The sequence below is a fragment of the Corella eumyota genome, chromosome 2 (assembly GCF_963082875.1).
Source record: "Corella eumyota chromosome 2, kaCorEumy4.1, whole genome shotgun sequence".
NCBI lineage: Eukaryota > Metazoa > Chordata > Ascidiacea > Phlebobranchia > Corellidae > Corella > Corella eumyota.
In genome coordinates, this window is record NC_137491.1 from 6,338,475 (window position 1) to 6,577,634 (window position 239,160).

General features: G+C 29.8%; 35 protein-coding genes, 1 long non-coding RNA gene and 1 pseudogene across 44 annotated transcripts; 24 read left to right on the forward strand and 13 right to left on the reverse strand.

Annotated features, from left to right (window-relative positions):
• The first annotated feature begins 3,461 nt into the window (after nt 1-3,461).
• Nucleotides 3,462-13,291, forward strand: LOC145741703 (protocadherin gamma-B7-like). 2 transcript variants are annotated; one of them, XM_082559341.1, is made up of 19 exons: nt 3,462-3,587; nt 6,652-6,794; nt 6,903-7,141; nt 7,607-7,784; nt 8,042-8,155; nt 8,529-8,880; nt 8,980-9,125; nt 9,232-9,354; nt 9,548-9,683; nt 9,804-9,981; nt 10,077-10,217; nt 10,296-10,469; nt 10,545-10,748; nt 10,835-11,071; nt 11,245-11,441; nt 11,558-11,708; nt 11,823-11,940; nt 12,083-12,271; nt 12,488-13,291. In XM_082559341.1, exons 2-19 carry the CDS (start codon nt 6,662-6,664, stop codon nt 13,024-13,026), a joined length of 3,549 nt encoding a protein of 1,182 aa, XP_082415467.1. In that variant the 5' UTR covers nt 3,462-3,587; nt 6,652-6,661; the 3' UTR covers nt 13,027-13,291. The 2 variants fall into 2 exon arrangements, with proteins under 2 accessions (XP_082415467.1, XP_082415466.1); XM_082559340.1 differs by having other exon boundaries at nt 12,083-12,232; nt 12,461-13,291.
• Nucleotides 13,292-13,806: 515 nt separating this feature from the next.
• On the forward strand, nt 13,807-16,178 carry LOC145742255 (uncharacterized). The gene is made up of 7 exons (XM_082560038.1): nt 13,807-13,889; nt 14,015-14,230; nt 14,605-14,702; nt 14,826-14,966; nt 15,042-15,184; nt 15,403-15,588; nt 15,877-16,178. The coding sequence occupies exons 1-7, from the start codon at nt 13,807-13,809 to the stop codon at nt 15,943-15,945; spliced, it is 936 nt and encodes a 311-aa protein (XP_082416164.1). The 3' UTR covers nt 15,946-16,178.
• On the reverse strand, nt 16,073-22,177 carry LOC145743547 (inosine triphosphate pyrophosphatase-like). 3 transcript variants are annotated; one of them, XM_082561538.1, is made up of 8 exons: nt 22,036-22,177; nt 18,566-18,704; nt 18,223-18,370; nt 17,990-18,066; nt 17,639-17,795; nt 16,707-16,938; nt 16,422-16,637; nt 16,073-16,355 (listed from the first exon to the last, which is right to left on the reverse strand). In XM_082561538.1, exons 1-5 carry the CDS (start codon nt 22,139-22,141, stop codon nt 17,696-17,698), a joined length of 570 nt encoding a protein of 189 aa, XP_082417664.1. In that variant the 5' UTR covers nt 22,142-22,177; the 3' UTR covers nt 16,073-16,355; nt 16,422-16,637; nt 16,707-16,938; nt 17,639-17,695. The 3 variants fall into 3 exon arrangements, with proteins under 3 accessions (XP_082417664.1, XP_082417663.1, XP_082417662.1); XM_082561537.1 differs by having other exon boundaries at nt 16,707-17,795; XM_082561536.1 differs by lacking the exons at nt 17,639-17,795; nt 17,990-18,066; nt 18,223-18,370; nt 18,566-18,704; nt 22,036-22,177 and having other exon boundaries at nt 16,707-16,918.
• Nucleotides 22,178-22,567: 390 nt separating this feature from the next.
• On the reverse strand, nt 22,568-25,536 carry LOC145743545 (adipocyte plasma membrane-associated protein-like). Its single transcript, XM_082561535.1, has 6 exons — nt 25,186-25,536; nt 24,840-25,042; nt 24,473-24,700; nt 24,148-24,345; nt 23,649-23,796; nt 22,568-23,260 (listed from the first exon to the last, which is right to left on the reverse strand). Exons 1-6 carry the CDS (start codon nt 25,446-25,448, stop codon nt 23,071-23,073), a joined length of 1,230 nt encoding a protein of 409 aa, XP_082417661.1. The 5' UTR covers nt 25,449-25,536; the 3' UTR covers nt 22,568-23,070.
• Nucleotides 25,537-25,614: 78 nt separating this feature from the next.
• On the reverse strand, nt 25,615-28,371 carry LOC145743544 (adipocyte plasma membrane-associated protein-like). Its single transcript, XM_082561534.1, has 6 exons — nt 27,997-28,371; nt 27,553-27,755; nt 27,099-27,336; nt 26,704-26,897; nt 26,452-26,599; nt 25,615-26,302 (listed from the first exon to the last, which is right to left on the reverse strand). Exons 1-6 carry the CDS (start codon nt 28,248-28,250, stop codon nt 26,092-26,094), a joined length of 1,248 nt encoding a protein of 415 aa, XP_082417660.1. The 5' UTR covers nt 28,251-28,371; the 3' UTR covers nt 25,615-26,091.
• Nucleotides 28,372-28,614: 243 nt separating this feature from the next.
• LOC145743546 (hydroxysteroid 11-beta-dehydrogenase 1-like protein pseudogene) lies at nt 28,615-29,523 on the reverse strand (annotated as a pseudogene).
• A 338-nt stretch (nt 29,524-29,861) lies between these two features.
• Nucleotides 29,862-32,289, reverse strand: LOC145741173 (RAD50-interacting protein 1-like). The gene has a single exon (XM_082558705.1). It carries the CDS (start codon nt 32,253-32,255, stop codon nt 29,919-29,921), a length of 2,337 nt encoding a protein of 778 aa, XP_082414831.1. The 5' UTR covers nt 32,256-32,289; the 3' UTR covers nt 29,862-29,918.
• A 10-nt stretch (nt 32,290-32,299) lies between these two features.
• On the reverse strand, nt 32,300-34,449 carry LOC145741174 (RNA polymerase I-specific transcription initiation factor RRN3-like). Its single transcript, XM_082558706.1, has one exon. The coding sequence runs from the start codon at nt 34,335-34,337 to the stop codon at nt 32,592-32,594; it is 1,746 nt and encodes a 581-aa protein (XP_082414832.1). The 5' UTR covers nt 34,338-34,449; the 3' UTR covers nt 32,300-32,591.
• Nucleotides 34,450-35,646: 1,197 nt separating this feature from the next.
• Nucleotides 35,647-39,193, forward strand: LOC145743089 (uncharacterized). Its single transcript, XM_082560973.1, has 11 exons — nt 35,647-35,804; nt 35,965-36,107; nt 36,305-36,446; nt 36,604-36,845; nt 36,990-37,139; nt 37,312-37,434; nt 37,554-37,628; nt 37,698-37,799; nt 37,937-38,051; nt 38,178-38,378; nt 38,789-39,193. Exons 1-11 carry the CDS (start codon nt 35,660-35,662, stop codon nt 39,001-39,003), a joined length of 1,653 nt encoding a protein of 550 aa, XP_082417099.1. The 5' UTR covers nt 35,647-35,659; the 3' UTR covers nt 39,004-39,193.
• Nucleotides 39,194-40,026: 833 nt separating this feature from the next.
• On the reverse strand, nt 40,027-48,063 carry LOC145742256 (melatonin receptor type 1B-like). The gene is made up of 13 exons (XM_082560039.1): nt 47,551-48,063; nt 47,272-47,419; nt 46,865-47,058; nt 46,007-46,125; nt 45,714-45,862; nt 45,434-45,521; nt 45,307-45,347; nt 44,968-45,156; nt 44,737-44,867; nt 44,270-44,310; nt 40,710-40,751; nt 40,481-40,595; nt 40,027-40,297 (listed from the first exon to the last, which is right to left on the reverse strand). The coding sequence occupies exons 1-13, from the start codon at nt 47,601-47,603 to the stop codon at nt 40,174-40,176; spliced, it is 1,434 nt and encodes a 477-aa protein (XP_082416165.1). The 5' UTR covers nt 47,604-48,063; the 3' UTR covers nt 40,027-40,173.
• Nucleotides 48,064-49,427: 1,364 nt separating this feature from the next.
• Nucleotides 49,428-51,826, reverse strand: LOC145743408 (meprin A subunit alpha-like). Its single transcript, XM_082561361.1, has 9 exons — nt 51,751-51,826; nt 51,495-51,611; nt 51,252-51,383; nt 51,008-51,177; nt 50,770-50,905; nt 50,499-50,659; nt 49,927-50,419; nt 49,665-49,806; nt 49,428-49,567 (listed from the first exon to the last, which is right to left on the reverse strand). The coding sequence occupies exons 1-8, from the start codon at nt 51,773-51,775 to the stop codon at nt 49,667-49,669; spliced, it is 1,374 nt and encodes a 457-aa protein (XP_082417487.1). The 5' UTR covers nt 51,776-51,826; the 3' UTR covers nt 49,428-49,567; nt 49,665-49,666.
• Nucleotides 51,827-53,287: 1,461 nt separating this feature from the next.
• LOC145743772 (NADH-ubiquinone oxidoreductase 75 kDa subunit, mitochondrial-like) lies at nt 53,288-59,390 on the forward strand. Its single transcript, XM_082561815.1, has 17 exons — nt 53,288-53,438; nt 53,811-53,891; nt 54,186-54,310; nt 54,636-54,794; nt 54,999-55,129; nt 55,275-55,460; nt 55,718-55,852; nt 56,020-56,134; nt 56,334-56,479; nt 57,069-57,197; nt 57,365-57,494; nt 57,676-57,852; nt 58,043-58,196; nt 58,575-58,750; nt 58,845-58,979; nt 59,064-59,136; nt 59,206-59,390. The coding sequence occupies exons 1-17, from the start codon at nt 53,375-53,377 to the stop codon at nt 59,280-59,282; spliced, it is 2,193 nt and encodes a 730-aa protein (XP_082417941.1). The 5' UTR covers nt 53,288-53,374; the 3' UTR covers nt 59,283-59,390.
• A 752-nt stretch (nt 59,391-60,142) lies between these two features.
• Nucleotides 60,143-75,246, reverse strand: LOC145742257 (sodium channel protein type 3 subunit alpha-like). Its single transcript, XM_082560040.1, has 41 exons — nt 75,130-75,246; nt 74,719-74,871; nt 74,425-74,543; nt 74,113-74,208; nt 73,832-73,960; nt 72,769-72,893; nt 72,330-72,486; nt 72,046-72,238; nt 71,444-71,564; nt 71,231-71,288; nt 70,931-71,072; nt 70,543-70,665; nt 70,046-70,159; nt 69,750-69,938; nt 68,779-68,924; nt 68,490-68,629; nt 68,212-68,316; nt 67,933-68,087; nt 67,651-67,798; nt 67,424-67,524; nt 67,196-67,330; nt 66,702-66,875; nt 66,424-66,597; nt 66,059-66,229; nt 65,688-65,869; nt 65,261-65,483; nt 64,975-65,079; nt 64,689-64,788; nt 64,386-64,582; nt 64,094-64,267; nt 63,822-63,944; nt 63,536-63,738; nt 63,373-63,475; nt 63,138-63,258; nt 62,842-63,020; nt 62,497-62,688; nt 62,299-62,418; nt 62,039-62,187; nt 61,730-61,860; nt 61,377-61,613; nt 60,143-61,236 (listed from the first exon to the last, which is right to left on the reverse strand). The coding sequence occupies exons 1-41, from the start codon at nt 75,244-75,246 to the stop codon at nt 60,188-60,190; spliced, it is 6,873 nt and encodes a 2,290-aa protein (XP_082416166.1). The 3' UTR covers nt 60,143-60,187.
• A 5,625-nt stretch (nt 75,247-80,871) lies between these two features.
• LOC145742258 (neuronal pentraxin-2-like) lies at nt 80,872-81,684 on the reverse strand. Its single transcript, XM_082560041.1, has 3 exons — nt 81,436-81,684; nt 81,167-81,348; nt 80,872-81,058 (listed from the first exon to the last, which is right to left on the reverse strand). The coding sequence occupies exons 1-3, from the start codon at nt 81,682-81,684 to the stop codon at nt 80,872-80,874; spliced, it is 618 nt and encodes a 205-aa protein (XP_082416167.1).
• A 2,112-nt stretch (nt 81,685-83,796) lies between these two features.
• Nucleotides 83,797-84,526, reverse strand: LOC145742259 (C-reactive protein 1.4-like). Its single transcript, XM_082560042.1, has 3 exons — nt 84,341-84,526; nt 84,084-84,265; nt 83,797-83,983 (listed from the first exon to the last, which is right to left on the reverse strand). The coding sequence occupies exons 1-3, from the start codon at nt 84,524-84,526 to the stop codon at nt 83,797-83,799; spliced, it is 555 nt and encodes a 184-aa protein (XP_082416168.1).
• Nucleotides 84,527-94,799: 10,273 nt separating this feature from the next.
• Nucleotides 94,800-101,028, reverse strand: LOC145743820 (vesicle-fusing ATPase-like). The gene is made up of 19 exons (XM_082561867.1): nt 100,814-101,028; nt 100,491-100,590; nt 100,326-100,365; nt 100,034-100,203; nt 99,678-99,831; nt 99,417-99,522; nt 99,097-99,250; nt 98,822-98,917; nt 98,488-98,653; nt 98,302-98,376; nt 97,962-98,149; nt 97,601-97,696; nt 97,198-97,308; nt 96,908-97,087; nt 96,678-96,744; nt 96,440-96,519; nt 95,470-95,604; nt 95,053-95,222; nt 94,800-94,955 (listed from the first exon to the last, which is right to left on the reverse strand). The coding sequence occupies exons 1-19, from the start codon at nt 100,921-100,923 to the stop codon at nt 94,946-94,948; spliced, it is 2,208 nt and encodes a 735-aa protein (XP_082417993.1). The 5' UTR covers nt 100,924-101,028; the 3' UTR covers nt 94,800-94,945.
• A 13,801-nt stretch (nt 101,029-114,829) lies between these two features.
• On the forward strand, nt 114,830-125,828 carry LOC145742168 (uncharacterized). Its single transcript, XM_082559945.1, has 41 exons — nt 114,830-114,914; nt 115,144-115,404; nt 115,562-115,702; nt 115,824-115,940; nt 116,075-116,188; nt 116,375-116,488; nt 116,603-116,716; nt 116,791-117,048; nt 117,119-117,229; nt 117,498-117,617; nt 117,761-117,923; nt 118,015-118,142; nt 118,225-118,439; nt 118,506-118,611; nt 118,700-118,851; nt 118,907-119,063; nt 119,131-119,262; nt 119,326-119,490; nt 119,559-119,688; nt 119,776-119,863; nt 119,927-120,106; nt 120,184-120,418; nt 120,484-120,586; nt 120,661-120,789; nt 120,951-121,219; nt 121,313-121,388; nt 121,483-121,586; nt 121,714-121,871; nt 122,028-122,127; nt 122,201-122,277; nt 122,367-122,501; nt 122,596-122,730; nt 122,838-122,977; nt 123,061-123,196; nt 123,419-123,522; nt 123,693-123,832; nt 123,971-124,047; nt 124,176-124,292; nt 124,366-124,506; nt 124,695-124,861; nt 125,019-125,828. The coding sequence occupies exons 1-41, from the start codon at nt 114,830-114,832 to the stop codon at nt 125,227-125,229; spliced, it is 5,805 nt and encodes a 1,934-aa protein (XP_082416071.1). The 3' UTR covers nt 125,230-125,828.
• Nucleotides 125,829-126,056: 228 nt separating this feature from the next.
• On the forward strand, nt 126,057-130,152 carry LOC145742260 (uncharacterized). The gene is made up of 14 exons (XM_082560043.1): nt 126,057-126,069; nt 126,716-126,976; nt 127,134-127,274; nt 127,382-127,501; nt 127,636-127,749; nt 127,935-128,048; nt 128,160-128,273; nt 128,347-128,604; nt 128,675-128,785; nt 129,055-129,174; nt 129,319-129,481; nt 129,573-129,700; nt 129,783-129,996; nt 130,063-130,152. The coding sequence occupies exons 1-13, from the start codon at nt 126,057-126,059 to the stop codon at nt 129,917-129,919; spliced, it is 1,794 nt and encodes a 597-aa protein (XP_082416169.1). The 3' UTR covers nt 129,920-129,996; nt 130,063-130,152.
• Nucleotides 130,153-130,480: 328 nt separating this feature from the next.
• LOC145742170 (receptor-type tyrosine-protein phosphatase F-like) lies at nt 130,481-137,289 on the forward strand. 2 transcript variants are annotated; one of them, XM_082559946.1, is made up of 26 exons: nt 130,481-130,619; nt 130,703-130,818; nt 130,881-131,045; nt 131,114-131,243; nt 131,335-131,422; nt 131,488-131,667; nt 131,743-131,977; nt 132,045-132,147; nt 132,235-132,363; nt 132,525-132,793; nt 132,874-132,949; nt 133,040-133,143; nt 133,271-133,428; nt 133,581-133,680; nt 133,753-133,829; nt 133,918-134,052; nt 134,147-134,281; nt 134,389-134,528; nt 134,612-134,747; nt 134,939-135,042; nt 135,190-135,329; nt 135,473-135,549; nt 135,678-135,794; nt 135,868-136,008; nt 136,197-136,366; nt 136,505-137,289. In XM_082559946.1, the coding sequence occupies exons 2-26, from the start codon at nt 130,749-130,751 to the stop codon at nt 136,713-136,715; spliced, it is 3,390 nt and encodes a 1,129-aa protein (XP_082416072.1). In that variant the 5' UTR covers nt 130,481-130,619; nt 130,703-130,748; the 3' UTR covers nt 136,716-137,289. The 2 variants fall into 2 exon arrangements, with proteins under 2 accessions (XP_082416072.1, XP_082416073.1); XM_082559947.1 differs by lacking the exon at nt 130,481-130,619 and having other exon boundaries at nt 130,698-130,818.
• Nucleotides 137,290-137,538: 249 nt separating this feature from the next.
• On the forward strand, nt 137,539-148,247 carry LOC145742262 (uncharacterized). Its single transcript, XM_082560044.1, has 41 exons — nt 137,539-137,551; nt 137,919-137,969; nt 138,199-138,378; nt 138,625-138,765; nt 138,873-138,992; nt 139,127-139,240; nt 139,425-139,538; nt 139,653-139,766; nt 139,841-140,098; nt 140,169-140,279; nt 140,553-140,672; nt 140,817-140,979; nt 141,074-141,201; nt 141,284-141,498; nt 141,565-141,670; nt 141,760-141,911; nt 141,970-142,126; nt 142,192-142,326; nt 142,389-142,553; nt 142,622-142,751; nt 142,841-142,928; nt 142,991-143,170; nt 143,246-143,480; nt 143,548-143,650; nt 143,725-143,853; nt 144,015-144,176; nt 144,548-144,651; nt 144,779-144,936; nt 145,093-145,192; nt 145,266-145,342; nt 145,432-145,566; nt 145,661-145,795; nt 145,903-146,042; nt 146,126-146,261; nt 146,454-146,557; nt 146,728-146,867; nt 147,005-147,081; nt 147,210-147,326; nt 147,400-147,540; nt 147,729-147,898; nt 148,037-148,247. The coding sequence occupies exons 1-41, from the start codon at nt 137,539-137,541 to the stop codon at nt 148,245-148,247; spliced, it is 5,529 nt and encodes a 1,842-aa protein (XP_082416170.1).
• Nucleotides 148,248-149,070: 823 nt separating this feature from the next.
• LOC145742263 (uncharacterized) lies at nt 149,071-153,539 on the forward strand. The gene is made up of 17 exons (XM_082560045.1): nt 149,071-149,083; nt 149,451-149,501; nt 149,731-149,910; nt 150,157-150,297; nt 150,405-150,524; nt 150,659-150,772; nt 150,957-151,070; nt 151,185-151,298; nt 151,373-151,630; nt 151,714-151,824; nt 152,095-152,214; nt 152,360-152,522; nt 152,617-152,744; nt 152,827-153,041; nt 153,108-153,213; nt 153,303-153,454; nt 153,510-153,539. The coding sequence occupies exons 1-17, from the start codon at nt 149,071-149,073 to the stop codon at nt 153,537-153,539; spliced, it is 2,130 nt and encodes a 709-aa protein (XP_082416171.1).
• On the forward strand, nt 153,540-158,029 carry LOC145742264 (uncharacterized). The gene is made up of 20 exons (XM_082560046.1): nt 153,540-153,666; nt 153,734-153,865; nt 153,929-154,093; nt 154,162-154,291; nt 154,377-154,464; nt 154,528-154,707; nt 154,783-155,017; nt 155,085-155,187; nt 155,275-155,403; nt 155,565-155,833; nt 155,927-156,002; nt 156,097-156,200; nt 156,328-156,485; nt 156,638-156,737; nt 156,803-156,879; nt 156,968-157,102; nt 157,197-157,331; nt 157,439-157,578; nt 157,661-157,776; nt 157,989-158,029. The coding sequence occupies exons 1-20, from the start codon at nt 153,540-153,542 to the stop codon at nt 158,027-158,029; spliced, it is 2,640 nt and encodes an 879-aa protein (XP_082416172.1).
• On the forward strand, nt 157,761-160,218 carry LOC145742172 (receptor-type tyrosine-protein phosphatase alpha-like). Its single transcript, XM_082559949.1, has 8 exons — nt 157,761-157,796; nt 157,989-158,096; nt 158,251-158,390; nt 158,532-158,608; nt 158,740-158,856; nt 158,930-159,070; nt 159,259-159,428; nt 159,562-160,218. The coding sequence occupies exons 2-8, from the start codon at nt 158,053-158,055 to the stop codon at nt 159,770-159,772; spliced, it is 900 nt and encodes a 299-aa protein (XP_082416075.1). The 5' UTR covers nt 157,761-157,796; nt 157,989-158,052; the 3' UTR covers nt 159,773-160,218.
• A 733-nt stretch (nt 160,219-160,951) lies between these two features.
• On the forward strand, nt 160,952-171,960 carry LOC145742265 (uncharacterized). Its single transcript, XM_082560048.1, has 41 exons — nt 160,952-161,036; nt 161,267-161,527; nt 161,686-161,823; nt 161,944-162,060; nt 162,195-162,308; nt 162,494-162,607; nt 162,716-162,829; nt 162,904-163,161; nt 163,243-163,353; nt 163,627-163,746; nt 163,891-164,053; nt 164,155-164,282; nt 164,367-164,581; nt 164,648-164,753; nt 164,843-164,994; nt 165,050-165,206; nt 165,274-165,405; nt 165,469-165,633; nt 165,702-165,831; nt 165,917-166,004; nt 166,073-166,252; nt 166,327-166,561; nt 166,629-166,731; nt 166,819-166,947; nt 167,109-167,377; nt 167,471-167,546; nt 167,641-167,744; nt 167,872-168,029; nt 168,189-168,288; nt 168,354-168,430; nt 168,519-168,653; nt 168,748-168,882; nt 168,990-169,129; nt 169,213-169,348; nt 169,541-169,644; nt 169,799-169,938; nt 170,082-170,158; nt 170,287-170,403; nt 170,477-170,617; nt 170,806-170,975; nt 171,109-171,960. The coding sequence occupies exons 1-41, from the start codon at nt 160,952-160,954 to the stop codon at nt 171,317-171,319; spliced, it is 5,805 nt and encodes a 1,934-aa protein (XP_082416174.1). The 3' UTR covers nt 171,320-171,960.
• Nucleotides 171,961-172,514: 554 nt separating this feature from the next.
• On the forward strand, nt 172,515-183,457 carry LOC145742167 (uncharacterized). Its single transcript, XM_082559944.1, has 41 exons — nt 172,515-172,599; nt 172,841-173,101; nt 173,256-173,396; nt 173,504-173,623; nt 173,758-173,871; nt 174,055-174,168; nt 174,257-174,370; nt 174,446-174,703; nt 174,787-174,897; nt 175,168-175,287; nt 175,432-175,594; nt 175,692-175,819; nt 175,902-176,116; nt 176,183-176,288; nt 176,378-176,529; nt 176,588-176,744; nt 176,810-176,944; nt 177,007-177,171; nt 177,240-177,369; nt 177,459-177,546; nt 177,614-177,793; nt 177,877-178,111; nt 178,179-178,281; nt 178,358-178,486; nt 178,608-178,876; nt 178,962-179,043; nt 179,123-179,226; nt 179,422-179,582; nt 179,666-179,765; nt 179,841-179,917; nt 180,020-180,154; nt 180,436-180,570; nt 180,686-180,828; nt 180,989-181,124; nt 181,224-181,327; nt 181,412-181,551; nt 181,709-181,785; nt 181,865-181,981; nt 182,168-182,308; nt 182,412-182,581; nt 182,650-183,457. Exons 1-41 carry the CDS (start codon nt 172,515-172,517, stop codon nt 182,858-182,860), a joined length of 5,826 nt encoding a protein of 1,941 aa, XP_082416070.1. The 3' UTR covers nt 182,861-183,457.
• On the reverse strand, nt 183,067-185,989 carry LOC145742171 (SAGA-associated factor 29-like). The gene is made up of 5 exons (XM_082559948.1): nt 184,995-185,989; nt 184,526-184,654; nt 184,218-184,290; nt 183,961-184,140; nt 183,067-183,831 (listed from the first exon to the last, which is right to left on the reverse strand). Exons 1-5 carry the CDS (start codon nt 185,945-185,947, stop codon nt 183,769-183,771), a joined length of 1,398 nt encoding a protein of 465 aa, XP_082416074.1. The 5' UTR covers nt 185,948-185,989; the 3' UTR covers nt 183,067-183,768.
• A 3,191-nt stretch (nt 185,990-189,180) lies between these two features.
• On the forward strand, nt 189,181-194,291 carry LOC145744107 (uncharacterized). The gene is made up of 18 exons (XM_082562215.1): nt 189,181-189,339; nt 189,469-189,609; nt 189,698-189,796; nt 189,918-190,079; nt 190,147-190,248; nt 190,336-190,506; nt 190,610-190,717; nt 191,029-191,184; nt 191,348-191,446; nt 191,816-191,986; nt 192,073-192,177; nt 192,442-192,606; nt 192,707-192,808; nt 192,915-193,085; nt 193,204-193,311; nt 193,420-193,587; nt 193,758-193,862; nt 193,998-194,291. Exons 1-18 carry the CDS (start codon nt 189,288-189,290, stop codon nt 194,120-194,122), a joined length of 2,310 nt encoding a protein of 769 aa, XP_082418341.1. The 5' UTR covers nt 189,181-189,287; the 3' UTR covers nt 194,123-194,291.
• Nucleotides 194,292-194,437: 146 nt separating this feature from the next.
• LOC145744110 (uncharacterized) lies at nt 194,438-195,962 on the forward strand. Its single transcript, XR_014281047.1, has 4 exons — nt 194,438-195,266; nt 195,369-195,512; nt 195,612-195,713; nt 195,823-195,962. It is a non-coding gene; the product is annotated as an uncharacterized LOC145744110 (long non-coding RNA).
• A 901-nt stretch (nt 195,963-196,863) lies between these two features.
• On the forward strand, nt 196,864-200,524 carry LOC145744109 (uncharacterized). 4 transcript variants are annotated; one of them, XM_082562220.1, is made up of 8 exons: nt 196,864-197,034; nt 197,127-197,446; nt 197,788-197,892; nt 198,060-198,230; nt 198,325-198,435; nt 198,660-198,830; nt 198,934-199,035; nt 199,135-199,288. In XM_082562220.1, the coding sequence occupies exons 4-8, from the start codon at nt 198,170-198,172 to the stop codon at nt 199,146-199,148; spliced, it is 459 nt and encodes a 152-aa protein (XP_082418346.1). In that variant the 5' UTR covers nt 196,864-197,034; nt 197,127-197,446; nt 197,788-197,892; nt 198,060-198,169; the 3' UTR covers nt 199,149-199,288. The 4 variants fall into 4 exon arrangements, with proteins under 4 accessions (XP_082418346.1, XP_082418345.1, XP_082418344.1 ...); XM_082562219.1 differs by having other exon boundaries at nt 196,864-197,892; XM_082562218.1 differs by lacking the exons at nt 196,864-197,034; nt 197,127-197,446; nt 197,788-197,892; ... (1 more) ...; nt 198,325-198,435; nt 198,660-198,830 and adding exons at nt 199,437-199,544; nt 199,656-199,823; nt 199,994-200,098; nt 200,231-200,524 and having other exon boundaries at nt 198,935-199,035; nt 199,135-199,315.
• A 924-nt stretch (nt 200,525-201,448) lies between these two features.
• LOC145742266 (uncharacterized) lies at nt 201,449-203,982 on the forward strand. The gene is made up of 9 exons (XM_082560049.1): nt 201,449-201,500; nt 201,602-201,697; nt 202,056-202,226; nt 202,301-202,408; nt 202,705-202,863; nt 202,938-203,036; nt 203,117-203,287; nt 203,389-203,499; nt 203,598-203,982. Exons 1-9 carry the CDS (start codon nt 201,449-201,451, stop codon nt 203,843-203,845), a joined length of 1,215 nt encoding a protein of 404 aa, XP_082416175.1. The 3' UTR covers nt 203,846-203,982.
• Nucleotides 203,848-206,851, forward strand: LOC145744108 (uncharacterized). The gene is made up of 10 exons (XM_082562216.1): nt 203,848-204,007; nt 204,377-204,547; nt 204,634-204,738; nt 205,003-205,167; nt 205,268-205,369; nt 205,476-205,646; nt 205,765-205,872; nt 205,980-206,147; nt 206,318-206,422; nt 206,558-206,851. Exons 2-10 carry the CDS (start codon nt 204,487-204,489, stop codon nt 206,680-206,682), a joined length of 1,110 nt encoding a protein of 369 aa, XP_082418342.1. The 5' UTR covers nt 203,848-204,007; nt 204,377-204,486; the 3' UTR covers nt 206,683-206,851.
• Nucleotides 206,852-214,937: 8,086 nt separating this feature from the next.
• Nucleotides 214,938-215,969, forward strand: LOC145742869 (uncharacterized). The gene is made up of 5 exons (XM_082560699.1): nt 214,938-215,018; nt 215,148-215,288; nt 215,379-215,477; nt 215,599-215,763; nt 215,837-215,969. Exons 1-5 carry the CDS (start codon nt 214,967-214,969, stop codon nt 215,956-215,958), a joined length of 579 nt encoding a protein of 192 aa, XP_082416825.1. The 5' UTR covers nt 214,938-214,966; the 3' UTR covers nt 215,959-215,969.
• A 168-nt stretch (nt 215,970-216,137) lies between these two features.
• On the forward strand, nt 216,138-236,497 carry LOC145742865 (uncharacterized). Its single transcript, XM_082560696.1, has 19 exons — nt 216,138-216,282; nt 216,357-216,458; nt 216,537-216,710; nt 216,828-216,932; nt 217,034-217,189; nt 217,361-217,462; nt 217,668-217,838; nt 217,933-218,043; nt 218,262-218,432; nt 218,536-218,640; nt 234,142-234,312; nt 234,405-234,515; nt 234,747-234,917; nt 235,020-235,124; nt 235,286-235,456; nt 235,578-235,685; nt 235,790-235,957; nt 236,128-236,232; nt 236,368-236,497. Exons 1-19 carry the CDS (start codon nt 216,138-216,140, stop codon nt 236,481-236,483), a joined length of 2,568 nt encoding a protein of 855 aa, XP_082416822.1. The 3' UTR covers nt 236,484-236,497.
• LOC145742870 (uncharacterized) lies at nt 219,012-220,344 on the forward strand. The gene is made up of 4 exons (XM_082560700.1): nt 219,012-219,221; nt 219,330-219,497; nt 219,668-219,772; nt 219,905-220,344. Exons 2-4 carry the CDS (start codon nt 219,374-219,376, stop codon nt 220,027-220,029), a joined length of 354 nt encoding a protein of 117 aa, XP_082416826.1. The 5' UTR covers nt 219,012-219,221; nt 219,330-219,373; the 3' UTR covers nt 220,030-220,344.
• On the forward strand, nt 221,345-224,508 carry LOC145743321 (uncharacterized). Of its 2 annotated transcripts, XM_082561257.1 has the most exons (12): nt 221,345-221,415; nt 221,517-221,660; nt 221,719-221,820; nt 221,929-222,102; nt 222,177-222,284; nt 222,554-222,712; nt 222,793-222,891; nt 223,181-223,351; nt 223,463-223,570; nt 223,680-223,847; nt 224,018-224,122; nt 224,252-224,508. In XM_082561257.1, the coding sequence occupies exons 1-12, from the start codon at nt 221,364-221,366 to the stop codon at nt 224,374-224,376; spliced, it is 1,515 nt and encodes a 504-aa protein (XP_082417383.1). In that variant the 5' UTR covers nt 221,345-221,363; the 3' UTR covers nt 224,377-224,508. The 2 variants fall into 2 exon arrangements, with proteins under 2 accessions (XP_082417383.1, XP_082417384.1); XM_082561258.1 differs by lacking the exon at nt 221,719-221,820.
• Nucleotides 225,469-229,962, forward strand: LOC145743979 (uncharacterized). The gene is made up of 17 exons (XM_082562063.1): nt 225,469-225,517; nt 225,621-225,764; nt 225,854-225,955; nt 226,064-226,237; nt 226,313-226,420; nt 226,709-226,867; nt 226,941-227,033; nt 227,113-227,265; nt 227,376-227,483; nt 227,614-227,772; nt 228,112-228,216; nt 228,529-228,630; nt 228,740-228,910; nt 229,023-229,130; nt 229,242-229,409; nt 229,581-229,685; nt 229,821-229,962. The coding sequence occupies exons 1-17, from the start codon at nt 225,469-225,471 to the stop codon at nt 229,943-229,945; spliced, it is 2,133 nt and encodes a 710-aa protein (XP_082418189.1). The 3' UTR covers nt 229,946-229,962.
• LOC145742867 (uncharacterized) lies at nt 230,845-233,393 on the forward strand. Its single transcript, XM_082560698.1, has 8 exons — nt 230,845-231,196; nt 231,819-231,956; nt 232,047-232,142; nt 232,263-232,427; nt 232,495-232,596; nt 232,684-232,854; nt 232,957-233,064; nt 233,361-233,393. The coding sequence occupies exons 1-7, from the start codon at nt 231,145-231,147 to the stop codon at nt 232,962-232,964; spliced, it is 732 nt and encodes a 243-aa protein (XP_082416824.1). The 5' UTR covers nt 230,845-231,144; the 3' UTR covers nt 232,965-233,064; nt 233,361-233,393.
• Nucleotides 236,498-239,160: the final 2,663 nt, after the last annotated feature.

The window sequence follows — 239,160 nt, forward strand, 5'->3', positions numbered from 1 at the left end:
ATAAATCACCGTTTATTTAACAACACGTTGTCGTTGTATTATTACTGTGTAACGAATGGGATTATAGGATTACAGAACCTTGTAAAAACTTGAAGATGATTTTATAACAGATTTCTCACATAAAAAATTTTTTTATGTAAAATTCTGTAAAACTAAATTGATTTTTAGTTTTTTATTTTTGATTTCTTATGTTTTGTTTAATCAGACCCAAAACTGAAAATTTTTATATATTGTCGCCTGACTCAAAGTAAGAATATAAACTATTCTTTTAAATGGTTTACTTTTAGAAATTAACCCATGTAAACAACTTATTTTCGTTTTGCAGTGCACAAATGCAACATAGTTAATATATTTTTACAGCAATTACCCTTTAAAATAACTTTACAATTTTAGTATAATACGGTTAAATAAAAAAATATATTTTAGGTCCAAAAAGTTTATTTTTTCTACAATCATATGCCAATTATTACTTAACTTATCTCTAAACAAGATCCAAAAAGCGGTCAATTTTAAACGGTCAATTACAGTGAATATCTATAATTGGTTGGTCAGGGATTTAAATAAATATTAGAACGGCCTGCATTGGAACGAATGTAACTTTATCGTGGTTTAAAATATTGGGTTGCAACCTAGTTTTAGGATTCGATATATTACAAAGAAAGAAAAATGATTATCAAAACACACCCCTGAAGGCCCTTTGCGTATCTTGTTTCCAACTTTACATCGGGCAAACGTAAAGCTTTAAAGCAATAATTGCCCAAAAATTAGATTTTTTTTCTGACTTTTTAATCCTAAAAATCCAAAGATTTCGGTTGACAAGATTAAGTTGTGTTATTGAATCTTATTGAACTATAGGCCTTAGGTAGTAAAAAATATACGTTGTTAGGTAACTTACTTATAACAAATAAAGCACTGGTATTGGTATAAATTTAAAAATAAAATACAATGACCTGTTTTATGGTTTGTTTAATAAACAGTCGACGCCACAATAAGTTTTGCAGGGGCATTAAACAAACAGATTCAAGGTATTAAACTACTTTGGCAATTCAAAACATCACCTCCAAAAACAATACCTGTGTTTACTTAATTTGTGCACACAATTAGGTACTGTAGGTTTTCAAAAGATTAACCCATTTAGTTCTTTTACTTGCATGGTTAGTGTTTAATTTAAACAAACTTGTAGTTTAAAACAATGTCTTTTTAATTTACATACAAAAAGCAAAATTTAAAATACATTTGTAGTATACAATATGACCGAAATTTCTTGTATACATTTTTGTAAAAATATTTTTTACAAAAACTAATATAGACACCATTAATATCTTAAACCCGAAAATATAAATTGCAATTTTAAGTAATTGTAATCCAAATTACACATTACTCAAATACTTTTAAATAGTAATAACTAACAATTAAAAAACACAAATTCTACAACGCAGTAAAAAGACTTGGTTACTTTGTCTATGTAAGAAATTGGTCGCGAATTGCTAAAACAACATGCCCAGTTGAGCCAGTACTTTTTGTTTTATCAAGCGAGAAATAAGACGTTGAAATCCAGTGGATGTTTTTATAAGGTTAGGCCTCGATAAGTTTTAGTACCAAGATTATTTTGCATTGTGTTAAAATAAATGATTGATATTTTATTAAGTACTTCCGTACTGTACAACTTAATTGTGATTAATTAGGATTTTTTGACGCTCTTTGAAGAAATTTTTATATTGAAATAAAAAATTGCAAAATTTGATACCATCCTATAACGAAAAAAATAAACTTTGCCAAGTATTTTTCGTAATCAAATACCCATAAATATTTTATTGACCTTATGACAAAAATTTAAATTTATTTTTTTAGATGTATAATATTAATTAAATTTTCTTGACATTTTTCCGCAAAGTTTGGATCGATTTTTATTTAAATTATATACCTCGCGATTGACTGAATAGATTGACTTCGATATATGGTATAAGGTTTAATTATAAATGAAAAACATCATTTGACAAAGAAAAAACATTTTCTTATTGTACCCTGTTGTTTACAAATTACAGATATCTAAATTTAAAAATTAGGGTGTTCAGATTTAGACGCGTGTCTATAGTATGTTGAACACGAAAATGAACAAAGGCTGTATTCAAAAAATTAGCCATACAAGAGTAGTTGTACATATTGTTTGTAAACCAATTATTTTGCTGCATCAGAATTTTGCGTTGCGAACAATGACCGTGATTTGCTCGATAATTATCGGATTATTAAAACGCGCGTGCCCGCTAAAACGATCAAAGCTCCCTTATTCACGACCCGTCGCCTTTGTTTCGCTTGATAATTTCACACTTAGCGGCGTCTAAAATAAAGGACCTGAGAACTAATGAGTCTCTGCATGCGAGGATTGCCTTTTTCTTTACGTAAACGCGAGACTGTATTGTTTTGGTTGAAGATAAGAATTCGTCGATTTGAAGATAGATCATTCATTTACGTTTTGCCTTCCCGGTGGACATCGAGTCTTTTGCGTAAATTACGCCAGAAAATTCGGAATAATTTCGGTAGATTTAGCGAATAGTTTACGAGGTTATTTCAAAGTAAATTTACATAAAATTAAAGACAAAATAAGAAAAAGTAGAAGAAGAAAATGAGTTATTAAAAGAAAAAGTGGTATTTGCGTAAGTGTTTTATTATAACTCAGACAACAAAAAATATAAATCTACAGCGCCAAACTTTGTTTTTAATAAAATTAATAAGAGGCATGGTTACCAAAATATTTTGGATACAAACAGACTAGGTTGATATTTATAGTTTGACGAACAATACTCAGTGTGTTATTACAAATTTTGTTGTTTCTCGCTCGATTGGAAATCGTACAACAGTACCCGTGGCATCTAATTAAAATTGCATTCAAAACAATGAGATCGGAAAACTCCGAGCCAATAAAAAGATCGAACGAAACGGGAACGCACAATAGACAGCCTTACATAGCTTAAGGGCGGGCGTTATAACTCGAAGTTTGTAATATTTTGACGTGCGCGAAGACGGACGAGCGTTTTCCGAAGTCCGATTTTTTACCCCGAAATCGTTGTAAGATTTTGCCGACATTGTGTATAATATGCAGGGTGTTACTAGGTGACAATTAGCAGACAATAGATTACTTCGATTCGATATCAGGTAGCTATTTTTTGACATCTGTGATCGTTTATGATAGCCAGATGTTGAATATATAAAATTGTAGCACTTCGATCTAATAAATCACTTGACTAAAATTAAGTGATTTCTTTTAACTTTAAAGCGATGGTAATTATTGGCCCAGTTTAACTAACGACGTCACAATAAAGGTTTAAAATCAAATTTGTATTTGATTTTGTTCGTTCTTGAACTATATGAAGAAAACAGTCGAAGTTAAAAGAGGTTTAATGACCGTTATCGACTTTTTAAAACAGAATAATTTAATTTATTATATTTTGCTTCGGATTTTAGAGATTTTTACATAAAAGTTTTTGTAATCAAATTATGAGAAAACATTTACTGGAATAAAATACAAAAGTTCTCATTTAATAGTATTCAGCAAAATTCAAGATAAAAAAAAAATCAACTCAAAACAGGTGAGTGAGTGTATTGCACTATTTATCTCGGCTTTATCTTGCTACTTGAGTTTTATTTTCACATTTCAACTCAACCGCGCAAGGCAGGGTGTTCGCTTACGATTGATGACGTCAAGATAGTGACGTAACACAACACGGGAGGGAAACAAGTTTTAAGGTTGATAAATGTCCCGAAAGCAATATTATTTTTAATTTGAAAAATAACGTAATAAAAAATGTCATTTGCGCAACTTAATTTTTAGACAATATTTATTACCTGTGTATTTATAAGTGCGAACAACCCGCCAACAGTTTTTTTAAGTCAATTGTTCTGCGTGATAAATAGCACCAAATTGCAAAGCGTCGCACAAATTTAACCCTTTAACGACGGTATGGCCCAATTTCAAAAACAAAGTAAGCACAATCATCAGTAAATTTAAATCACCTTTTGTGGCGTACAAACAGGTCTACGCTAGCTGCTCAAATAACGTCGTTTGCGGAGTTTGGTTAAGGCGGAAACGTAAAGTTATCTTAAGTCACGGCCCGTTGCAAATTTACTGGGTCAAATTGACGGCAAAGTGGGGTAAAATGCAGCAGAGCGTGACCAATTCACCCAAGTAAAGGGGTTAGTGGTTTAAGGAGTGTTCGCAGTGACATCTGCTTCCGATAAAGTAAACATCAACAGTTTTAAAAAAAGAAGAGTTTTTATTAAGTGCGTGCATTTATATTCAAGATGCTGCTACATAATTTAATAACATCAACGGCAAATTACTAATTTCTTTAAAAAGAATACCAAACGGTCTACAAAATATATATTGTTTGATATATTTTCTGTCGGTACAGTTGTATTCAAATTGTCCGAATGAAGTTAGCAATAATCGATAAAAAGTTCATCTGTATTGAAGCGTACGTTTGAGTTATTGGGTTTCTAATTTCGCTAAGTAAACCAAAGCGATCGAGGTCGCCCGTAATTTATTGCCGCCCTTCGTATCATTTTGCAGCTCGTAAATTATTCTGTTGTACGTTTTGTTAAAAATTTATAATGAATTCACAACATCGGCAACACCAAATTGGTTGGTGAAAATATTTTTGAGTAATTGAAAATACAAGTTATTTTGTGGTCTAATAAACAAAATTGTGTAAATTTTCCCATCAAACAACGCTCCAAAAAATTGTTGAAACATTGTTAAAGGTGAATTTGTATAAAAACATTGTTTAAATGTGACTGTCAGTATGGTTAATTAAGTGTGGTAAAAGGCGAGGTATATAAAAAACAAGGTGAAAAAGGGAGATATTCCCACGATAAAAAAAAACGGGAAAAGTTGTGAACTTTCCAACATATTGTCACTTACTCCCGTCACGTTAAAAACGGGCGCTAAATAATTGATGCTGCCGTGATCATTACTCGATTGATGACGTCATAATGAAATCAACGTCGCAAAAAGACACGTGACCGGTTCGAAAGGGTGGATAATTGCTGTTGGGTGGAGTTAGTTAATTAGTGATCGTAAAAACGTTTTTGGTTATTCGAACAACTCGTAAACGACACTTAAATGCATTTTATCTGTTTTCAAAATTTAATTTAAGCATCCGCAGCACGCGACTACCCAACACAAGACTTTACCGTAATTTATAATTGACATTATTATGAGTTCCAGCCAATGGTTTGACGGTTTACACAACAAAATTATAAGATAGTTAACCTGCGATAATTAAGGGTGATCGAATTAACGAATTTATCTCCAGAGGCTAATGTTGTTGCCCAAAATATAATTTTAATAGTGCGGATCCGCAAATTTCGGTACTACGTGGATAATTAACTTTCTATGCAACTCAATTAAATTTTCGAGTATTTTCAATTATTTTTTTTCGTATTTTCGGTTTTCTTTTCGTTCAAATCAGAACCAAGTTACGTAAAAAAATATCGATTTCCGCGTGTTGTAATATGCAATGTTTTTACGTTGGTCAAACCCGCGATTGTATTAGCCTACTAAGCAGTTGTTTTTCAGCTAGCAAGTCTTTATTTTCCACGCTCGTGTTACTTTAACTTTATTTGCACAACACTTACGCAGTCGAAGTAACGAATTGTGGCATGATTCACACTCAAACTTCATTACCAGATACCCAACTGCGCGATCGCACTTTTCAATTAGCGCAAAAAAAAGATTTCTTTTATTTGTTGCCAACATGATTCTCACGGTATCTGATTACGTCATCAATGGTGGGTCCAATGGCGTAGGGGGCTAACTGGTCACTCCAGTTGTCAAACAAAACACTGACCCCCTTAAACCAATGTTTATAGAAAAGATAATTAAAATTTTTTGTCGTTACTTAAATAAAAAAAATCCGTCTAAAAATCAAAACCATTAACTCATGAGAATTTAATTTGACAATACTTAGAACTGGATTAAAAATGAATTAATTATTAATAGTTAGGCGAATCATGCATCAGGTCGAAAAGTTACATGTACTGGACATATGTTTATTACGATACTTAATTCCCACAGTACAGTCGGCTGTCCAGATTTGTTACCATTGTTATTCGCAATGCCGCCACATGTATTGCATGGACTCCAACGCCGAAAATTACAAAAGGGGAATCATGCATGCGTGCACTTGGGTCTGGCGCCTCCAATAACAAAGCCCGTAAGCTGAAAACATACCCGATCTGGTGCTATTGTACTGCGCACACGCAACTCTATTTTCGAGTCTCACTCTGCTTTGCGACAAACACTCGAATCTATATCGAGTTCATTACAGAGTCGAGGTGGTTAATTCGTGCATTTTCGAGTAGGGTTAAGAGTTGGACGCGGACCGGTAGGCTTACAGTCGTGTGAATTGTTACTAGAACTAAACCAAGCAAAGTCAAAGGTTTAAACCGCAATATAAGGGTTAAAAAGGCCAAGTTTACTTAAAACCGATGTTTCGTTACGGGATTTAGGCTTGTCTAATTGAGCCACGCTGTATAAACTTGGAGTAAGATAGGTCGAGGCCTATGTCTGTTAACGCCAATATATACAAAGGAAAATATAAGTTAAGAAACAAATATACGCAGATGCTTTAACATAATTTCCTTGTCTTACAGGTTAATAGTTATGGTGTTTCTCCTCTCAACACACCACATGGTCGGGCTTTTCTTTGTATTTTTACAACTGATATCGTTATGTCAATGCACGACAAGAAGTACCTACGATCTCAGGGTAGTCTTGGATGAAGAAAGTCCTCAAGGTAAATTCACAAGTTTAAGTTTAAAATTTAATAACAATTAAAAATTCAAAATATTTGAAGGTTGTAATTTTATTATTTTAAATATCTACTATTTTTTATTATGTATAGGAACCGTCGTTGCCGATATGATTAATATTTTCGGGCTTTTATGGAGCGACCGAGACGGAAGGACGTTTAAACTTCTCGAACAAAAGATAACGTCATCTTCTTCCCATTTAAGCTCGTCTTCTGCCAACAAAAGAAAGCTAGTCCAATTAGACGACAGAACTGGAATGATAACGTTACGCCATCGGATTGACAGAGAAAAAGAATGCGGAAGATCGAAAGAATGTATCATTATTGTACAGGTAATCTAGTTTGAATATTAAATAAAGGGACTCAAAAAACAGCGATTGTCGCAGATACAATTATTTTTGCGTTAGCGATATATAATTACGATGTCATATTAATTATTCACGTCCTCAATTCAAGAAATGTATCGAAGTGGATTTAATGTGATAGTGGCTAGTATTTGTGTTTTTACAGATAATTCTTTTTCAGGGTTTATTGTTTGTATAGAAAATTATATAATGTAATATTTATTACATCCCAACCCCTGTCATTTACCTATTAGACTGGTTAAAATCGATTTGTTTTTCATTTTATCTGTCATCTATAAAATATTTTTAGAAAAAAAAATTTTAATAAAATCAGAAAAAAGGATATTACTAAAAATGTGTCCTACAAAATAAATTTTGTCTTGAAATTTACCACAAAGGAGTACCCACAAGATGTCACAAAACATTTATTAACAGTTAATCTTACTATTACAGGCTGTTATGTTACCACAACGTGTTTTCTCGCTTCTTAATCTCGAGATAGTTATTCGCGACATCAACGACCACACGCCAACCTTTCCCGTTCGCCCAATCGAAGTCAATGTTAGTGAGAGCGTCAACGTCGGTGACGTCATCAGTCTCGATCAATACCAAGCACGTGACTTGGACTCAGGTGCGAGATATTTGCAAACTTTAATAATAAATGATATTAGAGAAAGATATTAAATTTTGAACACAAACCAAAATTTGTTTAACAAAAAAACATTATTTTTCCCATGTTTTAAAGGAATACTATATGCTTATAAGATGGCACTTAACAATTCAAGCTTTAAAACTCTATTCCTGAATTAAAGTATTACCTGGCGTATATTATGCCAATAAGATTAATGGCCTGAAAATTACGTGTTTAAACCTAATACCTTTCCACAGGAAACAACTCTGTAATTGAATATTCCTTGGCTACGAACGAATATATGGGCCTCAACCAGTTTGTAGACGAAGTCGGAAGACCGCATTTACAACTTGTAGTTAAAGACAACCTAGGTTGGTATTGCTTTATGCGTTGCAAATAAAAACGCATTTTTTTTATGTACTATCTAATTTTGAAAATAATATGCAAGAATAATCATATCACAGGAATATAATTGCATCACCAATCTAATTTTCTTGCTATTTTTACCTACTTTGCAAAAATGTGGTCAAATAAATGCATATTATCTATGACATTATATTACATTAGGGAAGGCGTATTATGTTGTCTTATCCATAATCAAATAGCTTGTGCCTCTCTGCACGTAGAATGCTTCGAAGATAAGACTGTATTACTTTGCTACATCTGATTGACTATTGGGTTATTTAGGGTTATAGATCTTTATCAAACGTAATAAATATTTTATTTTGTAAAAAAAAAACTTAGATTATGAAGAAAAGCACGTTCACCATCTTACACTTACCGCAACCGATAAAGGCAACCCACCACGAACCGACCACGTGACCGTTCGAGTCCACGTGACCGACGCAAACGACAACAGTCCCGTGTTCGAAGAGTCCGAATATTTGGTCGCGCTCCGGGAGAACATGAGGCCCGGAAATGTAATCACACACGTGCGAGCCACGGATTCGGATAGCGGGGTCAACGGAATGGTGCGATATTATCTCGCAGATGAATCGGGAGGACGGGGTCAAGGGTTAAAGCCACTTGTAACTGTCAATGATAAATCGGGGGCCGTTTCGTTAAGGGAGAAGCTTGATCGAGAACAACATGACGGGTAAGTGAAAAAATCAAGTTCCTACGACAAATTAAATTTATTAAAGATTTAGAGATGTACTTTTGTTGAACACTTGTTAATTATATTTTAAACATTTAGAATAAAAATTCTCATTGAAGCCAGCGATATGAGCAAAACAAAAAAGCGAACTGCCCGAACTTGGTTAATTCTTAACGTCGAGGACGTAAATGACAATTCACCTACCATCAAAGTTAACTTTATTGTCGATTCAGATGACTCCACTGGTAATTTAACAACTAAAATATATTAAAAGAATCTTTTTGATTTATTTAGTTATAATTTACCCCTTGTTTGGTCATTTTAAACTAAACCTTTCTTCCATTTGTTTAGCTTACATTTCCGAAGCTTCTCCCATCGGAACTTACGTTGCTTACGTCAGTGCATCCGATGCCGATCATAGCAGCAACGGTGACGTCACAACTACCATAGCAACAAAACGATTCAATGAGCAAGGTAAAAAACAATACGGAAATCAAAACAGTTATCTTTATATATCAATCCTATTAGTAAACTCTTAAAAGAAAATAATATCTTAAATTTGTTTACATTTCCTATGTTGTTACGGATCAAGAAATAGGCCAATGTTCATATCTAATCACAAAGCTAGCAAAGCATAACATATAATGACATAATTGGGTTTGTTTAGGGTTGTATTATGGCGATAGTGGGCTGTTTATGCTGGCGAATGATGGTCTGATAGGCACTAGTCAAACTTTGGACAGAGAAGTCGAAAATTCATATTTAGTCGTAATTACTGCATGCGATGGCGGACAACCAAAAAAGTAAGGTTTTTTACCCATTTACTTTAAAAAAAATATAATTGTTTTAAATTATTATAAAAGTAATTCTTAAAATAATATGTGCTAAAAATGAATATCTAAAGATTGTAATATTAATTGTAGATGCTCAAACAAAAATATTTCCATTGAAATTTTGGATGAAAACGACCACGCTCCAGTGTTTGATCAAACCACATACAAAGTGACCTTGCCAGAAAATGCTGACGTAGGCACCTACGTCACAACCGTGTCAGCAAATGACGAGGACTCCTTAAAAGCTCCAGTAAAATGGCTTAACGAGGTAAAATTTTTTATCACCAAACTGCTCACAATTTGTTTTAGCCAAGAAAAAATTTAATATGAATGTTTTTGATTTTAATGTTGCATTTATTTTAGGATGGTGAAATTGAACCTTCCAGAAATGGGCAGATCAGATTTTCGATTAAAGACGGTGACAACTCGTTCACCATTAACTCCCAGAGTGGTAAAGTCACACTTGTTAGATCATTAGATCACGAAGGAAGTTCAGAAAAGAAGGTACTAGTTAAAAAAATAAACAAACAAATAATAAATATTGTACTATCATTGGTTTCTAACATAAATATCAATTTTTAGGTAACAATTCTTGCTAAAGATGGCGGTCGACTAGTTGGCCAAGAAAGTAGGGCGGTTTTGATTGTTCAAGTTACCGACATCAACGATAATCGACCAATTTTTACTAACCCAGCTATGGACAACGCTACAGTGCATGCGACCATATTAACTGATGATATCATAACTAGAATCCAGGTAAAGATTTTTTGGTTTACAAATATATAAACATATTTTATTTAGGTCACAAATTAATTATTACCCACTTCTTAGACCATCGACTACGATAGTGAAAACGGTAACGGTCACGTGACTCTGGAGTTGGTCACGGTCGACGGTAACGCGCGTGGTCACGTGACCGACGGTGAGGAACCGCATTCTTACTTTATCCTCAACCCGACAAGCGGAGATCTTATATTAAACAGAAGTCGCCTGGATCTTGAAACGTTGGTCGGGCAACATCAAATAGTTGTTACGGTAAGGCATTGTGGAATCTAATAAAAAATGTAGAAGGAATACCTATTTTGACAGCTTTATAAACAATTATGTTTTTTATTTCTTAGGCATCCGATTCTGGCAAACCTAGTCTTTCTAGTACAACTACGATCAACGTGCTGGTGTCTGACTCATTATTGCCTAAATTTTTGCAATACGACGAAACCAAAACTGGAAGTCAAGTCACAGCAAGCTTGGCAATGTCAATGGAATTACTTATAATAGTGATATCACTATCGGTGGCTAGTCTTGTTTTGTGCATTGTTATTGCAGTAGTCATTGTAAAATGCAGAAAAGACAATAAGGTAAATAACATAGAGAAACATAATTCACTTTTTTTTATCAACAATCGGCATTCTCATGTAGTATTCTGGTCAAAAAATTGAAATCAGCATAAAACAATAAACCCGCCTAAATGTTTTAGAAATCTCGTAAAACCTTTACACTGTGATGAACTTTATTCTTATTTTCATCACAGAAAGTTCGAACTTACAATTGTCGCGACGCTGAAAGCAAAAACGGTTGGATTTCCTCGCAGAGGAATGTCAACCAATCCGCTCATGACGTCACTAATACGAGTTCCTGGCCGAAATCTGTGGCAAGTGGAGACGAATCGTCACAGCTGACCGACAGTGAAAGAAACGAGCCAGTTGCACCAAAATGCAAACCAAACAGGTATTTATCAATTCTCTAAAACATCAGTTTCGAAAAAAAAAGAATTAAATATTTCGTAAAATATATTTATAAACCAAGGACGTTGTTGTCATTTTTTAAAAACTCTAACTTTTTAGGCTTGGGTCCGACTCCGGATTTTCAGGTACTCATACGTCATTCAACGAAGAATCCATGACGTCACGACATGACGTAGTAAGCAGTTATCACGTGTCGGCCACTTTGCCAAGACAACCGACGCCATTAAGCACATTTTCAAGCGATGGAAAGGTCAGTGTATAAAAAAATAAACTTTTAAAAAAAAATTATCTGTTACAGTTCAGTTTGTATTTTTGTCTTTTGTAATATATTTTTTTTTAATTAACAAATGATTTTTTATTTTAGATTTCTCACGCAAAAATAGTTGGGTTGTTTCCACAAGGGGTCACCCACATGGACCAAGATAGCGGAAGAGGAGACAGTGATCCTGACTCGGGAAGTTATACTGGAAACAACGAACGAGGTAAAAAAATCAAAAAAATGTTCATTTTTTCTTAATAGATAACTGTCTATATCTTTTCAATCAGTAAGCCAATACCTCTCTGGTGGAGTTTATTTTTTTAAAGTAGGTTTAAAAGTATAAACGTATATTTTTTAATTTTTAGATTGTAACAAACTGTACGACACCCCAACCAACTTAACTCCAATGCCATCCTACGGTTATGAAACAAACCAACAACTAGGTTCAAGATGCACGGAGGAATGTAGACTTTATGGTCATAGTGATATATGTTGGATGCCTTCCCCAACAAAAGGTGTGTTGTACTTATCTATTATTCCTTACCCCTTTGTTGGTTATTTGGTTTTAACATATATATTTGACTTGGTTCTTGGAGTATAAAACATATTGCTTAAGTTATGATATATCTATCACACCTTTAATTCACGAGTAAACTTTTAAATAAGTTTAGTTTTTAACAACAGTCGTTATATTAGTTAAATTCAATAAAATCCCAATTTTGAATATTTTCTTTTATATTTAGACAATTTCTTTACCCGACAAGACCAAGCCAGAGCATCACCCTATCCTCAGCAAACCTACAGTGCTAATGATTTCCAAAACGAATACAACAGAGTTCTGGATACCATCAAAGAAACTCCATCTCCGGTTGAGTCATCGCTCGGGTACGAATACGACGCTGAGTCAATGCGTGAAAACGTACGAAGATCAATCTGTTTATCCCGACTACAAGTTCAACCAAATTGCCACCAGGAACCCTTACCATACAATTTACCGCATCAATACGATGCAGTTTTCGCGGACGAATATAACTTTAATAGACTACCACAGCACCTCGTGCATTCCCTTAATCCATCTCCAGCGCCGTCTAGCGGCCTAACAAATTCACATTTATCGTCGAACTGTCCTTCGACGACAAACACTTTTTACAGCGACAATACAAATGTAATTTCGCATAACGAGCATTACATGACAGTAACTTCGAAACCATTACTTCAACATTCCCGTATAGAATCCACCGGAAGTGTTACAATGCAAGAAACGCAACAAATCATAAACGACATTGATCAATTATTGACCCAAACGTAATCAAAATCAATGCCAATTAAAAATACTTTTGTTAAAATAAAAGTTTTTATAAATAATCACGCCTAAAAAAAGTTAACAAAGCCTTTACAATTAATAAGTATTTTTGTGTATACTTTTGTGTAGCTTAGTTATTGTATATTGCCAACTAACAAAATACTTTAAACGATGATATAAACATGCTGGTTGTGCCTATATCAGAATTAACATATTAATTTCTTTGTTTCAATTTTTACTTTAGTGACTGTGAATTTGTTTCATTTTTTGCCATTAAAAAATAATAAAATAAAAGTTTTGTTTTAAAAGTTAGCAGTAAGTAGTAATTGCAGAAAATAGAATTATATTTACAGCCTCTTTCAAATTATAAATCAATACATTTAAAGTAGTCGCCACATTATTTTGTATGGAGAAATGCAGAAGTCAGTAAATAAACAAAGTGTTGGGCCTCTAACCGCTAGCCTAAACAAAAAATTAATTTTGATCGATTTCACCTCATGCTGAGCTTGACCTCCTTAAATGCACAGTTTAACCAGTGCTCGTATTTCCTATCTCAACAAGTACAGTTGCAACTCAAATTTCATGAAACTCAAACCGTGATGTTTTATTTATTTAGAAATAAAAATTTAGATTAACGTCGCCATAAAAAGAACATATCGTTAATGTATTAGAATAAGAGTCATGTCAAATCCACGCTGTTAGTAGTTACGTGTTATGTAGATAGAGGTAGTTTAAAACCATTAAGATAACTTTCAAATTGTTTAAAAAAATTAATAAAGTTTGGGTATGGAAAGTGACGTAATAGTTGCCGTCACGTGGTTAATTGTATCCACGCTACTTAAAATCACTCTTTTAGTTGTATGGCACAGGTTCGAAAGTTTTAACAACTTTGATAAATTCCAACATTTTTAAAATAGTAAAATAAAAATATTTCAATGTCTTAAACGGATAACTTGTATTAAAATTTTTTTTTTAATATTTAAACTTTATACAGATGGAAACGGGAAAACAAATCTATCAAAAACCGACCAAGAACTTTTACTTTACAATCTCAATCAACAAATTTGGAGACCTTGGAAGAGCAAAGAGAAAACTCGAAATTACAATCTATAGCCACCGTTTCTTCCAAATACAATGATGTTTTTGTTATTGATATAGAAAGCGAAACAAGTCTTCAACATAAGCAGCAGCAAAGTGATTCAAATTTTAAGTAAGATATTCGATATGTAACCTGTATATATTTGTATGTTAATGAAACAATTCAACTGCTCAGGATGCAAACTAAGCTCTTTGATTTACTTACTAAAAAGTACAGTGGTATTTAAAGGCGTGCTTGAAAATACTTCACCAACACTTCACTTTTTCTCGAAAAATTATTCTTGTTAAATTCGATTAGGAATAAGATTTAAATGTAATTTGGTAGCAATATGGGTTAGCATGCATTCTAACGTTAGACAGTTTTACAGCGACGTTGAAGATATTCTAAACTACATAGGAAGTAAAGAGTATGTATATTCTTTAACAAAAAAGTGAACAAAGTTAACTTCTTGTATGTTTTGCATAAAACATTGATTTAATTTTTAGAACTGCTCAAACTATTTGTTCAAGTCCAGTTCAAAAAACGACTCAGGACTTGAACAAACAAATCCATCAAGATAAGAAATTACTGAGTTGTCAAATAGGTAAATTTGTTTACAAACTATAAAGTTAGTTGTTTAATGTTGTTATGTGAAACTCCAACCTTTTAAGCGGATAAAAAAACAAATGTTTTGTTATATTCTATTTAATTCATCTCGGCATTTAAGATTTAAAATCAGCTATCCAAAATGGAAATATAGATGAGCTTCATTCTGCAATTGAATGTTCAATATTTTTTGGTTTTCGAATGCAGCTACGAAATGAGATATACGACGCTCGGGAAAAGATTAGACAAAAACAAAACCTGCGTAAGTGCATTTTAAAGAGGAAAATAAAGCACACATAATATAATAGGCCTATAGATTTTTATTTTTATCCTCTAGAGCGAATGCGAGAGTCGCTTTTAAATGTAAAGCAAAGTGTAATTTCGGAACTTCGAAGTTATATAAACCCACCAAGAGCTGTTCACGATGTGATGATGTGTGTTTACATACTACTTAAAGTTAAACGTGAGGAGCAACTACAGGTATAACCTTTTCGCAAAAACATATAAATGTAATATCAAACGAAAAATCCTTTTTTAAAGTTCAAGGCAAAATGTTTGAATAATTATAAACTTAAAGAAATAGTAAAGACATATGTGGCAAAGTGCGGTGATTTGGATGTAGTTTTGTCAACTGCTTTTTTAGAACTATTTATTATAATTCCACTTCAACAAAAAACTATTACATTTTGTAATTTAAGGCCTGGTCATCAGTACAAGCCTTGATGAGTCAAACCGGAAAATACAATCTCAAACGACTAATCGAACGTCACAATAGAGACGACGTCACAGAAAGTGAACTGTTACGTGTCAAGCACTTATTGGCCAATTATAATTTCCAGTGCATTCATGACGTCAGCAAGGGAGCAGCAGTGTTTTACGTATGGGTAAGATATTAAAATCTTCTTTTTATAGATCGAAATAATAAAAAAACTAGGATTGTAATTTTAGCTGCTTTAACTATTTAAAACTTATGCAGTAGTGTATACCTTTGATATAAATCTATAATTTGTGACTTTATAGAAATAGATTATAATAATCTTTCTATTTAGAGTTGTGAACCAAAATATATCAAAATATTTGGTATATGTTAATAATTGTAGAGGCTTTTTACTATATAAATGGAAAATTATGATCCTCACAAAACATACACACTTCTCATTTGTATACTTTAGTTGATCGACCTCATAGAAGACCAGGAACTAAGTGAACTGTCATTTAAGAAATTAAACATCGATGACTAACAATTTAATAACTGAAGCAGTTAGAGTGACTGTGTTTTCTGACAATGTTGTTATTATCAACATTTGTGTTTTAATATAAATACGTGATAAGACTACAACTTTTTAACCTCTTTAGAGATTGTAAGAATTCGAAATTTTAAACAAATTTGTAATACGCATAAAAAATAAAAATATCACTTATAATTTAATATTTTACATTAATAAAGATGCTAATGCAAATATATATATTTAAACAACAATTGAGTTAAAGAATGTCACAGTTACGTGCTGGTTTTTCAGCAACCCTCGGATTCATGACAGTCATTACACAAGTTTCAAATACAGTGTGTACTCCGTCGTTTCGTTTGGCCGAGCATTCCATATATTTGATCGCATTTATCTGCTTTGCTAATGCCAGGCCTTGCTCGTGTCTTAAAAGGCAAAATCGTCTGGTTAGATAAAGCTATACTGAAGTTTGTTAATTTTGTTATGCTTACGTGACGGGCGCCGAGCCTTTGTTTTTTAAAGATGCAAGCGTGTTTTCATCGTAGCGTAAATCTGCTTTCGTGCCAACTAATATTACTTCCGCGTGTGGGCAGTGGTGGCGTATTTCAGGTATCCATTTCGACCTCACATTATCTAAAGAGGAAGGCGTAGCCACCGAAAAACAGGCGAGAAAAATATGCGTACTTGGGTAAGAAAGTGGTCGAAGTCTAAAAAAATATAAAATAAAATCCAATAAAAAAGGCAAACTTTATGATAAATTACACACAAGGATTTACCTGTCGTATTCTTCTTGGCCGGCAGTATCCCATAAGGCAATGTTGTAAGCCCTTCCATCTATTGTACTAGATGCAGCGTAGTTGTCGAAAACTGTAGGTATATAATCAGGCGGGAAAACTCCGTTTGCATAAGTTATACAAAGGCAAGTCTTCCCCACAGCACCATCTCCAACAACTACTATTTTGATTGGTTGCATTTATATAAGTTTAGTACCAATTTGATTGTACATACCTAAAGGTATTATAAAAAGAAATGGTAACGGTAACCTTTTCAACTATTTTAATGTAATAACGATGTGCCTCCGTAAATAACGCCCTTCTTGACTAAATTAATCGTATCTAACTGCTTACTAACAAATCTAACTGTTTCTGTTTACTACATTAAACTATTGTATTTCAATAGCTTAGGCATTGTGCAAGCAATGTGTACTGTTATTATGGCTTCTTCCTATACTACCTACCTTTCCGCTTACAATTAACAACTAGATACTACTGAGATAGGTGAAAAAGGTCTAATCAATGAAAGACTTATTAACTAAAGTGATTCAAAAATCACATGCGTCATAACAAGTGTGATTTGCATATTCTTATACGCTTATATCTGTAAATAATTAATGTTTGTCGAGTACCGGAAACTAAAACTTGCAACACTTTCTAGTAATTAAAATGTATGTGTATTATATGTGAGCATTAAAATTAACGTTACGTAATGACGTCATATGCTATAAAATAATGCGACTTAGGCAAATTAATAGAAAAAACTAAAATACAAATAAAAGCACCTATCGCAAGTTAAGTATTACAAATATATATAAACAAAATTTAATTTTTGATGTTAAAAATTCCATTATTTTTATTATATTAAATTACTAAATAATAATTTTAGTAATTGTTTTTCTTCTTTTAAACATGACATTTAACGATACTAGTACCTCAAAAAATTTTTTTTAGACTAATTGAACTTAGTCTTTGTTTTTTGTTGTTTGTTGTTAAGTTTCCTTTTCATTGTTAAAATATTCTGCCAGTTTTATCAAAGCTTTCCCACGATGTGATATCGAATTTTTTAATTCAGGTGTCATTTCTGCATACCTTTAGGTAAATAAAAATGTTTTTGCCTAGTTACAAGTTCTCTATTTTATGCTCATATATAATTTTGTTAAAATACTCAAAATTAAGAAATGTGATAATATAAAATTCATACACAATAAAAAAACGAATCAATTTATTGCTTGTTCTTTTAAAATTATTAAAACAAATTTAAATGCTAATAAAAATAAACTTACGTTTGATCAAAACCATTTGGTTGAAAACAGGGATCCCAACCAAATGTTCTGGGGCCTCTAGGTGGCACTATTTCTCCCTAGCATTAAAATTAATTGACTAAACATAATATTTGCTAAAAAACACTATAGAACAGCCTATATGTAAAAAAAGAATACTATAATAAAATATCAAATTAAATACAAAACCTATTAAATATTTTATTTTTTTAAGTCATATTTTATAATTAACTTACATTACATTTCCCCTTAAACAAAATAACTTCATCCGAAGAGTTTCCAGTTGAGTAAGCAAAGGTGCAAAGAGCATATCCACTTTTATCTTCCCAACCCTCCAACATTCTGTACAAACCTTCGGGGCCAAGTTTTGATAAAAACCATTTACTAAAGCAGTTAAAAACATATTTATAAATTCAAGCACAAACTAAAATTTGGTCACAGTCAGTTTATACCCAACATGTTCACACAAATATAGCCTATATATATTTTATGAAAAATACATAACTTTATTAAAAACTTTTGTCCTTTTATTAAGTTTACCAAGAACTTTAAAATATCATTTAAAAAACCTTTACATACATATATGGCCCTGGTAAACCTTTCATTGCATTAAAGCACAAACATGTATCTTCAATTAAGACTGGCCCATCCAAGTGTTTGCTTGCTTCTTTACATTTTGCTATTGAAACTTCATCAGCTTCACCTTGATATTCTGGTACTGAAATTAACATGGTTTTAAGTTTAATAAAACGGTAAGACAATAACATAAAGTTTTAATATTTATAAACAGCAAATAGCATGGTAATAATATAGTTAGGGGCCTATGTAAAAGGTGGAGTGCTTGTGCGGAGTGCGGAGTATTTTTTGCCTATGTAAAAGGTGGAGTGCATGTGCAGAGTGCGGAATGTTTTATTTTTTAATGACGTCACGATCTGCGTGGGGGACGTCATTAAAATATTATTTCATTGTGTTTATAGCATAAAATAAATATTAAAACAACTGTGATATTTAAGATGTAAAAAAACATTCGAAGCAGTTTATGACTTATTATTAAAGTTTTTGAGCGGAAATGACGTCATAACCCCTCTGTGCCACATTTTTATTGCCCCAATCTTAAAGTAAATTTAATTTGCAATCGAATGATACTAACTAAAAGTTGGCACAAAGAGGATAAAGGGGTCAACGGGAGCAATATTTGACAAAAATACGTACTTCAATTATCAGTTTTTGAGCGGAAATGACGTCATAACCCCTTTGTGCCACATTTTTATTGCCCCAATCTTAAAGTAAATTTAATTTGCAATCGAATGATACTAATTAGAAGTTGGCACAAAGGGGATAAAGGGGTCAACGGGAGCAATATTTGACTAAAATACGTATTTCGATTATCAGTTTTTAGACGGAAATGACGTCGTGACCCCTGTGTGCTAAATTTTACTAATTTCATGAAGTAATTCAACATATTAGAAATATTGTGTATTATAAATATTTTTTTTACATTACAAACGTTTTTGTATTTTATCCAAATCTTAACAAAAAGAAATAAATAGGTAATTTTGCATCATGATTTAAAAATCAAATTAAAGCCAATTTAAACGACGTATAACAGTTTCTCGTTCTTCGTCAGTTAATGTAGGTAAAATGAATTGGTGATTTTTTGATAAGTTTTTAGCAGCATTTTTCTAAAAGTAAATTGCCATAAAATTAGTGTTAAGAATATATTGACTGCATTGTTATTAATATACGAAGAAGCCCTTTATATATAAACACAAAAAAAAATAATGTTGTAAATACCGATTTAGTTTCCATAGTTGTAGGCCTACTATTTTGGATTTCTTGTAGCGCATATTTTACCGCTTCAGGAAAAAATACGTCATTTCCGCTCAAAAACTGATAATCAAAATACGTATTTTTGTCAAATATTGCTCCCGTTGACCCCTTTATTCCCTTTGTGCCAACTTCTAGTTAGTATCATTCGATTGCAAATTAAATTTACTTTAAGATTGGGGCAACAAAAATGTGGCACAAAGGGGTTATGACGTCATTTCCGCTCAAAAACTGATAATCAAAATACGTATTTTTGTCGAATATTGCTCCCGTTGACCCCTTTATCCCCTTTGTGCCAACTTTTAGTTAGCATCATTCGATTGCAAATTAAATTTACTTTAAGATTGGGGCAATAAAAATGTGGCACAGAGGGGTTATGACGTCATTTCCGCTCAAAAACTGATAATCGAAATAGGTATTTTCGTCAACTATTGCTCCCATTGACCCCTTTATCCCCTTTGTGCCAACTTTTAGTTAGTATCATTCGATTGCAAATTGAATTTACTTTAAGATTGGGACAATAAAAATGTGGCACAAAGGGGTTATGACGTCATTTCCGCTCAAAAACTGGTAATCGAAATACGTATTTTCGTCGAATATTGCTCCCGTTGACCCCTTTATCCCCTTTGTGCCAACTTTTAGTTAGCATCATTCGATAGCAAATTGAATTTACTTTAAGATTGGGGCAATAAAAATGTGGCACAGAGGGGTTATGACGTCATTTCCGCTCAAAAACTGATATTCGAAATACGTATTTTTGTCAAATATTGCTCCCGTTGACCCCTTTATCCCCTTTGTGCCAACTTTTAGTTAGCATCATTCGATTGGAAATTGAATTTAATTTAAGATTTGGGCAATAAAAATGTGGCACAGAGGGGTTATGACGTCATTTCCGCTCAAAAACTGATAATCGAAATACGTATTTTTGTCAAATATTGCTCCCGTTGACCCCTTTATCCCCTTTGTGCCAACTTTTAGTTAGCATCATTCGATTGCAAATTAAATTTACTTTAAGATTGGGGCAATAAAAATGTGGCACAGAGGGGTTATGACGTCATTTCCGCTCAAAAACTGATAAGCGAAATAGGTATTTTCGTCAACTATTGCTCCCATTGACCCCTTTATCCCCTTTGTGCCAACTTTTAGTTAGCATCATTCGATTGCAAATTGAATTTACTTTAAGATTGGGACAATAAAAATGTGGCACAAAGGGGTTATGACGTCATTTCCGCTCAAAAACTGGTAATCGAAATACGTATTTTCGTCGAATATTGCTCCCGTTGACCCCTTTATCCCCTTTGTGCTAACTTTTAGTTAGCATCATTCGATAGCAAATTGAATTTACTTTAAGATTGGGGCAATAAAAATGTGGCACAGAGGGGTTATGACGTCATTTCCGCTCAAAAACTGATATTCGAAATACGTATTTTTGTCAAATATTGCTCCCGTTGACCACTTTATCCCCTTTGTGCCAACTTTTAGTTAGCATCATTCGATTGGAAATTGAATTTAATTTAAGATTTGGGCAATAAAAATGTGGCACAGAGGGGTTATGACGTCATTTCCGCTCAAAAACTGATAATCGAAATACGTATTTTTGTCAAATATTGCTCCCGTTGACCCCTTTATCCCCTTTGTGCCAACTTTTAGTTAGCATCATTCGATTGCAAATTAAATTTACTTTAAGATTGGGGCAATAAAAATGTGGCACAGAGGGGTTATGACGTCATTTCCGCTCAAAAACTGATAATCGAAATACGTATTTTCGTCGAATATTGCTCCCGTTAACCCCTTTATCCCCTTTGTGCCAACTTTTAGTTAACATCATTCGATTGGAAATTGAATTTACTTTAAGATTGGGGCAATAAAAATGTGGCACAGAGGGGTTATGACGTCATTTCCGCTCAAAAACTGATAATCGAAATACGTATTTTTGTTAAATATTGCTCCCGTTGACCCCTTTATCCTCTTTGTGCCAACTTTTAGTTAGTATCATTCGATTGCAAACTAAATTTACTTTAAGATTGGGGCAATAAAAATGAGGCACAAAGGGGTTATGACGTCATTTTATTAAAAAAAAAACACTCCGCACTCCGCATTCTGTACTCCACCTTTTACATAGTGTCTATAGTTAGTGAGTAAACTTATCATTTATTTATATTCAGATATTAATTGTTAATATTCTAAACAGAACAGCTAAATGTAAAACAAAGAAAACTTACAGTCTAACGGCGTGTTCTTTATTGAGATGCTTTCATTTGCTTTTAAAAACGATGCAATTTCTTTGAGTTTGTTCTTGTTTCCTGTAACTAAATTAATTACTTTCATTTTTAATAAGCTTTTTCGTTCTTGTTATGAATTTAGACCACGTGCAAAAAAAGTCCCCGATATGCATGAACAAATTTAAAAATTTTATTTTTTTGTATATCTCTTTATCCTCGATGTGAAAAGGTCGAATGCGCGACCTAAACATAGAGTAACATTTTAGTTACTTCGACCCAGTCTCGAGTTGTCTTTAGCAGTTGGGGATATTATAGAGATTATAATTGCCCGGTAATCATGCTGCTGATTAAGTGCTGGCTAAGCAGGAGTTCATACCGTTTATAGCGCCTTACTCGAGGGCTCTACAGCATGAGAGCAGTGGGAAATGAACCCACGACCTCATGGTGGTGCAGCAACTGCAGTTACAATATACATTTTTTATCCCCAATCTTAAGTTCGTCCTTCCAATTTGCCTAAAATATTTAAAACATACAATTTTTAAGGCTATTTTAATTACAGAAATTAATTATTAGTACCAAAAAAAAAGTGAAGAATTTTTGCACTACAAAATACTTTTGACATGTAAATTTAACTTGAAAAATAACATTGCATAAAGAAAGCAATTTTACAAAGCGATCATTAATTTCACCTTTTAAATAATAACAAGACGAATTTATATGTACTTTAATAATATTTAGAAAACAGAAAGTGCTTACATTGCATAGTAGCACACAAAGCAACCATCAAATACATGTGATACGTTAAAGTACTGCACAAAAACACTTTATACATTAGCAATTTAGTACCACTGTTAGATATTTTATAGAAAGTTTGTTGATTAAATTAGAAAAAAACTTTGAATTAATTAACAAACAGAACCACAAAAATGATAATAATACTTTGATTTCCAAAAAATATTAATAAAATGCATCCACAAAACACATTACAATTGGATTTAGTTTAACACTTAGTATTAGTAAACTATTTTATTAATTTTATTTATTTGGATTTTCTATAATAGCTAAGTGGGGAGCTGCATAAGACCCGATGGCAGTTCTTCCATCACTTAAATCTGTACCATGAGCAACTGCATAAGTTAAAGCACCAGTTGTGTCATGTAAAGTTTGAAGTATTTCACCATGAGCATTGACTTCGAACAGAAAATTGTGTTTTCGATTAGCAAATCTATGAAATAAAAAATACAAACATAACCTTTAAACTTCGTTGCTGTATTTTACAAGGTCTAAATAATTTCATGGGCTAATGTAACAAAAAGAAATTACTGAAATATTTCATCACCAAATTTTCTTATTTGGACTTTGGAATTATTTCTTGTTAGGAACTAAGAACAACAGGAATGACAAATAGGTCACAAGACTTTGTTATCTTTCTTAAACAAAACTGAACAAACAAATAGCAAATATGCCCTGTTTCTTTTAATGAGTGATTGAGTGATTTATGTCAAAAAAAAAACTGAAGAGAAATGGATTTTAAGGATATAATACTACTAAAAAAACAAAATTATTATAGTTACATATTACAACTATAACATTAATTAAAAATGACAACTTACTTGAAGAGTAATGAAGGGGGTAAAAGACCAACAATAACCTGTCTTAACGTTGGAATTGTGTACAATGCCTTTACAGTTGAAGTATAGATAGAAGTAGCACCTACCCAAAAATTTCCATTTCTGTTTATTCTAACATTGTCTGGCATAGCTAAAAATAAATGTTTATAAAATGAATAAGTTTCCATTTTGTTTTACAGTATGATATATTAAAAAATTTTATATTATTTTAAAAATAATGAAAGTTTTTAATATTTTATTATACTATTTTCGATTGGTGCAGTATCATGCAATACTTAAAGTTTTGTTTAGACACCATAAAAATGTTAAACAGTAAATTATGAGATAACTGATGCTGTGTTTTTCTTGTAAGCACATAAGTATATTAAAGCAAGTTTGGTGACCTTGAGTTTTATAAGAAAACTTTTTCAAGAAAAAACAATTTTTCAAGGTTAAACATCGCCAGGGTATTAAAAGACTAACTGTAACAGGATTTTTATACCTGGTACATGTAAAACATGTTTTTTCTTCCATGTTTTTGTGTCAAACCAATTAATTCTGTACCGAATGGTTTCTGGTACAATCAGAGTATTTTCATCATCAGCTAATTGCACCCCATTTGAAAAACAAAGTCCCGACACAACTACTTGTAACTTTTGACTTACTAGATCATATTTAAATATTCTACCAAGACATGCACCTGCAAATAAGTTTAATTTTATTTTTCCGAAAAATTTTAAGAAAGATTAAAACTTAAAACATAAAAAAGATATACTTAAAGATAAAAAATTAAGATTTTACATTCCCATAAATCTATTACTACTAACCTTCCAAACCACTGTAAATCACTTTGGTAACTGGAAAAGAAGTTGAAGCATCAGTGAAATAAACAGTTCTTCCATCTTTAAGAATGTCTAAATCATCAGGAAATTTCATAGGTGGATTAGTATCGCTTGGTTTTATTAAAATTTTGATCTTTCCTGTGGAAATATCTAAGGAACACATGCCATAAATGGCATCCATGATGTACAAGGTATTTCCTCTTAGCCTCATACCTAAAAAAATATTTGATGGTGTAGTAATAAGGTATTAGAAGAACAATATTCAACCAATTATTTAACAAATCAACATAATAACTTTAGGGGACTTGCTATCATATTTGGTCTTATAAACTATCCTTAAAAGTATATTTACCTAGAGGTCTTCCATTCTTAGCATTTTCATCTGTCTTTTCAGCACCTTTAATGACTCCATTCGTAATATTCACAATTTTTCCCTCTCCAATTACACCATCTTTAGACGGAAATACCTTAATTATTCTTCCGTCATTTAAACCCATAAACAAATTGCCGGCATTATCTTCAACAATACATTCTGGTGCGTCAATATTAGGTATCCTATGATGTAAAAAAATTATAATGTAAAACCTCTTAATTACTATTAAAATATATGGTACACACAGGAAAGTTGAAAGTAAATTTTCTCTAACTCATAATTTTTTATGTTATTCGATAGCTAAAGAATAAAAAATTAAACCAACTTTTTCCCATTTGCCAATTTTTCATTAACTTCAAATCCCCCTTTTAAATCAGCTCCTTTTATATCACCAACATAGACTGCATTAATAGGAGAATTATAATAACAATAAAAGCCAGCAGCAACCATTATCATTGAGGTAATAACAAGAGAAACAAGAAAGCTATTTGTAGCTGGCTGGCTGTCAGATCTGTGAACGGCTTTTTCATTATTTTTCTTTGGTGCTGTAGTAACATTTTTACGTTTTCGAACAGTTTTATTATCCATATTGGCCTAAAATTTACAAACAAATTCACACTATCCAAAATCTAAATGATAAAAGATTTGTTAGTTTCATACATGATATTTTTAATTGATTAACTTTTTCTTGATTAAATATAACAATATAGAACAACAAATAAACAAATCAGCAAATAACTGAACAACTGCATAAATCATAATTCATGTAAGTCAGGATATAAGAATAAGGTGAAAGTAATGGTAACTGCATAATACAACATTAATTCCAATTAAATTTATTGCATATAGGTACATAGCGTTGGCTTGACTGCATAAACAAAGTTGAAGAAATAATATCATCCATACATTTAAAAAAAACTTTTTTGACATTATTAAAATTACAAAAAATGTACTTATCGCAAAACACAAAACAGTAACTTGTGTATAAATTTTCAAATAAAAAAGTGCATGCATTATTTGTTTATATTAAATTAACCTGACAGCGGTTCTATAAAATATTAACTTTTCAACAAAAAAAAAATATATTTGGCAGATATCAGCTTATCACAAATTTGTTACAAAACTTTTTAAATACATTGTAAAAATACAATATTAGTAAAACATGGGGAAATCTCTTAATGTTCTTTTATATCAAAGTTGTTTTACATAAAGGGGTTTAATAATTCTTTGGTTAAACTTTAAGATCAGCAGACTTATCCAAGATAGCTAGAAAAGGTGAAAAATAGGAACCGAGTGCCATTCTGCCATCACTTAATTCTCTGACTTCAGTTAAACCAATCTGCAGCTCACCATTTGGACTTTGCAGAACTTGAATAATTTCGCCCTGGTCGTTTATTTCCATCAAAGTACTGTGCTCAATTTTGTATACCATCATTTGAAGCCTAAAACATTTTGTGTTTTAGATAAATTTGAAAAAAAAAAAAAATAAAACAAAATTACTAAAAGTTAAATTTAACATTAGGTTCTTCAAGTTTAAAATTTTGCCATCTTTAAATTTAAGATGCAAAAAAAATAGCAAAGTTATACTTACACGAAAAGAAAGTTTTGTGGTATAAGGCCACAAATTGTTTGTCGTACAACAGGCAATCGGTTAAAGATCTTGGAAAGAAAGTTTGGAACATGAGATCCTGGAACCCAAAAATTCCCTCTGCTGTTCAACACTATGTTGTCAGGCATAACTGAACAATATATATTTTTTTAAATAAATTACAACAAATCTTTCCTTATAATTTTGTAAGATTCCTTTTAAAAAAAAAGGCAAAAACATAAAAAAAATTTTTACCTGGCAATGAAATCAGTTTCTTAGTTTTTAATGTCTCCAAATCCACAATCCTTACTCGATAATAAACCAATTCAGATATTATCAAACTTTTTTCATCCTTTGAAAGTTCAATGCCACTTGGTGTACAAACACTCGACATCAAAACTTTAAGTTTATCAGTTGCAAGATCATATCTAAAAATTCTTCCAGCGCACCTACCTACATAACAGTTAATATTTTAAAGTTAATATCACTAAACAAATTGAAAAAAAAAACACTATTTTTATAGTTATAATGGATAATATATAATACAAGGCTTTAGGCTTAATATTTTTATTATAATACTCTAATATAAAGTACTTTAGTAGCTACATTATTAGTTTAATTTCTATAGTTTATTGTTTCTATTCATAAACCTACCATCAAGGAAAGCATGCACTTGACCATGCTTATAAATCGAATAGTCCATGTGAAAGTCGGTAAAGTAAACAACTTTTCCATCTTTTGACAGAGTTAAATGATCTGGGGATTTCAAGGGTGGTGTAGCTTTTGTGGGTTGAACAAGTTGTGTAATTAACCCAGATCTAATATTAACTGAGTAGATTCCATAAAATGCATCGGCAACATATAATCTGCCATTTTTAAATCTTAAACCTTGGAAAAACAAAATAAGAAAATATTGATATTTCTAGTCGGTAACAGAAAAGTAAAATTAACTTTTGGTTTTATTTTTTAATACCTTAATTTAAAAAATATTTTGGAAATATTGTTTATACTTTAAAAGAACTATTTTTTTTATAAAAAGTGTCTAGAAAATTTAAGTAAACCTTAAGAATTTAATACGCTAACTTATATTAAATTCATTTTTACCTAAAGCTCTTCCAGTTTTAACTCTTTTATCAGTTGGTATTCCTCCATACACATTAGTGGTCAAATTTCTCACCAAACCTTCACCAATTTCAACTTTTTTTCGTGAAGGCATTATCTGAACAATTCTCCCATCTTCTAATCCAATATAAATATTTTTGACATCATCTTCAACAATACTAGCTGGTCCTGGCAGATCTAGAACTCTAAAGTATATCAATTTTATTTTTTCAAATGATTCATATAAATATAAAATACATCTAAAGTTAAGTAGTAAAGTTTGTAGCAACAAGTCTTCACTACTTCATAGCTTTTTTAGCTATTTTTATTAACAAGAAACAATATACCCAGTAATCAGTTGGCCGCGGTTTGGCGACTATTATTGATTTAACATTCTAATATACTTACAAATAGTTTAATTTAAAATAAAAAAATACATTTACTTACACTGAACCTTTGGTTAACTTATCATTCAGTGCAAAAACTCCTTCAAATGGAACATAATCAACATCAATTCGAACAGCTTTTATTGGTGAGTTATAGAAGCTGTAGACAAAAACTGATGCAAGAAGGATCAAGAAAATGTACAACTTGATATTAGACTCATTTCCCCCTTTTTCCTGGTTCTCTTCCTTGTTGCCCTTTTCTCCCACCTCTTCATGGTTCACTGCCTCAGGCCTTCTTCTTCTTACATCATCCATTTTTTAATTATTGCACAACAATGTTTTAATTTACAAAAGTCTGTAGCTAAACCTCTAATTTGACAGATTTTTTTAGTTAAAATTAATGTAAAATAAAAATATAATTGAAGATCAAGACAAGCAAACATTAATCAATACAAGCTACCAATAATACTGCTTTAATACCAAATGTAAAAGTTAGCACACAAACAATTTAATAGTACCCTAAAATTTAAACATTCTACATAAAATCAGTTAGTGGGGTAATAAATTTAAGTAGCAGAATAAATTGCAGTGTAATTAATAAATACAATTTGCATAGGTAAATAATTATAGTTTAATTTAAAGAAATTACCACAAAGAATAAAATTAAGGATCTGGACAGTTTAAACTGATGGGCGATAAAAAATTTTCAGAAACAGGTTGTCAAAAGCATCAGTTGCGAAAGCCCGGAAAATCCCAGCAAACTGAGCCCATTTAGGAATCATCAAAAATGCAGATCTCATGGCCCCGTATTCGACTATTTGCCTTGCTGTGTCATCAGTTGGATGGCCTTGAATTTTAACCTTTTGTGGGTAGTCCTTCCATCTGTTTTTCTTGGTTTGAATTGGTCCCAGCAAGCAGATCGTAATAGAGTAATCTTTTTTACCACGAACTAACATTTCAAGGCGCAGCGTTCCATAAAAGTTGTTCAAAGCAGCTTTGTTGGCTCCATATATGGAGTTAAATGGGGTGGGTATATGCCCAGCAAGAGATGAAACAACAACCAAGTGACCATTTGATTTAGTCAGGTGTGGAATTGCATGTGTTGAAAGATGCACATAACTGAGATAATTAATAATTGTTGATTCATTTGCAAACTTGAGGTGAAAATCGGTTAGGTTCCACTGTCCAGCATTGCTTAACCCATAAACATGATTTAAAACTAAGTAATCCAAACCGCCCAACATCTTAACAGCTTTATTGATCACAACTCCAGCCTGGTCCAAGTGAATCATGTCAGCTACAATATAATCTGCTTGTTCTGCACCCAATTCGAGACATTTTTTCACCACCCTTTGCAGTTCTGCCTCTCTTCTTGCTGTGATAACCAATTTAGCTCCCAACTTGGCATATTTGTAAGCTACTTCTTCACCAATATTTTGACTCGCTCCTGTCAAAAAAACACGTTTGCCTTTGACTTCTTTTGGATCAAATGATTTAGATACTAAGTAGAAATACACAACTGCTGCCACAATTGCCACAAACCCAGCTCGCAGCACAAATCCCATTTTGTAATTTTTTATTTAACTAGTGACCTATAAGTATATAGAACATTATGTTAAAAAAAATCTTTACAAAAATAGTGCACACATAAAACAAAATTGTAAACACCAGATAACATAAAAGTTCTTACAAACCTAAACATTAGCATAATAAATAAATTTTGTACTAAAAAGGCAGTACTTCAATAAACTTAAAATATATATTTAAAATTAAAAATAATTATATATAACAAAATAAGTTTAAATACCTACAAAATATCAAAACAAAATATCATAATTTAGTTTTTATTATATATATATTATATTCTTTTAAACATTAATCTATAAAACACCAATTATTCCAAACAACTAGGTTCGATTAATAAAATAAAAATTTAATAAATTGCAACACCCACATTTTTCTTTAAAACTGCAACAACATATTTTAATTGGTTGTCCAGTCAATTCGATGTTTTAAAACTTCAATTACAATAGATCCTTTAAGCAAATAAATTCCCATGTCCGCTAGAATAGTGTTTGGGTCATTAGAATTTTGCTTTTTATCAGCCTTTTGATTTCCTTCATTTTGTTCTAAAGATTGAACAATTTCTTCTTTTAGTAACAGGGCACTTCCGTGCTGGAGATTAAGTAACAAACAGGATTCTTTTATTCTTTTAAAATAATTTTCAGGGCGATTAGTGTACAACCCAAACAACGGAAACAAATTACGTTTCATATCGAATTGAAGTTGCGCTGCACCACCCATGTTAAAATGATTGGACATGATAAGCTCAGTAAATAAATATCGGTCAATATCCTCAGCAAGATCTTTCCAAAATCTTATAAACAAAGCACCAGATAGTCTTTGCTCATACTGAAACAACCTTTCTTGTAACACTTCGAGCATTGGACAAGCTGTTTGAGACACAACACTAGTCCCATGTTTGTCATCAACTACAGGCATTGCCATCCATTCTTCTTGATCCAAATAAGGGCGACACTTAGCTTTAAACTCTGAGAAAACAATTTGAGTAAGAGTAGAAACCCCTTCAGTGCATATTCTTTCATATAGTTCAATCATATGATCAAAAACAGTCTCATTGCTTGTTAAATCATCATGTGATGTGATATTGTGAACTTGAAAGTTGGTGCTCTGACTCTTTATGTCTGTTGAATAATTATCTTGCAAACATTTTAAATCCAGAAAAAATAGGTTATCAGCCCATTCTTTTAAAACAATAGTGATGTAAAATGCTGCATTTAAAATCGAAAAGCGATCATTATTCATAGGGTTTGTAATAATGCTCCTTATCATTTGAGTAAGACGTATTCGAAAATCGTCCAACAAAAACAACTGAAGGTTAAGAAACTGCAATTTCATCTGATCTGAAGGTATATTTTTGTACCTATCTGTCAAGGTTAACAACATCGTAATAAAGTATTCAGAGCATTTTGGGGTCTTCATGTCATCAATGTTTTCCTCATTTCCTTCAACAATTTCAATTTCCCAACTTTGATCGGAAAGCATTGAGTCTAATCGCTCGATAGCATTTGTTTTCTCTATAGTTAACCATTTTTGTATGTAGGTTGGTTGCACTAATACAGTAAGGGGGCTATGCTGTTTAAGCAACGAATCCGGAATGTCATATGCTGTTCTTAATTCCTGATCGAATAATAATAGTTCATCAACAGTATGCGTGAATAAGTCATCTGAATAAACTATTTCTTGCATGTCTACCATTAGCTTTTGACTTACTAACTGCAACAAACCTCTAGTGAACATCATAACGGCATCAACATGCGAATAATTACTGTTGTCTAAAATAGGTTGAATTATATTCTCCAGAAAGCTAGAATGATTACCAACCCAGTTAAGGACTTGCGCTAAATACCATTCTGGTCTATGCAAGGCATTCGTTTGTTTGTTTCCAACAAAGTGATACTTAAATCTTTTTCTTAAAGTTTTCAGCAAAAATTGAAACGGTAGAAGAATGATATCTTTGTCATAATATTCAAACAATTGTAAATTTCCTTCTGATGAATTATCCTTTTTTTCATTTTCATCCTTTAACAGAAAACTGGGAAGTTGAATAGTAAGAAGATTGCCAACAACATCTTCAAGATGTCCCATGGAATATGCAGAGGAGTGAAGAGATTCATCATTTGCAAAATTAAAAGATCCTGGAGAAGAAAGAAAGGGCCAGTTGATTTTCTTTAAAATTGCATCTAAATCGTTTCCCAATTTTTCTTTTAAAATGTTATACCAGAACATAATAGTTTTTTTTAGAAAAGACACCAAAGTATGACAGCTTGTTTGATTTTTCTTCAAGAGAACAATCATGTCAACAAAGTTCTTAAAATGATCGCAAGCATCTTTCATGCAGTCGCTTAGAATAGATTGTCGTATTTCTCCACTTGTGCCCTCAATTTTAGCAATCCAACTTAAATAATAAACATAACATTCTACTTCATCAACACTTGATAAGTACTGCTGTATTTTTTCAAGATTTTGTTGATTTTTTTGCAAAAACTCCTCAATTTTTTTATCATGTTTTAATTTTATATCTAGAAGGTCATCAGATTTTTTGATTGATGTCTTAATGTTAGTTAATAATTTGTTCAATTTTTCAGGTTCGTTTGTTGTTGTGATATTCAATCTTCTTTTTAAATTTACTTTCTTCTTTTTGGCTTCCTCAAATATATGTTCTATGTTCTTTAAACTTGCGAGATCATCTCCAAAAGTGGTTTCCAAAAAATTTTTTAATTCATTTTCATTATCCATATTTATTTATAAAAAGTTTAACTTAAAACCACAAAAAATCTAAAGAAAAAAACAGAAAATTGATCATTTTGCAATAGTAAAATTATAATGAACACAAACTGTAAGTAACATGATTTTGATGGAATAAACAATGTTAAGGTACAGAAAAGTTAAGGTTATAATTGTATTTCTAAAAAAATGCTGTTTACTCAGTATTCATAAAAAATAAACTAATAGGCACCTCTTTTTAACGATAAACTAACAGGATTTAAAAAAAGATACATATACAAAAAAGGTAACAAAATTGTTTCTAATAAATTCTAAAAAAATATTAAATAAGTTTAACACAAATGTTTTTTAAAATGGTGAATTTGGTAAATAATTGAACCCTGGTTCCAAAGGTGACGCTGCGTAAATATTTTTGTTAAGTGAATTTGGAGTAAAATTATTGTTGTCAATCTTATCCAAAAATTCTTCCATACTAACATCATCATCTGGATTGAGTTCTTGTTTTTGTAACCTAGGTACACTCCCTTCCCATTCCTTATACAAAGGTTCAATAAAACTAGAAGATCTTTTTAATAAATAGGGATCAAATGGAAAAAAAGAATTTAATGGGTTGTTTGGAGAAGCAACTGATGATATCATCTGTCTATTATTTCTATCCACAATTGTATCGCAATACACTAATTGGTGAATTCTCATAGTTGATGAGAACAGATTCACAATAGTAACTTGACAAGCTTGTAAGGGGTTCAGATGGCAAGTTATCAAGTGTTGCAAATTTAATCCAAGGATGTAATTTCGTCCCAATTTGGAGTCCAGAATTTCCTTATGGCGAAATATGATGACATAAAATATAGCTTGAGACACACTGTAAAATGTTCCATGCTTTTGTATATCACAGCAAAATGAGTCACCTGACATCACATCAGTATTCTCTTTAATGTATTTGTTGGTCCAAGATGTCATATTATCCAGCCATTTCGCCACAGTTTTCAAGGAAATAAAGTTTCCGCGTGCCAGTAGACTGCCCATGTAACAGCAAGAAGATTGCCTATAAATACCTGCAATATGTGGTGATAATACTTTGTTCCAACAATGTTTTAAGAATATTGAGCAAAGTTCTAATTGAAAACTAGAAATGAAAAACAACAAAAACTGAGTGTGAACCGTTCCATCCACTGGCAAAATACGATTATCAAATACAGACAAAAGGCAGTTTAACAACTTTTTAGAATCGTCAAGTTGAAGCTCATCCTTTTTGTAGCACGCACCATGAATATATTTAAACAATATGTTCATTAAAACATCAAGTTTGTCGGCAAGTTGGTGCTTCATTTCATTTTTGTTCTCCTCTTTTTTCTCAACATCATCCATCTCCATGTCAAACATATTTTCCATGTTTTCTAGATCGTCCTCCAGTTCCTCAATTTCATGTCTGGGCGAGTGAACATCGATCTCAATAATGTGTTTAACAATAAGCTCCAGAAAAAAATGAATCGATCCAGGAAAGTAAGTTGTGATGATCAGAAGGTTTTCAACATAACACACAAGAAAATTTTGTGGCTTTCTAAAGTAGGGAAAACAATCGGAAAAAACTTTTTCAGCAATGCTAGTGGAGAGTGGAATTATTGTAAAAATTGACTTTAAAATGGAATGAATAGTTTTGAAAATTTCCTCTTCGGTCAAGACAGAAATAGTTATTGGATTAGTATTGCTTTTTTCCGGTGTAAAACAATTTACGAGTTTTAGTATTACAGTTCTTAGATGAATAGGATTAGAAGTGACAAGGGCAATTACAAAATTATGAAATGCAGACACTACTTCTTTTTCCCTTTTCATCCACTGTATTTTTAAAAGAGCATCCACCATTGGTTTGTGGGTTTTATCCAACAAATGAACATTCTCGATGGACTGCTGGAGCCAATCAATAATCTCAGTTGATCTCAAAGTTGTATCTGAAACTTGAGTAATCAGCATGTTGTAGTTTCCTAAAATTCCTTTGGAATATTCTTGCAAAACTTGAACTATTTTTCCATCAAATCTAACATTAATTTTCTTCATAGAGTTTTTGCTCAAGCTCCTACGTAAATGGCTCATTTTAAAGTTTTAAAGATTTATGCTTTTTCAATTAGCAGATAAAATACACAACACAAGAGTTATCGCAAAATATGAAATCAAGATTCCACGTGTATAACAAACAAATAGCCACCGAGCAAATACAGCAAAAACCCCAAAGCAAAGATTGTAACCCTTTTGCGACCTACTATATTTCTCACACTATTTCTAACATTATTAGAGCATAGAATAGATGGTAAACTACCTTTTTATCTATGGTTTAGTTTAACAATATTTATTTAAATATTTAATAAAACTTTGCACATTTTTATTCTTTTACACGTATTAAATGTTGGCAAATAAAAATAGTTAGACTAAAAAAAATGTTTTGTAATATAGTTAAACCCAAACATTTTTTTTACATAGCGGATATATATTTAAAAGCATATGTTTCCAGGATGTATTATAATCCACTTTCAACATTTTTTTCGCTTATGTGCTTTTGCATTTTATGGAACTTTACACAACATTACAATGTTTATAAATCCGTGGTTTAAATAAAATTATAAATGTAATAATTAACTATTTATTTACAATAAATCTCGTTCACATTTAAACATTGTATTAAAAATTGATTAATTTAAAAAAAACTTAAAATGTGGTAAACAAAAGTAAATAGTAATTAAACACTTGAAAGTCAAGTTTGTGATTTATTTTTTTACAAAAAAATGTTAAAAGTGATTTATTTTTTTACAAAAAAATGTTTTAGATATATTTTATATCTATGTTTGCTTTTAAGCTAAATCACAATATATCGTTGGAATAAGATAACATCATTTTTTAGAAATGTGGTCTTTTCTAAACAGTAAAAAGCCACGTAACATATCATTTTACTTAAAGACAGGGCATATTATTTTACATAAAACGAGATTTTCCCGTCAAAAACATCTTAGAATTGTATTTATCAGTTAAAAATCCTGTTTTAGAATTCTCGTTATGCAATTTGAGCTCAACTAATACCGTAAATTGTTGTCGTTTTACGACAACGACACGTAATAGAAAGTCATTTATTCGCGCAAAATTGTCTGGGCGGGGACTGAAATAAACAAACGCGACTATAAATCTCGAGACTTTTTTTGTGTTAACACATTCGGTTTTTATACCAATTTGAAAAGTGCTTAAGGCAAAGTTCCTAAATAAATTAAACTTTGTTGGTTGAGTTTGGTAATCTCAAAATTTTAGTAACATAATGATTAAAACTCGTTTAAAAGTAGTTAGACTATGATTTTAAAATATAAGAAAACTTAATTTTACGTATTTCTGTTAACAGAACTCTAGCTATGGCTTTTAATAAGTTGATCGCAATGTTGGTGACAGTTTTAATTTATTTGTTGTGCGTCTCAAGCACTTCGGGTGAAAGATGTAAGCGACAGACAAGAACTTGTAATGTCACTTTAGCTGATGGTACCTGGGAATTAACTAGTTATAGTTGTGGGCAAACTTGTTGCGGTAACTTACTCATTAATTCATTGTTATTTTGTTTCTAATGATATATTTCTGAATTTAATATAAGAGAAAACTAGTTTATGCAAACAAATATATTTGCATACGAACAAAATGAAATTCTTTAGCTAAAATTAATTTAAAATTCAAAATCAATTTTTTTTAGCTAATGCCTTACATAACACCACTGACAATTTGCTGGAATGTTGTGGTGACGAAACTTTTGGTGAAATCTACAACACTCAAACACAAAAGTGCTGCACATGGAATTATCAAAAGACTTTTCGAATTCACGAAAATTTCACATCGGTATTATTTAATTTTTCCGAGCAAAGATTTTTATTATTTCTAAACTTTAAATAACAAAAACGCTAGAAACTTACGACCAGTCTAATTTGCAACTTAGACGTTGGTTAGCAAACATTTTTTTAGGAGATTTAAATAGTTTTTATATGGTAAACAGGCATGAAATTAGGACAAGTTTTAATTAAGTATATTTGTTTTAGGCTGACTTTTGTTGCGGTACAAGTTTGTTTCGAGCAGATCAGCACAGAGAAGGTCTGTCATGTTGTGCTGGCTGGAGAACCGAAGCTCAAATTTTTAATGTACGAACTGAGATGTGCTGCGAAGGAGTGCGGGCATTTGCCAGTAAGCAAATTTATAAGATTTTAGCCAAAAAAGATCTCTAACCTTTTAGCACAAAAGATGATTAATTCTGCTAAAATATATTAGCTCAATTTTTATAGATCTTAAAATCCCCCGCCAAAATAGCGGAATTAAAATTTAAAATTTACAAATTTTTAAGACGATACTGCTTATACATCGTGCTGTGGTCAAACTTCATTTGACAGGAGAACAAATTCGTGTCCTTGTAACGACAAGCAAGTAGCGATCGGCCTTCCACAAAACGAAGCCGGTTGCTGCCATAATCCTAACGGAACACAAACAGGTTATAACACGAACACTCAACAGTGTTGTAATGGAAATCCCTACTTTACCGATACGGAATTTTGCTGTGGAAATTTTGTCGGGCTTAAAGATTCCCAGGTATGATAAGATAAACTAAAATTGTAATATAAAACCGCAAGGTAGACTGGAAAACGCCTAAAGGTAGACTGGAAAATTATTGAAATCATAACTTAATTTAAATTACCGCAACTTTAAAGAGCTATTTTTATTACCTGTTTATAGGTGTGTTGTGACGGAGTGCTGGCCAGCAGTGGCGCGGCAAACACGACCAACGAGTTAGCATGTTGTGTTTTAAATGATGGTACAACATCTGTATATGATACTAGCGTTGAAATATGTTGCAATGGAGAAATAACCGCTCAATCAACAATAGTAAGTTGTCCGTATAATTCTAAACGGTTTAAGTATCTACTTCTTAAAGTAGTTGTAAAACGTGTTGATGTGTATTAAACAATATTCTTTTGCAATCACCATAAGTCAATGTGGTTGTAAAGTTTTTGATGTACTTCGTGCGGTACTTTAATAAGTTTTATTTTTATAATAGCCGGATGAGGCCCAAGTATGTTGTGGTGATGTTCTTTATACCCTATTAACTGCCGGAGAATCATGTTGTAACGGCCAACCATTTGCAAGTGCAACTTCAGTGTGCTGTAACAATACTGTTTCTGTAAGTTTAAACTAATAAAAATTTATAAAGCGAATAAGGAAGGTATTGGTTTATTTCTAGTTGTTTTAAAAAAGTAAAACACTACACTAGTTACATAAAACGCTTATTTTAACTTTTAGCCTGGAGACCGCTGTTGTAATGATTTCGCTTACTCGTCATCGAATCAAATCTGCTGCGGTGGCCTTATCGACATCGTGAGTCAACCATTTTGAATACGTTGTGTAGAAAGTCCAAATTCTATTTTAATACATTAAACATTTTAGGATGTCACGTATGAACAAGCAGCGTGCTGTAGCAACCAGTCGTTCGACGCCTTATCACAAACATGTTGCGGTAACACAGTATTTGACAACAATTTTCTACCCGTAAGTTTATGTCATTATTAAGTCAAATTCTTTTATTAATATTAAAATACAGCATTGTTAAAATGATAAATATAAAGTTTGTTATTATTTGCAATAAATTCCTTGTTATATTTAATTTAAATTGTATAACATTTTAGAATGGTGAAATAAGTCGAACAACGAGATGCTGTGGAGATTTTGGAGCACCGGATACGCTGACTCCATATGATTACAGATTAAGTACTTGTTGTGAGGGATCCATCGAAGACTTAGGTATGTATGCTTTGGCAATTATGTTTCAGTTAATCTGTAAATGTATTAAAACCAGCATCGTTAGGGTAAATTTGTGTGAAGCTATACTATAACCTGCAGGATAAAGAACATAACAATCTCTTACAGGTAACATCACGTGGCACCAAGCTCAATGCTGTGGTAGAGTTGCAATCGATGCAACGTACTACATGTGTTGTGATGCTGTTCCTGTGGAAAGATGGTACGGTGAAGAAACTGATTGTTGCAGTGGCCAACCTATAAACTCAACTATAAGCATGTGCTGTGATGGCGTTACTCAGCCTAGAAATGGAACTACCGAATGCTGTGGTAAGATATTAAAGTGTTATTCAATACATTTAAAAACATTTATTTTTTAACACTTAAAAGTAATTTTTAGTATGGTTGTAATATGTTATTCCAAAAAAAATCATTTTTTATCTATATTTATCCTTAATGTGGTAAGGTCGACTTGACGACCTAAGTATAGAGTAACAACTGTTTCTTCGACCCAGTTTCGAGTTGCCTTGGCAGTTTGATATATTGTTGATTATATTAGCCTAATAATTACGCTGCTATTTAAGCAGGAGTTTATACCGCTTGTGGCGCCTTACTCAAGGTCACTACAACATAAGAACAAAGGGAGCGAACCCACGACTTCATGTAGTGTAGCAAGTGTTCTGACTACTACACCACGCTGCTTTTATTCTGTACTTTTTTAATATTTAATACTGTTGCAGGAACCGATGTATACGATACGACAACTGCTAAATGCTGTGACAATATACCCAGAAGTTTAAATGGTGTTGATCCAGACAAGGCTATATGCTGTGGTGATGGCTGTATCGACGGCAGCACTTACTGGTGTTGCAACGGAAAACAATTCCAAAAAGGTTCTGATCAAGGTGTCGACGTTTCTGGCCTTGAATGCAACCAGGTTTTTCCTGGCAAATAAACAAGTACGAAAATATATCAACACAATACATTCCATGAATTACATTTTCAGGCTATTACATTCCCGGGCTAAAAGTTGAAAAATTTTCCCGTAGTACTAACCTTTATTTGTGATGCTATTCTGTATATTTCCCACGCTTTCTTTGTCACTACATTAACGTTTTGTATATTATTTTGTGCATTAAAATGTCTACACAAATGCTAACGGTTTATTGTAGGTCATTTTAACTCTGTGAGACTAGCTAAACAGTTATAAATGAAGAAACTAGCAAAGTAGTGGTAGAAGTGGTATTAGCATTGTTTACATTTTTCTCTTCTTTTACGTAGCATTAAAAACTGAACATTTTTCCGCAATGGAAAGGCGTCGGAATGTGACGTCATTATTTGTCCGCTTTACCCGAGAAATTCCATTAAAACAAAAACTGTGGTATTGCATTATAACGTGGTTGTTTAGGGTTTGTTGTAGTTATACGAAAAGTTTTGTTTTTTGAATTAATTGAAAAGACACATATCTTCTGACATGTTATTAGTTTATGTTGTTATATTAGTTTGCAGTTGAATTGTTTAAAAAATCGTAGAAGTTATATTTAAATGGACAGTTTGAAAAGCGAATTCGAAGTAAAAGGTGACGTTCTGCGTAAACAAATGCGTAGTAGCCAGAGTGATGTGACGTTTTGTGGCAAATTACTTTTTCTTTTCTAGTACTTATTGAATGGGATTTATTTGTGAGTAGGCTTATTTTTGTTCAAGGTTCAATGTTTGGTTTCTTTTGTGGCTACTAAAAACTACAAAGATTTTGTGTGTATGTATAAAAAAAAAACTATGTATATAAATGATAAATTTTGGGACATATTGCAAACCTTCAGTATTTCATATTAATTAATAATATTGGTAAAGTGTGTCAATAATAGCATTATTAGCGGTATAGCAATAATATTAATTTTAGATTTACAGCAATATTATAAAGTAGTTTTAAACTGCAGTTTTAAACATTAGTATTAAATTTGATATACAAATTGCCATATTTAATATTTAGTATTTTATTCACATGTAAAAAGATTTAAATCAAGTTAAATTATTACTTCAGGTTACTAATTTCCCTTACAACAGCAAGCTAAAATCGGTTTATTAAAAATTACACAATCAATTAAAAAAAATCTTTGTTATTAGTTTAACGACCATTTCCGTTGACGATTTGGTTTAATTTGCCAATCAACTTTTTGGTTCCAGTTTTTCCGTACTGATATGCATCGTTAAGGGTATCCTTGATAGGGTACTGAGCAGCAGTATCTTTTCTAATAATAAATTTAAGGATATAGTTTTAGTTTATTGATAACACCATAGTTACTATTAAAAGGTGATTCCTAAAGGATGGTATATACCTTTTATTAACGAACAGTAATTGCCTTTTTATGTAAATGAAGTAAAGATTTTGTTAAAAGGTTAATAAAATGACTAAGGGAAAAGTTTTAACATACATTTCTTTGTATAACTTTTTTCCATGCTTTTTGATTGAGTTGAAGTCAATTTTGTCCCAGGCGCCTTTTGGGTCAAACCAACTCCAAGGACTTGTTTTTTTGGCTGGTGGCTCACCTTTAAAAAAAATATATATTTTTTTTTTAGTTACCATTCAAAGGTTAAATTGTGTTTCAGAATTGTTACTTTATCTAAACTTAAAACTATGTTTATTCGAAGTATCTAACTTACCTTCGTTTGGCACTGGATTTGCTTCAGTATAGCAAATGAACGCTAAAATCAAGCAGGCAAAAATAGCAATTCTCATTTTTAGTTTTTCTTAGTTTAAATAATCTACAATATTTATAAAGAAATTTATAACTTTGTTAAATTAATCAAAAATCAAAATCCAATTGTTTTTTTTAACTTTTTTACTACCAAACATACATCAGACTTTTCTTGTACTGTTCAAAGGAAATAAAGTGTTGCAATCTAAATTAGGGCGTTGTTTGAATTACAAAGAAAGTAGTCCAAATTTTCGCAACTATTCAAATTAAACCGTACAAAGTCCGTGCTGGTCTTGTTTTTATCAAAAACAGTAAACATTTAATTAAGGTTGCAATAGCAAGTCAACGAAGGTTATTATATCATAGCTTCACGGTTCCTTGTTTGTTTTTCAGATTGAATTTGTTGTTAAGATATTTGTCACGTGACATTGTCGTCATTTTTGTTTAATACTTAAAGCGTCTTCTAATAACTTTTTTTGCGCAACGTTTTTAATTGATTTTTTTAAATACCAATGCGCCAAATATGGTATTTAAAATATACCTAATAGCGTTTGGAAGTTTTTTGTATGTTTTTTTATTAGAACATCGAAAAAATTATGTAAAACCAAAATGAGGTTATGTTTACACGAAGTCAATTTCTCTTTAAACAGAAACTTGATGTTTTCCGTACTGATGACTTATAGCCAGGCATGTTTGCTATTTTGTTTTTTAAGTAAACCTTTGTATTTACTTAACATTTGAAAAATTGAATTTATAACTCAGCGATGGCCGCGTTTGCCATGTGACGTTATCACGCGGTGGGTTTCCTACGAGTGAAAATAAAATAGAGTTAAACTTTAACTTTTCAAAAGTTGATAAGCATAGTGCAGTGGTGGCAGGTTGGCAAATCAATTAGGACTGACAAACTAAAGTAAATATACCTTTGAACTAATGCATTTTTTTGTTTTAGTCAAACAATTAACGCAAATAATAGACTGTTAAAATTTAAATATGAATGTTATCGAGGATTCAGATATACGCCTGTTCAATAAGTATTTTAAAAGGATGAACGGTACTATTGTTCCGCCGCCGGGTTATTGTCCGATTTTTGCACCACAGTCGAATACTTTTTCGCAAGGTATGAAAATTTAAATTGTAATTTTAATAAAATAATTTAATTGTTATGGTTCAGTATGTTAGATGTACGTTAAACGCCTAAAAAAAATTATAAACGCGCAAAATTAAAACCGGATAATTTATATATTTATATCATCAGAACTTTTTATTATAGTAGGAGGGATTTTTGACGTTTCTTAATATTAATAAAGTTTTTTTGTAGAATTATATAACGAATGGGGCGCTTGGGCTATTGTCTACCTCATCATACCAGCGATTCTTACTTTGATAATAATTGGAATTTATTTGGAAGAAATAGCTTATATCTTTCTAAAAGCAAATTCAAAGGAATTGCGAAACTCAATTTTATGGATTTTAGGAACACATCCGGTAAAAATTTCTTTACAAAGAAAAACATTTTTTTCAAATTTTTTAAAAAATTTTTAAATGTTAATAATTTTTTTTCATCATAAATAATCAATTAAAACAGTTTGGTCGTTATCTTTGTGAAATATAGAATTGATTTAATCTATTTTTAATTTCAAAACAAATAGACGAAACTCCTCGTGATATTTACTTATTTATTGTGTCATCATCGTTACACAGTGAAAAGATTAATGGAATTAAAACATATACTTTTATAAGCTCATGAATCAACTGTTTGCTTAACTTTTATGACATTGCAATATACATACAACCATAAAATAAAATTCGTACCTAATTTCAAAATATTTTTAAAAATTGACTAAATATTTGTTTATTAATAAAAGGCGATTATGGCGATTGGCACAATAGCTGTGTTCATGCCAGCGTCTACAGTATACCTGAGTTTCATGTACAACATTTACCTTGCATTCGCTATCTACAAGTTTTACTATCTCATTATGATATTCAGCGGTGGTAGTAAATGTTTTGTAGAAAAGAGCTCTGAAGCGATTATCTCTTTGAATCACATCCCGTGCTGTTGTCTCGTTTGTTTACCGACAGTACAAAATTCAACGTGAAATTTTATAGTTTTGATACAATTTAACTTTTTTTGTTTAGCATTGTTATTTATACGCTTTTATTTAACAATAAGAAATTAGGCCATAGTTTAAATTTGAATTTTTTTGATGTTAAATAGATTGAAAAAACAAATATTATTGTGTCAACATATGGTTTAGTTTCAACAGCCAATTTAATAATATTAAATTTTTAGGACAAAAACAAAAATTATTAAATGGATGATCCTTCAAAATGCAATTTTCACCCCAATTTATGGAGCTCTTGCTGTTTTGCTCAAGTCGGATTTTCATTTTTTTATCACAGTATGTATTTTCACCGAATTCTTTTTTAATATTGTTTAAATACTTATTAAAGTTTGGTAACGGTTGGCAATTTATAATAACTAAACATTTTTTAGCCAGAAAACTCTTCTTTAAATGCGTCAACAATTATTTCAATATTCAACGCGTTTTCGATGTTGACATGCATGTACGGCTTCAGAATGCTTTTTAAATTTGCAGTTCTAGTTAATGGTAACTATTCTAATTTGCTATTACTATAAAATATCATTTTTATTAGTATCAAGTACCGTTACTAATGCTGCACTGTTATATTCTGATTGTTTAATTTACATTTGGTTGTTTCAACTATCTAATAATTTCTCTATGATTTTCTATATCACAGGAATGGACGATCTTCATGCTATTAGGGGCAAAGCTATTGTAATGCAGGCAACATTATTCGTTATTGGCCTTGAAGGGGTTTTATTTAGCATTCTTGTTAAATATAACGTTATACCTTGTGCTCCGCCTTTGAATTTTATCGGACGTGGAAAGGGTAAAAATATGTAATACTATTGTCATTTCAGATGAGAATATATTTTTTCAAATATTTGTTTTTTTTTAGTTATTTTCAACTACGCATCAGTTTTACAAGCGTTTTTTCTAGGACTGTTAGCAAGGAAATATTACAGGTAAGTTGAAGCTGTGTTTATTAATATCCTTCTTAGAGAGTTAAACGTCCTGTAAGTCAAACTTGTTATTATGTTTTTGGTCTTAGTTAGAAAAGTTTGTTACACAAATAGTCCAAGTGTTGTAAGAAAGTTAATAACAAGTGTAATCTTTACTTAATGTTGTGTGGGCTACTTGTTTATTTAAAAAACAAGTGTTTTTTATCAAGTTGTTTTTTAAAAAGTTTTTAAAATATATACATATAGATTTGTCTGTATTGAATTTTTTATTTTAACCTAATGTTAACATGTTGATATATTTTTAATTTAAAATCGTAGAAGAAAATCTGACATTCAACGTCAAGTCGCCTTAACTGACGATGTCGTTTTGTCTGTGGGGGAAGAGGGAAGAGTTATTACCTTTTTAGATGCCTATCCTGGTAATGGTAAAAATTACGAAGGTTTAGCTGATATCAGAAAAACTGAAAGCTACGAACAAACACTCCAATCTAACTCAACTACATCAATAGACAGACAACTAGTTTAAATAACTCAATAGCTCTATATTATTCTTATATACCACAATATGTTTTATATATGTATTTTTATAAGTACAAAGTAAATTAAATATGTAAATAATACAATTAAACGACAACCAAACCTAGTTATTTAAGTTCAGGTTTGGGCATTTCAAAAAATTGCTAGAAAAGTATATTTACAAAAACATAATGTTAAAAAGCAATTTTATTTAAAAAAGATTATAGCAAACATTGCTTATAGTAAAAAAAAATTTGCTAATAAAAATGAATCGTTTTAATAAAATAATATGCAAATTAAATTATTTTTTACAGAAGAAACTTGGGGAAAAATAAATATTTAGCACAATATTAAGAATAGATACAGCAGAAAAAAGTTGCATAATTTATATGCTTTCGATAAATTGTGATACGTTTTTAAATTTTACATTTTTTGGTCTCTACAGCAGCAGAACACTTTCTTTACCATTCTCTTGTATGCATTTTGAAAGCTTTTGCTGAGAACTCCATATATAACCGGGTTAAGTGAAAAGCTTAACAGGCAGAGGGCGCCAAAGGTCTACAATAAGAAGCATTACAAGTTAAAAAAAAATTAAGAAATAACTGCAGTATCACATCAATGTTGTAATATTAACAAAGGTATCAATACCATTAAATACCTTTTTAAGTTCTATTGGTGCATTGTCTTGTAGAAGAACTAAAATGCCGTAGGGAATCCAACAGAAGCTGAAAAACACAATAATCCACATCGACGTCTTAAACATTTGCATTTCATGCCGACTCCAATTTTTTACCAAAAGGCCCCTTTTCGCCATACTTGATTCGATTGTAGAACCTGATGTTATACCCTGTTATGTAAAATTATTTGTAAAAGCTGATGGCCAAATACTTATTTTTATATAGGTCATAAAACACATTCTTAGTCACACATTTCCTAAAAACGTTGTATTTATCGGAAATAATTGATTAAAGTGTTATGGTTGGCGTTGCGTTCTTACCGAAGACATATTTGTTAGTTCGTGCATGCTTTTTCGATAACCTTTAAAAATAAAAAAATATATTTTTACATTTTTTTGAAACCAACTATTAAACGTCACTTTAGAGATTGTTCAAGTCGGTGTTTACCTTTACTATTTCCGTCAGTTGAGATAGAGGTTGTTGCATAGGAAGAGCCTCTATTTTTATCAAAAGACTGTCTACTTTTCTTAACAGCCTATATAAACAAATGGTTGTTAATATTTGTAAGCCTATATTTAAAATTTAAAAATAACTTTGTTTTTATGTAAATCAAAAAAAACAATATTTTTTTACAATTTATATATATTTAATAACAACATTTTGTAAGTGGTTTAATTTCTGTGTCAGAAAATCAATATAGTTCGTAAATCAATATATTTATATTTACCCATAGTATGCGAATGTAGCAATAAACGGTCGTTGCGTGAGGTAGAAAATGTCCAACAAAAACAGGAACGAGAGTGTAGTAAAGTGGAAAAGTCCCGTCAAAGCAAATACACACGTATTTTGCCGAGGAAAAATCGACCTCAATCCAGGCTTTATTAATACAATTTTTTTTAGATATTTTTTAAATTTTGGTTAAGTAAAAAGTAATTTTTAACAAAAAAAAATATTTTAAAATTTACGCCAAAGTTTTTTGTACAATATATTAAAACATATTTAAAAAAAAATAAAAATTACCGAATATCAATGGTATTGTGTTGGCAATGGCAAAGAACCAAACAAACAAAATTGCCAAAAAAACTCGATTTTTTGTAACTATTTCGTGATATGACGTTGTTCTTCTGGCGGCAATATATCTAAAAAGATATGCTGAAAGTTTAGACATTTTTTAATTTGAAAAAAATTTTTTAAATTGTTTTTTAAAAAATTATTCATAAATTCAAAATTAAAAAAAAAAATAAAACAGCACATAGGAAAACTTCAAACAAAAGATTTGGAATTTCACATAATAGATATAATAATTATTAAAATTTATTTGTTTAGCCTTTTTCTTCTACGACTTCCGGTGTTTTGTTAACAAAATATGTGGAGGCTTGTTTTAATTTTTTATCAACACTTGCTTATTTACTTTGCATGACTAAATTAAACATACTCCTTATGTAACAACAGATTTATTTGTTTGTTTTTTTAGCGCCTTACTATTTTTATCACATTATTAGGTGGTATGGCGAAAATGTTACGTTTGTATCTGCTTTGGGTTAACCGTACGTACACAAATCAAATACTATGTGTTTATATTCGCTTTCTGTGTTAATTGAATTTATTTACGTAATACCGTATACGACGTTTTAAGATTGTGAGTGTTATTTTTAAACGGATCGATCGTATGCGTGAAACAAGGAAATGTTAAATTTTACGAACAATATAGTTAGCCTCAAAAATCACAGTTAACCTAAAAACTACCATTTTCCCAATCGTGAATCTTGTTTTTAAAATTTTCCTATTAATACAACATTTTATTAGGCTTTGATTTTGCCCTTTAAAAATAAAAGTCTAAACAAGCAATTTAAAATTATTATATTTAATGCTATTTACCTGTTTAATGCAATGAATGTCATAGTAAGGGCTGCGCAATGACAAGCCACGCCAGAAATACCAGCTGACACGTAGCATAACAAGTTATTCAGAAAATTTTCTGCTGTTATATTATGGATCATAATAATAGGAACTACCGTTCCGCAGACTAGAAAATCCGCAAATGCCAAGTTCACGATGAAGTAATTTGCAACCTGTAAAATAATAAATAGCTTAAAACAGTTTGCTTTAAAGTTTAAATAAACAATTTGTAGTTCGTTAAATAAAATAGTTTTTATTGGTTATTTCTCGTGATATGTTCAAGTAGATATTTAATTTTAAAATAAATTTAGAATAAACAGTTGAACATTTTTTCTAAATATTAGGGCTTTGATTCTCTTTCGTTCGTTGTACAATTTAAAATTTACCGATTTTCGTAATTTTCTTTCAATTTTGACGGCGATCATTGTCATCACATTTCCGATAGTTCCAAAAACAAAAACGAAAATAAGAAACACGAAATGAAAAACGTGTGCGACGTTTAATTTCGATGAAGTCTCCTCGTAAAACGTTTCACTTCCGACAACAAAAATGTGTAATATAATTTACAGGTATCGTTTTATCGTTAAAATTTACAAATATGTTAACATTTAATAATAAATCGGTTAAAAAAAAACAAGATTTATGACGTTATGTTATTCACTTACGCAGTTGCGTTAAAGTCTTCAGTCGTGGTCACCGAGCTTAAGGTGGAGTCCATTTTTAAACAATTTTTTTAAGCAATCTGTTTCACAAACAACTAGAACCTGCTTTTAAAAATCATGTACAGTTAGTTTCTAATGCATTGTACTCCCTTTAAAAAACATGTTATAACTTGTATGTAAAAATAGATAAAAAAAACTTATTTAATCTTATATAAACAATTGCATGAATCCAGCAATTAGTCACAAATAAATAGCGTTTGACCCCAAATTTTTTTAATTTGGCAACCGATGTTTCATTCTTGATTCACTAATTACAAGATTGTCCTTTAATATTTAGGCTGTCTTAAATACTAAACAGGCAACACAATTCTTTTACTTCCTGGTAATATTATTCCGAGTCAATATCAGGCTTTGATAACTTATGAACCGACAGTTCAACAAATCCAATAGATTTAAAAAATGCCACACAATTTAATAAGCTTCGGATTTTATAGTAGCACACATTTATTTAACAGGACTTTCTTTTTTACTGGTAACCACTGAGTTTCGTAAATGGCGTGAAAGATTAACAACCTTGTTATTTATTGTGAGTCTGTTTTCTTTTCGAACAATATGTAAATTACGTCACATTAAACGAAAGCAAGCAACGTGCGCATTGCAAGAGGGAATTTTTCCATTTTTTACGATTCACAACTCTTTAATAACACACAAAAAAACTATGCGAGATTAATTGTCCCGTTAAAAGCTTTTTATATATCAAAAACTATAATTAATAAAATAATCGAACATTTATTAAAGATTTGAGATACTTTTGTTTAAAACACGTTTTAATTTTTGGCTTCTGACGACCAAAGTCTTGATAAAAACCGTTTAAATTTTACAAAGAATTGAAATTTTCTAAAGTCTAGGCATTTTTAAGAATTAAGGAATTTAGATTTTTTGTTTTGTTTTTAAAGCACACCCATAGTTCAACGACCATGGTTTAGTGCCGTGTGCTTAACAAGAGGTAAGGTTGCATGAGCTGACGATGCAGGAAAATCGAAAAAACGTAAGCAGTAAACCTGCGCATGATTTTACTAACTCCTTTTTACTTCCTAAACAATATCGGTTTCTTACCTGAAAACGCAACTAAGTATTTTTCTAGTTTCCTAAAGCAATTTTATTTAAAAACGCAGATAAATTTAACGTTTAAAGTTTAATGGTAAACTAAATTATTTATGTAAAAATCAATGCAGTTAAAGAAATAAAAATTATTTTAGTTAATGGCAAGTGTTATTCTATTTCTTTGAAAAATTTATAAACGTTTATTATAAATTTTTAAATTAAGTATTACGAATACAATAGAACCAGTATATTTGCAAGACAATTATAATGTATAATGGCGTCGTAAATGTTTATTTATGTTATTTTATGGCAAAATTTGTATTATAATTTTGTTAGGTCTATTTAATAATTGACTTTATTTAAGACAATTAACCATTGTTTATAGATATAATACAGGGAGAAAATGTCTACAATAGATTACAGATTTCTTACAAGACAGACTTTAGAGCGAGATTGTTATTTTATGCACGTGATTACACGTATTTCCGAAAACAAAAAAGGTTGTGATACCCAGCAGCAGACTACAAAACTTAATTTACTTCTATATTACTACTCTCTGTGAGTGCCAATTACATAATTAATTTTTTACGCAAATAATAACACAGTTTATCACCACTACTTGTTTATTATGGCAAATAACAACGAACACATTTACACACTTAAAATAGGTAGATTACTGTCAGTAATTAAAATTCTATGTATTTTTAAATATAAACCAAAAATTTTAAACCATAAATTTTAATTTATTTATATATAAATATTATTGTGTTGGTTAAAGTTAACGTGATATAGTGCCAAAACTAAATTGATTTTTTTTAACGAATTACAAATACAAAAATTACAATGAATAAAATCTTAATCTATGTATTAAATGAAAATAAATAGTTTTAAAACATGGATGTTCTTTCTTCTAATTCTGAAAAAAAATGTAAAAAACATGTTAAAAATTTTTAGGAAATTGTAATCTTTCCTTAAATATATCATTTTTAATTTTTTTATAAACGCCAACATACATTTAAAATCTGATAAGGGTACAGCATGATTTTCGGCAATTATTGTTCATGTATGTTGCATACGTAGCGTGGGTGCATAAGCCCAGATTTTTTCTATAATCGCATAAATAATCCGCATCCACATTTACGGCGTTTGCACAACCTACAAATAAAATTAGAAAAAATTAAATTTTAAATTAAACAGGCTATTTTTTTATTTAAAATACAAATAATCTACAAAATCTTTTATCTCGTCACATTTTTCTTAAAATGAAAAACAAACTAGTTTGTGTAGTCGTAGTTGGTGTGGTCGTAGGTGGTGTAGTTGTGGGTGCTGTAGTGGTTGTAGGACCATTCACAGACGAACAATCGTCGCAGCAGTTTGCCAACACCCAGTCAGGATAAGAAGTACAAAACGCTAAAATTAATTGAGGACAAGAATTTACAAATCTCGCTACAGGGACGCATGGTTCAGGGGTAGTTGTCGGAGCGGTTGTGGGAGGGGTTGTTGCAGGGGTTGTTGGGGCATTTGTCGTGGTGGGTGTAGGAGTAGTTGCTGTAGGAGTTGTCGGGGCATTTGTCGTGGTGGGTGTAGGAGTAGTTGCTGAAGGAGTTGTCGGGGCATTTGTCGTAGTGGGTGTAGGAGTAGTTGCTGAAGGAGTTGTCGCGGCATTTGTCGTGGTGGGTGTAGGGGTAGTTGCTTGGGGTGTAGTTACTGAATTACAGCTGTACAAAGCATTAAGTTGAACTGCATCTTCTGTGGATAATTGATCTCTCTAAAATTTAAAAAAAATACGTAAATAAAAGGTCTATATTTTAACGGTAATGACATGAATTTGAACTGTCTTTTCCTGCCTGTATGGTAAATGTGTTGCCGTTTAGTAAAGTAATAACTGGAACATTAGGATCTATAGCGAAGTCAAATGGACCGTATTGCATAATAGACATAAGGTCATATGGAGAACCAAACGAATTCCAAGAAGCTTCGTTCAGTAATTCAAACTGAATTTCATCGTCTATAAATATAAGCAAATTTAAAATTACAACAAAAAAAAACAACAAAAAAAGTAAATTTACATGTTTTGATAAAATCACACCAGCAAAAATCTATATATGAAAATAGTACTTGCTGCAACATTGGTCAAATTAACAAAGACAGTCATATCTCTATCCGGTCTACTCTGTTCATGATCGAAACCAAAAGCATGCATAATTTCATGAACTACAATTCCTCTTGTCCAGCAACCATTTCCGATATTAACCTAACCATATAAGCAATACCTTAAATCGTGGTAAATCACTACCTTTAAGTACCCAATGCTCGTTGCTTTAAATTAAAATAAAAAGTCAATTGAATATCATACGTTTTGGTTATTGACAGTCATAACATTTCCAACATAAGAAAAACATCCCTGTTCTGCTCCAGTAAATTGAATCCAGTTATTTTCATTGGTTCGCGGGACTAATCGAATGCACGATTTGGCTGCTATGTCTGCAATGGCCGCGTTGATAGCAGCTACTGCATCAGTTTCCTCTTTTTTATTAAAGAAAGTTTATGTTAGTGAAAAGTACGACTAATAAAGAAATTGTAAAACACAGAAAACTCACGTTGCAAACTAGCCACTATAGTATAAGGTATCTCGTGAACGCCGGACCCAGCGGCCGCAGTGTTTGACCATAAGTTTGCCGGTACAGCAGCATTGCCGGTAATATCTGGTTTTCTAATATCGCTTCCGGAAACTAAAAATAAATACAAACTAGATTTAATCGATAAATAATACGTGGTTTAAAATCGTTTGATCATTAATGCAAAACGATTGAATTTCTTTTATAATGGTTTGCGTTACTTACGTCCATGACAGTCATTGACTTGGTTTTCATTATATTCGCTGTCGTTAGATAAAATCTCCTCACAGGTAGGTTCAGTTGCTTCAATGTATTGAAGAGTAAATAAAACCGCAACGAGGCCTGAAAAATATAAAATAAGGCTTAAGACACATTAGAATTTTAAATGCAGGCGTTTTTAAATTTAAAATTTGAAATAAAAATACAAATAAAAATAAATTAAATTAGATTAAGAAGTTGTTAACAGAATTTAGGCACTGACCTAATTTAAATCCTAAAGAATTCATGATCAAAAAGTTTACTTTAACAAAAAAATCGCTATATCTTCCAAAAGGATTTATTGCTATATAAAAAATTATAATTTTAATTTAGAAAAAAAATATACGAATATAAATGTAACCTTTAATTAGCTTATACACTTAGAACTTTTAGAAAATTATTTTTTTTAAATAACGTCTATCTTTTGCGCAACCTTTTATTAAATAAAGCTTTATTTATCTGTTATAAATATATCAAACAATACAATTGTTTCCTGTGCATGTGTATGCATCCATATGCACGTTTTCTTAGATCTTTATTGTTTAATAATTAAAGATTAAATCATCGAAAACTCGTTTAATAAAATTTAATAAAACACTGGAATTTAGCAAATTAAAATTTTAATATTTTAATAAATACATTAGGTTTTCTATGAAACATTAAAAGCTTGTTAAAATCAAATAAAAGTCTTGTAAAAAATGGCATAATACTTAAATATTATTTTTATTCCTATTCGTCAAAAAAAATAAAAAGATATGAAAAGTTTAAAAAGCTTGGTAAAATGGCAAAAAACAATGTTGATTTGATAGTGTTTATCTTACAGCAAAAAAGCAAAAACAAATTGTTCTAAGAAAAATCATAAGCTCTCTAAAAAAATTGTGTTTTTAATTCTTAACAACAAAACACACGTATTTTTATTAGATTACAACTTTGTGCAAGTTATATTAACACATAGATATGTTTTTGTACATTAGGCTAATTTTATTGATATTAGTTATATGTAGGCCTTTAAAATGTTGCAATAAAGAAGAGACGTTACAGTGCGGAGGGAGGAAATCATTGAAACAAAAGAATTAGAAACAATACCACGACATCTTCCTGGATATGAATCATTTTAGGTGCGCGATTTAACAATTGTTTAAACAGATTGCGAAATGGTTGTGCGATAATCATACGATGCGAAATTCTTAACAGATTGCGCAATCACAAAAAACATGAAATATTAAAAAAACTAGGGCATAGAATTCATTATTCTTCTATTCAAAACAAAAATAAAATACGTTGTTTTGAGTTTATAGTTAAAACAAGAGTAGGCTATTACATTCACGTATCAGTTATTCTTTTAAAACACTTTTTACTTAAATACACATAATTTATTTTTTTTAATCCATTGCTGTTTGTAGTCAGGGCCGGCTTAATAATATGGTAGAAAAAAAAACTTCAGCTTGTGGATGCGGGGCCCCTAAGGTGCGGGCCCTATTACAAGAATTGGGTGAAATGTGCCAAGGACCGGCCCTGTTTGTAGTTTGTTTTAATATTTATAATACGTAAATAATCAAATCACTAAACAAAATTTATTTAAAATTTAAATTTTTTATAATATATTTTTGTTGGCATAAAAAAAGTATTAATAAAATGTGCGCTTGCTAAGGTTTAAAAATATTAAAATAACATCTCTTATTCTGGACAGCAAGTTTTAACCATTTTTTTGGTACGGTTCATTGGATGTTATTTTTGCAAGGCAGATGGTGGGCAATATTCCATTGCATTTCGTCTAATAAAATGTTATTGTAAATCTTTATTTTAAAATTAACTTGTTTTATACAGAGTATGATATAATTCTAAGGATGTTACGTTTAGTTTCACACAAATTGTCTACTTCCGTTCTGCGCCAATCATCATTTAAACATGGTAAATTATCATCTTCTTCTGATTATCATTTTTTTATATATCTTTATCCTCGATGTGGAAGGTCGAATGCAAAACTTGAACATAGAGTAAGAACAGTTACCCCCACTCAGTCTCAAGTTGCCTGTGGCCGTTTGGGATATTATAGATTATAATTGCCCGATGTAATTGAGCTGCTGATTAGTTGTTGTGCTGGCTAAGCAGGAGTTCATATCGTTTATAGCACCTTACTCAAGCGCGCTACAGCATGAGATACCTGGGGATCGAATCCCGGACCTCATGTAGTGTAGGAAAAGTTCTAACCACTACACCATGCTGCCGGTATTCCTTTGCTTTGGTAATTGACAGATTGAATATAAAATTTAAACTTTTTAGCATCTGTAGCATTACGAAGTCAAAGTACAGACAAAAGAGTGGAAGTTTTTGTTAATGATCAATCAGTGTGGGTCGAACCAGGTAAAAACTTCTAAAATTAAACGTTTATTTTGTTGAAATTTGTTGTTTTATTTTTGTTTAACAAAAAAAAATTAGAAAATAGCAATTTGTATACTTCTAAATTTTTGATATGATGTTATAATTATTTCAATCGTTAATAGAAACCTTAAGTAATCCCAATTCAGTGTAATAAAGTGAAATGCTTTTTTACTTATCTAAATTTTGTTAAATAAAAAGATGTTAGTTTTTATTGCTGTTGGTTTTTACTGAACTTTGATTATTTGGGTAATTTAGTTACTTGAAAAATCTTAACAGGTACAACAGTGTTGCAAGCATGTGAAATAGCTGGAATTCAAATTCCGAGGTTTTGTTATCATGATAGGTTGTCCGTGGCTGGAAATTGTAGAATGTGTTTAGTGGAAATTGAAAGATCGCCAAAGGTGTGATACAAATAAACTAAAAAAAATAAGCTAGGATACTTTGTTATCGTAGCTAATCTGTGTTCGGCATTTTATTGTCATAATATGGTTGCAACTCTCGCAACCAATTTTTGACCCAATAATTTACCTGAGTACCACAATAGGCAGTTTTATTTATTTTGTTATCCTATAAATTGTACATTTTTGTACTTTTGCAAGTAATAAATCATAATATAACAATGGTGTAGCCGGTCATGGCAGCAGACTAAGAGCCGCCTCAATGTCACACTATTTTCTACCAGATCACAAGGTTGTAGTTTTCCGTCTCAAACTGTTTTTTTTTTAGCCTCAAGCATCATGTGCTATGCCAGTTATGAATGGAATGAGAATTAAACCAGATTCTGATGTGTCTAAAAAAGCCAGGGAGGGAGTGATGGAGTTTTTACTCGCCAACCACCCTCTCGACTGCCCAATTTGTGATCAAGGGGGTGAATGTGATTTACAAGTAAGTTGTAAAAAAATATATTTTTAACAATAGGCTAACAATAGATTTTTATTGATTTTGATTCTGTACAAAATAAATTTTATACTTTTTTCTAAAAATCCTTTATTAAAGTTATACACTCTGTATATATATAATTTAAAAACAAAAAATTATTTATGTTAAAAAGATGAAAGATATAATTTTTCTATTTTATGTTTTTATTAGGATCAATCAATGCAGTTCGGTTCAGATCGTAGTAGATTTCTTGAAAGCAAACGAGCTGTTGAGGACAAAAATATTGGTCCTTTAATAAAAACAATTATGACACGATGTATTCAGTGTACTAGATGTGTACGGTAAGTTAAATCACCAAAATAAACCAAAGAAGTTAAATGAATTGTAGTTTAGAAAATGTAAAAAAATATTTCTGTGCCAGTTTATATGCATGACAAGATTAAAAAACTGGTATTATTCTGGCAATTGAAAAATTAATTATTGAAGGTTTGCTGATGAAATAGCAGGCGTATCAGATTTGGGTACAACAGGTCGAGGTAACGACATGCAAATTGGAACTTATGTTGAAAAAATGTTTAATTCCGAACTCTCTGGAAATGTGATTGATATTTGCCCTGTTGGCGCACTTACATCAAAACCTTATGCTTTTACTGCTCGACCCTGGGAGACGAGGTATGTTACTTTTTAACTGAATAGGCCTAGTCATAATTATTTCCAATACTAGTAGTTCTAGTGAATTCATTCAGTGTTGGTATTAGAAGTTTTTGTAAGGAAAAATTGATAATTTTAATTCAATAATACCTACAATACAAGTTTAAATAACAATTTTTAGTAAATTAGATCAAAGTAAATATAAAAGGAGTTTTTAAAATTTTTTTAGATTTAAATCTATGTGAAAATTTATTTTTCATTTGTTACTTAATTCTTAGAAAAACTGAATCGATCGATGTAATGGACGCTTTAGGAAGCAACATCGTTGTCTCCACAAGAGGTGGAGATGTTCTTCGCATTCTTCCAAGATTAAATGAGGACATCAACGAAGAATGGATATCAGATAAGACCAGGTTTTATTTTTACGTCTAAATTTTTTTAATTAAAATAATAAACTGCATATGCAATATTGTAAAGTGTTTTATAATAGTTTTTGCTACCTGTTAAAATAGTTAAATTGGTGTATCAAATGTAGTAAAGCAAATTTAATCTATTTCAGAAGTAAATTTGAAATGTTTAGATTTTCCTATGATGGATTAAAACGGCAACGTTTAACAAGACCAATGGTGAGAGGTAATGATGGAAAGTTGACAACTTGTTTGTGGGAAGATGCTCTACCTCTGGTTGCCGAAAAGGTAAATTTGTGATATTTAACTTAGCATATGTTTTTTCATTATGTTTATTTTGCAACTATGTTAAAAAAAATGTAGATTTCTTTTTTTTTTGCGATTAGTTGTATATTTTGAAAAGAGAAAATACTGCTTTTTGATTTATTATTTCAAAATTGAAACAAAATAACAACTACTATTTAAAAACTTGTTGATTTCTGTTAAGTTAACAATCGCTAAGCCAAATGAAGTAGCGGCAGTGGTAGGTGGATTTGCCGATGCAGAAACTTTAACCTGCATGAAGGATTTAATTAATAGATTGGATAGTGAGGGTCTTTGTACCGAAGAACTGTTTGCTGCAGATGGAGCGGGGTAAGTATTTAAAAAATATTTAAAAATTTTAACTCTGCAATTTTTTGTGATTAAATTGCTAGGTTAACCTACCTAGCCGAATTATAATTCTTTTCTGTTGGTATATTATTTCCAGCAATTTTATTTCTTCATGTCAATTTTTTTATTTTTTTTTTATATATCTTTATCCTCGATGTGGGAAAGTCGAATGCGCGACTTAAACATAGAGTAATATAAGTTACTCCGACCCAGTCTCGAGTTGCCTGTGGCAGTTTGTGATATTATAGATTATAATTGCCCAGTAATTATGCTGCTGATTAAGTGCTGGCTCAGCAGGAGTTCATACCATTTATAGCGCCTTACTCAAAGACGCTACAGCATGAGATCAATGGGGATTGAACCCACGACCTCATGGTGGTGTGTGTAGCAAGTGTTCTTACCACTACACCATGCTGCCGGTTTGTTATTTGCTGGTTTATGCATTAACTCCAGCAAACTTTAACATGATAAAATCATAGATACTTTTCTGCCAAAAAATACGAAAATTGAAAAAATCGTAAAATATATTTTGTGTCATTGAAAAAGTCAAGTGAATTTTTGTTTATTCCAGCACTGACCTGCGATCAAATTATTTGTTGAACACAAGTATTGCTGGTGTGGAAGAGGCCGACCTCATTTTATTGGTTGGAACAAATCCGAGATTTGAAGCTCCCATGTTTAATGCAAGAATTAGAAAAGCGTATGTAATTTGTTTTACCAAATTTTTTTAAGACTTTAAACACTTTGAATTAAACCAAAATATGATAAACTTTAATAAAAAAAAAATAATTTTTTTTTAGCACAACAAAAATTATTATTCCTAAAAATTAAAAAATAATAAAAAGTCACATTTTTTTAAACATTTAGTTGGATTCACAATGAACTGGATGTGGCATTGGTGGGTACTAAGGTTGACCTGACATACTCTTACGATCATCTTGGTGACTCCACTAAAACCCTTAAACAAATTGCTGATGGTACTCACCCTTTTACCAAGGTATCCTTATTTCTTCTTTAATTATTACTTAAAATTATTGATGTTATTGTAAATAAATAAATTTTTTTGTTGAATATTGAAACAATATTTTTTTTATACTTTTCTTTATTTTTTTACAAATTTAAAAACAGGATTTCTTGTTTTTACTCCCAAATTAACTTTTTCTGTTTTGTGATCTCAGCACTTGAAGGAGGCCAAAAATCCGATGGTTGTTATTGGCAACGAGATGTTTAACAGAGAAGATGGAGCAGCAGTTTACTCCAATGTTCAGACAATTGCACAAAATGCTCGAGTCACTTCACTGGCTAACAGGGAAGATTCACAAGACGACTGGAGAGTGTTAAATGTTTTGCAAAAAGTACGTCATTTTTGTTTTTATCATTTTAGAAATAATATAACAAACTTTGTTTTTAATTTTTTAGCTTATACTTTTTTTAATCTTTAATTTAATAAAAACAATTTCTGGTTATTTGTAAAAAAATGTTAAAATTAGAAAAAACATTGTTTCAACTTGTAAAAATTTTTTTAATAAAACAACAAACTTACAGGTTGCTAGTCAGGTTGCAGCGCTTGATTTGGGCTACAAAGCCGGTGTGGATTATGTTAGAAAAAATCCTCCAAAATGTTTATTTCTTGTTGGGGCTGATGGGGGTGCTATTAACAAAGAAGATTTACCAAAGGACTGTTTTGTTGTTTACATAGGTATGTGGTTTGAATTTTTAAAACTAAAATTTAAAATTTAAATTTTAAACCAGCAGCGCTGTGCTGTGTACTGGTCAGAACACTTGGCTTCTACGTAAGGCTCTGGGTTTAATTTCCACTGCTCTCATGCTGTAGTGCCTTTGAGTAGGGTGCAATAAACGATATAAACTTCTGCTGAGTCAGCACTTAATCAGTAGCATAATTATCGGGCAATTATAATCTACATTATCCCAAACTGCCAATTGCAACTTAAGAATGGGTCGGGGTAACGGTTGTTACTCTATGTTTAGGTTATGAAGTCGATCTTTTCACGACAAGGATAAACATTAAAAAAATAAATTAAATTCGTTTCTATGAGAACAATTTTTTTTCCTCAAGGTACTCACGGTGATCATTCCGCACCGTTTGCGGATGTGATTCTGCCTGCTGCGGCCTACACGGAGAAAACAGTCACATATGTGAATACAGAGGGGCGCTCTCAACAATCTCAGACCGCCGTTTCACCACCAGGAGATGCTAAAGAGGACTGGAAAATTGTCCGAGCGCTGTCAGAGGTAAATAAGAAAAATTTTATTCATTTTTTTTAAATCAGTAATATCTCATTTTATTTACTTGTCTGTTTTTTGTTTTTGCGTATTTAAAATTCAGTTGTCCGGTTTTACTTTACCGTATGACGACTTGGACGGGGTTCGACTTCGAATGTCGGAAATTTCGCCCAATCTCACGCGATATAACTCGTTGGAAGGCGCCAACTATTTTAAACAAGCTGAAAACTTGGCCAAAGTAAGTTTAAGTTAAAAATTCGTTTTTAAATAATTTCGAAAATTTTAAATCTGCTAATTAAAATAAGTAATTTATGTATTTAAGCTTGCTAAAGCTGAATTGTTAAACAAGCCCATCACAGCTTCCCAAGTTAGCCTTGCAGATTTCTATATGACAGGTACATAGTAAAATTAACTTTACATTTTTTTATTTATTTATGTTTTTGAACTTGTGTAATATTTTTTAGATGCTATATCTCGCTCATCTAAAACGATGGCCAAATGTGTTAAAGCAGCAACAGATGGTTTGCAACCCGACATTTAGTTTTTTTCTTGAAAGTTTGATATTTATTCTTAAATTTTTCTGTTTTTTTTGTGGTAGAAAGTTCTCTCTTTAGTTTCATTTTCGTACAAATAAATCTACTCTTAACTACTTCTTAAATCTACTCTTAACTACTACAAACTACTTCTAACCCATCACTTAGAAAACTTGGTAAAACTGGAAACTTGGAAAAGTTTTTTTTTGTCAGTAACTTCAGCCCAATCTCGACTTGCCTTTAGCAGTTTGTTATATGATATAGATTATAATAACCCGATAAGTAAGTATGCTGCTAATTAAGTTATGGCTCAGCAGGAGTTCATACCGTTTATAGCGCTTTACCTGAGGGCGCTACAGCATGAGCGCTGTGGGGATTGACCCACGAATTCATGTAGTGTAGCAAGTGTTCTTAGTCTTACCACTACACCACGCTGCCGGTAAGCTAGAATACTTGTCTTATCAATTAAAGTTAAAACCAAAAAGCCTTCTCCCACCAAACTTTTTAAAAATATGTATATTATTACAAAAAACGGCTGTGTTAGTTGCGTCGATTTGTTTATTTAACTCGCAATTCAACCAATTAGGTAAGACACGCGTGTAATTTTAATGGTGGGATAGCTACACAACACTACAACTTTGTTAACACCTGTGGCTGGTAGGTTAAACGGAAACGAGGTTGTTCGAGGCATGCATTGAAAGCGAATTTAACAAAACATATTTTCTACACGAAAGAAAGATTTTTAAGTACGTAAAAGAAAAATAAAGAAACTTTGCACGTTTGTTTGCGCGACCCCTCTGGGTTTCGATGCTTAGCACCAACATTAAGGTTGTGCTCAACACTTTCTAGTACGGATATTTGATAGGCATAGGTGGTCCTTATCCTGTTAATAAATAAAAGTTAAACGCGAAAATTATGACACTGCTTTTTTGCCACCGGCTTTAGAGTGTCCTGGCCTTTGATTAAAGCCGGCAGTGCTTTGCGAATTTAAATTGTTTTCTTGAATTAAATTGTCTTCTTGGAGCGCTTCGCTTGAATCCACCGAATCGTTGTTATTCTCGGCGTCAGAGCTTGTCTGCCGAGGAATGTCGGAGTACCCCATCCGAGGTGATGTCTTCTCGAGGTCGGTGTTCACGAGAAGGTTTCTCTCCAGCGAAGAGCGCTTGTGTTTTGATTCGCGCTTCTCATACGTCGACGACTGTGACGCGATTGATGGTGACGTATCAAGAGGGGACGGAGTGGATGACATTGCAACATCCGGAACATCTTCGTTTGAGTAAGAGGAACGTCGTTTGCCCATTAGTACTTGTGCGACGGACGTTGGTGTAGTATTGATCAACAAAGGTGATTTTCTTTCGCTTAATGCTTGCTCGTAGGTTGGCAAGTCAGCATTATAATCTTCTTCTTTCGGAGGTGGATCGTATGAGCACTCATCAACCTGAACTATTACTACTTCTCTAGCTGAAGATCTTCGCCTAGATGAGCCCTTTTCTATGTCGTCATCGTCGTCGTTGTTATCAGAAAATGTATCCTCGCACTGGTCTATGTGATTAACCGATAACTCTCGCACGCACTTCATGAGCAGAATGCGGCGCCACCACCGCTGTATCATTACCGATGATACTTCTTCTTGTTTTCTTCGCAAGGTTGTGGTGATGGGCTCGTAAGATACCTTTGACGGGTTGGAAGCCATAAATTTTTCTTCCATTTGGGATCGAAGGCCTTCAAGTTCTTCCGATTCGCCTAAAACTCGCTTTGTAAGCGCAAATAGAACATCAAGACAATGTAACCTATCCCCGATTACCATCGGAAGGTCCATTGCTGTGAGACTATGACTGTTTGGTTTCGGAACTCGCAACGGAGCTTCCAAACTGTCCACAAAGTCGGACAAGTTTGCGAAAGTAATAAATTGAGTCGCTTTTGGATCAAATCTCTCCCATACTTCATAAAACATCTCAAAATCTAAAAAATCGCAAATTTTGTTATTGTTACTTGAAAATCATAAATTCTATTGATTGCAATTCTAGTAAAAGTGTAAAAAAAATCTGTATCACTTTGTCATATTTTGCTTGTATAAAAAATAAATAAATTATTTTCTCTACCGTCTTCTCCCAACGGGTCGGAACTCTCTTCCGTTGCAACTCCAAAGTTTTCCAGAATGATCGCAATATACATGTTAACAACGATAAGAAAAGTGAAGATTAAATACGTCACGAAAAAGAAAATGCCAAGGGTTGTGTTTCCACAATCCCCGGTCTCGTTCGGGTTTCCGTTCTTAAGGTCCGGATGACAGAACGGAAATTTGGAATCAAGAATTGGATTTAATAACCCATCCCAGCCTAAATTTCATAAATTGTTAATTGATAGACAAAAAGGATAATATCTTTAAACTGAGATCGTTTTGCTAATGGGTCTATGGGTTAAACATGTAACCAACAAAAAATCAATATTTAACCTGCCGATGTTGTTATCATAAACAAGCAGAGAAAAGAGTTCCCAAACGTTTCAAAGTTGAACATATCGTCGATGCCGTCTGCTCTATAGACGTATGCAAATTGGGACATTCCGAATACAGAATATATAAACCTATAGTAAAACAATTTACCGACTATTAAGCTTTCTTTAAATGCAATTTGTGGTTTTTCGACTTGAAATGGATTTTAACAAATTATACAAACCTGAAAATTCGCAAAATACACAGATAGACTACTATTCAAAATCCCTTTCTTGAACTAAAATACTTTAATTTGTTGATGTTACTTACATGACAAGTATAAGTAGTAAAGCGATGTTTATCAGTGCCGGAAGGGACATCATTAAAGCAAAAAGAAGAGTTCTTATTCCTTTTGCCCCCTTGATTAAACGGAGAATTCGACCTATTCTAGCCAATCGAATGATTCGAAACAAAGTAGGCTAAAAATGACAAAAAATTATCACGTGTTAAACATTTTTTCAATTTGAACAAGATTTAATTAAAAGGTATTATATATAATTGTAAAAAAACAATATTTATTGTTAAATTACCTGAACAAAATATTTGTTAATAATGTCACTCATCGTACTTCCAACCACAGAAAGAATAACAACCACAAAATCAAAAATATTCCAAGGATTCTTAAAGTAATGATGTCGTAACGCAAACATCTTTAAAAAAGTAACATTAAATAATAAATTTAAATTTTTGTTAATAAAATATTAAAAAAAAAAATGTTTTTAAGTTACCTTTATAAGAGCTTCACCGGTGAATATTGCAACAAAAACGTAGTTAATATAAACGAGTACGGCTTCGAAGGATTCCGACATTTTATATGACTCTATCATCATAGTTACCATATTTGCAACAATTAGAACCATGATTGTTATCTCAAACATCTGATGTGTAACAATATCAAACACCCATGCTTGAAATTTGTTCTGAAAAATTTAGGGTTTTAAAATTTATCCTTAAAGAAAATAACTACTATTGAAGCATAAGATGTCTGCACGCACAACTTCCTATTTTAATGCAAAAAATTTAAGATTTAACTTAAGATTTTCAAAAAAATTTAAGATTTAATTTAAGCATACTTTGGGTCTTGGGACGGGTTTTTGCGGTTTTTTGGAACCCAATTTTTTCATTGCGTTATAATATTTTCTTTGCTCTTCTGTCATAAAAATATCTTGACCACCCAACTTTTTCTTCTGCTGGTTGAAATTGTCGATGATTACACCAATAAACAAATTGAGGGTGAAAAAGCTACCAAACACTGTACAGAATTTGAAAAGATTTAAAACATTAAAGATGAAAAATTTTTAACTATTTTTATTTAATTTATATATGGTTTTTAAAGCCTTAAAATTGCCTATTTAACTCGTTTACCAACCAATAAATGCAACGAAGTAGAAATAAAAGTAAAAACTTTCTTCGAATTGTGGTTGTTCGTTAGCACCAGTAATATCTACAGCATCATACATAATTGGCCCCCACCCTTTAAAAGTTGCTACCTATATACAATTTTTATTACAAAAAGTTACCAAAAAAAACACAAAAAAAATTTATTACAAAAAAATTATTTTAAAGTTGATGGTATTTTATATTAAAATAAATAATTAATCTACCTGTAGAAGGGCTAAATATCCTGAAAGAGCGTTATCAAAATGAACCTTTCCGTTTTTCCATCTTATCATTGGGTTAAGTTTGGTCAAATGGTCGCAAACTGTCCTACAATTAAATATAAGGCAATTTGAAAATGATTCCAATTGAAAAACCTATATTACTTACTTGTTTATTACTGGGTACGTAACGTTGAACATGGTGTAGTTATAAGCAGGTAATTTCTCCTTTAATTCGATGTCATAACATTTGTAAAACTTTCCGGCGAACAAGTTGACACCCATAATTGAAAAAATAAGCCAGAAAATAAGGCAAACCATCATGACGTGCACGATAGATGGGATTGCCCCAATAAGAGCATTCACGACAACCTGGTAAAATTAAAATGCGTTTGTCTTTAAAAGATTTTTTTTATTAATTAGAAACAAAACAAAAAACTATTTTATATATTTACCTTCATTCCTTCAAATCTTGACATAGCACGAAGTGGTCTTAACGCCCGAAAAGTACGCAAGGACCGAATGCTGGTAAGATTGTCCATTTTTAAAGCTTCAGCTACCAAACCAATTATTGAAATCTAAGTACAAAGTTTACAATGGTTTAAGTCTTATTTATCAAAAAAGGTGTTGCATTTATCTATTTTTAAAAATAATTTTTGTTACTATTTTTTATATAGTATTTGAATAAAGGTTTGGTCGGTAGATAACAGATAAACTATATACTTACGCCAACTATAAGGAAATCCAACCAACACCAGGCATTTGTGAAATATTTCTTAAAACCATATCCGAGCCATTTTAAGAACATCTCCAATATAAACACATATGTAAAGATGCGATCTGCGTATTTTAATATTCGTCGAAGTGCAGTTCTATCGCGGTAGTATACGTCCTCGAATGCCTACCGAAAAGAAAAATAGAATATTGAAATATTCACTTTAAAAAAAGTTACTGTAGTGAATCAAATTTTATATACTATTTTGGGTTTACCAAATCTTTGTTAACTTAGTTGTACTTACCAGTGCTCCACTGCTTAGCAGAATCATCAGAATAATAAACATTTCAAACCATGGATGCTCAACAATGCGAAAGCAAACTTTTCTGGCGTTCCACCACACTTTGTACAATCCCTGATCCACGGGAGGGTCGCACCACGGGAACCTTGTTCTCCAGCGCTCCGGCATACAAGCCGATGGCTCGTCTACTTCATTTTCTTCTATTAAAAATAAACTTGTTCAGTAACCGGGTCGGGAATATTTTTACTTGAATAGGAAAATATTTAAATTTATTTTATCAGAAAATTAAAATTTTTGGGATCGAACCCGAAGGCAATTTTGCTTGGTTTTCTTTAGCTATTTGCATTCTTTCGTATTCGCTGTTACTCATTCCAGATAGGGATGAATCACTGCTGTGAAACGATCTCTAATAAATAAAACACAGTTCGGTTATTTACCATAACCAAATTTTAAAATAAATTTCTTGAATTATGGTACCAAACTCAGTTGAAATTTTTTATTTTTTTATTTTAAAATTTCAAACTTGCCAAAAAACATGTTAAATAAATTTCAATACTTATTGACTATTTCTGCTTTTACATCATTGACTTACTCTTGCCGTGAATGAACTACAGATACTTGAGACATCCGAATCGTCTTCACTTTCTCTGTTTTCCAAATCCGACTCTAATGAGGCAATCGGAACCTTAATCGAATCCTAGAATGATAAACCGTTTATAATATTTAACTAAAAAGGGAAATTTAAAGTTTATTATGGCTCATAATAGTTTTCATTTACTTACAACAAGGATTACTACTTAATAATATTAGAGGTACTTTCAAAAAGTTTTTTTTAGGTTAATACATTTTATAAATATTTTTAAGCATATACTGCATACCGTCGTTAGCTGGTTCATTGTCGCAGGTTGAACATTCCTATCTGGAGAATCAAGTGTAATCTCATATTGGCAATCAATTATTTTACCCCCGGTACTCGATTCGTCCGGGGGATCCACCAAAACTGTTACCATGTCGTTTCTGTATACGCTCCCCGTATTTGAGTCAGGTTTTAAAGATTTGCTTTCTATACTTAGAACTCCGCGAGGTTGTTTTAAAGTCCTTCTAAAAAAAGATGAGTTTAAATCTAGGAAATAACTAACTTGTTTGCTTCTTTACAAAAAAATGGGCATTTATTTGTATTAAACAACCCACATTTTTATGCAATAACTTTGCTTTACTGATTACGTAAATATTTTTTAATTTTTTGCATTTGAAATGTAGGTAAATGCTTTCAAAGCAGGCTATAAACATTTGTCATATACTTACCGACAGGAACTGGCTATTGAAGCGTTCCAACTTCGGAAAGTAGATTTTATGTAACAAACCCAACGATTTATTCTGATTTTTGAAAGTTGGATGCTGTTGGGTGCAGTGTCTTCATCATCTACGTCACTAAAACTATCAGCACTAAACGAACTCAACAGTAGGGCAAGAAACAGGTTAAGGACCTGAACGTTTATAAAAATATTATGTTCAAATATTAAATTATAATTCTAATACTAAAGTAGTGTTTTCACTAAATCTTGACAATTATATTAGGCTATTTTTATTTTGTAAATGCTTACAAGGTAGCCAGTTCTTTTATGGTTTACTTAATATTTCAGCATACGCTATAGCAGATGTAAAACGATACTTACCACTAAGTTGCCGACCACGTGAACTAGTAAAAATACTGGAACGCACAGAGCCGAAATGTCGCCACCCCAACGAAGACAATCCCACATCGTTTCAATCCATTCTCCACACAAGATTCGAAACACAACCAGAAAGGAATGAAGAAAATCTTTCATGTGCCATCTCGGCATGCCCTGTTTTAGAATAGGTTATGTTTTTTACACTTTTATTGAAGTCTTTGAATGGGTTTTTAGGTAAACAAAATTACTTTAATATATACAAATGTATTTTTACATTCGAACTTATACTATTTTTCAGGGCTTTTATTTTTTTAAACCTTTTCTGTGGTTTAAGACATTAAATAATAATAGCGGTTAATTTTACATACTGGTGCGTTTTCTTCGTACTTCTCACGAAACAGCTGCATTCCCACAACGGCAAATATAAACAGAATGATGATCAAAATAAAAGTCAAGTTACCAAGAGATCCCATGGAATTTCCAATAATTTTGATTAACATGTTTAACGTTGGCCACGACTTGGCTAGTTTGAAAACTCTCATCTACAAAATACAATATACGCTAAATGTCATTATTAAATTAAATGGCAGTTGATAAAGCATTCAGGATGGTTATTCATAACAAACAACTTTGTTGGTATACCTACCAGTCTAAATGTCCGTAAAACCGACAGCCCACTAACCCCCTCTAACGGGAATTCTAGTAACGAACTTGTGACAATTACTGCATCAAAACAGTTCCAAGGTTCTTGGAAGTAATAATATGGGTGAAGGCCAACCATTTTTATACACATCTCAAGGGTGAAAATAGAAGTGAATATCTGAATATTAACAGAATAAACTGGTCACATGAATGATTTTAAACAAAATTAAAAACTTTAAAAAAAAAAGACCTAAACACAAGGTAACAACATTTACCCCGACCCAGTCTTATAAAATATAATTGCCCAATATTACGCTTCTAATTGGGTGCTGGCTCAGCAGGAGTTCATACCGTTTATGGCACCTTAATCAAGCGCGCTACAGCATGAAATCACTGGGGATCGAACCCAGAACCTCATGTAGTGTATGAAGAATTCTGGCCACTACACCACGCTGCTGTTTTTTTTAATTTACATTGCTAATATGTTATAACACTTACTACGTTGGCAATATATAATACAAGTCGTAAAGTATCGCTCATCGGTTCTTTTTCCATGGCCATAAAGCATGTATTCACCACGATACAAAGTGTGATAAACAGATCAAAAAAGGGGTCGTTACAAACCCATTTCATCTAAAAAAAAAACAACATCAAATTATATAAATAACATATTTTTTTCTTAAGGCATTAAAATTTTTTTGAGATCGTAACTTTAGGATGTCGTACCGCTTTTTGGAATTTGTTCCAACAGCCGCAGCAATTCCAAATACAAAATATGTCAGCAAACTTGTACCAGCACGGCGTACATTTTCGGTCGTCATCCAGTTCTAAGAATAAAAACAATAAAACGAGTTTTGTTTTTGCCAAAACTATGTTAAATATTGTATAAACTATTATTCAATTGCTATTATGTCAATCTATAACGAAGGTGAATTAATATTCTTGTTAATTACCTGCGCTAATAATGGAGGCTTGGCTTAATGCTCGACGTTTAAGGTTTGCTAGTTCGGGTTCGGACATAAGATCAATAGAAGCTAACCTTGATCTTGGGATTATTGGTTTTAAATTGTCCATGTGGATATACTCGTACTCTGATGAGGACTATCAATATATTCAAAAAAAAAATTTTAAGTTGTATTTTTTTTACAAAACAGCAGTCCCAGTATTTTTAAAATAAATTATTTTTTTGAAATAGTTTATGTGAAGATTAGGAAAAATAAATCGTTTAGTTGAACAACACTTACCCTAAGGTCAAAGTCTCTTTTTGGAGGTTTTTGTATGACGACATCTGGTAGACTGACAACTTCTGGGTTATTTGTAGGCCTTTGGTTGTGGGCTAACGACACCACCCCATTTCTATCCACCATCATTCCGTTATTATTGCTTTTATCTAAAAAACAAGTCATTGATATTTTTACTATTCCCCTTCTCTATGAATTCCACAAGAGAGTATAGTAAATTTTCTTTTTTATTTATCCTAAACAGAATGAAATGCTAAACAAAGTTCTGCATACCGATCGAACGCCTTTCTGAACAATAAACTTTATTTTTTGTTGTGACGTCATAATGACTTGCATCATGTTCATCTTCGTCATCTGCAAAATCTGAATCATGTCCTCCTGAAATCATTTTAACTTTAAAAATCATTTTCAGCCAAGCGATTTTTTACAGCAACCTTATATCAAAAGTACCTTAACTTGTGTTTTTTTAATGCCTTTAAGTTTGGTTTGCATTAAAACCTTAATAATTGAGAACAAATTGCATAAATATTCTTAATTAACTGGAAACCTACCTTCATTATAGCCTTCACTTGTGTTGCTATTCTTTCTGTGTTGTAATAAGGATTCCTGATCATGGACTTGTTCGCGTTTTAACACGGCAGGTGACAATCGTAGACTACGAATTGATGCCCTGGGAGTGGAGTTGGGACTTCTACAAAAAATATACCCAGAAAATAATATAATACAAATATTGTGTTAGAACTATTACTATAGGTCTTTAAATGGTTTGTTACTTACTATGTGGTTTACAAAACAGTGCAATGGTAACATATAAGTGTAATAAAAACAATTATAGCGTACCTTAAAATACTATGTGGAAGATGTGGTACACCTAATGCTTCCTGGGCCTCGTTTTTATTTTTAAGTTGGTTAAGAGCGCTTGTAATCACTTGTGGACTGGGTAAAGTTTCGGTGATTTTGGGTGGTCCGTCGCCATTTATTCCAACCTATAAAAAAGATTGCTTACGTTAAGTTTTGGCTTCAACATAGAGTATCGTTATTAGGTATGACATGGTGTTGTTTGTATATATGTACGTGCGCCAGTTACGTAAATTTTGCGTGACAAATTTACCACATTTTAAAGGGGATACGTCTTTAAAGTAGATTGGTTTAAAAATTAATAGAGTGTGCTTCCCTGTAATATTAATGCGTGGAAAAGGTGGGCAGTAAACCGTAGAAAGCTTGCGGGCTGTTTTAAAACCGACTCGTTGAATATTTTATAAGTTACGGAGCAAAGTGTGCTGAAACTATAAGAAAATGGATTGAGGGGGCTAATTAGAGAGAAAAGGTAAACGGCAACTTGCCGTGTTGCATGTCGCATAGGAGCTCAATGCCATGCATAATTAAACTCTAATAATGTTGTATCGGTATCGTTTGCTTCACACTATTTTGCTGTTTTTAAATGTATATAAATACACAAAAAAACGTTGCGCTCTTATTCTCTAATGCGATAATACCTTACTGCATTTAGTAATTTGTGGTTAACACGACCAGCATAAGGTTAGAGCTTTAAGAATTCGTCTATAATGTAGTTGGAACGACTTGTAATGAACTTAGGGGTTAATTTTTTTTCTAATCGATATAGAAATTCGAAATCAATCGAATTTTTTGACGTGGCCTTAGTCGGTTTATTTTTAAACAAAAACTTATTAAAAATGCAAGACTAGCTCAAAATTTACGACCCATTAAAATTTATTTGTTAAAGTTAATAGAGAATAGAACAACATTCCACAAAACTTTGATATAATTAGATTATTATTTTATTCTTTTACCTCGACAGCCAATCGGGTTGCAGTCTGACGGGCCTCCTCTTCCTTATCCCGCTTCTCCTTAAAAGATCCTCCAAAGAACCTCCACCTCTTTAGTGAAGGTGTCCGGGAGAGGTCAGCATCTTTGGCCGACCTCGGAGTCGATGGAGTTGAATTATAAGGAGTTAGATGCAGAGGGCTTGCGTGACTAGGCTAAAAATAATTTTAAAAGTTTAAAAGTTACTAGGTACTGGTGAACTATTCATATTTACATTTTTTTACCGCCTAAATAAATATTTTTAATATATATTTATTTATACCCTTCTGCTTTGAAGACGACTTTGCGCTTTATTTACTTCCTCTAAAATGGCGTTTAACTCTTGCTTTTTACGCAACACCATTGCCTTTTTACGTTCTTCTTCAGCAGCTACAATCTACAAGAAGTAAACAAAACATTAACAAATACCAATTAACTATATTTGATGTTCGAGCATAATGTCCTATCAATCTAAATATTTCTTGATAAAATTTTATGCCGAATTTAGGTTACCGATAAGACTTATTTCTATTTTTTGGTTAATTTTTATTAACAAACATTTAAAAGGCACTTTAGGCAAATTATTCTTAACTGAATCAAAATGGGTTTAAAAAAATCAAGTTATAAAAAAGATAAAAGACTTAATATAAAAATTTAATATAAGATTTTTTTTTTTTGTTTTTTTGATCAACAGTCACGACCATTAAAAGTGTATGCTACATCAATTAATATTTGTTTCTGTTTTTGCAAACAGCGTAATTAATAAAAACCATGTAGTACCTGATGCTGTTCTTCATATGCCATGGCGACCACAGCCAAAATCAAGTTGACCAGATAAAATGCACCAAGAAAAATAACCATCATAAAGAAAAGTAAATAAACCTGACCATTGGCCCGTAGAGTCTGTAAAAAAAGGCAATGATTCGGTAACTAATTGACTTGGTAGGGTATTGACAACATTCAATCTGTTTACAGTCAAAACACAAGTCCACAACAGACTTCAGTGTGCTGGTAATTGATTTTCTTACGATTGTAATTATTGTATACAAAGTTAGTGTGAAAATCAATATTATTGGTTACATACAATTCACGTCATACACAGATCTAGTAATTGCCTTAAGTCTCAATAAAAATAAAATAAAGACAGCTTTTGTTACGTTTCACTTACCAGCTGATAAAGATTTTCCCAATAGTCCTGCGCCATAAGCCTAAACAAGGATAAAAAAGCCCACATAAAATTATCGAAACTAGTGTAACCAAAGTTTGGGTTTTCTCCAGCTTGTACACATGTAAATCCCTGCCAGCATTGCCTAAAAACGCAATAGGAAAAATTAAATTTAGTAGTCTTGCCTTAAATCGACACATCAAAAACCGACTTCAAGCGCTTCAAATGTCAATGTGTGAACTAATAAAATTTGCTGTTTGGTACCTCGAAAATTTTAAAGGACAATTAAATTAAAACACTTACCCTGTTCCAGTGTTATTGCCACACAACCAAGCAGCTCCATTTACAAAACATTGGTTACCTAAAATAAAACAAACAAAAAATAAAGAGTTTTTTAGTTGACTTTAATCAAACAATAATTATTGTTATATGTTAAAATAGTCGATATTAAATTTTAAAAGAGCATATTTCAGGTGTTTTAATTTTTTTAATAACTTAAAAGTTAAAAAAACTTACATTCGTCTTCCGTCCACTCCTCCCAACTTTCATTATACCATCCTCTTATCCTCGTACTATTTTCACACTTGGGGTCTGGGTTGGGGTTACATGGCATAGGAAGCGAAACCAAGGCTCCTTCCTTTTAAAATAAAAATTAAATATAAAAGCGAGTTTGTTTTTAAGACCAATTAGCCGGATTTTCTTGATGACATCTAACACAGCAAATGGCCTAATTTAAACAAAGCGAATGTTGTCAAAATTAATTGCACGTTGTTTAAGACGTTTGCAAGCATTTAACACCTAATCAATACAACAGTGATACGTTTTCATAATCAAAAGCCGTCAAAATCAATAAATTAATACAAGTGTCTTGTCCAATTAAACAAAACATGTTTAAATGCATTGATCACTGTTTCGTGTAACTATCTCGGGTTGAATTGAAAACTCACAAAGCATTAGTGTGCCAGTTTAAACGAAGAACCTTTTCTGAGTTTTATACATATTCCTTTATGACTGTGTATATGTGTAAATATAAAATCAAGATAAGTTTTTATATGTGAAAAATTAAAAAAAATACAATATTTTAACTAAAAATTTGCGTATAACTCACGTTCACTTACCAATTTTTGTGATCCATTTAACAAAGGTGAACTAAAAGGGATTAATTTCCATTTTTTGTCGGGGGGATTTGTCCAGTTAAACGCGAATTGCGAGGCTAATAAATCAGTTTCAGGTACAAATGGAGGAACAAATGGTTTGGTAACGTTTATGTAATCCTGGGTTTCCCAAGCTTGTTTCAAAACTTCGTTGTAGCTAAATTTACATTTGTTAAATAAAAAAACAGGGCACATCGAATTTCATTTGGTAGCGAATATTTAGATTACAACACTTGTATTTAATTTACCTTGGAGGCCAGGATAGTATGCATTTTTGTCGTAAACTTCCCATAAAAAGCTGAAGACCGATTAAGGCGAACACAGACAGACAAAAGAGCGTTAATATCATCACATCTTTTAAGGCCTTGACGGATTCGATTAACGCTGATACGATCGCCTTTAGACCTAAAACATATTTAAAAATATATTAGAACAGTTGGAACTAATTAAAAATAAAAACTGTGAGAACTATAACAGAAATTAACAAAATTTTAAAGACCGACGCATGTAAGTTAATGTTGGTGGAATTTGACCGTGCATGAGGTAAGTAAAATGACCAAAAAAGTGAATGCTTTGTATATAGTAGCTTTATAAACCGTTTAGCTGCATTAAAACCACGAGGCTATTATGATGACGCATTTTTGTTTTCCACAAAACTGTTATCACCCTCGGGATTTCAAAATTTACCTGGTATAGCTGAGATTGCTTTAAGAGCCCTGAACACACGAAATGCTCGTAAAGCAGCCATTCCTGGAATCTTCTGGGCTTCACTACCAGCTGATGCCATTACAGCCATTATAATATCTAAATATCTGTAATGATGAAATGTAAGCCGTTATTAACGACTTATTGACCAAAATATTCAGGCATCCTTTTTAAGTATGTGTTTTTTATGTGCATGTGCGATAAAAAGAATGGATAACGCATCAAGCAGAAAATTTTAGAATGAACAGAGAGAATGTAAGGTAAAAGCATAAAAAAAGTAAAGCAACATGAAAGGTGGAGTGTCAAAACAAACTTAGATTTAAAATAAAAAAACCTTCGCTTGTTGAGATAGCTTTTATAGCTCGTAAAACTCTGAAAGCTCTTAAGACTGCGAAATTAGTTGAATCCCATTTAAGAAGAACAAGAAACTCAGAAAAAAATCTAACGACAGATGAAAAAAAATAAATTAAGAAAGGGTTGAAAATAGAAGTGAAAACTGTTGCGAAATTTGACCAGTTTTTACAAATTTAAAATCAAGTTTTAGCCTAAATGTCACTCGAGTGCTCATCTATCAAAAAGTTTTAGAAAAAATTAGTTTTTCATTGCATGAGAATATATGCGGACAGATTATGTTGCGTAAATGTGCACTAAATTATTTATACAAAGATCGACGTTCAGTAAGTAAAAGATAATGGAAGGATAAGAAAAAACAAAATAAAAAATACAAAAAAAGCGACGCTTGGAAAATAACGCGTTAAATATTAAAAAACATCACCATTACAATTATTATTTTGTAGCATTAACATAATCGGTGTGACCTTTGCAAGATTGCTTTTTAACTCATGTGTAGATAAGACACACTTAAAATGTTTAGGTGCTCTACTTTTTGTGTGTTAAATATAAACTTATGTTTAATTAAAGTTATTATAATAGTTTGCTTTAATTTTTTTTTTGTTAATTTTAAAATGTTTCCATTTTTAGCATATTTGTACTAAAGTATATATTTCAAAATTTTTTTATATATATAAACAGGGTATTTACTTACGCGGTAAATATGACACTTATATCCAATATATTCCATGGATCTCGTAGATAAGTAAAACTATTAATAATAAATCCACGTGAGAGAACTTTTACTATCATTTCGAATGTGTAAATAGCTAAAAAGATTTTTCTGAAATAAAAACAAAGATAAAAGAGTAAAAGTAACGTATTTCTATGCTCCTTAAAGATAATAGACTATTACAAATTTTTTTAAATATATTAAATATTTAATACAAATATTTTAAATAAAAAGTAGTTTTTTAAAAAAATTATATTACTTACTCTACATAGTCATTTATCCATGGCGAATTTGAAGTATCCAATGTCATAAAAACACAATTCACCAGAATTGTTAACATAATAAAACTATTAAAAAGAGTAAAAACAAGAAATATCAAAGTTAAGGAATATAACCCTTTGTTTAAAAAAGCATATACTTAATAGAAATATATATGAGAAATAATAAATTTAGCTTTCGTAATGTTTAAAAAAAGTTCTTGTAAAAATATTTATAGTATAATAGTTAAAAACAATAAAAAACCTTATAAAAATAAATTAAAATTACAAAAAAATTATAAATAGTAAAAAGGATATGAATGAACAATAATTCGTGACGCAATTCTTCTAATTATATTCAGAGGCCCGAAACTATAAAGGGCCCTTGTTGCTGAAAAACGATAGATCACGTGATTCTGATCCAAAATTATATAGGTCTGTGGAAAAGGAATATGTTAATACCCACGTTTAAAATAGATGTACAATGGAGTGACGTTTAATTCGAATTCAAACAGATATATATAGTTTTTTAAAGGGAGAAAAGTGGATTTCCATTTTAAAAAAATTTGAAATTTTTAAAATTAAATTTGTAAACAGGTTTTTGGGGTTTACATTTTGCCCATCGTAAAACGGGTCGGGGTCGACTAAGGGTACACATTTAAAGCCTTCGGGGACGTCCCCTTGTAGATACTCGGGTAAGGTTTTTCCTTGTTCAAGATCTGCATTTGCTTTCGCGTTTTTGGATGCCTCTTCTGCTTCTTCTTCCTAATTTAATATAATTTTTTATGCATATTTTTAAGCATTTTTCAATTTGTTTTTTGGTTCCTTTGATAAGCTTTAATCACTCTTTTTTGTTAAAGCTATGTATATGTTTAAAGCGAATTTATCTTTTGGCCTAACATTGGCAAATATTGCCTATTACATATAGACACATAGAATAGATTACAAATCAAATAATAATGTCACAATATTAAACTAAGGCATACAAAACACAACTTTTTATTTTTGAATAGTGATTTAAACCTTAAATGTTTTCTTTCTTCTTTTGTCGCTGGCGAGGGCAATTTTTCGTTCTTGCTCGCGGATGTGTTTTCTAGTGAGCCGCGTAAACTGCACCTCCAGCAGTGTTAAAGTAGACATGACGTCACTGAGTGCCTAATGTTACGTCATTCGAAATTAGGTTGGGCGAACTGAAATTTAAAAAAAAAATTTTTAAAGCATTAACTTTAAATGTAATGTTTTTAAAAAGATTTTTACCACAAAGTGTTTTAACTATTGTTATTCAAGTCTATAAACCTCATATTAAACTTTCATTTTATGGAAACTTCCTTCATATACAATCTACAGAACGAACTTACTATAAGAGGTTAGCTTGTTTTATAACATATATAAAACATCTAAACTAGGATATTTAATGTATTAATATACAGTAACAATATTTTAACATAGGTTAATTATATTGAAAAATTTAATTTTGTTTACGATTTTTTAATTGCGAATTAACTTCTTATATAACCATCATTTAAACTACGAGCTATTGAAGTAAACACTATCTCGGTGAAACTAAGTGAAACGAAACACGCAGAATAGTAGAGCTGCGAAGAATTACTTGCAGCACCGAAGTATTGATGGTTTAAAATATTCATGACTTTTCCCAATTTTAGGATGTCACGTGACCACTACACGCTTCGGCGCGCGCCGATAAATCAATTTCGCAACGAGAATAGTTTAATTCAAATTACGAAAAATGCGCAAAAACTTTGCGTTAGAAAAAAATATTTTTTAACTGTTAACTGCGCTAATGTACGGTAGTTTTTTAAATCGGCAAACAAATAACTAGTATTTTAGTATATTAATAAAAAGCAATGTATATATATATATATAGCTCTTGCTAACTTACCTTAAATATTTAAAAGTTTTCCTTTTATTCCGATTTAGTTAAACTTGAGTCATATTTTACTTAAAATTATATCAAACTATTTTACCCACTAAAACCTGAAAACAACAATAAATGGAATTATAAAATTTCCATATTTAAATCGACAAGTCGAGGGAGTGAATAAATACGTCATTAAGTGAAATAAGATGACGTCATCAGCGTATAGAACCACCAAGAGTCCTGTTGAATTATTTATGCTACTTCTTGAAGAAAAAAAAATTAACTTAGTTGCCTAAATGTTGTAGAGCCTAGCCTTTACGCTATCTGGACTTAGTCTTTTCTTCGTCTGTTACTGCCAACTGCAACAACAAAAAGTAGGTTACTATTAAATATAAAAAATGACACTAAATCGTATTTTTTTCTATATTTAAAAAAACTACTTTCTTAGTCGCAAAATTTAGGCAAAATATTCTATATTTTTTAGTTATTTAGGAAATTTTTTTTCGTGTCTAATTTCGGATAATTTTGCTTATATCGATTTATTGCGCAACAGTGGAGTTTTGTTTTTGATGAACACCAAGCATTTACTACTGTCACAAAAATTTGGCAGTGTGATTATATATTTACCCACGTATATAATTGACTGTTTTATGTTTACTCTTTAAGTTTTAGGTGACTGTTTATTGACAACACCCATAAAATAATCCTTTATAATCACAATCGTAACGCCCTTAGAATTAGTAACATTACTACAATACAAATTTATATCCAATTTTTTTAATGCAGTTTGTTTTTTTTAACGTTAAATTAAATACAAAACAGAAATTCACAAAATATTTAATTATTTTTTGCAAAATAATGTTTTTTTAACGTTTTAAAGCTTTGTTTAAAATTATGTAGAAACTTTATTTTGAATATTAAATATGTTTTGCCAATAGACATAGCCTTTTTTCTAATTTTTGTCTATTTAAATTACTTTTTAAAACACAAGATAGCTAATGACCTTCGATTTATTTTTTCCCTTTGCGTCACGGGCCAATAAATAATACATTAACATTAAATGATGTAATTATCATTCTCGAGTCTCTTGAAAAAAGTTTGAAAAAATCAATTGATTTAAGATGTCTTTCAATTTTCAATCGTGGCTGCAATTTTTCCGCTAACTTTTCTTATAGCAGTTTATTATATTTTAAATACTGGTTAAAATTTTTTTTAAATCTCATGTACGCTTACTTTATTCTGGATATAACTCTATACGTTAATTTTTTTTCAGCAAATAAATAATCTTTTTTTTTAAATAAAGCAATTTTTTGTACGCAGAAAAAAATTACTGTGAATTTTTAATCTAAAAACTTTTAAACACTTGATAAAAATTTGATTTTAACTGAAATATTTTTCAAACCTAAAACCTTCACTAATCTCATAATTTTTCTTTAAACGACTGGCTTAATGAAGGTGAGCCACCCATTATAAAAAGCTCCCATGGGCAATTAAAACTGCAGTTTTTTAATTCAACCCTGTCTCGTATTTACTTACAAACTGATATTATTTATATTTACTATATTTCTAGACTATAAACTTTGTCGGTTTTTCATAGATTATATTGTTCTGTCGGCGTCTTGTTAGCAAAACATACACACAGAGAAAGAGGCTAAGATTAAAACATGTTTGCTGAAAATCGATTATATGTAAACATGCAAAAAGGCGGTCGGTCGTCTGCATGTGTTTTTTACCTCACAACAATAACCAATATCGCATATGCAAAAATATCTTAAGCAAAATGTAATGTATTATTTATTTTTTATTTTGTGATCATAAATTATAGTTAATTTGATCTAAAAACGGTACTCATTGTCTCGCTTATATTGCCATAAAGCATACGAGATTGCAAAGTACGGTAATAAACTTTTTATAGCACCATATGTCCTTATGCGTCTCAAGAGTGCCCGTAATTTTCTAGCATTCGACATACCCAAAAAATCGAACTGATCGCGCTTTAGAAGACTGAATACTCTAAAATTAAAGTTCTCTACAAAGTATATTAAATCACGCGATAATAGTCAATATTGATAGCAACACCTTGCAAAAAATTAAGTTTAATATCGTTTTTTGTAAATAACATTTAGTATACTGAATCCAAACATAATATAATACTTTACTAAATTGCCTATCTTTTATTACTAAATTAATTTCTAAAGTAACATATTTTCTTTTTTATAAATCTATTAGAACTAAATAACCTGATACCTCGTCTTAAAACTTTCCCTTAAGCAAATTGCTTGCTCGTAAATAATTAATACAACCGTTGAAACTAAAATAAAAGTAATTAGTTTTTTTGCCATTCTTTCTCTATATTCCGGGTCTAAAGTGGCTAAAATTTGTTTATTTGACGTCATCTTTGACCACTTTAAACAAAAACAAAAATTTACAATCCGATTTTTAATAAAAAAAATCCGTAACAAAAACTTATGTTAGAAAATATTTAGTTGGTTGTGTTTTTGTTTTTTTTGTAAAAATTGTAAAAACCAATCTACTTTAGTTGTTTAAATTTGTAGCTACTGTTGCTAGCAATACTGTTATAAATATTTTATGTGTTTTATTGTTTTCTTGGTCGTATAAATTGGCTAGCCACTGTGTACCAGTGCAACCTTTGAGTGTGTTTGACATTAAGTAAGCAAATAATTTTGGATATGCCGCGTCGAAAAATAGTCCATTTATCTTTGATATTATTAGTCTAACGTTAGATTTTTTATTATTTTTTGTCTTTTTTATAACACAAACCGACCTTTTAATTGTTGCAATTAACAAGTTTCTTACTAACGTTTGCCCTTTTACAAAAAAAATTGTTATTAAAATAGGTTACTTGACTATATTTTTCGTTTACTATATCATGTTTAATAAATTTATCAGGCCTTGCAAGGGGTTATCTTTAAACTTTTTAAGTTCAACCTTTCTCTATTTTAAAATTTTTTTTTTTAGTAAAATAAACACCCTAAGCTCAAACCTGTACTAACCCAAAAATATCTGTAACCTGCTACTAACTACAAACAACCAAGAAAATTTCTTAAAGGTGCGTAAAAAGAGAAAGGGCGCTTTTGTTTAATAAACAGCCAACGACAGAAGAAAGTGTCCAATTCGCTAAAAGATACCAAACGAAAAAGGAAAAAACAAAGCGCTGTGTTGTTATAATAAGGACTATTAACCGAAATATTGATATATCGAATTTTTTATAATTAGCTAAGAATGCGTCCGGAAAATAAGAAACTGTATTTTGTCAATGTTGTGTTTATTGATGCAAGTTAACATCGACGCATTTTTGCGAGGGGTCAAACCATTTATTGCGTCAATTTTTTAGTGCATGTTTACCTAAACTATATATTTTTAATGAATAAAAAAATTATCAAATAAGAATACATGGCGATAGAAAATTGACGTGTGTTAAAATTTAAATATATTAACATAGATTAGTCAGTAACATATTTTTATAACATTGGTGCATTTTGAGGTTTATTGTGACTCTGCTGTTCACAGATGGCGTTCGCGTCGCACGTGTTAAAACGAGCAATAAAATAAATTCTAAATCAAAGATCTTTTTACGGCACCACGACAAAGCTTTGTTTTGGTCCTAATCAAAAAAATCGTCTGCCGTAAATAAAAAAGGATTCTTCGTTTTTTTACAAAGTTTAGGGTATCTGCGAAGTTCTCTTTTGCTCAGTGTTTTCTATCACAGTGTTGTGTAATTGAATAACTTACTTTGTCCGTCGGGACATTGGATCGATTGGATAAAACACAAACATGTGATTGCAATAAACTCGATAAAAGCAAAGCCTACTTTTTAAAGTCAAAAGCTTCAAACAGTGTTTATATTTATTGTTATAACTTTTTTTTAGCAAATATTGTAAAATCATTGTTACATGTTTCATGCAAGTTTATATTTAAGAACTTACTTGAACTTTTAATTTTTTTTATTTTGGGATAAATTTGACAATTGTTTTGAAATAAGTTTGAATAACCCAAAATTTTAAATTGTAATTTTAATTTATCACCATTTACTCATAGTCATATTAAATTTAAGGATAAAAATAAAAATTATGTAAAGTACCCTTCGATAGTACCAAGAAATTAAAAAAATAATTTTTAAGCAGACAAAAAACTAAAAAGGATTTACAGGTATATGCTGCCCTCTAACGTTAAAAAATACCGAAAAGTAAAAAGTAAAGAATCTGTTTTTTTAAATCCTGGCATTAACGTAAACTTTAATTTTGGTTAATACACGACAGTACATAAAGTTATTGTTTAGTTTATTAAAAAAAATATATATTTAAAATGTTTACCTGGAAAGACTTTAAAATACGAAACATATTAACTGCACTATTAACACATATAAAATGTATAACGACTTTTAAAACTTATTAAAATTTAAATAAATTTTAATAAAATTACAAGCTACACCAAGAAATTAATTTTTAACCGACCTGGTTTCTAGGTTAAAAATGTTAGTTCTATTCCGTAATTTAACGTTAAACAGTAAACAGTCTTAATTTTTTATTTTATTGGTCCTTTAAGATCCCTAAGATTTAGTTGAATTAATACAACCTACAAATATTAAAGATTGTTTATATATTCAGTTTGGCAAAGCATTTATTAAAATACCTATATTAGTTTTATCTAGTATGTTGAAATATGTTATAAATTTGTAAATGATTTCCTTTTTAAATGTTTATATGATTTTTGTATATAATTTTTTTTTAATCGTAACAAACAACAAAATTTGAATAAATTGTTTTATTGATACAACCGTCACCAAAATTAGCAATTTTTTTCAAATTTTAGAATTACAATAGAATATTTATATTTATTCTATGCAGAAACATTAAACAAATTTTTTACTGGGGTAGAGGAATTTTTGGACAGATTTTAGGGAAGGTGACTTCCGCATTTCCGTTCCACTCTATTTTGTCCACTGAAGGGCGTAAGTTCATATCGGATGGATATTCACAACCGTAAGCCAACATAAAAATTTCGTCGTCAGTTAAAACTCGTGGCCACGTGGCAAAATTTGTGATAGTTCCTCTAAAAAATGTACATAAGATTTATTTTGATAGTTTTAAATTTGACAAACCTATGCGGATTAATAATGGTAGAAGAAATAGATAAAATGAATTTAAAACTGCGTTTTACCTAAATGCTTGTGAACTAGAAAACGACCCCCCAGTCGTATCTTGTTCTTGTCCGAACATTAAACTTGCTCCTCCCCTAATTGCTGCGGAACTTCCCGCATAAGCGACTTGGGTCAAATAACGTCCGTTTAAATGAATTCCAACTCGAGAATTGTCTTGCGATAACCATACGCAAAAATGATTCTAAACAGTAAAAACGTTGCATTTTTTAGAGTTATAAAACTATAAAGTGGTTTACCAAATCATTAAATACATTATAAAAAATTATACCTCAACTGTATTGTCGTGGTCAGTAAGCATGGTATGATATACGTTTTCAATACGAAGGCGCACTTGATTTGGAAAGAGTTCAAACCAAAACGCGTCAGTGGATCCACTAGAGTAAGAAATGGGAATTTCATAACTGGAATCGGCAGAACCTTCTTCTAGCCAAAAACACATTGTCATTTCATTCATTTTCGGAAAAGGGTAAATATATCGAACCCAGTCAGTAACTTGATTTGCATTTGGAAAGTACATTCTTACGTTCATAGATTCTAAAATTGAAGTTCTTTTGGTATAACTTAAATCTTTAATGCATATTTTTGTTACACAATTTTAAAATACAAACAAAAAATTAAAAAAATAAAAGACATTACCATGAACTTCGAGTGACGAGACACTCTGTAACAAAAGTAAAACAGCTACAAAAATAATCATTTTCTTCGTTTTCTATTTGCTCGACTTAATAATTTAGAATATTATATTTTAATAAATGTCAATGAAATTGCTGTCTTTATATAGCCTGGTGATGGAATTACAAAATCATCGAGAGAAATGTTATCACATTACAGCTGTTTAACTTTTTAACTATTTTAAGCATTTTATGTTTAAACTAAGGCAATTAGATGGCTTTTTATCATTCAATTAATATTTTACAGGTAATTTAGATGTTTATTCTTCATCGCGTGATCTTTAGATTAACACATCTGTTATTCTCAAGCAATTAAAAAGTAGAAACAATGATATTTTGCGGTATTAATACAGGTGAAAAATTTATATAAACACGTTAAGAAAATAAATTAAACAAAACTGTATTTGTGTGGTGTTGGGTAAATACTTGTTACGTGATAATTTTAATTTAACATATGTGTTGTTCTCATAACACATAGGTTGAAGAGTGTTCACCTTGAAGGTTAATTTTTAATTTTTATTTTTGCAAGTTTGTTGCAAAAATTTGAAGCGTTTTATCTAATAGACATGTTTTATATTTTTTTTTAATCTTTAGGTAATATTTTTCTTATGATACAATTTATTTTAGAAAACAACAGTATAAACAACTTTTAAAATCTGGCTATAATGACGTAGTTCACATTAAATTATACATGAACACAAACATGAGTTTGCAATAAACTTGACTTAATCTGAGATCGGTGTTTATTTGTGTTTATAAAATTTTTGTTATCTTTTTTTTAAAGATCATTGAACAACTCATGTAGAAAATAATTAAAAATTAAAATTATTTTACAAAAAGGTATCGTCATTGTATAATATAAACTTTTAGCTATTTATCTTACATTGTTTTAAGAGTATAAAACTGCCACAATAATTATGTGCCAAACCAAATTTTCTGCACTTAAATCTACTTTGGCTAATTTTAATTATTTTATAAATCTTATTAAAATCCTAGGTTTAAATATTTAAAAGGAATGCAATTTTGGCGCTTTAAAGCCATTTATAAAGGCCAAGCACAGAGGTGGATATTGCAAAATTGTTGTGGCTCACAACCAAATTTCTTATCTTGTAACTTATGCATTTTCTAAATTTTAAACTATACCGGACTTTCTGTACATACGTAAAAAAATATTTAAAAAATGGTTCTTATATTTTCCTCCAACGGTAAGCAATGTAAAGTCTAAATAAGACCAGATTTAAAAATTGTTAAGAAAATCGTAAGTTCATTAGAGCTGTTTTAATTTAAACTACTTTAAACATTTTGTATTTTATCTAAGGCAGTTAGATGATTTATTACCACGTAAAAAACAATTCTAGTAAAAAAGTAATAAAGTGTTTATTCTTTAACACGTATTCTTTAAAACAAGACATCTGTTATTTTCAAGCAAATATAAAGTAAAAACAAATATATTGTGTATTAAATTACACCCTGCCATTTCTCAGATATTAATCGCTTGAAACAAAAATGAAGTAACAATTAATTTTTTAAAAGTAAATTAAAATGTGTCCCCTCCTTCAAGGTTTAAAATAAACCATAAATTGAAGTATAAAATGATAAATTAGTCCAAATTTTTTTTATTTCAAGTTACCTAATTAATTGCTTAATTGTTAACTAGTTGCCTGATAAATCGCTGTAGACTTGCCTTTACTTAAAGCATTGTTTGTTTAATTTTTACGAAGGTGTAAATGCGTTAATTTAAGAAGGCATTTAAAAAACAACGAAAAAACGACGATTCAACTAATTAAGAAAACCCTTTTTACACTAAAATAAACTTGATTTTTTTTTTAATTTTTGAGTAATAAAAGCTATTTCATCAAATTATTTTATTGATACAACCGTCACCAAAATTAACATTTTTAAAATTTTTTTAAGGTAAATTATTTATATTTCTTCATGCAGTAGCGTAAAAAACATTTTTACTCGGAAAAAGCAATTTTTGGACATATTTTGGGAAAGGTGACTTTTGCATTTCCACTCCACTCTATTTTGTCCACTGAAGTGCGCAAGTTCATATCAGATGGATATTCACAACCGTAAGCCAACATAAAAATTTCTTCGTCAGTTAAAACTCGTGGCCACGTGACAAAATTGGTGATAGTTCCTCTAAATATACAAAAGATTTATTTTGATAATTTTAAGTCAAACTTATGCGGATTATTACTGATAGACAAAATATATAAACTTATAAATTTTAGCGTTTTACCTAAATGCTTGTGAACTAGAAAACGACCCCCCATTTGAATCTTGTTCTTGTCCAAACATTAAACTTGCTCCACCCCTAATTGCTGCTGAACTTCCTGAATAAGCAATGTTAGTCGCATTATGGCCGTTTAAATGAATTCCAACTCGAGAATTGTCTTGCGATAACCATACGCAAAAATGGTTCTGTACAGGAAAAAATCACATAAAATACAGTATCATAAAACTATAAAACCTTTAAAAACACAATACAAAATATACTTCAATTGCATTGTCGTGGTCAGTAGACATTGTATAATACACATTTTCAATACGGAGTCGAACTTGATTTGGTAAGAGTTCAAACCAAAACGCGTCAGTGGATCCATAAGAATAAGAAATGGGAATTTCGTAACTGGAATCGGCAGAACCTTCTTCTAGCCAAAAACACATTGTCATTTCATTCATTTTTGGAAAACGGTAAACATATCGAACCCAGTCAGTAACTTGATTTGCATTTGGGAAGTACATTCTTACGTTCATGGATTCTAAAAATTAAATAATCTAATTAACAGTTACTTCTATTGAAATTAAATCGTTATTGCATATATTTTCTACACAGGAATCTCTGATTTTATATAAAAGATAATATATGTTTTAAAAATTACCATGAACTTCAAGTGACGAGACACTCTGTAACAAAAGTAAAACAGCTACAAAGATAATCATTTTCTTTTTTTTCTATTTGGTCGGCTTAATAATTTACAATATTATATTTTAATGAATGCTAATGAATTTGTTGTCTTTATATAGCCTGGTGGTGGAATTACGATGGCATTTTCAAAAACGTAAGCATTGTAGATGTTGTATACTTTAAACTGTTCAAACATTTTGTATTTAAACTAAGGCAATTAGATGCCTTATATTCACATAATTAAAGTAATTTCAAGTAATTTAAACGTATATTTTTTACCACATAGTCCTTAAACTAACACATCTGTTATTCTCAAGCAATTATGAAGTAGAAACAAATATATTTTGCGCTAATTAACAACGGTGGATCGTTTATATAAACACGTTAAGAGAATAAGTTAAACAAAACTGTATTCGTGTGGTTGCAAATAAATACTCGTCAAAAGATAAGTGAATGTCCGAATATAACACATGTTGCTTTTGAACTTTAACTTAAATATTATTGTTAATTATTCATTATACACCTGAGAAAACTTAATTAAAGTATTTTTAAATATTTAAATATAAATAATTAAAATAATTTAACCTAAATCTGAACTGCAAGTTTAGATGTTTACAAATTGTTTATTTTTACTTCGAAAAAATGGTTACACTATTTTTGGTTTTAAATTGGTTACAATTTAATAATATTAACATGCAATTCTACTTTATATTTTTATTAATTTGTTATAATTAAATATTCCTCCACGTGTGTTAAGGTGCAACATGGAAACTAAGTTTCTTATGTTACAATAAAGTAGTGGAAACTAAGACAAAAACAACAAGTTGCATAACATTAAATTTGTTAATTGAAGCTCCATTTCCAAATTCCCCTAATAAAAACAAAAAGGTCATTTAAAAAATATTACAACAATTTAGTAATCGAAATTGTAAAACAAAAAATATATTTTATTGCTTATTTTTCAACAATGCATGCTGAATATTCGTAAGTTACAACGTATTTACCCAAATTACAACCGTCAGTTGTACAAGTTGTATTGCATGTTTCTATTACCCCGACACCGTAACTTGGAGATGAGCATCCGTTTCCTATACTCCGATATCTACAACCACGTATAACTGCACGTTGTGGATACCCTTTAACTGATGCTGTTAACAAAATAAATAGCAACGAATTTCTTTTAAATTAAATATCTAAAAAAGGATAAAAAATTAATTGTAACTATGTTAACATTGTTTTTTTTACATCAATAATTAAAAAATAAACCTATTTAAAAAAAATTGCTTTAAATATATATAAAGATTACTAACATGTCAGCCCAATTGCCCGATTTTGATCACGAATAACACAATATTCCATATAAGGTAAATCACATGGGGCTGGGGTGTCAGGATTTTCCAAACAATCCGAACATGTTGAACATTTAGGTCTGGCAGCTAATAATTATTTTTAACAGTAATATTTAAAATTATAAATTATTACATGCTTAACTAACCAACTATGAAAATTTTATTAAAATATATATTTTTGTTATTCAACACACTTGTCGAATGACATATTTTAAAGTTTAACATTATTTATTAAAAACACATACGCCATCCGATATTGCATCCGTCGACATTGCACGTTTCCTGACATGTAACTTCTTTAAGGCTCCCTGATTGAACTTGTTTACTTGTGCATTGTCGTACAACTGCGTCGACAGCACAACCTCTGTTTACACTTTTTAACATGTAATCCGGTTGTGCTAGCCCTATTAAAGTTTTAAATATTATAATTAAAAAAGGTTTTATAAAAGTTTTTAAATAATGCGTTTTTCTAATTGGAATGATGCCACTCCATCAATTATTTTAAATTAAAAAAATGGCATACCGTCCGCCTGATTAACATCAAGTTTGTCTGAAATATAATAAGTGACAGTAGAGGAACAATATCTGGACGAAGATGGACAGGTGGTTCTTCGTTCCTGGGTGGAACAACTATCGAAGCCATCATCGGAGTTATACGAACACACAACACATTTTAATGGCTGTGTTTTTGCTTCGTTTGCTTCCAAAAAACCATTAGCTATAATGTGATAATTTGGTTTTAATTTTAGTAGTATGTACTGCACGATCTGTGTTGTACGAAACATTCTCTAGTGTAATATATCATGAATTACTCGACTTGTACGCTAACTATGGTGTGAAAATGTACAAATACATTCGATTTGCTAGTTGATTAGATATGTGTTGAACAGTAATCACAATAGCTTAATTTTTTTTGTTGAATTTTAAAATAAACAATTAGATTACGCGTGTTTGTGTTGCAGCCATCTGAATCACAAGTTGAAATACAAGTATACTCGATATCTGATGTATATTGGTTGTCAGTTCGAGAGGAAATAAAACACTCATCCGATGCCACGTAATCAGAAGTGCAGCCTTTTGATATAACACTATTAATCAACTTTCCATCTAAAATTAATAAACATTAAGTTTAACATTGTTGCTTACAAACCCGCATGTAAGCTAACGTGAACAATCATGTAATATTTCTGATATTTGTAAGATGTAGCCTCGATTTAAATTAAAATTGTGAATCAGTTTCTTATTTTTAAAAGAATCAAAAAGGGTTGTAAAATTTTTATAACAGGGAATTTATTAAAAGGTTACCGGAACTAAAATTCCTTGGCCTACACACTTTTAAGGGAGATTTTACAAGTTTTATATACGCCTTTACATTAAAAGCTCGCGGTGCGTCAATATTTGTTAGTTGTTTTCTGATAATTCACATTTTACCGCAGCACGTGAGGTTACTTTCCTTTTCTTTTTGTTGACGTCAATTCTTTTTTAGTTACGTATTTTGTGATTGCTATTACGACAAATATTTACAGTGCAGTAAAATTTTGGTTATTTTTTATGTATAGCCTACGTACAAAAATTAATGCATAAATCTAACCTAGGGAATAAACAAATGTTTGTGTGGATGAGCAATATTGATTTGATGGTGATTCACAAATTGTTGGTTCGCCACATTCTTCAACATCATCGTCACACTGTACACAGCTTCGAAAGTTCTGAACGGGTGGGGCTTCGCCTGTTTTCAACACAAAAAAAGTAGTTTAACTAAAATAGCACAAATGATATATTTATGTAAAGTTTAGTTTAAATGCAATATTTGGGATTTAAGTATTTACGTACCTACTGTGCAATTTGCACTCGTATATCCATCACGACATTCGCAAGTCCCTTTTAAATAATCACACTGTCCATTTGGGCCACAACTATAAGGGCACAATTTAATGAAATCTATAGAAATTTATATAAAAATTTCAAATAATTACGTTTTGGTGTAAATTAAAAAAAATAGGTCTGTAAAAACTACAGTTTAGCCAGTTTTACAATAAATAACCGCTATATATTTTATAAACACAACAAAAGACTTTTTTTTGTCCGGTAAATGTAATGTCACATTTATAAATGTCTTTATTTAGCAAAAACAACGGAAACTTATTACTTTATTTAATTAATTACCGATAGGATTCTTGTTACATTCATTAGTTGAACACCCATATTTACAAGTTGTAGTGGCAACATTGCTATCACTAAGGATTGTGTGGGTAGTCTCACATTTTGAATCTAATTGTGCTGTTCCAGACTGATGAATGGTGCACATCTGATTGATTGAAGTTGTTACGCCTGTTTAAAATAAAGCAACAATATATACATTCTGTATTTATTTTTTATGTTATTTAGGTAAAATACCGTCTCTCAAACTAACGGTTGTTTGGCAATAGGGATTCTGATTGGATAAGTAAGGACATTCAAATTGAGGCCCATCTCCGTTAATGCAATCCTTTGAAAGTTGATTTTGCGCACCAGTTAGTGACCAAGAACATGTTGTACAGTCCAGTCCAACAACTTAAAAAAACAACACAAATTAAAGTGGAATACTATGCTTTTATTAGAACTATAAAAGAATCTTCATATAAAAAATATTTCGTATTGTATTAGATAAAAGTTAAGTTAAAATTTACCTCCTTATATTTAGACTATACTTAAATTATAAATTGAACAGTTAACCCACATTACCTAAATATGGTAAATACATCACCAAATAACAAACAGCAAAAATTAGTTTTGTATTCTTCATTTTGTTCATCAAACCAAGTTTGTAAATTGTGTTTGCAAATTGATTTATTTGAACTATAATCACCCTCTTTTTAATTACTTAATAAATCTAAACACGAACTGTGAATTGAAAAGTTAAAATATTGTTAAAAAACTTAAGAATTTGAAAGTTTTATTTATTTTCAAATATTATTTACACGCAGAGCACTTTAAAGTTAGACTTTAGGGATTATTTCAAATTCTTTAGTTCTTTTCTAAATGTTTAAATTCTGAGCTAAAAAAAATCTTTGATTTTACGATTGTCTATACTGCTGGCACGCCCAATTTAAAAATTTATAACGATTTGATTTAAGCCGTTGAAAACATCTTTCGCCTTTTATAGGTATATTAACCTGGAATGTTTTATTATGACATAAATGTTTTACGGGTCTATTAAACATTATAATTTATACGACTGTTTGCTAACGAAAGTTGGCCATAAATTTCAGCGTGGGCCTAACCCATTTTGTTATGACATAATTTATTCCTTCAGAATTTATTACCGGGCAAAAAATAATAATACTTTAAAATAAACCGAATGTATTTTCCAGTAAAAAAAACGCCACATAGAAGGCATACTAAATAAAATATATATTTTAAGACTACATTATAATATGTAAATAAAAATATTTTTTGAAAACTTATCAATGAATTTGATTTTGCCAGAAACAAATAAACAAAATTTAAAATCAAAAACAAATATATATAACGTTTATAAACAAAAAAGTGATTTTATCTGGAAAATATGGATAATTATTTATTTAGTTTTTATATAAAAAAAAAACAGTTAGCGTTGGAATATCTACACAAGTATTGCTAGACTAAAACTCGGGAACGTGGTTTGGTGACGTCACTGATTAATTCTGTAAAGTTCTCTTGTGTGTTTTTACGCTCGGTTTTTAGATGCTGTGTTTTGGGCTCTGTTCTTAGATGTTTAAAATTTTCGATTTCGAAACACATTGTTGTTGTCAGTATTTCTATTATTTTTATTATTACTAATCCGAATTTTGAATAAAAATAACTTTCAATTTTGTGTAAATCTCTATATTTTTAGCATGTTGTTTATAATTTAATTGTATTCCAACCTCCTATTTTGTTAATTTAAATATTAATTATTACTAATATTATTAGTTTGTTTATTAAAATTTAAAGATTGTTATTAGGTTTTTAAATTTTGGTCAGTGACAATAATATTAATAACTCAAAAATGGGGAAAAATGTAATTTTTGTTTGTTTATTATATTTAAATATTTGTATGTTAATTAAAAATTATAGTTCGATATTAGGTATTGATTTAAAATTTTCGCGAAATGTTCTAACTTGAATGTTAGTTAGGCCAATGCGCATAAAATACAATACAAAATTTTAGGTTTTAAGATTTCATAAATTTTTAATAAAAGTGTAATAACTTTACGAATATTAACTTTTTTATAAAATATTTCGTAAACACGTTGATGGGACCTACGCAGTTTTAACAGTACAATTATTTTTTTATTTAATAATACTTTCAAGAAATATTTTGTGAACACGTTTATTGTACCTGTGCGGTTCTAACAAAAAAATTATTTTTCGATTTAAAATTTTTAATTTTTTTAAAAACTTTGTATATATGCAATATAATTGGCCAAAATTTTTTAGCTCTAACTTCGCGCAGACGCGCATTGGCGTAACTAACATTCCAGATGAAACATTTAGCAAAAATATTTATTAGAACAAAAGTTGGAGCTAATTTTATTTTGGGTTTAATTAGGTCACGTGATATTTTTGGCAAATGATATTGCATACAAATTTTTTAAAAAAATAAAAAATTTCAAATAAAAAAAATAATTGCTCTTTTTGAACTGCACAGGTCCAATTAACATGTTGACAAAATATCGTTTGAAAATATTAATATTCATAAAAGTTATGACACTTTTATTAAACTTTTATAAAATCTCAAAACCTAAAATTTTATATTTTATTAGACGCGCATTGGCGTAACTAACATTCAAGATAAAACATTTCGCAAAAATATATATTAGAAAAAAAGTTAAAGCTAATTTTTATTTTGGGTTTAATTAGGTCACGTGATATTTTTGGCAAATGATATTGCATATAAATTTTTTGAAAAAAATAAAAAATTTTAAATTAAAAAATAATTGCTTCGAGAGAAATGCACAGGTCCAATTAACGTGTTTACAAAATATTTTTTGAAAATATTAATATTCATAAAAGTTATGACACTTTTATTAAAATTTTATGAAATCTCAAAACCTAAAATTTTATATTTAAGTAGACGTGCATTGGCGCAACTAACATTCAAGATAAAACATTTCGCGAAAATTTTCGGTAGAACAAAAGTTAGAGCTAATTTTTATTTTGGGTTTAATTAGGACACGTGATATTTTTGGTCAATGATATTGCATATAAATTTTTTGAAAAAAATAAAAAATTTTAAATTAAAAAGTAATTGCTTCGTGAGAACTGCACAGGTCCAATTAACGTGTTCACAATATATATTTCAAAAATATTAATATTCATAAAAGTTATGACACTTTTATTAAAAATTGATGAAATCTCAAAACCTAAAATTTTATATTTAAGTAGACGTGCATTGGCGTAACTAACATTCAAGATAAAACATTTTGCAAATATTTTTATTAGAACAAAAGTTAGAGCTAATTTTTATTTTGGGTTTAATTAGGTCACGTGATATTTTTGGCCAATAATATTGCATATAAATTTTTTTAAAAAAATAAAAAATTTTAAATTAAAAAATATTTGCTTCGTGAGAACTGCACTGGTCCAATTAACGTGTTCACAAAATATTTTTCGAAAATATTAATATTCATAAAAGTTATGACACTTTTATTAAAAATTTATGAAATCTTAAAACCTAAAATTTTATATTTAAGTAAACGTGCATTGGCGTAACTAACATTCAAGATAAAACATTTTGCAAAAGTTTTCATTAGAACAAAAGTTAGAGCTAATTTTTATTTTGGGTTTAATTAGGTCACGTAATATTTTTGGTCAATGATATTGCATATAAATTTTTTTAAAAAAATAAAAAATTTTAAATCAAAAAATAATTGATCTGTTAGAACTGCACAGATCCAATTAACGTGTTCACAAAATATTTTTTGAAAATATTAATATTCATAAAAGTTATGACACTTTTATTAAAATTTTATAAAATCTCAAAACCCAAAGTTTTATATTTTATTAGACGTACATTGGCCTAACTAACATTCAAGATAAAACATTTTGCAAAAATGTTCGGTAGAACAAAAGTTAGAGCTAATTTTTATTTTGAGTTTAATTAGGTCACGTGATATTTTTGGCCAATGATATTGCATATAATTTTTTAAAAATAATAAAAAATTTTAAAATAATTGCTTCGTAAAAACTGCACAGGTCCAATTAACGTGTTCACAAAATATTTTTCGAAAATATTAATAATTATAAAAGTTATGACACTTTTATTAAAAATTTATGAAATCTCAAAACCTAAAATTTTACATTGAAGTAGACGTGCATTGGCGTAACTAACATTCAAGATAAAAGATTTTGCAAAAATTTTCATTAGAACAAAAGTTAGAGCTAATTTTTATTTTGGGTTTAATTAGGTCACGTAATATTTTTGGCCAATGATATTGCATATGAATTTTTAAAATAAAATAAAAAATTTTAAATCAAAAAATAATTGCTCTTTTAGAACTGCACAGGTCCAATTAACGTGTTCACAAAATATTTTTTTTAAATATTAATATTCATAAAAGTTATGACACTTTTATTGAAAATTGATGAAATCTCAAAACCTAAAATTTTATATTTTATTAGACGCGCATTGGCGTTACTAACATTCAAGATAAAACATTTCGCAAAAATATATATTAGAAAAAAAGTTAAAGCTAATTTTTATTTTGGGTTTAATTAGGTCACGTGATATTTTTGGCCAATGATATTGCATATAAATTTAAAAAAAAAAATAAAAAATTTTAAATTGAAAAATAATTGCTTCGTGAGAACTGCACATGTCCAATTAACGTGTTCACAAAATTTATATTTCGAAAATATTAATATTCATAAAAGTTATGACACTTTTATTCAAAATCTATGAAATCGTTAGAGCTAGCTCTAACTTTTGTTCTATTTAGAATTTTTGAAAAATGTTTTATCTCGAATGTTAGTTAGGCCAATGCACTTCTAATAAAATTTAAAATGTTAGGTTTTGAGATTTCATAAATTTTTAATAAAAGTGTAATACCTCTTATGAATATTAATATTTAAAAAAAAATATTTTGTAAACACATTTATTTGACCTGTGCGTTTCTAGTAGAACAAATATTTTTCGATTTAAAATTTTTAATTTAAAAAAAAGTTATGCAATATAATTGGTTTCAATTTAGTTTTAACTTGAATTAGTTTTAACAATTTAGTTTTAACTTGTATTGAACTTAACACAAGTTTATTTTACGACGTGAATGACAATATCAGCAATTGCACATTGAAATAAGGACTAGAACGCAAGCGCCTTAACCTCTAGGCCACCTTAACAGATACAAAACACTTGCAACTATACGTACATGTTATTACGAATTTATATATGTAATGAAATAAAATAATATTTTCCCATATCTTTTTGTTCAATATATTCTTGGAATTGTTCCTCATAATATCTGTAACAAAACGGCATTACTTATTTATATTAAAAGACCGACAGAAACCAAATAAAAAGTTGCTATAACTTCTTTGTTTTTACATGTTTTTTCGAATTTCTTTAATACGTATTTGAGTTATATAAATGCTCTTTTAATAAGATCATAAATTTTGATTTTTAAGATTTGGCGATTTTTATAAAATTTGCTATTATGATTTTCATGAAAAAATTTTTATGAAATATGAAATTTTTTTTTTTAACTTTTATGGATATCGATATATTGGAATATTATTTTATAAATACGTTTATTAGGCCGCTGCGGGTATTGTGGTAAAGTTAAATTAAAAAATTTTTTTTTTAAATTGATATACAAAATTACATATGTATATGACGTCACAGAGTCAACCTACGTCAGAATTAGTGAAACAGAAAAATCGACCTAACTTTTTTGTATTTGCACATTTTTGAAAAATTTTTATATTAAAACTTTTAAAATAATTTTGTTTTGAATTTTCTTAGGTTGATAATTTAATACGTTTTTAGTCTAATAATTAAACACTAATATTTGATTTAATAAATTAATATTCTTAATTAAGTAATGTTTATGCATTACTTTATTTATCAATAAAGATTGATTTTAAAAATAACTAAATGATCTCGAACCCTATTTTATTTATTAAATAAATCTTGTATTAGAAATGGTATTAGTTGATTTTAACGTTAAAATATTTTTTTTCAATTTTAAAGTTTATACAAATTTTAATAAAAGAGTCATAACTTTTGACTAAAATAATAAAATTAAAAATTATTTGTAAATACGTTGTTTACATAATTGCGCATTCAATGATTCAGTCAAATTTCATTTAAAAATAAGATTTTTTACAGAAAAAAATTACCAATAATATAGGTCTGATGTACTCACAATCCATACACGTATTATGTAGATGTAAAACTTGTGTAATCTTTTTTTTATTGAGTTTTTTTTTAATATTAGTTGGATCTGTGTATTTGTAAATACGCTCTGTTCTACTGGCGATTATATAATTAATTAATTGTTTATCATAATTATTTAAAACTTAGAAAAAAAAAGTATTAACATTTTATTGCACTGTATTTGTTACTGAAATATTTCACAGATAAATAAACCAAATCCATTATATAATTTACAACATTAAATATATGGACATAGATATCCGAATTATAGTTAAATTTAAAACAAAATACATAAAAACCTTTACAGTCTAATAGCATAAATTATTTATTTAAACAATATATAAATTTATTTTATTATTATACAATATTAAGCACCTAAAATCATTACAATTTTAAATAATTTTTCAAAGAAAGTTGTTGATACCAAAGACCGTAATCAGTAGTTTATGCATTTTGTAGAAATTTTCTTATTTCAATCTGTAAAAAATGTTATAAATTGAAATTACATTCAACCTATGTTATTTTAACATTTAGTAGATTTACTTTCTTCAAAAAAAAAAAAATTTAAACAGACCTGGCCTCCTCTTCCAACAAAGATAAAAATGTCGGGACACGCATAGATTCATTCGCTTGTTCAGCCGTGCCCACCAAGCGTATTAAAGACTTGATACCCACCCAAGCAGATCGACCCTTTATTGATTTATTAATCGAGGTTCTTTCATCTACAGTAAATGCTTCTAGCAACTAAAAAAAATATCAATTCGTTATCGATTCAAAACTTTATAGTTATTAATTTTATCTTTACCTTTAAATGTGTAGATTTTTTTTTTAATTTAAAAAATTTAATAAAACAAAAAGAAAATTAAATTTTAAAGTTACTCAAAAAATTTTTTTTTAAAGTAACACATATTGTTATTTAAAACTTCTATCAATAGCATTAGGTATAGTTTATTTTCAACTAAATATCTAAGATTTGAATAACAAACTTTACCTCCAAAGCTGAGGAAATGTGTTTGTCAGTGGAAAGACAAGGAATGTTAATATGGGAATCAAAACACTTGTCCATTCCCATTTCCTGCAAAAGTTCCCGGTTACTGGAAGTGGCAATAACTAATAACCTTCTTCCCTGATAACAAATAAAATTATTAAATATTAAATTTTTGATTTTTGATTCAACGTCTTGAAATATTCATTTAAAAATAAAACAAATTAAAGTGTGTATTGCCATGTTTAGAAAGAGTGCGTCATAAATTATTAGCCCCAAAAAAATAAAAGATAAATACAGAATACATTTAGATTTAAATATTTATGAATAATTTAAAAAATGATAAAAAAAATGTTATGAGCCCCGCATAATGGATTTAAATCTTTAAATTATAAATTATTCAACAAAACAAAAAAAGTTTTAGGCAGTAGGCAGTAGGCAGTAAGGCAAGGGGTATGGATTAAAGTTAATAAAACAATTATTGAAAATCAATTTCTGAAATTTTACAGCAGCTTTAAACTTTAGATATAATACATTAGGTTTTTCTTAATGCGTATAAAATTTTTTATAAATATATACTAAAAGTGGTTAGTTTTATGTTAATTAAAGTCCAGTACTTTAAATAATTAAAATCAATAATCAAAGAGCTTAATAAATATATTGTAAGCTAATATTAGCAGATAAAAAAATCAATAATTAAGATGCACAATTTAATAATAAAAAAACACTTTAAAAATTCTTAGTAAGCAAAAAATAAAAGTTTTGCTATAAGCTCACAACCTAAATCAGTGCAACTACATAGCACTAACTTATAAGCCAAATTAAAAAATGTTGTCATTTTTTTATTAGGTTTTATTTACTTCCAAAAAAATATGAGATTTAATATAGCTTTCTATTTAAAAATAACCCTGACATTTTTGTTTTAATATGTATATATAACTTTTGCTAAGTGCATAATATTTGCTTATTTACTTACCAAAGGTGGAAGATTTTTGCATAGAACCATTAAAGCTTGTGTAACTGTATTAGAAAATCTGGGCCCAATAGGATTGTAATCTGCAATACACATGAATTTTACAACCAGACATTTTCAAGAAGAGTAGTTCTTATCCAAATATGAATCAATTTTTTTATTTTTATAAAATGATATATATGAATACAAACTAAAAAAAAAATTTTTAGTAAATGAAAAAAGTAAACAAAATATTTTGTACCAATTAATTTCTCAATGTCATCAATCACAACACAACTTAGTTGAGATTTGTAAGAGTCATCAAAAACCTATTTAAAATTAAAAATAAAATTAATATAAAAATTTAATTTTTTTGTAATAGATTTTACACATCAAATTCTAAAACATGTATATATATACACAATATAATACTATTATTATAAATTGGACTATTAAAACTATAATTTAATAAAAATTAAATAAGAACCAGACCTTTTTTAAATGTTGACATTTAGCTGCCTCAGAAAATCCAATCAAATCACCAGGAGAACAAATTTTAATAAAGGGAAACCCTGAGTCAACGGCAATTCGAGCAGCAAGAGCAGTTTTACCTGAGCCAACCCCTCCCGTTAAAAGAACGCTTACTAAGGGGGTCTTGTCACTGTTACGAACCTAAAAAATAAATTTTTTATTTTAAATTAAAAAATTTTTAGCCTTTTATCTTTGAAATATTTTATAAAAAAAAAAAACGTTAGTTAAAAATACAAATTAACTATCCAAACCTGGTTAACGAGTAAGGTGCCATTATCAAGGGTTCGTTGAACTGGATCGCCCCACATAAGAACCCCATTTCTCATATACCTTTCAACATCCTCTTCTTTACAACCATATGCCTATACAAATTGTTTATGTTAGTTTTAATCTACCATTTGTTATAATTGACAGAGTTAAATTAAAATTATGCCAAAAAAACTTAAAGGTACTTGCTTAAAATTTTGACTGGCATGTTATTATCATTTTAAAATTATTCTGGTATCATGAGTACTAGTTCTAGACAAATTTGTTTAAATTTGGGCTTCGACATTTGTTTACATCAATTACCTTTTTACATTGTTAGATTAAGAACACTTTTCTAACGGTAACAAAACTAAACTTACAAATATATTTAACCAAAACAAAACTTACAGGTTTGATATCATTTTCAAGACTCGCAATAAAATCTCCCCGACAAACTTGAATGTCGTCAATCGTTTCTAGATTAACTTCCACTTTGCTTCCAGCCTGTAAAAATAGCTTTTAATAAGAAAAATTACCTTCAAAAATTAATTTTTAAAAATTAATTTTTCAAAACAAATTATTATCGTTCATGTAAGGCCTATCAAAAACTCCAATAATATTTTTTTTAATCTATTACACTTATTTTTATAAAAAAAATTAATTACCAACACAAAATTATGAAAAATAAAATCTGATTTCCTACTAGAGGCTTGATATTATTATAAATGCATTTTGTTTTAAATTTTTTAATTTTTTGATTGTATCCTACCTTAGTATGTCTGACAATGGCACAGGACTGGGCGGCTCCAACCAGGCCGGCAAGTTCAGCCCCACTAAAGTTTTTAGTAAGTTGAGCAATTTCTTGAAGGTTTACATCACTCGCTACCATATTGGATCGGGTCATCTTGTCTATGTGGATGCGCAGGATTTCTAGTCTTCCTTCCTCATCAGCAAGTCCTTAGAAAAACAATTTTACTAAATTAATAACAAATTTTTATTTTGTTTAACTTTTAATTCCTATTTAATTGTATATACCTCACAAAAATTGCATTGATGTGTACTTTTTTTGATTTTACTGGTATAAAAAGGAATTTTTGAATTAATCTTACCAATTTCTTTTTTAACTTCCAATCGTCCAGGTCTTAACAAAGCATCATCAATTAAGTCAGGCCTGTTTGTCATTCCTGAAGTCAAAAAAAAACATATTAAAATGTTGATTTAACAAATATTCAATTAAATAAATCAGAAGAAATAATTTTTATTTTACAACGTTAAAAAATGCAGTTTTAAATTACCAATAACAAGAATGTTGTTTAGGGGTTCGACGCCATCGATTTTTGACAGCAATTGGTTTACAACAGTGTCATGAACACCACTGGCACCAGCAACACTTCCACGTTGTTTGCATATAGCATCAATCTCATCAAATATGATAATGTGAAGTCCACTGTTTAATCCAAGCTGTAATAATATAAATAGCAGTTCAGCATTTAATTCCATTTTAGTTGCGAATAACTTTTTAGTGTAAACAGTATCAATATTTAAAAGGAAAATTTAAATAATTTAAAAATAAAATTTTCCAGAGAAGTTTTATTTTTTACACAAAGTTTAATCAAAGCTTTTTTAAACCTTTTTTTGTTCTTCTTCAGCTGCCTCAAACAACTTTCTGATATTTGATTCACTTTCCCCAACATATTTGTTTAATATTTCTGGACCATTAACAATCTGGAAAAAAAATATGTATTGAAAAATGCAATTACAATTAAGAAAATAAATCTTGTCAATTTTAAATATTGTTAAACTTTGCTGCGAAAACCTAATTTATTATTATATGAAAATCTCATTATTGTTATAAATTTAAAAAAACATTATAATATTTTTAATAACATTAAAAAAATATTGACCTGTGGTTCTCTTGCACTTAACATTTTTCCAATCTGCCGAGCCATTAAAGTTTTACCACATCCAGGGGGTCCATGCAAAAGAATACCTTTTACATGTTTGACCCCCATTTTTTCAATGACATCTGGGGGCAAAACTCTCGATGCAAATGCACGTCTAAAAATTGAAATATATGTTAAAACATGCTTTCTACTGATAAAGAATAATTAAAATAATGCATTAGTTATATATTTATTTCTTACAAGATGTTACTTTCTATTGGGTAATAATTCTGTATTTATAACTTTTTGTATATTGTTTGTAACATAATTTAACATAAAACCTAAATATTTCTTTAAATTCCTCATCTAAACCACCAATTCCCAATTTTTGAAAGTCAAAATCCGGATTAATTATATTCGACCTCGCTGCTCGTTCAACGCTTTTACCTGCAAAAAAAATCAAAAAATCAACATATTACTTTTGACAAATTTATTATTGTTGGGGTGTTTAGAGCGTTAGATGGTTACAAGTAGTTTAAAATTTTCTTAATAGAATAATTAAAAATATCTTGTTTAATATAATGCACAACTAAAGCAATAACCTGTTAAGGAAATGGAAGATTCAGGTGCTCCTTGAAAAACAACTTTGGTTTCATTCGTGCAAATTCCAACCTGATGACCATGTAAGTTTCCATTTTTAACTTTTACATTTCTTACTTTCAACGACAGGTGGACATTGTTGAAGATGTACAAAAACTATAAAAAATTTGAAATTTAGTTGACAATTATGGATTGATAGGCTCTTAAAAAAATCAATACACTTTTAAAAATACAATCAATATTTTACATTTAAAGCTAAAATAAAATCAATAAAAAGTAATAATAAAACTAATGACATGAAATTTCAGTCCAAATCTCATTTCTAATCGCATATTTTCTAAAAGTAAAACAAATTTACCTCTTGATCCACCATAAACGTAAGATTATAAAGTTTAGAATCTTTCTTTAACATATCTGCCATTTCATCAGTATTAAACTGAACATTGTTTTTAGACTGGGCTCTGAAGTAGTCCACTTCGAATGTGATTTTTTCAGATTTATGAAAAGTTGACGAATTGAGACTTGTAACTAAAATTTACCAAAAACAAAAATATTGGTTATATATAAAATTATATATATATAAATTAAATTCTATTTTTACATGAAAAAATAATGAATACCATCGGATTTAAATTCTATAATTAATTTACCATTAATTTCTTGACTGATTCCAAGATAAGCCCATTTTCTCTACAGAATAAAAAAATAAAATAAAAAAAACTAATATAACCCATTTTAGACTGTAACTGTATATATATGAAATATTTTTTTGTACCACATTATTATTTTGAATTAATTTATGTTTCAAGTCGAACCTGAATCATATTGAATCCAATTTGTTTAACTGGAATATTGTCATGGGGAAAAGAAGCAAAAACAAACTTTTGGTTTCTACCATTTTCAACAAGTATGTGCCTAAACAATGCAGAACATATAATTTAAATATATACATTTAAATTGTGACATTTTAAAATTGGAGATATGTTAAAAAAAATATAAATATTTAAAAATGTAAATATGTAACTTCTTAAAATATTTGTTTATATGGCTAACAACTTTGAATTAATTACAAAGTAACAATAACTTTATTAAAGTATTAGGATTTATAATGATAAAATACCAACTCAGATATTTTTACCTAAATTCCTTATGATCAATGGGGTTTAATATAACACAATTAGTCTTTGATAACTCATTGTTTGGGCATTTTGTCACTGTAAAAGTATGATGCTTTTGAAATGAACTCATTTTTTTGAATAGCAAAGTCAAGGGCGCTTAAAAATGTTTTTATTATTCTGTGTTATTTGAAACACTTTTACTAACAAAAAAATAAAACTCGTTTACCAATATCTAAATACTGAAATAAATATACACATGATTTATTACAACCTTATTTATTAATAGTAAATTGCAATGAAATACAGAAGTACCATACTACTAACTACTGGACTACCTAAGTCTGTAAGTGAAAAAGCTGTTTTACTAGTAAACTATTAATTTCTAGTAAAAAACTACTTTTATAATCATACAAAAAAAAACAGTCCAACCAGAGAACCAACGGGCAGACAGGTCTTTTGCATAAAAATGGTAACTGATATAAAAATTTGGTTTTGTCTGTTTGTCAGTTTGTGGGTTTAAAAGGCTAAAAAAGGCAAAGAACAAAACTTTTTTTAAATGACTACCATCTAGCAACAAGACAATAACTCTAAATTATTACTTTACCCAGCAGCTTCAAGGCCCGTACAATATTTACGGTAACCGGTCAAATTAGTCCGAGGACAACCCTAAACTGGACAAATCATTATTGGACAACTCAACATACATAGGAACCATATATACATAACTTACAGTGTTTTATAGTAGTGCAGTGTTACAAATATTTTTGTTATAAAATAAATTTAAATCGTAACAGCATTACCGACATATTACTAAAAACAATTTACAAAAAACGTCTTGTTGAAAACGATATGACCGATAGTGAATTTTTTTTAAATATTTTACACCTCATGTAAACCAGTTAACTTACTAAAAGATATCATTTGAATTAGGGTAGCCTAGTAGAGCCAAGTTTCGGTCAAACAAAGTAGTTTTTTTTTAAATGAAATTTTTCAAAAAATAACCGCCAAGATTTAGTTGTCGTTTAGTTGCGTAAGAATATTTCAGAATGAAGTAATACTTTTTAATTAAAACTTCAAAAGAGTAATACAGACAAAAGACAATGACAGAGTCATTGCAACATCAGCGTGATAACAGTCAAATCATTTTTTTTATGTAGGAGCCCATTAGCTAAGCAAAAACGCAAACGATATTTTATGTTAAAGGAAATTAACTCTAATTTTAATTTTGATACCAGTCAAATCATTTTTTATATAGGAGCCCATTTACTAAGCAAAAACGCAGACGATATTTTATGTTAAAGGAAATTAAATCTAATTTTAATTTTTGTTTCTATTCTAAAATACTTTTTACATAGTTTTAAGGAAATTGATTTAAGGTCTATTTAAAAATATAGTTTTTTGATAAGTTAAATGATAACAAAAGCAATATATAAAAATGCTTCGTTATTTTTTCGTTTGGGTAAACGTTTTGTTCTTAGCGTTTGGAGTGACAGCGCAAAATGGAATAAGTATACTTTAATATAAAAATTAGTTTAAGTTTAAAAACTGTTTTGTGTTGTTGCACATTTATTGAAAAAATAAATTATATATTTAAACCATAACTAAGCTATATATGTATATATATATACATTTACCAATAACAAATTATAATGATTACATTAGTAAAAAATCTATGAAAATCGTAATGGTAAAACTACAAAATAAATTGAAGTATATTCCAACTTAATTTAATATGGTTTTTAGTACGCAATAAAGAGGATACTTGCGAGTATTATTTTTCTGATACACAACAATTTTATTCTCAACTACCCGGATCACCCGGACCACTCGGTAGTTGCCCAAACGGATTTTCTGTTTTAGCCATGCCTAAAACACGAGCACAACGTGAATTTTTAAGAGACAACATATTGACTGCTCGTCCAAATACACAAAACAATTATTTTGTTGGGGCAAGATATATTAATGGAGAATGGCTTTGGGTAGACGGAGACGTTTTAAATAAAAGTAAGACTTAAAATATTGAGCTAATTGATTATAAAACATATATAAATTAATAGCAAAACTCGTAATTTAAAATTTAAAATTCGTAAGATACGCCGGTTTTAATATTTTTTTCTTTTGACGTCATAAAATTTAAAGCAACAAAAATATTTTTTGTTTGTAATTAAGTTCCCAGCGTGGAACCAAGTTTAGATAGCACAGGATGTGCAATAATAAATGCAGGAAACACAAATTTTCCTGGAGTTAATATATATTTTGCTTCATTTGGATGTAATGATATTCCTAGATTTTTTGCTTGTGAGCGTAGTGGTGAGTTTTTAATTTAATTGTCATCAAATTCTAAACGTGACTAAACTAAGTTATCCCAAAAATGTATGGTAAAATTTAAAAAATTTTACCTTAAAAAAATAATTCAGTCGGACAATCTTCACCTTGCTCGTTTAGACCTTGTCAAAACGGAGCACAATGCACTAGCTTAGGTTGTAGCTTTACATGTAATTGTGCTGCAGGATATACAGGCTATACTTGTGATATAGGTATGCGTACCATATATACCAAATAAAACATGTTGTGCAAATAATTAAAGTAAAATTTAACGTAATTGTAGAATATACAATATTTTTTTTCATAAATACAGCCTATTTGACTTTCCTAAAATTCACTTTTTTAGATATAAACGAATGTCAATCTAACCCATGTAGTAATGGTGGATCATGCATCGATCGAGTTAATAGTTTTGAGTGCTCCTGTGTAGGTGGGTTTACTGGAAGGCAGTGTATAACAAGTGAGTTTAAATTGTTATTTTAATTGCCATTAAACAAAATGAAAACGGTGGAAGTTTTTTTAATAAAAAATAAGTAATGAAAGAGTAATAATATCCTAGTTTTTTTAATGCATTCTAATAAAAAAAATTTAATAAATTAACAATTGTTTTAACAATATCTAAAAATAAATAACGTTGTTATAGATATTAATGAGTGTGCAAGTTCACCTTGTTTAAATGGAGGTACATGTGTAGACCGAATTAATTCTTATACCTGTACTTGTGTACTGGGCTATACTGGAGCAAATTGTTTAACAAGTTAGTTAAAATACAAGTTTTTTAAGTCTTAAGCAAGCTTTCTGTACTAATGTAATTGTACTAAAAAATGCCTGCAAACAACCAAGTAATCACTTTTAATAAATAATAGATATAAATGACTGTACGTCACAATCATGCAACAACGGAGGAACATGTGTAGATTTAGTAAATAATTTTAGATGTACATGTCCAGCTGGATTAACTGGCAGTACTTGTTTAATGGGTAAGATATTTTTTTAGTAAAAATACTAGAAAAAAACTTTTCACTAAAATTTACTTTAATACGAATTTTGTTTAGTAAAATTTAACCTATTTGTAGAATATACAATATTTTTTTTATAAATACAGCCTATTTGACCTTCCTAAAATTCACTTTTTTAGATATAAACGAATGTCAATCTAACCCATGTGGTAATGGTGGATCATGCATTGATCGAGTTAATAGTTTTGAGTGCATCTGTGTAGCTGGGTATACTGGAAGGCAATGTATAACAAGTGAGTTTAAATTGTTATTATAATTGTCATTAAACAAAATAAAAACGGTTGAACTTTTTTTTAATAAAAAAATAAATAATATTGAAAAAGTAATAATATCCTAGTTGTTTTATTGCATTCTAATAAAAAAATATGTTAAATTAATAATTTTTTTAACAATATCTAAAAATAAATAACGTTGTTATAGATATTAATGAGTGTGCAAGTTCGCCTTGTTCAAATGGAGGTACATGTGTAGACCGAATTAACTTTTATACTTGTACTTGTGTACTGGGCTATACTGGAGCAAATTGTTTAACAAGTTAGTTAAAATACACCAACGTTTTTTAAGTATTAAGCAAGCTTTCTGTACTAATGTAATTGTACTAAAAAATGCCTGCAAACAACCAAGTAATCACTTTTAATAAATAATAGATATAAATGACTGTACGTCACAATCATGCAACAACGGAGGAACGTGCATAGATTTAGTAAATGATTTTAGATGTACATGTCCAGCTGGTTTAACTGGCAGAACTTGTTTAACAGGTAAGATAATTATTCGGTAAAAATACTAGAAAAAAACTTTTTACAAAATTTACTTCAATACAAATTTTGTTTAGATGTTACGGTTAACAATGCAGATCAAAGTTGCCGATATTATTTTTCAAGGCTTACTGCTAGTTCTCAAGGAAATGCTTTAAATGCATGCAGAAGAAGGTCTTTAAATTCAGAATTGGCTATTTTTAAATCAACCGAACAACAAAGTTTTGCAAGGAATAGTATTGCGAATATATACTCGCAATCCCGAAATTATTACCTTGGTGGAAGTTTAATCAACAATATTTGGTTATGGAGAGACAGGGATGAAATAACGCCAAGTAAAATATAAAATAAAAAAAAGTTATATATTTATTTTTCAAATTTGTTATAAGAGTTTTTTTTTCAAATTTGTTATGTTATATATATTTTATCACAGATCCATCAGGACAGGATAATCAGCTTGCTTGTGTTTCCATAAACCCAGATTTATCTACGTTACAAAAAGTCTCATGCACAACAAGTTTAAATTACGCTTGCGAGCAACCCAGTAAGTAAAATTTTAAATTAAAAAAAAAACGGAACTATATATCAAGTAAAAATAAAATGTTTTATATTTAAACACAAACAAAGATATTTAATATGACGATGCAAAAATAATTTGAAACAATTTTGGCCTTGGTAATTTAAAAACATATGTTATAATTTTAGTTAGCGAGAAGTAAAACTCTTTTTTGAATGGATTTACATATCACATAGCCCAATATATCGTTAATGTTTTAGGTACTTGCTCTTTAGATTATGTTTAATATTTTTTTTAAGTTGGAAACTTTAATCCCTGCTTGTCCAATCCATGTCAAAACGGAGGAAGTTGCACAAATTTTGGATGTGGTTTTCAATGTAGATGTATGACAAATTTTTTTGGGTATATCTGTGATATTGGTGAGTCGTTCGAAATATATTTTTTAGCTATGTTTGTTTATTAATGCTGAAGTAAATCAGTTTTAATAACTTAAAGAAGATTATGTTATAAAGAGTAACAGACACAAAGACTAAAATATTATTTTTTTTAATGTTGTGTTTAGAACAAATAGAAATAACTGTCCCTGGCAATCAAGTCGTGATTGAAGGTGAAACAGAAACATTTAATTTTATTGTTGAACCTCGTGTTCCTGGTTCTGTTATCTGTATATTGCTGTTAGCAGAAGAAGTACTGCTAACCACGCCCTCATTTACGACGATAAATAGGTATTTTTACACTTTTTACTTGATGAGGATAATGACTAAAATTTTTTTAACTTTTTTTTAATATTTGTTACTAAATGCTGTTATGAACTATTTTAGATTTTCACACACTATAACCGTCATCAAAGCTACCAACGGTGGTCGTTATAGGTTACAGTGTACATTGCAAGTGCAATTTCAACAAATGCCTGTAACAATATCAAGATCATTTACATTGGATGTTCATGGTCAGTTTGTTTGCAAAATTTATAAAACAAAATCTATTTTTTTAAATAATATTTCTTGCAAAATGATACCTGTTGCTTTAAGTACGTGCAAATATATCGATTACGGAATCACAACTTGAATTGCAAAGAAGTGAGAGGGGTGTACCCAACACTGTAACTTGTACAGCACAAGGTACACCGATCCCATCTGTTACATGGTTAAGAAACAATCAAGAAATCACAACCACTCCATCATCGGTGTACCAACAACGAGTTTCTGCGAATCCCACTCCTAACAGTGTTATTTGGTTTGTAAATGTAAGCTAATGTCAAATAAATAAAGTATTTATTAAAGTAGCATTTAATTGCTCTTGTTAATTCCAGGCAAATTTCGACAATTCGGGGGAATATGTTTGTGTAGCGTCTCACAACATTGGATCACCAAGTACTAGATATCAAGCAAATGCTACTCTTACAGTTAATGTCATAGGTAAATAACAAAGGCTATATTTCGTTGATTTATTTACGAAATCGACATCTTTATTTATAAAATTTAATTTATTAATATTAAAACCTAGGTATTCCAGAAATATCCACACAAACAAGTTATTTAGAACTACCAAAAAACAACACAGTTAAGTTTACATGCATATTTGAAGGAATTCCTTTACCTAATATTGAATGGAGCTATTCCGACGAAAAAGTTATACCCAATAACAGTCAATTTGAGGTAAAAAAACTTAACTCTCTTGTTTTTCTTAATTAAAAGTATGAAAATTTAATAGATATCGCAATCAAGAACTTCTTTATTTCAAATGGAAAGTACATTGACTGTTTATGGAACATCTTGTAAAGTAGTTGCCCTGTGGAGATTTTTATGTTTTGCTACAAGCTCTTTAACAACATCGCCAATAAAAAGTCAACCGTTTTCCATTAACATAGGTATATATTATTTAGTGTTTTTATAAATGTAAATATAAACTAATACAAAATGTAATTTTGTAAATAGAACGCCAAACTTTAAGTTTTGATAGTACGATACGAAATTGCAACGGTGCACATGGAGCTTGTATAAGAAGCAAAGAAACTTTACTTGTTGTTTCGAGTCAGAGTGTGCTAAATTCCGTTGCGTTACGAATAGGTAAACATTTTATTTTTTAAACAACAATATCACTTTAACTAAATAGTACCATAAACTTTTTAGTACCAAACAACAACTTTTTCTATTGGATATCATCTCAATCGACTGATTTTTTCACAAATGCGGAGTCTAATATTTTACCACATTCTGATGAATGCTTTCGAATTCGAAGATCCAACAATCTGTTAGTGTCAAGTTCGAATAACAGAGCATACACAATATGTGAAGGTAAGCAATTAACCTTGTGTTTTTAAATAAATCAGCAAATGAAAATTGTTACAATTGCATTTTTAAGCTAACAGCGTTGTCCAACCCTCGATAAATGTCGAGAGTAATGTTTGTGATGGAACTATTATGAATATTTCTTGGTCCATCCTTCTAGGGGCTTTATCTTTTCCACATACATTAGTTTATTATGATTCTAGGTAAAATATAAAGAAGGAATATTTAATATCATAACATAAAGAAGTCTTTTCAACACCAATCTAATTATATTGAAAAACATTTAAGAGCACCAACTGTTACACAAACATTGGACCCAGGTAGAACACAATTTTTAGCAACGGGACTAACACCTAAAACAACTTATTCAATACAGGTTTGTTCTTAGTAGCATAGGAAATAATTGACATTGTGTTAACATACTTTTTTTATTTTGCTAGATTTTACCACAATTCGGGGGTTGCCGAAACTCATCGTCGAGTACAAGTACTTCGTATACCACAACACGGGGGCCATTAAGCCCACCTACTAATATTAATGTTGATTATCTAAGGACAACAAACTCATGTTCAGTAAATTGGGCTGCACCTAGTAATGCAGAAGATATAGGGGGATATATGGTATGCATATTAAATTACTAAAATATTTGTTTAAAAACATAAAAAGAATCATAAAAGCTTAAATATATTGTTTAGGTTAGATCTATTGAACAAATTGCCTCAAGTCGAAATGGCGACCAACAAGTTGCTAATCCGTTATCTACAACAACCAACATTTCTACCGAAACTTTTAGCTTCATTTTTCGACTAACAAAACCGAATACTAACTACCAAGTTCAAGTTGGAACATTTGCAAGCAGTCCTTGCCAATTAATTATCCCAAACTCGTTTACAAATATTGTGTCTGACATTTGTGTTACTGAATCTTCTAGTAGGTCAATATTGTAAATCGAGAATGATTATAAAAAGTTTTAACTAATATGTGTATTTTATTTAAGTTCCAGATACAATCACGCTATCAAGTACACCCCCTGTAATAACCGAAAACAACCAGGCCATAGTAAAATTAACTTCTGTTGACGAAAGAAATGGAATAATAAGGTATAAGACTGGTATATTTTTTTAAATGAAAATTTAACAGCAACAAACCATAAAGTTATTCAAATTATTGCACAGTTGCTATTTCGTGATTGTTCAACAAGTGGTAAATGGAAGCAGTATGGTGGTTGAAAAAGATCCAAATTTAATAGAACAAGGAAGTAACCGTAATAATACCGAACGCTATATTTCAATAGCGCTTTCAGGGTAAGCAAATTTAATTATTTTATAATTAGTAACTGGTATCGTGACTTGATTATTATAACATTGCTCATTGTGAGATATGATTTCATTTTTCATTTCCTTAACCGATGCACTCGTCATAACATGTTGTTGGGCACAAAAAGTTATTAAAGTATACTTCCAGAATTCTATTAGAAAGAGACATTTATTTGGGCGATGGTCGTTCGTCGTGTTGTAATGTCATGAACGAGGTTGTTCAAAGTTGTTTAAATTCAGACTCAAAAAAACGTCGACGTCGACAAAGTGATTCAATTATAAACGGCGAAAATCGACCTTTAACCCAAGGGTTAACATATCAATACTACGTCATTACTGCCACACCTACAACTAATAATAGAGTATTATATTCGTCGAGTTCTTTGTCACAACCTTTTATTGTTACTTTTAATTCAGGTATATTATATGCAGTTTAAATATATAACAAAATGCTTTTAATTATTGTATTTTAGTCGTTAAAAATAGTAATTAAACCCAATTTTTATCCAGGTTCAAAAGCAATATTAGGAATTATAGCTCTGCCTCTTGCATTAATAGTTTTGATTTCACTACTGGTATACAAAAGGTATATTACGTATTTCTGTTTATTTAATATAAATGATCCAATAGTTTTTATAAATGATTAAAAAAATGCTTTTTTTTAACATTGCTTTAGAAAAGCTATTTTAGAATACAAAAACCGAAACGAAAGTAGCTCTCTTTCGCTACGAGTGGTTAACAATCCACCGTTGGCAATGGGAAAATTGAGGGCCAGAAACAGTAAATCTAATTTTATTAATTGCAAAATTTTTACATATTTAATTTATTATTAAGAAGTGTCGTTGGATATTTGACGAAATATAAATTGGTATTCAATTTTTTTAACACAGTTAAATTTTTTTGTAAGATACTCAAGTTTATGATGACGTCGAAGCACATGGAATTTACGCAAATATTAAAACAAATTCAAGTTTTGATCGATACGCCATAGCTAACAAAAATCTTATTAATGTTTATAATAGAAAAAGGCAAAATGACAACCTTGAATTTATTCAGGAATTTGAAGTAAAACTTTTATTCTAAATTTGATTACAAGGTTTAAAAAAAAAAGTTTGCAAATTTTTTTATAAATATATATATATAATACCAAAATTACTAATATTAACAATGATTGTTAACCTTTATAATATCTAACAAAGTTACGATTTAACTTTTCTAGACGCTAATCCCGAAATATTTGGAAAACTTGGCAATTTCAACGACTTATGCAGACACCAATACCAACATTTTTAAAAATCGTTACAAACACATAAAACCAAGTACGACTTTTTGTTTTTTAAAATAAAGTTAAATTTGCCCTATGTTTTCTAAAACATTAAACATTCGTACAGGCGATAACGAAAGAGTAGTTCTTAGTAAACTGCACAACGATCCATATTCTGATTACATTAATGCATCGTACATCAACGTAAGTAAAAAAACAAGACTTTTACAAAAATTTGATTTTTTCACAAATTTATTTAATCTTGTGAAATAATAACTTATATAATTTTTAGGGATTTTTTTACCCAAAAAAGTTTATAGCAGCACAGGGACCAAAAAACTCGACAGTTAACGATTTTTGGAGGATGATAGTTAAAAAAAATTGCACAACGATTGTTATGTTAACTCTTCTACAAGAAAACAATAAAGTAATGTTTATTTTAAAAGCCTTAAATTGTGCAAAAAATTTACTTACAACTAATGTTTTGGTTACGTTAATACGTTTAAATATTTTTATTAGGAAAAATGTGCTCAGTACTGGCCTGAATTGGGTAAAGAAGTATCCTACGGTTTTAATATAGTTAAAACACTGGAAGAAATCAATACAGGAAACTATACAAAAAGAGTTTTTGTAGCGAAAATAAATGGAGCCAAGGTTGTAATTTGATAACATTAGTTTGGCATATATTTTTTTGTTAACATGTAGGTCAATTTATATGATATTATTTATCGGTACTAAATTTCTAACATAATTTTATTAAGGAATTAAAAATCAAACACTTTCAATTTCTAACCTGGCCAGACCACGGAACGCCAGATTCAACAACATCTTTATTTCATCTACATAAAGATGTTACTGATAAACATGAGCAAAACGATTGTCCAATTTTAATTCATTGCAGGTTTAGATATCTATTAAAAAATATTAAGTTTTTTTTATCCTTGCTGACAAGCTTTAATTAAGCCTTTGTTATTTTACCTATAGTGCTGGATGCGGTCAAACAGGAACGTTTATTGGGTTTGACATTCTCAAAGATCAACTTCAACAACATGGAACTGTGAATTTTCTTAAATGTGTTAATGACATGAGGCTTTGCCGAAGTGAGATGATACAAAGCGTTGTAAGTTACACCAACAATAACATTTTTTTAAAAGTTCGAAATAATTTTATGCTTTGTGTAATTTCTAAATGCTAAAATTTACTAGTACGTTGTTTTTACCTGAAAAATTAATTCAGTTTTTCAAATGAGTAAGAAGCACATAAAAAAATAATTTAAAGTTTTGTTTCTGTTATAAAATTTTTGTTTTAATAGGATCAATATATCTTCCTGCACAAGATGATAACGGAATTTGAAAATTTTGGAGAAACTGATATAAATGTTACAGAGTTCTTAACGTATGCTAAGGAAGTTAACATGTAAATATAATTATCGTTATTTATTGAAGCGCGAAAAAACTGGTTTCTTTAACTTTATGTAAATTATTTTATTCTAATATAATTTATCAAAATGCTTTATACCACTAAAACAATTATCTTAAATCAAAATTAAATAGCAAATTTTAATTTTTAGCTACGACGAGACCAAAAAAATGACAGAAACACAAAGGCAATTCCACAATCTCTCTCTGATACCGCCAGCACTAAGTAAAACTACACGGGCAGACTTAAAACAAAACCAAGAACTTTATAAACAATCCACTACAAAAGCATGTAAGTTGAAAAAAAAATCTACCGTTCGCTGGGGATAATTTTAAAAAAAATTAACAAATTTTAAATAAAAAACATTTTTTTAAGAATAATCAAAATATAATTTTTACATAAAATTTTAATTTTAAAATTCACTTTTTTGTAGACGACCACAACAACACAACAGTTAATTTATGTGAAAATGATCGTGTACCTGTTTACATTAACGCATCTAATATACGGGTAAAACTTTTTTAAAAGCTAAAAACTAATATTTAAATAGTTTTATAACTAAAACAACATTATTACAAGTTTATTTTTTTTAATTATGACTCTTTGATTACATTCAAAGGCTTACATGAATGGATACTACTATATTGTTGCCGAAGATCCCCTTCCGAACAATATCGATTTATTTTGGAAGTGTGTTTTAGACAACGGAATTAATCTCGTGGTGATGCTGGCCGAGGTAAATGAAATTAAGTTTTATTTAACACAATTAAACATCAAATTACAAAAATGTCATTGTTATTTATATTTAGCACGAATCTTCGTGTCCGAGATATTGGGCAGACGACCTAAAAACAGTTTTGTTTAACGACGTGTCTGTGCACACGTTAAAAACTGTCAGGAAACCTCATTACACTGTTAGGACGTTGGGAGTGTATTTGAAATCAACCACGGTAAAAATAAATATTTATTTTATCAAATAATATCACAACCAATACAAACTCTAAAAACACAAACATTATACAACACTTTTGCTTACTTCACCTATAATTCATTTTAAAATGGCTACTGTAAGCCATGTTTAATAATACAAATTGTTTAGGACATGTTTAATATTTAAAATCTCAAAATTTATTCTCAGGAGACACACACAATCAGGCAAATAATCCTTCCAAACTGGTCATGCAATCAAAACAATACAAAAATGCCAAACATTACAACTGTGATCGAAATTTCGTCACTTGTCGAAGAAAACGAGGCTAACGCAACGGAAGTGGGAGGAAAGAAATTTATCGCTCTATTTCATTGCAGGTTTATTTAATAATTAGTTTACATGTGGCGTATAAAAAAAATTTTTACTCAAAAAGATTAAATTATTTTTGGTAAGTTTTTTCATTTTTTTAAATAAATGTATTCATGCAAAATAAAAAAAAAACAATAAACTTTCAGCGACGGGTCGGATAAATGCGGCACGATGTGCGGGATTTCGAATCTTTTACACCGGCTCGAAAACGAGAACAAGGTCGATGTATTCCGAACAATCAAGGACCTGAGAGACGCGAGAGAAAACATGGTTGGCAGTGAAACGAATTACGAGTTTTGCTACAACGTGATTACTGAATATATTCAGACATCTAATCTCTACGAAGCCTTAAGATAAATCACCAAACATTTTTCGCTAAACAGTAGTTTCAAATAAATCAACACCTAATTTTTAAACCATATATCCCAGTTTACGACAACCATTGTATTAGTGCGTTAAAATATTTGTTAGTAAAATCGGAATACAAGTTGTAGTTGCAAGAAAATGTAGCTAAACCTTTTTAGTATATACGATTTTTTAAAATAGTAATGTTTAAATTGCTATATAAAATAGTTTTGCATTTTAATTATCCTTACAACAGAAGCTTTTTTTATTATATTACTAAAATCACAGTTTAAAAATTTTAATCGCGTGGTATTGCTAATTCAACACCTAATTTTTAAACCATATATCCCAGTTTACGCCAACCATGACATTAGTGCGTTAAAATATTTGCTAGTAAAATCCAAATACAAGTTGTAGTTGCAAGAAAATGTAGCTAAACCCTTTAGTATATACGATTTTTTAAAATAGTAACGTTTAAATTGCTATATAAAATAGTTTTCCATTTTAATTATCCTTACAACAGAAGCTTTTTTTATTATATTACTAAAATCACAGTTTAAAAATTTTAAGCGCGTGGTATTGCTAATTTCCTTTACTGCCTGCCAAAAAGTCTGATGTTTTAGTTACGTAGGATTTCGTCACAAAACAAACATAACATGACCACGAGATTACTTTTCTTTAGATTTGTATATTTATTGCAAGCATTGAATTGTTGATTAATAAATAGTAGTAATGTTTAAATACGTTGCATTTTTACACCAACTATTTTTTTTAAATGTAAATTCTTTAATTTAATATCTAACAAATTTGCATAAACCTGCATGCGAAATTAAAATCAAAAATCAAGTTGAATAATTAACAGTTGCATGATTCTTACAATCCGATATTTGAATTAAAGTTTTCATTTTTAAACTGTAAATATTATTCATTAAGCGTAATAAAAAAATTGTAAATGTTGTAAAAAAGGCATTTCTTATAATATCAATTTTATTGTAATCGGTATAACACATAAAAAAATTAAACTTAGATCAGAATAAAATCAAAAAAAAATTTTAAAATTATGTTTTAATTATTTTGCATTTATAGAATGCTACTTACGTTTCACTTCCTTATAAATGTAAAGTTGTCAAGTAAAAAAATGCGTAGAATAAGTGAGTCATTGTAACATTCGAAACACGTGACAACAGTCAACTCAGTTTTCCCTATATATAACTCCATTATCCAAACAAAAACGCAACTGATATTGTATCAAAAATAAAATTAAGCAAGTTAGGCATAGTGGGTTGTACTTAATAAAATTTGTTGTAAATAATAATGTCTTAGTGTATTTAGTTTTTTTAAAGTCGTATATTTTAGGTAGTACGTTTATATATTACAATTAAATATTGTAAATTTTACTGGTTTAGTCTCTTTTTGTATTTAATTTAAATTTGATTAAAATTGAATTTTGTTTTTTATTGAAATGAATCAAATAATAGCAATATGAAACAGTTTTCTAAAATTTTTGTTTATATAGTTCTTGCATTTCCATTGCTAGCAAAAGACGTTACAGCACAAAATGGAATATGTAAATAATTTTTTACTTAATCTTTTATTTTGTAATATTTATAAACTAAAAAATTAATTTACTATAAACAGATAATTATATTTAAAACAAATTTTTAAACTTAAATTCTATTTGGCACAAGATCTGTAAAAAAATATTTTCAAGTTAGCAAATATTTTATTTTAATTTTTCTACACCAAATTTACTTGTTTTAATCATAACATAATATATTTTAATTTAATATTTTTAGTACGCAACGAAGAGAATACTTGCGAGTACTATTTTTCTGATGAACAACAATTTTATTCTCAACTACCCGGATCACCCGGACGACTCGATAGTTGTCCAAGCGGATTTTCTGTTTTAGCTATGCCTAAAACACAAGCACAACGTGAGTTTTTAAGAGACAACATATTGACTGCTCGTCCAGGTACATTTAGCAATTATTTTGTTGGAGCAAGATATATAAATGGAGAATGGATATGGGCAGACGGAGACGTTTTAAATAAAAGTAAGACTTAGAAGTATGAGTTAATTAATTATAAAACATAATTTAATTAATAACAAAATTCGTAATTTAAAATTTGTGAGATACGCCGGTTTTAATATTTTTTTCTTTTGACGTCATAAAATTTGAAGCAACAAAATTTTTTTTGTTTGTAATTAAGTTCCCAGCGTGGCAGGAAATTTAGATCCCGCAGGATGTGCAATAATAAATGCCAATAACACAAGTTTTCCTGGATTTAATATATATTTTGCTTCATTCGGATGTAAGGATTTTGCTAGATTTTTTGCTTGTGAGCGCAGCAGTGAGTTTTTATTTTAATTGTCATTAAATCCTAAACGTAATTAAAATAAGTTATAGAAAAATTTTTAAAAAACAACGTATAGTAAAATTTAAAAAAATGTTATTTAAAAAAAATAATTCAGTCGGACAATCACCACCTTGCTCGGGTAATCCTTGTCAAAACGGACAATGTACTAACTTCGGGTGTAGCTTTACATGTAATTGTGCTGCAGGATATACAGGCTATACTTGTGATATAGGTACACGTACCAAATATACTAAATAAAATATTTTATGTAAATAATTAAAGTAAAATTTAACCTATTTGTAGAATATACAATATTTTTTTTCATAAATACAGCCTATTTGACCTTCCTAAAATTCACTTTTTTAGATATAAACGAATGTCAATCTAACCCATGTGGTAATGGTGGATCATGCATTGATCGAGTTAATAGTTTTGAGTGCATCTGTGTAGCTGGGTATACTGGAAGGCAATGTATAACAAGTGAGTTTAAATTGTTATTATAATTGTCATTAAACAAAATAAAAACGGTTGAACTTTTTTTAATAAAAAAATAAATAATATTGAAAAAGTAATAATATCCTAGTTGTTTTATTGCATTCTAATAAAAAAATATGTTAAATTAATAATTTTTTTAACAATATCTAAAAATAAATAACGTTGTTATAGATATTAATGAGTGTGCAAGTTCGCCTTGTTCAAATGGAGGTACATGTGTAGACCGAATTAATTCTTATACCTGTACTTGTGTACTGGGCTATACTGGATCAAATTGTTTAACAAGTAAGTTAAAATACACCTAAGTTTTTTAAGTATTAAGCAAGCTTTCTGTACTAATGTAATTGTACTAAAAAATGCCTGCAAACAACCAAGTTAATCACTTTTTATAAATAATAGATATAAATGACTGTACGTCACAATCATGCAACAACGGAGGCACATGTGTAGATTTAGTAAATAATTTTATATGTACATGTCCAGCTGGTTTAACTGGCAGAACTTGTTTAACAGGTAAGATAATTATTCGGTAAAAATACTAGAAAAAAACTTTTTACAAAATTTACTTCAATACAAATTTTGTTTAGATGTTACGGTTAACAATGCAGATCAAAGTTGCCGATATTATTTTTCAAGGCTTACTGCTAGTTCTCAAGGAAATGCTTTAAATGCATGCAGAAGAAGGTCTTTAAATTCACAATTGGCTATTTTTAAATCAACCGAACAACAAAGTTTTGCAAGGAATAGTATTGCGAATATATACTCGCAATCCCGAAATTATTACCTTGGTGGAAGTTTAATCAACAACATTTGGTTATGGAGAGACAGAGATGAAATAACGCCAAGTAAAATAAAAATTAAATTACTTATTTCAAATTTATTACAAAAAAATGTTTTTTATATGTTTTATCACAGATCCATCAGGACAGGGAAATCAGCTTGCTTGTGTTTCCATAAACCCGGAGTTATCTACTTTACAAAGAGTCTCATGCACAACAAATTTGAACTACGCTTGCGAGCAACCCAGTAAGTAAAATTTTAAATTAAAAAAACGAAACTATATATCAAGTAAAAATAAATTATTTTATATTTAAACCTAAAACAAAGATTTTATTATGGCAATGCACAAATAATTGGAAAAATTTTGGCCTTGGTAATTTTAAAACATAGGATATAATTTTAGTTAGCGAGAAGTAATTATCTTTTTTGAATGGATTTACATATCATCTAGCCCAATATATCGTTAATGTTTTAGGTACTTGCTCTTTAGATTATATTTAATAATTTTTTTAAGTTGGAAACTTTAATCCCTGCTTGTCCAATCCGTGTCAAAACGGAGGAAGTTGCACAAATTTTGGATGTGGTTTTCAATGTAGATGTATGACAAATTTTTTTGGGTATATCTGTGATATTGGTAAATCGTTCAAAAAATATTTCTTAGCTATGTTTGTTTATTAATGCCGAAGTAAATCAGTTTTAATACCTTAAAGAAGATTATGTTATAAAGAGTAACAGACACAAAGACTAAAATATTATTTTTTTTAATATTGTGTTTAGAACAAATAGAAATAACTGTTCCTGGGAATCAAGTCGTAATTGAAGGTGAAACAGAAACATTTAATTTTATTGTTAAACCTCGTGTTTCTGGTTCTGTTATCTGTAGACTGCTGTTTGCAGAGGAAGTACTGCTAACCACGCCCTCATTTACATCAATAAATAGGTATTTTTGCACTTTTTACTTAATAAGGATAATGACTAAAACAATGTAACTTTTATATTTGTTACTGAATTGCTTTTATAAACTATTTTAGATTTTCACACACTATAACCGACATCAAAGCTACCAACGGTGGTAGTTATAGGTTACAGTGTACATTGCAAGTGCAAACTCAACAAATGCCTGTAACAATATCAAGATCATTTACATTGGATGTTCATGGTCAGTTTCTTTGCAAAATTTATAAAACAAAATCTATTTTTTTAAATAATATTTCTTGCAAAATGATACTTGTTGCTTTAAGTGCGTGCAACTATATCGATAACGGAATCTCAACTTGAATTGCAAAGAAGTGAAAGGGATGTTGCTACTACTGTAACTTGTACAGCACAAGGTACACCGATCCCATCTGTTATGTGGTTAAGAAACAATAAAGAAGTCACAACCACTCCATCATCGGTGCACCAACAAAGAGTTTCTGCGAATCCCACTCCTAACAGTGTTATTTGGTTTGTAAATGTAAGCTAAAGTCAAATGAATAAAGTTTTTATTAAAGTAGCATTTAATTGCTCTTGTTAATTCCAGACAAATTTCGACAATTCGGGAGAATATGTTTGTGTAGCGTCTCACAACATTGGATCACCAAGCACAAGATATCAAGCAAATGCTACTCTTACAGTTAATGTCATAGGTAAATAACAAAGGCTACATTTCGTTGATTTATTTACGAAATTGACATCTTTATTTATAACATTTAATTTATTAATATTAAAACCTAGGTATTCCAGAAATATCCACACAAACAAGTTATTTAGAACTACCAAAAAACAACACAGTTAAGTTTACATGCATATTTGAAGGAATTCCTTTACCCAATATTGAATGGAGTTATTCCGACGAAACAGTTATACCCAATAACAGTCAATTTGAGGTAAAAAAACTTAACTCTCTTGTTTTTCTTAATTAAAAGTATGAAAATTTAATAGATATTGCAATCAAGAACTTCTTTATTTCAAATGGAAAGTACATTGACTGTTTATGGGACATCTTGTAAAGTAGTTGCCCTGTGGAGATTTTTATGTTTTGCTACAAGTTCTTTAACAACATCTCCAATAAAAAGTCAACCGTTTTCCATTAACATAGGTATAAATTCTTTAGTGTTTTTATAAATGTAAGTATAAACTAATACAAAATGTAATTTTGTAAATAGAACGCCAAACTTTAAGTTTTGATAGTACGATACGAAATTGCAACAGTGCACATGGAGTTTGTATGAGAAGAGAAGAAACTTTACTTGTTGTTTCGAGTCAGAGTGTGCTAAATTCCGTTGCGTCACGAATAGGTAAACATTTTATTTTTTAAACAACAATATCACTTTAACATTATTGTACCATAAATTTTTTAGTACCAAACAACAACTTTTTCTATTGGATATCATCTCAATCGACTGATTTTTTCACAAATGCGGAGTCTAATATTTTACCACATTCTGATGGCTGCTTTCGAATTCGAAGATTCAACAATCTGTTAGTGTCAAGTTCGGATAACAGAGCATACACAATATGTAAAGGTAAACAATCCAACCTTTTGTTTTTAAATGAATCAGCAAATTAAAATTGTTACAATTGTATTTTTAAGCTAACAGCGCTGTCCAACCTACGATAAATGTCGAGAGTAATGTTTGTGATGGAACTATTATGAATATTTCTTGGTCCATCCTTCCAGGGGCTTTATCTTTTCCACATACATTAGTTTATTATGATTCTAGGTAATAGTATAAAAAAATATTTTTAACGTATAATAACATAAATAAATTTTTTTGACAATAGCTTAATTATATTGATAAACATTTAAGCGCATCAACTGTTACACAAACATTGGACCCAGGTAGAACACAATTTTTAGCAACAGGACTAACACCTAGAACAACTTATTCAATACAGGTTTGATCTTAGTAGCATAGGAAATAATTGACCTTGTGTTAACATACTTTTTCATATTGCTAGGTTTTACCGCAATTTGGGGGTTGCCAAAACTCTCCGTCGAGTACAAGTACTTCGTATACCACAACACGGGGGCCATTAAGCCCATCTACTAATATTAATGTTGATTATCTAGAGACAACAAACTCATGTTCAGTAACTTGGGCTGCACCTAGTAATGCAGAAGATATAGGAGGATATATGGTATACATACTTAAATTTACTATAAATTTTGTCTAAAAACACATTAACAATCATAAAAGCTTAAATATATTGTTTAGGTTAGATCTATTGAACAATTTGCCTCAAGTCGAAACGGCGACCAACAAGTTGCTAATCCGTTATCAACAACTACTAACATTTCTACCGAAACTTTTAGCTTCACTTTTCGACTAACAAAACCGAATACTAACTACCAAATTCAAGTTGGAACATTTCCAAGCAGTCCGTGCCAATCAATTATCCCAAACTCGTTTACAAATATCGTGTCTGACATTTGTGTTACTGAATCTTCTAGTAGGTCAATATTGTAAATCGTGAATGATTATAAAAAGTTAACTAATATGCGTATTTTATTTAAGTTCCAGATACAATCACGCTTTCAAGTACACCACCTGTAATAACCGAAAACAACCAGGCCATAGTAAAATTAACTTCTGTTGACGAAAGAAATGGAATAATAAGGTATAAGACCGGTATATTTTTTAAATGGAAATTTAACAGCAACAAACCATAAAGTTCTTCAAATTATTGCACAGTTGCTATTTCGTGATTGTTCAACAAGTGGTAAATGGAAGCAGTATGGTGGTTGAAAAAGATCCAAATTTAATAGAACAAGGAAGTAACCCTAATAATACCGAACGCTATATTTCAATAGCGCTTTCAGGGTAAGCAAATTTAATTATTTTATAATTAGTAACTGGTATCGTGACTTGATTATTATAACATTGCTCATTGTGAGATATGCTTTTCATTTTTCATTTCCTTAACCGATGCACTCGTCATAACATGTTGTTGGGCACAAAAAGTTATTAAAGTATACTTCCAGAATTCTATTAGAAAGAGACATTTATTTGGGCGATGGTCGTTCGTCGTGTTGTAATGTCATGAACGAGGTTGTTCAAAGTTGTTTAAATTCAGACTCAAAAAAACGTCGACGTCGACAAAGTGATTCAATTATAAACGGCGAAAATCGACCTTTAACCCAAGGGTTAACATATCAGTACTACGTCATTACTGCCACACCTACAACTAATAATAGAGTATTATATTCGTCGAGTTCTTTGTCACAACCTTTTATTGTTACTTTTAATTCAGGTATATTATATGCAGTTTAAATATATAACAAAATCCTTTTAATTATTGTATTTTGGTCGTTAAAAATAGGAATTAAACCCAATTTTTATCCAGGTTCAAAAGCAATATTAGGAATTATAGCTTTGCCTCTTGCATTAATAGTTTTGATTTCACTACTGGTATACAAAAGGTATATTACGTATTTCTGTTTATTTAATATAAATGATCCAATAGTTTTTATAACTGATTGAAAATAAATTAACACCTTTTTCACTTTGTTTTAGAAAAGCTATTTTAGAATACAAAAACCGAAACGAAAGTAGCTCTCTTTCGCTACCTGTGGTTAACAATCCGTCGTTAGAAATGGGAAATTTAAAGGCCAGAAACAGTAAATCTAATTTTATTAATGGCAAAATTAATACATATTTAATTTATTATTAAGAAGTGTCGTTGGATATTTGACGAAATATAAATTGGTATTCAATTTTTTTAACACAGTTAAATTTTTTTGTAAGATATTCAAGTTTATGATGACGTCGAAGCACGTGGAATTTACGCAAATATTAAAACAAATTCAAGTTTTGATCGATATGCCATAGCTAACAAAAATCTTATTAATGTTTATAATAGAAAAAGGCAAAATGACGACCTTGAATTTATTCAGGATTTTGAAGTAAAACTTTTATTCTAAATTTGATTACAAAGTTTTAAAAAAAAAAAAAAGTTTGCAAATTTATTTATAAATATATATATAATACCAAAATTAATAATATAAACAATGATTTTAACCTTTATAATATCTAACACAGTTACGATTTAACTTTTCTAGACGCTAATCCCGAAATATTTGGAAAACTTGGCAATTTCAACGACTTTTGCAGACACCAATACCAACATTTTTAAAAATCGTTACAAACACATAAAACCAAGTACGATTTTTTTGTTTTTTAAAATAAAGTTAAATTTGTGCTATGTTTTCTAAAACATTTAACATTCGTACAGGCGATAACGAAAGAGTAGTTCTTAGTAAACTGCACAACGATCCATATTCTGATTACATTAATGCATCATATATCAACGTAAGTAAAAAAACAAGACTTTCACAAATATTTGATTTTTTCACAAATTTATTTATTTCTTGTGAAATAATAACTTATATAATTTTTAGGGATTTTTTTATCCGAAAAAGTTTATAGCAGCACAGGGACCAAAAAACTCGACAGTTAATGATTTTTGGAGGATGATAGTTGAAAAAAATTGCACAACGATTGTTATGTTAACTCTTCTACAAGAAAACAATAAAGTAATGTTTATTTTAAAAGCCCTAAGTTGTGCAAAAAATTTTACTTACAACTAATGTTTTGGTTACGTTAGAACGTTTAAATGTTTTTTATTAGGAAAAATGTGCTCAGTACTGGCCTGAATTGGGTAAAGAAGTATCCTACGGTTTTAATATAGTCAAAACACTGGAAGAAATCAATACAGGAGATTATACAAAAAGAGTTTTTGTAGCGAAAATAAATGGAGCCAAGGTTGTAATTTGATAAAATTAGTTTGGCATATATTTTTTTGTTAACATGTAGGTCAATTTAAATGATATTATTTATCGGTACTAAATTCCTAACATAATTTTATTAAGGAATTAAAAATCAAACACTTTCAATTTCTAACCTGGCCAGACCACGGAACACCAGATTCAACAACATCTTTACTTCATCTACATAAAGATGTTACTGATAAACATAAGCAAAACGATTGTCCAATTTTAGTTCATTGCAGGTTTAGATATCTATTAAAAAATATTAATTTTTTTATATCCTTGCTGACAAGCTTTAATTAAGCCTTTGTTATTTTACCTATAGTGCTGGATGCGGTCAAACAGGAACGTTTATTGGGTTTGACATTCTCAAAGATCAACTTCAACAACATGGAACTGTGAATTTTCTTAAATGTGTTCATGACATGAGGCTTTGCCGAAGTGAGATGATACAAAGCGTTGTAAGTTACACCAACAATAACATTTTTTTATTACACCAACAATAACATTTTTTTTTTTTTTTAAGTTCGAAATAATTTTATGCTTTGTGCAATTTCTAAATGCTAAAATTTACTAGTACGTTGTTTTTACCTGAAAAATTAATTCAGTTTTTTAAATTAGTATGAAGCACATAAAAAATAATTTAAAGTTTTGTTTCTGTTATAAAATTTTTGTTTTAATAGGATCAATATATCTTCCTGCACAAGATGATAACGGAATTTGAAAATTTTGAAGAAACTGATATAAATGTTACAGAGTTCTTAACGTATGCTAAGGAAGTTAACATGTAAATATAATTATCGTTATTTATTGAAGTACGAAAAAACTGGTCTCTTTAACTTAATGTAATTTATTTTATTTTAATTCAATTTATCTTAGGACTTAATACCACTTATCAAAAGGCTTAATATCACAGTTATCTTAAGACAAAATTAAATAGCAAATTTTAATTTTTAGCTACGACGAGACCAAAAAAATGACAGTAACACAAATGCAATTCCACAATCTCTCTCTGATACCACCAGCACTAAGAAAAACTACAAGGGCAGGCTTAAAACAAAACCAAGAACTTTATAAACAATCCACTACAAAAGCATGTAAAAAAAATAAATCTACCGCTCGTTGGGGATAATTTAAACAAAATTAACAAATTTTAAATAAAAAACATTTTTTTAAGAATAATCAAAATATAATTTTTACATAAAATTTTAATTTTAAAATTCACTTTTTTGTAGACGACCACAACAATACAACAGTTAATTTATGTGAAAATAATGGTGTACCTGTTTACATTAATGCATCTAATATACGGGTAAAACACTTTTAAAATCTAAACACAATTTTTTTTGGATAAAAATTAATATTTAAATAGTTTTATAACTAAAACAACATTACCACAAGTTTATTTTTTTAAATATGACTCTTTGATTACATTCAAAGGCTTACATGAATGGATACTACTATATTGTTGCCGAAGATCCCCTTCCGAACAATATCGATTTATTTTGGAAGTGTGTTTTAGACAACGGAATTAATCTTGTGGTGATGCTGGCCGAGGTAAATAAAATTAAGTTTTATTTAACACAATTAAACATTAAATTACAAAAATGTCATTGTTATTTATATTTAGCACGAATCTTCGTGTCCGAGATATTGGGCAGACGACCTAAAAACAGTTTTGTTTAACGACGTGTCTGTGCACACGTTAAAAACTGTCAGAAAACCTCATTACACTGTTAGGACATTGGGAGTGTATTTGAAATCAACCACGGTAAATATAAATATTTATTTTATCAAATAATATCACAACCAATACAAACTCTAAAAACACAAACATTATACAAAACTTTTACATACTTAACCTATAATTCATTTTAAAATGGCTACTGTTAGCCATGTTTAATAATACAAATTGTTTAGGACATGTTTAATATTTAAAATCTCAAAATTTATTCTCAGGAGACACACACAATCAAGCAAATAATCCTTCCAAACTGGTCATGCAATCCAAACAATACAAAAATGCCAAACATTACAACTGTAATCGAAATTTCGTCACTTGTCGAAGAAAACGAGGCTAACGCAACGGAAGTGGGAAAGAAATTTATCGCTCTATTTCATTGCAGGTTTATTTAATAATTAGTTTACATGTGGCGTATAATAAAAATTTTTACTCTTTTTTTTTATTTTATTTTATTTTTTTTTTAAATTATTTTTGGTAAGTTTTTTTTTTTTTTTAAATAAATATATTCACATGCAAATTAAAAAACGATAAACTTTCAGCGACGGATCGGATAAATGCGGCACGATGTGCGGGATTTCGAATCTATTACACCGGCTCGAAAACGAGAACAAGGTCGATGTATTCCGAACAATCAAGGACCTGAGAGACGCGAGGGAAAACATGGTTGGCAGTGAAACAAATTACGAGTTTTGCTACAACGTGATTACTGAATATATTCAGACATCTAATCTATACGAAGCCTTAAGATAAATCACCAAACATTTTTCGCTAAACATTAGTTTCAAATAAATCAACACCTAATTTTTAAACCATATATCCCAGTTTACGACAACCATGGAATCAGTGCGCTAAAATTTTTGTTAGTAAAATCTGAATATAAGTTGGGGTTGCAAAAAAATGTAGCTAAACCTATTAGTACCGTTTAAATTGCTATAAAAAATAGTTTTGCATTTTAATTACCCTTACAACAGAAGCTTTTTTTATTATATTACGAAAATCACAGTTAAAAATTGTAAGCGTGGTATTGCTAATTTCCTTTTCTGCCTGCCAAAAAGTCTGATGTTTTAGTTACGTGCCCTTTCATCACAAAACAAACATGACCACGGGACTATTTTCCTTGGAACTGTTTATACACTACAAGCATTGAATTGTTAATTAATAAATAGTAGTAATGTTTAAATACGTTTCATTTTTACACCAACTATTTTTTTTAAATGTAAATTCTTTAATTTAATATCTCATAAATTTGCATAAACCTGCATGCGAATTTAAAATCAAAAATCAAGTTGAATAATTAACAGTTGCATGATTCTTACAATCCGATATTTGATTTAAAGTTTTCATTTTTAAACTGTAAATATTATTTATTAGACGTAATAAAAAAATTGTAAATGTTGTAAAAAATGTCATTGCTTATAATATCAATTTGATTGTAATCGGTATAACACTTAAAAAAATTAAACTTAGATCAGAATAAAATCAAAAAACTATTTTAAATTATGTTTTAATTATTTTGCAATTATAGAATGCTACTTAAGTTTCACTTCCTTATAAATGTAAAGCTGTCAAGTAAAAAAATGTGTAGAATAAGTGAGTCATGGTAACATTCGAAACACGTGACAACAAACAACTCAGTTTTCCCTATGTATAACTCCATTATCCAAACAAAAACGCAATCGATATTGTATCAAAAATAAAATTAAGCAAGTTAGGCATAGTGAGTTGTACTTAATAAAATTTGTTGTAAATAATAATGTCTTAGTGTATTTAGTTTTTTTAAAGTCGTATATTTTAGGTAGTATGTTTATATATTACCATTAAATATTGTAAATTTTACTGGTTTAGTCTCTTTTTGTATTTAATTTTAATTTGATTAAAATTGAATTTTGTTTTTTATTGAAATGAATAAAATAATAGCAATATGAAACAGTTTTCTAAAATTTTTGTTTATATAGTTCTTGCATTTCCATTGCTAGCAAAAGACGTTACAGCACAAAATGGAATATATAAATAATTTTTTCCTTAATCTTTTATTTTGTAATAATTTATAAATTAAAAAATTAATTAATTATAAACAGATAATTATATTTAAAACAAATTTTTAAATTTAAATTCTATTTGGCACAAGATCTGTAAAAAAATATTTTCAAGTTATCAAATATTTTATTTTAATTTTTCTACACTAAATTTACTTGTTTTAATCATAACATAATATATTTTAATTTAATATTTTTAGTACGCAATGGGGAAAATACTTGCGAGTATTATTTTTCTGATGTACAACAACTTTATTCTCAACTACCCGGATCACCCGGACCACTCGATAGTTGCCCAAGCGGATTTTCTGTTTTAGCTATGCCTAAAACACAAGCACAACGAGAATTTTTAAGAGACAACATATTGACTGCTCGTCCAGGTACATTCAACAATTATTTTGTTGGGGCAAGATATATGAATGGAGAATGGCTTTGGGTGGACGGAGACGTTTTAAATGAAAGTAAGACTTAGAATATTGAGCTAATTGATTATAAAACATATATAAATAAATAGCAAAATTCGTAATTTTAAATTTGTGAGATACGCCGGTTTTAATATTTTTTTATTTGACGTCATAAAATTTATAGCAACAAAAATATTTTTTGTTTGTGATAAAGTTCCCAGCGTTGCAGGAAATTTAGATCCCACAGGATGTGCAATAATAAATGCAGGAAACACAAATTTTCCTGGAGTTAATATCTATTTTGCTTCAAATGAATGTAATGCTTTTGCTAGATTTTTTGCTTGTGAGCGCAGTGGTAAGTTTTTAATTTAATTATTATTAAATCCAAACGTGATTAAAATAAGTTATTCAAAAAAAACTAAAGTAAAATTTTAATAACTTTAATTTAAAAAAATAATTCAGTCGGACAATCACCACCTTGCTCGTCTAGTCCTTGTCAAAACGGAGCACAATGTACTAACTTCGGTTGTAGCTTTACATGTAATTGTGCTGCAGGATATACAGGCTATACTTGTTATATAGGTATGCGTACCATATATACCAAATGAAACATGTTGTGTAAATAATTAAAGAAAAATTTAACCTATTTGTAGAATATACAATGTTTTTTTTCATAAATACAGCCTATTTGACTTTCCTAAAATTCACTTTTTTAGATATAAACGAATGTCAATCTAACCCATGTGGTAATGGTGGATCATGTATTGATCAAGTTAATGGTTTCGAGTGCTCCTGTGTAGCTGGGTATACTGGAAGGCAATGTTTAACAAGTGAGTTTAATTTGTTATTTTAATTGTCATTAAACAAAATGAAAACGGTAAAACTTTTTTTAATAAAAATTTAAATAAGTATTGAAAGAGTATTAATATCCTAGTTGTTTTATTGCATTCTAATAAAAAAATATTAAATTAACAATTTTTTTAACAATATCTAAAAATAAATAACGTTGTTATAGATATTAATGAGTGTGCAAGTTCGCCTTGTTTAAATGGAGCTACATGTGTAGACCGAATTAATTTTTATACCTGTACTTGTGTACTGGGCTATACTGGAGCAAATTGTTTAACAAGTTAGTTAACATACGCCTAAGTTTTTTAAGTATCAAGCAAGCTTTCTATACTAATGTATTTGTAATAAAATGCCTGCAAAGAACAAAGTAATCACTTTTAATAATTAATAGATATAAATGACTGTACATTACAATCATGCAACAACGGAGGCACATGCGTAGATTTAGTTAATAATTTTAGATGTATATGTCCCGATGGATTAACTGGCAGAACCTGTTCTATAGGTAAGATAATTATTTGGTAAAATACTAAAACAAACTTTACACTAAAATTTACTTCACTACAAATTTTGTTTAGATGTTACGGTTAACAATGCAGATCAAAGTTGCCGATATTATTTTTCAAGGCTTACTGCTAGTTCTCAAGGAAATGCTTTAAATGCATGCAGAAGAAGGTCTTTAAATTCAGAATTGGCTATTTTTAAATCAACCGAACAACAAAGTTTTGCAAGGAATAGTATTGCGAATATATACTCGCAATCCCGAAATTATTACCTTGGTGGAAGTTTAATCAACAACATTTGGTTATGGAGAGACAGAGATGAAATAACGCCAAGTAAAATAAAAATTAAATTACTTATTTCAAATTTATTACAAAAAAATGTTTTTTATATGTTTTATCACAGATCCATCAGGACAAGGAAATCAGCTTGCTTGTGTTTCAATAAACCCGGATTTAGCTACGTTACAAAGAGTCTTATGCACAACAAATTTAAACTACGCTTGCGAGCAACCCAGTAAGTAAAAATTAAAATTAAAAAATAAACGATACTATAAATCACGTAAAAATAAAATATTTTATATTTAAACTCAAACAAAGGTATTTAATATGACGATGCATAAATAATTGGAAAGATTTTGGCCTTGGTAATTTAAAAAGATATTATAATTTTAGTTAGCGAGAAGTAATATTCTTTTTTGAATGGATTTACATATCACCTAGCCCAATATATCGTTAATGTTTTAGGTACTTGCTCTTTAGATTATGTTTAATAATTTTTTTAAGTTGGAAACTTTAATCCCTGCTTGTCCAATCCATGTCAAAACGGAGGAAGTTGCACAAATTTTGGATGTGGTTTTCGATGTAGATGTATGACAAATTTTTTTGGGTATATCTGTGATATTGGTAAGTCGTTCGAAATATATTTTTTAGCTATGTTTGTTTATTAATGCCGAAGTAAATCAGTTTTAATACCTTAAAGAAGATTATGTTATAAAGAGTAACAGACACAAAGACTAAAATATTACTTTTTTTTAATATTATGTTTAGACCAAATAGAAATAACTGTTCCTGGCAATCAAGTCGAATTTGAAAGTGAAACAGAAACATTTAATTTCATTGTTGAACCTCGTGTTTCTGGTTCTGTTATCTGTAGACTGCTGTTTGCAGAAGAAGTACTGCTCACCACGCCCTCATTTACATCAATAAATAGGTATTTTTGCACTTTTTACTTGATAAGGATAATGACTAAAAAAATTTAACTTTTATATTTGTTACTGAATTGCTGTTATAAACTATTTTAGATTTTCACACACTATAACCGACATCAAAGCTACCAACGGTGGTAGTTATAGGTTACAGTGTACATTGCAAGTGCAAACTCAACAAATGCCTGTAACAATATCAAGATCATTTACATTGGATGTTCATGGTCAGTTTCTTTGCAAAATTTATAAAACAAAATCTATTTTTTTAAATAATATTTCTTGCAAAATGATACTTGTTGCTTTAAGTGCGTGCAACTATATCGATAACAAAATCTCAACTTGAATTGCAAAGAAGTGAGAGGGATGTACCTACTACTGTTACTTGTACTGCACAGGGTACACCGATTCCATATGTTACATGGTTAAGAAACAATCAGAAATAACAACCACTCCATCATCGGTGTACCAACAACGAGTACCTGCGAATCCCACTCCTAACAGTGTTATTTGGTTTGTAAATGTAAGCTAAAGTCAAATGAATAAAGTATTTATTAAAGTAGCATTTAATTGCTCTTGTTAATTCCAGACAAATTTCGACAATTCGGGAGAATATGTTTGTGTAGCGTCTCACAACATTGGATCACCAAGCACAAGATATCAAGCAAATGCTACTCTTACAGTTAATGTCATAGGTAAATAACAAAGGCTACATTTCGTTGATTTATTTACGAAATTGACATCTTTATTTATAACATTTAATTTATTAATATTAAAACCTAGGTATTCCAGAAATATCCACACAAACAAGTTATTTAGAACTACCAAAAAACAACACAGTTAAGTTTACATGCATATTTGAAGGAATTCCTTTACCCAATATTGAATGGAGTTATTCCGACGAAACAGTTATACCCAATAACAGTCAATTTGAGGTAAAAAACTTAACTCTCTTGTTTTTCTTAATTAAAAGTATGAAAATTTAATAGATATTGCAATCAAGAACTTCTTTATTTCAAATGGAAAGTACATTGACTGTTTATGGGACATCTTGTAAAGTAGTTGCCCTGTAGAGATTTTTATGTTTTGCTACAAGTTCTTTAACAACATCTCCAATAAAAAGTCAACCGTTTTCCATTAACATAGGTATAAATTCTTTAGTGTTTTTATAAATGTAAATATAAACTAATACAAAATGTAATTTTATAAATAGAACGCCAAACTTTAAGTTTTTATAGTACGATACGAAATTGCAACAGTGCACATGGAGCTTGTATGAGAAGAGAAGACACTTTACTTGTTGTTTCGAGTCAGAGTGTGTTAAATTCCGTTGCGTTACGAATAGGTAAATTTTTTATTGTTTAAATAACAATATCACTTAACAATATTGTACCATGAAATTTTTAGTACCAAACAACAACTTTTTCTATTGGATATCATCTCAATCGAATGATTTTTTCACAAATGCGGAGTCTAATATTTTACCACATTCTGATGAATGCTTTCGAATTCGAAGATCCAACAATCTGTTAGTGTCAAGTTCGGATAACAGAGCATACACAATATGTGAAGGTAAACAATCTATCCTTGTGTTTTTATATAAATCAGCAAATGAAAATTGTTACAATTGCATTTTTAAGGTAACAGCGTTGTCCAACCTTCGATAAATGTCGAGAGTAATGTTTGTGATGGAACTATTATGAATATTTCTTGGTCCATCCTTCCCGGGGCTTTAACTTTTCCACATACATTAGTTTATTATGATTCTAGGTAATAGTATAAAAAAAAAATATTTTTTAACGTATGATAACATAAATAAATTTTTTTGACAATAGCTTAATTATATTGATAAACATTTAAGCGCATCAACTGTTACACAAACATTGGACCCAGGTAGAACACAATTTTTAGCAACAGGATTAACACCTAGAACAACTTATTCAATACAGGTTTGTTCTTAGTAGCATAGGAAATAATTAACATTATGTTAACATATTTTTTTATATTTTGTAAGGTTTTACCACAATTTGGGGGTTGCCGAAACTCATCGTCGAGTACAAGTACTTCGTATATCACAACACGGGGGCCATTAAGCCCACCTACTAATATTATTGTTGATTATCGAAGAACAACAAACTCGTGTTCAGTAACTTGGGCTGCACCTAGTAATGCAGAAGATATAGGGGGATATATGGTATACATATTAAATCACTAGAATATTTGTTTAAAAACATACATACAATCATAAAAGCTTAAATATATTGTTCAGGTTAGATCTATTGAACAAATTGCTATAAGTCGAAATGGCGACCAACAAGTTGCTAATCCGTTATCAACAACTACTTACATTTCCACCGAAACTTTTAGCTTTACTTTTCGACTAACAAAACCGAATACAAACTACCAAATTCAAGTTGGAACATTTCCAAGCAGTCCGTGCCAATCAATTATCCCAAACTCCTTTACAAATATCGTGTCTGACATTTGTGTTACTGAATCTTCTAGTAGGTCAATATTGTAAATCGTGAATGATTATAAAAAGTTTTAACTAATATGCGTATTTTATTTAAGTTCCAGATACAATCACGCTATCAAGTACACCCCCTGTAATAACCGAAAACAACCAGGCCATAGTAAAATTAACTCCTGTTGACGAAAGAAATGGAATAATAAGGTATAATACTGGTATATTTTTTTAAATAAAAATTTTAACAGCATCACCTTAATTTCAAACCATAAGGTCTATTAAATTATTGCGCAGTTGCTATTTCGTGATTGTTCAACAAGTGGTAAATGGAAACAATATGGTTGTAGAAAAAGATCCAAATTTAATAGAACAAGGAAGTAACCCTAATAATACCGAACGCTATATTTCAATAGCGCTTTCAGGGTAAGCAAATTTAAATATTTTATTATTAGTAACTGGTATCGTGACTTGATTATTATAACATTGCTCATTGTGAGATATGCTTTTCACTTTTCATTTCCATAACCGATACACTCGTCATAACATGTTGTTGGGCACAAAAAATTATTAAAGTATACTTCCAGAATTCTATCAGAAAGAGACATTTATTTGGGCGATGGTCGCAACTCGTGTTGTAATGTCATGAGCGAGGTTGTTCAAAGTTGTATGAATTCAGACTCAAAGAAACGTCGACGTCGACAAAGTGTTTTAATTATAAACGCCAAAAATTTACCTTTAATCCAAGGGTTAACATATCAATACTACGTCATTACTGCCACACCTACAACTAACAATGGGGTATTATATTCGTCGAGTTCTTTGTCACAACCTTTTATTGTTACTTTTAATTCAGGTATATTATATGCAGTTTAAATATATAATAAAATGCTTTTTGGTCGTTAAAAATAGGAATTAAACCCAATTTTTATCCAGGTTCAAAAGCAATACTAGGAATTATAGCTCTGCCTCTTGTGTTAATACTTTTGATTTCACTACTGCTATACAAAAGGTATATTGTGTATTTCTGTTTATTTATTATAAATAAATCCAATCGTTTTTATAAATGATTAAAAAAATGCTTTTTTTAACTTTGTTTTAGAAAAGCTATTTTAGAATACAAAAACCGAAACGAAAGTAGCTCTCTTTCGCTACCCGTGGTTAACGATCCGTCGTTAGAAATGGAAAAATTGAAGGCCAGAAACAGTAAATCTAATTTTATTAATGGCAAAATTAATACATATTTAATTTATTATTAAGAAGTGTCGTTGGATATTTGACGAAATATAAATTGGTATTCAATTTTTTTAACACAGTTAAATTTTTTTGTAAGATATTCAAATTTATGATGACGTCGAAGCACATGGAATTTATGCAAATATTAAAACAAATTCAAGTTTTGATCGATACGCCATAGCTAACAAAAATCTTATTAATGTTTATAATAGAAAAAGGCAAAATGACGACCTTGAATTTATTCAGGATTTTGAAGTAAAACTTTTATTCTAAATTTGATTACAAAGTTTTAAAAAAAAAGTTTGTAAATTTATTAATAAATATATATATAATACCAAAATTAATAATATTAACAATGATTGTTAACCTTTATAATATCTAACAAAATTACGATTTAACTTTTCTAGACGCTAATCCCGAAATATTTGGAAAACTTGGCAATTTCAACGACTTATGCAGACACCAATACCAACATTTTTAAAAATCGTTACAAACACATAAAACCAAGTACGACTTTTTGTTTTTTAAAATAAAGTTGAATTTGCCCTATGTTTTCTAAAACATTAAACATTCGTACAGGCGATAACGAAAGAGTAGTTCTTAGTAAACTGCACAACGATCCATATTCTGATTACATTAATGCATCGTACATCAACGTAAGTAAAAAAACAAGACTTTTACAAAAATTTGATTTTTTCACAGATTTATTTAATCTTGTGAAATAATAACTTATATAATTTTTAGGGATTTTTTTATCCGAAAAAGTTTATAGCAGCACAGGGACCAAAAAACTCCACAGTTAATGATTTTTGGAGGATGATAGTTGAAAAAAATTGCACAACGATTGTTATGTTAACTCTTCTACAAGAAAACAATAAAGTAATGTTTATTTTAAAAGCCCTAAATTGTGCAAAAAATTTTACTTACAACTAATGTTTTGGTTTCGTTAATACGTTTAAATGTTTTTTATTAGGAAAAATGTGCTCAGTACTGGCCTGAATTGGGTAAAGAAGTATTCTACGGTTTTAATATAGTTAAAACACTGGAAGAAATCAATACAGGAGATTATACAAAAAGAGTTTTTGTAGCGAAAATAAATGGAGCCAAGGTTGTAATTTGATAAAATTAGTTTGGCATATATTTTTTTGTTAACATGTAGGTCAATTTATATGATATTATTTATCGGTACTAAATTCCTAACATAATTTTATTAAGGAATTAAAAATCAAACACTTTCAATTTCTTACCTGGCCAGACCACGGAACGCCAGATTCAACAACATCTTTATTTCATCTACATAAAGATGTTACTGATAAACATGAGCAAAACGATTGTCCAATTTTAGTTCATTGCAGGTTTAGATATCTATTAAAAAATATTAAGTTTTTTTTATCCTTGCTGACAAGCTTTAATTAAGCCTTTGTTATTTTACCTATAGTGCTGGATGCGGTCAAACAGGAACGTTTATTGGGTTTGACATTCTCAAAGATCAACTTCAACAACATGGAACTGTGAATTTTCTTAAATGTGTTCATGACATGAGGCTTCGCCGAAATGAGATGATACAAAGCGTTGTAAGTTACAACAACAATAACATTTTTTTTAAATTTGAAATAATTTTATGCTTTGTGCAATTTCTAAATGCTAAAATTTACTAGTACGTTGTTTTTACCTGAAAAATTAATTCAGTTTTTTAAATGAGTAAGAAGCACATAAAAAAATAATTTAAAGTTTTGTTTCTGTTATAAAATTTTTGTTTTAATAGGATCAATATATCTTCCTGCACAAGATGATAACAGAATTTGAAAATTTTGAAGAAACTGATATAAATGTTACAGAGTTCTTAATGTATGCTAAGGAAGTTAACATGTAAATATAATTATCGTTATTTATTAAAGCACGAAAAAACTGGTTTCTTTAACTTTATGTAAATTATTTTATTCTAATATAATTTATCAAAATGCTTTATATCACTAAAACAGTAATCTTAAATCAAAATTAAATTTTAATTTTTAGCTACGACGAGACTAAAAAAATGACAGAAACACAAAGGCAATTCCACAATCTCTCTCTGATACCGCCAGCACTAAGAAAAACTACACAGGCAGACTTAAAACAAAACCAAGAACTTTATAAACAATCCACTACAAAAGCATGTAAGTTGAAAAAAATAAATCTACCGCTCTTTGCGGATAATTTAAAAAAAATTAACAAATTTTAAATAAAAAATTTTTTTTTAAGAATAATCAAAATATAATTTTTACGTAAAATTTTAATTTTAAAATTCATTTTTTTGTAGACGACCACAACAACACAACAGTTAATTTATGTGAAAATGATGGTGTACCTGTTTACATTAACGCATCTGATATACGGGTAAAACACTTTTAAAAGCTAAACACAATTTTTTTTGGATAAAAACTAATATTTAAATAGTTTTATAACTAAAACAACATTACTACAAATTTATTTTTGTAATCATGACTCTTTGATTACATTCAAAGGCTTACATGAATGGATACTACTATATTGTTGCCGAAGATCCCCTTCCGAACAATATCGATTTATTTTGGAAGTGTGTTTTAGACAACGGAATTAATCTTGTGGTGATGCTGGCCGAGGTAAATGAAATTAAGTTTTATTTAACACAATTAAACATCAAATTACAAAAATGTCATTGTTATTTATATTTAGCACGAATCTTCGTGTCCGAGATATTGGGCAGACGACCTAAAAACAGTTTTGTTTAACGACGTGTCTGTGCACACGTTAAAAACTGTCAGAAAACCTCATTACACTGTTAGGACATTGGGAGTGTATTTGAAATCAAAAACGGTAAAAATAAATATTTATTTTATCAAATAATATCACAACCAATACAAACTCTAAAAACACAAACATTATACAAAACTTTTACATACTTAACCTATAATTCATTTTAAAATGGCTACTGTTAGCCATGTTTAATAATACAAATTGTTTAGGACATGTTTAATATTTAAAATCTCAAAATTTATTTTCAGGAGACACACACAATCAAGCAAATAATCCTTCCAAACTGGTCCTTGAACCCAAACAATACAAAAATGCCAAACATTTTAACTGTGATCGAAATTTCGTCACTTGTCGAAGAAAACGAGGCTAACGCAACGGAAGTGGGAGGAAAGAAATTTATCGCTCTATTTCATTGCAGGTTTATTTAATAATTAGTTTACATGTGGCGTATAATAAAAATTTTTACTCAAAAAGATTAAATTATTTTTGGTAAGTTTTTTCATTTTTTTTAAATAAATATATTCCCATCCAAATTAAATAAACGATAAACTTTCAGCGACGGGTCGGATAAATGCGGCACGATGTGCGGGATTTCGAATCTATTACACCGGCTCGAAAACGAAAACAAGGTCGATGTATTTCGAACAATCAAGGACCTGAGAGACGCGAGGGAAAACATGGTTGGCAGTGAAACGAATTACGAGTTTTGCTTCAACGTGATTACTGAATATATTCAGACATCTAATCTCTACGAAGCCTTAAGATAAATCACCAAACATTTTTCGCTAAACATTAGTTTCAAATAAATCAACACCTAATTTTTAAACCATATATCCCAGTTTACGACAACCATAGCATTAGAGCGTTAAAATTCTTGTTAGTAAAATCTGAATATAAGTTGGGGTTGCAAAAAAATGTAGCTAAATCTATTAGTAACGTTTAAATTGCTATAAAAAACAGTTTTGCATTTTAATTATCCTTACAACAGAAGCTTTTTTTATAATGTTACGAAAATCACAGTTAAAAATTGTAAGCGTGGTATTGCTAATTTCCTTTTCTGCCTGCCAAAAAGTCTGATGTTTTAGTTACGTGCCCTTTCGTCACAAAACAAACATAACATGACCATGAGACTACTTTTCTTTAGAACTGTATATATACTGCAGACATTGAATTCTTGATAAACTAATAGTAGTAATGTTTAAATACGTTTCATGTTTACACCAACTATTTTTTTTAAATGTAAATTCTTTAATTTAATATCTCATAAATTTGCATAAACCTGCATGCGAATTTAAAATCAAAAATCAAATTGAATAATTAACAGTTGAATGATTCTTACAATCCGATATTTGATTTAAAGTTTTCATTTTTAAACTGTAAATATTATTTATTAGGCGTAATAAAAAAGTTGTAAATGTTGTAAAAAATATCATTACTTATAATATCAATTCTATAGTAATCGGTGTAACACTTAAAAAAAGTAAACTTAGATCAAAATAAAATTTTTAAATTATGTTTTAATTATTTTTCAATTATAGAATGCTACTTAAGTTTCACTGCCTTATAAATGTAAAGCTGTCAAGTAAAGAAATGCGTAGAATAAGTGAGTCATTGTAACATTCGAAACACGTGACAACAGACAACTCAGTTTTCCCTATGTGTAACTTGATTATCCAAACAAAAACGCAACCGATATTTCATTAAAAATAAAATTAAGCAAGTTAGGCAAAGTGGGTTGTGTACTTAATAAAATTTGTTGTAAATAATAATGTCTTAGTGTATTTATTTTTTTTACAGTCGTATAATTTAGGTAGTATGTTTATATATTACCATTAAATATTGTAAATTTTACTGGTTTAGTCTCTTTTTGTATTTAATTTAAATTTGATTAAAATTGAATTTTGTTTTTTATTGAAATGAATAAAATAATAGCAATATGAAACAGTTTTCTAAAATTTTTGTTTATATAGTTCTTGCATTTCCATTGCTAGCAAAAGACGTTACAGCACAAAATGGAATATGTAAATAATTTTTTACTTAATCTTTTATTTTGTAATAATTTATAAATTAAAAAATTAATTTACTATAAACAGATAATTATATTTAAAACAAATTTTTAAACTTAAATTCTATTTAGCACAAGATCTGTAAAAAATATTTTCAAGTTATCAAATATTTTATTTTAATTTTTCTACACCAAATTTACTTGTTTTAATCATAACATAATATATTTTAATTTAATATTTTTAGTACGCAACAAAGAGAATACTTGCGAGTACTATTTTTCTGATGAACAACAAATTTATTCTCAACTACCCGGATCACCCGGACCACTCGATAGTTGTCCAAGCGGATTTTCTGTTTTAGCTATGCCTAAAACACAAGCACAACGAGAGTTTTTAAGAGACAACATATTGACTGCTCGTCCAGGTACATTGAACAATTATTTTGTTGGGGCAAGATATATGAATGGAGAATGGCTTTGGGCAGACGGCGACGTTTTAAATGAAAGTAAGACTTAGAATATTAAACTAATTGATTATTAAACATATATAAATTAAAAGCAAAACTCGTAATTTAAAATTTAAAATTCGTAAGATACGCCGGTTTTAATATTTTTTTCTTTTGACGTCATAAAATTTAAAGCAACAAAAATATTCTTTGTTTGTAATAAAGTTCCTAGCGTTGCAGGAACGTTAGATCCCACAGGATGTGCAGTAATAAATCCGGGAAACAGACATTTTCCTGGATTTAATATTTATTTTGCTTCATTTGGATGTAATGATTTTTCTAGATTTTTTGCTTGTGAGCGTAGTGGTGAGTTTTTAATTTAATTGTCATTAAATTCTAAACGTGACTAAACTAAGTTATCCAAAAAATGTATGGTAAAATTTAAAAAATTTTACCTTAAAAAAATAATTTAGTCGGACAATCTTCACCTTGCTCGTCAAGACCTTGTCAAAACGGAGCACAATGCACTAGCTTAGGTTGTAGCTTTACATGTAATTGTGCTGCAGGATATAAAGGCTATACTTGTGATATAGGTATGCGTACCATATATACCAAATGAAACATGTTGTGTAAATAATTAAAGTAAAATTTAACCTATTTGTAGAATATACAATATTTTTTTTCATAAATACAGCCTATTTGACTTTCCTAAAATTCACTTTTTTAGATATAAACGAATGTCAATCTAACCCATGTAGAAATCGTGGATCATGCATCGATCGAGTTAATAGTTTTGAGTGCTCCTGTGTAGGTGGGTTTACTGGAAGGCAGTGTATAACAAGTGAGTTTAAATTGTTATTTCAATTGTCATTAAACAAAATAAAAACGGTAGAATTTTTTTTAATAAAAAATAAGTATTAAATAAGTAATAATATCCTAGTTGTTTTATTGCATTCTAATAAAAAAAAATATATTAAATTAACAATTGTTTTAACAATATCTAAAAATAAATAACGTTGTTATAGATATTAATGAGTGTGCAAGTTCGCCTTGTTCAAATGGAGGTACATGTGTAGACGGAATTAATTCTTATACCTGTACTTGTGTACTGGGCTATACTGGATCAAATTGTTTAACAAGTTAGTTGAAATACACCTAAGTTTTTAAAGTATTAAGCAAGCTTTTTGTACTAATGTAACTGTACTAAAAAATGCCTGCAAACAACCAAGTTAATCACTTTTAATAAATAATAGATATAAATGACTGTACATTACAATCATGCAACAACGGAGGCACATGCGTAGATTTAGTTAATAATTTTAGATGTATATGTCCCGATGGATTAACTGGCAGAACTTGTTCTATAGGTAAGATAATTATTTGGTAAAAATACTAGAAAAAAAATTTTCACAAAATTTACTTCAATACAAATTTTGTTTAGATGTTACGGTTGACAATGCAGATCAAAGTTGCCGATATTATTTTTCAAGACTTACTGCTAGTTCTCAAGGAAATGCTTTTAATGCATGCAGAACTAGATTTTCAAATTCACAATTGGCTATTTTTAAATCAACCAAACAACAAAGTTTTGCAAGGAGTAGTATTGCGAATATATACTCGCAATCCCGAAATTATTACCTTGGTGGAAGTTTAATCAACAATATTTGGTTATGGAGAGACAGAGATGAAATAACGCCAAGTAAAATAAAAATTAAATTACTTATTTCAAATTTATTACAAAAAAATGTTTTTTATATATTTTATCACAGATCCATCAGGAGAGGATAATCAGCTTGCTTGTGTTTCCATAAACCCGGAGTTATCTACTTTACAAAGAGTCTCATGCACAACAAATTTGAACTACGCTTGCGAGCAACCCAGTAAGTAAAAATTAAAATTAAAAATAAACGAAACTATATTTCAAGTAAAAATAACATGTTTTATATTTAAACACAAACAAAGATATTTAATATGACGATGCACAAATAATTTAAAACAATTTTGGCCTTGGTAATTTAAAAACATATGTTATAATTTTAGTTAGCGAGAAGTAATAATCTTTTTTGAATGGATTTACATATCACCTAGCCCAATATATCGTTAATGTTTTAGGTACTTGCTCTTTAGATTATATTTCATGCTTTTATTTTAAGTTGGAAACTTTAATCCCTGCTTGTCAAACCCATGTCAAAACCGAGGAAGTTGCACTAATTTTGGATGTGGTTTTCAATGTAGATGTATGACAAATTTTTTTGGGTATATCTGTGATATTGGTAGGTCGTCTAAAATATATTTCTTAGCTATGTTTGTTTATTATTGCCAAAGTAAATCAGTTTTAATACCTTTAAGATGAATATGTTATAAAAAGAAACAGACACAAGGACTAAAATATTATGTTTTTTAAATATTGTGTTTAGAACAAATAGAAATAACTGTTCCTGGCAATCAAGTCGTAATTGAAGGTGAAACAGAAACATTTAATTTTATTGTTGAACCTCGTGTTTCTGGTTCTGTTATCTGTATATTGCTGTTTGCTGAGGAGGTACTGCTAACCACGCCCTCATTTATGACGACAAACAGGTACTTTTCTAAATTTTTTATTTGGTAAGAATAATGACTAATGAAAAATTTTTAACTTTTATATTTGTTACCGAATTGCCATGAACTATTTTAGATTTTCACACACTATAACCGTCATCAAAGCTACCAACGGTGGTAGTTATAGATTACAGTGTACATTAAAAATCGAAACTCAACAAATGCCTGTAACAATATCAAGATCATTTACATTGGATGTTCATGGTCAGTTTGTTAGCAAAATTTATAAAACAAAATCTATTTTTTTAAATAATATTTCTTGCAAAATGATACTTGTTGCTTTAAGTTCGTGCAACCATAGCGATTACGGAATCTCAACTTGAATTGCAAAGAAGTGAGAGGGATGTTGCGACCACTGTAACTTGTACTGCACAAGGTACACCGATCCCATCTGTTACATGGTTAAGAAACAATCAAGAAGTCACAACCACTCTATCATCGGTGTACCAACAACGAGTACCTGCGAATCCCACTCCTAACAGTGTTATTTGGTTTGTAAATGTAAGCTAAAGTCAAATGAATAAAGTTTTTATTAAAGTAGCATTTAATTGTTCTTGTTAATTCCAGGCAAATTTCGACAATTCGGGAGAATATGTTTGTGTAGCGTCTCACAACATTGGATCACCAAGCACAAGTTATCAAGCAAATGCTACACTTACAGTTAATGTCATAGGTAAAATAATAAAATCAATATTTTGTTGATTTGTTTACGAAATTGATATCTTTATTTATAACATTGAATTTAATAATATAAAAACCTAGGTATTCCAGAAATATCCACACAAACAAGCTATTTAGAACTACCAAAAAACAACACAGTTAAGTTTACATGCATATTTGAAGGAATTCCTTTACCTAATATTGAATGGAGCTATTCCGACGAAAAAGTTATACCCAATAACAGTCAATTTAAGGTAAACAAACTTAGTAACTCTCTTGTTTTTCTTAATTAAAAGCATGAAAATTTACTAGATATCGCAATCAAGAACTTCTTCTTTTCAAATGGAAAGTACATTGACTGTTTATGGAACATCTTGTAAAGTAGTTGCCCTGTGGAGATTTTTATGTTTTGCTACAAGCTCTTTAACAACATCTCCAATAAAAAGTCAACCGTTTTCCATCAACATAGGTATTAATTATATATTGTTTTTTAAAGATAAAAAAAAATTATATAAAATTTTGTTCTGTAAACAGAACGCCAAGCTTTAAGATACGATAATAGCAAAATACGAAATTGTAACGGTGCACATGGAGCTTGTACGAGAAGCAAAGAAACTTTACTTGTTGTTTCGAGTCAGAGTGTGTTAAATTCCGTTGCTTCACGAATAGGTAAATATTTTATTGTTTAAATAACAATATCACTTAACAATATTGTACTATGAAATTTTTAGTACAAAACAACAACTTTTTCTATTGGATATCATCTCAATCAACTAATTTTTTCACAAATGCGGAGTCTAATATTTTACCACATTCTGATGGCTGCTTTCGAATTCGAAGATCCAACAATATGTTAGTGTCAAGTTCGGATAACAGAACATACACAATATGTGAAGGTAAACAATCTATCCTTGTGTTTTTAAATAAATCAGCAAATCAAAATTGTTACAATTGCATTTTTAAGCTAACAGCGTTGTCCAACCTTCGATAAATGTCGAGAGTAATGTTTGTGATGGAACTACTATGAATATTTCTTGGTCCATCCTTCCAGGGGCTTTATCTTTTCCGCATACATTAGTTTTTTATGATTCTAGGTAATAGTATAAAAAAAATATTTTTTAACGTATGATAACATAAATAAATTTTTTTGACAATAGCTTAATTATATTGATAAACATTTAAGAGCACCAACTTTTACACAAACATTGGACCCAGGTAGAACACAATTTTTAGCAACGGGACTAACACCTAGAACAACTTATTCAATACAGGTTTGTTCTTAGTAGCATAGGAAATAATTGACATTATGTTTATATACTTTTCATATTGCTAGGTTTTACCACAATTTGGGGGTTGCCAAAACTCATCGTCGAGTACAAGTACTTCGTATACCACAACACGGGGGCCATTAAGCCCACCTACTAATATTAATGTTGATTATCAAAGGACAACAAACTCGTGTTCAGTAACTTGGGCTGCACCTAGTAATGCAGAAGATATAGGGGGGTATATGGTATGCATATTAAATCACTAGAATATTTGTTTAAAAACATAAAAAGAATCATAAAAGCTTAAATATATTGTTTAGGTTAGATCTATTGAACAAATTGCCTCAAGTCGAAATGGCGACCAACAAGTTGCTAATCCGTTATCTACAACAACCAACATTTCTACCGAAACTTTTAGCTTTACTTTTCGACTAACAAAACCGAATACTAACTACCAAGTTCAAGTTGGAACATTTGCAAGCAGTCCTTGCCAATCAATTATCCCAAACTCGTTTACAAATATTGTGTCTGACATTTGTGTTACTGAATCTTCTAGTAGGTCAATATTGTAAATCGAGAATGATTATAAAAAGTTTTAACTAATATGCGTATTTTATTTAAGTTCCAGATACAATCACGCTATCAAGTACACCCCCTGTAATAACCGAAAACAACCAGGCCATAGTAAAATTAACTTCTGTTGACGAAAGAAATGGAATAATAAGGTATAAGACCGGTATATTTTTTAAATGGAAATTTAACAGCAACAAACCATAAAGTTCTTCAAATTATTGCACAGTTGCTATTTCGTGATTGTTCAACAAGTGGTAAATGGAAGCAGTATGGTGGTTGTAAAAGATCCAAATTTAATAGAACAAGGAAGTAACCGTAATAATACCGAACTCTATATTTCAATAGCGCTTTCAGGGTAAGCAAATTTAATTATTTTATAATTAGTAACTGGTATCGTGACTTGGTTATTATAACATTGCTCATTGTGAGATATGTTTTTCACTTTTCATTTCCTTAACCGATGCACTCGTCATAACATGTTGTTGGGCACAAAAAGTTATTAAAGTATACTTCCAGAATTCTATTAGAAAGAGACATTTATTTGGGCGATGGTCGTTCGTCGTGTTGTAATGTCATGAACGAGGTTGTTCAAAGTTGTTTAAATTCAGACTCAAAAAAACGTCGACGTCGACAAAGTGATTCAATTATAAACGGCGAAAATCGACCTTTAACCCAAGGGTTAACATATCAGTACTACGTCATTACTGCCACACCTACAACTAATAATAGAGTATTATATTCGTCGAGTTCTTTGTCACAACCTTTTATTGTTACTTTTAATTCAGGTATATTATATGCAGTTTAAATACATAACGAAATCCTTTTAATTATTGTATTTTGGTCGTTAAAAATAGGAATTAAACCCAATTTTTATCCAGGTTCAAAAGCAATATTAGGAATTATAGCTTTGCCTCTTGCATTAATAGTTTTGATTTCACTACTGGTATACATAAAGGTATATTACGTATTTCTGTTTATTTAATATAAATGATCCAATAGTTTTTATAACTGATTGAAAATAAATTAACACCTTTTTCACTTTGTTTTAGAAAAGCTATTTTAGAATACAAAAACCGAAACGAAAGTAGCTCTCTTTCGCTACCTGTGGTTAACAATCCGTCGTTAGAAATGGGAAATTTAAAGGCCAGAAACAGTAAATCTAATTTTATTAATGGCAAAATTAATACATATTTAATTTATTATTAAGAAGTGTCGTTGGATATTTGACGAAATATAAATTGGTATTCAATTTTTTTAACACAGTTAAATTTTTTTGTAAGATATTCAAGTTTATGATGACGTCGAAGCACGTGGAATTTACGCAAATATTAAAACAAATTCAAGTTTTGATCGATATGCCATAGCTAACAAAAATCTTATTAATGTTTATAATAGAAAAAGGCAAAATGACGACCTTGAATTTATTCAGGATTTTGAAGTAAAACTTTTATTCTAAATTTGATTACAAAGTTTTAAAAAAAAAAAAAAGTTTGCAAATTTATTTATAAATATATATATAATACCAAAATTAATAATATAAACAATGATTTTAACCTTTATAATATCTAACACAGTTACGATTTAACTTTTCTAGACGCTAATCCCGAAATATTTGGAAAACTTGGCAATTTCAACGACTTTTGCAGACACCAATACCAACATTTTTAAAAATCGTTACAAACACATAAAACCAAGTACGATTTTTTTGTTTTTTAAAATAAAGTTAAATTTGTGCTATGTTTTCTAAAACATTTAACATTCGTACAGGCGATAACGAAAGAGTAGTTCTTAGTAAACTGCACAACGATCCGTATTCTGATTACATTAATGCATCATATATCAACGTAAGTAAAAAAACAAGACTTTCACAAATATTTGATTTTTTCACAAATTTATTTATTTCTTGTGAAATAATAACTTATATAATTTTTAGGGATTTTTTTATCCGAAAAAGTTTATAGCAGCACAGGAACCAAAAAACTCGACAGTTAATGATTTTTGGAGGATGATAGTTGAAAAAAATTGCACAACGATTGTTATGTTAACTCTTCTACAAGAAAACAATAAAGTAATGTTTATTTTAAAAGCCCTAAATTGTGCAAAAAATTTTACTTAGAATTAATGTTTTGGTTACGTTAATACGTTTAAATGTTTTTTATTAGGAAAAATGTGCTCAGTACTGGCCTGAATTGGGTAAAGAAGTATCCTACGGTTTTAATATAGTCAAAACACTGGAAGAAATCAATACAGGAGATTATACAAAAAGAGTTTTTGTAGCGAAAATAAATGGAGCCAAGGTTGTAATTTGATAACATTAGTTTGGCATATATTTTTTTGTTAACATGTAGGTCAATTTATATGATATTATTTATCGGTACTAAATTTCTAACATAATTTTATTAAGGAATTAAAAATCAAACACTTTCAATTTCTAACCTGGCCAGACCACGGAACACCAGATTCAACAACATCTTTATTTCATCTACATAAAGATGTGACTGATAAACATGAGCAAAACGATTGTCCAATTTTAGTTCATTGCAGGTTTAGATATCTATTAAAAAATATTAAGTTTTTTATATTTTTGCTGACAAGCTTTAATTAAGCCTTTGTTAATTTACCTATAGTGCTGGATGCGGTCAAACAGGGACGTTTATTGGGTTTGACATTCTCAAAGATCAACTTCAACAACATGGAACTGTGAATTTTCTTAAATGTGTTCATGACATGAGGCTTTGCCGAAGTGAGATGATAGAAACCATTGTAAGTTACGCCAACAATAACATTTTTTTAAAAGTTCGAAATAATTTTATGCTTTGTGTAATTTCTAAATGCTAAAATTTACTAGTACGTTGTTTTTACCTGAAAAATTAATTCAGTTTTTTAAATGAGTAAGAAGCACATAAAAAAATAATTTCAAGTTTTGTTTCTGTTATAAAATTTTTGTTTTAATAGGATCAATATATCTTCCTGCACAAGATGATAACGGAATTTGAAAATTTTGAAGAAACTGATATAAATGTTACAGAGTTCTTAACGTATGCTAAGGAAGTTAACATGTAAATATAATTATTGTTATTTATTGAAGTACGAAAAAACTGGTCTCTTTAACTTAATGTAATTTATTTTATTTTAATTCAATTTATCTTAGAACTTAATACCACTTATCAAAAGGCTTAATATCACAGTTATCTTAAGACAAAATTAAATAGCAAATTTTAATTTTTAGCTACGACGAGACCAAAAAAATGACAGTAACACAAATGCAATTCCACAATCTCTCTCTGATACCACCAGCACTAAGAAAAACTACAAGGGCAGACTTAAAACAAAACCAAGAACTTTATAAACAATCCACTACAAAAGCATGTAAAAAAATAAATCTACCGCTCGTTGGGGATAATTTAAACAAAATTAACAAATTTTAAATAAAAAACATTTTTTTAAGAATAATCAAAATATAATTTTTACATAAAATTTTAATTTTAAAATTCACTTTTTTGTAGACGACCACAACAATATAACAGTTAATTTATGTGAAAATAATGGTGTACCTGTTTACATTAACGCATCTAATATACGGGTAAAACACTTTTAAAATCTAAACACAATTTTTTTTGGATAAAAATTAATATTTAAATAGTTTTATAACTAAAACAACATTACCACAAATTTATTTTTTTAAATATGACTCTTTGATTACATTTAAAGGCTTACATGAATGGATACTACTATATTGTTGCCGAAGATCCCCTTCCGAACAATATCGATTTATTTTGGAAGTGTGTTTTAGACAACGGAATTAATCTTGTGGTGATGCTGGCCGAGGTAAATAAAATTAAGTTTTATTTAACACGATTAAACATCAAATTACAAAAATGTCATTGTTATTTATATTTAGCACGAATCTTCGTGTCCGAGATATTGGGCAGACGACCTAAAAACAGTTTTGTTTAACGACGTGTCTGTGCACACGTTAAAAACTGTCAGAAAACCTCATTACACTGTTAGGACATTGGGAGTGTATTTGAAATCAACCACGGTAAAAATAAATATTTATTTTTTCAAATAATATCACAACCAATACAAACTCTAAAAACACAAACATTATACAAAACTTTTACATACTTAACCTATAATTCATTTTGAAATGGCTACTGTTAGCCATGTTTAATAATACAAATTGTTTAGGACATGTTTAATATTTAAAATCTCAAAATTTATTTTCAGGAGACACACACAATCAAGCAAATAATCCTTCCAAACTGGTCCTTGAACCCAAACAATACAAAAATGCCAAACATTTTAACTGTGATCGAAATTTCGTCACTTGTCGAAGAAAACGAGGCTAACGCAACGGATGTGGGAGGAAAGAAATTTATCGCTCTATTTCATTGCAGGTTTATTTAATAATTAGTTTACATGTGGCGTATAATAAAAATTTTTACTCAAAAAGATTAAATTATTTTTGGTAAGTTTTTTCATTTTTTTTAAATAAATATATTCCCATCCAAATTAAATAAACGATAAACTTTCAGCGACGGGTCGGATAAATGCGGCACGATGTGCGGGATTTCGAATCTATTACACCGGCTTGAAAACGAGAACAAGGTCGATGTATTTCGAACAATCAAGGACCTGAGAGACGCGAGGGAAAACATGGTTGGCAGTGAAACGAATTACGAGTTTTGCTTCAACGTGATTACTGAATATATTCAGACATCTAATCTCTACGAAGCCTTAAGATAAATCACCAAACATTTTTCGCTAAACATTAGTTTCAAATAAATCAACACCTAATTTTTAAACCATATATCCCAGTTTACGACAACCATAGCATTAGTGCGTTAAAATTCTTGTTAGTAAAATCTGAATATAAGTTGGGGTTGCAAAAAAATGTAGCTAAATCTATTAGTAACGTTTAAATTGCTATAAAAAACAGTTTTGCATTTTAATTATCCTTACAACAGAAGCTTTTTTTATTATATTACGAAAATCACAGTTAAAAATTGTAAGCGTGGTATTGCTAATTTCCTTTTCTGCCTGCCAAAAAGTCTGATGTTTTAGTTACGTGCCCTTTCGTCACAAAACAAACATAACATGACCATGAGACTACTTTTCTTTAGAACTGTATATATACTGCAGACATTGAATTCTTGATAAACTAATAGTAGTAATGTTTAAATACGTTTCATGTTTACACCAACTATTTTTTTTAAATGTAAATTCTTTAATTTAATATCTCATAAATTTGCATAAACCTGCATGCGAATTTAAAATCAAAAATCAAATTGAATAATTAACAGTTGAATGATTCTTACAATCCGATATTTGATTTAAAGTTTTCATTTTTAAACTGTAAATATTATTTATTAGGCGTAATAAAAAAGTTGTAAATGTTGTAAAAAATATCATTACTTATAATATCAATTCTATAGTAATCGGTATAACACTTAAAAAAAGTAAACTTAGATCAAAATAAAATTTTTAAATTATGTTTTAATTATTTTTCAATTATAGAATGCTACTTAAGTTTCACTGCCTTATAAATGTAAAGCTGTCAAGTAAAGAAATGCGTAGAATAAGTGAGTCATTGTAACATTCGAAACACGTGACAACAGACAACTCAGTTTTCCCTATGTGTAACTTGATTATCCAAACAAAAACGCAACCGATATTTCATTAAAAATAAAATTAAGCAAGTTAGGCAAAGTGGGTTGTGTACTTAATAAAATTTGTTGTAAATAATAATGTCTTAGTGTATTTATTTTTTTTACAGTCGTATAATTTAGGTAGTATGTTTATATATTACCATTAAATATTGTAAATTTTACTGGTTTAGTCTCTTTTTGTATTTAATTTAAATTTGATTAAAATTGAATTTTGTTTTTTATTGAAATGAATAAAATAATAGCAATATGAAACAGTTTTCTAAAATTTTTGTTTATATAGTTCTTGCATTTCCATTGCTAGCAAAAGACGTTACAGCACAAAATGGAATATGTAAATAATTTTTTACTTAATCTTTTATTTTGTAATAATTTATAAATTAAAAAATTAATTTACTATAAACAGATAATTATATTTAAAACAAATTTTTAAACTTAAATTCTATTTAGCACAAGATCTGTAAAAAATATTTTCAAGTTATCAAATATTTTATTTTAATTTTTCTACACCAAATTTACTTGTTTTAATCATAACATAATATATTTTAATTTAATATTTTTAGTACGCAACGAAGAGAATACTTGCGAGTACTATTTTTCTGATGAACAACAAATTTATTCTCAACTACCCGGATCACCCGGACCACTCGATAGTTGTCCAAGCGGATTTTCTGTTTTAGCTATGCCTAAAACACAAGCACAACGAGAGTTTTTAAGAGACAACATATTGACTGCTCGTCCAGGTACATTGAACAATTATTTTGTTGGGGCAAGATATATGAATGGAGAATGGCTTTGGGCAGACGGCGACGTTTTAAATGAAAGTAAGACTTAGAATATTAAACTAATTGATTATTAAACATATATAAATTAAAAGCAAAACTCGTAATTTAAAATTTAAAATTCGTAAGATACGCCGGTTTTAATATTTTTTTCTTTTGACGTCATAAAATTTAAAGCAACAAAAATATTCTTTGTTTGTAATAAAGTTCCTAGCGTTGCAGGAACGTTAGATCCCACAGGATGTGCAGTAATAAATCCGGGAAACAGACATTTTCCTGGATTTAATATTTATTTTGCTTCATTTGGATGTAATGATTTTTCTAGATTTTTTGCTTGTGAGCGTAGTGGTGAGTTTTTAATTTAATTGTCATTAAATTCTAAACGTGACTAAACTAAGTTATCCAAAAAATGTATGGTAAAATTTAAAAAATTTTACCTTAAAAAAATAATTTAGTCGGACAATCTTCACCTTGCTCGTCAAGACCTTGTCAAAACGGAGCACAATGCACTAGCTTAGGTTGTAGCTTTACATGTAATTGTGCTGCAGGATATAAAGGCTATACTTGTGATATAGGTATGCGTACCATATATACCAAATGAAACATGTTGTGTAAATAATTAAAGTAAAATTTAACCTATTTGTAGAATATACAATATTTTTTTTCATAAATACAGCCTATTTGACTTTCCTAAAATTCACTTTTTTAGATATAAACGAATGTCAATCTAACCCATGTAGAAATCGTGGATCATGCATCGATCGAGTTAATAGTTTTGAGTGCTCCTGTGTAGGTGGGTTTACTGGAAGGCAGTGTATAACAAGTGAGTTTAAATTGTTATTTCAATTGTCATTAAACAAAATAAAAACGGTAGAATTTTTTTTAATAAAAAATAAGTATTAAATAAGTAATAATATCCTAGTTGTTTTATTGCATTCTAATAAAAAAAAATATATTAAATTAACAATTGTTTTAACAATATCTAAAAATAAATAACGTTGTTATAGATATTAATGAGTGTGCAAGTTCGCCTTGTTCAAATGGAGGTACATGTGTAGACGGAATTAATTCTTATACCTGTACTTGTGTACTGGGCTATACTGGATCAAATTGTTTAACAAGTTAGTTGAAATACACCTAAGTTTTTTAAGTATTAAGCAAGCTTTTTGTACTAATGTAACTGTACTAAAAAATGCCTGCAAACAACCAAGTTAATCACTTTTAATAAATAATAGATATAAATGACTGTACATTACAATCATGCAACAACGGAGGCACATGCGTAGATTTAGTTAATAATTTTAGATGTATATGTCCCGATGGATTAACTGGCAGAACTTGTTCTATAGGTAAGATAATTATTTGGTAAAAATACTAGAAAAAAAATTTTCACAAAATTTACTTCAATACAAATTTTGTTTAGATGTTACGGTTGACAATGCAGATCAAAGTTGCCGATATTATTTTTCAAGACTTACTGCTAGTTCTCAAGGAAATGCTTTTAATGCATGCAGAACTAGATTTTCAAATTCACAATTGGCTATTTTTAAATCAACCGAACAACAAAGTTTTGCAAGAAATAGTATTGTGAAAATATATTCGCAATCCCGAAATTATTACCTCGGTGGAAGTTTAATCAACAATATTTGGTTATGGAAAGACGGAGATGAACTAACGCCAAGTAAAATATAAAATAAAAAAAAGTTAAATATTTACTTTTCAAATTTGTTATAAGAAAATATTTTTATTTATATTTTATCACAGATCCATCAGGACAGGATAATCAGCTTGCTTGTGTTTCCATAAACCCGGAGTTATCTACTTTACAAAGAGTCTCATGCACAACAAATTTAAATTACGCTTGCGAGCAACCCAGTAAGTAAAATTTTAAATTAAAAAAAAAACGGAACTATATATCAAGTAAAAATAAAATATTTTATATTTAAACACAAACAAAGATATTTAATATGGCGATGCACAAATAATTTGAAACCATTTTGGCCTTGGTAATTTAAAAACTTTTTTAAAATTTTAGTTAGCGAGAAGTATTACTCTTATTTAGAAGGATTTACATATCACGCTTAACTTATCGTCAATGTTCAAAATACTTGCTTTTTAAATTATATTTCATGCTTTTATTTTAAGTTGGAAACTTTAATCCCTGCTTGTTAAATCCATGTCAAAACGGAGGAAGTTGCACAAATTTTGGATGTGGTTTTCAATGTAAATGCAGGACAAATTTTTTTGGGTATATCTGTGATATTGGTAAGTCGTCCAAAATATATTTCCTAGCTATGTTTGTTTATTATTGCCAAAGTAAATCAGTTTTAATACCTTTCAGATGATTATGTTATAAAAAGAAACAGACACAAAGACTAAAATATTATGTTTTTTTAAATACTGTGTTTAGAACAAATAGAAATAACTGTTCCTGGGAATCAAGTGGTAATTGAAGGTGAAACAGAAACATTTAATTTTATTGTTGAACCTCGTGTTTTTGGTTCTGTTATCTGTAGATTGCTGTTTGCTGAAGAGGTACTGCTAACCACGCCCTCATTTACGACGACAAACAGGTACTTTTCTAAATTTTTTATTTGGTAAGAATAATGACTAATGAAAAATTTTTAACTTTTATATTTGTTACTGAATTGCCATGAACTATTTTAGATTTTCACACACTATAACCGACATCAAAGCTACCAACGGTGGTAGTTATAGGTTACAGTGTACATTGCAAGTGCAATTTCAACAAATGCCTGTAACAATATCAAGATCATTTACATTGGATGTTCATGGTCAGTTTGTTTGCAAAATTTATAAAACAAAATCTATTTTTTTAAATAATATTTCTTGCAAAATGATACTTGTTACTTTAAGTGCGTGCAACTATATCGATAACGGAATCTCAACTTGTATTGCAAAGAAGTGAGAGGGATGTTGCGACAACTGTAACTTGTACTGCACAGGGTACACCGATCCCATCTGTTACTTGGTCAAGAAACAATCAAGAAATCACAACCATTCCATCATCGGTGTACCAACAACGAGTTTTTGCGAATCCCACTCCTAACAGTGTTATTTGGTTTGTAAATGTAAGCTAAAGTCAAATGAATAAAGTATTTATTAAAGTAGCATTTAATTGCTCTTGTTAATTCCAGACAAATTTCGACAATTCGGGGGAATATGTTTGTGTAGCGTCTCACAACATTGGGACACCAAGTACAAGATATCAAGCAAATGCTACTCTTATAGTTAATGTCATGGGTAAAATAATAAAGAAGTTCTATTTTGTAATATATTCACAAATTGACATCTTTATTTATAACATTTAATTTATTAATATTAAAACCTAGGTATTCCAGAAATATCCACACAAACAAGTTATCTAGAACTACCAAAAAACAACACAGTTAAGTTTACATGCATATTTGAAGGAAATCCTTTACCTAATATTGAATGGAGCTATTCCAACGAAACAGTTATACCCAATAACAGTCAATTTGAGGTAAAAAATCTTAACTCTCTTCTTTTTCTTAATTAAAAGTATGAAAATTTAATAGATATCGCAATCAAGAACTTCTTTATTTTAAATGAAAAGTACATTGACTGTTTATGGAACATCTTGTAAAGTAGTTGCCCTGTGGAGATTTTTATGTTTTGCTACAAGTTCTTTAACAACATCTCCAATAAAAAGTCAACCGTTTTCCATTAACATAGGTATATATTATTTAGTGTTTTTATAAATGTAAATATAAACTAATACAAAATGTAATTTTGTAAATAGAACGCCAAACTTTAAGTTTTAATAGTACGATACGAAATTGCAACAGTGCACATGGAGCTTGTATGAGAAGAGAAGACACTTTACTTGTTGTTTCGAGTCAGAGTGTGTTAAATTCCGTTGCGTCACGATTAGGTAAACATTTTAGTTTTTAAATAACATTAACACTTTAACTAAATTGTACCATAACATTTTTAGTACCAAACAACAACTTTTTCTATTGGATATCAAATCAATCGACTGATTTTTTCACAAATGCGGAGTCTAATATTTTACCACATTCTGATGGCTGCTTTCGAATTCGAAGATCCAACAATATGTTAGTGTCAAGTTCGAATAACAGAGCATACACAATATGTGAAGGTAAACAATCTATCCTTGTGTTTTTAAATGAATTAGCAAATCAAAATTGTTACAATTGCATTTTTAAGCTAACAGCGCTGTCCAACCTTCGATAAATGTCGAGAGTAATGTTTGTGATGGAACTATTATAAATATTTCTTGGTCCATCCTTCCAGGGGCTTTATCTTTTCCACATACATTAGTTTATTATGATTCTAGGTAAAATATAAAAAAGGAATATTTAATATCGTAACATAAAGAAGTCTTTTCAACACCAACCTAATTATATTGATAAACTTTTAAGAGCACCAACTGTTACACAAACATTGGACCCAGGTAGAACACAATTTTTAGCAACGGGACTAACACCTAGAACAACTTATTCAATACAGGTTTGATTTTAGTAGCATAGGAAATAATTGACATTGTGTTAACATACTTTTTTATTTTGCTAGATTTTACCACAATTCGGGGGTTGTCAAAACTCATCGTCGAGTACAAGTACTTCGTATACCACAACACGGGGGCCATTAAGCCCACCTATTAATATTAATGTTGATTATCAAAAGACAACAAACTCATGTTCAGTAACTTGGGCCGCACCTAGTAATACAGAAGATATAGGGGGATATATGGTATGCATATTAAATCACTAGAATATTCGTTTAAAAACATACATACAATCATAAAAGCTTAAATATATTGTTCAGGTTAGATATATTGAACAAATTGCTATAAGTCGAAATGGCGACCAACAAGTTGCTAATCCGTTATCAACAACTACTAACATTTCTACCGAAACTTTTAGCTTCACTTTTCGACTAACAAGACCGAATACTAACTACCAAATTCAAGTTGGAACATTTGCAACCAGTCCTTGCCAATCAATTATCCCAAACTCGTTTACAAATATTGTGTCTGACATTTGTGTTACTGAATCTTCTAGTAGGTCAATATTGTAAATCGTGAATGATTATATAAAGTTTTAACTAATATGTGTATTTTATTTAAGTTCCAGATACAATCACGCTTTCAAGTACACCACCTGTAATAACCGAAAACAACCAGGCCATAGTAAAATTTACTCCTGTTGACGAAAGAAATGGAATAATAAGGTATAAGACTGGTATATTTTTTTAAATAAAAATTTTAACAACATCACCTTAATTTCAAACCATAAGGTCTATTAAATTATTGCACAGTTGCTATTTTGTGATTGTTCAACGAGTGGCAAATAAAGGCAGTATGGTGGTTGAAAAAGATCCAAATTTAATAGAACAAGGAAGTAACCCTAATAATACCGAACGCTATATTTCAATAGCGCATTCAGGGTAAGCAAATTTAATAATTTTATTATTAGTAACTGGTATCGTGACTTGATTATTATAACATTGCTCATTGTGAGATATGCTTTTCACTTTTCATTTCCTTAACCGATACACTCGTCATAACATGTTGTTGGGCACAAAAAATTATTAAGGTATACTTCCAGAATTCTATCAGAAAGAGACATTTATTTGGGCGATGGTCGCAACTCGTGTTGTAATGTCATGAGCGAGGTTGTTCAAAGTTGTTTGAATTCAGACTCAAAAAAACGTCGACGTCGACAAAGTGATTCAATTATAAACGGCGAAAATCGACCTTTAACCCAAGGGTTAACATATCAATACTACGTCATTACTGCCACACCTACAACTAACAATGGGGTATTATATTCGTCGAGTTCTTTGTCACAACCTTTTATTGTTACTTTTAATTCAGGTATATTATATGCAGTTTAAATAAATAACAAAATGCTTTTGATTATTGTATTTTGGTCGTTAAAAATAGGAATTAAACCCAATTTTTATCCAGGTTCAAAAGCAATACTAGGAATTATAGCTCTGCCTCTTGTATTAATACTTTTGATTTCACTACTGGTATACAAAAGGTATATTGTGTATTTCTGTTTATTTAATATAAATGATCCAATAGTTTTTATAACTGATTGAAAATAAATTAACACCTTTTTCACTTTGTTTTAGAAAAGCTATTTTAGAATACAAAAACCGAAACGAAAGTAGCTCTCTTTCGCTACCTGTGGTTAACAATCCGTCGTTAGAAATGGGAAATTTAAAGGCCAGAAACAGTAAATCTAATTTTATTAATGGCAAAATTAATACATATTTAATTTATTATTAAGAAGTGTCGTTAGATATTTGACGAAATATAAATTGGTATTCAATTTTTTTAACACAGTTTAATTTTTTTGTAAGATATTCAAGTTTATGATGACGTCGAAGCGCGTGGAATTTACGCAAATATTAAAACAAATTCAAGTTTTGATCGATACGCCATAGCTAACAAAAATGTTATTAATGTTTATAATAGAAAAAGGCAAAATGACAACCTTGAATTTATTCAGAATTTTGAAGTAAAACTTTTATTCTAAATTTGATTACAAAGTTTAAAAAAAAAAGTTTGCAAATTTTTTTATAAATATATATATAATACCAAAATTACTAATAATAACAATGATTGTTAACCTTCATAATATCTAACAAAGTTACGATTTAACTTTTCTAGACGCTAATCCCGAAATATTTGGAAAACTTGGCAATTTCAACGACTTATGCAGACACCAATACCAACATTTTTAAAAATAGTTACAAACACATAAAACCAAGTACGACTTTTTGTTTTTTAAAATAAAGTTAAAAAAAATTTCTAAAATATTTAACATTCGTACAGGCGATAACGAAAGAGTAGTTTTTAGTAAACTGCACAATGATCCGTATTCTGATTACATTAATGCATCGTATATCAACGTAAGTAAAAAAACAAGACTTTCACAAATATTTGATTTTTTCACAGATTTATTTATTCTTGTGAAATAATAACTTATATAATTTTTAGGGATTTTTTTATCCGAAAAAGTTTATAGCAGCACAGGGACCAAAAAACTCCACAGTTAATGATTTTTGGAGGATGATAGTTGAAAAAAATTGCACAACGATTGTTATGTTAACTCTTCTACAAGAAAACAATAAAGTAATGTTTATTTTAAAAGCCTTAAATTGTGCAAAAAATTTTACTTACAACTAATGTTTTGGTTACGTTAATACGTTTAAATGTTTTTTATTAGGAAAAATGTGCTCAGTACTGGCCTGAATTGGGTAAAGAAGTATCCTACGGTTTTAATATAGTCAAAACACTGGAAGAAATCAATACAGGAAACTATACAAAAAGAGTTTTTGTAGCGAAAATAAATGGAGCCAAGGTTGTAATTTGATAAAATTAGTTTGGCATATATTTTTTTGTTAACATGTAGGTCAATTTAAATGATATTATTTATCGGTACTAAATTCCTAACATAATTTTATTAAGGAATTAAAAATCAAACACTTTCAATTTCTAACCTGGCCAGACCACGGAACGCCAGATTCAACAACATCTTTATTTCATCTACATAAAGATGTTACTGATAAACATAAGCAAAACGATTGTCCAATTTTAGTTCATTGCAGGTTTAGATATCTATTAAAAATATTAAGTTTTTTATGTCCTTGCTGACAAGCTTTAATTAAGCCTTTGTTATTTTACCTATAGTGCTGGATGCGGTCAAACAGGGACGTTTATTGGGTTTGACATTCTCAAAGATCAACTTCAACAACATGGAACTGTGAATTTTCTTAAATGTGTTCATGACATGAGGCTTTGCCGAAGTGAGATGATACAAAGCGTTGTAAGTTACACCAACAATAACATTTTTTTAAAAGTTCGAAATAATTTTATGCTTTGTGTAATTTCTAAATGCTAAAATTTACTAGTACGTTGTTTTTACCTGAAAAATTAATTCAGTTTTTCAAATGAGTAAGAAGCACATAAAAAAATAATTTAAAGTTTTGTTTCTGTTATAAAATTTTTGTTTTAATAGGATCAATATATCTTCCTGCACAAGATGATAACGGAATTTGAAAATTTTGGAGAAACTGATATAAATGTTACAGAGTTCTTTCTTAACGTATGCTAAGGAAGTTAACATGTAAATATAATTATCGTTATTTATTGAAGCACGAAAAAACTGGTTTCTTTAACTTTATGTAAATTATTTTATTCTAATATAATTTATCAAAATGCTTTATACCACTAAAACAATTATCTTAAATCAAAATTAAATAGCAAATTTTAATTTTTAGCTACGACGAGACCAAAAAAATGACAGAAACACAAAGGCAATTCCACAATCTCTCTCTGATACCGCCAGCACTAAGTAAAACTACACGGGCAGACTTAAAACAAAACCAAGAACTTTATAAACAATCCACTACAAAAGCATGTAAAAAAAATAATAAATCTACCGTTCGCTGGGGATAATTTAAAAAAAATTAACAAATTTTAAATAAAAAAGTTTTTTTTTAGAATAATCAAAATATAATTTTTACATAAAATTTTAATTTTAAAATTCACTTTTTTGTAGACGACCACAACAACACAACAGTTAATTTATGTGAAAATGATGGTGTACCTGTTTACATTAACGCATCTAATATACGGGTAAAACACTTTTAAAATCTAAACACAATTTTTTTTTTGGATAAAAACTAATATTTAAATAGTTTTATAACTAAAACAACATTACTACAAGTTTATTTTTTTTAATTATGACTCTTTGATTACATTCAAAGACTTACATGAATGGATACTATTACATTGTTGCCGAAGATCCCCTTCCGAACAATATCGATTTATTTTGGAAGTGTGTTTTAGACAACGGAATTAATCTTGTGGTGATGCTGGCCGAGGTAAATGAAATTAAGTTTTATTTAACACAATTAAACATCAAATTACAAAAATGTCATTGTTATTTATATTTAGCACGAATCTTCGTGTCCGAGATATTGGGCAGACGACCTAAAAACAGTTTTGTTTAATGACGTGTCTGTGCACACGTTAAAAACTGTCAGAAAACCTCATTACACTGTTAGGACATTGGGAGTGTATTTGAAATCAACCACGGTAAAAATAAATATTTATTTTTTCAAATAATATCACAACCAATACAAACTCTAAAAACACAAACATTATTCAAAACTTTTACATACTTAACCTATAATTCATTTTAAAATGGCTACTGTTAGCCATGTTTAATAATACAAATTGTTTAGGACATGTTTAATATTTAAAATCTCAAAATTTATTCTCAGGAGACACACACAATCAAGCAAATAATCCTTCCAAACTGGTCATGCAATCCAAACAATACAAAAATGCCAAACATTTCAACTGTGATCGAAATTTCGTCACTTGTCGAAGAAAACGAGGCTAACGCAACGGAAGTGGAAGGAAAGAAATTTATCGCCCTATTTCATTGCAGGTGTATTTAATATGAAGTTTTCATGTGGCGTATAATAACAATTTTTACTCAAAAAGATTAAACTATTTTTGTAAGTTTTTTCATTTTTTTAAATAAATGTATTCATGCAAATTAAAAAACAATAAACTTTCAGCGACGGATCGGATAAATGCGGCACGATGTGCGGGATTTCGAATCTATTACACCGGCTTGAAAACGAGAACAAGGTCGATGTATTCCGAACAATCAAGGACCTGAGAGACGCGAGGGAAAACATGGTTGGCAGTGAAACGAATTACGAGTTTTGCTTCAACGTGATTACTGAATATATTCAGACATCTAATCTCTACGAAGCCTTAAGATAAATCACCAAACATTTTTCGCTAAACATTAGTTTCAAATAAATCAACACCTAATTTTTAAACCATATATCCCAGTTTATGACAACCATGGCATTAGTGCGTTAAAATTCTTGTTAGTAAAATCTGAATATAAGTTGGGGCTGCAAAAAAATGTAGCTAAATCTATTAGTAACGTTTAAATTGCTATAAAAAATAGTTTTGCATTTTAATTATCCTTACAACAGAAGCTTTTTTTATTATATTACGAAAATCACAGTTAAAAATTGTAAGCGTGGTATTGCTAATTTCCTTTACTGCCTGCCAAAAAGTCTGATGTTTTAGTTACGTAGCATTTCGTCACAAAACAAACATAACATGACCACGAGATTACTTTTCTTTGGAACTGTATATATACTGCAGACATTGAATTGTTGATTAATAAATAGTAGTAATGTTTAAATACGTTGCACTTTTACACCAACTATTTTTTTTAAATGTAAATTCTTTAATTTAATATATCACAAATTTGCATAAAACTGCATGCGAATTTAAAATCAAAAATCAAGTTGAATAATTAACAGTTGCATGATTCTTACAATCCGATATTTGATTTGAAGTTTTCATTTTTAAACTCTAAATATTATTTATTAAGGGTATAAAAAAATTGTAAATGTTGTAAAAAATGTCATTTCTTATAATATCAATTTTGTTGTAATCGGTATAACACTTAAAAAAATTAAACTTAGATCAATATAAAATCAAAAAAAAAAAATTTAAATTATGTTTTAATTATTTTGCAATTATAGAATGCTACTTAAGTTTCACTTCCTTATAAATGTAAAGCTGTCAAGTAAAAAAATGCGTAGAATAAGTGAGTCATGGTAACATTCGAAACACGTGACAACAGTCAACTCAGTTTTCTCTATGTATAACTCCATTATCCAAACAAAAACGCAACTGATATTGTATTAAAAATAAAATTAAGCAAGTTAGGCATAGTGGGTTGTACTTAATAAAATTTGTTGTAAATAATAATGTCTTAGTGTATTTAGTTTTTTTTAAAGTCGTATATTTTAGGTAGAATGTTTATATATTACCATTAAATATTGTAAATTTTACTGGTTTAGTCTCTTTTTGTATTTAATTTAAAATTGATTAAAATTGAGTTTTGTTTTTTATTGAAATGAATCAAATAATAGCAATATGAAACAGTTTTCTAAAAATTTTCTTTATATAGTTCTTGCATTTCCATTGCTAGCAAAAGACGTTACAGCACAAAATGGGTTATGTAAATAATTTTTTACTTAATCTTTTATTTTGTAATAATTTATAAATTAAAAAATTAATTTACTATCAACAGATAATTATATTTAAAACAAATTTTTAAACTTAAATTCTATTTGGCACAAGATCTGTAAAAAAATATTTTCAAGTTATCAAATATTTTATTTTAATTTTTCTACACCAAATTTACTTGTTTTAATCATAACATAATATATTTTAATTTAATATTTTTAGTACGCAACGAAGAGAATACTTGCGAGTATTATTTTTCTGCAAAACAACAATTTTATATTCAACTACCCGGATCACCCGGACTACTCGATAGTTGTCCAAGCGGATTTTCTGTTTTAGCTATGCCTAAAACACAAGCACAACGAGAGTTTTTAAGAGACAACATATTGACTGCTCGTCCAAATACAAGAAACAATTATTTTGTTGGGGCAAGATATTTGAATGGAGAATGGGTTTGGGCAGACGGAGACGTTTTAAATGAAAGTAAGACTTAGAATATTGAGCTAATTGATTATAAAACATATATAAATTAATAGCAAAATTCGTAATTTTAAATTTGTAAGATACGCCGGTTTTAATATTTTTTTTATTTGACGTCATAAAATTTAAAACAACAAAAATTTTTTTTGTTTGTGATAAAGTTCCCAGCGTGGCAGGAAATTTAGATCCCACAGGATGTGCAGTAATAAATCCGGGAAACACAGATCTTGGAGCTAATATCTATTTTGCTTCATTTGGATGTAAGGATTTTGCTAGATTTTTTGCTTGTGAGCGCAGCAGTAAGTTTTTATTTTAATTATCATTAAATCCTAAACGTAATTAAAATAAGTTATAGAAAAATTTTTAAAAAACATCGTATAGTAAAATTTAAAAAATGTTATTTAAAAAAAATAATTCAGTCGGACAATCTTCACCTTGCTCGGGTAATCCTTGTCAAAACGGACAATGTACAAACTTCGGATGTAGCTTTACATGTAATTGTGCTGCAGGATATACAGGCTATACTTGTGATATAGGTATGCGTACCATATATACCAAATGAAACATGTTGCGTAAATAATTAAAGTAAAATTTAACCTATTTGTAGAATATACAATATTTTTTTTCATAAATATAGCCTATTTGACTTTCCTAAAATTCACTTTTTTAGATATAAACGAATGTCAATCTAACCCATGTGGTAATGGTGGATCATGCATTGATCGAGTTAATAGTTTTGAGTGCATCTGTGTAGCTGGGTATACTGGAAGGCAATGTATAACAAGTGAGTTTAAATTATTATTATAATTGTCATTAAACAAAATAAAAACGGTTGAACTTTTTTTAATAAAAAAATAAATAATATTGAAAAAGTAATAATATCCTAGTTGTTTTATGCATTCTCATAAAAAAATATGTTAAATTAATAATTTTTTTAACAATATCTAAAAATAAATAACGTTGTTATAGATATTAATGAGTGTGCAAGTTCGCCTTGTTCAAATGGAGGTACATGTGTAGACCGAATTAATTCTTATACCTGTACTTGTGTACTGGGTTATACTGGATCAAATTGTTTAACAAGTTAGTTAAAATACACCTAAGTTTTATTAAGCAAGCTTTCTGTACTAATGTAATTGTACTAAAAAATGCCTGCAAACAACCAAGTTAATCACTTTTAATAAATAATAGATATAAATGACTGTACATCACAATCATGCAACAACGGAGGCACATGTGTAGATTTAGTTAATGATTTTAGATGTACATGTCCAGCTGGTTTAACTGGCAGAACTTGTTTAACAGGTAAGATAATTATTCGGTAAAAATACTAGAAAAAAACTTTTTACAAAATTTACTTCAATACAAATTTTGTTCAGATGTTACGGTTAACAATGCAGATCAAAGTTGCCGATATTATTTTTCAAGGCTTACTGCTAGTTCTCAAGGAAATGCTTTAAATGCATGCAGAAGAAGGTCTTTAAATTCAGAATTGGCTATTTTTAAATCAGCTGAACAACAAAGTTTTGCAAGGAATAGTATTGCGAATATATACTCGCAATCCCGAAATTATTACCTTGGTGGAAGTTTAATCAACAATATTTGGTTATGGAGAGACGGAGATGAAATAACGCCAAGTAAAATATAAAATAAAAAAAGTTATATATTTATTTTTCAAATTTGTTATAAGAGAATTTTTTATATATATTTTATCACAGATCCATCAGGACAGGGGAATCAGCTTGCTTGTGTTTCCATAAACCCAGATTTATCTACGTTACAAAAAGTCTCATGCACAACAAGTTTAAATTACGCTTGCGAGGAACCCAGTAAGTAAAATTTTAAATTAAAAAAAAAAACGGAACTATATATCAAGTAAAAATAAAATATTTTATATTTAAACACAAACAAAGATATTTAATATGACGATGCAAAAATAATTTGAAACAATTTTGGCCTTGGTAATTTAAAAACATATGTTATAATTTTAGTTAGCGAGAAGTAAAACTCTTTTTTGAATGGATTTACATATCACCTAGCCCAATATATCGTTAATGTTTTAGGTACTTGCTCTTTAGATTATATTTAATAATTTTTTTAAGTTGGAAACTTTAATCCCTGCTTGTCCAATCCATGTCAAAACGGAGGAAGTTGCACAAATTTTGGATGTGGTTTTCAATGTAGATGTATGACAAATTTTTTTGGGTATATCTGTGATATTGGTAAGTCGTTCAAAATATATTTTTTAGCTATGTTTGTTCATTAATGCCGAAGTAAATCAGTTTTAATACCTTAAAGAAGATTATGTTATAAAGAGTAACGGACACAAAGACTAAAATGTTACTTTTTTTTAATATTATGTTTAGACCAAATAGAAATAACTGTTCCTGGCAATCAAGTCGTGATTGAAAGTGAAACAGAAACATTTAATTTTATTGTTGAACCTCGTGTTTCTGGTTCTGTTATCTGTAGATTGCTGTTTGCAGAAGAAGTACTGCTCACCACGCCCTCATTTACATCAATAAATAGGTATTTTTGCACTTTTTACTTGATAAGGATAATGACTAAAAAAATTTAACTTTTAAATTTGTTACTGAATTGCTGAAAAAAAAAAATTGCAACTATTTTAGATTTTCACACACTATAACCGACATCAAAGCTACCAACGGTGGTCGTTATAGGTTACAGTGTACATTACAAGTGCAAACTCAACAAATGCCTGTAACAATATCAAGATCATTTACATTGGATGTTCATGGTCAGTTTGTTTGCAAAATTTATAAAACAAAATCTATTTTTTTTAAATTCTATTTCTTGCAAAATAATACTTTTTTGCTTTAAGTGCGTGCAACTATATCAATAACGGAATCTCAACTTGAATTGCAAAGAAGTGAAAGGGGTGTTGCGACCACTGTAACTTGTACAGCACAAGGTACACCGATCCCATCTGTTACATGGTTAAGAAACAATAAAGAAGTCACAACCACTCTATCATCGGTGTACCAACAACGAGTTTTTGCGAATCCCACTCCTAACAGTGTTATTTGGTTTGTAAATGTAAGCTAAAGGCAAATGAATAAAGTTTTTATTAAAGTAGCATTTAATTGCTCTTGTTAATTCCAGGCAAATTTCGACAATTCGGGAGAATATGTTTGTGTAGCGTCTCACAACATTGGATCACCAAGCACAAGTTATCAAGCAAATGCTACACTTACAGTTAATGTCATAGGTAAAATAATAAAATCAATATTTTGTTGATTTGTTTACGAAATTGATATCTTTATTTATAACATTGAATTTAATAATATAAAAACCTAGGTATTCCAGAAATATCCACACAAACAAGTTATCTAGAACTACCAAAAAACAACACAGTTAAGTTTACATGCATATTTGAAGGAATTCCTTTACCTAATATTGAATGGAGTTATTCCGACGAAACAGTTATACCCAATAACAGTCAATTTGAGGTAAAAAATCTTAACTCTCTTCTTTTTCCTAATTAAAAGTATGAAAATTTAATAGATATCGCAATCAAGAACTTCTTTATTTCAAATGAAAAGTACATTGACTGTTTATGGAACATCTTGTAAAGTAGTTGCCCTGTGGAGATTTTTATGTTTTGCTACAAGTTCTTTAACAACATCTCCGATAAAAAGTCAACCATTTTCCATTAACATAGGTATATATTATTTAGTGTTTTTATAAATGTAAATATAAACTAATACAAAATGTAATTTTGTAAATAGAACGCCAAACTTTAAGTTTTAATAGTACGATACGAAATTGCAACAGTGCACATGGAGCTTGTATGAGAAGAGAAGACACTTTACTTGTTGTTTCGAGTCAGAGTGTGTTAAATTCCGTTGCGTCACGATTAGGTAAACATTTTATTTTTTAAATAACATTAACACTTTAACTAAATTGTACCATAACATTTTTAGTACCAAACAACAACTTTTTCTATTGGATATCAAATCAATCGACTGATTTTTTCACAAATGCGGAGTCTAATATTTTACCACATTCTGATGGCTGCTTTCGAATTCGAAGATCCAACAATATGTTAGTGTCAAGTTCGGATAACAGAGCATACACAATATGTGAAGGTAAACAATCTATCCTTGTGTTTTTATATGAATCAGCAAATCAAAATTGTTACAATTGCATTTTTAAGCTAACAGCGCTGTCCAACCTTCGATAAATGTTGAGAGTAATGTTTGTGATGGAACTATTATGAATATTTCTTGGTCCATCCTTCCTGGGGCTTCATCTTTTCCACATACATTAGTTTATTATGATTCTAGGTAAAATATAAAGAAGGAATATTTAATATCATAACATAAAGAAGGCCTTTTAACACCAACCTAATTATATTGAAAAACATTTAAGAGCACCAACTGTTATACAAACATTGGACCCAGGTAGAACACAATTTTTAGCAACAGGATTAACACCTAGAACAACTTATTCAATACAGGTTTGTTAAATCTTAGTAGCATAGGAAATAATTGACATTGTGTTTATATACTTTTTTTATTTTGCTAGATTTTACCACAATTCGGGGGTTGTCAAAACTCATCTTCGAGTACAAGTACTTCCTATATTACAACACGGAGCCCATTAAGCCCACCTACTAATATTAATATTGATTATCAAAGGACAACAAACTCATGTTCAGTAACTTGGACTGCACCTAGTAATGCAGAAGATATAGGGGGGTATATGGTATGCATATTGAATCATTAGAATATTTGTTTAAAAACATACTACAATCATAAAAGCTTAAATATATTGTTTAGGTTAGATCTATTGAACAATTTGCCTCAAGTCGAAATAGCGACCAACAAGTTGCTAATCCGTTATCAACAACTACTAACATTTCTACCGAAACTTTTAGCTTCACTTTTCGACTAACAAAACCGAATACTAACTATCAAATTCAAGTTGGAACATTTCCAAGCAGTCCTTGCCAATCATTTATCCCAAACTCGTTTACAAATATTGTGTCTGACATTTGTGTTACTGAATCTTCTAGTAGGTCAATATTGTAAATCGTGAATGATTATAAAAAGTTTTAACTAATATGCGTATTTTATTTAAGTTCCAGATACAATTACGCTATCAAGTACACCCCCTGTAATAACCGAAAACAACCAGGCCATAGTAAAATTAACTCCTGTTGACGAAAGAAATGGAATAATAAGGTATAATACTGGTATATTTTTTTAAATAAAAATTTTAACAGCTTCACCTTAATTTCAAACCATAAGGTCTATTAAATTATTGCGCAGTTGCTATTTCGTGATTGTTCAACAAGTGGTAAATGGAAACAGTATGGTTGTAGAAAAAAATCCAAATTTAATAGAACAAGGAAGTAACCCTAATAATACCGAACGCTATATTTCAATAGCGCTTTCAGGGTAAGCAAATTTAAATATTTTATTATTAGTAACTGGTATCGTGACTTGATTATTATAACATTGCTCATTGTGAGATATGCTTTTCACTTTTCATTTCCTTAACCGATACACTCGTCATAACATGTTGTTGGGCACAAAAAATTATTAAAGTATACTTCCAGAATTCTATCAGAAAGAGACATTTATTTGGGCGATGGTCGCAACTCGTGTTGTAATGTCATGAGCGAGGTTGTTCAAAGTTGTTTGAATTCAGACTCGAAAAAACGTCGACGTCGACAAAGTAATTCAATTATAAACGGCGAAAATCGACCTTTAACCCAAGGGTTAACATATCAATACTACGTCATTACTGCCACACCTACAACTAACAATGGGGTATTATATTCGTCGAGTTCTTTGTCACAACCTTTTATTGTTACTTTTAATTCAGGTATGTTATATGCAGTTTAAATAAATAACAAAATGCTTTTAATTATTGTATTTTAGTCGTTAAAAATAGGAATTAAATCCAATTTTTATCCAGGTTCAAAAGCAATACTAGGAATTATAGCTCTGCCTCTTGTATTAATACTTTTGATTTCACTACTGGTATACAAAAGGTATATTGTGTATTTCTGTTTATTTAATATAAATGATCCAATAGTTTTTATAACTGATTGAAAATAAATTAACACCTTTTTCACTTTGTTTTAGAAAAGCTATTTTAGAATACAAAAACCGAAACGAAAGTAGCTCTCTTTCGCTACCCGTGGTTAACAATCCGTCGTTAGAAATGGGAAATTTAAAGGCCAGAAATAGTAAATCTAATTTTATTAATGACAAAATTAATACATATTTAATTGATTATTAAGAAGTGTCGTTGGATATTTGACGAAATATAAATTGGTATTCAATTTTTTTAACACAGTTAAATTTTTTTGTAAGATATTCAAGTTTATGATGACGTCGAAGCACGTGGAATTTACGCAAATATTAAAACAAATTCAAGTTTTGATCGATACGCCATAGCTAACAAAAATCTTATTGATGTTTATAATAGAAAAAGGCAAAATGACGACCTTGAATTTATTCAGGAATTTGAAGTAAAACTTTTATTCTAAATTTGATTTCGAAGTTTTAAAAAAAAGTTTGCAAATTTATTTATAAATATATATATATATATATAATACCAAAATTACTAATAATAACAATGATTGTTAACCTTTATAATATCTAACAAAGTTACGATTTAACTTTTTTAGACGCTAATCCCGAAATATTTGGAAAACTTGGCAATTTCAACGACTTATGCAGACACCAATACCAACATTTTTAAAAATCGTTACAAACACATAAAACCAAGTACGACTTTTTGTTTTTTAAAATAAAGTTAAAAAAAATTTCTAAAACATTTAACATTCGTACAGGCGATAACGAAAGAGTAGTTCTTAGTAAACTGCACAACGATCCATATTCTGATTATATTAATGCATCGTATATCAACGTAAGTAAAAAAACAAGACTTTTACAAATATTTGATTTTTTCACAGATTTATTTATTCTTGTAAAATAATAACTTATATAATTTTTAGGGATTTTTTTATCCGAAAAAGTTTATAGCAGCACAGGGACCAAAAAACTCGACAGTTAATGATTTTTGGAGGATGATAGTTGAAAAAAATTGCACAACGATTGTTATGTTAACTCTTCTACAAGAAAACAATAAAGTAATGTTTATTTTAAAAGCCCTAAATTGTGCAAAAAATTTTACTTACAACTAATGTTTTGGTTACCTTAATACGTTTAATTATTTTTTATTAGGAAAAAAGTGCTCAGTACTGGCCTGAATTGGGTAAAGAAGTATCCTACGGTTTTAATATAGTTAAAACACTGGAAGAAATCAATACAGGAAACTATACAAAAAGAGTTTTTGTAGCGAAAATAAATGGAGCCAAGGTTGTAATTTGATAAAATTAGTTTGGCATATATTTTTTTGTTAACATGTAGGTCAATTTATATGATATTATTAATCGGTACTAAATTTCTAACATAATTTTATTAAGAAATTAAAAATCAAACACTTTCAATTTCTAACCTGGCCAGACCACGGAACGCCAGATTCAACAACATCTTTATTTCATCTACATAAAGATGTGACTGATAAACATAAGCAAAACGATTGTCCAATTTTAGTTCATTGCAGGTTTAGATATCTATTAAAAAATATTAATTCTTTTATGTCCTTGCTGACAAGCTTTAATTAAGCCTTTGTTATTTTACCTTTAGTGCTGGATGCGGTCAAACAGGGACGTTTATTGGGTTTGACATTCTCAAAGATCAACTTCAACAACATGGAACTGTGAATTTTCTTAAATGTGTTAATGACATGAGGCTTTGCCGAAGTGAGATGATACAAAGCGTTGTAAGTTACACCAACAATAACATTTTTTTAAAAGTTCGAAATAATTTTATGCTTTGTGCAATTTCTAAATGCTAAAATTTACTAGTACGTTGTTTATACCTGAAAAATTAATTCAGTTTTTTAAATGAGTAAGAAGCACATAAAAAAATAATTTAAAGTTTTGTTTCTGTTATAAAATTTTTGTTTTGATAGGATCAATATATCTTCCTGCACAAGATGATAACGGAATTTGAAAATTTTGAAGAAACTGATATAAATGTTACAGAGTTCTTAACGTATGCTAAGGAAGTTAACATGTAAATATAATTATCGTTATTTATTGAAGCACGAAAAAACTGGTTTCTTTAACTTTATGTAAATTATTTAATTCTAATATAATTTATCAAAATGCTTTATATCACTAAAACAGTTATCTTAAATCAAAATTAAATAGCAAATTTTAATTTTTAGCTACGACGAGTCCAAAAAAATGACAGAAACACAAATGCAATTCCACAATCTCTCTCTGATACCACCAGCACCAAGTAAAACTACACGGGCAGACTTAAAACAAAACCAAGAACTTTATAAACAATCCACTACAAAAGCATGTAAGTTGAAAAAAATAAATCTTCCGCTCGTTGGGGATAATTTAAAAATAATTAACAAATTTTAAATAAAAAACATTTTTTTAAGAATAATCAAAATATAATTTGTACATAAAAATTTAATTTTAAAATTGACTTTTTTGTAGACGACCACAACAACACAACAGTTAATTTATGTGAAAATGATAGTGTACCTGTTTACATTAACGCATCTAATATACGGGTAAAACACTTTTAAAAGCTAAACACAATTTTTTTTGGATAAAAACTAATATTTAAATAGTTTTATAACTAAAACAACATTACTACAAGTTTATTTTTGTAATCATGACTCTTTGATTACATTCAAAGGCTTACATGAATGGATACTACTATATTGTTGCCGAAGATCCCCTTCCGAACAATATCGATTTATTTTGGAAGTGTGTTTTAGACAACGGAATTAATCTTGTGGTGATGCTGGCCGAGGTAAATGAAACTAAGTTTTATTTAACACAATAAAACATCAAGTTACAAAAATGTCATTGTTATTTATATTTAGCACGAATCTTCGTGTCCGAGATATTGGGCAGACGACCTAAAAACAGTTTTGTTTAACGACGTGTCTGTGCACACGTTAAAAACTGTCAGAAAACCTCATTACACTGTTAGGACATTGGGAGTGTATTTGAAATCAACCACGGTAAAAATAAATTTTTATTTTATCAAATAATATCACAACCAATACAAACTCTAAAAACACAAACATTATACAAAACTTTTACATACTTAACCTATAATTCATTTTAAAATGGCTACTGTTAGCCATGTTTAATAATACAAATTGTTTAGGACATGTTTAATATTTAAAATCTCAAAATTTATTCTCAGGAGACACACACAATCAAGCAAATAATCCTTCCAAACTGGTCATGCAATCCAAACAATACAAAAATGCCAAACATTTCAACTGTGATCGGAATTTCGTCACTTGTCGAAGAAAACGAGGCTAACGCAACGGAAGTGGGAGGAAAGAAATTTATCGCCCTATTTCATTGCAGGTGTATTTAATATGAAGTTTTCATGTGGCGTATAATAACAATTTTTACTCAAAAAGATTAAACTATTTTTGTAAGTTTTTTCATTTTTTTAAATAAATGTATTCATGCAAATTAAAAAACAATAAACTTTCAGCGACGGATCGGATAAATGCGGCACGATGTGCGGGATTTCGAATCTATTACACCGGCTTGAAAACGAGAACAAGGTCGATGTATTCCGAACAATCAAGGACCTGAGAGACGCGAGGGAAAACATGGTTGGCAGTGAAACGAATTACGAGTTTTGCTACAACGTGATTACTGAATATATTCAGACATCTAATCTATACGAAGCCTTAAGATAAATCACCAAACATTTTTCGCTAAACAGTAGTTTCAAATAAATCAACACCTAATTTTTAAACCATATATCCAAGTTTACGCCAACCATGACATTAGTGCGTTAAAATATTTGTTAGTAAAATCTAAATACAAGTTGTAGTTGCAAGAAAATGTAGCTAAACCTTTTTAGTATATACGATTTTTTAAAATAGTAACGTTTAAATTGCTATATAAAATAGTTTTGCATTTTAATTATCCTTACAACAAAAGCTTTTTTTATTATATTACTAAAATCACAGTTTAAAAATTTTAAGCGCGTGGTATTGCTAATTTCCTTTACTGCCTGCCAAAAAGTCTGATGTTTTAGTTACGTAGGATTTCGTCACAAAACAAACATAACATGACCACGAGATTACTTTTCTTTGGAACTGTATATTTATTGCAGGCATTGAATTGTTGATTAATAAATAGAAGTAATGTTTAAATACGTTTCATTTTTACACCAACTATTTTTTTTAAATGTAAATTCTTTAATTTAATATATCATAAATTTGCATAAACCTGCATGCGAATTTAAAATCAAAAATCAAATTAAATAATTAACAGCATGATTCTTACAATCCGATATTTGATTTCAAGTTTTCATTTTTAAACTGTAAATATTATTTATTAGGCGTAATAAAAAAATTGTAAATGTTGTAAAAAATGTCATTTCTTATAATATCAATTTTATTGTAATCGGTATAACACTTAAAAAAATTAAACTTAGATCAGAATAAAATCAAAAAAATATTTTAAATTATGTTTTAATTATTTTGCAATTATAGAATGCTACTTAAGTTTCACTTCCTTATAAATGTAAAGCTGTCAAGTAAAAAAATGCGTAGAATAAGTGAGTCATGGTAACATTCGAAACACGTGACAACAGTCAACTCAGTTTTCCCTATGTATAACTCCATTATCCAAACAAAAACGCAACCGATATTGTATCAAAAATAAAATTAAGCAAGTTAGGCATAGTGGGTTGTACTTTTGTTGTAAATAATAAAGTCATAGTGTATTTAGTTTCTTCTTATTAATTGTATATCTTAGTTAGTATGTTTATATATTACAATTAAATATTGTAAATTTTACTGGTTTAGTCTCTTTTTGTATTTAATTTTAATTTTATTAAAATTGCGTTTTGTTTTTTATTGATATAAATTAAATAATAGCAAAATGAAACAGTTTTCTAAAATTTTTGTTTATATAGTTTTTGCATTGTCATTGTTAGCAAAAGATGTTACAGCACAAAATGGAACAAGTAAATAAGTGTTTACATAACTAATTTATAATTTCTATTAACTTATTCATTAAAATAATAATTTTTATAAACAAATTATTGTTTGGAAAACAACTTTTTAAATGAAATTAACTTAAGTTCTATTTATCACAAGATCTGTAAAAAAATATTTTCAAGTTATCAAATATTTTAATTTAATTTTTCTACACCAAATTTACTTGTTTTAATCATAACATAATATATTTTAATTTAATATTTTTAGTACGCAACGAAGAGAATACTTGCGAGTATTATTTTTCTGCAAAACAACAATTTTATATTCAACTACCCGGATCACCCGGACTACTCGATAGTTGTCCAAGCGGATTTTCTGTTTTAGCTATGCCTAAAACACAAGCACAACGAGAGTTTTTAAGAGACAACATATTGACTGCTCGTCCAAATACAAGAAACAATTATTTTGTTGGGGCAAGATATATGAATGGAGAATGGCTTTGGGCAGACGGCGACGTTTTAAATAAAAGTAAGACTTAGAATATTGAGCTAATTGATTATAAAACATGTATAAATTAATAGCAAAACTCGTAATTTAAAATTCGTAAGATACGCCGGTTTTAATTATTTTTTATTTGACGTCATAAAATTTGAAGCAACAAAAAATTTTGTTTGTGATAAAGTTCCCAGCGTTGCAGGAACGTTAGATCCCGCAAGATGTGCAATAATAAATGCAGGAAACACAGAAAACCCTGGAGTTAATATCTATTTTGCTTCATTTGGATGTAATGATTTTCCTAGATTTTTTGCTTGTGAGCGTAGTGGTAAGTTTTTAATTTAATTGTCATTAAATTCTAAACGTGACTAAACTAAGTTATCCAAAAAATGTATGGTAAAATTTAAAAAATTTTACCTTAAAAAAATAATTTAGTCGGACAATCTTCACCTTGCTCGTCAAGACCTTGTCAAAACGGAGCACAATGCACTAGCTTAGGTTGTAGCTTTACATGTAATTGTGCTGCAGGATATACAGGCTATACTTGTGATATAGGTATGCGTACCATATATACCAAATGAAACATGTTGCGTAAATAATTAAAGTAAAATTTAACCTATTTGTAGAATATACAATATTTTTTTTCATAAATATAGCCTATTTGACTTTCCTAAAATTCACTTTTTTAGATATAAACGAATGTCAATCTAACCCATGTGGTAATGGTGGATCATGTATTGATCAAGTTAATGGTTTTGAGTGCTCCTGTGTAGCTGGGTATACTGGAAGACTGTGTACAACAAGTGAGTTTAAGTTGTTATTTTAATTGCCATTAAACAAAATTAAAACGGTAGAATTTTTTTTAATAAAAAATAAGTATTGAAAAAGTAATAATATCCTAGTTGTTTTATTGCATTCTAATAAAAAAAATATATTAAATTAAGAATTTTTTTAACAATATCTAAAAATAAATAACATTGTTATAGATATTAATGAGTGTGCAAGTTCGCCTTGTTCAAATGGAGGTACATGTGTAGACCGAATTAACTTTTATACCTGTACTTGTGTACTGGGCTATACTGAAGCAAATTGTTTAACAAGTTAGTTACACCTAAGTTTTTCTATACTAATGTATTTGTAATAAAATGCCTGCAAACAACAAAGTTAATCACTTTTAATAAATAATAGATATAAATGACTGTACATTACAATCATGCAACAACGGAGGAACGTGCGTAGATTTAGTAAATGATTTTAGATGTACATGTCCAGCTGGATTAACTGGCAGTACTTGTTTAATGGGTAAGATATTTTTTTAGTAAAAATACTAGAAAAAAACTTTTCACTAAAATTTACTTCAATACGAATTTTGTTTAGATGTTACGGTTGACAATGCAGATCAAAGTTGCCGATATTATTTTTCAAGGCTTACTGCTAGTTCTCAAGGAAATGCTTTAAATGCATGCAGAACTAGATTTTCAAATTCACAATTGGCTATTTTTAAATCAACCGAACAACAAAGTTTTGCAAGGAATAGTATTGTGAATATATATTCGCAATCCCGAAATTACTACCTCGGTGGAAGTTTAATCAACAATATTTGGTTATGGAAAGACGGAGATGAAATAACACCAAGTAAAATATAAAATAAAAAAAAGTTAAATATTTACTTTTCAAATTTGTTATAAGAAAATATTTTTATTTATATTTTATCACAGATCCATCAGGACAGGATAATCAGCTTGCTTGTGTTTCCATAAACCCGGAGTTATCTACTTTACAAAGAGTCTCATGCACAACAAATTTAAATTACGCTTGCGAGCAACCCAGTAAGTAAAATTTTAAATTAAAAAAAAAACAGAACTATATATCAAGTAAAAATAAAATGTTTTATATTTAAACACAAACAAAGATATTTAATATGGCGATGCACAAATAATTTGAAACAATTTTGGTCTTGGTAATTTAAAAACTTTTTTTAAATTTTAGTTAGCGAGAAGTAATACTCTTTTTTAGAAGGATTTACATATCACGCTTAACTTATCGTCAATGTTCAAAATACTTGCTTTTTAAATTATATTTCATGCTTTTATTTTAAGTTGGAAACTTTAATCCCTGCTTGTCCAATCCATGTCGAAACGGAGGAAGTTGCACAAATTTTGGATGTGGTTTTCAATGTAAATGCAGGACAAATTTTTTTGGGTATATCTGTGATATTGGTAAGTCGTCCAAAATATATTTCTTAGCTACGTTTGTTTATTATTGCCAAAGTAAATCAGTTTTAATGCCTTTAAGATGATTATGTTATAAAAAGAAACAGACACAAGGACTAAAATATTATGTTTTTTAAATAATGTGTTTAGAACAAATAGAAATAACTGTTCCTGGCAATCAAGTCGTAATTGAAGGTGAAACAGAAACATTTAATTTTATTGTTGAACCTCGTGTTTTTGGTTCTGTTATCTGTAAATTGCTGTTTGCTGAGGAAGTATTGTTAACCACGCCCTCATTTACGACGACAAACAGGTACTTTTCTAAATTTTTTATTTGGTAAGAATAATGACTAATGAAAAATTTTTAACTTTTATATTTGTTACTAAATTGCTTTTATGAACTATTTTAGATTTTCACACACTATAACCGACATCAAAGCTACCAACGGTGGTCGTTATAGGTTACAGTGTACATTACAAATCGAAACTCAACAAATGCCTGTAACAATATCAAGATCATTTACATTGGATGTTCATGGTCAGTTTGTTAGCAAAATTTATAAAACAAAATCTATTTTTTTAAATAATATTTCTTGCAAAATGATAATTGTTGCTTTAAGTTCGTGCAACCATAGCGATTACGGAATCTCAACTTGAATTGCAAAGAAGTGAGAGGGATGTTGCGACCACTGTAACTTGTACTGCACAAGGTACACCGATCCCATCTGTTACATGGTTAAGAAACAATCAAGAAGTCACAACCACTCTATCATCGGTGTACCAACAACGAGTTTTTGCGAATCCCACTCCTAACAGTGTTATTTGGTTTGTAAATGTAAGCTAAAGTCAAATGAATAAAGTTTTTATTAAAGTAGCATTTAATTGTTCTTGTTAATTCCAGGCAAATTTCGACAATTCGGGAGAATATGTTTGTGTAGCGTCTCACAACATTGGATCACCAAGCACAAGTTATCAAGCAAATGCTACACTTACAGTTAATGTCATAGGTAAAATAATAAAATCAATATTTTGTTGATTTGTTTACGAAATTGATATCTTTATTTATAACATTGAATTTAATAATATAAAAACCTAGGTATTCCAGAAATATCCACACAAACAAGCTATTTAGAACTACCAAAAAACAACACAGTTAAGTTTACATGCATATTTGAAGGAATTCCTTTACCTAATATTGAATGGAGCTATTCCGACGAAAAAGTTATACCCAATAACAGTCAATTTAAGGTAAACAAACTTAGTAACTCTCTTGTTTTTCTTAATTAAAAGCATGAAAATTTACTAGATATCGCAATCAAGAACTTCTTCTTTTCAAATGGAAAGTACATTGACTGTTTATGGAACATCTTGTAAAGTAGTTGCCCTGTGGAGATTTTTATGTTTTGCTACAAGCTCTTTAACAACATCTCCAATAAAAAGTCAACCGTTTTCCATCAACATAGGTATTAATTATATATTGTTTTTTAAAGATAAAAAAAAATTATATAAAATTTTGTTCTGTAAACAGAACGCCAAGCTTTAAGATACGATAATAGCGAAATACGAAATTGTAACGGTGCACATGGAGCTTGTAAGAGAAGCAAAGAAACTTTACTTGTTGTTTCGAGTCAGAGTGTGTTAAATTCCGTTGCTTCACGAATAGGTAAATATTTTATTGTTTAAATAACAATATCACTTAACAATATTGTACTATGAAATTTTTAGTACAAAACAACAACTTTTTCTATTGGATATCATCTCAATCAACTAATTTTTTCACAAATGCGGAGTCTAATATTTTACCACATTCTAATGGCTGCTTTCGAATTCGAAGATCCAACAATCTGTTAGTGTCAAGTTCGGATAACAAAGCATACACAATATGTGAAGGTGAACAATCCAACCTTGTGTTTTTAAATAAATCAGCAAATCAAAATTGTTACAATTGCATTTTTAAGCTAACAGCGTTGTCCAACCTTCGATAAATGTCGAGAGTAATGTTTGTGATGGAACTATTATGAATATTTCTTGGTCTATCCTTCCAGGGGCTTTATCTTTTCCGCATACATTAGTTTTTTATGATTCTAGGTAATAGTATAAAAAAAATATTTTTTAACGTATGATAACATAAATAAATTTTTTTGACAATAGCTTAATTATATTGATAAACATTTAAGAGCACCAACTTTTACACAAACATTGGACCCAGGTAGAACACAATTTTTAGCAACAGGACTAACACCTAGAACAACTTATTCAATACAGGTTTGATCCTATAGTAGCATAGGGAATAGTTCACATTATGTTAACATATTTTTTTATATTTTGCAAGGTTTTACCACAATTTGGGGGTTGTCATAACTCATCATCGAGTACAAGTACTTCGTATACCACAACACGGGGGCCATTAAGCCCACCTACCAACATTATTGTTGATTTGCAAAGAACAACAAACTCGTGTTCAGTAACTTGGGCTGCACCTAGTAATGCAGAAGATATAGGGGGATATATAGTATACACACATAAATTCATTTTAAATTTTGTCTAAAAACACATTAACAATCATAAAGGCTATCGTAATAATATATTGTTTAGGTTAGATATATTGAGCAAATTGCTTCAAGTCAAAATGGCGATCTACAAATTGCTAATCCGTTATCAACAACTACCAACATTTCTACCGAAACTTTTAGCTTCACTTTTCAACTAACAAAACCGAATACTAACTACCAAGTTCAAGTTGGAACATTTCCAAGCAGTCCTTGCCAATCAATTATTCCAAATTCTTTTACAAATATTGTGTCTAACATTTGTGTTACTGAATCTTCTGGTAGGCCAATATTGTAAATCCAGAATGATTATAAAAAGTTTTAACTAATATGCGTATTTTATTTAAGTTCCAGATACAATCACGCTTTCAAGCACACCCCCTGTAATAAATGAAAACAACCGGGCTATTGTAATCTTACCTCCAGTGGACCAAAGAAATGGAATAATAAGGTATAAAACCGGTATATTTTTTAAAGTTTAATAGTAACAGCAACGCTTTCAAATTGGTACAATTAAACTGTTGCAGTTGTTATTTTGTGATTGTTCAACAAGTGGTAAATGGAAGCAGTATGGTGGTTAAAAAAGATCCAAATTTAATAGAACAAGGAAGTAATTCCAACAATAGCAACATTTATATTTCTATAGCAATTTCAGGGTAAGCAACTTTGATCGTTTTATAATCAGTGAATAATCAAGTGATATTAATTCGGTAAAGCTGTAACAGGTTAAAAGTTGATTTCTGTTAACTAAAGTCTTTTTTTGGTTATACAAAATAGGTTTTCAACAGAGGAGGAAATACTTTTGGGCGATGGTCGTTCGTCGTGTTGTAATGTCATGAACGAGGTTGTTCAAAGTTGTTTAAATTCAGACTCGAAAAAACGTCGACGTCGTCAAAGTGATTCAACTATAAACGGCGAAAATCGACCTTTAACCCAAGGGTTAACCTATCAGTACTACGTCATTACTGCCACACCTACAACTAGCAATGGAGTATTATATTCGTCAAGTTCTCTGTCACAACCTTTTGTTGTTTCTTTTAAACCAGGTATATTGGACCCACTTATAAATTAAACCCAGATTAAAAAATAAACAAATTGATACAAATAAAACAACACAGTTTATTTTTAAAGATTCGGGTTCGGGTGCTATACTGGCTATTATAGTTCTTCCTGTTATTCTTATAATTCTAGTGGTTATTCTCATCTACAAAAGGTATAAAGCAGTTGCGTATAACTAAAGGTTTACGATAAAACTTAAAATTTTTAATTAAAATAACACATTTTGCCCGTAGAAAATCAATTTTGGAATACAAGCGCCAAAAAGAAATCCCTACTTTGCCTCCTGCTGTAGTTGACAGCCCACCGATAGCAATGGAAGAAATTGAGGTTGTACACGGTAAATTTTGATTTTATTTTTAATCGTGCAAGTGCAAAAACAAAAACTTCTTTGTATAAAGACAGAATCTAAAGAAGAAATTTTTTTACCAAACACGAATAAGTATTGCTTAACTTAAAGTCAATAAACTCTAAAAACTTAGTTTTTCAAATATTTTTTGAGCTCTAACTTGTAAACAATTATCTATTATCAAAGTTCCAAATCAAATTTACGACGATGTGGAAGCGGAAGGTCTGTACGTTAACGTTAATGTGCGACCAAATTTTGATCAATATGCTATAACTGATCGAGACTTACTTACGGTTTACAATACAAATCGACTAAATGGGGATCAAATATTTGTCAGAGAATTCAAGGTAAAATTATACCGTGTTTAAAAACATACTTTTTTATCAATTTAAAAAAGCATGTAGTTTAATGTGCCTCACGTTATTTTAAGACGGATCTAACAAAGTTATTAAGCAATGTTAGTATTTCTACAACATACGCAAGAAGCAGCGCCAACGTTTCCAAAAATCGTTACAAAAACATAAGTCCAAGTAAGAAATTAAATATTTTATATTTTAACCTAAAATTTAAAATCATTCACATGTAGTAATACAACTATTTTTTAGCCGATAACGGAAGAGTAGTCCTTACTAAATTGCCTGACGACCCATATTCTGACTACATAAATGCCTCGTATATCGACGTATGTGGAAAAAATTTCATAACAAAACACAGCATAATTTGTATACAATAATAAACTCTTACCACAATGTAATAACCTTAACCATTCATTTACCTTATTTAGGGATTTTTTTATTCTAAACGGTTCATAGCAGCGCAGGGACCAAAAAACTCGACAATTAATGATTTTTGGAGGATGATCGTTGAAAAAGATTGCAAAATAATTGTCATGTTAACTTTACTTCAAGAAAATACAAAGGTAAAGTTAAATTTGTTTGAAAAAACTGATTGGTTGCTTTCCATAGAATAAGTACAATTAATAAAGTAATGAAGATACTCCTGTGTCTTTAAAATTAATGATAAAATTGCTTTAAAGGCGATTTTCTATTAAATTCCAAGCGATTAGTTACTGGTGATATAAAATATTGTATTGAAAATATAAAGCTTTTCATTAAAGCTTTAAAACAAAATTAAAACTTAGACTTTTATATGCAGCGTTACAATTATAAAATACTACCATTTAAATGTTTATTTATAAAGGAAAAAAGCGCCCAATATTGGCCTGATTTGGGTAAAGAAGTTACTCATGGTTTAATCAATGTTAAAACAACAGAGGAAGTTGACGTTGGAGAATATAAGAAAAGAGTTATTATAGCTACAACTGAGGGTTCTAAGGTTGTCACATACTTTTGTTTTTTCAACGAATTATAAAACGATAAAACTAATCGTATAGATTAACTTTTGTGATTTATTAACTATAACATTATCGACTGAATATATATTTTTTTAGAAGAAGTTAAAAATCAAACATTATCAATTTTTGACCTGGCCAGACCACGGAACGCCAGATACAACAACATCTTTACTTCATCTACATAAAGATGTAACTGATAAACATAAGCAAAACGACGGTCCAATTGTTGTACACTGCAGGTCCAAATATTAAAGATACGAATTAAAACTTACATTAATTACAAAAAATAGCTATGATGAAATCTAGCCCAAAATTTTTACCAAATTTGTTTTTTTGTTAATTTATTAAACTGTGTAGGCTATAACTTAGTTAGATTTACATTAGTATCTATGTTTTAAGTGCTGGATGCGGTCGAACCGGAACGTTTATTGGATATGACATTCTCAAAGATCAACTTCAACGGCATGGGACTGTGAATTTTCTTAAATGTGTTTATGACATGAGGCTCAACAGAAATGAAATGATACAAACCGTTGTATGTAACTATAAAAATCCATGACCTTATTTCTTTAATATTGCAAATATGATGCTTTTGCCAATATTCATTTTTATCATTTAAAAATTTGATTTTTAGCAACAATACATTTTGCTGCATAAGATGGTCGCTGAGTTTCAAAATTTCAAAGAAACAGATTTAAATGTTTCAGAGTTTTTGGCATATGCTGAACAAGTCAATATGTAAATATAAAACATCTTTGTTAACTTAAAAATAAAAGCCCTTTTTCAAAATTTTTAACACATTTCTAATTTTAAATTTTCTAGCTACGACAACGCCATAGAATCGACAACATTAAATAGGCAATTTAACAATTTGTCTCTCATACCACCAACACGAGTTAAGACTACACGGGCAGACTTAAAGCAAAACAAAGCACTTTATAAACAATCCAATACAAAAGCATGTACGTATAAAATAACCAAATCATTTTTTCACTCAGTTGCTCTTTTAAGTTACCCTACCAAACCAATCAATTATAACAACTAAAATATAGGTCTGTGGTATACTCAAATAACAAAAAATATATTTCGCCAAAAATACATTATATTTTAATCTTATAGATGACCATAACAATGCCTTTATCAATTTGGTGGGAAATAATGGATTGCCTGTCTATCTAAACGCATCTAATATACGGGTACATTATATTTTTTATATATGTAAAACTAAACATTTTAAAATTGCTATTTGTTAAATTTTTGGCTTTATGCTCTCAGGCATATGTGGAAGGATTCTATTACATTGTTGCCGAAGATCCACTTCCGAATAGAATTGACATATTTTGGAAATGCATTTTGGACAACGGAATAAATCTTGTGGTGATGTTGGCTGAGGTAAACATTAAATAAACATTTAAAAATAAACATAAGCAGTAAACTTTTGGACCTATAACCAAATGAACAAAAATTCTAATTAATATCAAACCAACTATAACAAGCAGGCCAAACATAAAACAAAAAATTGCATAAACAAATCAAAGTTTTTATTTTTACAAAGTTTATTGTATTTTTTATATTAAGAACGAAACTTCATGTCCGAAATACTGGGCAAACGAGTCCGAAACAGTTTTGTTTCGCGACGTGTCAGTTACTACAATTAAGACGGTGGAAAACCCAGGATATATTGAAAGAACAGTGGAAGTACTTTTACAACCTTCCACCGTAAATAAACATATTACTTTTTATTGAATTTAGCTATAATTGTTGTCAAGTTCACATTTTTAACAAAACAAAAGCTTGATGAAAAACGATTTTTGCCGTTTAGGAGATACACACAATCAAGCAAATAATCCTTCCAAACTGGTCCTCTAACCCAAACAATACAAAAATGCCAAACATTTCAACTGTGATTGAAATTTTGTCACTTGTTGAAATAAACATGGCTAACGCAAACGAAGTGGGAGGAAAGAAATTTATTGCTTTATTTCATTGCAGGTTTGTTTGTATTAATATTGAAAAAAAAACGTACTGAAATTTTTACCTAAAAACGCTTTTTATTATAGCGACGGATCGGATAAATGCGGCACGATGTGCGGGATTTCGAATATTTTGGACCGGCTCAAAAACGAGAACAAGGTCGATGTATTCCGAACAATCAAGGACCTGAGAGACGCGAGGAAAAACATAGTTGGCAGTGAAACGAATTACGAGTTTTGCTACAAAGTAATTTCTCAGTATATTCAATCGTTCGATCTCTACGGCAATTTCAAATAATGTTAAACACTTAAACTTACGTAGTATAAACTACCACATAAATCTATTATCATTCGAGTAAAAAAGTTACTATTATCTGTAAATACGAGCACGTAACAATTTCTGAAAAAAGTTACATTTACATTCACAGCCATTTAACTAGGATATAAACAATCCATACAAAGTATGGTTTTAAAACTGTAAATATAAACTACAACATTAATCTATTATCATTCGAGTAAAAAAGTTACTATTATCTGTAAATACGAGCATGTAACAATTTCTGAGTAAAGTTACATCTACATTTAAAGCCATTTAACTAGGCTATAAACAAACCATACAAAGTATGGTTTTAAAACTGTAAATATTAAGTTTGCCCACAATTTGCTGGCGAACTATTTTCCATGTTTCTATATTGTCAGTTATATTTCATTTTCTGTATCATATAACATTAAACATTAAAATAATTTAAAGTAAATCCATTTAATAATAGTATATACAGAATATGATTAAAACAGTATCACAATTAATTAGTTTTTTTTTCTTAATAATTAAACATTGGCTGGTTTGACGAAGTTTTGAAAAAAATTGTAAAACTTATTACATTATTAAATAATAAAATTTTAAATGTATAGTAAAGCAGCAATAAAATAATTTTTACTGCAACTATTTAGAAAAATAACATAATTAAATTAGTTTAGAAAAATAACATAATTAAATTAGATATTTAAAGTTATTTGTAAACTAGTATAGGTTTTTAAAATAAGTATAATTATAAATTCTAATCCATTTTACAAATAATAATAATAAATTCAACCTAAAACAATTTTTTTTAATTGTTTTAGAATTGCAATTGCAAAAGATTGCTTTGCATTTGCAATGGTTATGTTTTAAAGGCATATGCTTATTTATAATAAAGTTTTAGTATTTTAAACCCGTTTTCGGTCAGCTAAAACCCGAATAATAGTGCCCATGCCAGCTTTTGCTACAACCTAAAGACAATTAAATCGGTTTAAAATTGAACTTTGCTTTTAATAAAAATTATATTATGTATATATATATGTAAAGAAAGAGGCAAAATATATTCAAGTTAAATAACTAGAGAAAAAAAATTTAAATACCTTTTCATGCCATGTCAACAAGGTGCCGCAAGCCTGGCCATCAGATCCTAAAGAAAATCCTTTGTAAATGTATTTCATAACGACATCCATCTCCTCATCACTTAGATTCTGTATTGCTCCATTAATTTCGTTCGTTTTAAACGAGGACAAAACTCGAAGAACGAGTGAAGCATTGCGATCCTTTGTTTTAATTTGAGTGAAATATGATTTTTTATTAGAATTAGTTTATACAAAAAAAATTTTTTTTTTTGTTTTACCTTCACTGCTGTATTCTTATTTCGATAGGGTGGATTTTGTAAAACTATTTTAAGAGCTTGTGCAGCATTTCCACTGAAATATAAAAAATTAAAACAAATATTATTAAACCATTGCGAATAAATGCTAACATTTATTTTATCTATGATTAAAATGTTACATCTAACACATCAAAAATATCAAAAAATAAAAATCATTGATTTCAATCAAAAAACTAAAAAATGTTAAAACTATCTACTAAGTATGATACTTAAAACCATAAACTTTGCCAATGAGTATACAAGAAAAAAATTTAAAAACAATTAAACACCTGAGTAAAGCGTTGTTGACTGTTCCCTCATCTGGTCCATTATCCTCCTGCTCACTCTGATCCTCCTTAAACTTCTCCTCATCATACTGATCTACATCAATTCTGCGGAATCCACCTTTCGACATTTCAACAATTTTGAAAAATTTTAATCCTAATTTAATGCCTTAAAAAAAACAAAAAATATTGTAAGTTTAATATAATGTTGAGTATACAAAAGTACATTGTTTTGCAAAATATAAAATAGATCTTTCACATGTTATTAAATTAACCAACCTCTGCAATTATTTTTAACAAAGGGAAACCTGTTAAAAACCAAAAACACCTCTGGCAGCTTACAAACATACTAATAAATATATATAAAAGTAAAACAAACGTATGAGTACCAGATAAATTACCAACAGTAAGTTTATTATGATTAATAAATTGTCATCTTTTTTTCGTCTCCTTTAGTTCTTTTGGGACCACAACATATTTTTGTGCCACATACAATGCTGGAGAGTAGCCATCTGCATAAGAACTATCTTCAAATAAAACCGAGTAATCATCGTGAGCTGTTCTTGGCTGCTCGCATATAATTGCACGATAAAAACAAGTTGTCTGTGGATAAAGTGCCATCACAAATGTTCCTTTATTAAATAATGCTTCTGGATCAGTTTCAGGATTTGTTTTCCATTGTGGAAGTGGCACGACTCTTCTCTTGCTTAAAACATGGCGCTCACGCCCTTCTTCGTCAATATCATCAACCTCGTATTTCATATTTATTGAATTAAATGACACAACCTCAGCCAAAATCCATTGCTCTTCTACTTCATCTGTTTTAACCCTTGCTGCTACCTTGTCACCTGGTTTTGCTGTATAATCAGAACCTGCCCCAAAAGCACCACACAACGGTGGAATACTTTCTCCAGGTTTTCCTATCCAGAGTGGTAAGGTTTGAGCAGATTTTTGAAGCATGCTCATCAACACACCACGTCGCATGCTTTTACGAGGTTGCTCATCACCGCTATTTGTACTTGTTATACGCAGAGCTATTCTCTTTTCTTCCTGCAGCGCCTTTATTTGAGAAATAATATCAAGGCCCTTTTTTAACAAATCGCATTCGAAATCAGCATCTTCCAACGCAGATGAGTACAAATTACTTAGTTTTTGTCGGTAATACCCAGAAAGTTTTTGTTCGCCTTGTATTTTTTCATGCGACTTTGCAATTGCATCTAGATTAGCAGAACCATCCTTTCTTTCCTGTTCAATCTCTTTAATGGATTGATATAACTGAAGCAGCAAGGTTTGAATTTTACTCTCACATTCTTCCATGTTTAATGATGGAGATGGTGAAATACTTTTTGAAGTTGTAGATTTGGGAGTAAGCGAAGGACTAGAAGTTCCAGCTATGTGCCGATTTTTGTTTCGAATTCCTTGTTTCATTATTTAATTAATTTAGCATAAAATTTAAAGCTAACTAACATATTAATCTAAATAAAAAGGAGAGCACATTTTAGAGACAATAATGAGACTGGCTGTCGATCTGTTATCAAATTTGCCAAAAATTAAGCCCCAAAATAAATTCCTTCTAGCTGTTTAGAATTACTATCTATCACTATGTGAATTATTTAAATTAAACGACTACAGGCATTATATGTAATAGAGTTTTTTTTGCAACAAGAGCAGCTAACATCCGCTAACTGTCTGAGAAAACCTGCAAAATCTCAAAGTTTCAGGTTAGAACTGTAGAACGCCACTTTTGACTTTTAGTCTGAAGATCCCGACGTTGTGTGACCCAAAGCAACCAATAAATCGCAATAAAAAAGTATTTATCAAATTTTTGAAACATATTTTTGAATAAATTAAAACAATTTTCCATAAAAAAGAAAAAGATTATCCTCTAAACAGCCAAAAGGCGTTTATCTAAAACAAAATTGTTTCGGGAAGTAGAACAGAAGTTGTAACCAATATGAGAAAGTTAATTAAAGTCTTAAAAACTAAAACCAAAAATTTTGATATTTAAACTTTAAATATCCCAAATGTACAAAAAATATATCCTTAAAGTATAAATTAAAATATACTTAATTTATATAAACTTATATGCACAGTAAATTTATCTTTGTTGAGTTATTTTGTCACTCATATTTCAAAAAAAGCAAGTTTAGTTCTGTTAAATAAATGCGATTCTAGTTTTTTTAACTTACATTTTAGCAAAAAACTTAAAATATTCCGTGAAATCGTTTTTTTTTTTATGCTAATCCTTTGCAGCAATGATATATTTATTCTACAAAAACGGAATTTAATAGTTCCACTTTCTTGCGGCAAAACTTTCTGTTATTCGCACGAGGTCGGAATGGAGCATAGTTTAAGAAACACTGTTCGTTGTAAAGAAACATGTAAGTAATTTTGATAGATTTTTTTAACATCACTTAAAAAAACTTGACATTAGTTTCTTCAATATGCTGCGTTTAAAAAGGCCTTAGTCCAATGCAAATATTTAAAAATATCGAAAAAAAATACCTCTACACAAACAAATTTATATAAACCTAACATTTGAATGGTGTGTACTTTGTTATGTCAAATAAAGAATATTTGAGAACAAAGTCAATACAAAAAATAAAATAATAAGTATTAGCAACACTGCTGATTTTTTTTTGTACAATATAGCAATTAAATCAAAAAATAAGTCTTTCAACCTTATCGTTGTTTAACTATGAAAAGAAATTATACTTAAAAAAAATTATAAATTAAACTGAAAAATAAATTGATGCAAATCAATGAATAAGTTATTTTAACAAATGCATGCCTTATTGTTGTAAAAATGCTTATAAAGAAACCCAAGTTGCAACACACAAATTTGTGGGTAACCAGTAATTTAATTTATAGGTAATAAGTAAAATAAGGAATTTAGGCGACTGTAATAACGAATAGAAATGAAATTGTAGTTTATATTGTGAAGTATGGGCGTAGCAACGGAGTCGCAATTCTGTTATTCTCAAAGTTTCGCGTCTGAAATTTTTGTGAAATTCGAAATTCGATAAGAAGTACAGCATCATTCCGTATTGTACAACGCCAAACAGAGTTTTTGTGTAATTATCTTAAACAAAGGAGTTTGAGTAAGATTATATCACATTGCCATGATATATAATCCGTGTTTTGTGCTTGTCCTACCAACATTTGTAAGGTTACAGAATTATTGAAAGTCGTAACTAACACAAACGCGTTTGTCGGATCATTTAGGCTAGGAATTCAAAATAACTTGAATACAAAACAAAGAACTAAGAACGTGTAAGTAAACGATCGGCCTAGTACACAAATCAAATTGTATCACACGACGCTCAAATCATAAGGCTCGCCATGGCAATATTAAAAACAAAACTAAACTGTATAAAGAAAGCCTTGGTTACCTTTGAATGAGTTAAAAATTTTGTGAATGCAGAAAACTAATTAAAATAATACAAAAATTTTTAAATTAGTATCTGAATATTGTTAAAATTATTTTAATAATACTCGTTTACAGACACAAGTTTTGTTTTTAATTTTCTAACAATCAAATTAAGAATACTAAAGATACAAATGAATTTTCCTTTAAACAATAAAGCTATGGATTACATTGGGATTTTAGTAAGCCTTTAGCGAAAGAAATCTTGGCTATTCTATACCTATACCTACACTGCTTAACAAAACAAGTAGTTATAGTTTAAATAAACCCAGCAATTTTAAGTGTTACTTGTTAATGTTTTTTGAATATTGTATATTAATTCTGATTAATAATTTTACAAAAGAAAAAGTACCAAAAATAACTTAATAAAAAAAACTCATAATGAATTAATTAAAAAAATAACAAAAAGGTTTAAATGATGAACAAGTAACATCTCTACGTTAATGTTAAGATTTTTAAACTATTGTGGTAATCATATGGCGTTTTATTTCTTATAAACCAGAACAGCGACTGTGGTTTTTAGTTTAATTGCTGCCATGAGAACTGTAACGTGATATACCACGCTGTTTTATGTTTGTGTGTAACTTGATAGCCTCTAGGAAGACATCTTGGCGAAACGAGACGATGATCGCCCAGCGAAAAATCAAATGTTACCCAATAGCAAAATTAACCTAACGTTAGGTGCAAAAGCAATAAAAATTTTTTTTATTTTTGGTAAAATTGATTAAAAGAATTTACAACAAAATATGTAATGCAAATTTAAATTAACAAAATGTTAACAAATTGTAATAGTTTTTTGACTGATTAATGTTATTATTAAAATTTAGGTCACATAATAATATTACAAAAAATTTTGCTTAAACTTAATATAACCCAACAATTATATTTGATTTAATATTATTTCACATTTTGTAACCCCTTCTTAACTCTTAATCTTTGTAGTATCCTAGTGCACAAATTAAATTTCGAAATACAAGCAATTTTAAGTGAAATAAATAAGCAACCTTTCATTGATATCGTTTTACAAACCGTCCCAAAATACAAAGCAAGCCCTACAAAAAGATGCGAAACCGTAACTGGTTGCCAACGGCGATATATAAACAATTTAACATCCACCAATCAACGTAAAAGTACGAAAAAGGCAACATTTTTATTTTGAATTTATATATTATTTTAACAAACCGTTTTCAAACTTAAGTGTTTAGAATTTGTTACCAGCGTTAGAGAAAGTGATCAAGATGTAGGCTAAAAAAGTTTGAATCTTAATTTGCTATAAAGTATAAACAAATCTACTTGTTTCACAGAACAGAGTTTTCGAATTTTTATTGTTAAATTAAAAAAATGAAGTTCTTTGGTATTTTGGCCTGTCTTCTAATTGTTTTTATTACTCGAGGTTGGCACATGAATATTTATTATTTAAACTGGTTTTTATATTTTAAACCGCTAAAAACTATATTTAAATAAAGCTTACACTTGAAGAAACATTAAATTTAATGATGCATGTTTAAAATTTTAACTATAGGTTATGGGTTGATGTGTTATACGTGTACTACTGTTGTTGGAGAAACAGATACTTGCGACACACCAGTTAACGGGACAACTGTAAAAGAAATGTGTGACACAGCTGATGAATATTGCACATCATCGGTTACGTTAGCGAACGGTAAAAAATTTAATATGGTTAACGCAATAATTTTTGTTGGTAAGAATTTGTTATTGTATTTATTAAACTACTACATATTTTTCATAAGGTGTGGCTACTCTTACAAGAGGTTGTGCGAATGCAGATGCCCCAATGTTCTGCAGTGGATCAGCTACCGCTTATACATGTGCAACAGCATGCCAGACGGGTAAAAATCATTTAAAAGGGTTAAACCATATTTAGGATGCGTAAATTTTTAAAGAGAAAGTTTATAAACATAATTTAAATCAAGTTAATTTTGTTTATTTGAATTGGGTAATTTTATTTAGATGATTGCAACACTGATAATCCTGTATTTCAACTACCATGTTACGTGTGTACTTCTACTGGAACAACAGCAACCTGTGATACAACAGATGGATCCACCCATATTGCAGCTTGTACTGGAGCCAATGAAGACTTTTGTGTAACGACAAGATCATCATCAGGAGGTACAAAACTTACCGTTAAACAAATTAAATGATTTCAAAGCATCAAATAATGGTATTATTATGGCAGGAAACGTCACGGTTACTAGGGCATGCGCTACAGCTGCGGCAGCAGAGTTTTGTACTGGAATATCCACAGGCGATTACTCGTGCTCAACATCGTGCGACTCAGGTTATGAACAGAGACAGTGAAATGCACATTTGTTAAATAAAAAAAAATTTATAAAATAATCAATAATAAATTAATATATTTAAACAGCTTCATGTAATTCGGCTACTGCGCCAACTTATTCACTTTCATGTTTTGTGTGTTCCTCAACTGATAGAAGTTTAACAACATGTGACGCGACAAGTGGAACAACACATCAAGCGCGTTGTACTGGTGAAGAAGGTTTTTGTTTAGCAAGAAGAGTAGCGACCACAACCGATGGTAAAAATTATTGTTAATATTACAAAAATTTTGAAACTACGTTTACAATTTTTAAAATAAAAACGGTCATGGAAATTTTTAAAGCATAAATAAATGTTTTAAGGGGTTCGAAGTGTTACAGTGACAAGATCGTGCTCTGCTGCTGCTGTCGCAGATCCAACCTGCACTGGAACTTCTGATGCATATAACTGCCCAGTAACTTGTAATACACGTATGTTAGTTTAAAATTTATGATTCGTTTAATAATTTTTTTTTAATTTAATCATTTAATTGTTTAAGCGCTAATTAAAATGCCCCAGAAGACAATAAGCCCCTTTCAACCCCATTTGTAGCGGTTAAAGTTGGTTCCTTTCTGCGCTTCGTAGAAAATAAGCACGCTGATTAAACTAATTGCCTGTTTATTTTTTTTAAATTAAAATTAAAAATTAAGTAATTTTTTTAGGTATTTGTATTGATTTAAATAAAATAATAAGAGAAAAATATTATTTAAAACATAAAAGAATTTCTTATTTCTTATTTTAGCTGCCTGCAATACAAACAGTATTGATGTGGGAGTTCTATTAGGATGTAATGTCTGTACGGGGTGCACTGAAACAATCACGGGAACTGATTTACAAATGAATTGTGGAGCTATAACAGATAATTTTTGTTCAACCACTCGAAATGTTGTTTCTAGCGGTAATCAGTATAATCTAATCAAATAATTTTTTTTTTGTCTAGGCAATTACTTTTATGTAAAAACACATAACAACAATATCGAGTTTAAAATTAAAATAAATTTGATTTATTCCAGGCATAAACACCTGTTTCTTAAAGCCGATATAATTTTTTTATATTAAAGGCACTGCTACTTTCAATCGAGCGTGTGTCGTGAGCGCTGAAACACAACCTTGTACCGGTAATGCAACTGACCATGTTTGTACTAGCACTTGTGATTCAGGTAAATTAATACCAAAATTTATGCAATAAAAACATTTATTATTTAAGAATGTTAATATGAAAAGTATATTAAGCATATTAACCAAATTCTAATGAATGCATATTATATTTAATAATTATAAATATAAAATTTATTATTTTTGTTAAAACTACTACAATATATACGTGCGTGTAGTAAAAAAATAATTGACTGTCAAGCTTGTTTGTTTACTTTCCATTAAAAAGGACTATTAAATTAAAAACAACTTTATTTGAACTAGATTTAATATTGGTAAATAAATTTATTTTTATAAAAGAAATACTTATATTTAGCTGTATATTTTTCTTTTGTGAAAACAAATAATTTAAAAAATCATTAATGCGAATTTAGATGACTGCAACACCGGTGCTCCACCAGCATTTGCATTCCAATGTTATGTGTGTACTTCCACCGATGGTTCCGACTCAACTTGCGAAACACCCACCGGTACCACAAACTTAATGACTTGTCCTTCAGGATCAACACATTGCTCCACTAGAAGAGTAGCAACAACTACAGGAGGTAATGGGGCAGCAAAACTTTTAAAAATTATAAAATAAATTTCTAAATTCTAATGATGCAATAACATTTGCGAACATTAATTTAAGAAACGAGATCGGTCGTTTTAACAAGAGGATGTGCCACAGAAGCGATGACAGCAGCATGTACGGGAACTTTTGGAGCTTACGATTGTACCATGACGTGTACTGATGGTACTTAAGAAATTGTGTTATTTTTAACAAAACTTCACATTTTTTCAAACATTGTGATTTATGTTTTTTTATGTTTTAAACTGCTTTAAATAGGACTTAGAATACGGAAATTTTTGTAATCGTTTTTAAAAAGTAAGTTACTAAAATTAAAATTGAATACATAATATTGGTAAAAAAAGAAAAAGTAAAATTATAAAGAACTTATAAGTTTTATTATGCAAACTAAAAAAGTAAACGTAATAGTGATGCTTTTATAAATATTAGTTCGTTGCAACACTGTCTTTCCTGGAATAGTGTTAAATTGTAATGAATGTACATCTGCTGATGGAGGTACGTGCCCGGAAACAGTCACAGGCATGACACATCAGGGAGTTTGTTCAACTCAAAGTAATTATTGCTCGACCACACGAACTGGAACTACAACTGACGGTAATAATTATTTAAAAAAAATAATTTTACAGTTATAAAAAATGGTGCATCAAATAAAAAAAGTTCAAGTATTTTACAAAAAAAAATTTGTTCAATACAGGTACAACAACTGAAGTTATTGCAAGAGCTTGTGCCATAACTGCTGCCTCGGGTTGTACTGGAACATCAGAGAATTATACTTGCTCAGCTTCTTGTAACACGGGTATGTATATACATTATATTTTTGCTTAACAAATTTAATTACTTTTTTTATAAAACAGGTGTAACATTTTTTCACGATTAATCATTAATTTTACCGCGTTATTAAGATCACTGCAACACTGCTGCCCCACCAATGTTCGAATTTACTTGCTACACATGTAATTCCACTAATGGTGCCAACGCTGGATGTGACACAACAAGTGGAACAGTTAACGCCGCTGCTTGCCCATCAGGATCCCCTTTTTGCTCAACTACAAGAGTGGCAACAACTACAGAAGGTTCAATATAAATAAATTTAACAGATCAATAAACATTGATGTTGCAATTGATTAAGCAATGTTACCTTGTTGTTGTTGTAAAACGCCATAATAACAATAATTACACATTGCTATGTAGGAGTTAGAACAGTTGTGCTTACGAGGGGTTGTGTTACTGCTCCAGCTACTGGAAACCCATGCAATGGAACATACGACGCTTATACTTGTGCAACTACTTGTGACAGCGGTAACAAAACTAACTTAAAAATATTTTTAACAACATGTCGTTGCCTAAAAAAAAATTTTTTTGTTTATATTAGTATAAAAATTAACTGTCTTTTAATACAACATTTAGTAAACTGTAACTCGATCAATCCAGCAGTAGCGCTTACTTGCTACATGTGTTCTTCTGAGGGAGGAGTCCCAACAACATGTGCAACACCTAGCGGAACCACCCACCAAGTAACTTGCTCCGCAGATAGTACTCACTGCACCACCACCACAGTTGGCACGTTAACCAATGGTAAGACCTAATTAGAATAAAATGAACATACGAATAAATCGTAAAAACATAGCAAGTATAGTAATGTAGGCATTACTACAAATTGATAATACTAACAAATTTAAAAACCAAATGCCAGAAATTGAAACCAACGTTAATTTTTATCTAAAACGTTGTTTTTGATATTCAAGTTACCGCCGTTGCAATCACAAGAGACTGCGCCACGGCTGCCGTTGAAAATGTTTGCAATGTAACTTCTCCTCCAAACTTTACATGTGCTTCATCATGTGCTACTGGTGAGATAATTATTTTAAAAATCGACATATGTAAAATGTATAGACCGAATGTAGCGTTAATTTTTGCCAATTTCAATACACGTTTATAAGCCAGTCACATTGTGTTTTATTATCATTATTATTATATTTTTTTAGTGAACTGCAACACTGATACGCCATTGGTAGTTTTTCCAGTTGGCAAAGCTCCCTCTCAACAGGCGAGTGTTATGATGTTGTTGGGTTCCATTTTCCTTTCTATGTTTGCAAAATGGATTTTCTAAATTTAGCAAACGTAAAAAACGTGTGATTTTTATATAGAGTATATTCAATATATTATGTTATTTTTTTGTTTTAAGTTTATAATAGCTTAATTAAATTATCTAAATTTTAAATTTTTACGTTTAATCGATGAATTCTTGTACATACAATAAATAATGAGTGAGATTTCTATATAGTATTTAGTAGCTTAAAAATAGTAAACACGAGATAAATTGCATAACGAATGTATGCAAAGGACTACAGCTGCCAAAGCCTTTATAGAAAAATCTTAATTTAATTTTTATTAACATTCACAAGTGTTGTACAATATTATAACCTTTAAACAAGATATATTAGGGCGTACCCATTTATAATATTTAAATAATAATAGAGTTTAATATTTATTTAATCTTAAAAAAATATTTTTAGTTTAAATTTCAGTTCTCCCTCTCCTTTATGCAAAAACTTTTTAACATAATAACGTAATGTTGAATTTTGCCTAACATGAATTTTTAATTTAGTAAAGTTGATTTTATAAAAGAATATATGTTTCCGACAAATTAATGTTACAACTCAAATTTAAAAGCACATAATAATACAACTTATGTCAACTTTAACTTTACAATAAATTTACAATATTGTCTTATTCGGTAAAACTTTCTGCGTTTCGTTAGCAAAATTTTTGGGTACTATTTAGGGCGTCCAAATAACGCAACAAAACTAACTTTATGTGAAAAATTTTGGCGACCCATTCATTGATATCAGTTTACAAACGCTTTGAAGTGCAAAGCAAACCCTACACGAAAGATGCGTAACGGTAACCGGTCGCCAACAGTGACAAATAAACAATGTAATAGCACCCAGTGGAAAAAAAATTAAAAGTTCGTATTTTTTTACTTTGGTTCTATATAACTTTTTAACAACCCTTTTTTAGTCGTCAATGCACAGAGTTTGTTGCCAGCGTTAGTTGTAAAAAAACATTAGGTTAGGTAATATTCTGGGTGTCAAATTATAACGTATATATTTAAAACCAGATTTACCAAATGTACTCAAATTTTTACACTAATTTAGATTCAACCCAGTATATTTTTAAATAGGTATTTTAAATTTTTAAAATGAAATTCTTTGGGATATTAGCCTACCTTTTAATTATTTGTATTCATAAAGGTAAGTAAAAAAATTGTCTTAAGTTTTTAACACCAAAACTTGCAGAAATTAAGTAAAAAGCTAAAAAAGTGAAATAAATTTAAACATAATATTTATATTAAGGTTATGGACAAACGAACTGTTATAATTGTGTGGTTGAGGTAGGAGCGGTAGCGGATTGCGACGTTACAGATAGTGGCACTACAACGAGCAGCGCATGTACTGGCGGAAACACCTTTTGCTCAACATCGGTTACTTTAGCTAGCAGTAAGCAATTAAACAAAATTTTAAAATATACATTTTTTAATTTGGTAAAACGTTGGTGCAAAAATTAAAAAAAAAACTGTTAAAAATGCGCTTTTAAAGGTACGACTACACTAACAAGAGCGTGTGTGGCAGCTGCAGCTCCCGCATATTGAACTGGGTCAGCTACTGCTTATACATGTGAAACAACATGTACCACGCCAGGTATTAAATTTTATCAAATATTTTTAATCCTAAATTAAAAAGTAATCGTAGTTAATGTAAAAAACTAAAATTTATTTTATTAATGTTAAACTGTGAACTTTTTATTTAGATAATTGCAACACGGATGCCGCTCGCACATTTCAATTATCATGCTATACTTGTACTTCTGTTAATGGAGCGACAGCAAACTGTGACGAAATAGTTGTTGGAGAAACCCCTGTTGAAGCTTGTGCAGCGGGCGAAGGCCTTTGTACAACTACAATAGTAGCAGATTCAACAGCTGGTAATACATATTATCAAATACAATGTAAAAAAGCTTACGTAGAACAAAATTAAAACATTATTATTGTATATCAAGGTACCGTCACTCTTACAAGAGGTTGTGCGACAACTGCGGTGGCAGTTTCGCCAAATCATTGTACTGGATCATCAACTGATTACTCATGCGCAGTAACGTGTAACGAAGGTAGCATTCTTAAATATAAAAAATTGCACTTCTATTTATGTTTTTTTTAAGCTAAACTTTTTCAAAAACATAAAATATAACATAAAATAAATTTTATGCAAGAATTAAAATTTAAATTAATCTAATAAAATATTTTGCAATAAAATCCTGGTAGGAAATTTGAATTACTTTATTTACTCTAATTACCAAAATATCTAATTCAAAAATGTAATTTAACATACTTTATTATAAAACAATACGAGTCGTTGTGTTCTGTAATAAAATGTTAATTTATTTTGATATACAAAGGTATTTGCAACTCGCTTGTTGCTCCAACATATGCACTTGCATGTTATATGTGCACTGAAACTGATGGTAGTTGTGACACGGTAGTTGCGGATAGGACACCTACAACGGATTGTACAACAATGGGCCTTTGTTGGAAAGTTCAAGTGGAGGAGGTGGGTTGAATTCCTGTAAGATCAAAATTTAGTTATTTAACATTAAAATAAAACTTCATTATGTTTTATTAGGCACAGTCACGGTAACACGAGGTTGTGCTTCAGCTGCGTCTTTTTGTACTGGTACTTCAACCGATTACTTATGTGCAGATACATGTGACGAAGGTAAGGCTACAATTTTATACAAAGCATCTTTTGAACATATGAAAAGTATTTTAACATAACATTTTGTAATTGTATAAAGTTGATTGTAACTCCGCTGCTCCGCCAAGCTACGAACTGGCATGTTATACATGTTCATCAACTGATGGAGATTTAGCATCTTGTGACACGACAGGCGCAACAACGCCGCAAGCTGTTTGTACAGGGGGGGACAACCTTTGTTTGGCAAGAAGGGTAGCAACCACGGTCGATGGTAAATTATATGATAAAAAATATTATTAGCGTTTACCATTTACAAAAGAATTGTTATAAAAAATTTTACTTTAATAAATATATATTTTTAAGGTGTAAGATGTGTTACAGTAACAAGATCCTATACTGGAACTGCCGCTACTGCAACATGCACTGGAACGTCCTTTGCATATGACTGTCCACGATCGTGTGATACTGGAGGTAATAAATAAACAATTTACTAATTCATTAAACTTGCAAATTTATTGTTTAAGCTCCCTGTAATTCAAACGATATTGATGTGGGGGTCGCATTAAGTTGTAATACGTGCACCAATGAAGCAGATTGCACCGAAACTATAACAGTGGAAACATTACGAGCGCCATGCGCAATTACGGATAATTATTGTACAAGCTCACGAAACCTAGCTTCCGGTAATGTACATTTTTATACAATTTAAATCTCAAAAATGTGTTTTAAAAAATCACTCATCCGATAGTGTGGTAAACCGACCATGCGTCGAAATACGAGCCGAAAGGTTTCGGGTTCGAGCCGTACCTACACTATTCGCTCTTGAGCCGGTGTTTACGGATAGCTTAAACACGTTCCAATCGCACCCATACCCAATAAAAATATTAAAAACTATCTCCTTATAGAAAAAAAACGAAAAAAAAAAAATAAAAAAAAATAAAATTCAAAGAAGTGGATTCACCTAAAAAAATTTGGAAGTGTTTAAATGGTTCACTAAAAAAATCGACTTTTCTTTTAAATATAGCTACAACCACTGTTCCGCGAGGTTGTGCTGTTAGCGCTGCTACGTTACCGGCCTGCACTGGAAGTTCTACTGCATATACTTGTACAAGCAGTTGCAACTCGGCAGGTATTTTTAGGTGTAACTTAAAAGTAAAACTTACAAAAAATTTTGTTTAACAGCTAATTTTTAATTAGCCGGAATTTTATAATACACATTTGTCTTTCAACGTTGCATACTGTCTTTAAAAATAGGATTCGAAAATAAAATATAAATGGCTACTGACATTGTTTTAGTTAATTGCAATACCGCCCCTGCACCAACTTTTGCATTCCAATGTTATGTGTGTACTTCCACCGATGGTTCCGACTCAACTTGCGAAACACCCACCGGTACCACAAACTTAATGACTTGTGCTTCGGGATCAACATTTTGCTCCACTAGAAGAGTAGCAACAACTACAGGAGGTAATTAGGCAGAAAAACTTCTAAAAATTATAAAATAAATTTTTAAATATTAATGATGCAATAAAATTTGCGAACATTAATATTTGTGTTTAAGGAACGAGATCAGTCGTTTTGACAAGGGGTTGTGCCACAGCAGCAGTTATACAAGAATGTGGAGCAGGCGATGTATTTGGAGCTTACGACTGTGGCGCGACATGTACCACGGGTAAGTAAAAGAGTTATTTTTAACCAATCTTTACATTTTTTTAAACGTTGTGATGTAAACTTTTTTTGTTTTAAATTAAATATGATTTAAAATAATGCTTTTATCTTCACTTCTCGTTTATATTTTTAAAAGTAAAAAAAAATTGTAGAATTATTAGAAACTTATAAATTTTATCATGCAAAACTCCAAATTTAAGTCAATACTAATATTTTTGTAATTATTAGTTGGTTGCAACACCGACTTTCCTGGAATAGCATTAAATTGCAGAGTGTGTACATCCACTGATGATCCTTTAACATGTGGTGAAACAGTTACAGGAAACAACCATGAAACGGGATGCACATCAGCTCAAAGTAATTATTGCTCGACCACAAGAACTGGAACTACAACTGCCGGTAATAATTAATCCTAATAATATTTTTTGCTTTTTAAAAAAACAAGGCATTAAAATGCAATAAAATTAAATTATTTCACGGTAAAAAACCTTGTTTAATACAGGTACAACAACTGATGTTATTACAAGAGCTTGTGCTACAACTGGTGCTTTAGGTTGTACTGGAACATCTGATACCTATACTTGCTCAGCTTCTTGTAACACGGGTATGTATTAAACATTATATTTTTCGCTTCACAAGTTTAAATACTTTTTTTTATAAAACAGGTGTAACATTTTTTCACGATAAATCATTAATTTTACAGCGATATTAAGATAACTGCAATACTGCTGCCCCACCAATGTTCGAATTTACTTGCTACACATGTAATTCCACTAATGGTGCCAACGCTGGATGTGACACAACAAGTGGAACAGTTAACGCCGCTGCTTGCCCATCAGGATCCCCTTATTGCTCAACTACCAGAGTGGCAACAACTACAGAAGGTTTAATATAAATAAATTTAACAAATTAATAAATACTGATGTTGCAATTGATTAAACAATGTTACCTTGTTGTTGTTGTTGTAAAACGCCATAATAACAATAATTACACATTACTATGTAGGAGTTAGAACAGTTGTGCTTACGAGGGGTTGTGTTACTGCTGCAGCTACTGGAAACATGGGCGATGGAACATACGACGCTTATACTTGTGCAACTACTTGTGACAGCGGTAACAAATCTAACTTAAAAATATTTTTAACAACATGTCGTTGCCTAAAAAAGAAACATTTTCTCGTTAATATTAATATAGAAATTAACTGTCTTTTAATACAACATTTAGTAAACTGTAACTCGGACAACCCAGCAGTAGCGCTTACTTGCTACATGTGTTCTTCTGAGGGAGGAGTCCCAACAACATGTGCAACACCTAGCGGAACCACCCACCAAGTAACTTGCTCCGCGGATAGTACTCACTGCACCACCAACACAGTTGGCACGTTAACCAATGGTAAGACATAATTAGAATAAAATGAACATACGAATAAATCGTAAAAACATAGCAAGTATAGTAATGTAGGCATTACTACAAATTGATAATACTAACAAATTTGAAAGCCAAATGCCAGAAATTGAAACCAACATTAATTTTTATCTTAAACGTTGTTTTTGATATTCAAGTTACCGCCGTTGCAATCACAAGAGACTACGCCACGGCTGCCGTTGAAAATGTTTGCAACGTAACTTCTTCTCCAAACTTCACATGTGCTTCATCATGTGCTACTGGTGAGATAATTATTTTAAAAATCGACATATGTAAAACGTATAGACCGAATGTAGCGTTAATTTTCGCCAATTTCAATGCACGTTTATAAGCCAGTCACATTGTGTTTTATTATTATTATTATATTTTTTTAGTGAACTGCAACACTGATACGCCATTGGTAGTTTTTCCAGTTGGCAAAGCTCCCTCTCAACAGGCGAGTGTTATGATGTTGTTGGGTTCCATTTTCCTTTCTATGTTTGCAAAATGGATTTTCTAAATTTAGCAAACGTAAAAAACGTGTGATTTTTATATAGAGTATATTCAATATGTTTTGTTATTTTTTTGTTTTAAGTTTATAATAGCTTAATTAAATTATCTAAATTTTAAATTTTTACGTTTAATCGATGAATTCTTGTACATACAATAAATAATGAGTAAGATTTCTATATCGTTTTTAGTAGCTTAAAAATAGTAAACACGAGATAAATTGCATAACGAATGTATGCAAAGGACTACAGCTGCCAAAGCCTTTATAGAAAAATCTTAACTTAACTTTTATTAACATTTACAAGTGTAGTACAATAATATAACCTTTAAACAAGATATATTAGAGCAAACCCATTTATAATATTTAAATAATAATAGAGTTTAATATTTATTTAATCTTAAAAAAATATTTTTAGTTTAAATTTCAGTTCTCCCTCTCCTTTATGCAAAAACTTTTTAACATAATAACGCAATGTTGAATTTTGCCTAACATGAATTTTTAATTTAGTAAAGTTGATTTTATAAAAGAATATATGTTTCTGACAATATAATGTTACAACTCAAATTTAAAAGCACATAATAATACAACTTATGTCAACTTTTAACTTTACCATAAATTTACAATATTGTCTTATTCGGTAAAACTTTCCGCGTTTCATTAGCAAAATTTTTGGGTACTATTTAGGGCGTCCAAATAACGCAACAGAACTAACTTTATGTGAAAAATTTTGGCGACCCGTTCATTGATATCAGTTTACAAACGGTTTGAAGTGCAAAGCAAACCCTACACGAAAGATGCGTATCGGTAACCGGTCGCCAACAGTGACAAGTAAACAATGTAAAAGCAACCAGTGGAAAAAAAATTAAAAGTTTGTATTTTTTTACTTTGGTTCTATATAACTTTTTAACAACCCTTTTTTAGTCGTCAATGCACCGAGTTTGTTGCCAGCGTTAGTTGTAAAAAAACATTAGGTTAGGTAATATTCTGGGTCTCAAATTATAACGTATATATTTAAAACCAGATTTACCAAACGTACTAAAATTTTTACACTAATTTATATTCAACCCAGTATATTTTTAAATAGGTATTTTAATTTTTCAAAATGAAATTCTTTGGGATATTAGCCTACCTTTTAATTATTTGTATTCATAAAGGTAAGTACAAAAATTTGTCCTAAGTTTTTAACACCAAAACGCAGAAATTAAGTAAAAAGCCAAAAAAGTAAAATAAATTTAAATATAATATTTATAGTAAGGTTATGGACAAACGAGCTGTTATAATTGTGAGGCTGTGGTAGGAGCGGAAGCAGATTGCGACGTTCCAGATAGTGGCACTATGATGAGCAGCGCATGTACTGACGGAAACACCTTTTGCTCATAATCGGTTACTTTACTTAGTGGTAAGCAATTAAACAAAATTTTAAAAAATAAATTTTTTAAATTGGTAAAACGTTGGTGCAAAAATTAAAAACAAACTATTAAAAACGTGCCTTTTAAAGCTTGGCTACACTAACAAGAGCGTGTGTGGCAACCTACAGCCCCAGCATATTGCACTGGATCAGCTACTGCTTATACATGTGGAACAACATGTACCACATCAGGTATTAAATTATATCAAATATTTTTAATCCTGAATTAAAAAGAAATCGTAGTTAATGTAAAAAACTAAAATTTATTTTATTAACGTTAAACTGTGAACTTTTTATTTAGATAATTGCAACACGGATGCCGCTCGCACATTTGAATTATCATGCTATACTTGTTCTTCTGTTGATACAGCGACAGGAAACTGTGACACTGTTGATGCAACAACCCCTGTTGTAGCTTGTGCAGCGGGCCAAAACTTTTGTACAACAACAAGAGTAGCAGATTCAGCAGCAGGTAATACATATTATCAAACCCAATGTAAAAAAGTTTATGTAGAACAAGATTAAAGCATCATTATTGTATAAGAGGTACCATCACTCTTACAAGAGGTTGTGCGACAACTGCGGTGGCAGTTTCGCCAGATCATTGTACTGGATCAGCAACTGATTACTCATGTGCAGTAACGTGTGATGCAGGTAACAAAAAAAAATATTTTTTTAAAGCAAATTTTACCATTATTATTTTTAGTTAAACGTTTTTCATAACATCATGTATTACTTAAAATTAATTCATGCAAGAATTCAATTTTATAACATTTTAATAAAAATTGTTTGGGAATTGTTTGCGAATCCTGTTTTAATATTTCTTATACCATATTAACCTTAAATTACAAAAATTTTTCAATTTAAAAATTTAATTTAACATTTAACTACAAAACACTAAAAATCATTGTATTTTTTAATCAATTATTAATTTATTTTGATATAAAAAGGTATTTGCAACACGGTAGCTGCTCCAGCATATGTACTTTTATGTTATACGTGCAGTGTAACTGATAATACTTGTGACACAGTAACCGGTTCGACTGCTACAATGGATTGTACCACCATGGGATTTTGTTCGACGTCACGAGTAGCGGATTCAGGCGCAAGTAAGACATATCAACATTAACCCAATTTTAGTGAAATTTTCAATTAAAAATAAAACTTCTTGGTGTTTAACCAGCCACAGTCACAGTTGCAAGAGGTTGTGCGTCAGCTGCGTTTTCAGGTTTTTGTACTGGTACATCAGCTGATTACTCATGCGTAGATACGTGCAACGAAGGTTAGAAAACATTTAATAGTCAAAACATTTTTCGTAAATACGATTGAGTTTTCAACAACATATTTTTCAATTTTGTATAGTCAACTGCAACTCCGCCGCTCCTCCAACTTATTTACTTTCATGTTTTGTGTGTTCCTCAACTGATAGAAGTTTAACAACATGTGACACGACAAGTGGATCAACACATCAAGCGCGTTGTACTGGTGGAGAAGGTTTTTGTTTAGCAAGAAGAGTAGCGACCACAACTAATGGTAAAAATTATTGTTAATATTACAAAAAAATTAAACTACGTTTACAATTTTTAAAATAAAACGTTCACGGAAATTTTTTAAGCATAAATAAATGTTTTAAGGGGTTCGAAGTGTTACAGTGACAAGATCGTGCTCTGCTACTGCTGTCGCAGATCCAACCTGCACTGGAACTTTTGGTGCATATAATTGTCCAGTAACATGTGATTCAGGAGGTTAGTTTGATTTTTTAGGTATTTTTATTAATTTAAATAAAATAATAAGAGAAAGGTATCAATTAAAACATAAAACAATTTCTTATTTATTATTTTAGCTGCCTGCAATACAAACAGTATTGATGTGGGAATCGCATTAAGATGTAATGTTTGTAAGGGGTGCACTGAAACAATTACGGGAACTTCTTTACAAATGAATTGTGCTATAACAGATCATTTTTGTTCAACCACTCGAACAGTTGTTTCTAGCGATAATCAGTATAATCTAATCATTAAATTTTTTTGTCTAGGCTATTACTTTTATGTAAAAACATATAACAACAAATCGAGTTTAAAATTAAAATAAATTTGATTTATTTCAGGCATAAATACCCGTTTATTAAAGTCGATAAAATTTTTATTATTAAAGGCACTGCTACTTTCGATCGAGCGTGTGTCGTGAGCGCAGAAACACAACCTTGTACCGGTGATGCAGATGACCATGTTTGTACTAGCACTTGTGATTCAGGTAAATTAATACCAAAATTTATGCAATATAAACACTTATTATTTAAGAATGTTAATATGAAAAGTATATTAAGCATATTAACCAAATTCTAATGAATGCATATTATATTTAATAATTATAAATATAAAATTTATTATTTTTGTTAAAACTACTACAATATATACGTGCGTGTAGTAAAAAAATAATTGACTGTCAAGCTTGTTTGTTTACTTTCCATTAAAAAGGACTATTAAATTAAAAACAACTTTATTTGAACTAGATTTAATATTGGTAAATAAATTTATTTTTATAAAAGAAATACTTATATTTAGCTGTATATTTTTCTTTTGTGAAAACAAATAATTTAAAAAATCATTAATGCGAATTTAGATGACTGCAACACCGGTGCTCCACCAGCATTTGCATTCCAATGTTATGTGTGTACTTCCACCGATGGTTCCGACTCAACTTGCGAAACACCCACCGGTACCACAAACTTAATGACTTGTCCTTCAGGATCAACACATTGCTCCACTAGAAGAGTAGCAACAACTACAGGAGGTAATGGGGCAGCAAAACTTTTAAAAATTATAAAATAAATTTCTAAATTCTAATGATGCAATAACATTTGCGAACATTAATTTAAGAAACGAGATCGGTCGTTTTAACAAGAGGTTGTGCCACAGAAGCGATGACAGCAGCATGTACGGGAACTTTTGGAGCTTACGATTGTACCATGACGTGTACTGATGGTACTTAAGAAATTGTGTTATTTTTAACAAAACTTCACATTTTTTCAAACATTGTGATTTATGTTTTTTTATGTTTTAAACTGCTTTAAATAGGACTTAGAATACGGAAATTTTTGTAATCGTTTTTAAAAAGTAAGTTACTAAAATTAAAATTGAATACATAATATTGGTAAAAAAAGAAAAAGTAAAATTATAAAGAACTTATAAGTTTTATTATGCAAACTAAAAAAGTAAACGTAATAGTGATGCTTTTATAAATATTAGTTCGTTGCAACACTGTCTTTCCTGGAATAGTGTTAAATTGTAATGAATGTACATCTGCTGATGGAGGTACGTGCCCGGAAACAGTCACAGGCATGACACATCAGGGAGTTTGTTCAACTCAAAGTAATTATTGCTCGACCACACGAACTGGAACTACAACTGACGGTAATAATTATTTAAAAAAAATAATTTTACAGTTATAAAAAATGGTGCATCAAATAAAAAAAGTTCAAGTATTTTACAAAAAAAAATTTGTTCAATACAGGTACAACAACTGAAGTTATTGCAAGAGCTTGTGCCATAACTGCTGCCTCGGGTTGTACTGGAACATCAGAGAATTATACTTGCTCAGCTTCTTGTAACACGGGTATGTATATACATTATATTTTTGCTTAACAAATTTAATTACTTTTTTTATAAAACAGGTGTAACATTTTTTCACGATTAATCATTAATTTTACCGCGTTATTAAGATCACTGCAACACTGCTGCCCCACCAATGTTCGAATTTACTTGCTACACATGTAATTCCACTAATGGTGCCAACGCTGGATGTGACACAACAAGTGGAACAGTTAACGCCGCTGCTTGCCCATCAGGATCCCCTTTTTGCTCAACTACAAGAGTGGCAACAACTACAGAAGGTTCAATATAAATAAATTTAACAGATCAATAAACATTGATGTTGCAATTGATTAAGCAATGTTACCTTGTTGTTGTTGTAAAACGCCATAATAACAATAATTACACATTACTATGTAGGAGTTAGAACAGTTGTGCTTACGAGGGGTTGTGTTAATGCTACAGCTACTGAAAACAAATGCGATGGAACATACGACGCTTATACTTGTGCAACTATTTGTGACAGCGGTAACAAAACTAACTTAAAAATATTTTTAACAACATGTCGTTGCCTAAAAAAAATTTTTTTGTTTATATTAGTATAAAAATTAACAATCTTTTAATACAACATTTAGTAAACTGTAACTCGATCAATCCAGCAGTAGCGCTTACTTGCTACATGTGTTCTTCTGAGGGAGGAGTCCCAACAACATGTGCAACACCTAGCGGAACCACCCACCAAGTAACTTGCTCCGCAAATAGTACTCACTGCACCACCACCACAGTTGGCACGTTAACCAATGGTAAGACCTAATTAGAATAAAATGAACATACGAATAAATCGTAAAAACATAGCAAGTATAGTAATGTAGGCATTACTACAAATTGATAATACTAACAAATTTAAAAACCAAATGCCAGAAATTGAAACCAACGTTAATTTTTATCTAAAACGTTGTTTTTGATATTCAAGTTACTGCCGTTGCAATCACAAGAGACTGCGCCACGGCTGCTGTTGAAAATGTTTGCAATGTAACTTCTCCTCCAAACTTTACATGTGCTTCATCATGTGCTACTGGTGAGATAATTATTTTAAAAATCGACATATGTAAAATGTATAGACCGAATGTAGAGTTAATTTTTGCCAATTTCAATACACGTTTATAAGCCAGTCACATTGTGTTTTATTATTATTATTATTATATTTTTTTAGTGAACTGCAACACTGATACGCCATTGGTAGTTTTTCCAGTTGGCAAAGCTCCCTCTCAACAGGCGAGTGTTATGATGTTATTGGGTTCCATTTTCCTTTCTATGTTTGCAAAATGGATTTTCTAAATTTAGCAAACGTAAAAAACGTGTGATTTTTATATAGAGTATATTCAATATATTATGTTATTTTTTTGTTTTAAGTTTATAATAGCTTAATTAAATTATCTAAATTTTAAATTTTTACGTTTAATCGATGAATTCTTGTACATACAATAAATAATGAGTGAGATTTCTATATAGTATTTAGTAGCTTAAAAATAGTAAACACGAGATAAATTGCATAACGAATGTATGCAAAGGACTACAGCTGCCAAAGCCTTTATAGAAAAATCTTAACTTAATTTTTATTAACATTTACAAGTGTAGTACAATATTATAACCTTTAAACAAGATAGATTAGGGCGTACCCATTTATAATATTTAAATAATAATAGAGTTTAATATTTATTTAATCTTAAAAAAATATTTTTATGCAAAAACTTTTTAACATAATAACGCAATGTTGAATTTTGCCTAACATGAATTTTTAATTTAGTAAAGTTGATTTTATAAAAGAATATATGTTTCTGACAAATTAATGTTACAACTCAAATTTAAAAGCACATAATAATACAACTTATGTCAACTTTTAACTTTACCATAAATTTACAATATTGTCTTATTCGGTAAAACTTTCCGCGTTTCATTAGCAAAATTTTTGGGTACTATTTAGGGCGTCCAAATAACGCAACAGAACTAACTTTATGTAAAAAATTTTGGCGACCCATTCATTGATATCAGTTTGCAAACGGTTAGAAGTGCAAAGCAAACCCTACACGAAAGATGCGTAACGGTAACGGGTCGCCAACAGTGACAAATAAACAATGTAATAGCGTGGAAAAAAAATTAAAAGTTCGTATTTTTTTACTTTGGTTCTATATAACTTTTTAACAACCCTTTTTTAGTCGTCAATGCACAGAGTTTGTTGCCAGCGTTAGTTGTAAAAAAACATTAAGTTAGGTAATATTCTGGGTCTCAAATTATAACGTATATATTTAAAACCAGATTTACCAAACGTACTTAAATTTTTACACTAATTTATATTCAACCCAGTATATTTTTAAATAGGTATTTTAAATTTTTAAAATGAAATTCTTTGGGATATTAGCCTACCTTTTAATTATTTGTATTCATAAAGGTAAGTACAAAAATTTGTCCTAAGTTTTTAACACCAAAACTTAAAGTAAAATAAATTTTAAGCCAAAAAAGTAAAATAAATTTAAACATAATATTTATATTAAGGTTATGGACAAACGAGCTGTTATAATTGTGAGGCTGTGGTAGGAGCGGAAGCAGATTGCGACGTTCCAGTTAGTGGCACTACAATAAGCAGCGAATGTACTGGCGGAAACACCTTTTGCTCAACATCGGTTACTTTAGATAGCGGTAATCAATTAACAAAAATTGTAACAATACATTTTTTAAATTGGTAAAACGTTTGTGTAAAAATTAAAAAAAAGCTATTAAAAACGTGCCTTTAAAGGTACGGCTACACTAACAAGAGCGTGTGTGGCAACTGCAGCCCCAGCATATTGCACTGGATCAGCTACTGCTTATACATGTGGAACAACATGTACCACACCAAGTATTAAATTATATCAAATAATTTTAATCCTAAATTAAAAAGAAATCGTAGTTAATGTAAAAAACTAAAATTTATTTTATTAACGTTAAACTGTGAACTTTTTATTTAGATAATTGCAACTCGGATGCCGTTCGCGAATCTGAATTATCATGCTATACTTGTACTTCTGTTAATGGAGCGACAGGAAACTGTGACACTATAGTTGTTGGAGAAACCCCTGTTGCAGCTTGTGCAGGGGGCGAAGAATTTTGTACAACGACAATAGTAGCAGATTCAACAGCTGGTAATACATATTATCAAATCCAATGTAAAAAAGCTTATGTTGAACAAAATCAAAACATTATTATTGTATATCAAGGTACCGTCACTCTTACAAGAGGTTGTGCGACAGCTGCAGTGGCAGATACGCCAAATCATTGTACTGGATCATCAACTGATTACTCATGCGCAGTAACGTGTAACGAAGGTAGCATTCTTAAATATAAAAAATTGCACTTCTATTTATGTTTTTTTTAAGCTAAACTTTTTCAAAAACATAAAATATAACATAAAATAAATTTTATGCAAGAATTAAAATTTAAATTAATCTAATAAAATATTTTGCAATAAAATCCTGGTAGGAAATTTGAATTACTTTATTTACTCTAATTACCAAAATATTTAATTCAAAAATTTAAATTATCATATTTTATTACAAAAAATACGAGTCATTGTAATCTGTAATAAAATGTTAATTTATTTTGATATACAAAGGTATTTGCAACTCGCTTGTTGCTCCAACATATGCACTTACATGTTATGATTGCACTGAAACTGATGCTAATTGTGTCACGGTAGTTGCGGGTATGAACTCTACAACGGATTGTACAAGCATGGGCTTTGGTTCAACGTTACACGTAGAAAGTTCAAGTGGAGGAGGTTGGTTAAATTCATGTTTAGATCTAATTTTATTTATTTAACAGTAAAATAAAAATCGAACTTCATCGCGTTTACCCAGGTTCAGACTCAGTTACAAGAGGTTGTGCTATGACTGCATCTTCAGGTTTTTGTACTGGTACAGAAAATGATTACTCATGTGCAGTTACATGTGACGAAGGTGAGGCTACAATTTTATACAAAGCATCTTTTGAACATATCAAAAGTATTTTAACATAACATTTTGTAATTGTATAAAGTTAATTGTAACAACGCTGCTCCGCCAAGCTACGAACTGGCATGTTATACGTGTTCATCAACTGATGGAGATTTAGCATCTTGTGACACGACAGACGCAACAACACCGCAAGCTGTTTGTACAGGGGAGAACGACCTTTGTTTGGCAAGAAGGGTAGCAACCACGGTCGATGGTAAATTATATAATAAAAAATATTATTAACGTTTACCATTCACAAAAGAATTGTTACAAAAATTTTAGTTTAATAAATATATATTTTTAAGGTGTAAGAAGTGTTACAGTAACAAGATCCTGTACTGCAACTCCCGCTACTGACACATGCGGGGGCACGTTCTTTGCATATGACTGTCCACAATCGTGTGCTACTGGAGGTAAAATAAAACATTTCAAGCACGAAAACGTGATTTTCTAATATTTTTTTCAGGTTTTAATTTAACATTTTTTGTTTATAACATAAATAAACAATTTACTAATTCATTAAAGTTGCAAATTTATTGTTTAAGCTCCCTGTAATTCAAACAGTATTGATGTGGGAGTCGCATTAAGTTGTAATACGTGCAACGATCAAGACGACTGCATCGAAACTATAACAGTGGAAACATTACGAGTGCCATGCGCAATTACGGATAACTATTGTACAAGCTCACGAGAGCTAATGTCCAGTAATGTACATTTTTATAAAAATTTAAATCTCAAAAATGTGTTATCCGATAGTGTGGTAAACCGGCCATGTCGTCAAAATACGAGCCGAAAGGTTTCGGGTTCGAGCCGTAACTACACTATTCGCTTTGGGGACGTTTACGGATAGCTTAAACACGTCCCAATCGCACCCATATCCAATAAAAATATTAAAAAACTATCTCCTTATAGAAAAAAAACGAAAATATAAAATAAAACAAAAATAAAATTCAAAGAAGTGAATTTACCTAAAAAATTTTGGAAGTGTTTAAATGGTTCACTAAAAAAATCGAATTTTCTTTTAAATATAGGTACAACCACTTTTCCGCGAGGTTGTGGTGTTAGCGCTGCTACGTTACCGGCCTGCACTGGAAGTTCTACTGAATATACTTGTACAAGCAGTTGCAACTCGGCAGGTATTTTTAGGTGTAACTTAAAAGTAAAACTTACAAAAAATATTTGTTTAACAGCTACTTTTTAATTAACTACAATTTTATAATACATAGCTATCTATCAACGTTGCATACTGTCTTTAAAAATACGGTTTAAAAATAAAATATAAATGGCTACTGACATTGTTTTAGTTAATTGCAATACCGCCCCTGCTCCAGCTTTTGAATTCCAATGTTATGTGTGTACTTCCACCGATGGTTCCGACTCAACTTGCGAAACACATACCGGTACCACAAACTTAATGACTTGTGCTTCAGGATCAACATTTTGCTCCACTAGAAGAGTAGCAACAACTACAGGAGGTAATTAGGCAGAAAAACTTCTAAAAATTATAAAATAAATTATTAAATATTATTGATGCAAAAACATTTGCGAACATTAATATTTGTGTTTAAGGAACGAGATCAGTCGTTTTGACGAGGGGTTGTGCCACAGAAGCAGTTACACAAGAATGTGGAGCAGGCGATGTATTTGGAGCTTACGACTGTAGCGCGACATGTAACACGAGTAAGTAGAGAAATATGTTATTTTTAACCAAACTTTACATTTTTTTAAACGTTGTGATGTAAAATTTTTTTGTTTTAAATTAAATATGATTTAAGATAATGCTTTTATCTTTACTTCTTGTTTATGTTTTTAAAAGTAAAAAAAATGTAGAATTATTAAAAACTTATAAATTTCTGCAGAACTTCAAATTCAAGTCAATACTTATATTTTTGTAATTATTAGTTGGTTGCAACACCGACTTTCCTGGAATAGCATTGAGTTGCAGAGTGTGTACATCCACTGATGATCCTTTAACATGTGGTGAAACAGTTACAGGAAACAACCATGAAACGGGATGCACATCAGCTCAAAGTAATTATTGCTCGACCACAAGAACTGGAACTACAACTGACGGTAATAATTAATCCTAAAAATATTTTTGCTCTTTAAAAAAACAACGCATTAAAATGCAATAAAATTAAATTATTTCACGGTAAAAAACCTTGTTTAATACAGGTACAACAACTGATGTTATTACAAGAGCTTGTGCCACAACTGCTGCTTCAGGTTGTACTGGAACATCTGATACCTATACTTGCTCAGCTTTTTGTAACACGGGTATGTATTAAACATTATATTTTTCGCTTCGCAAGTTTAAATACTTGTTTTATAAAACAGGTGTAACATTTTTTCACGATAAATCATTAATTTTACCGCGCCCCGCCAATGTTCGAATTGACTTGCTACACATGTAATTCCACCAATGGTGCCAACGCTGGATGCGACACAACAAGTGGAACAGTTAACGCCGCTGCTTGCCCATCAGGATCCCCTTTTTGCTCAACTACCAGAGTGGCAACAACTACAGAAGGTTCAATATAAATAAATTTACTAAATTAATAAACACTGATGCTGCAATTGCTTAAGCAATATTACCTTGTTGTTGTTGTAAAACGCCATAATACTAATAATTACACATTGCTATGTAGGAGTTAGAACAGTTGTGCTTACGAGGGGTTGTGTTACTGCTGCAGCTACTGTAAACGTATGCGATGGAACATACGACGCTTATACTTGTGCAACTACTTGTGATAGCGGTAACAAATCTAACTTAAAAATATTTTTAACAACATGTCGTTGCCTAAAAAAACATATTTTTGTTTATATTAGTATAAAAATTAACTATCTTTTAATACAACATTTAGTAAACTGTAACTCGGACAACCCAGCAGTAGCGCTTACTTGCTACATGTGTTCTTCTGAGGGAGGAGTCCCAACAACATGTGCAACACCTAGCGGAACCACCAACCAAGTAACCTGCCTCGCGGATAGTACTCACTGCACCACCACCACAGTTGGCACGTTAACCAATGGTAAGACATAATTAGAATAACAAGAACATACGAATAGATCGTAAAACATAGCAAGTATAGTAATGTAGGCATTACTACAAATTGATAATACTAACAAATTTGAAAACCAAATGCCAGAAATTGAAACCAACGTTAATTTTTATCTAAAACGTTGTTTTTGATATTCAAGTTACCGCCGTTGCAATCACAAGAGACTGTGCCACGGCTGCCGTTGAAAATGTTTGCAATGAAACTTCTTCTCCAAACTTCACATGTGCTTCATCATGTGCTACTGGTGAGATAATTATTTTAAAAATCGACCTATATAAATGTATAGACCGAATGTAGCGTTAATTTTTGCCAATTTCAATACACGTTTATAAGCCAGTCACATTGTGTTTTAATATTATTATTATATTTTTTTAGTGAACTGCAACACTGATACGCCATTGGTAGTTTTCCCACCTGGCAAAGCTCCCTCTCAACAGGCGAGTGTTATGATGTTGTTGGGTTCCATTTTCCTTTCTATGTTTGCAAAATGGATTTTATAAATCCAGCAAACGAAAGACAACGTGTGATTTCTATATAGAGTATATTCAATATAATTTGTTATATTTTTGTTTTAAGTTTATAATAGCTTAATTAGGTTTTCTAAATTTAAAATTGATGATCTTTACTTGTGTTGTGTTTTTTATATAGAATAAATTATTGTGTGAGATTTAAAAAAAAAAAAATTTTTTATTTTTTTTAAAAATTGATAAATTGAGTTAATTTGTAAAAAAATGTAATTAAAATTCAACTTAGTTTTCCATTTTGCGTTTTCTGTTGTATAAGTAAATATAAGCTTAACTAAGTAAAAATTACGGAAGTATAGTACAAGAAGTCAACTTTTAAACAACATTAGGTATTTAGTTATTTACAAGAAAACTTTTCAACAAAACAAAATGTCATAAATATTTAATGCAAACCTATTTTTAAACGTAAAATCATGAAAGAAAATTTTTTTAGTATTATCTATAGGTTATAAATATATTTTAAAAAAATATTACTTTTAATTTGTGTTTTCTTAAATGAATTTTTTATAACAAAAATCTTTAACTAAGTGCAATTGAAACGTCTTCGATCATTTTTTTTTTTCGGCAAACCAAAACTTATGATAAGCTGATCCTAAAAACCATTACATTTTGTTTAAATATTAGCAATAATAATATAATAATTAAGCTGACGAAGAATAAAAATAAACAGTAAGAAAAAATAATTTAATTAAAAATGTTTGAGCCAACTTTTACATTTCACCGAACAAAGGATCTAATAAGCAAATTTACAAACCAACTCCGTGACAAATAGAATATATACAAAATAAACTTTAATTAAGGGAAGAAAAAGAAATTTGATCAAACATCAAATTTGTTAAACTTTACACAAACGAATTTACCATAGAAACCGACTACGGCAAAGCTTTTTTCACACAAAAAAGGTTAAAGACAAAGAAAAAATTTAGATATAAAATAACTTCGATTTAGGATTTTCACAGTCCTTAGAGATATATGTTCATACAGGCAGAGAATTTTAATATTTAGAAAATGTATCACCTTTTTAAATTTAAACCATCGGCGAATTTATTGTGTCTATAACGATACACTTAAGTTAAAACATATTTTATTAAAAACTTAAATTAATTTTACTGTTTAAAGCAATCTAGGGATTTGCACAAATAAAAAATATTTTTTTTAAACTCATATTCCTTAAAAAATTATTTAGAGAACAAAAGGTTATATTAAAGTATAGTTGTAAAATAAAATTATAGAATTTGACAGAATCCATGATTTTGACGTAATGTTAATAAATGTTTTTGACGTTGTGAACGTTAAATCATGAATTCTATACTAGCTTTACTAATTTTTTTAATGTAACTACTATACGTTTAATTAAAAATTATTTTATAAAAAATACAAAGTGAGATTCGTATATCAGTTGCAGTCGCTTTGTGCGAGAAAAATTGCATAATAAATGTAGGTATATAAAGAACAATGACCGTTAACAACCGTGTTAGAGAATGTTGTCAAAATTTAAAATCATATAGGATAACACAATAACTTTTAAACAAAATATATTGGTGTTAACAATTTTTAATTTTAACAATTCGACGGACAAAAAATCTAATTAAAAAAAAACTTTACAAAATAGCCTTTTGCTCAACAAGTTTTAATATATAACAATTTTCACGATAAATTTTTTAACGCAAATTTGTCAAACTTATTATAAAAGATTTAGTATAAAAACCGAAAACGGCCATAATTTTTTACATAATTTTACTAAAAAGGTCAAAAACAAAAATCTCGTAAATAAATAAATTTAACATTAATCAATCAAAGTAAAAGTGCGAAAAAAGCAACATATTTATTTTGATTTTATTTAATATTTCAACAAACCATTTTTAAACTAAGGTGTTCAAAATTTGTTATCAGCGTTAGAAGATGTGTTTAAATCGTATAACGAAAAATAATTTGAATTTAATCATAAAGTTAAAATAACTTTATTTTTTTACAGCCCAAACTTAAAAAAAATTGTTTAAATTTAAAAATGAAGTTTCTTGGTATTTTGATCTGTCTTCTTATTGTTTTTATTACTCGAGGTTAGCACATAAATTTTTATTATTTAACATGGTTTTTATATTTTAAACCGCTAAAAACTATATTTAAATAAAGCTTACACTTGAAGAAACATTAAATTTAAAGATGCATGTTTGAAATTTTAACTATAGGTTATGGGTTGATGTGTTATACATGTACTACTGTTGTGGGAGAAACAGCTACTTGCGACGACCCAGTTGACGGAACAACCTCAAGTGTAACTTGTGTCGTAGCTGATACATTTTGCACATCATCGGTTACGTTAGCAAACGGTAAACAATTTAATATAGTAAACGCAATAATTTTTATTGGTAAACAATTTAACATTGTATTTATTAAACTACTACATTTCTTTTCATAAGGTGTGGCTACTCTTACAAGAGGTTGTGCGAATGCAGCAGCCCCAACGTTCTGCACTGGAACAGCTACCGCTTATACATGTGCAGAAACATGCCAGATAGGTAAAAATCATTTATAAGGGTTAAATCATATTTATGATGCGTAAATTTTTAATGAAAAAGTTTTTAAACATAATTTAAATCAAGTTAATTTTGTTTATTTGAATTGGGTAATTTTTTTTAGATGATTGCAACATTGCTGATCCTGAATTCCAACTTTCATGTCACGTGTGTACTTCGGTAGGTGGAATGACAGGAGACTGTGATACAATAACTGGAGACACCAATGTTGCAGCTTGTGCTGGAGCCAGTGAAGACTTTTGTGTAACGACGAGATCATCATCAGGAGGTACAAAACTTACCGTATAACAAATTAAATGATCAAAAAAATAAAGCATCAAATAATGGTATTATTATGGCAGGAACCGTCACGGTTACTAGGGCATGCGCTACAGCTGCAGCAGCAGAGTTTTGTACTGGAATATCCACAGGCGATTACTCGTGCTCAGAATCGTGCGACTCAAGTTATGAACAGAGACAGTGAAATGCACATTTGTTAAATAAAAAACAATTTATAAAATAATCAATTTTAATATTAATAATAATCTAAACTTTATGAAAAACGTATTCTAAATTTTAGGCAAACAACGTAGATAAGAAAAATATAAATAAATACTCCTTTAGGTTAAAATTTGTTCAATATTATTAGATGGTTGTAATTCGATGGCTGCTCGCACATTTCCACTTTCATGTTATATGTGCTCTAAAACTGATGATAGCTGTAACAGTGTAATAGCGGTTACGACCACTCTTCAAGTATGTACTTCCGAATCATTTTGTACAACTTCAACAGTAAGAGATTCAGCGGGTAAGTAATACGCTAAGCCTAAAATTATAAACCTATAAAAAACACTTTAAAATAATATTGTCCTATTTCTTTAGGCACAGTCACCGTCACAAGAGGTTGTGCCTCAGCAGAGGTGACTTCACCTTTTTGTACTGGAACATCAGCTGAATATACTTGTGCAGTGACGTGTAACGAAGGTAATAACTATTGTGTGTTAAATTTATTTAACATTTATCTTTAAAAAACTTTAACAAATGAGAAATTAATTTATGAAGGCATTTGTAACTCGGCTACTGCACCTGTTTACCAACAATCCTGCCACGTGTGTTCATCTACTGATGGAGATTTAGCATCATGTGACACCATAAGTGATACCACACATGTCGTTGCCTGCACCGGATCAGGAGAAAACCTTTGTTTGACAAGACGAGTAGCAACCACTACCAATGGTAAGCTAAACTATAAAATAGAATTTTATTATTATTATTTTAAAAAACTACTTCAAAATTATTTAAAAACTACTTCAAAGAAAAAAAAATTTTGATCAAAAAATATATTTTTAAAAGGTGTAAGAAGTGTTACATTGACAAGATCTTGTACTGCTACTGCCGCCACTGCAGATTGCACTGGAAGTTTTGGTTCCTATGACTGTTCACAATCTTGTAATACAGGTATAAAAACACGCATGTGTGTGTAACAAAACGTTGTCGTGTATAATTTTTGACTTGTTAAAGTTTTCCCAGTAATATGTTAAACCTACATATATTTTTAGAGGCATGTAATAGAGGCAATCCCGTGGGAATACCATTAAATTGTTATGTTTGTGACGGTGAAGGTACATGCACTGAGACTCTAACTGGAGCTACTCATCAAACTACGTGCGCAATTACAGATAATTATTGTTCAAATGGACGAGCTCTAGCTGGCAGTAAGGCATCATACTAAACAACTTTTTATCTAAAAAATTACATAATTAATACACAACAGAAACAAAACATGATGTACATAATAACATGTATTTAATATATACTTTTATTGTACACATCAATAGTATTTATACAGTTAAACAAAAAAATTAGTAGCAAATTTTTAAATGTAGGTACAACCACTTACCCACGAGCCTGTGCTGTTAATCCAGTAACCATTCCTTGCACTGGAACTTCTACTACTTATACTTGTACAAGTTCTTGTAACTCAGCAGGTATGTATTAAATTATTATAAAATCTATTAAAAAAACATATAAAGAAATAGAGTTAAACCATATTTGAAAAAAATTTACAAATTTCAATATTTTAATTAAAATAAAAATTAAAAAAATAATCAATTTAAAACTATGTTACAGTGTTTATCATTTTCTATTAAAGTGCAGTATTTAAATTTGAATGGCGGTTACTGCTTTGTTTAGATTACTGCAATTCCGTTGAGGCGCCAACCTTTGCATTCCAATGTTATGTGTGTACTTCCACCGATGGTTCCGATTCAACTTGCGAAACACCCACCGGTACCACAAACTTAATGACTTGTGCTTCAGGATCAACATTTTGCTCCACTAGAAGAGTAGCAACAACTACAGGAGGTAATTAGGCAGAAAAACTTCTAAAAATTATAAAATATATTTTTAAATATTAATGATGCAAAAACATTTGCGAACATTAATATTTGTGTTTAAGGAACGAGATCAGTCGTTTTGACGAAGGGTTGTGCCACAGAAGCAGTTACACAGGAATGTGGAGCAGGCGATGTATTTGGAGCTTACGACTGTAGCGAGACATGTCCCGATAGTACGTAAAAGAGTTATTTTTAACCAATCTTTACTTTTTTTAAAACATTTAGATGTATATTTTTTTTGTTTTAAATTAAATATGATTTAAGATAATGCTTTTATCTTTACTTCTTGTTTATGTTTTTAAAAGTAAAAAAAATGTAGAATTATTAAAAACTTATAAATTTCTGCAGAACTTCAAATTCAAGTCAATACTTATATTTTTGTAATTATTAGTTGGTTGCAACACCGACTTTCCTGGAATAGCATTAAGTTGCAGAGTATGTACATCCACTGATGATTCTTCAACATGTAGTGAAACAGTTACAGGAAACAACCATGAAACGGCCTGCACATCAGCTCAAAGTAATTATTGCTCGACTACAAGAACTGGAACTACAACTGCCGGTAATAATTAATCCTAAAAAAATTTTTGCTCTTTTAAAAAACAACGCATTAAAATGCAATAAAATTAAATTATTTCACGGTAAAAAAACCTTATTTAATACAGGTACAACAACTGATGTTATAATAAGAGCTTGTGCCACAACTGCTGCTTCAGGTTGTACTGGAACATCTGATACCTATACTTGTTCAACTTCTTGTAATTCAGCAGGTATGTTTAAAACTGTTGAGTTGGGGTTCAAATAAAAAAGCTTTTTAAACGTTAACACATTTATAAAGCGTCACTTAAAAAGTGTCAGTTACACTGAATATTTAAAAATTCAACAAGTTTAAATACCCTTTTTATAAAAAAAGATGTAACATTTTTTCACGATAAATCATTAATTTTACCGCGTTATTAAGATAACTGCAATACTGCTGCCCCACCAATGTTCGAATTGACTTGTTACACATGTAATTCCACCAATGGTGCCAACGCTGGATGTGACACAACAAGTGGAACAGTTAACGCCGCTGCTTGCCCATCAGGATCCCCCTTTTGCTCAACTACCAGAGTAGCAACAACTACAGAAGCTTCAATATAAATAAAGTTAACAAAATAATAAAGTTGCAATTGATTTAGCAATGTTACCTTGTTGTTGTTGTAAAACGCCATAATAACAATAATTACACATTACTATGTAGGAGTTAGAACAGTTGTGCTTACGAGGGGTTGTGTTACTGCTGCAGCTACTGGAAACGTATGCGATGGAACATACGACGCTTATACTTGTGCAACTACTTGTGACAGCGGTAACAAATCTAACTTAAAAATATTTTTAACAACATGTCGTTGCCTAAAAAAACATTTTTTTGTTTATATTAGTATAAAAATTAACTATCTTTTAATACAACATTTAGTAAACTGTAACTCGGACAATCCAGCAGCAGCGCTTACTTGCTACATGTGTTCTTCTGAGGGAGGAGTCCCAACAACATGTGCAACACCTAGCGGAACCACCCACCAAGTAACTTGCTCCGCAGATAGTACTCACTGCACCACCACCACAGTTGGCACGTTAACCAATGGTAATACATAATTAGAATAACAAGGACATTCAAATAGATCGTAAAAACATAGCAAGTACAGTAATGTAGGCATTACTACAAATTGATAATACTAACAAATTTGAAAACCAAATGCCAGAAATTGAAACCAACGTTAATTTTTATCTAAAACGTTGTTTTTGATATTCAAGTTACCGCCGTTGCAATCACAAGAGACTGTGCCACGGCTGCCGTAGAGAATGTTTGCATCGTAACTTTTTCTCCAAACTTCACATGTGCTTCATCATGTGCTACTGGTGAGATAATTATTTTAAAAATCGACATATTTAAAATGTATAGACCGAATGTAGCGTTAATTTTCGCCAATTTCAATACACGTTTATAAGCCAGTCACATTGTGTTTTAATATTATTATTATATTTTTTTAGTAAACTGCAACACTGATACGCCATTGATAGTTTTTCCAGTTGGCAAAGCTCCCTCTCAACAGGCGAGTGTTATGATGTTGTTGGGTTCCATTTTCCTTTCTATGTTTGCAAAATGGATTTTATAAATCCAGCAAACGAAAGACAACGTGTGAATTCTATATAGAGTATATTCAATATAATTTGTTATATTTTTGTGTTAAGTTTATAATAGCTTAATGTGCAATTGAAACGTCTTCGATCATTTTTTTTTCGGTAAACCAAAACTTATGATAAGCTGATCCTAAAAACCATTACATTTTGTTTAAATATTAGCAATAATAATATAATAATTAAGCTGACGAAAAATAAAAATAAACAGTAAGAAAAAAATAATTTAATTAAAAATTTTTGAGCCAACTTTTACAATTCACCGAACAAAGGACCTAATAAACAAATTTACAAACCAACTCTGTGACAAATAGAATATATACAAAATAAACTTTAATAAAAGGAAGAAAAAGAAATTTGATCGACTACGGAAATTTGATCGACTACGGCATAGAAACCGACTACGGCAAAGCTTTTTTCACGCAAAAAAGGTTAAAGACAAAGAAAAATTTAGATATAAAATAACTTCGAATTAGGATTTTCACAGTCCTTAGAGTTATAGATTCATACAGGCAAAGTATTTTAAAATTTAGAAAATGTTTCACCTTTTCAAATTTAAACCATAAGCGAATTTATTGTGTCTATAACGATACATTTAAATTAAAACATATTGTCATCAAAACTTAAATTACTTTAACTGTTTATAGCAATTTAGGCATTTAAATTAATAAAAAACAAAAGATTTTAAAAATAATAAACATCTAAAAAATTGTCTGGGCAAACGGATAATAAAATTCCACTATCGTTGTAAAATAAAAATATAAAGATTGAAAGAGAAATGACCTGTTCTTTTTTGTAAAGACGTAAAATGCCTGAGATATCGAGTTGTTAACAGCATTAAATAAAAAATTATTAGCAATTGAATGAAAATAGTTTAAAAAAAGCTTTTTGCGTTTTAAGATTAATGCATTAACAGGAAATTAAACTAAAAACGATCTTAATGATTTTAATTTTTGTAGAGTTATACAGAAGCATTTTTACACAAATAGTAAAGGTTAAAAGTAAATGTTTTATAATACAAATTATTGTTTATCCATATCCACTTGAATCGTAATAAACCGATGTCAAACGCGTAGAAAACATAAAAAAAAACTATATTTAGTAGAACAAGCCGCGTCAAAATAAAAAAAAAATTTTGTATACAATTTCATTTTTAAATCGTATGTACTTATTTTTCACAGTTTGAAAAACGAAAAAATATATATTTTTTTAAATTAAATTCTCTATGTATTCAAAAATCAAATAACACAAAAATGCCAAAATTTAATAATGAATTAATTTCAAACCAGAATTTAAGGTTATTTTTTTTAAAATGAAACTTATTGAAAGTTTATCCTGCCTTTTAGTGGTTTGTATTCACCAAGGTAGGCAACAAAAATAACATTAAATTTTTTAATAACAAAACTTGTAAAAATAAAGTATAAAAATGCATCAAAATAATATTAACTATAATAATACCATTTAGGTTATGGGCAACTGAACTGTTATGATTGTACTACTGTCGTCGGAATGACACCAATTTGTGATGATCCAAATAGTCGCATCACAACAAGCAGCGCATGTACTGGCGGAAACACCTTTTGCTCAACATCGGTTACTTTAAATGCCGGTAAGCGATAAAATGTTTGTGTAAAAATTAAAAAAAAAACTATAAAAAATTTTTAAAGGTACGACTACACTAACAAGAGCGTGTGTGGCAACTGCAACCCCAGCACATTGCACTGGATCAGCTACTGCTTATACATGTGGAACAACATGTACCACACCAAGTATTAAATTATATCAAAAATTTTTAATCTTAAATTAAAAAGTAATCGTAGTAATGTAAAAAACTAAAATTTATTTTATTAACGTTAAACTGTGAACTTTTTATTTAGATAATTGCAACACGGATGCCGCTCGCACATTTGAATTATCATGCTATACTTGTTCTTCCGTTGATGGAGCGACAGCAAACTGCGACACTGTAGATCCTGCAACAACCCCTGTTGAAGCTTGTACAGCGGGCCAAAACTTTTGTACAACAACAAGAGTAGCAGATTTAGCAGCAGGTAATACATTTGATCAAATCCAATGTAAAATAGTTTATGTAGAACAAGATTAAAGCATCATTATTGTATAACAGGTACTGTCACACTTACAAGAGGTTGTGCGACTGCTGCGGTGGCAGTTTCGCCAAATCATTGTACTGGATCATCAACTGATTTCACATGTGCAGTAACATGTGATGCAGGTAACAATCAAAAAAAATTTTTTTAAAGCAAATTTTACAATCATTATTTTTAGTTAAACGTTTTTCATAACATCATATATTACTTAAAATTAATTCATGCAAGAATTCAATTTTAAAACATTTTAATAAAAATTGTTTGCGACGAAATCCTGCTTCAATATTTCTTATACCATATTAACCTCAAATTACAAAAATTTAACATTTAACTACAAAACACTAAAAATCATTGTATTTTTCAATCAATTATTAATTTATTTTGATATACAAAGGTATTTGCAACACGGTAGCTGCTCCAGCATATGCCCTTGCATGTTATATGTGCAGTGTAACTGATAATACTTGTGACACAGTAACCGGTTCAACTACTACAATAGATTGTACGAGCATGGGATTTTGTTCGACGTCACGAGTAGCGGATTCAGGCGCATGTAAGACATATCAACATTAAACCAATTTTAGTAAAATTTTCAGTTAAAAATTAAAATAAAACTTCTTGGTGTTTAACCAGCCACAGTCACAGTAACAAGAGGTTGTGCGTCAGATGCGTCTTCAGGTTTTTGTACTGGATCATCAACTAATTACACATGTGCAGATACGTGCAACGGAGGTAGCATTCTTGAATATAAAAAATTGCACTTCTATTTACGTTTTTTTAAGCTAAATTTTTTCGAAAACATAAAATATAACATAAAATAAATGCAGCGGGTATGTTTAAAACTGTTGAGTTGTGGTTCAAATGAAAAAGCTTTTTAAACGTTAACACATTTATAAAGCGTCACTTAAAAAGTGTCAGTTAAACTAAATATTTAAAAATTCAACAAGTTTAAATACCCTTTTTATAAAAAAAAATGTAACATTTTTTTACGATTAATCATTAATTTTACCGCATTATTAAGATAACTGCAATAATGATGCCCCACCAATGTTCGAATTGACTTGCTACACATGTAATTCCACCAATGGTGCCAACGCTGGATGCGACACAACAAGTGGAACAGTTAACGCCGCTGCTTGCCCATCAGGATCCCCTTTTTGCTCAACTACCAGAGTGGCAACAACTACAGAAGGTTCAATATAAATAAATTTAACAAAATAATAAAGTTGCAATTGATTTAGCAATGTTACCTTGTTGTTGTTGTAAAACGCCATAATAACAATAATTACACATTACTATGTAGGAGTTAGAACAGTTGTGCTTACGAGGGGTTGTGTTAATGCTACAGCTACTGGAAACCCATGCGATGGAACACACGACGCTTATACTTGTGCAACTACTTGTGACAGCGGTAACAAATCTAACTTAAAAATATTTTTAACAACATGTCGTTGCCTAAAAAAGAAACATTTTCTCGTTAATATTAGTATAGAAATTAACTGTCTTTTAACGACATTTAGTAAACTGTAACTCGGAAAACCCAGCAGTAGCGCTTACTTGCTACATGTGTTCTTCTGAGGGAGGAGTCCCAACAACATGTGCAACACCTAGCGGAACCACCCACCAAGTAAATTGCTCCGCGGCTAGTACCCACTGCACCACCACCACAGTTGGCACGTTAACCAATGGTAAGACCTAATTAGAATAAAAAGAACATACGAATAGATTGTAAAAACATAGCAAGTATAGTAATATAAGCAATACTACAAATTAATAATATTAACAAATTTGAAAACCAAATGCCAGAAATTGAAACCAACGTTAATTTTTATCTAAAACGTTGTTTTTGACATTCAAGTTAACGCCGTTGCAATCACAAGAGACTGCGCCACGGCTGCCGTAGAGAATGTTTGCAACGTAACTTCTTCTCCAAACTTTACATGTGCTTCATCATGTGCTACTGGTGAGATAATTATTTTAAAAATCGACATATTTAAAATGTATAGACCGAATGTAGCGTTAATTTTTGCCAATTTTAATACACGTTTATAAGCCAGTCACATTGTGTTTTATTATTATTATATTTTTTTAGTGAACTGCAACACTGATACGCCATTGGTAGTTTTTCCAGTTGGCAAAGCTCCCTCTCAACAGGCGAGTGTTATGATGTTGTTGGGTTCCATTTTCCTTTCTATGTTTGCAAAATGGATTTTCTAAATTTAGCAAACGTAAAAAACGTGTGATTTCTATATAGAGTATATTCAATATATTTTGTTATTTTTTTGTTTTAAGTTTATAATAGCTTAATTAAATTATCTAAATTTTAAATTTTTACGTTTAATCGATGAATTCTTGTACATACAATAAATAATGAGTGAGATTTCTATATAGTTTTTAGTAGCTTAAAAATAGTAAACACGAGATAAATTGCATAACGAATGTATGCAAAGGACTACAGCTGCCAAAGCCTTTATAGAAAAATATTAATTTAATTTTTATTAACATTTACAAGTGTTGTACAATATTATAACCTTTAAACAAGATATATTAGGGCGTACCCATTTATAATATTTAAATAATAATAGAGTTTAATATTTATTTAATCTTAAAAAATATTTTTAGTTTAAATTTCAGTTCTCCCTCTCCTTTATGCAAAAACTTTTTAATATAATAACGCAATGTTGAATTTTGCCTAACATGAATTTTTAATTTAGTAAAGTTGATTTTATAAAAGAATATATGTTTCTGACAATATAATGTTACAACTCAAATTTAAAAGCACATAATAATACAACTTATGTCAACTTTTAACTTTACCATTAATTTACAATATTGTCTTATTTGGTAAAACTTTCCGCGTTTCTTTAGCAAAATTTTTGGGTACTATTTAGGGCGTCCAAATAACGCAACAGAACTAACTTTATGTGAAAAATTTTGGCGACCCATTCATTGATATCAGTTTACAGACGGTTTGAAGATGCAAAGCAAACCCTACACGAAATATGCGTAACGGTAACCGGTCGCCAACAGTGACAAATAAACAATGTAATAGCACCCAGTGGAAAAAAATTAAAAGTTCGTATTTTTTTACTTTGGTTCTATATAACTTTTTAACAACCCTTTTTTAGTCGTCAATGCACAGAGTTTGTTGCCAGCGTTAGTTGTAAAAAAACATTAAGTTAGGTAATATTCTGGGTCTCAAATTATAACGTATATATTTAAAACCAGATTTACCAAACGTACTAAAATTTTTACACTAATTTATATTCAACCCAGTATATTTTTAAATAGGTATTTTAAATTTTTAAAATGAAATTCGTTGGGATATTAGCCTATTTAATTATTTGTATTCATAAAGGTAAGTAAAAAAAATTGTCCTAAGTTTTTAACACCAAAACTTGCAGAAATTAAGTAAAAAGCTAAAAAAATGAAATAAATTTAAACATAATATTTATATTAAGGTTATGGACAAACGAACTGTTATAATTGTGTGGCTGAGGTAGGAGCGGTAACGGATTGCGACGTTCCAGTTAGTGGCACTACAATGAGCAGCGAATGTACTGGCAGAAACACCTTTTGCTCAACATCAGTCACTTTACTTAGTGGTAAGCAATTAAACCAAATTTGAAAAAATACATTTTTTAAACGTTGGTGCAAAAATTAAAAAAAAACTATTAAAAATGTACTTTTAAAGGTACGATTACACTAACAAGAGCGTGTGTGGGAACTGCAGCCCCAGCATATTGCACTGGATCAGCTACTGCTTATACATGTGGAACAACATGTACCAAACCAAGTATTAAATTATATCAAATATTTTTAATCTTAAATTAAAAATTAATCGTAGTAATGTAAAAAACTAAAATTTATTTTATTAACGTTAAACTGTGAACTTTTTATTTAGATAATTGCAACACGGATGCCGCTCGCACATTTGAATTATCATGCTATACTTGTTCTTCTGTTAATGGAGCGACAGGAAACTGTGACACTATAGCTGTTGGAGAAACCCCTGTTGCAGCTTGTGCACAGGGCGAAGAATATTGTACAACGACAATAGTAGCAGATTCAACAGCTGGTAATACATATTATCAAATCCAATGTAAAAAAGCTTATGTAGAACAAAATCAAAACATTATTATTGTATATCAAGGTACCGTCACTCATACAAGAGGTTGTGCGACAACTGCGGTGGCAGTTTCGCCAGATCATTGTACTGGATCATCAACTGATTACTCATGCGCAGTAACGTGTAACGAAGGTAGCATTCTTAAATATAAAAAATTGCACTTCTATTTATGTTTTTTTTAAGCTAGACTTTTTCAAAAACATAAAATATAACATAAAAAAAATTTTATGCAAGAATTAAAATTTAAATTAATCTAATAAAATATTTTGCAATAAAATCCTGGTAGGAAATTTGAATTTCTTTATTTACCCTAATTACCAAAATATCTAATTCAAAAATGTAATTTAACATATTTTATTAAAAAACAATACGAGTCATTGTATTCTGTAATAACATGTTAATTTATTTTGATATACAAAGGTATTTGCAACTCGCTTGTTGCTCCAACATATGCACTTGCATGTTATGATTGCACTGCAACTGATGGTAGTTGTGATACAGTAAGCGGTTCGACTTCTACAATGGATTGTACAACCATGGGCCTTTGTTCGACGTCACGAGTAGTGGATTCAAGCGCAAGTAAGGCGTTGTTACATGAAACTAGGTTTAGTTAATGATAAAATTAAAATAAAATTTTGTTTTGTTTTATTAGGCACAGTCACAGTAACAAGAGGTTGTACTTCGGCTGCGTCTTTTTGTACTGGTACATCAACCGATTACTCATGTGCAGATACATGTGACGAAGGTAAGGCTACAATTTTATACAAAGCATCTTTTGAACATATCAAAAGTATTTTAACACAACATTTTGTAATTGTATAAAGTTAATTGTAACTCCGCTGCTCCGCCAAGCTACGCACTGGCATGTTATACGTGTTCATCAACTGATGGAGATTTAGCATCTTGTGACACGACAGACGCAACAACACCGCAAGCTGTTTGTACAGGGGGGGGGGCACCTTTGTTTGGCAAGAAGGGTAGCAACCACGGTCGATGGTAAATTATATGATAAAAAATATTATTAGCGTTTACCATTTACAAAAGAATTATTACAAAAATTTTAGTTTAATAAATATATATTTTTAAGGTGTAAGAAGTGTTACAGTAACAAGATCCTGTACTGGAACTCCCGCTACTGACACATGCGGGGGCACGTTCTTTGCATATGACTGTCCACGATCGTGTGCTACTGGAGGTAATATAAAAAATTTCGAGCACGAAACGTGATTTTCTAATTTTTTTTACAGGTTTTAATTTAACATTTTTTGTTTATAACATAAATAAACAATTTACTAATTTATAAAGTTGCAAATTTATTGTTTAAGCTCCCTGTAATTCAAATGATATTGATGTGGGGGTCGCATTAAGTTGTAATACGTGCACCAATGAAGCAGATTGCACCGAAACTATAACAGTGGAAACATTACGAGCGCCATGCGCAATTACAGATAATTATTGTACAAGCTCACGAAACCTAGCTTCCGGTAATGTACATTTTTATACAATTTAAATCTCAAAAATGTGTTTTAAAAAATCACTCATCCGATAGTGTGGTAAACCGACCATGCGTCGAAATACGAGCCGAAAGGTTTTGGGTTCGAGCCGTACCTACACTATTCGCTCTTGAGCCGGCGTTTACGGATAGCTTAAACACGTTCCAATCGCACCCATACCCGATAAAAATATCAAAAAACTATCACCTTAAAGAAAAAACAAAAAAATAAATAAAACAAAACTAAAATTCGAAGAAGTGAATTCACCCTAAAAATTACGGAAGTTTATAGATGGTTCCCTAAGAAAATCAATTTTCTTTTTAAATAAAGGTACAACCACTTTTCCGCGAGGTTGTGCTGTTAGCGCTGCTACGACACCCGCCTGCACCGGAAGTACTACTGCATATACTTGTACAAGCACTTGCAACTCGGCAGGTATTTTTAGCTGTCACTTAAATGTAAAACTTACAAAAAATGTTGGTTTAACAGCTACTTTTTAATTAACTACAATTTTATAATACATAGCTATCTTTCAACGTTGCATACTGTCTTTAAAAATACGGTTTAAAAATAAAATATAAATGGCTACTGACAATTTTTAGATAATTGCAATACCGCCCCAGTTCCAGTTTTTGAACTCCAATGTTATGTGTGTACTTCCACCGATGGTTCTCTTTTAAAAAACAACGCATTAAAATGCAATAAAATTAAATTATTTCACGGTAAAAAAAACCTTGTTTAATACAGGTACAACAACTGATGTTATTACAAGAGCTTGTGCCACAACTGCTGCTTCAGGTTGTACTGGAACATCTGATACCTATACTTGCTCAGCTTCTTGTAACACGGGTATGTATTAAACATTATATTTTTCGCTTCACAAGTTTAAATACTTTTTTTTATAAAACAGGTGTAACATTTTTTCACGATAAATCATTAATTTTACCGCGATTTAAAGATAACTGCAATACTGCTGCCCCATCAATGTTCGAATTTACTTGCTACACATGTAATTCCACTAATGGTGCCAACGCTGGATGTGACACAACAAGTGGAACAGTTAACGCCGCTGCTTGCCCATCAGGATCCCCTTTTTGCTCAACTACCAGAGTGGCAACAGCTACAGAAGGTTTAATATAAATAAATTTAACAAATTAATAAATACTGATGTTGCAATTGATTAAGCAATGTTACCTTGTTGTAAAACGCCATAATAACAATAATTACACATTACTATGTAGGAGTTAGAACAGTTGTGCTTACGAGGGGTTGTGTTACTGCTGCAGCTACTGGAAACATGTGCGATGAAACATACGACGCTTATACATGTGCAACTACTTGTGACAGCGGTAACAAATCTAACTTAAAAATATTTTTAACAACATGTCGTTGCCTAAAAAAGAAACATTTCCTTGTTAATATAAGTATAGAAATTAACTGTCTTTTAATACAACATTTAGAAAACTGTAACTCGGACAACCCAGCAGTAGCGCTTACTTGCTACATGTGTTCTTCTGAGGGAGGACTCCCAACAACATGTGCAACACTTAGCGGAACCACCCACCAAGTAACTTGCTCCGCAGATAGTACTCACTGCACCACCACCACAATTGGCACGTTAACCAATGGTAAGACCTAATTAAAATAAAAAGAACATACGAATATATTGTAAAAAACATAGTAAGTATAGTAATATAAGCAATACTACAATTTGATAATACTAACAAATTTGAGAACCAAATGCCAGAAATTGAAACCAACGTTAATTTTTATCTAAAACGTTGTTTTTGATATTCAAGTTACCGCCGTTGCAATCACAAGAGACTGCGCCACGGCTGCCGTTGAAAATGTTTGCAATGTAACTTCTCCTCCAAACTTTACATGTGCTTCATCATGTGCTACTGGTGAGATAATTATTTTAAAAATCGACATATTTAAAATGTATAGACCGAATGTAGCGTTAATTTTCGCCAATTTCAATACACGTTTATAAGCCAGTCACATTGTGTTTTATTATTATTATTATTATATTTTTTTAGTGAACTGCAACACTGATACGCCATTGGTAGTTTTCCCAGTTGGCAAAGCTCCCTCTCAACAGGCGAGTGTTATGATGTTGTTGGGTTCCATTTTCCTTTCTATGTTTGCAAAATGGATTTTCTAAATTTAGCAAACGTAAAAAACGTGTGATTTCTATATAGAGTATATTCAATATATTTTGTTATTTTTTTGTTTTAAGTTTATAATAGCTTAATTAAATTATCTAAATTTTAAATTTTTAAGTTTAATCGATGAATTCTTGTACATACAATAAATAATGAGTGAGATTTCTATATCGTTTTTAGTAGCTTAAAAATAGTAAACACGCAAAGGACTACAGCTGCCAAAGCCTTTATAGAAAAATCTTAACTTAATTTTTATTAACATTTACAAGTGTAGTACAATATTATAACCTTTAAACAAGATATATTAGGGCGTACCCATTTATAATATTTAAATAATAATACAGTTTAATATTTATTTAATCTTAAAAAAATATTTTTAGTTGAAATTTCAGTTCTCCCTCTCCTTTATGTAAAAACTTTTTAACATAATAACGCAATGTTATTGGACGCTATTTTGACAGGCGTCCCGTTACAAACAATATGAACCGTAACAAACCGTTAACTTATTTTATTTTTGTAAATCTAAAGTAAACATCAAGTAAGGATTGAATTCAAGTTTAAAAACGACAATTTGTTTGTACAGTTTATTAAAAAAGTAAAGATGTAACAACCAAAACAAATAAACTTATTGTACTCAATTTTATAAAAAATAGTGAGTGACCTTTTCAACTTGCCGAAGAAAGATTAAATTAAAAAAAAATATTTACACATAGCCGTTTCAAGCAAACGTTTGTACTTAGAATCAACGCTAAATTTGATAAACACAACATCAAAAAGTTACTATGGAAACCAATAAAGAAACATTTTATTCTCAAAAACAACTCGAGACAAAGATATTTATATATATAGAGCATATAATTTAAAAACCATGCAGTATTTCTAGTTATTAATATATAGATGCGGGCTATTACTTTAACTATAGTTGCCAATGTTAATAAAAAAATAAATAGGAACTTATCAAACTGCATGTCGGGAAAAGAGCAATCTTTTTACTACAGTTTTAAATAAGATTTTACCAAACCATTTTTAATTTAAAATGCCTTTTCTTCTTGTTTATTGCCATAGGCAATAAACAAATAGTAAACTATATTTTTAAAGTTTTAATTAAAGGAGAAAATATCATTTAAAAATACTGCAATAATCCTAAAAAATATTTATTTTACAACAAATTTTACTATAATTTGTTTTTATATTAAAAATGAAGTTCTATGGAATAATCGTTTGGCTTTTAATAGTTTTTATAAATAAAGGTTGGTAAATAAGCAATAAATATTTTGATTAAATTTTTAAACTAAATTTGCAGCCTACCATTTGCAAGCATATTAAACCTTGATTTAAACACTTTAATGTTTTTAAATTAAAGCTTACTTTAAATTTATGTATGCTAACCACAAATTCCAACACGCAAATGTTTGTCGTTACCTTGTTACAAAATGCAGTCCGTATGGCGTACACTTACCTATTATTTAATTTTGTTTTAATCGGAACTTGATTGAATCTATTTCATAATACGAACTATATTAGGCTATTAAAGGAATTTTAAAATGTTAAACCAATACATATAAAAACAAGTAAAATTACTATTTAGATCTAAAATAAAAATGTAAGTATTTGTATTTACAAAACATTTTCCTGCAACGAATTTAAAACCAAACTAATTATTTTTAAATAAGCAACACCATATAAAATTATATTTATTTCAATAACATGTTTATTAGTATACGTTATAGATTGCATCGACTGTTATTTCAAAAATTTGGGAGTAATGTTACAAATTAATTTAACAGAACAAACTTTATGTTTTTTTTAAATAAAATAAAATATATATTTTTAAGCGCCTAACACATTTTTAAATTCAATTTTTGAATATAGGTTATGGGTTGAATTGTTATATGTGTACTACTGTTGTGGGAGAAACAGCTAATTGCGACGGCCCAGATGGAACAACCTCAAGTGTAACTTGTGCCGCAACTGATACATTTTGCACATCATCGGTTACGTTAGCAAACGGTAAACAATTAACTATGGTAAACGCAATAATTTTTATTGGTAAACAATTTAACGTTGTATTTATTAAACTACTACAATTTTTTTTATAAGGTGTGGCTACTCTTACAAGAGGTTGTGCGGATGCAGCAGCCCCACTCTGCACTGGATCAGCCACCGCTTATACATGTGCAGAAACATGCAACTCAAGTAAAAATAATATAAAAGGGTTAAACCATATTTATTATGCGTAAATTTTTAATGAAAAAGTTTATAAACATAATTTAAATCAAGTTAATTTTGTTTATTTGGATTGGTTAATTTATTTAGATGATTGCAACACTGCTGATCCTGTATTTGAACTACCATGTTACGTGTGTACTTCGGAAGCTGAAGCGACAGCAAACTGTGACACAACAGATGGAACCACCAATATTGCAGCTTGTACTGAAGCCAATGAAGACTTTTGTGTAACGACAAGATCATCATCAGGAGGTATAAAACTTACCGTTAAACAAATTAAATGATTTCAAAGCATCAAATAATGCTAATATTGTGGCAGGAGTTGTAATTGTAGAAAGGGCATGCGCTACAACTGCGGCAGCAGAGTTTTGTACTGGAATATCCACAGGCGATTACTCGTGCTCAACGTCGTGCGACTCAGGTTATGAACAGAGACAGTGAAATGCACAATTGTTAAATAAAAAACAATTTATAAAATAATCAATATTAAATTAATATATTTAAACAGCTTTATGTAATTCGGCTACTGCGCCAACATTCGCATTATCATGTTTTGTGTGTTCTTCAACTGATAGAAGTTTAACATCATGTGACACGACAAGTGGAACAACACATCGAGCGCGTTGTACTGGTGGAGAAGATTTTTGTTTAGCAAGAAGAGTAGCGACCACGACTGATGGTAAAATTATTGTTAATATTAAAAAAATTTTAAAACTACGTTTACAATTTTTAAAATAAAAACGGTCACGGAAATTTTTAAAGCATAATTAAATGTTTTAAGGGGTTTGAAGTGTTACAGTGACAAGATCGTGCTCTGCTACTGCTGTCGCAGATCCAACCTGTGATGGAACGTCTGGTGCATATAACTGCCCAGTAACATGTGCTACACGTATGTTAGTTTAAAATTTATGATTCGCCTAATAATTTTTTTTTCCGTTAATCATTCAATTGTTTAAGTGCTAATTAAAATGCCCCAGAAGACTATAATCCCCTTTTCAACCCCATTGGTAGCGGTTAAAAATGGTTCCTTTATGCGCTTCGTAGAAAATAAGCACGCTGATTAAACTAATTACAATTAAAATTAAAAATGAATTAATTTTTTTAGGTATTTTTATTGAGTAAAATAAAATAATAAGAGAAAAGTATCATTTAAAACTTAAAAGAATTTTTTGATTATCATTTTAGATGCCTGCAATACAAACGGTATTGATGTGGGAGTCGTTTTAGGATGTAATGTTTGTACGGGGTGCACTGAAACAATCACGGGAACTGATTTACAAATGAATTGTGGTGCTATAACAGATAATTTTTGTTCAACCACTCGAAATGTTGTTTCTAGCGGTAATCACTATAATCTAATCAATTAAATTTTTTTTGTCTAGGCAATTACTTTTATGTAAAAACACATAACAACAATATCGAGTTTAAAATTAAAATAAATTTGATTTATTCCAGGCATAAACACCTGTTTATTGAAGCCGATGTAATTTTTTTATATTAAAGGCACTGCTACTTTCAATCGAGCGTGTGTCGTGAGCGCTGAAACACTCCCTTGTACCGGAGATGCAGCTGACCATGTTTGTACTAGCACTTGTGATTCAGGTAAATTAATACCAAAATTTATGCAATAAAAACACTTATAATTTAAGAATTTTATTAATAAAAAATATATTAAGCATATTAACCAAATTCTAATAAATGCATATTATATTTAATGATTATAAATATAAAATTTATCATTTTTGTTTAAAATATATGTGCGTGTAGTAAAAAAATAATTGACTGCCAAGCTTGTTTGTTTACTTTCCATTAAAAAGGACTATTAAATTAAAAACAACTTTATTTAAACTAGATTTAATATTGGTAAATAAATTTATTTTTATAAAAGAAATACTTATATTTGTATGTTTTTCTTTTGTGGAAACAATTTTCAAATAATTAAAAAAAACACTAAATGCGAATTTAGATGACTGCAACACCGCTGCTCCACCAACCTTTGCATTCCAATGTTATGTGTGTACTTCCACCGATGGTTCCGACTCAACTTGCGAAACACCCACCGGTACCACAAACTTAATGACTTGTGCTTCGGGATCAACATTTTGCTCCACTAGAAGAGTAGCAACAACTACAGGAGGTAATTAGGCAAAAAAACTTTTAAAAATTATAAAATAAATTTTTAAATATTAATGATGCAAAAAGATTTGAAAATTAATACTTGTGTTTAAGGAACGAGATCGGTCGTTTTGACGAGAAGTTGTGCCACAGCAGCAGTTACACAGCCATGTGGAGCAGACGATGTATTTGGAGCTTACGACTGTAGCGCGACATGTACCATGGGTAAGTAAAGACATGTGTTATTTTTAACCAAACTTTACATTTTTTTAAACGTTGTGATGTAAAATTTTTTTGTTTTAAATTAAATATGATTTAAGATAATGCTTTTATCTTTACTTCTTGTTTATGTTTTTAAAAGTAAAAAAAATGTAGAATTATTAAAAACTTATAAATTTCTGCAGAACTTCAAATTCAAGTCAATACTTATATTTTTGTCAATACTTAAATTATTAGTTGGTTGCAACACCGACTTTCCTGGAATAGCATTAAGTTGCAGAGTATGTACATCCACTGATGCTTCTTCAACATGTGGTGAAACAGTTACAGGAAACAACCATGAAACGGCCTGCACATCAGCTCAAAGTAATTATTGCTCGACCACAAGAACTGGAACTACAACTGCCGGTAATAATTAATCCTCATAATATTTTTGCTCTTTTAAAAAACAACGCATTAAAATGCAATAAAATTAAATTTTTTCTCAGTAATAAACCTTATTTAATACAGGTACAACAACTGATGTTATAACAAGAGCTTGTGCCACAACTGCTGCTTCAGGTTGTACTGGAACATCTGATACCTATACTTGTTCAGCTTCTTGTAATTCAGCAGGTATGTTTAAAACTGTTGAGTTGGGGTTCAAATAAAAAAGCTTTTTAAACGTTAACACATTTATAAAGCGTCACTTAAAAAGTGTCAGTTAAACTGAATATTTAAAAATTCAACAAGTTTAAATACCCTTTTTATAAAAAAAAATTTACCGCGTTATTAAGATAACTGCAATACTTCTGCCCCACCAATGTTCGAATTGACTTGTTACACATGTAATTCCACTAATGGTGCCAACGCTGGATGTGACACAACAAGTGGAACAGTTAACGCCGCTGCTTGCCCATCAGGATCCCCTTTTTGCTCAACTACAAGAGTGGCAACAACTACTGGAGGTTCAATATAAATAAATTTAACAAATTAAGAAATACTGATGTTGCAATTGATTAAGCAATGTTACCTTGTTGTTGTTGTTGTAAAACGCCATAACAACAATAATTACACATTACTATGTAGGAGTTAGAACAGTTGTGCTTACGAGGGGTTGTGTTACTGCTGCAGCTACTGGAAACGTATGCGATGGAACATACGACGCTTATACATGTGCAACTACTTGTGACAGCGGTAACGAATCTTAAAAATATTTTTAACAACATGTCGTTGCCTAAAAAAACATTTTTTTGTTTATATTAGTATAAAAATTAACTATCTTTTAATACAACATTTAGTAAACTGTAACTCGGACAATCCAGCAGTAGCGCTTACTTGCTACATGTGTTCTTCTGAGGGAGGAGTCCCAACAACATGTGCAACACCTAGCGGAACCACCCACCAAGTAACTTGCTCCGCAGATAGTACTCACTGCACCACCACCACAGTTGGCACGTTAACCAATGGTAATACATAATTAGAATAACAAGGACATTCAAATAGATCGTAAAAACATAGCAAGTACAGTAATGTAGGCATTACTACAAATTGATAATACTAACAAATTTGAAAACCAAATGCCAGAAATTGAAACCAACGTTAATTTTTATCTAAAACGTTGTTTTTGATATTCAAGTTACCGCCGTTGCAATCACAAGAGACTGCGCCACGGCTGCCGTGGAAAATGTTTGCAATGTAACTTCTCCTCCAAACTTCACATGTGCTTCATCATGTGCTACTGGTGAAATAATTTTTTTAAAAATCAACATATGTAAAATGTATAGACCGAATGTAGCGTTAATTTTCGCCAATTTCAATGCACGTTTATAAGCCAGTCACATTGTGTTTTATTATTAATATTATTATATTTTTTTAGTGAACTGCAACACTGATACGCCATTGGTAGTTTTTCCAGTTGGCAAAGCTCCCTCTCAACAGGCGAGTGTTATGATGTTGTTGGGTTCCATTTTCCTTTCTTTGTTTGCAAAATAGATTTTCTAAATCCAGAAAACGAAAGAAAACGTGTGATTTCTATATACAATATATTATGTTATATTTTTGTTTTAAGTTTTATAATAGCTTAATTAAGTTTTCTAAATTTAAAAATTGATGAACTTTACTTGTGTTGTGTTTTTTTATATAGAATAAATGATTGTGTGAGATTTTAAAATTTTTTTTTTTTTATTTTCTTTAAAAATTGGTAAATTGAGTTAATTTGTAAAAAAATGTAATTAAAATTCGACTTAGTTTAACACAGTTTATCAATTTCCATTTTGCGTTTTCCGTTGCATAAGTAAATCTAAGCTAAACAAAGTAAAAATTACGGAAGTATAGTACCAGAAGTCAACTTTTAAACAACATTAGTTATTTAGTTATTTACAAGTAAAACTTTTCAACAAAACGAAAAGCCATAAATATTTAATGCAAACCTCTTTTTTAAACGTAAACTTATAAAAGAATATTTTCTTAGTATTATCTATAGGTTATAAATATATTTTAAAAAATATTACTTTCCATTTGTGTTTTCTTAAATGAATTTTTTATAACAAAAATCTTTAACTAAGTGCAATTGAAACGTCTTCAATCATTTTTTTTCGGCAAACCAAAACTTACGATAAGCTGATCCTAAAAACCATTACAATATTAGCAATAATAATATAATAATTAAGCTGACGAAAAATAAAAATAAACAGTAAGAAAAAAATAATTTAATTAAAATTTTTGAGGTAACTTTTACATTTCACCGTACAAAGGACCTAATAAAAACAAATTTACAAACCAACTCTGTATAAAATATATACAAAATAAACTTTAATAAAGGGAAGAAAAAGAAATTTGATCAAACATCAAATTCGTTAAACTTTACACAAACGAATTTACCATAGAAACCGACTACGGCAAAGCTTTTTTCACACAAAAAAGGTTAAAGACAAAGAAAAAATTTAGATATAAAATAACTTCGATTTAGGATTTTCACAGTCCTTAGAGATATATGTTCATACAGGCAGAGAATTTTAATATTTAGAAAATGTATCACATTTTTAAATTTAAACCATCGGCGAATTTATTGTGTCTATAACGATACATTTAAATTAAAATATATTGTCATCAAAACTTAAATTACTTTAATGTTTATAGCAATCTAGGCATTTGCACGAATAAAAAATATTATTCTTAAACTCACGGTCCTTTAAAAATTCTTTAGAGAGCAAAAAGTTAAATTAAAGTTTAGTTGTAAAATAAAATTATGGAATTCGACAAACTCATGATTTTGACGTAATGTTAATAAATGTTTTTGACGTTGCGGACGTTAAATCATGAATTTTATACTAGCTTTACTAATTTTTTTTAGTTACTACTATACGTTTAATTAAAAATTATTTTATAAAAAATACCAAGTGAGATTCGTATCTTAGTTGCAGTCGATTTGTGCGAGAAAAATTGCATAATAAATGTAAGTACATAAAGAACAACGAACGTTAACAACCGTGTTAGAGAATGTTGTCAAAATTTAAAATCATATAAGATAATTTAATAATTTTTAAATAAAATATATTTTGGCGTTAACAATTTTAAATTTTAACAAAATAATAAAATGTTATCAACCCAAACAAAAAATCTAAATTAAAAACAACTTTACAGAATAGCTTTGTGCTAAACAAATATTTATATATATATATAAAATTTAAATTTTTATCAAGCTATTAGAGATTTAAAATACTATTGACTTTTTATAATGCACACCTTTAGAAATCAAGTGTGCAAACATTTATAACAGACAAATTTTCCGTAACTATGTTACAAAAAAACTTAACATAATTTAATTTTGTGAACATTAGAACTCGATTAAACCAATTTTATATCAGAAACCTGAACCATACAGTTTAAAACATATTTAAAGTGTAACAAATGCAGATAACAACAAATAGATATTTTTTTAAGTTTTAAACTAAAAATTTGTTCAAATCTAAAGTCGTTATGCGAATATTTTTGTTTAAAGTTTATAATAGCTTAATTAAGTTTTCTAAATTTTAAAATTAATGAACTTTACTTGTGTTGTGTTTTTTAGATAAAATAAATTATTGTGTGAGATTTAAAATTTTTTTTTTTTATTTTCTTTAAAAATTGATAAATTAAGTTAATTTGTAAAAAAATGTAATTAAAATTCGACTTAGTTTAACACAGTTTATCAATTTCCATTTTGCGTTTTCTGTTGTATAAGTAAATCTAAGCTTAACTAAGTAAAAATTACGGAAGTACAGTACAAGAAGTAATTATTAGCAATAATAATATAATAGTTAAGTCGACGAAAAATAAAAATAAACAATAAGAAAAAATAATTTAATTAAAAATTTTTGAGCCAACTTTTACATTTCACCGAACAAAGGACCTAATAAAAACAAATTTACAAACCAACTCTGTGACAAATAAAATATATACAAAATAAACTTTAATAAAGGGAAGAAAAGGAAATTTGATCAAACATCAAATTTGTTAAACTTTACACAAACGAATTTACCATAGAAACCGACTACGGCGAAGCTTTTTTCATACGAAAAAAGTTAATGACAAAGGAAAATTTTAGATATAAATCAACTTCGAATTAGAATGTTTGCAGTCCTTAGAGATATAGATTCATACAGGCAGAGTTTTTTAAAATTTAGAAAAT

Bases quoted from the DNA above. Each gene is read 5' to 3' on its own strand.
- LOC145741703 (XM_082559341.1), top strand. From the start codon at position 6,662: ATGGTGTTTCTCCTCTCAACACACCACATGGTCGGGCTTTTCTTTGTA. The intron at 8,156-8,528 runs GTTGGTATTGCT...AAAAAAACTTAG, and splicing joins TGTAGTTAAAGACAACCTAG to ATTATGAAGAAAAGCACGTT. The intron at 9,982-10,076 runs GTAAAATTTTTT...CATTTATTTTAG, and splicing joins CAGTAAAATGGCTTAACGAG to GATGGTGAAATTGAACCTTC.
- LOC145742255 (XM_082560038.1), top strand. From the start codon at position 13,807: ATGGAAAGTGACGTAATAGTTGCCGTCACGTGGTTAATTGTATCCACG. The intron at 14,231-14,604 runs GTAAGATATTCG...TTTAATTTTTAG, and splicing joins CAAAGTGATTCAAATTTTAA to AACTGCTCAAACTATTTGTT. The intron at 14,967-15,041 runs GTAAGTGCATTT...TTTATCCTCTAG, and splicing joins TAGACAAAAACAAAACCTGC to AGCGAATGCGAGAGTCGCTT.
- LOC145743547 (XM_082561536.1), bottom strand. From the start codon at position 16,903: ATGCAACCAATCAAAATAGTAGTTGTTGGAGATGGTGCTGTGGGGAAG. The intron at 16,638-16,706 runs GTAAATCCTTGT...ATATTTTTTTAG, and splicing joins GGCCAAGAAGAATACGACAG to ACTTCGACCACTTTCTTACC. The intron at 16,356-16,421 runs GTAAGCATAACA...TTGCCTTTTAAG, and splicing joins AAAGGCTCGGCGCCCGTCAC to ACACGAGCAAGGCCTGGCAT.
- LOC145743545 (XM_082561535.1), bottom strand. From the start codon at position 25,448: ATGGATAATAAAACTGTTCGAAAACGTAAAAATGTTACTACAGCACCA. The intron at 24,346-24,472 runs GTTAGTAGTAAT...ACTTATTTGCAG, and splicing joins GATTTACAGTGGTTTGGAAG to GTGCATGTCTTGGTAGAATA. The intron at 23,797-24,147 runs GTATAAAAATCC...ATTTATTTTTAG, and splicing joins ACATGTTTTACATGTACCAG to CTATGCCAGACAATGTTAGA.
- LOC145743544 (XM_082561534.1), bottom strand. From the start codon at position 28,250: ATGGATGATGTAAGAAGAAGAAGGCCTGAGGCAGTGAACCATGAAGAG. The intron at 27,756-27,996 runs GTAAGTAAATGT...GATATACTTTAG, and splicing joins AAGTTAACCAAAGGTTCAGT to AGTTCTAGATCTGCCAGGAC. The intron at 27,337-27,552 runs GTAAAAATGAAT...TGTTTTTCCAAG, and splicing joins TAAAACTGGAAGAGCTTTAG to GTTTAAGATTTAAAAATGGC.
- LOC145741173 (XM_082558705.1), bottom strand. From the start codon at position 32,255: ATGGATAATGAAAATGAATTAAAAAATTTTTTGGAAACCACTTTTGGA.
- LOC145741174 (XM_082558706.1), bottom strand. From the start codon at position 34,337: ATGAGCCATTTACGTAGGAGCTTGAGCAAAAACTCTATGAAGAAAATT.
- LOC145743089 (XM_082560973.1), top strand. From the start codon at position 35,660: ATGTTGGTGACAGTTTTAATTTATTTGTTGTGCGTCTCAAGCACTTCG. The intron at 36,447-36,603 runs GTAAGCAAATTT...CAAATTTTTAAG, and splicing joins AGGAGTGCGGGCATTTGCCA to ACGATACTGCTTATACATCG. The intron at 37,800-37,936 runs GTAAGTTTATGT...ATAACATTTTAG, and splicing joins TTGACAACAATTTTCTACCC to AATGGTGAAATAAGTCGAAC.
- LOC145742256 (XM_082560039.1), bottom strand. From the start codon at position 47,603: ATGGACTCCACCTTAAGCTCGGTGACCACGACTGAAGACTTTAACGCA. The intron at 45,863-46,006 runs GTAATTTTTATT...GTATTAATAAAG, and splicing joins CACAATACCATTGATATTCG to CCTGGATTGAGGTCGATTTT. The intron at 40,298-40,480 runs GTATGTTAAAAC...ATTTATTATTAG, and splicing joins AAAAAGTTATACAAAGAAAT to AAAAGATACTGCTGCTCAGT.
- LOC145743408 (XM_082561361.1), bottom strand. From the start codon at position 51,775: ATGAATTCTTTAGGATTTAAATTAG. The intron at 50,906-51,007 runs GTATGATATTCA...TTATATGGTTAG, and splicing joins TGACTGTCAATAACCAAAAC to GTTAATATCGGAAATGGTTG. The intron at 49,807-49,926 runs GTTTGTTTTTCA...TTTTATTTGTAG, and splicing joins AACTACGACTACACAAACTA to GTTGTGCAAACGCCGTAAAT.
- LOC145743772 (XM_082561815.1), top strand. From the start codon at position 53,375: ATGTTACGTTTAGTTTCACACAAATTGTCTACTTCCGTTCTGCGCCAA. The intron at 55,461-55,717 runs GTATGTTACTTT...CTTAATTCTTAG, and splicing joins GCTCGACCCTGGGAGACGAG to AAAAACTGAATCGATCGATG. The intron at 58,197-58,574 runs GTATGTGGTTTG...TTTTTCCTCAAG, and splicing joins CTGTTTTGTTGTTTACATAG to GTACTCACGGTGATCATTCC.
- LOC145742257 (XM_082560040.1), bottom strand. From the start codon at position 75,246: ATGTCTACTTTAACACTGCTGGAGGTGCAGTTTACGCGGCTCACTAGA. The intron at 65,870-66,058 runs GTAAGTATCGTT...ATAAACGTTCAG, and splicing joins ACGTGGTCGGCAACTTAGTG to GTCCTTAACCTGTTTCTTGC. The intron at 63,945-64,093 runs GTAAGTATATAG...CTTTGTACTTAG, and splicing joins TGGATTTCCTTATAGTTGGC to ATTTCAATAATTGGTTTGGT.
- LOC145742258 (XM_082560041.1), bottom strand. From the start codon at position 81,684: ATGTACTTTCCAAATGCAAATCAAGTTACTGACTGGGTTCGATATATT. The intron at 81,349-81,435 runs GTATAATTTTTT...TTTACTGTTTAG, and splicing joins ACCACGACAATACAGTTGAG to AATCATTTTTGCGTATGGTT. The intron at 81,059-81,166 runs GTAAAACGCAGT...TACATTTTTTAG, and splicing joins TCTAGTTCACAAGCATTTAG to AGGAACTATCACAAATTTTG.
- LOC145742259 (XM_082560042.1), bottom strand. From the start codon at position 84,526: ATGAATGAAATGACAATGTGTTTTTGGCTAGAAGAAGGTTCTGCCGAT. The intron at 84,266-84,340 runs GTATATTTTGTA...TTTCCTGTACAG, and splicing joins ACCACGACAATGCAATTGAA to AACCATTTTTGCGTATGGTT. The intron at 83,984-84,083 runs GTAAAACGCTAA...TTGTATATTTAG, and splicing joins TCTAGTTCACAAGCATTTAG to AGGAACTATCACCAATTTTG.
- LOC145743820 (XM_082561867.1), bottom strand. From the start codon at position 100,923: ATGAGTTCATTTCAAAAGCATCATACTTTTACAGTGACAAAATGCCCA. The intron at 97,309-97,600 runs GTAAGTTTTGTT...CAATTTGTATAG, and splicing joins TTGAAAATGATATCAAACCT to GCATATGGTTGTAAAGAAGA. The intron at 97,088-97,197 runs GTTTGGATAGTT...TTTATTTTTTAG, and splicing joins GCACCTTACTCGTTAACCAG to GTTCGTAACAGTGACAAGAC.
- LOC145742168 (XM_082559945.1), top strand. From the start codon at position 114,830: ATGAAACAGTTTTCTAAAATTTTTGTTTATATAGTTCTTGCATTTCCA. The intron at 115,405-115,561 runs GTAAGACTTAGA...TTTGTAATTAAG, and splicing joins CGGAGACGTTTTAAATAAAA to TTCCCAGCGTGGCAGGAAAT. The intron at 115,941-116,074 runs GTACACGTACCA...TCACTTTTTTAG, and splicing joins AGGCTATACTTGTGATATAG to ATATAAACGAATGTCAATCT.
- LOC145742260 (XM_082560043.1), top strand. The intron at 127,275-127,381 runs GTAAGTTTTTAA...AAAATAATTCAG, and splicing joins TTTTGCTTGTGAGCGCAGTG to TCGGACAATCACCACCTTGC. The intron at 129,175-129,318 runs GTAAGTCGTTCG...TATTATGTTTAG, and splicing joins TGGGTATATCTGTGATATTG to ACCAAATAGAAATAACTGTT.
- LOC145742170 (XM_082559946.1), top strand. From the start codon at position 130,749: ATGAGAAGAGAAGACACTTTACTTGTTGTTTCGAGTCAGAGTGTGTTA. The intron at 131,423-131,487 runs GTTTGTTCTTAG...ATATTTTGTAAG, and splicing joins GAACAACTTATTCAATACAG to GTTTTACCACAATTTGGGGG. The intron at 135,330-135,472 runs GTAAGTTGAAAA...ATTTTTTTGTAG, and splicing joins ACAATCCACTACAAAAGCAT to ACGACCACAACAACACAACA.
- LOC145742262 (XM_082560044.1), top strand. The intron at 138,379-138,624 runs GTACATTGAACA...TTTGTAATAAAG, and splicing joins CATATTGACTGCTCGTCCAG to TTCCTAGCGTTGCAGGAACG. The intron at 142,929-142,990 runs GTTTGTTCTTAG...TCATATTGCTAG, and splicing joins GAACAACTTATTCAATACAG to GTTTTACCACAATTTGGGGG.
- LOC145742263 (XM_082560045.1), top strand. The intron at 149,502-149,730 runs GTAAATAATTTT...TAATATTTTTAG, and splicing joins TACAGCACAAAATGGAATAT to TACGCAACGAAGAGAATACT. The intron at 152,745-152,826 runs GTCAGTTTGTTT...TGTTACTTTAAG, and splicing joins ATTTACATTGGATGTTCATG to TGCGTGCAACTATATCGATA.
- LOC145742264 (XM_082560046.1), top strand. From the start codon at position 153,540: ATGAAAAGTACATTGACTGTTTATGGAACATCTTGTAAAGTAGTTGCC. The intron at 154,708-154,782 runs GTATGCATATTA...TATATTGTTCAG, and splicing joins AAGATATAGGGGGATATATG to GTTAGATATATTGAACAAAT. The intron at 157,579-157,660 runs GTTTAGATATCT...TTTTACCTATAG, and splicing joins CCAATTTTAGTTCATTGCAG to TGCTGGATGCGGTCAAACAG.
- LOC145742172 (XM_082559949.1), top strand. From the start codon at position 158,053: ATGTTACAGAGTTCTTTCTTAACGTATGCTAAGGAAGTTAACAT. The intron at 158,097-158,250 runs GTAAATATAATT...TTTAATTTTTAG, and splicing joins TATGCTAAGGAAGTTAACAT to CTACGACGAGACCAAAAAAA. The intron at 158,857-158,929 runs GTAAATGAAATT...ATTTATATTTAG, and splicing joins TTGTGGTGATGCTGGCCGAG to CACGAATCTTCGTGTCCGAG.
- LOC145742265 (XM_082560048.1), top strand. From the start codon at position 160,952: ATGAAACAGTTTTCTAAAAATTTTCTTTATATAGTTCTTGCATTTCCA. The intron at 161,824-161,943 runs GTAAGTTTTTAT...AAAATAATTCAG, and splicing joins TTTTGCTTGTGAGCGCAGCA to TCGGACAATCTTCACCTTGC. The intron at 168,289-168,353 runs GTACGACTTTTT...ACATTCGTACAG, and splicing joins TTACAAACACATAAAACCAA to GCGATAACGAAAGAGTAGTT.
- LOC145742167 (XM_082559944.1), top strand. From the start codon at position 172,515: ATGAAACAGTTTTCTAAAATTTTTGTTTATATAGTTTTTGCATTGTCA. The intron at 180,571-180,685 runs GTTGTCACATAC...ATATTTTTTTAG, and splicing joins CTACAACTGAGGGTTCTAAG to AAGAAGTTAAAAATCAAACA. The intron at 181,786-181,864 runs GTACATTATATT...TTATGCTCTCAG, and splicing joins TAAACGCATCTAATATACGG to GCATATGTGGAAGGATTCTA.
- LOC145742171 (XM_082559948.1), bottom strand. From the start codon at position 185,947: ATGAAACAAGGAATTCGAAACAAAAATCGGCACATAGCTGGAACTTCT. The intron at 184,291-184,525 runs GTGTTTAATTGT...TTTATATTTCAG, and splicing joins GTCAACAACGCTTTACTCAG to TGGAAATGCTGCACAAGCTC. The intron at 184,141-184,217 runs GTAAAACAAAAA...ATTAAAACAAAG, and splicing joins ATAAGAATACAGCAGTGAAG to GATCGCAATGCTTCACTCGT.
- LOC145744107 (XM_082562215.1), top strand. From the start codon at position 189,288: ATGAAGTTCTTTGGTATTTTGGCCTGTCTTCTAATTGTTTTTATTACT. The intron at 190,080-190,146 runs GTACAAAACTTA...TTATTATGGCAG, and splicing joins GACAAGATCATCATCAGGAG to GAAACGTCACGGTTACTAGG. The intron at 191,185-191,347 runs GTAATCAGTATA...TTTATATTAAAG, and splicing joins TCGAAATGTTGTTTCTAGCG to GCACTGCTACTTTCAATCGA.
- LOC145744109 (XM_082562217.1), top strand. From the start codon at position 199,171: ATGTTCGAATTTACTTGCTACACATGTAATTCCACTAATGGTGCCAAC. The intron at 199,824-199,993 runs GTAAGACATAAT...TTGATATTCAAG, and splicing joins AGTTGGCACGTTAACCAATG to TTACCGCCGTTGCAATCACA. The intron at 200,099-200,230 runs GTGAGATAATTA...ATATTTTTTTAG, and splicing joins TGCTTCATCATGTGCTACTG to TGAACTGCAACACTGATACG.
- LOC145742266 (XM_082560049.1), top strand. From the start codon at position 201,449: ATGAAATTCTTTGGGATATTAGCCTACCTTTTAATTATTTGTATTCAT. The intron at 203,288-203,388 runs GTAAAAATTATT...AAATGTTTTAAG, and splicing joins AGTAGCGACCACAACTAATG to GGGTTCGAAGTGTTACAGTG. The intron at 203,500-203,597 runs GTTAGTTTGATT...TTATTATTTTAG, and splicing joins AGTAACATGTGATTCAGGAG to CTGCCTGCAATACAAACAGT.
- LOC145744108 (XM_082562216.1), top strand. From the start codon at position 204,487: ATGACTTGTCCTTCAGGATCAACACATTGCTCCACTAGAAGAGTAGCA. The intron at 206,148-206,317 runs GTAAGACCTAAT...TTGATATTCAAG, and splicing joins AGTTGGCACGTTAACCAATG to TTACTGCCGTTGCAATCACA. The intron at 206,423-206,557 runs GTGAGATAATTA...ATATTTTTTTAG, and splicing joins TGCTTCATCATGTGCTACTG to TGAACTGCAACACTGATACG.
- LOC145742869 (XM_082560699.1), top strand. From the start codon at position 214,967: ATGAAGTTTCTTGGTATTTTGATCTGTCTTCTTATTGTTTTTATTACT. The intron at 215,289-215,378 runs GTAAACAATTTA...TCTTTTCATAAG, and splicing joins ATCGGTTACGTTAGCAAACG to GTGTGGCTACTCTTACAAGA. The intron at 215,478-215,598 runs GTAAAAATCATT...AATTTTTTTTAG, and splicing joins TGCAGAAACATGCCAGATAG to ATGATTGCAACATTGCTGAT.
- LOC145742865 (XM_082560696.1), top strand. From the start codon at position 216,138: ATGGCTGCTCGCACATTTCCACTTTCATGTTATATGTGCTCTAAAACT. The intron at 216,933-217,033 runs GTATAAAAACAC...ATATATTTTTAG, and splicing joins TTCACAATCTTGTAATACAG to AGGCATGTAATAGAGGCAAT. The intron at 234,313-234,404 runs GTAATTAGGCAA...CTTGTGTTTAAG, and splicing joins AGTAGCAACAACTACAGGAG to GAACGAGATCGGTCGTTTTG.
- LOC145742870 (XM_082560700.1), top strand. From the start codon at position 219,374: ATGTGTTCTTCTGAGGGAGGAGTCCCAACAACATGTGCAACACCTAGC. The intron at 219,498-219,667 runs GTAATACATAAT...TTGATATTCAAG, and splicing joins AGTTGGCACGTTAACCAATG to TTACCGCCGTTGCAATCACA. The intron at 219,773-219,904 runs GTGAGATAATTA...ATATTTTTTTAG, and splicing joins TGCTTCATCATGTGCTACTG to TAAACTGCAACACTGATACG.
- LOC145743321 (XM_082561257.1), top strand. From the start codon at position 221,364: ATGAAACTTATTGAAAGTTTATCCTGCCTTTTAGTGGTTTGTATTCAC. The intron at 221,416-221,516 runs GTAGGCAACAAA...AATACCATTTAG, and splicing joins AGTGGTTTGTATTCACCAAG to GTTATGGGCAACTGAACTGT. The intron at 222,713-222,792 runs GTAAGACATATC...GTGTTTAACCAG, and splicing joins AGTAGCGGATTCAGGCGCAT to CCACAGTCACAGTAACAAGA.
- LOC145743979 (XM_082562063.1), top strand. From the start codon at position 225,469: ATGAAATTCGTTGGGATATTAGCCTATTTAATTATTTGTATTCATAAA. The intron at 225,765-225,853 runs GTAAGCAATTAA...GTACTTTTAAAG, and splicing joins ATCAGTCACTTTACTTAGTG to GTACGATTACACTAACAAGA. The intron at 225,956-226,063 runs GTATTAAATTAT...CTTTTTATTTAG, and splicing joins AACAACATGTACCAAACCAA to ATAATTGCAACACGGATGCC.
- LOC145742867 (XM_082560698.1), top strand. From the start codon at position 231,145: ATGAAGTTCTATGGAATAATCGTTTGGCTTTTAATAGTTTTTATAAAT. The intron at 232,428-232,494 runs GTATAAAACTTA...ATATTGTGGCAG, and splicing joins GACAAGATCATCATCAGGAG to GAGTTGTAATTGTAGAAAGG. The intron at 232,597-232,683 runs GTTATGAACAGA...ATATTTAAACAG, and splicing joins CTCAACGTCGTGCGACTCAG to CTTTATGTAATTCGGCTACT.